At 42.2% G+C, this 288,358-nt stretch overlaps 2 protein-coding genes across 2 annotated transcripts; one reads left to right on the top strand and one right to left on the bottom strand.

Annotated features, from left to right (window-relative positions):
* Window positions 1-51,294: 51,294 nt before the first annotated feature.
* Window positions 51,295-213,040, top strand: LOC126428093 (uncharacterized). Its single transcript, XM_050089985.1, has 8 exons — window positions 51,295-51,334; window positions 77,859-78,160; window positions 87,605-87,806; window positions 139,931-140,262; window positions 144,820-145,011; window positions 172,529-172,707; window positions 198,338-198,562; window positions 212,034-213,040. The coding sequence occupies exons 2-7, from the start codon at window positions 77,889-77,891 to the stop codon at window positions 198,346-198,348; spliced, it is 1,188 nt and encodes a 395-aa protein (XP_049945942.1). The 5' UTR covers window positions 51,295-51,334; window positions 77,859-77,888; the 3' UTR covers window positions 198,349-198,562; window positions 212,034-213,040.
* LOC126428094 (uncharacterized) lies at window positions 91,748-126,803 on the bottom strand. Its single transcript, XM_050089986.1, has 2 exons — window positions 126,548-126,803; window positions 91,748-91,942 (listed from the first exon to the last, which is right to left on the bottom strand). The coding sequence occupies exons 1-2, from the start codon at window positions 126,798-126,800 to the stop codon at window positions 91,842-91,844; spliced, it is 354 nt and encodes a 117-aa protein (XP_049945943.1). The 5' UTR covers window positions 126,801-126,803; the 3' UTR covers window positions 91,748-91,841.
* Window positions 213,041-288,358: the final 75,318 nt, after the last annotated feature.

The raw sequence follows: 288,358 nt of genomic DNA, 5'->3' as shown, positions 1-288,358 counted from the left end.
CAGAGGATCAAGTAGGTAAAAAGACGAGGGCTAGTAGAAATCCTTGGGTAACAGAAGAAATATTGAATTTAATTGGTGAAAGGAGAAAATGTATTCCTTTTTGCCTGCTTCATTTACTGCAGCTTTATAAACGTCTCAAAAATTAAATCGACAGGAAGTGCAAAATGGCTAAGCAGGGATAGCTAGAGGACAAATGTAAGGATGTAGAGGCTTATCTCACTAGGGGTAAGATAGATACTGCCTACAGGAAAATTAGAGAGACCTTTGGAGAAAAGAGAACAACTTGTATGAATATCAAGAGCTCAGATGGAAACCAGTTCTAAGCAAAGAAGGGAAAGCAGGAAGGTGGAAGGGGTATATAGAAGGTCTATACAAGGGCGATGCACTTGAGGACAATATTATGGAAATGGAAGAGGATGTAGATGAAGATGAAATGGGAGATACGATAAGGCGTGAAGAGTTTGACAGAGCACTCAAAGACCTGAGTCGAAACAAGGCCCCCGGAGTAGACAACATTCCATTGGAACTACTGACGGCCTTGGGAGAGCCAGTCCTGACAAAACTCTACCATCTGGTGAGCAAGATGTATGAGACAGGCGAAATAGCCTCAGACTTCAAGAAGAATATAATAATTCCAATCCCAAAGAAAGCAGGTGTTGACAGATGTGAAAATTACAGAACTATGAGTTTAGTAAGTCACAGCTGCAAAATACTAACGCGAATTCTTTACAGACGAATGGAAAAACTAGTAGAAGCCGACCTCGGGGAAGATCAGTTAGGATTCCGTAGAAATATCGGAACACGTGAGGCAATACTGACCCTACGACTTATCGTAGAAGCTAGATTAAGGAAAGGCAAACCTACGTTTCTAGCATTTGTAGACTTAGAGAAAGCATTTGACAATGTTGACTCTCTTTCAAATTCTGAAGGTGGTAGGGGTAAAATACTGGGAGCGAAAGGCTATTTACAATTTGTACAGAAACCAGATGGCTGTTATAAGAGTCGAGGGACATGAAAGGGAAGCAGTGGTTGGGAAGGGAGTGAGACAGAGTTGTAGCCTCTCCCCGATGTTATTCAATCTGTATATTGAGCAAGCAGTAAAGGAAACAAAAGAAAAATTCGGAGTAGGTATTAAAATCCAGGAAGAAGAAATAAAAACTTTGACAGAATTACAATGTCATCGGCGAATCTCAGAGACAGCAAAGGACTTGGAAGAGCAGTTGAACGGAATGGACAGTGTCTTGAAAGGAGGATATAAGATGAACATCAACAAAAGCAAAACGAGGATAATGGAATGTAGTCGAATTAAGTCGGGTGGTGATGAGGGAATTAGATTAGGAAATGAGACACTTAAAGTAGTAAAGAAGTTTTGTTATTTGGGGAACAAAATAACTGATGATGGTCGAAATAGAGAGGATATAAAATGTAGACTGGCAATGGCAAGGAAAGAGTTTCTGAAGAAGAGAAATTTGTTAACATCGAGTACAGATTTAAGTGTCAGGAAGTCGTTTCTGAAAGTATTTGTATGGAGTGTAGCCATGTATGGAAGTGAAACATGGACGATAAATAGTTTGGACAAGAAGAGAATAGAAGCTTTCGAAATGTGGTGCTACAGAAGAATGCTGAAGATTAGATGGGTAGATCATATAACTAATGAAGAAGTATTGAATAGGATTGGGGAGAAGAGGAGCTTGTGGCACAACTTCACTAGAAGAAGGGATCGGTTAGTAGGACATGTTCTGAGGCATCGATGGATCACCAATTTAGTATTAGAGGGCAGCATGGAGGGTAAAAATCGTAGAGGGAGACCAAGAGATGAATACGCTAAGCAGATTCAGAAGGATGTAGGTTGCAGTAGGTACTGGGAGATGAAGAAGCTTGCACAGGATAGAGAAGCATGGAGAGCTGCAAACCAGTCTCAGGACTGAAGACCACAACAACTACTCTGTGAAACCGTGCTTCGTGCCAAATTTAATGATTGTAGATCATAGCGAAGTACACTGTCGCTTTTGTTGAGTGAGTTTGTATCAAAATTTGTGACATAAATGGCCTATCTTTTGATTGGATTGACCTAGAAGCTGCAGATTCTTACGTTGTCAGGAAATTGTAGACCTCAGTAGGGTACATAATTTTCCACCCGTTCCTGGGAAAAGGGGGGGTCTTAGAATCCTAATGGTCCTTAATATTTAACCGATTGTACAGTGTAATTGCCCTGAATGCCTGTATTTATCATATTTTGGAAGTATACAATGAAACAGGAAATCACAGCTGCGAGAGCAAATTAATTAATTTTTTTTTTTGTTAATGGCTCATAGTTGAATGTAGTCAATTACAGTCATTGGAAAAGGAATGGACAAGGTACAGGGACACAGTACTAGAAGTGGCTAAAGAATGACTTGGAACGGTAGTGTGTAAAGATAGGATGAAGCAAACAGCTTGGTGGAATGACACAGTCAAGGCAGCCTGTAAAAGGAAAAAGAAGGCGTTTCAAAAATGGCTACATACTAGAACTCGGGTAGGCAGCGAAAGTTAAGTTGAAGAAAGAAACAAAGCCAAACAGATAATTGCAGCATCCAAGAAGAAATCTTGGGAAGACTTTGGAAACAGGTTGGAGACTATGGGTCAAGCTGCTGGAAAACCAGTCTGAAGTGTAATTAGCAGTCTTCGAAAGGGAGGTAAGAAGGAAATACAAGTATTTTGGACAGGTCAGGAAAACTGCTGGTGAATCCTGTTGATTCCTTGGCAGATGGAGGGAAAATTTTGAAGAGTTGCTCCATGTAGGTGAAAATACGATCAGTAACGTTTCAGATTTCGATGTACAATGGGATAGGAATGATAATGGAAATAGGATCACATTTGAGGAAGTGGAGAAAATGGTCAATAGATTGCAGTGCAATATAGCTGCTGGGGTGGATGAAATTAAGTCGGAACTCATCAAATACAGTGGAATGTCAGGTCTTAAATGCTACACAGGATAATTGAAATGGCGTGGGAGTCGAGACAGGTTCCATCAGACTGGACGAAAGCAGTAATCACACCAATCTTTGAACATGGAAACAGAAAAGATTGTAACAACTACAGAGGTATCTCTTTAATCAGCGTTGTGGGTAAAATCTTCTCAGGTATTGTTGAAAGTATAGTGCGACTATTAGCTGACGACAAATTGGATGAAAATCAGTGTGAGTTTAGGCCTCTTAGAGGTTGTCAGGACCAGATCTTTAGCTTACGGCAAGTAATGGAGATGTGTTACGAGTGGAACAGGGAACTGTATCTATGCTTTATAGATCTAGAAAAGGCATATGACCTGGTTCGTAGGAGGACGTTATTGTCTGTTCTACGAGATTATGGAATAGGAGGCAAACTTTTGCAAGCAATTAAAGGTCTTTACATGGATAGTCAGGCAGCAGTTAGAGTTGACGGTAAATTGAGTTCATGGTTCAGAATAGTTTCAGGGGTAAGACAAGGCTGTAACCTGTCTCCACTGTTGTTCATATTATTTATGGATCATATGTTGAAAACAATAGACTGGCTGGGTGAGATTAAGATATGTGAACACAAAATAAGCAGTCTCGCATATGCGGATGTCTTATTTGTGATGGCAGATTCGATTGAAAGTTAAGTAATATTTCACAGCTAGATCAGAAATGTAAGGACTATGGTATGAAGATTGGCATCTCCAAAACGAAAGTAATGTCAGTGGGAAAGAAATATAAACGGATTGATTGCCAAATAGGAGGAACAAAGTTAGAACAGGTGGACGGTTTCAAGTACTTAGGATGCATATTCTGACAGGACGGCAACATAGCGAAAGAACTGGAAGCGAGGTGTAGCAAAGCTAATGCAGTGAGCGCTCAGCTACGATCTACTCTCTTCTGCAAGAAGAAAGTCAGTACCAAGACTAAGTTATCTGTGCACCGTTCAATCTTTCGACCAACTTTGTTATATGGGAGCGAAAGCTGGGTGGATTCAGGTTATCTTATCAATAAGGTTGAGGTTACGGATATGAAAGTAGCTAGGATGATTGCAGGTACTAGTAGATGGGAACAATGGCAGGAGGGTGTCCACAATGAGGAAATCAAAGAAAAACTGGGAATGAACTCTATAGATGTAGCAGTCAGGGCGAACAGGCTTAGATGGTGGGGTCATGTTACACGCATGGGATAAGCAAGGCTACCCAAGAGACTCATGGGTTCAGCAGAAGAGGGTAGGAGGAGTCTGGGCAGACCAAGGAGAAGGTACCTGGATTCGGTTAAGAATGATTTTGAAGTAATAGGCTTAACATCAGACGAGGCACCAGTTAGCACTGAATAGGGGATCATGGAGGAATTTTATCTACATCTACATGATTACTCTGCAATTCACATTTAAGTGCTAAGCAAAGGGTTCATCGAACCACAATCTACCATTCCACTCCCGAACAGCGCGCGGGAAAAACGAACACCTAAACCTTTCTGTTCGAGCTCTGATTTCTCTTATTTTATTTTGATGATCATTGCTACCTATGTAGGTTGGGCTCAACAAAATATTTTCGCATTCGGAAGAGAAAGTTGGTGACTGAAATTTCGTAAATAGATCTCGCCGCGACGAAAAACGTCTTTGCTTTAATGACTTCCATCCTAACTCTCGTATCATATCTGCCACACTCTTTCCCCTATTACGTGATAATACAAAACGAGCTGCCCTTTTTTGAACCCTTTCGATGTCCTCCGTCAATCCCACTTGGTAAGGATCCCACACGAACGAGTGTAGTGTAAGCTGTCTCTTTAGTGGACTTGTCGCTTCTTCTAAGTCTCCTCCCAATGAAACGCAACCTTTGGCTCGCCTTCCCCACAATATTATCTATGTGGTCCTTCCAACTGAAGTTGTTCGTAATTTTAACACCCAGGTACTTAGTCGAATTGACAGCCTCGAGAATTGTACAATTTATCGAGTAATCGAATTCCAACGGATTTATTTTGGAACTCGTGTGGATCACCTCACACTTTTCGTTATTTAGCGTCAACTGCCACCTGCCACACAGTACAGCAATCTTTTCTAAATCGCTTTGCAACTGATACTGGTCTTTGGATGACCTTACTAGACGGTAAATTACAGCACCATCTGCGAACAACCTAAGAGAACTGCTCAGATTGTCACCCAGGTCATTTACATAAATCAGGAACAGCAGAGGTCCCAGGACGCTTCCCTGGGGAACACCTGATATCACTTCAATTCTACTCGACGATTTGCCGTCTATTACTACGAACTGCGATCTTCCTGTCAGGAAATCACGAATCCAGTCGCACAACTGAGACGATACCCCACAGGCGCGCAGTTGGATTAGAAGTCGCTTGTGAGGAACGGTGTCAAAAGCTTTCCGGAAATCTAGAAATACGGAATCAAGTGTGAGATCATCCACGTGGGTGCTAAAAGGAACTCGTTAAATTTCGGTTACACGATAAATCAGTCTAATCTAAAAGCCGTAAATTCAACTAAATACGTAGGTATTACAATTACGAACAACTCAAAGTGGAAGGAACACATTTAAAATGTTGTGGGGAAGGGTAACGAAAGACTGCGTTTTATTGGCAGGACACTGCGAAAATGTAACAGACCTAAGGGGGACTATGCCCCAGACTGAACTCTGAAAGGCATAATCAGTCTTAAATTATGATGATGATGACTGGCTCGTAGTCTGTTTTCATTTCTCGTGAACGTCGGGTTGACAAATCGAGGACGTCGTAGTGTCTGGCGCCGAATCGCGGTTATAAAGTCTGCCGTCACAGAAGACGACCGACTGGTTACAGTCATTTCTGGCAACGTCTATTCGCTATAGCAGCAGTGGTCCGCATCCGTATTCGATTAAAAAGTTTTGTTGGTACTTTGGTTTCCAAACTTTCAAGAGTACGACAGTTTCATTGCGATATTACGAACGAGTAAGGTACGGACAGTTTTGGTCGGATACTGCGATCCGAGATTTGTGTACGCTCGGACGCCAGACCTCTTGTGTTGTGTGTACTGCTGGTCAGAGCGCGAGTTCTGCGAGGGGGCGTGGCACGGCAGCGGCGGGCGCGTGCGGCCCTGGGCTGGTCGATAAAGCGGCGAGCGAGTCAAAAGGGCCGGCCAGGGCGCAAGGGCACGTGTGGCGAGGGCCGGCGGCACCTGTAGCGCGGTAAAGCGGGACACAGCTGTGGGGGGTGGGGACATGTCCGTGGGGAGGGCCCCGGTGCTTCTGCATCTGTTTTTGTTGTGGTCTTCAGTCCTGAGACTGGTTTGATGCAGCTCTCCATGCTACTCTATCCTGTGCAAGCTTCTTCATCTCCCAGTACCTACTGCAGCCAACATCCTTCTGAATCTGCTTAGTGTATTCATCTCTTGGTCTCCCTCTACGATTTTTACCCTCCAAGCTGCCCTCCAATGGTAAATTTGTGATCCCCTGTTGCCTCAGGACATGTCCTACCAACCAGTCCCTTCTTCTCGTCAAGTTGTGCCACAGACTCCTCTTCTCCCCAATTCTATTCAATACCTCCTCATTAGTTATGTGATCTACCCATCTAATCTTCAGCATTCTTCTGTAGCGCCACATTTCGAAAGCTTCTATTCTCTTCTTGTCCAAACTATTTATCGTCCATGTTTCACTTCCATACATGGCTACACTCCATACAAATACTTTCAGAAACGACTTCCTGACACTTAAATCTGTATTCGATGTTAACAAATTTCTCTTCTTCAGAAACGCTTTCCTTGCCATTGCCAGTCTGCATTTTATATCTTCTCTGTTTCGACCATCATCAGTTATTTTGCTCCCCAAATAGCAAAACTCATTTACTACTTTAAGTGTCTAATTTCCTAATCTAATTCCCTCAGCATCACCCGACTTAATTCGACTAAATTCTATTATCCTCGTTTTGCTTTTGTTTATGTTCATCTTGTATCCTCCTTTCAAGGCACTGTCCATTCCGTTCAACTGCTCTTCCAAGTCCTTTGCTGTCTCTGACAGAATTACAATGTCTTCGGCGAACCTCAAAGTTTTTATTTCTTTTCCATGGATTTTAATACCTACTCCGAATTTTTCTTTTGTTTCCTTTACTGTTTGCTCAATATACAGATTGAATAACATCGGGGACAGGCTACAACCTTGTCTCACTCCCTTCCCAACCGCTGCTTCCCTTTCATGCCCCTCGACTCTTATAACTGCCATCTGGTTTCTGTACAAATTGTAAATAGCCTTTCGCTCCCTGTATTTTACCCCTGCCACCTTTAGAATTTGAAAGTGAGTATTCCAGTCAACATTGTCAAAAGCTTTCTCTAAGTCTACAAATGGTAGAAATATAGGTTTGCCTTTCCTTAATCAATTTTCTAAGATAAGTCGTGGGGTCAGTATTGCCTCACGTGTTCCAACATTTCTGTGGAATCCAAACTCATCTTCGCCGAGGTCGGCTTCTACCAGTTTTTCCATTCGTCTGTAAAGAAATCGCGTTAGTATTTTGCAGCTGTGACTTACTAAACTCATAGTTCTGTAATTTTCACATCTGTCAACACCTGCTTTCTTTGGGATTGGAATTATTATATTCTTCTTGAAGTCTGAGGGTATTTCGCCTGTCTCATACAGCTTGCTCACCAGATGATAGAGTTTTGTCAGGACTGGCTCTCCCAAGGCTGTCAGTAGTTCCAATGGAATGTTGTCTAATCCCGGGGCATTGTTTCGACTCAGGTCTTTCAGTGCTCTGTCAAACTCTTCACGCATTATCATATCTCTCATTTCATCATCATCTACATCCTCTTCCATTTCCATAATATTGTCCTCAAGTAGAGCGCCCTTGTATAGACCCTCTATATACTCCTTCCACCTTTCTGCTTTCTCTTTTTTGCTTAGAACTGGGTTTCCATCTGAGCTCTTGATATTCATACAAGTGGCTCTCTTTTCTCCAAAGGTGTCCTTAATTTTCCTGTAGGCAGTATCTATCTTACCCCTTCTACATCTACATGGGTACTTTGTAAATCATATTCAGCTGCCTGACACAGGGTTCATCGAACCACCTTCACAATTCTCTATTATTCGAATCTCGTATAGCGCGGAGAGAACGAACACCTATTTCTTTCCGTACGAGCTCTCATTTCGTTTATTTTATCGTGGTGATCGTTCCTCCCTATGTAAGTCGGGGTCAACAAAATATTTTCGCATTCGGAGGAGAAAGTTGGTGATTGGAGATTCGTGACAAGTTCCCGTCGCAATGAAAAACGCCATTCTTTTAACGATGTCCAGCCCAGATCCTGTATCATTTCTGTGACACTCTCTCCCATATTTCGCGATAATACAAAACGTGCTGCCTTTCTTTGACCTTATTCGATGTACGCCGTCAGTCCTACCTGGTAAGGATCCCACACCGCACAGCAGTATCCTAAAAGAGGACGGACAAGCGTAGTGTAGGCAGTCTCCTTAGTAGACCCGTTACATTTTCTAATTGTCCTGCCAATAAAACGCAATCTTTGGTTAGCCTTCCCCACAACATTTTAAATGTGTTCCTTCCAATTTAAGTTGTTCGTAATTGTTGAATTTACGGCTTTTAGATTAGACTGATTTATCGTGTAACCGAAATTTAACGAGTTCCTTTTAGCACCCACGTGGATGATCTCAAACTTTTCGTTATTTAGGGTCAACTGCCACTTTTCGCACCATTCAGATATCTTTTCTACATCATTTTGCAATTCGTTTTGATCTTCTGATCACTTAATTAGTCGATAAACGACAGCATCATCTGCAAACAACCGAGAGTGTCTCCCAAATCGTTTATATAGATAAGGAACAACAAAGGGCCTATAACACTTCCTTGGGGAACACCAGAAATCACTTCTGTTTTACTCGACGACTTTCCGTCAATTACTACGAACTGTGACTCTCTGACAGGAAATCGCAAATCTCGTCACATAACTGAGACGATATTCCATAAGCACGCAATTTTTCTACGAGCCGCTTGTGTGGTACCGTGTCAAAAGTCTTCCGGAAATCCAGAAATCCAGATGTTTTCTAAATCCATGTTGACTGTGTGGTGTCAATAGGCCTGCTTTTTTTTTTTTTTTCATCAGTCTACTGACTGGTTTGATGCGGCCCGCCACGAATTCCTTTCCTGTGCTAACCTCTTCATCTCAGAGTAGCACTTGCAACCTACGTCCTCAATTATTTGCTTGACGTATTCCAATCTCTGTCTTCCTCTACAGTTTTTGCCCTCTACAGCTCCCTCTAATACCATGGAAGTCATTCCCTCATGTCTTAGCAGATGTCCTATCATCCTGTCCCTTCTCCTTATCAGTGTTTTCCACATATTCCTTTCCTCTCCGATTCTGCATAGAACCTCCTCATTCCTTACCTTATCAATCCACCTAATTTTCAACATTCGTCTATAGCACCACATTTCAAATGCTTCGATTCTCTTCTGTTCCAGTTTTCACACAGTCCATGTTTCACTACCATACAATGCTGTACTCCAGACGTACATCCTCAGAAATTTCTTCCTCAAATTAAGGCCGGTATTTGATATTAGTAGACTTCTCTTGGCCAGAAATGCCTTTTTTGCCATAGCGAGTCTGCTTTTGATGTCCTCCTTGCTCCGTCCGTCATTGGTTATTTTACTGCCTAGGTAGCAGAATTCCTTAACTTCATTGACTTCGTGACCATCAATCCTGATGTTAAGTTTCTCGCTGTTCTCATTTCTACTACTTCTCATTACCTTCGTCTTTCTCTGATTTACTCTCAAACCATACTGTGTACTCATTAGACGGTTCATTCCGTTCAGCAGATCATTTAATTCTTCTTCACTTTCACTCAGGGTAGCAATGTCATCAGCGAATCGTATCATTGATATCCTTTCACCTTGCATTTTAATTCCACTCCTGAACCTTTCTTTTATTTCCATCATTGCTTCCTCGATGTACAGATTGAAGAGTAGGGGCGAAAGGCTACAGCCTTGTCTTACACCCTTCTTAATACGAGCACTTCGTTCTTGATCGTCCACTCTTATTATTTCCTCTTGGTTGTTGTACATATTGTATATGACCCGTCTCTCCCTATAGCTTACCCCTACTTTTTTCAGAATCTCGAACAGCTTGCACCATTTTATATTGTCGAACGCTTTTTCCAGGTCGACAAATCCTATGAAAGTGTCCTGATTTTTCTTTAGCCTTGCTTCCATTATTAGCTGTAACGTCAGAATTGCCTCTCTCGTCCCTTTACTTTTCCTAAAGCCAAACTGATCGTCACCTAGCGCATTCTCAATTTTCTTTTCCATTCTTCTGTATATTATTCTTGTAAGCAGCTTCGATGCATGAGCTGTTAAGCTGATTGTGCGATAATTCTCGCACTTGTCAGCTCTTGCCGTCTTCGGAATTGTGTGGATGATGCTTTTCCGAAAGTCAGATGGTATATCGCCAGACTCATATATTCTACACACCAACGTGAATAGTCGTTTTGTTGCCACTTCCCCCAATGATTTTAGAAATTCTGATGGAATGTTATCTATCCCTTCTCCCTTATTTGACCGTAAGTCCTCCAAAGCTCTTTTAAATTCGGATTCTAATACTGGATCCCCTATCTCTTCTAAATCGACTCCTGTTTCTTCTTCTGTCACATCAGACAAATGTTCACCCTCATAGAGGCTTTCAATGTATTCTTTCCACCTATCTGCTCTCTCCTCTGCATTTAACAGTGGAATTCCCGTTGCACTCTTAATGTTACCACCGTTGCTTTTAATGTCACCAAAGGTTGTTTTGACTTCCCTGTATGCTGAGTCTGTCCTTCCGACAATCGTATCTTTTTCGATGTCTTCACATTTTTCCTGCAGCCATTTCGTCTTAGCTTCCCAGCACTTCCTCTTTATTTCATTCCTCAGCGACTTGTATTTCTGTATTCCTGATTTTCCCGGAACATGTTTGTACTTCCTCCTTTCATCAATCAACTGAAGTATTTCTTCTGTTACCCATGGTTTCTTCGCTGCTACCTTCTTTGTACCTATGTTTTCCTTCCCAGCTTCTGTGATGGCCCTTTTTAGAGATGTCCATTCCTCTTCAACTGTACTGCCTACTGCGCTATTCCTTATTGCTGTATCTATAGCGTTAGAGAACTTCAAACGTATCTCGTCATTCCTTAGTAGCCTACTTCCGTATCCCACTTCTTTGCGTATTGATTCTTCCTGACTAATGTCTTGAACTTCAGCCTACTCTTCATCACTACTATATTGTGATCTGAGTCTATATCTGCTCCTGGGTACGCCTTACAGTCCAGTATCTGTTTTCGGAATCTCTGTCTGACCATGATGGAAAAGGCCGGGAGATACGGGAAGATTTCAATTATATTACAAGTATACCTCCTCCTCTTGTGATTCTTGAACAGGGTATTCGCTATTACTAGCTGAAACTTGTTACAGAACTCAATTAGTCTTTCTCCTCTTTCATTCCTTGTCCCAAGCCCATATTCTGCTGTAACCTTTTCTTCTACTCCTTCCCCTACAACTGCATTCCAGTCGCCCATGACTATTAGATTTTCGTCCCCCTTTACATACTGCATTACCCTTTCAATACCCTCATACACTTTCTCTATCTGTTCATCTTCAGCTTGCGACGTCGGCATGTATACCTTAACTATCGTTGTCGGTGTTGGTCTGCTGTCGATTCTGATTAGAACAACCCGGTCACTGAACTGTTCACAGTAACACACCATCTGCCCTACCTTCCTTTTCATAACGAATCCTACACCTGTTATACCATTTTCTGCTGCTGTTGATATTACCCGATACTCATCTGACCAGAAATCCTTGTCTTTCTTCCACTTCACTTCACTGACCCCTAATATATCTAGATTGCGCCTTTGCATTTCCCTTTTCAGATTTTCTAGTTTCCCTACCACGTTCAAGCTTCTGACATTCCACGCCCCGACTCGTAGAACGCTATCCTTTTGTTGATTATTCAATCTTTTTCTCATGGTAACCTCCCCCTTGGCAGTCCCCTCCCGGAGATCCGAATGGGGGACTATTCCGGAAACTTTTGCCAATGGAGAGATCATCATGACACTTCTTCAATTACAGGTCACATGTCCTGTGGATACACGTTACGTGTCTTTAATGCAGTGGTTTCCATTGCCTTCTGCATCCTCATGTCGTTGATCATTGCTGATTCTTCCGCCTTTAGGGCAATTTCCCACCCCTAGGACAAGAGAGTGCCCTGAACCTCTATCCGCTCCTCCGCCCTCTTTGACAAGGCCGTTGGCAGAATGAGGCTGACTGCTTATGCCGGAAGTCTTCGGCCGCCAATGCTGATTATTTATCAAAGTTTAGGCAGTGGCGTGGATCGAACCCGGGAACGAAGATGTTTTGATTTTGAATCAAAGACGCTATCCCTAGACCACGGGTACACCTTGCCAATGCCTTTCATTTGCACCGACAATATTTACATTTTGAAAACCAGAAAGTGAATATCGACTTGATTGAGGAAAGGGTAATTACGCAAAACCTGAATGTGCAGTATTTGCAAGATTTGGTTCTGTCATTTCGGATTCCTAAGGTGAACTGTTGCCGACCAATCGATCGACAATACTTCCCTGTTCACTGTTTCAGTATCTACCCCGTTATTTACTGCCTGCTCCATTTCCTTATGCTCAATTACCAAATTATTATGTTGAACATTTGTTAATTCATTACAAGGTGGTGCTAACACACTACTCTCGTCTTCACTGTCATTTCTCAATTTACTTTGGAGCCTAGTGTTGCACTTTTCACACGCCATGATTATCACAGTATTTCATACGATAATACAGAAAAACACAATTTGAAGAGCAAAAATAAGAAAACACATCAAAAATAGCACTGAAAATAATATCTAATTAATTGCAAACGCGACTATGAAATACTTGGTGCAACTCCACATGCATGCCACAACTGCTTCATTACAGTATCGTACAACAATGAAAACTAAAACTACAAAGGAAATTCTCTATACAATTGTTGTGTTGGCAGAAGAGCCAACACCGTGTTACGAAGAGAGGCCGAAATGCACGCGTTTTAGCTCACGCAGGCTGGCGTGAGGAGGGAATGACTATACTGACGTGAGGTCTGGAACATGACAAGGAATTAGAATTCAGAAAGCAGACGTAATTAGTTTGATACTTAACTTTAATCCATTAATGATGAACGTCGCTCTTGACGGTACATGATTCACAATATTATCTGTTCAGAATAGTAACTGAATACGGTGCCTTGCTAGGTCGTAGCAAATGACGTAGCTGAAGGCTATGCTAAACTGTTGTCTTAGCAAATGAGAGCGTATGTAGTCAGTGAACCATCGCTAGAAAAGTCGGCTGTACAACAGGGGACGAATGCTAGGGAGTCTCTCTAGACTAGACCTGCCGTGTGGCGGCGCTCGGTCTGCAATCACTGATAGTGGCGACACGCGGGTCCGACGTATACTAAAGGACTGCGGCCGATTTAAAGGCTACCACCTAGCAAGTGTGGTGTCTGGCGGTAGGGTCGACCTCCATCGGGCCGGGGCACCCGACGGGCGAAGACGACATATGGACTGGAGCGGGCAAGAGTTCCATGTCGGAGGACAACTGGTCACGGGAAGCGATCGGCGGCGCGTGACCCAGGGAGGCGCCCGGCGGTTGCAGCGACGCGTCCACTGCGGGCGGCGCCGCCGGGAGAACAGGCGGCGGCAGCGCGTCGCCATGGGGCAAAATGGAAGGCAGCGTCGGTAACACCTGGGGCTGAGGCGAGCCAGTAGATGGGTCCCCGAGGCGCTGACCGGACGGCACCGTCGCTGAAAGCAGACGGCGAGCGGATGATCCCGTGCGACGACAGAGGCGCAGCTGATTGGTTTTGGGGGCCTCTGGTGAGGCGCGCCGGCATCTCAGATACATAGCGCGTCCGAGGCAGCGAAGAATGCGCCCTGCGAGCCAACGCTGTGAACCTCTGTAGTGGCGGTAGTAGACAGCGTCGCCTGGAGCAAAAGCAGGTGGCTGCCGCTGCACAGGAACCTCATGCGGCGGATGTAGCAAAGACATCAAGGCTCGATGAGGGCGACCGTGGAGCAACTCAGCCGGCGAGCGATCATCTCGGGGCTGAGAGCGATACGAAGACAAAAAGAGCAATAACGCGTCCTCCCGAGAATGCGACTCTTTCAACTTCAACATCTGGGACTTGAAAGTCCAGACCAATCGTTCAGCGGCACCGTTAGACTGAGGCGAAAACGGCGCGGATGTCAGATGTTGAATACCATTGGCCTGGCAGAATGACTGAAATTCTGCGGACATGAATTGTGGGCCATTGTCGGAAACAATAGTCTGTGGAAGACCTTCAATGCAAAAGATAGCAGATAACGCTTGGATGGTGGCAGACGATGTCGTGGAAGACATCCCGACAACAAAAGGAAAATTACTGAACGAATCTATCACAACCAATCATCGAGTATTTCAGAATGGACCAGCAAAATCGATGTGTAAGCGTTACCAAGGGAAAGTGGCTTTTGGCCATGAAAGAATTTCCGCAGTGGTGCTGATTGTTGTTCGGCACACACCATGCAAGAAGAGCACATATTCGTAATCGTGGCATCGATTCCGAACCAAGTACAGTGCTGACGAGCAAGTTGTTTCGTTCTCACTATACCCCAATGTCCGTGGTGGAGAAACTTTTAAGACAGAGGACTGTAACGAGCGTGGGACCACGACCCTGGACTGATCATTGTCAGAACGCAACAGCAAAACACCACATCGAACAAAAAGTCTCTCCTTGTGAGCAAAAAATCGGCGAACCAACGTGTCCTCGATCCGTGACTTTGACAAGGGCCATTGCGTAGCAACAAAATGCAGAACGGTAGCAAGGACAGGGTCGGCAGTTGTGGCTGTAGCTACTCGACGAAAATCAATCGTAAACGATTGGACCACGTCATCGGTTTCCAAATCAATGAACATGCATGCAAGTTTGGAGGAATCGAATGCTGTATCCTCAGCAACAGGCAAACGGGACAACGCATCGGCGTTTCCGTGCTTATCTTGTATCGGTCCACTGCTATCGTAGCGGTACTGTGAGAGGAAAATAGACCAGCGAATGAATTTTTGCACTGTAAGTGGAAGTAAAGGCTTGTTCGGATGAAAAAGCGATGTCAAAGGTTCGTGGTCTGTGATGATGGTAAAGTGACGACCATACAAGAAATCATGAAACTTTGTAACACCAAGTACGAGAGCCAATGCTTCTTTTTCGAGCTGTGAATAATTTCTTTGTGCAGACGAGAGCAATTTGGAAGCAAAGGCAATAGGGCGATCGTGCGAGCCATCTTTGTGCGCGAGCACAACACCGATCCTGAAATCCGATGCATCTACCATCAACAAAAGGGGCTTCCGGGGATCGAAAGGCGTAAGGCAAGTGTTGGAAATCAACGCCGATTTCAACCGGCGAAAGGCGCGTTCGCATTCCGTCGTCCAGACCAACGGAACACCTTTATGGCGAAAGCAATGAAGCGGAGCTGAAATGGAAGAGGCGTGGCGCACATATCTGTGATAATAATTGAAGCAGCTACAGAGTGTGCTGGGAAAAATCAAACTCTGTGGTGAAGGCAAGTCTTGTATGGCACGGAGGTGTGTGGGACTGGGATGTATGCCTTGGGCATTGAGTACATGGCGCAGGTATGGCAAGTCACGAGCAAAAAACACACATTTGTCCTTCCATAAGCGAAGATCATTTTGTCGCAAGACCTGAAATAATGTTTTGAGATTGGCTAAATGTTCTACTTCCGTCTTTCCAGAGATCACAATATCGTCCAGATAGTTTGCTGCAGTAGGGACTGATGCACAAACAGTTTGTAGATATGCAGGGGCGGATGCACACCCGAATGGCAGTCGTTTGAATCGATGCAAACCAAGATGCGTGTTAACCACCAAAACGTGCTGGGATTCTTCATCCATCGGTATTTGCAAGTACGCATCTGCTAGGTCCAACTTCGAAAAATATTTACCCGGGCACAGTTTGTCAAAAAGATCTTCTGGGCGGGGTAAAGGAAAAGTTGCAATCACTAGTTGTGGATTCACTGTTGCCTTGAAGTCCACACAAAGTCTCAATTTTCCCAAAGCTTTTGGCAAAATTACTAAGGGTGATGCCCAGAGAGAAGCCTGCACAGGTTCAATTGCACCTTGTGATTCCAAATCGTGTAATGGTTTTGCAACCTCATCACGCAATGTGTGGGGAACATTGCGCGCTTTGAAAAATTTTGGTTGCGCATTTACTTTTAGTTCCATATGTGCTTTATAATTCTTAGCGCAACTGAGGTCCGGTGTAAAAATGTCTGCAAATTCTTCACATAGACTAGAAACACTGTCTGAAGGCAGCCTGGTTCACTGATTTACTATAGACAAGTTAAACAACTGAAATAAATCGAAACCAAACAAGTTCACTGCAGAGGAAGAATGAAGGACGTACAATGACACAAGTTTTGTTTGTCCCTTGTATGTTGCAAGAAGGCTGCACTGTCCTAACACAGTGATCGGCTGTCCTGAATAACTAGTTAGCTTAACATTTGCGGCACGCAACAGTGTGCCCAGCAGTTTGTAAGTGTCTTGATTGATCAGTGAAACTGCAGCTCCGGTATCGAGCCGGAATGGTATCACTTTGCCATTAATGTCCAAGTCTAGCAAAAGTTTATTGTCCTGCTGACAAGAGCGACTGTCTCATGCAACGTGAACTGACACTGGTACAAAATCACTTGCGACTTGACAAGATTTCCAGTGATGTCGATGCACGCTATTAATGGGACGAACACAGTCACTGTTAGAGAGAGTGGCACTGGGCGGAGTGGAATGAACGACATGAATTTCCACGGGCGAAGTTTTGCGAGCCAGAGTATCCTTGGTTCGATTCCGATTCCGGTGCAAAGCAAAGGGCCGGGAATGGGTTTGAGTTTCCGAGCTGAGCTTTTTCTGGCAAACACTCTGAACATGTACTTTTTTATTACAGAAAAAGCAAATAGCTTGGCGTGACAGGCAATTCTCACGCGAATGTTTAGTAGCGCACCGCGGGCATGATTTGAGCACTGCATTTGCTCGCTGGCGCGGCACACGTGGCTGAGAGCCTGGTGGCAGCGGCGCGGCCGGGCGCGAGGGCTGTTTACTGCTCCGTGCTGCTCGCCCGGCTGGCCGGTTAACCTGACACACGGCTGGCGAAGTTTCAAATGATTCCTGAGCAAAGTCAAGTGTGTCCTGCCGATCCAATATGTCCATCACTTGCTGAAGGGGGGGGATTGACTAGTTTCAAAATCTGTACCCTTATACGGACATCAGAAACGTTCTGTGCAATTGGATCACGTACCATAGTATCTGAATATGGGAGTCCACATTGACACTCAAAAGCACAATCCCTAGTAAGGCCTTGCAAGGTTGCAACCCACTCCTGATTAGTCTGACCTGCCGTACCATTTGTACGAAAGAAAGTATACCATTTTTCAACTACATTGACTGATTGTTTTTGTCTGCATTAGATGCATATTTCAATTTCTTTGTAGGACAGGCTTGCTACATCGCGTCGGGGAAATAATTTGACTATCACCTGGTAAGTTTCGACACCGACGGACGACAAAAGAAAAGGCTGCTGCTCGTTACCTTGAATTCTGTAGGCGGCGAGATGGAATCCAAATTGGCATGACCACTCCGTCCATCTTTCCAGTGCAGCATCAAAAGGTCTGAAAGGTGGTGCAACTACGTGTTGTGGCTGCGATAGCGGTGGAGCGGCGGCTGCCGCTTCGTTTTGCATTGCCCGTTGACCCTGGACGAGCTGTCCAAGGGCATCCAGTAATGCCTGCGTCTGCTGATTCTGTAAGCGATAGAATTCGAACAGTACATCTGGAGATTGTGGCGAAGCCATTACACAATGAAATCGGGGCGTTATAGATAAGAACACCGTTTTTACACTCGTCGCCAATGTTCTGTTGGCAGAAGAACCAACACCATGTTGCGAAGGGAGGCCGAAATGCACGCGTTTCAGCTCAGACAGGCTGGCGTGAGGAGGGAAGAACTATACTGACATAAGGTCTGGAACAAGACAAGGAATTATAATTCAGAAAGTGGACGTAATTAGTTTGATACTTAACTTTAATCCATTACCGATGAACGTCTCTCTTGACGGTCATGATTCACAATAATATCTATTCAGAATAGTAACTGAATATGGCGCCTTGCTAGGTCGTAGCAAATGACGTAGATGAAAGCTATGCTAAACTGTCGTCTCTGCTAGCGATGGTTCACTGTCTACATACGCTCTCATTTGCAAAGTCGGCTGTACATCTGGGGCGAGTGCTAGGGAGTCTCTAGACTAGACCTTCCGTGTGGCGGCGCTCGGTCTGCAATCACTGATAGTGGCGACACGCGGGTCCGACATATACTAACGGACCGCGACCGATTTAAAGGCTACCAACTAGCAAGTGTCGTGTCTGGCGGTGACATCTCAACAATTATGCGTTAGCAGTAAACAATAACCAATTTCTAATCTTGCACTAATTATTCAAACTGCAAGAAAAGTTCAGAAGATTCCAGTGAGGTATCCTCGGCTAAGGGTCGACAGATGAAACTCCTTTATTTAAAATGATTCTGAAACAGCAGAGTGAAACTGAACGTACTGAGCCTATTTCTCTTTACTCATTCTTAAAATGTCAACACTGGCCAATACTATCCTAGCACAACGCAATCTGACTACTCAAAAAAAGATAACCTGACTTCAAGTAATTAATACAAAAGAATGTCCCTGACTAAGAAGAAATCCTAACAAACCTATACAGTATTGTTCCATCATCTTTCGGGCGTGCACTCGGGACAGCGACAATTCTTCTTGCGATATTTCGGCTGGAAACCTCCCAGCCATCTTCAAGGCGAATCGGAGACTGAGTTCGTAGCATCCCTGCTGGTTGTTCGCCTCCAACAGCCCAACAGTACTTCCATCACTGCTGGCGACTAACTTCCAACTGCCCAACAATACAGGCGATTAACTTCCAACTAGTCCGACCAGCCACAGAGTCTCTGACCGCTTTTTTTTGTAAGAGATCCAATGCAAAGCACTACACAGCGCTGCCAACTCACAAGCAGCCCACTTACACAATTATACACTGAAGCGGCAAAGAAACTGGCATAGGCATGCGTATAACAATACAGATATATGTAAACAGGCAGAATACGGCGCTGCGGTCGGCAACGCCTGTATAAGACAAGTGTCCGGTGCAGTTGTTAGATGGGTAACTGCTGCTACATTGGCAGGTTATGAAAATTTATGTGAGTTTGAACGTGGTGTTATAGTCGGCGCACGAGCGATGGGACACAGCATCTCCGAGGCAGCGATGAAGTGGGGATTTTCTCGTACGATTATTTCACAAGTGTACCGTGAATATCAGGCATCCAGTAAAACATCAAATCTCCGACACTGCTGTGACCGGTAAAAGATCCTGCAAGTACAGGAGCAACGACGACTAAAGATAATCGTTCAACGTGACAGAAGTGCAACCCTTCCAAAAATTGCTGCAGATATCAGTGCTGCGCCATCAACAAGTGTCTGCGTTCGAATCATTCGACGAAACATCACCAATATGGGCTTCCGCAGCCGAAGACCCACCCGTGTACCCTTCATGACTGCAAGACACAAAGCTATACGCCTCACCTAGACTCGTCAACACCTACACTGGACTGTTGATGACCGGACACATGTTGCCTGGTCGGACGAGTCTCGTTTCAAATTATATCGAGCGGATGGACGTGTACGGGAATGGAGACAACCTCGTCAATCAATGGAGCCTGCATGTCAGCAGGGGACTGTTCAAGCTGGTGGAGGCTCAGTAATGGTGTGGGGCGTGTGCAGTTGATACGTCTAGATACGACTCTGACTGGTAACAAGTACGTAAGCATCCTGTCTGATAACCTGCATCCATTCACGTCCATTGTGCATTCCGACGGGCTTGGATAATTCCAACAGGACAATGCGACATCCCACACGTCCGGAACTGCTACAGAGTGGCTCCAGGAAAATTCTTCTGAGTTTAAACATTTCCGCTGGCCACCAAACTCCCCAGACACGAAAATTAATGAGCAAATCTGGGATGCCTTGAAACGTGCTGATCAGAAGAGATTTTCACCTTGCGTAGTCTTATGGCTTTATAGACAGCCCGCAGGATTCATGGTGTCAGTTCCCTCCAGCGCTACTTCAAACATTATATACTTATATGGATGTGGTGTCATATCTATATAAGTATATAGTTCTGGCAATACCGGCCATGACCTTCTTCTTCTGTGCGGATGCACACATATTACCCGAACTCTTACGGGACTTGGTAAGAATGTCTTCCACGAGTAATGGATGTATTGGGTAGGGCACTACGAATGTAGTGTGTGGACGTGTAAGGTGAGAATGTGGGTCTTGCGGGAGGCGTGTGCGAGATAGTCCCTGCAGTCATACTGTCCTCTGAGCCCGCGGTGGCTCGGATGGATGCCGGCACGGTAAGTCAGCATGTTCGGTCAGAGGGTTAGCTGTCCCCTGCAATAAAAAACTGAAAAAAAAGATAGAGCGTCTGCCATGTAAGCAGGAGATCCCGGGTTCGAGTCCCGGTCGGGGCAAACATTTTCACCTATCCCCATTGATATATATCAATGCCCTTTAGCAGCTGAAGATATTAATATATAATTCTAAGTTGAGGCATTAGTCGAGCATGCCACGTCGTGTTGTGGCACTTCTGCGTGCTCGCCGGGACCTACACGATATTAGGCAGATGTACCAGTTTCTTTGGCTCTTCGATCTATGTGTCTGGCAATTAACGTAAAACAGTTTTTTTCACGCTTTGTAATAATTTGGTGAAACAGACGCGTGTTTCACAGACCTTTTACAAGTCACTGCAGATATATGACGCATTTTTCGAGATGGGAACGTTTAACCAAACTGCTGTTAGATACACCAATCTGTACTATACTTTATAATGTTTGAAGTAATCAGTGTCTTAGGGAATCCTCCGTTAACCATTCTAAAATGGTGTATACAAAGATTACCCTTGCATAGGCGTATTGGAATTCTATTGTGTTAAAAAGTTCTTTAAAAATTGAATCTAAGGTATGATTTACACAACGGCGTATTGGAAGACAAACAGTGCACACCAGCGACACGCGCCTGGTCCCTGAAGCTCTGTCCAGATTTGAATATTATGAGACCGCCCGTACTCGACCCGACACGTTCAGGACGTTTCGACAATACTGACAATATTTTAGGTCCACCTCAATCTGTGGAGGGCTGCAGTGCCGCAAATAATCTTTATCCCAGTACCTTCAGATGCCCAAAGTTATTCCAAATTCAGTCTAGTACCCCTGTATGTCCCTGCTAAATACAAAAGCCCACTGCCATTATTCCGTGTTCGTTATATGTTTAGTACGTTTTCTTGTGAATACTTCTATCTCTGACTCTCTACGGTATTATATGTAAACAAATAAATTTGTTCAATAAAAATCAGAAAAACTAAAGAGTCTGAAACAGTAATGGTATAGCACATTATTTGGCATTACCAACGACGCCTGGAAGATAGGTAAATAATATTGTGCGACCTTATTCTAACATTAGGGCGTGGAAATACTTTTCTCCATTTTATCTGGGAAAATATCAAACGACTAAAAGTACCACTAGTCTGAACGTCGTCATTTTCATCTCCTCCCTCCTCTGATGTGTCGTCATCACTGACGATAACAGCATCCTGTTCATCTCCATTAACGGAACCAGTTGGCCCCTCGTCATTTACGTGATCAATCAATGCTCGCACGCACTTTCTCCACCTCTGGCTCAAAACAATCCATATACAGGGTGTTACAAAAAGGTACGGCCAAACTTTCAGGAAACATTCCTCACACACAAAGAAAGAAAAGATGTCATGTGGACATGTGTCCGGAAACGCTTAATTTCCATAGAGTTCACTTTAGTTTCGTCAGTATGTGCTGTACCTTCCTTCAATTGGGCCAACTGGCGGTGAATCGAGGAAGTAATGTTGACTTCGGTGCTTGTGTTGACATGCGACTCATTGCTCTACAGTACTAACATTAAGCACATCAGTACGTAGCATCAACAGGTTAGTGTTCATCACGAACGTGGTTTTGCAGTCAGTGCAATGTTTACAAGTGCGGAGTTGGCAGATGCCCATTTGATGTATGGATTAGCACGGGGCAATAGCCGTGGCGCGGTACGTTTGTATCGAGACACATTTCCAGAATGAAGGTGGCCCGACAGAAAGACGTTCGAAGCAATTGATCGGCGTCTTAGGGAGCACGGAACATTCCAGCCTATGACTCGCGACTGGGGAAGACCTAGAACGACGAGAACACCTGCAGTGGACGAGGCAATTCTTCGTGCAGTTGACGATAACCCTAATGTCAGCGTCAGAGAAGTTGCTGCTGTACAAGGTAACGTTGACCACGTCACTGTATGGAGAGTGCTACGGGAGAACCAGTTGTTTCCGTACCATGTACAGCGTGTGCAGGCACTATCAGCAGCTGATTGTCGGATGAACCATTGGCAGAAGTGTACCCGTGGAGGCCAATGTGTCAATACTCATTTCAGTGCAAATGTTCTCTTTACGGATGAGGCTTCATTCCAACGCGATCAAATTGTAAATTTTCACAATCGACATTTGTGGGCTGACGAGAATCCGCACGCAATTGTGCAATCACGTCATCAACACAGATTTTCTGTGAACCTTTTGGCAGGCATTGTTGCTGATTTCTCGATTAGGCACCATGTTCTTCCACCTACGCTCAATGGAGCACGTTATCATGATTTCATACGGGATACTCTACCTGTGCTGCTAGAACATGTGCCTTTACAAGTATGACACAACATGTGGTTCGTGCACGATGGAGCTCCTGCACATTTCAGTCGAAGTGTTCGTACGCTTCTCAACAACAGATCCGGTGACCGATGGATTGGTAGAGGCGGACCAATTCCGTGGCCTCCACGCTCTCCTGACCTCAACCCTCTTGACTTTCATTTATGGGGGCATTTGAAAGCTCTTGTGTACGTAACCCCGGTACCAAATGTAGAGACTCTTCGTGCTCGTATTGTGGACGGCTGTGATACAATACGCCATTCTCCAGGGCTTCATCAGCGCATCAGGGATTCCATGCGACGGAGGGTGGATGCATGTATCCTCGCTAACGAAGGACATTTTGAAAATTTCCTGTGACAAAGTGTTTGAAGTCACGCTGGTACGTTCTGTTGCTGTGTGTTTCCATTCCCTGATTAATGTGATTTGAAGAGAAGTAATAAAATGAGCTCTAACATGGAAAGTAAGCGTTTCCGGACACATGTCCACATAACATATTTTCTTTCTTTGTGTGTGAGGAATGTTTCCTGAAAGTTTGGCCGTACCTTTTTGTAACACTCTGTATAACAATATTTGCTACTAATTAATGTCGTGTATTATGCAAAATACTCTCAAAATGGAATGAATTAGCTACTTTAACTTTTTATTCTTTGGGGTGAGAGTGGCGTGCTGGGCTTCCACAAATCCCAGAATCCGCAGACTTGTTTCAGCAGCGTCTCACGTGCTCCTGTTCACAATTAAAGTTACAGAAACACACTTGTACCACTCCACTGACATCTCGTTGCAGCTGCCAGGAACCACAAGGCAATGTGGCGTGGCATCCACCAACCACCTGTAAAAATTCGTCGTAAGGAGTGTACCACACCGCTACACGCCGTAGGCCGACGAGCGACAGAGACTGGATTCGGCCAGTGCATCGGCGTTCGTCTTCTCATCCGCACCAAACGAAGGGCTTAGAGCCAAACGAATTCTGTCATGTGGAATCGCAGTTTACTTTGATAACATTCTGATACAAGGTAGCGTTTTAATCACTATTTCACCGGCCAATGTTATGTGAATAACATACGCGGCGCTACGAGATAGAGTGTTATATGGTTTTTTCCCGCGTCAGTTTAACCTGAATGTTAAAACCGCCGAAATAACCGATTTTCTGTTTTTTATTCCTTTTTTCTATTATTTCGTGTAGAAAAATTTTACCTTCCTCAGTTTCGAAATACATTCAGTCAAAATATTAAATTAAATAGGCGAATAAAAGAAAATTTATGCTACGAACAGAGAAAGGCGTATTATGTTGATACAGGCAGCAGAGAGACTACGTGTATGTAAATGAAGAAGCAGAACTTGAGCCAAGATCGCTGTTGTACAGAATTTATTTTGATGAGTGGTTTCGTGCAGTACATTTCGCTGAATCTTGATCAAATACTTACTATACCGTATCGTATCATAGAACGATATTTCAAGAACATGAGAACAATAGTATATCAGCAAGTCAAGCATAAAATAAACACTACTTAAAACAAAGTAAACATTGCTCTGATTATGCAATCTAACGTTCGTTCATTAGCAAAATGAAAACTCTATACAATCTCATGTTCGTACATTAGCAAAATAATCAGTGCATCTCGCTTCCCGCGCCCGGGTTCGATTCCCGGCGGGGTCAGGGATTTTCTCTGCCTCGTGATGACTGGGTGTTGCGTGATGTCCTTAGGTTAGTTAGGTTTAAGTAGTTCTAAGTTCTAGGGGACTGATGACCGCAGATGTTCAGTCCCATAGTGCTCAGAGCCATTTGAACCAATCAGTGCAATTTGTGTACGTTTATTTTATGTTTGACTTTATAAGCTCCCTTCTCCTTGGAGATTATATGGGTTAATTAATGATTATTATGTTAACTCTTATTGTAGTTGGCCGCGTACATCGAGACTTCGTTCATTGTTAAATGCAATGGTGTGGCACTAACTGATGGAGATGCATTAAGAACTGGTAAAATTTAATTTTTTTTCTTTATCACACTGCACAAACATAAACACACTACTACTCAAACTGTGTGCCACGACTATTAAACACAAATCCTTCGCTACGTAACCGCCTGTGGCTCACGCAGCCTGCACCGTCCGCAGCCTCTCAACAACTGCCTCTGCTTGCGACTCTCTGCGCCACTGGCCATTGTCGCCCTCCAAAGAACAACCACTTACAGATACTACACACCACTACCCTCACAACTTGTTGATATACTTTATTCTCATGGTCATGAAATATCGTTCTGTGATATGATAGTATGTAATATGCATGATCGCTTGACAATTCATACAGTGAACAATTTTTTTCTTTAACATACCACTGTGAAAACTATTAAAATGAAACTAAATGATTTGTCCAATGGTCCGCTGTTGCTGTATTTGTTCAGGTCACTTTATAAACCAGACAACCAGTTTCGCAACTTTTCAGTTGCATTTTCTGGTGCAAATATGAATGCTATGTCATAGGTTGCAGAATGCCGCAAAGTAACAATTGTTTGTGGCTTGGTAAAGTTTTCCGCTCTATTCCCATCGTCAATTGATAAAGACCATCGTCAATCGCGAATCTCGTGTCTGTGTTGTGTCGCGAACAGTACACTTTACAATTAAAATACGCTGTTGTCGGCCCATGTCAAGAAACAGAATGCCCCTCACAGATGTTAGTCACAAAAGCCGACACGCCCGTGTGTTTCTGCCACCAACATACCAGCTGAGAAGGTAATCTGCGAGCATCCCGTCTGTAGAAGCGTGTGCAATGGCTGCCATCCCGGTATACTGCTCACTGTTTGAATTGCCAAGCAGTCATGTATAATTTTAGCTGCGGTTGTCCCAGCTTTAAAATTTTCTGTAACAATGTAGTATGCATTTGATAAAGATTCAGTGAAAGGTACTGCAGGAGATCTGATGATGGCAACTTAGTCTGCTGAAACTGATCATTACAATAAATGCAGTACGATAGCGCTCTTGGCTGTTTGAAGTTCAAGTTCTGTTCCTATATTATTCTAGATTGTTCACCAACATGATAATGTCAAGTATATGATTTGTTCTTAAACAGAAAACTTGATCACCTCAACTTCCTGCGTAGGGATAGTGAAATGTTTAATAACTTGTTTAGAGTCACTTAGTCCTCATATTGAAAATGAAGGCAGACGTATACGAAAATGTATTCTTTTCTTCTTGGTCCTCTAATGACAGTTCATTAAAATGCAACAGTGTGGAAACATGTAGCCCACATCGTCTGTAGAACAACTGGAGACCTTCGATTTCTTTTACTTTATGGCACTTCCGCTTGTATGTTACGTGGAAATTGTTGATTTTGCTCATAATCTCTTCCTGCATATGGCTGGGAAAGATGTGATACCTCTACTGCTGTGGCTTTCTCCACCAGACATCACGGCGCCTAGAGTATCAGCAATCAAACTGACAGCCTGCAGCCGCGGGTTGTCCGCTTCGCAGGCACACCGAAGCACTACACAACCGACGGGCAATATTGATGAACGGCCACAAGAACAACAACAACAACAACAACAACAACACAGCAAAGACACCAGCGGCCACCAGGGGCCACTACCGGCCCTCATAAACATAAGGATGAGGTCGCTGCAGATCCCGGAACTCTTCTCACACGTAAAAACAACTTGATGGAAGATAGTTCCGAGGTACACATCCGCCGAAGCGCTATAAAGGCCGGCGCTCGGCCGCACATCGGCAGGTCATCGACCGCCAGCAGACGTGGATAGCTGCCGCCCCGGCAGCCCGGCTTGGATCTTCTCGCTAATCTCTGGATTAGGCTCGGTATGTCGGAGAAGTCTCTGGCGGAGACTAGTAAGTTTGTTTTCTATATTATTCTTGTATGTAGTTGTGATTCGACGACGGATCACTGTTTTGTGTGGTGTTATACTTGGAGAATTTGTTTTGGTTAATTGAACAGTCCAGTAAATTGTTTTCGGACTTTGATCGTTACTTTCTTCTGCTTACGCAGACATATCATCTACCATTTTGGTAATTGTCAGTGCTATTTTGTTTGTTTCCATAGTTGTGGAAACTCACGACACAGTGCGATAAACTGTAATAAAACAGTTCACTACTAAAAAAAATGCGGCGAAACATCGACAAAACGTCCGCCATCTTGTCAAATTTTCCGTCAGTCAAAATTTCTCGGAAACATGTCAAACACGAAAATGCTCGACAAACACGTCAAATAGCACCGTACAGGCTCAAATGTTTGGCGAACATAGTGGAGTTTGACAAATTGTGCGATCGTGTACGGGGGTCTTTGCACGGGTCTTGCAATGCTCATTTTTTGGTGTTCTGTGACGCACGCTACCCGGGGAGAGCGACGCGGCAATTCTGCCCGCCATTGCTCCACCGGAGATGCACGTCAAACAGGGAATTTAGTCTTCGTGCGTTTCCAGTTGGTGAAGAGACAAGTGTCGTTGGCTTTCCGATGTTGCATTCGGGGGGTGGTGTCTATTCGACGGGAATAATCATTTCAGTTTGAGTGCACAGAATGTAGAGGTGGATACAAACACAACGAAAATATGCGGGGGGCGCGTTTGAGCGCTCACCGAGAGAAACTTGACGATATCGTCGATATCGCGCAGAGTCTAAAGGCGCGTTCACAACATTGTTCGTGGCTAGTAATGGACTACCGATGTTCGCAACATGTTCGCAACATAAAATCAGTGTTCCCCGGCTGTGTCGGTTGAGATCAAACAAACGTTGTTGGTGGCCTGCTACCAGTAAATTCCGCTACGCAGCGCTAGTGTTCGTTTGCTCTGAGTGAGTGTTTTGGTGTTTGTTTTGCTGGAGGGTAGTGGTGCGTTTATTTTATGTGCCTTCATTTTTATCTGAAATGGAGTGGTCACGAGACAAAATTTTCCAGCTGCTGTCGCTCTGAGGAGTGCCTGTGGAATGTACGCTGCGCAGGTTACAAAAATACTGAAATCAAACATGATTCTTTACAAAAGGTTGCTGCGGCGCTTGGCACCTGCAGCAGTGACGTGGACAAAAAAAGTAAATCTCTCTTGTCTCAGTACCGACGAGAAAAACGAAAAGTAGAGGAAATTAAAAAATGTGGATGTGGTACTGACACACTTTACGAAACGAAGTGGTTTGGATTTAAATGTTTACGTTTTCTGGATGATATGGAACCATTTGGAACTATTTGAGATATGAGATATGCCTGGCTTTGATAGGAGTCTCCTGATGCCAGAAAACGAAGAGTAACAACAAGTCTTTGGTTCACAGGGATTGCTTTTCTGAAATTTGGGGCTTTCTTTGAAACAACTCGTTCTATAATATTCAACAACATTTCAAAATCTGGCGGCGACATCCTACTGAAGTTGCGAAAGCCAGAACCGTCTTCCAAATTCAGCTCACAAAGCATGTCATTCCCGCCACGTCTTCTATAGTATGTATTGTTCCACCGACGACGACTACATCGTTTCTGTTTATTTCGTTAAGTATTATTAATGCAGCACCAAATGTCATTAACTCTTCCTCTTCACTTGACATAGAGTATCTCTTGATGTGAATACACAAAGTAACCTGTCAGTTCACCGCAGCAGACTACGCGAATACGTAGAAATGTTGCTGGCTAGTGTAAACGGGAATGCGGACAACGAACTACGTTGCCAACATGTTGAGGGAACAAGTTGCACACGATGTTCCGAACAAAAACATGTCCTGAGCTCAACGTAAACGCGCCTTAAAGCGACAGGGATGTTTCGCGTTTAGCTGTCAAACCTGTGGCAAGAATTTCAGTTGCGAGTTCAATTTTAATCATCAGCGAGCCATCGACTGAGACAAGATCAGTGAAGTGAATATGTCATTACGAACTTGTGCCAATCGTGTTTAAAATAATTGTCCTTTGTAACGAGTGACGTCCAAAGAGCTTCTCTTTTCATGATTTGATTCTCTGTACGTGGCTTACATTCTCCTGTTACAACAGTATCAGGCATTATTATGCACTAAGAGACAAATCCACCATTACATGCGTATTAATTTTGCCAATTTCGTATTACGAACGAAAAGAAAAAATGAACTCTGTTTGTGGTGTAATGAAAAAAAATATTCATTTGGATGTATCCGTGAAAACACCGTTGAAGTTATGAAATATTTGTACAAAGAAATATGCATAATGCAACATCCAAATCTTCTGTAAGGTTTATTTAACTCAGAATTTGATTAGAAGAAATATTTCTAGTTACATGTCCAGGAAGTATGATGAACTGATTTAGCAGCAAAGACGTAATATTATATTAGTGCTAGTTATTGTTATGACTGAGTGTTCTGAATGATGAGTGAAGCCACAAGTGTGCGTGCGGATGCGCAGCTACTTCCCGCCTTGAGAGGGGGGCTGCGGACAGGTGCGTGAGAGGACAGGGGGGGGGGGGGGGGGGGGGGAGCGAGCTGCGTGCGGATGGAGCAGCTGCAGGGGGTCACGGGTTCGAATCGCGGTAGTCGAACATTTCGACTCATCGCCGCTGATTCCGCACCAAAGTCCCAATGTAACTAATATGGACAGTTCCTCCTCTTTCCATCCCTCTCTCTCCCCTCCATCTTCAGTTTACACAAAGAAGTAATAAATTTAAATATCACGCATGATGCGGCTGTTTTTCACTCATCTCAGTGTTTATGGCGTTAGTTCCTCATCTGTATGTCATTCAATGGCATAATTTTGTAGGTGCGTTCAGCGACATATGTGGATATTGTCTGCAAAATGTATTGCGAATACCGTTAGCAATAAAGAAGTAATAAATTTAAACGTCATGCGCAATGCGGCAGCTTTTGACGCATTTCGGTGCTTATGATGTCGTACCTCCGGAACTACGATAGGCAGGTGGTTCTTATCCCAATAGCGATCGTTGCCTCCACTGTAAGGGATATGTGTACGAAGTTTGGTTGAAATTGCATCAGTTGCTCTTGGGTGGAAAAGCTCTCAGAACCAACTGCTTTTCGCCAGCACGATAATAAAAACACAAATGTACATGACATAGACAAAACAATGTGAACACCTGTACTTACTTGGGAATGGTTTATTAATTAGGGGGTTGGACCACCATTCGCCCGTAATAGAGCTGCGATTCTTCTTGGAGTACTGGCATATAATGACTGTATAGTATCCAGTGGAATGTTTCGCCACTCTTCGAACAGAACCTCTTGTAACTCCTGTAGTGAGGAGGGAGGCGGAAATCTGCTCCGGAGTCTGCGCTCCAATACCGCCCACAAGGGTTCCATAATGTTCGAGTCCGGGGACTGTGCTGGCCAGAGTTGACGCTGCCGTTCAGTCGCATGCTGTCCCGGCTGTCTGAATGGGTGCGTTATCGTCCTGAAATGTGACATAATTGTAGGGGAACAACATTTGAGTCGTGGGGTGCGCCTGATCACCTAAAATGTTCAGATAATCGTTGGCGTTTGAGAATAATGATGGGACCAGCAGAATACCACGATATGGCTGCCCACACCGTCACACTTCCACCTGCGTGCTTAACCGTTGGAATCAGGCAATCAGGATTTTAGGCTTCTTTTGGCGTTCTCTAGATGTAAACCGGGCCCGATGTCGGAAATAACGATAACTTCGACTCGTCGGACCATACGATGTTTTTCCACTGATCATCCATCCAGGATTTATGCTCCTGACACCATATTTTACGCTGCTTCGCGTCGGTTGTCGTCACCAGTTGTTTCGGTACAGCAGCTTGTTCTCGGCGAACACTGTCAATAGATACGGAGTCTCGAAGATGGCTACTGAGCTCTGATGTCACTTTAGCCCCCATAGTTTTGTATTGTTTTGACGCAATTCGTGTTAGCGTACGACGATCTCTGTCATTTGGTTTTGATTTGCGCCTACTATTACGTTTACACGATGATGTCTTTCCATATTTTGTGGGGGCTGTCATGACTGTTGAAAAAGTTGCTCCTGAAACATTCAGTAAGTTGGCTGTCTTAGTTACTGATGCCCAAGCTAATCGGGCCCCCACAATCTGCCCTCTCTGTAACTGTGGCATTGCACGTCGACTTCGGCCTCTGAATGCAAATACGAAGTGTTCACTACTCGTAAACAACCTGCACTGGCGCCTCGTCCCAACTGAACACACAGCCCAGCGCGACGCGTGCCTTGCCTGCGTTGTTGACCGTCAAACACAACCACCCCGTTACTACCACTGTTCACGTTATTTTGCCTCTCCCCTGTATGTACAACCAGACGTTCTCTGTCGGCTCTAACAAGGGGAGGCCACGACGTTTGGAACGCGGATTTACTGCACACTTCCTACACTGGTAGTAGTACTCCACGAGGACAACAACATGTGTAAGCAGTAGCGCGTACTTCTCAAGCGTTACTGAGAAAATCGCAAGATAATTTCGGTCGTCGAATATATATATCTGTGCGTGGCCATTTTAACCATGAAGCGGCTGCAGCCGAGTAAAGCCGGCACGGTAACGCAGCGTGTTCGGTCTGTAATAAAAAAACAGAGTAAATCGATCAACGACGAACTTAACGGCTATCTTACGACGTCCGTCCCGAGCTGATGCAACGAACGAAAGCGAAAAAAATTGAGATTAAAAATAAATAAATAAATAAATAAATAAAAACGCGTTCGGTCAGAGCGTTAGTTACCCTTTATAACAAAAAAAAAAAAAAAAAATGAGCGAACGGATCATCAAACAACCTGAACCGGTGTCATCGGGCATCCGCCATGAACAAATTCAACAAACAAAATGTTAAAAAAAAAAGCCGTTTGGCGTTCAAGTCGCTGGATCGAGTTGCGTTCGTCAGTCTTTTTTTTTCTACACTGTCATTTTCTTTATTATTTATATTACAACTGATATAATGGTGAAAGTACGTGTAATCGGATGAAATTTTATTAAATTTACAATGTTATTTGGCAGTCTACTAATTTTTATTATCACAAATAATGTAATATTCATAACTATCGACTAGTAAACGACCAAACGCATAAAGTGGTACTGACAATGTATGCTTGTCCGTTATTTGAGAAATCCCTTATGCCTTGAAGTATCCCGAAACGACTTGTTACCTCCAAGTTTTGACCGGCACAGACGACTTTCGACATTACAAGTTGCAGGATGGTATTTTTCGTAAAAACACGGAAAACATAAAGTTAAACGGCACCAGCTCCATTGAATAAATGCTATGTTTTCGCATACCCAAGGTTTTTTGACGTTTTCTGTGGAAAAACAAACCTCATTAACATTTTCAAAAACCTCTCTTTCAGACGATAGTTCGGAAGCAAACACAAGATTTGGTCGTTTACTAGTCGATAGTTATGAATATTATATTATTTGTGATAATAAATGTGGTGTGTGTACTGTAAGACCTTCGGTACACGCACCATCAGATTATTTGACTTGTCACTCTAACGAAGTAGGCGAGTGTCAGCAATATGTCTCGTGGTCTTATCGTGGCGTGTTAATCTTCTGATGTTAGGTGAGACGATAGAAATGCCACTTGCACGCTTAGAGTAGCAGATTGACGGTGACCAACTTTAAACAGAACTTGATTAATTTTCACACACATTTATTAAAATAAGAACAAACATAAACATTATGTAACTTGATTCTTGATGCTATTTACAATTGACAATCTGAAGTTCCTTTTGCCTGGGTACGTTAATCTTTTCTCACATATCTCTGATACTTGACAAAGTGTCTATACATTTATATTCATGACTATGTACAGGAATATGGTAATCTTATTAGGCGCAGACTGAAACTTGACTATAGACTGATATAGACTAATGTAGACTGGTACAGACAGGTGCAGATAAATGCAGACTGACTAATTGGAGGTCTGTACACTCGTTATAATACCTCATGCGTTCAGGTAATCACTGCGCAAGTGTGATCCGTGAGGAGAAAAGGTCCTACATTAGCAGAAATCTCATTGGCTGCATTACATATTAATACGCGGATTGGCGGAAACAGAATTTTGTCCGTCTCTAAGGCAGCGCCATCTCGTAGTGCGGAGATGGACGAGCGCTGCGCCTGCGCTGTTGTGCTTAGCGGGGCGCGCTCTGGTGGGAAAGTTGTGTACGCGCCGACTACACGGAACTATGTATACAACAATAAAAATTAGTAGACTGCCAAATAACACTGTAAATTTAATAAAAGTACATCCGATTACACGTATTTTTCCCATTATATCAATTGTAATATAAATAGTAAAGAAAATGACTGTATTGAAAATTAAAAAAAAAAAAAAACAAAACTGACGAACGGAACTCGATCCAGCGATCCAGCGGCTTGAAAGCCAAATACATATAAAAAAAAATTGTTCTCTATTGTTCGCTGAATTTGTTCAGGACGGACGTCCGATGACACCGGTTCAGTTTGTTCGCTCATCTATTTTATTATAAATGGTAGCTAACGCTCTGACCGAACACGCTGAGCTACCGTGCCGTCACCACTCGGCTGCAGCCCCTTCATGGTTAAAATGGCCACGCACAGATATATATTCGACGACCGAAATTATCTTGCGATTTTTCTGAGTAACGCTTGAGAAGTGCGCGCTACTGCTTACACATTTTGTTGTCCTCATGGAGTACATTGTACGAAGTTAGCAGTAAATCCGCGTTCCAAAGGTCGCGGCCCCCCTTGTAAGCCGCGGCAGCGTGCGGAGCTACCTCCACGCGCCGGCCACCGCTGCCCTCTAGGAGCTGTTCACTTCCGCGTCGCGGTAGGCTTGTTTGTGTACGTGTAGTCCCCTAATAACCAGCGTACCTCATGCCGCACTCTTATCGACGGGTAACGATCGAGGCGGAACATCCACGACCGAGAGCCTCTGAACCTGAACAGTTCATACGAGAGGATCTGCGTTTGATCCCCCTGGACGTGACTGTAATAAACTTTTCCATCGCGGGAAGTGCTGTACACGTCAAGACGTCGACTTAGGCGCTTTATGTTGAACTTGTCCAATGACGTGACGCTGGAGCAGAATGTAAACACACTGATGGAGACGTAGCTGCGGTGAGTATGGAACATGAGGCTACAGTGTTTGAGCTGCCATTCAGAGTACCTCACGAAGTGGTCACTGCCGCAACGTATTGGGTCATCTCGCGGAAAAGTGGCAAACATACACTACAGGCCATTAAAATTGCTACACTACAAAGATGACGTGCTACAGACGCGAAGTTTAACCGACAGGAAGAAGATGCTTCGATATGCAAATGATTAGCTTTTCACAGCATTCACACAAGGTTGGCGCCAGTGGCGACACCTACAACGTGCTGACATAGGGAAAGTTTCCAATTCATACACAATCAGCAGTTGACCAGCGTTTCCTGGTGAAACGTTGTTGTGATGTCTCGTGTAAGGAGGAGAAATGCATACCCTTACCTTTCCAACTTTGATAAAGGTCAGATTGTAGCCTATCGCGATTGCGGTTTATCGTATCGGGACACTGCTGCTCGCGTTGGTCGAGGTACAATGACTGTTAGCAGAATATCGAATCGGTGGGTTAAGGAGGGTAATACGGAACGCCGTGCTGGATCCCAACGGGCTCGTATCAGTAGCAGTCGAGATGACAGGCATCTTATCCCCATGGCTGTAACGGATCGTGCAGCCACGTCTCGATCCCTGAGTCAGCAGATGGGGACATTTGCAAGACAACAACCATCTGCACGAACAGTTCGACGACGTTTGCAGTATCACGGACTATCAGCTCGGAGACCATGGCTGCGGTTACCCTTGACGCTGCATCACAGACAGGAGCGCCTGCGATGGTGTACTCAACGACGAACCTGGGTGCACGAATGGCAAAACGTCATTTTTTCGGATGAATCCAAGTTCTGTGTACAGCATCATGACGGTCTCATCCGTGTTTGGCGACAATGCGGTGAACGCACATTGGAAGCGTGTATTCGTCATCGCCATCTTGGCGTATCACCCGGCGTGATGGTATGGGGTGCCATTGGCTACACGTCTCGATCACCTCTTGTTCGCACTGACTGCACTATGAACAGTGGACGTTACATTTCAGATGTGTTACGACCCGTGACTCTACCCTTCATTCGATCCCTGCGAAACCCTACATTTCAGCAGGATAATGCATGACCGCATGTTCCAGGTCCTGTACTGGCCTTTCTGGATACAGAAAATGTTCGGCTGCTGTCCTGGTCAGCACATTCTCTAGATCTCTCACCAATTGAAAACGTCTGGTCAATGGTGGCCTAGCAACTGGCTCGTCACAATACGTCAGTCACTACTCTTGATGAACTGTGGTATTGTGTTGAAGCTGCATGGGCAGCTGTACCTGTACACGCCATCCAAGCTCTGTTTGACTCGATGCCAAGGCGTATCAAGGCCGTTATTACTGCCGGAGGTGGTTGTTCTGGGTACTGATTTCTCAGGATCTATACATTCAAATTGCGTGAAAATGTAATCACATTTCAGTTGTAGTATAATACATTTGTCCAGTGAATACCCGTTTGTTATCTGCACTTCTTCTTGGTGTAGCAGTTTTAATGGCCAGTAGTGTATACGACCTACCCCGTGTTAAATGGCGTCCAGGAGATCGTAACTGAGGTGACGAAACACGTTCCACCGTACTTGAGGATTGGCGGTGTGCACGCCAGGTGGGAATGTTTTTGCCGACGTCTGACACGGACACGGCTGGGTGAAGTGACCGCCACCCGTGCGACAGCAGCACAGAGCCGTGACACGCCACTCCAGGATACGCCCGAGGCCTCGCCGACGCCACCCACCACAACACAACACGCCGACGAGACCGGCCTGGCATCGCCGGGACTGTCCAAACTCAGGAACGTGATGGACGAACGAGCGTGTTCGAACAACACCGACTCAAAGGAAGGCCTCGGCGCTTGTTGGTGACGTCACGTCAGCTAGGCACGGCGAACGCCACGTCTGTTGCAGGCAGAAACGCCTGGCCGTGCTTATCACTATAAATCTCTTATTTTTGGACAAAATGTTTGGTATTGTGTTGCATTCTGCAGTTTTATTTAGATGAAAGATTTTCTTACTATCGTAAAGCTACAAATCAAGATCATAGCTCCGTATTACTGAATCCTGTCGAAATAAACGTAGATCAATATGAGAAGATGCTTTGCCCCATTACAAGCTTCGGAAACTTTACATTCAAGTGACTAAATTTACTTGATCCATTTTGCTATCGATACTTACCCCAACCCCCTTACAATTATCTCGTTTCTTTTATTCCTTACCGGCCGGAGTGGCCGTGCGGTTCTGGGCGCTACAGTCTGGAACCGAGCGACCGCTACGGTCGCAGGTTCGAATCCTGCCTCGGGCAGTGCTTAGGTTAGTTAGGTTTAAGTAGTTCTAAGTTCTAGGCGACTGATGACCTCAGCAGTTAAGTCGCATAGTGCTCAGAGCCATTTGAACCATTTATTTTATTTCTTTATTTTCGTTTGACATCGTCACTGGCAACAGTTGGACATTTACACATGCAAATTAGTTCACATTTCCAGTCATTATATTACAGTCGTTTTCAACGAAAGGAATTCTAAACAGGAAACAAAATAGCTTCATACATCGAAAATACTGCTGAGCTTAAACTTTTTTAAACATGCACATTAGAGAAGATAAATATTCCCCTCTTGCAACTGAAAGGAGAAACATTATAAGATAAAAAATTTTATTTGATAAAACAAGTATCTGTCTTTTGCCTCTTCTTCTGTCCCCCACCCCCTCCCCCAACGTTTACACTCGCGAGATATTTCATTAACATTCAGTGGTCCTCACCCAATAGTCAACCGAGATACCTAAAGAAGAACGCCAATATGTTCACAGTTTCTTGTAAAAGCAACCCAGTAAAAAGGTAACTTCCTCAGACTTACAAATAAGGTAAAGAAGCACGAATTCTGTTGCTGCTGGACCATGAAGTTGTTTTTGTATGTCAATCCTTAAGTTCAGGAGTACACAATTTGTTAAGAAGTGTAATGAATTCCTCAATTAATTGATTGCAGAGATCTCTCAGAACAATGTGTGTCTGTCAACTACCGCCAATAGTTTCACATTTTCCTGTGTCAGAGAGGGAGACACCGCCATTATGAGTATGCCTGCAACAGACCTGGCGTTCGCCGTGCCTAGCTGACGTGACGTCACCAACAAGCGCCGAGGCCTTCCTCTGAGTCGGTGCTGGCTCGAACCGCGGACGTCTTCTGCCTTTCTGTAGTCGGATACGGTATCGGATGATAGCCGACCACATTCAGATTCGGAACAACACATGAGGAAACAGTGATCACCCAGGAAGCACAAGAAATGCTGACGAAACCGTCCGTAGACGCCTTCCTTGAGATGGCCTCGTGGGATGACGACCTTCCCTATTGTGTGACGTGACACGTGGCGGCCCTCCTGTGTCGGATCCTGTCTCAGTCCAGAACACGTGACCCAGCGCTGCCGGTGCGAGAGGACTGCAGTCTTTGTCGCAGCACCCACTTCCCCCACCCCGACAGTATACGACCTGGCATGTCCGAGCGGGAGCGCCCTGCCAGTAGCCGGGGCATCTACACCTGCATCGACTGAATGACACTGTAATCAGCAATGTCGTGTCTTGCCAACATCTGAGCCCCCCACAAACTGGCCCCGTCTACTCTGCGGCTGTCGACACTGCACTCCTACAGAAGGTATTCGTCCCGATTTCCCAGTGCCCATCAGCTACACCTTCGACACTGCCACTGGCGTAGCCATCCTCCTCCGGAATGGGCTCCCTGCAAAGGTTGTCCTATACCTCCCTGAGCTAGATCGCTGGTCGATCATCAGCGATCGGCTTGTTATCTTTGGCGCGTCCCCGGGCATGAGCATCTTTGCGTTTTCGGCTGGGGCGCGCGGGGCGGCGAGAGGCAGTCGGTTTGGGGCGACCGGAGTGACTGGCGGAGTGGCGGCTCGGGCGTAACTACTCGTGTGATGCTTGTTACGCTGGAGCTGTTTGCTAATCGTGAAACTCCTTGCGCAGTTACTGGTTGCCTGGAAGGCATTTCGTATAAACTGTGACAAGCCTGGCGGTGAGAGCAGAGTCCGGAGTGGGTGTCGGCCGAGGTGTTTGTACAAACTGAGGTGCTCGTGTGAGAAGCACGGCGTGGGCCAGTCGGTCGCTTCGTCCTTCTGGCAGCCACCGCAAGATTATGTTCGGCCGGAATGTCTGCAGTTTGTGGTGAGCGTAGTGTGGACGAGTTCTCGTAGGATGTGCTCCCGGCCTGACTCTTAGCCTGTGTTACTTGTGGGTGCCGACCCCTTGCCTGCTACTGCTTCCGGGCGTTCTGTAAGATTTCACAGCAAAACTGTGTTCTTGGGGCATTCTGTGTTTCTGGCTCAGCCTCCACCTAGAAAGGGGAAAGATTTGTGCCTCAACTGGAAAGGGGGTGGGGGGGGTTCGATTGGACATCTTTTTGAATTCCTTAATGCTGTAATTTAAACATATTTAAAAAAAATGTTCTTTCAGAATAAGCGACTGTTTCTTTGGGACACTGCAGTTCCAACAGGAGTGGCGTAATGTTAATGTTGTTCCTCATATGAAGTGTGTTTAACGTCTTGCTGTTTTCTGGGACACACAGCTGTGTTATTGAACTCATTTCGAAGTATTCTGCCAGGTGAATGACTGCTCCCCACTTCAGTGTATTCTTTTCAATAGTATTGTATGGTTTTTTGAATATTTGTCAGTGGGGTGTATTGATTCAATTTTGTTTTTCTCTTTCTTTTGAATTACGGTGAATTGATTAGTTTACCTGGTTATTGGCTTAACTCGCGCTTCACGCACTAAATCAGCTGATATTGAATTTTTTTTTTAAATTCCTCTTTGATGTCACACAGATTCAAATGTAACTTCATTTATGTTATTTGAAATGAATGTGTTGGCTTGACCTTAATGAATTATGTGCAATCGAAGTAAGGTACCCAGTCCTTCATTAGTGCTTAACAGTGGCGTGTGATTCGGGTCGTGAGCACCGTGCTCGGTCCACTCCCCACTGCACGAGGTGTGCCCTCGCCCTGTCTGGATGTAGCCGCCATCACGAACACCGTACATTCTTTGCCGAGGAGGTCACGCCGCTTTTCAGTTGCTCGACGGGGACTCGACACGTGGCCCCCGCCGACCGACTCCCCGTGGGGCTCTCTCAGTGGTTGTTGGCAGCTGGACGGAGCTCTACGGAACTGGACCAGGTTACGCGTTTTGCACTGCTCACTCGTCAGGCCACGTACACCAGTCATGCCTCATCTACATCTACATCCATGCTCCGCAAGCCACCTGACGGTGTGTGGCGGAGGGTACCTTGAGTACCTCTATCGGTTCTCCCCTCTATTCCAGTCTCGTATTGTTCGTGGAAAGAAGGATTGTCTGTGTGGGCTCTAATCTCTCTGATTTTATCCTCACGGTCTCTTTGCGAGATATACGTAGGAGGGAGCAATATACTGCTTGACTACTCGGTGAAGGTATGTTCTCGAAACTTCGACAAAAGGCCGTACTGAGTTACTGACCGTCTCTCCTGCAGAGTCTTCCACTGGAGTTTATCATCTCCGTAAAGCTTTCGCGACTACTAAATGATCCTGTAACGAAGCAATCTGCTCCCTGTTGGATCTTCTCTATCTCTCCCATCAACCCTATCTTGTATGGATCCCACACTGCTGAGCAGTATTCCAGCAGTGGGCGAACAAGTGTACTGTAACCTACTTCCTTTGTTTTCGGATTCCATTTCCTTAGGATTCTTCCACTGCATCTCAGTCTGGCATCTGCTTTACCCACGATCAACTTTATATGAACATTCCATTTTAAATCACTCCTAATGCGTACTCCCAGATAATTTATGGAATTAACTGCTTCCAGTTGCTGACCTGCTATATTGTAGCTAAATGATAAGGGATCTTTCTTTCTATGTATTCACAGCAGATTACACTTGTCTACACTGAGATTCAATTGCCATTCCCTGCACCGTGCGTCAATTCGCTGCAGATCCTCCTGCATTTCAGTACAATTTTGCATTGTTATAAACTCTCGATATACTACAGCATGATCCGCAAAAAGCCTCAGTGAACTTCCGATGTCATCCACAAGGTCATTTATGTATATTGTGAATAGCAACGGTCCTACGACACTCCCCTGCGGCACACCTGAAATCACTCTTACTTCGGAAGACTTCTCTCCATTGAGAATGACATGCTGCGTTCTGTTATCTAGGAGCTCTTCAATCCAATCACACAATTGGTCAGATAGTCCATATGCTCTTACTTTGATACAGTTCCCCACAATCGTTTAATCAGCAAACGCCTTGCGGAAGTCAAGAAACACGGCATCTACCTGGGAACCCGTGTCTATAGCCCTCTGAGTCTCGTGGACAAATAGCGCGAGCTGTGTTTCACACGATCGTCTTTTGCGAAACCCATGCTGATTCCTACAGAGCAGATTACTAGTCTCCAGAAAAGTCATTATACTCGAACATAATACGTGTTCCAAAATTCTACAACTGATCGACGTTAGAGATATAGGTCTACAGTTCTTGCTCATCTGCTCGACGTCCCTTCTTGAAAACGGGGATGACCTATGCCCTTTTCCAATCCTTTGGAATGCTACGATCTTCTAGAGACCTACGGTACACGGCTGCAAGAAGGGGGGGCAAGTTCCTTCGCGTACTCTGTGTAAAATCGAACTGGTATCCCATCAGGTCCAGCGGCCTTTCCTCTTTTGAGCGAGTTTAATTGTTTCTCTATCCCCCTGTCGTCTATTTCGATATCTACCATTGTGATATCTGTGCGACAATCTAGAGAAGGAACTACCTGCCCCCTCGCTGACGGCACTCGTCAGGCGAGAGCCTGGCCTGTGGCCTTTTCAGACCGTGAAGCACACATCTGTGACACCACTCTCTCTCGACAGCGTGTGTGGCACAGTCTCGAAATTCGACGTCGCCCACCTGACCTCCCCAGACTGCCGCCGTACGATGCTGGCGGCGTCGCGACGCCTCTGACTCGACCTTATCTCGGTGGCTCTCCTGAGCAGAGCCGACCGTCCGTAAAATCATTGATGAGTTACTGTAAGGAAGTCGAGGCATGGAGTAATAGAAGTGCAAGGTTATTAGTTCGCCATTCTTAGTAAAGACGTCGGCACACGGGCCGTGCTGTCGAACGTTAACGCTGATCGTGCCAAGTTCAACGTGCTGCTGAACGCTCAGGAACGATGCGACTTGTGCATACGGTACGTGGGGCCCAACGTGGTATACGCGATCACAACGCACTCCAGCGGCAGTTTGAAGGATGTTTCTAGTTCGTAAATCACACTGTTTACTCAACGGGCGCGCGTAAAATTCCCACGTTAGCTCTATTAAAACGCACGTTTCCCCCATCGCCCATGAAAAGGAAAGTACCATGTCCAATCAATAAGGACACACGCTTACAAAAGTTCCATTACAAACAGTGCGGTACAAATTTGGAATAATTCTCCACATAAGATAAACATTATTTCATCATTCCCACATTTTAGTAAAACTCCAAGGTCAGTCTTACTTGATCACTGTTCCTACCCAGTAGCAGAATCTTTGCAACATGGGAATTACGAAGCGTAAAAGAAAAACGAGCAAAATATCTTTATACAAGTAGCGCGAGCTGTCCTGTAATTGAGCCAATCGAACAAAGTCACCCCCTCAAAAAAAGGTGAACTTATATTTTCATAACATCAAATATTATAGTATATATTTATATTAAACTAATAATAAAGTATCAGAACTAAATAAAAACGCGAATGTTAGGCAAAAAAATGTGGGGGTGTAAAGACGCGAATCACCGCCTCAACATAGACTTTTAACCGGACAGAAACGCTACCCATTGCGCTAAACCAACAACAGGCTGCTACTGCTTAAAAATATTGTGTTACTCCTTGATAAAAACCTTAATCGTAGATAATTATGTTATTAATTGAAATTTCATTATAACAAATTGTACGATGAACATTGCGTTTTGGGTGGATCTTCAGCGTGTCGCTGCCTTCAAATAGTTACAATAATTCATTTGCCACGATAATGATATTTCTCATTATTTTATCGGAACGAATCACACAACTAACAACGGGTTTTCCAGTGATTCTCAATTTGCTGGTGCTCAGAAACGGCATATATGCATATAGGCTTGACATGAATGCCAATATCGCGCCTCACAACTCTGTACTGAAGGGAGACGGCGTGCTTCTGACGTAGGTGGCGGTGTGCCATCTTATTGGTCAACGCTCAGACGCACACTCAGAATATCTGACAAGCCAGATATTGCTCTGCACGTTCGGAAAGACTTCCGAACGTGCTATTCCACGCTATGACGTCAGAAACTCGGCACGCTCAACGCTCAACGTTCGGATGCACGGTCCGTGTGCCGACGGCTTAACCGTGCGACGATGCCTTTCTCGCCAGCCTGGCAGATTGTGATACACTGAACGAAGCTGCAGATGTCCTTCATCGTGTGCCGTCCGAGGTCGAACCTCGGATCGTACACATCGAGAACATCCGCCGATCTACCACCTCCTCCAGGGAAGACGACGAAAAACACAGGGCTCTGATCCACGTCCTTACTGAAGCAGAACGCCACGGGCACGACACCTGGCAAACCATCGGCCGTGCTCTCCACGACCATTTCGTCGGATGTGTGCAGCTCTAAAGCGTCGGTTTATCTCAAATACAAGTTTTCGGACCGACTCTGCAGTTAGCTGTCCATCGTCAACTTGACACTTTGTATAAAATTTCGTTATCTTACGTCTTCTGTTTGATGTTATGCAACCATCCACTGCTTCCCTCGAAATCACTGTATTATATGTGAAACGTCCCCTTAGAAAAATTAATGAATTATTGTGCTGATGAACCTCTTACGTTACTTGATTTTCAAACGGCTGAGCAGAACTGAACGTTCTCAGACATTTCTCTCTTTACTTATTCTGATCAACACTAAACTGACACACAATATTTTTAATGCAATGCAATCTGACTTTCAACAATCCCTACAAAAGAATGGCCCTGACTAACAATAACCTATACCTTTCATGAATCACTTACCTCACAAAAATCTTCGTTACTCGAACTACTGCAATGCAGCGAGCGCCAATACTGCTAGCTAAATAAAAGACTCTGAAGGCACTAATTACTGATAGGCATAGTTAGCAAATGAAAGATTTTGATAGAGAACAATGTGTTTACCTTAATAATGTTCAAAAGTTATCATATATATATATATATATATATATATATATATATATATATATATATATATCACTTCATGATAACCAATATTACAAATGTACTGTTTCTGATAGACACACGTCCAGATCGTCCGCTCTCAAAACTCCGCCATCTCTCTCCCCACATCCACCACTGCTGGCGGCTCACCTCCAACTGCGCAACGCTACGCGTTGTTCACATCTAGCTGCCCAAAACTACAATAGCGAATATTCCAACAACGCCAACCAGCCACAGACTGCACACAACACAGCCAGTGATTTTCATACAGAGCGCTATGTGGTGTTACCAACATGAAAACCTAAACAGCCCACTTACGACATGTTGCATGCAGTTTGATGTTCATAATGTTGTATGTCACTATCGTGCACATAATGTAAATTGTATCGAGCATCCTTGAAACGCGCGAGTACCCGTTCTTGTAACAACTGCGCCTCGTCTTCTCTGGAATATCCGTAGTTCTTGTTGTGTACCACACGGTCATGTTGCTACGGACTTAATCGAAATATGTTCATAATTACTTTTGTACTATGCTGTGGATGATTTTCCATGTGCGTAATTATGTTCAGTACCTGCTCCTTGGTTAACGATTGTCTTTTACTACGTTTCACTGGAGACGGTATTTGTGCCTCACTGTCTGTTGTGTACATAGTTCCGCGTAGTCGGCGCGTACACAACTTTCCCACTAGAGGGCGCCCCGCTAAGGACAACAGCGCAGGCACAGCGCTCGTCCGTCTCCGCACTACGAGATGGAGCTGCCTTAGAGACGGACCAAATTCTGCTTCCGCCAATCGGCGTATTAATATGTAATGCAGCCAATGAGATTGCTGCTAACGTAGGACCTTTTCTCCTCACGGATCACACTTGCGCAGTGATTACCTGAACGCGTGAGGTATTATAACGAGTGTACAGACCTCCAATTAGTCAGTCTGCATTTATCTGCACCTGTCTGTACGAGTCTGCATTAGTCTGTACCAGTCTATAGTCAAGTTTCAGTCTGCGCCTAATAAGATTATTATATTCCTGTACATAGGCATGAAGATAAATGAATAGACACTTTGTCAAGTATCAATGTGAGAATAAGATTAACGTACCAAGACCAAAGGATTGTCAATTGGAAATAGCATCCAAAACCAAGCTAAGTAATTTTATGCTTGTTATTATTTTAATAAATGTGTGTGAAAATTAATCAAGTTCTGTTTAAAGTTGGTCACCATCAATCTGCTGCTCTAAGCGTGCAAGTGGCATATCTACCGTCCGACCTAACGGCAGAAGATGAACACGCCACGATAAGATGACGATACGTATTGCTGACACTCGCCTACTTCGTTAGAGCATCAAGTCAAATAATGTGATGGTGTGTGTACCGAAGGTGTTACAGTACGCACACCACACTGACCAACAAGGGCAATGAACTCGTCGCTCACACCTGTTTCAGCATCAACCTCACCATTGTACTGCTCATGTGCACTGTTTGCACGCTCGATCGTATTTGGCACCACACATTTCCACTGACTCGTCAGTCAGAAACTCTAATATTTCAACAGCCACTTCTTTCTAACTCTGTGAAATTCCTTCGGTCCCTTTCTGACTAAATGTCAATTTCGGCAAGTGTTGTTGTAGATATGACGCAGTGTTTGCTTCGTTTATCTTTGCTTTGTATCAACACTACTAGCATTGTGGCACTGTCTTGAGGTACTCGTCGACTAAGCAGTACCTCGTGCTGTGCTCACCCTAGGATACCTCCAGTCCTGCCGCAGCCAATATTGCGGTTGTGTGGCGGGCAATATCTGGGGCGTCGAATTCCGTCAACATCATCGGCCTTTTGCGACCTCGCACTCGAGGGGGTTCCTTGTCAGAAGTCGTGGGAGTTTATTTCGTCAAAGACAATCGAGTGAGATGCACCCGTTAACTGATATACCCCGACTGCAGAACTTAGGATAAATTCTGGTGTCGGCTATGAGCAATGACGTCATATCCGAGGCAAGGACGCTACATGTCTTTGAAAGTAGCGAATAATATGAGTAAACATAGGACTTCAGCGTACGATAAAATTGTAATCAAAATTCACACAATTATTTACTTACTTGTTAGCCGCTAATTATATCGGACCAAAATGAAGATAACGGAAATAAATAAGTACAAAAAAGTGTGAATTCCTAAGGGACCAAACAGCCGGGTCATCAGTCCCTAGATTTACATTAATCTAACTTATGATAAAAACAACAAACACACACACACACACACACACACACACACACACAGACACACACACGCCCGTGGGAGGACTCGAACCTCAGGCGGGAGGGAGCGCGCAATTCGAGACATGGCACAACCGCACAGGCACTCCGCGCTGCTACGAGCAAAACAATACATAAATATATATGTGTGAACATCACCCCATGAACCATGGACCTTGCCGTTGGTGGGGAGGCTTGGCGTGCCTCAGCGATACAGATGGCCGTACCGTAGGTGCAACCACAACGGAGGGGTATCTGTTGAGAGGCCAGACAAACGTGTGGTTCCTCAAGAGGGGCGGCAGCCTTTTCAGTAGTTGCAGGGGCAACAGTCTGGATGATTGACTGATCTGGCCTTGTAACATTAACCAAAACGGCCTTGCTGTTCTGGTACTGCGAACGGCTGAAAGCAAGGGGAAACTACAGCCGTAATTTTTCCGAGGGCATGCAGCTTTACTGTATGGTTAAATGATGATGGCGTCCTCTTGGGTAAAATATTCCGGAGGTAAAATAGTCCCCCATTCGGATCTCTGGGCAGGGACTACTCAAGAGGATGTCGTTATCAGGAGAAAGAAAACTGGCGTTCTACGGATCGGAGTGTGGAATGTCAGATCCCTTAATCGGGCAGGTAGGTTAGAAAATGTAAAAAGGGAAATGGATAGGTTAAAGTTAGATATAGTGGGAATTAGTGAAGTTCGGTGGCAGGAGGAACAAGACTTCTGGTCAGGTGAATAAAGGGTTAATAAAGACAAAAACAATGGAATAGAAATTCACTAAACATCACGTCATGATCATGTTTAATGCTCGCATTAGCTACGGCATTCACAGCAGAGTGCTCAGAACACTTCTGAATGTTCATTGGTTGTAGGAGTATGCGTGACGTAGGTGCACAGAACAAGTCTAACCCCAAGGAACCTAACCTCCACACTGAAAACCAACTCCAACAAACTCTATTGTCAACTGTTCTCAACTCGAAGTTTGACTTAGTTTTTAACTGTTGTTAACAGTTGTTTGAAGTCTCGAATCTGAACAACTAGTTGAGGGAAGTTTTGTCTCGAGTTTGTAATTTATGGCTGGTTTTCAAAAACATGGCAGAGTTGTCTGACTTGCGCATGCGCATTTGCCGTGTCGTCTGCTGTTTTTCTTTCTTCGTCTGCTGTGTTTCTTTCGACAGTGGCAACTCACGAGCCGTCAACAGATCCACCAATTCAGTTTTTGTAAGAAATTTAAATGAAGACACCTCTGTAGGATCCTTCAGATTCTAGATATGAAGACATATAAAAGGAAAGATTTGTTGAATGAAGTCTCGGATAAAATTGGTGTACCGCTTGTGGAATGTGAACGGAAATGCACAAATATGAAAACACACTACAATCGTGAGCATTGTCAAATGATCAAAACTAAAAGTTGGTCTGGGAAAACTGAGATCTACGTTCCGAAATGGGTATTTTACTAGCATATAAAGTATTTGGAAGGTGTGAACAAGCCAGAGCGAGAAATATTTACAAGCGTAAGTAAAATGTCATTCACTAGCGTAACTGAAGCTGTAAAAGTTTTGGTCGGAAATTTTGTAATTACAACTGTATTTTCAGTGGAAATTTATTTATTTCTCTTGTCATATCTTTCTTCAACATGTGGTACAAAGAAGTTTGCAAATTAATGGCTTACATTGTTAATAACTAAAGCTGTAAGGGTTTCGTTCAGAAGTCTACGTCTACATCCATATTCCGCAAGCCACCTGACGGTGTGTGGCGGAGGGTACTTTGAGTACCTCTCTAAGTCTTTAATTACATTTGTCTTTTCTCTCGATATTTATTTATTCATATTTCTGTTGCTATTTCACTTTACCAACACCTGGTGCAAAGTAGTTTGCAAATTCATCCCTTATGTTCATTGCGGTTGTTCCTGCGTTGCCTCCATTTCTCTGAAGACATTTATTTTGCGGAGACATCCTCCATCTGCCATCCGGAACCCTGCCTGTTAATGGATCTTCCAGATCAAAACTGCCGGGTGGTGAGTAAACTTTCTTTATTTCTTCCAAGAAAACTGTGCAAAGACGTTGTTGCAGAAGTCACTGATGTTGCTTTTTCAGGACTTAAGTGCATAGTTGTTCTAAGACAATAGCCCAAAAAAATTATCCACAATTCTTCTAGCGCGAGATTTTCGGTAATTAAACAGTCTTTCCTGGCTGCCTTTCTCTTGCAATCCTGCATATGGTTTCATCATGTACTCTGAAAGAGCAAACGCATCATCTCACACCGTAACAAATTGATAATCTTCAGTCAGAATCAATTTCCAATGCTTTTCTTTAACAAAAAGTAAAAACGCCGACTGTGTGTTTACAAGGGTTTCAGATTGTTGTCAACAGTTATAAGGTTGCCAAACTCACATCAGTTACAACTGTTGTAAGTTTGGCAAACTTGTATGATTTTGTTTGTTGGAGTTGGTTTTCGGTGTGAAGGTAGCTTAAGCAGCAACTTTGCGTTAGGTATGACGTCTTTGCTCAAGGCTGACGGGTGGAATCGGACACTAGAACTTGCATCCATAGGTATTCTTGCAGATGTGTCGATTCGAGTGTGCAAGCACGTACGCTGCGTATGCCAAATGACTGCCAGTTGTTCTCAGCATCCGGCCGCCACGAAAAATGGCGACGGTCTTTCCGTTCTGAACGAACGAGACAAAATACCGCAGCAAGTCAGTAAATATAGCATATGTCAGGCTCCTGTAGTCCTGAAGCAGCAGAGGGACGATTCGGATCTGAACGATTAATCAACGAGATCTCTACAGCTATACTCCATTCACCGAAACGAGAGAGGTACTGTAAACATGGCAAGGCCGTCGAGGGGCGTAGAAGGCAGGGGCGTCAGAATTAAAAAATGAAAGTCGTGTTTCTTATAATTTGGCACCTGAACATGATAAAGTGATCCGACGACTACCTTCCGAGCCGGCCGAAGTGGCCGAGCGGTTAAAGGCGCTACAGTCTGGAACCGCACGACCGCGACGGTCGCAGGTTCGAATCCTGCCTCGGGCATGGATGTGTGTGATGTCCTTAGGTTAGTTAGGTTTAAGTAGTTCTAAGTTCTAGGGGACTTATGACCACAGCAGTTGAGTCCCATAGTGCTCAGAGCCATTTGAACCTTTCGAAACCTTTCTTTACATTACATTAAAATTTATTGTCACTGAAAAAGAGAAATATTTAAGCTTTCAGGAAAAGTTGTTTTTTCGCGTTACTCTTTATCACGCCGTGTCTCCTAAACTGTGTGTCGCACAGCAAAATAATTATATAATTGCCTTCAGTACTATATGTTGATGACGTCTGTAAATTTTCTGCCCAATAGAGTCAGTAATAGTGAAGTAATAAATTAAAATCTCACGTCTGATGCAGAACTTTTACCAAATCATCATCCGAAATGTAGTAAGCGACAAACTTTTCCCCTTTAAATTTTTTTGTGGGGCTGTAAGCGAGAAAGGTTTCAGAAAAGTTTGAATTTAGTTTTGTAGTTTGTTCGAATGCGATGGGTGCAACCGTTTGTGCGCTGTCAGTGTGGCCGTCTCAGTTGCAGGTGTGAGCTCGTCAGTGGGTGTTGTACAGCGGCGATTTCAGGATATTTTAAGTTCATCTGCAAAGACGCTTGAAAGACTAGTTGTTGATTATTAGAGTAAGTACATGTGTTTGTAGTCACGCTAAGCATTCACTGTTTATGTGCGCATCCAATAGCATCGCGTGGTTTCTTATTTTATATATTCACTTACTTCATTAGCATCACATACGGCTGTCCTCGTTATGTCATCCACGGATTCAGCGAGCGAGGTCGACGTGTCAGTTCTGAGTCCAATAAAGAAGCGAGCAAAGAAGAAATCATTAAGTTCTTCTGAGAAGCACATGGTGCTTAATGTGTATAAAACGGAACTGTTACATCCAGAGCAGTCGATGAGTGACATTGTTTTGAAAACAGCTGCAGCTACAGGTGTTGGACGTTCTTCAGTGTATCGTGTGATAAGTGAATACAAGGCCACACACTCTTTGAAGTCTCCCAAGAAAGGAAAATTACGACAGAAACTTTCTGAAAGTGTTGATGACTTCGATAATAATACGATAGGAAGGAAAGTACACGAATTTTTTTTCGTAACGAATTGTCAACAATGGACAAAGTGCTTACAGTCGTGAACGAAGATGCAGATCTGGTCAATTTTCGGAGAACTACATTTTATAAGTTATTGAGAGAATTGAATTTCAAATATGTCCGGCATGGGCGCGATAGCATGCTAATAGACAGGGATGACATCATTTTATGGAGGCGGCGTTATCTTCGAACCATTAAACGGTTTCAACGGTTGAGAGATGAAGGCAGACCCATTTACTATTTGGACGAGACGTGGGTGAACGCAGGACATACCCGAAGTTCGTCTGGGTAGATGACATGATAAATTCCTCAAAACAAGCGTTTCTGTCCGGATTATCTACCGGAAGCAAGGGTCCATCAGGAAAGGGAAACGTCTGATTATCGCACACATTGGCTGCAAAGCAGGGTTCGTTGAAGGACGTTTGTGTGGACTTTCGAATCCAAGAAAAGTGGAGATTATGGTGAGGAGATGTGCGCCGAAACCTTCGAGAAGTGGTTTCAAGATGTTCTTCCTTGGCTTCAGGAAAATCCAGTTATTGTTCTCGATGACGTGCTGTATCATTCTCGGAGAAAAGAAAAAGTTCCCAATGCGAATTCCAATAAGCACGAAGTATCAAAGTGGCTAAAATCTAAAAACATCGATTTCGAAGACGGTATGTTGAAGAAAGAACTTTTAGATATAGTTAAAAAAAATCACAGAACAACGCACAACGAATACGCAATAGATGAAATGGCAAAGAATGCAGGGAAAACTGTTCTCAGAATTCCTCCGTACCACTGTGAATTAAACGCCGTCGAGTTAGTGTGAGCCAGAATCAAAGACTATGTTGCAGCGAAAAACATACAAAATGCCGGAAGTTAAAGTACTGCTAAAAGAAGCAGTAAGAACAGTGACTGCAGAGGATTGGAACAAGTGCGTCCTCCATGTCGTAGAAAAAGTGGAAACTCAAATGTGGAAATTAGGCTGCATTATAGAGGAGAGAGGTTTATAACAAACCGGTCCTCTATTACAACAGTTAAAGTTCGACAGAGTGAACCTTGTTTCGTCCTTTATCATTATTATTACTGGTATTGTTATTAAAATTAACAATTAATTGTGTTTGAATGGAGCGTTTTGTTAGCAACCTGAATGAAAATATATCTCCTTCGACAGAATGAACTCAGTTTAAGATTATTGTTAAATTTGTGTCGCGCATTGTTGCCCAGGTTTCTCACGGTCCTCTGAGACAGCTCGCCAGCCAGCCGAACGCCACCAGCTGCAAAGCGTGCCCCACATCCCTACGTATCACGTGAACACCGAATGCTTTCTCTGGAAACGAGCATAGTCGCCCACGTGACACTGTTTATGTTTCGTCCCAGCTCTCGGTGAATAGACTTTAGTGTATTACGTGTTATCGAAAAACAGACAGTTTCCACAAAAGCAACGTTAACTGCAATTCGCAGTCACAATGATAAGCACTTCATGCCAGAAGAGAAAAATCGATCTGCAACGAAAAAGAAAAGAGCTGTACAGCGCATTCTGTTTGGAAGGGCTGACCCAGCGGAGAGCCATAAAATAGCGATGTCTTTGCTGAAAGATCGGGATGAAGAAGCTGATGTTTCGTCGTGTCAAAACACTGCAACAATGACTCAAGTTTGTGAGACAATGGACAGTGGGCAAAATAAAGTTGTGATAAAGCAGGCTGGAACAATATAAAGCCAGCCATAAACAGTATGATCAAGTGCTTTCTATTTTAGTTTCCTATTATCTAGAATGTAGCGTGGAAATCCAGGATGACGTCGTTCCGTCTGCTACGCGATCGATGCTAGACCGCTACCCTTCGGCTCTCTTCGGCGCTATTCGGGAGAGCGTCTCACAGTATCGATTGCGAGACAGTGTGTGTAGGTGTGTACATGTTGCGCGCATCGTAAGCAAGCGGAGCGCGGTGAGTTCTGTGCTTATTTCCTTTACCCGTTTAACTCAATCTTCGTATTGTTTAGTTTTTGCTTCGAATTCGCGAACTATCGGACCTTACTACGGCAATGTGTCCGTGCAGTATATACAGCTAGACGACGAGTTTTATTTATTTATTTAGCATCAAAGCCACCGTACAAATGGTATTGGACTTGCCATACATAAAAATTAAAAATATGGAATGTACGAAATGTAACTGCTTACAACATTTACCAGTAAATTTATAGTTTCTTTGCATGTGAATGGTATATAATAGTTTATTCTATATGTAGTTATTACTGGGAAACAAAGAGTAATAAAGGTAGTAAAATACTATAGTATAAACTCACAGGACTTATCAGAGAACTGCATTATATTGGAGATAAGTTTATAAAATCATTTCCTTGATATGAGAGGTATTCATATACTGAATTGCAACGTTATGAGTTACAAAATTTTCAAAGTTCCAACTTAAAATTTATATCATCCGTTAAGTCTTTAATGCTTTGTAGAGCTTATACGATTCTGAGTTGCTGCTGTTTTTGTTTGTTCGGTGTGTAGATTATTCCTATTCCATATGTTAGAGTTGTTATAGTCGGCATTTGTGTGGAGAGTGCTTAGATTTGCCTTGGTTAAGAGTACACTTTTAAATATATAGAGTGATGACAGAGTAAGTATTCCTAATGTCTTGAAAAGAGACCTGTAGATAGGTTTGTACGGCTGTGGCTAATTATTCGAACAACTCATTTTTGTAAGATAAAATTTCTTTTTAATCAGATTCTGAGTTTGCCGAGAATGCTATTCCATATGAGGCAACGGAATGAAAATATTCCAAGTCTGCCATTCTGATGCCTTCTAAAGTGGAAACACTTGCGACAACACTCAGTGGAAATCAGTTAAGTCTGTGTAGAAGAAATCTTACGTTATGTTTCCAATTTATAGCCTCATCTATAAGAATCCCTACAAGTTCTGCAAACTGCACTCTCTCTGTTAGTCTGTCATCCAGTAATAGATTAATGCCTTCATCCTGAGTGCAATTTGTTTGCATTGCATTCATTGTAAGTTTATTTGCACTAAACCGAGTCTAAATACTTTTTTGCTGCTTCATCAGTAGTGGAATGTGATGAGTCTAAAATTGAGTGACTTCAAAAACTCGTCATCTGCATGTAATACAATTTTGGCTGTATCATATTGTAGCTGTAAGTCATTTACGTATATCCTCTCCAGTCCCGAGCATATATTAAAATTTCAAGTGAGCTAAATTTGTGTTAACTGCAATCTGTTAATGCTAGTTAACTATGAATGACCTCAAAAAAAGTTTTTAACCATTCACAATTTTTTATAGATGGTATCACGTATGATACCTTGGGACTCAAGCAGCGCATTTATATACACAACTATGCAGTTTCATTTTGATTTATTCCAAAAAAATTCCAGTCAGAAATATTACACACATTGTTCATATTTTCTGTAGATACCATGATAGGTGAAAAAAGAAATTTGGTATCAAAATTTTTAACCATATTATGTAAACAATTAAAAATATATAAACGAAATTACCATAGCAAAATGTGTCAAATTATTGTCCCTCTTTTGGTATTATCACAAGTATCAATAAATTAACAACACTTACACTAAATATATTTTAGTTTTGTGGAATTTGTTAAAACAGTTCCTCTCAGCAATGAAGCAAGGGAACATTTTGCACTGCTCACATTTTTGTACAAAAGTAAGACCTCCACAGCCTTCTGCCCAGCATTTTGACCTGTTCTTCTGAACATGATTCATCATTTCAGGCAAATGAAGCTTGCTTGCTTTTCTTTTTTCCATTGGTGGTAGTGGGATGGGACGTCATGGTCTTTTCCTTCATCTTCGGAGTCTAGTTCTTGCTCCACAGGTTCGATCAGTAAACTTGACTGTTGGTGAAAATCCACCAAATTTTCTGCAATATCAAGCTTGAACTGATAGTATGGCACTGTATGGTTCTTTGCAATACCATTCTGCATTGCAGTCTCTCTGTATTCCAACCATGCAGCAGCAATTGCAAAATCAATAAAGTGATGAATCACTGTGATGGTCCATTTGTGGGTCCGGGCTCTCATGCCATACTTTCCCACCATCCTATCTAACAGGTCAACACCTCCCATGTAAGTATTGTATGCCTTTACTACACATGGGCGAGGAACTTCAATGTACTTTTTCTCTTTTTTAGACCACCAAGTGCATTTTTCAGTTGGCTCAACACTTGGTTCTGTTGAAGCCAAATAAATCACTCAGTTGTCAAACCATTTGATAATTGCTAGGTTCCCGTCATTCCTTACCACCTGATCATGGCTGCCTCTTGTTTTTCTCATTGTTGTATCTTCCTCAAACCGTATACGTCTGGGGATGCGACTCAGCATTATTGTGCCAGTGGCAGTAATGTTCCTGTCTCTTAGTAACTTGTCGAGGAGGGGAACAGAAGTAAAATATCTGTCAACATAAATTAATGACTTCTCTGTCAATGTATCATAAGTTTCACCACTACTCTGCCTCTTACATCTAATTTCTCTGGAGGGGGCACTTTTTGAGACTGAATTTCTTTCCCTTTTCCTTCATACATACAGAAATAAAGGGGTATGCCATGAGGGTGTGCCATGACAAAATTCTTCAAACCTTCTGGGTTAGGTTTTCGCTTTACATACTGCTTCATTTTCACTTGTCCATGAAACAACCATCTGCTCATCGATAGATATTACCGTTGACCGATGGTTTTCTAAACATCCCTTTCTAACAGTCTCCAATATTGGTTTTATTTTCCAAAAGTGGTAATGTTTTCCTGTTCACTAACAGCATTGTTGTCAACTAATTTTATATTGTTCCTCAGTAGCTAAAATCTGTCTCTAGAAACATTGTCTGCAACTAGTGGGTACCTACTTTTCCTCTCCCAACACATTCTTAGATGCTGCAACAATGCTCACTCCCCAAAACTTGTCCATTTCTTCTGCAGTACATTTTAGTGATTTTCCTGTTTTATTAACATGCCTATAATTTGTGAATTGAGATATATCCGTAAAAAATGAACCATGGAAGTATTTGCAAAAGTATTCAAATGGTTTCTTGAGTTCATCTGTGGCCACTGATGTGCTGGCAGCAATGTTGCATCGGAGGTTTTTGGAAGTGCTAAGCACCTGAAAACTAAAAAAAAGGCAAATTAGTTTTTTTTAAGTAAACCATCTAGTAAGAGATCGTAATTTCTTTAATAACACAATCATCCTTACACATCTGTATACCTCCAAAACTCGCTTCTTTCTCGGATTTTAGCAAGAGGTACAGATTCTTCATCTGATGAACTTTCGTCACTTTGATTTCTTTGTATCAAAGCGTCATCTTCATCATCAGACTCTACGTCAGACTCATCTGGATCAATTCTGTTGACCAACTCAGTGATCTCTTCATCAGTCAAGCCTGAGAATCAAGCGGAAAACAAATATAACCTCACTTCCACTGACGTGAACAAAATCGACATTGAGTCCCAGGGTATAGTATAAGATACCCAAAACATTAACTTTTATAAATCTTGTAAAACGTTAATTTATAGTTGACTATTGAGTGAGTATTGTCTGTAGAGGTTTCCTAGTCCATGCTGCTGCAAACATCGTCGAACTGTTCGTGCAGATGGTTGTTGTCATGCAAATGGCCCCATCTGTTGTCTCAGGAATGGAGACGTGGCTGCACGATCCGTTACAGCCATGCGGATAAGATGCCTGTCACAAGGGCATACCCAGGATCTGAACTGGGGGGGGGGGGGGGGGCAGGTCATCCTAGTCTCAGGAAACAAGGACTCGAGACAACATACAGTACTTCTTATTAAATAAAACAGTAAGCCAGTGAAAAACTGCTTTAATAAACATTTTAAATACAAAAATGCACTTGTGCAATCCGAGAAAACATGCAGCATTTCTTATTAAATAAAACAGTAAACTAGTGAAAAACTGCGAATATCTTCTAGGGGAGGGGGGGGGGCAGCTGCCCCCCCCCCTTACCCCTCGCTGGGTACGCCCATGGCCTGTCATCTCGACTGCTAGTGATACGAGGCCGTTGGGATCCAGCATGGCGTTCCGTATTACCCTTCTGAATCCACCGATTCCATATTCTGCTAACAGTCATTGGATCTCGACCAACGTGAGCTGTAACGTCGCGATACGATAAACCGCAATCGCGACAGGCTACAATCCGACCTTTATCAAAGTCGGAAACGTGATGGTACGCATTTCTTCTCCTTACACGAGGCACCATAACAACGTTTCACCAGGCAACGCCAATCAACTGCTGTTTCTGTATGAGAAATCGGCTGGAAACTTTGCTCATGTCAGCACGTTGTAGGTGTCGCCACCGGCGCCAACCTTGTGTGAATGCTCTGAAAAACTAATCATTCGCATATCACAGCATCTTCTTCCTTTCGGTTAAATTTCGCGTCCTTAGCACGTCATCTTCGTGGTGTAGCAATTTTAATGGCCAGTAGTGTATCTACATGGTAATGTCTACTGAAGAACGGGATACAACCTTTCCACTTTGACCAATGATGTCATAGATTACTCTTAGATATTATGTGTTTACTTTCGAGCCATAGATAATAAATAGGTTGTCTGCTGTGGATAAGCGCCATCATTGTACATTGAAAAAAAAAAAAAAGAATGTGGCTTTGAGCCGGCCGAAGTGGCCGTGCGGTTAAAGGCGCTGCAGTCTGGAACCGCAAGACCGCTACGGTCGCAGGTTCGAATCCTGCCTCGGGCATGGATGTTTGTGATGTCCTTAGGTTAGTTAGGTTTAACTAGTTCTAAGTTCTAGGGGACTAATGACCTCAGCAGTTGAGTCCCATAGTGCTCAGAGCCATTTGAACCAATGTGGCTTTAAAAGACAGCGCTAGACTTGCATAAGATTTTTTTCGTGTGCGTTGATTTAAATAATTGGTTCTATCCAATTCAGTCGGTACTTAATTTCATTCTTAGTAAGTTTGAGATAATGTGGACGAATAGTTTTTTAATTTAGAAAAATTTTTAGTTTTTCATTTTCGTTTGTAGGTATGGATTTATCTATTCCCATGAATATAGATGATTTAAAGGAGCCTGTGGGCTTAGACATGTTGGAAACCATTCGATTTTTGCAAATGTCTGGTCTTCTTGCTGATTACGTTCGATGTCGTGAGTGCGGCGACCATATGCACCTGATAAGTGTGTCTGCTCGTCGTACTCACGATTTACTCGTATGGAGGTGTAGCAAGAATCGGCTATGGCACTCAATTAGACGAGGAACATGGTTTGAGCAATCTAACCTGGCCTTGAAGGATATAAAAAAAAATACGTAGTGGTGGTGTTTGAGGTATCCTGTGTGGCTGCGTGTGCATGAATGTCGTGTATCTGAGCATACCGTTGTAGACTGGTGCTCGTTTTGTATAATATATAAACGAAGTACAACAGGAGGGAACCTGCGGTAGGATTATGGATTTGGGGGGCTGTAATTTCAGGTCCAGAATATGACGATGTAGTTTTTAAAGTAGTGCCTAATCGAACGAAGAAAGTTTTGGTGAAATTAATTGAAGATCAAGTTGCAGAGGATTCCGTAGTCATTTCTGATGGTTTTTCTACATACAGGGGGAACAGGGGTTTTCAGCATCTTGTTGTCAATCATAATATTGAATTGAGATCTTCATCGACTGGGGCTTGTACCAATAGTTCAGAAGGTTATTGGTCAGTCAGAAAATCTGCACTACTAAAGGCGAAAAGACCGACAGACGTAAAATTTGTATCCCGTGTGTGTCGTTTTCTTCCGCCTTTGCGTAGTTGACGTGAGGTAGAGGTTGCCAATGTAACGTACGTCGATTTCCTCGTTTTCGTTAACAGTAGTATCCTATTCTTTCTTATCTTCTGCCTTCGCTATTAATATTAACTACGTAAGAACAGACTATTAGTGGTAGCGAAGGCGAAAGAAACAACGCCTGTAAAATTTGTATATCGTATTTCAGTTGACTTATGCAGTTCAGCTGAACAATAGGATACTAATACAAACTAAACCGAAGAAATCCACGTACATTACATTTGTGTCCCGTACTGCAGTTAACCTACACAGCTTGACTGCAGTTCGAGATACAATTCATAAATATGTCAGGTGAGGTATTCTATGCTACAGCTACTTCTATCCCTTTTCTTTCCCTTATTTTTTACAGAAGTATTAGGACTCAAACAAGCGATACCCTTAACATTATGGTCGAAATATTACTGGCTGCCATCCGTTTTTTTCCTGCGTTTATGAACACTCGTCTCAGCTGTTAAATCTGTGTAACAAATGATGTCTGGCAAATTACGACGTCATTGGCCAAAGCCGACGGGTTGTATCCCGTTCTTCGGTAGTCGCCAATCGACCTGCGTGAGCACGCTAACAAGGAGAGGTGTGATCGCCTTCTTGAAGTATCTACATGGTAATGTATGGCTAGTATTGTGCTAAAAAGTTGCTCATCTGGTAACAGAAATACATGTTTCACACTACTGCACAAACATAAATAGATTATTCCATCTTTTTGTAGCTGATCGAAATTTTCAAATAATTGAATATTATGGTAGGTAAATATAATTAAATTCAGATGTACAAAAATTTCAATTGGAAAAAGAATGATATAAAGAAAAAATGAAATAAATGGTTCAAATGGCTCTGAGCACTACGGGACTTAACTTCTTAGGTTATCGGTCCACTCGAACTTAGAACTAATTAAACCTAACCAACCTAAGGACATCACACACACCCATGCCCGAGGTGGGATTCGAACCTGCGACCGTAGAGGTCGCGCGGTTCGAGACTGTAGCGCCTAGAACCGCACGGCCACTCCGGCCGGCTGAAATAAATAAAAACTTTCATACTGTGATTAAAATAATTTGACAAAGGAATAGAAATAAATTGCATTTAAACCAGTTAATGGAATAAAAATAATGGTCGAAGCAATTTCGATAAAGATCTAAAAATAAACAAATTTTTTGCTTGGGATAAGCTTCAAATCAATAATCTACCCGATGAGAAGTTGTTATCCTATCCATTATACCACACAAAGGGACGATGTAATGCAAGCTTTTTTTAGCACTGTTATCATACTACTTTCGGAATGTTTTATCCGTCAGTTACTCGCAAACTAGGGCCCACGAGAGTGAATGGCTGCAGTGTGGTGCCTGCGTCACCGTATAGATAGGTTAAAAAGTTGATGGACCTCTGCTTGTAAGTGGACCAATGTTTTTTAATTAAATAACGGGAGAAGGTAGGTGGATCAATCTTTATTAATACATCGAACATGCGATCTATTATTAATAAACATTGATCCTCTACCTTCTCCCGTGATTGAATTAAAAAACATCGATCCACTCCATTTGCTCAGAGTAGCAGCTTTTGCTGCACTTTCGGATGATTCCATCCACACAAGTTTGTGATTCTTTAAAAGTTATTTCACCACCGCATTTGATGCATTTTCGTGCCTCTGCAGTTAATCCAAGCGTCATGCACCCACGGACGATGTCGCCGTGCACAACTAAATTATTTAAATCAGTTCCCTTCATAGCACTCGCTGCCATAATCGCATAATATTTCTCTCGGAACTCGCTAATACACCGAAAAGCAGCAAACGAGACACTGGTTTCAGTTTTGGCTCTAGAAACACATTGACACTCCTCTTGCGTCTGATTGGTTATGTTAGAGAATCGTGGTATTGGCTACGCGAAACTGACACATTGGCAACCTATGAGCACTAGATAAAGCATCGCCGTGACTACCGCTGACCCGGATCATGACATCAACCGATTTAAATTGATCCCTACGAAACTTTTTATTTTTCTCCAAACTTTTAATTGTGTCTTGCGTGTAGTCTATGAGCGCAATTCCCGTACTGGACAGAGACCGTGATGGCTGCAATTCTGAAGTTCATTGTTGGCTGGGTAAATAGTAACTTTCAATTTCATCAGCTCCTGTGATATTTTTGAGAAAGCAGAAAGAAGTGATATGGGATGGCAGTTTTATATTTTACGTCTGCCTCACTTTTGGTACCTTAACTGCAAAGGAAACACTAAAGGATAAATTTTCAATGAGTGCTGAAGGTTTTGTAGTCTGCACTGCAGTCTTCACTATCCTTGCCACTGATATTTCATCTTCCCCTGCTGCCATTTTTGTTGTTAAGCTCCTAGTCACCCCAATTTACATCTTGTTCATCTGTTGAAGGAATGCTGCAGGCAGGAAGTTTAGCTAAGGAAGAACTTAAATTAAGAAGGAAAATAATTTTAGTTTCTGCCCCGTGGTGCATAGTTTTGGGTGCAGTGGAACTGTTCCTCGGTGAACATTTCAGTTCAACATTTGACACCTCATATAAATCTTGTGATCAAGGCAAAAATTGCGGAACTATGAAGTGTGTTGTGTATGTCTAGCAGTGGGTTCGCAGTAAGTTTTCTTCTCCCTCTTTCTGTAATCTTAAGAGAAACAAATTTGTTCAAAAAACAAACTTAGTTCTAGGTCTAATGCAAATTGTTGCTTCTTGCGAGTATCCAAGGTAGCCAATAGAATTTTATACATACTGGATACACTGCTGTGTTATTGTTGTCAGAAGTCTTGTGGAGAAACATTTTCACTTGCTCTGGAGAAAAAAAAAACTGGAAAATCTGCATTAACACCTGGTGCCCCTCTGTTGTCTGTGTGCATACTACTATTTCAGACACTTATCTTTGATCTGAATTTTATTAACATCGTTATTGGTGAACTGGTCCCAGAATTAAGAATCAGGAAAATGGATGATCTACAGGAATTATACAAGTGATGGTACTTAATCTGTACTCTAGTGTTTCTGAATTGTTTGTGAATGTTGTTAGTGCAGCAGTGACTTAAATCTGTGTGTCACTCGATCTTTTGGGAGTTTGTGTTAACTTGACAGTGACTTATTTTTTTTTTTGTTGCTAGTTATTGGCAACTGATTTCTTTTCCGTTTTGAAATTGTTAGTTCGTCATATGGTTAATAGTTCGATGCTATTTGGTAGTATGTTAGTTGATATGGATTTTACAACGACATTTATTTTAGTGACGTTATGGACGACATATTGTATGTACTGGAAATAGGAGTGTCCTCCATCTTGACACCAACACAGATCAAAGTAGATGGGCGGAATCGGACACATCTGTATTGCTGATGAGTGGTCCATCAAAGAGAATCCAGCTGTAGAGACTTCAGTTGGAAACTACTGTAGACATTTTTAAACAGTGGGAAATCCAGGATAGAATATTCATAACATTATGAAAAGGACATAGTGAAGATGCTGAGTCCCAGACAGGCACAACAAAACGAAGCAGTCTTCTTGTTGTGCCTGTCTGTAACACAACATCTCCGTTATATGGTGGGTAGCAGTCCATACTTTTCATAACATTGTACAAATTACATAATATTGTACACATTTTTACATATTTATGAGTGAAGTATGGAGTTACTACAGAAAAACTCCTTCTGCAAAACATATGTCTTTTTTTTTGTTTACATGTGTGTGTTTTCACTTCGTGTATGCACATCTTTCAACAGCCATGGTGCCTTGTTTTACTAAATTGGTATTAGTATTGAAAGCCTGTGATGCAAGGTTACACTGAAGTGGCACAATATTTGAATAAATAGTGTGAGTACACAGTTACAAAAAAAAAAAAAAAAAAGACATATTCCCACACTTGGAAGTACATAACACAAGGTCCCACCCTTTAGAACTCATGCATTAAATGATATATCTAAATTAATGTGATTCAAAAGTGATTGTGGGGGTATCTATGATTACAGGGAAAAGGGGAGATAACTTGAAGAAGTATTGAACATTTTTGTCAGTTGAGCTTGTGCTGTGACTAAGATAAAGTGAAGATTAAAAATGCTCAACTCTCCTGTGTGTCTCAAGGCACATTAAGCAAGCAGAGTACAAGAGTTACAGCAGTGGGTTACTCGTGGAAAATTACTTACAGGAAGTAGGATGCTCATCAATAATAAATAGTTAAATGATGTTCTGTAAACTGGCATATGAATACAAGATGGGATGTGGGTTGATAAATTATCTGTTCCATATAGAGTAGTGCTGGGAAACCACTTATGACCATCTGAAGAACAAATCGATATAGGCTATATGTTAACTATAGCAAAAAGTTTAAAATTACTTGAAAAATAGGAGATAAAAGTTACAGCAATTCAGTGAAACAGAAAAACAATTAAACAAAAAGTACTGTAACGATGGGCCTAGAAACAATCTATGTTTAATTCCCTTTTAGGAGTCAGAAAAAAGGTTTTATCCACATAAAAAACTCTGTTAGGGTCATTTAACATATCCTTATGTTTCAGCGTTTCAGATGCTTTCTGGCATCAATTTCTTATTTCTGTCCTCTGTAGAAGAATCTCGAGTCCCATTAACCTATACCATGTTTCTGTGACAAAAATTTACCTCTCTTAAGAAAGCCACGATATCACTTTTCTCAAGGTTGATTGTTTCTAATGCAGCCTTCGAACTTTATGTATCTGCTCAAAAACTATTGAAAAGGCAGATATGTGGAGATTTACCTGGAAATCGCATGTTGAAACAGTCCAGAACCAAACCCACCAATATTATTATTTTTATTTTCGTATTTTCCCTCTTTCAACAGAACGTAGGCCACAGTGCACTGTACATTCTTGTGGAGATCGACCAGAATTTTTTTTACTAATGTTCTTGGAGCATTGTACAACTTGTTTGCAGTAGTAGCCATAATACCATCAACAATAGTCTCTTGTGCGTTTTAACTTTGCTTATTCATTCGTTGACTTCAAAACTTTGAGCTAAAAAACATTGTTGTTGTTGTTGTTGTGGTCTTCAGTCCTGAGACTGGTTTGATGCAGCTCTCCATGCTACTCTATCCTGTGCAAGCTTTTTCATCTCCCAGTACCTACTGCAACCTACATCCTTCTGAATCTGCTTAGTGTATTCATCTCTTGGTCTCCCTCTACGATTTTTACCCTCCACGCTGCCCTCCAATACTAAATTGGTGATCCCTTGATGCCTCAGAACATGTCCTACCAACCGATCCCTTCTTCTGGTCAAGTTGTGCCACAAACTTCTCTTCTCCCCAATCCTATTCAATACTTCCTCATTAGTTATGTGATCTACCCATCTAATCTTCAGCATTCTTCTGTAGCACCACATTTCGAAAGCTTCTATTCTCTTCTTGTCCAAACTATTTATCGTCCATGTTTCACTTCCATACATGGCTACACTCCATACGAATACTTTCAGAAATGACTTCCTGACACTTAAATCTATACTGGATGTTAACAAATTTCTCTTCTTCAGAAACGCTTTCCTTGCCATTGCCAGCCTACATTTTATATCCTCTCTACTTCGAACATCATCAGTTATTTTGCTCCCCAAATAGCAAAACTCCTTTACTACTTTAAGTGCCTCATTTCCTAATCTAATTCCCTCAGCATCACCCGACTTAATTAGACTACATTCCATTATCCTTGTTTTGCTTTTGTTGATGTTCATCTTATATCCTCCTTTCAAGACACTGTCCATTCCATTCAACTGCTCTTCCAAGTCCTTTGCTGTCTCTGACAGAATTACAATGTCATCGGCGAACCTCAAAGTTTTTATTTCTTCTCCATGAATTTTAATACCTACTCCGAATTTTTCTTTTGTTTCCTTTACTGCTTGCTCAATATACAGATTGAACAACATCGGGGAGAGGCTACAACCCTGTCTTACTCCCTTCCCAACCACTGCTTCCCTTTCATGTCCCTCGACTCTTATAACTGCCATCTGGTTTCTGTACAAATTGTAAATAGCCTTTCGCTCCCTGTATTTTACCCCTGCCACCTTTAGAATTTGAAAGAGAGTATTCCAGTCAACATTGTCAAAAGCTTTCTCTAAGTCTACAAATGATAGAAACGTAGGTTTGCCTTTCCTTAATCTTTCTTCTAAGATAAGTCGTAAGGTCAGTATTGCCTCACGTGTTCCAGTGTTTCTACGGAATCCAAACTGATCTTCCCCGAGGTTGGCTTCTACTAGTTTTTCCATTCGTCTGTAAAGAATTCGTGTTAGTATTTTGCAGCTGTGACTTATTAAGCTGATAGTTCGGTAATTTTCACATCTGTCAACACCTGCTTTCTTTGGGATTGGAATTATTATATTCTTCTTGAAGTCTGAGGGTATTTCGCCTGTTTCATACATCTTGCTCACCAGATGGTAGAGTTTTGTCAGGACTGGCTCTCCCACGGCCGTCAGTAGTTCCAATGGAATATTGTCTACTCCGGGGGCCTTGTTTCGACTCAGGTCTTTCAGTGCTCTGTCAAACTCTTCACGCAGTATCATATCTCCCATTTCATCTTCATCTACATCCTCTTCCATTTCCATAATATTGTCCTCAAGTACATTGCCCTTGTATAGACCCTCTATATACTCCTTCCACCTTTCTGCTTTCCCTTCTTTGCTTAGAACTGGGTTTCCATCTGAGCTCTTGATATTCATACAAGTGGTTCTCTTATCTCCAAAGGTCTCTTTAATTTTCCTGTAGGCGGTATCTATCTTACCCCTAGTGAGATAGGCCTCTACATCCTTACATTTGTCCTCTAGCCATCCCTGCTTAGCCATTTTGCACTTCCTGTCGATCTCATTTTTGAGACGTTTGTATTCCTTTTTGCCTGTTTCACTTACTGCATTTTTATATTTTCTCCTTTCATCAATTAAATTCAATATTTCTTCTGTTACCCAAGGATTTCTACTAGCCCTCGTCTTTTTACCTACTTGATCCTCTGCTGCCTTCACTACTTCATCCCTCAAAGCTACCCATTCTTCTTCTACTGTATTTATTTCCCCCATTCCTGTCAATTGCTCCCTTATGCTCTCCCTGAATCTCTGTACAACCTCTGGTTCTTTTAGTTTATCCAGGTCCCATCTCCTTAAATTCCCACCTTTTTCCAGTTTCTTCAGTTTTAATCTACAGGTCATAACCAATAGATTGTGGTCAGAGTCCACATCTGCCCCTGGAAATGTCTTACAATTTAAAACCTGGTTCCTAAATCTCGGTCTTACCATTATATAATCTATCTGATACCTTTTAGTATCTCCAGGGTTCTTCCATGTATACAACCTTCTTTCATGATTCTTAAACCAAGTGTTAGTTATGATTATGTTGTGCTCTGTGCAAAATTCGACCAGGCGGCTTCCTCTTTCATTTCTGTCCCCCAATCCATATTCACCTACTATGTTTCCTTCTCTCCCTTTTCCTACACTCGAATTCCAGTCACCCATGACTATTAAATTTTCGTCTCCCTTCACAATCTGAATAATTTCTTTTATTTCATCATACATTTCTTCAATTTCTTCGTCATCTGCAGAGCTAGTTGGCATATAAACTTGTACTACTGTAGTAGGCGTGGGCTTCGTATCTATCTTGGCCACAATAATGCGTTCACTATGCTGTTTGTAGTAGCCTACCCGCATTCCTATTTTCCTATTCATTATTAAACCTACTCCTGCATTACCCCTATTTGATTTTGTGTTTATAACCCTGTAGTCACCTGACCAGAAGTCTTGTTCCTCCTGCCACCGAACTTCACTAATTCCCACTATATCTAACTTCAACCTATCCATTTCCCTTTTTAAATTTTCTAACCTACCTGCCCGATTAAGGGATCTGACATTCCACGCTCCGATCCGTAGAACGCCAGTTTTCTTTCTCCTCATAACGACATCCTCTTGAGTAGTCCCCGCCCGGAGATCCGAATGGGGGACTATTTTACCTCCGGAATATTTTACCCAAGAGGACGCCATCATCATGTAATCATACAGTAAAGCTGCATGCCCTCGGGAAAAATTACGGCTGTAGTTTCCCCTTGCTTTCAGCCGTTCGCAGTACCAGCACAGCAAGGCCGTTTTGGTTATTGTTACAAGGCCAGATCAGTCAATCATCCAGACTGTTGCCCTTGCAACTACTGAAAAGGCTGCTGCCCCTCTTCAGGAACCACACGTTTGTCTGGCCTCTCAACAGATACCCCTCCGTTGTGGTAAATGGAAATGTCGTGTGGCTAGGGCCTCCCGTCGGGTAGACCGTTCGCCTGGTGCAGGTCTTTCGATTTGACGCCACTTCGGCGACCTGCGTGTCGATGGGGATGAAATGATGATGATTAGGACAACACAACACCCAGTCCCTGAGCGAAGAAAATTTCCGACCCTTAGGATTGACAGTCTGTCACGCTGACCACTCAGCTACCGGGGCGGACTCCGTTGTGGTTACACCTACGGTACGGCTATCTGTATCGCTGAGGCACGCAAGCCTCCCCACCAACGGCAAGGTCCATGGTTCATGGGGGGGGGTAAAAAACATTATATTTTCATAATATGGGTAGCATATTTCACTATTATGAGGTTAGATAAATTAATATGAGATGTTCAGGCAAGACAATTAATTAGGTATATCTTGATATAAAAAACACCAGAAATATTTCAAATATGCCTAATTAAATAAAACTGGTCTACGTAGAATGTAGACCAAAACTGTATTATAGATGCATTGTACGTATTTTTAGAAGTGGCCAAAATAGATCACATGTCTCTACTTGTGCCGTAACAGTGAACCAAGATCTTGTAATGGCCATAGAAATTCAGTGGTTTGGTTGGTTGGTTTAAAGATTAAAGGGACCAAACTGCAATGGTCATTGGTCCCTTGTTTCAGAAACACACAGAGCACAATGAAACCATACATTAGTCATTCTAACCACTAAAAGAAAAACTCCGGGGGAAGAAAAGCCCCAAGGTCAATAATAAAGAAACATGGAAAACTGTTTTTGAGTTGTATCATATTTAACGTGTAAGAAATGAAACTATAATTCTTAGCCCTACCTCCCAAAAGACACAGTTTTATTTAAATGTGTAGAAAACTAAAATCAGATTATGCTTTGCGTAAAGGAAACGCTACAAAACTCATCTTCTACAGCACAGACTTTTTCAAAAAATTATGACTCCAAACAAGAACAGTCAAAGAAATGTTTCAATATCTAATGGAATCGAACAGTTCATATTGTTCATACCTGTTGGTGTTCAAAAGAAGCTTTACAGTTCAGTAATCACATCAAATTGGCCATAAGTGGTGTAGTGGCCAGAACTGGAGACTTGATCCTAATTAGTAAATGTTGGGTCTTGTGAAGAGCCCTAGTATTTCTTATATGCTTTAAAGTATGATGTCTTATCAATCTGTTACGTAAATGGTGATTTGGATGTTTTCGTTTATATTCTATGTACCCGATTATACAACGACCTTGAACTTAAAAAGACACCCCTTTTTCTTGAGAAGTTTCTTGAGGACAAATAATTTTTTTAAATATTCTCACTAATCAAAATTTCAAACTTTTTCTGCCTAAACAGCTAACATACACCTAAGCTACACTCGTGCCATTTATTGTTTTATAAGGAGAAATAGAAAAAAGAAACTGTTTACATTAATTTTTACTTCACTACCTTTTTTGTTTACTTAGACTGCTCGTCTGTTGTATCAATATTTTTCATCATCATGCCGTCATCATCCTACAGGGTGATGATTATTGAACTACATGAAATAAAAACATCAAAACTTCTGAACGGTTTGCGTTAGGACGTTCAAGCTGCACTGTTGGCAGTGGGGCATGATGGGAATTAGTGGTTTGGTTTAGCGACAGAGTTCACTTTCATTTAGATGGGTTCGTCAAGAAGCAAAATTGGTGCGTTTGTGGGACTGAGAATCCGCATTTCGCAATCGAGAAGTCCTTCACCCTCAACGGATGGCTGTGTTCGGTGCAATGTCCAGTCACGGAATAATCCGTGAGATATTCCTTGATTGCACAGAGATTATTGAATGAAACATGGTTTTGGAAGACGATTTCATCCCCATTATCCAAAGTGACCCTGATTTCGACAAGATCTGGTTCATACAAGACGGATCTCGATCCCATCGAAGCAGGAGAGTGTTTAATGTTCTGGAGGCGCACTTTGGAGACCGAATTCCTGCCTCCATGGCCGGCATATTCTCCGGATCTGAACGCATGCGACTCGTTTTTGTGGGGATATATTAAAGACAAGGAGTACAGAAATAGCCCTAAAACGATTGTTCAGCCGAAAACATCCATTCAGGAGATCATCGACAGCATTTATGTTCCGACACTTCAGTTGGTCATGCAGAATTTCGCAGTTTGTCTGCTCCAGCCATATCACCGCCAACGATGGCAGGCATATCGAACATGTCATAATGTAAATCCGAATATCTGTAGAGATGTTGAATAAAGTATGTGAACGCCGTAGTTTGTACCTAATTTACATTTTTTTCATATAGTTCAATAATTGTCACCCTGTATATCTTCATTGTCACAAATACAGCTTGACACAATAATGGGTATGTTTGAAATGAGTAGTGACAGCCATGGGCAGGTGGCAGCACTGTGTGTGCGTGACAGCTAGTAAACAGTCCGCCATTTCAGTAATCGTGGATCAGTGGAAAGGACAGCAGCGTGCGTTAGCCATAAAAATGTTTTATGAAAACAGTGATGGTTTGGTAGCGGCGCAAAGGGAGTTTGGACGTTTTTATAATTTAGGACGTCATGATGCCGTTCCGTCGAAACGCACGATAAAATAAATAACTTTGAAGATACTGGATCTGCCCTAAAGAAGAAACCAACAGGACGACCGAGAAGTGTGCTTTCTCCAGCGAACGCTGATGTTCAACGCAGGTGTGCCTTACGCAGCCCACGGGTTTCAATTCGTAAGCGAGCAGCAGTGGTTTGAATGTCCCGACAGAGTGTTTCGCAGAATTATTCATCTTGATTTAAAACTTCATCCGTACAAACTACAACTGAAGGACAACGATTAGGATTCTGTCAACAAATAACAAAAATAAACAATGACGATGAATTTTAAAATGAGCTGCTACGTCGTAAAGAGAAAACAAATACTTAACTTGACCTTTGACTTTGACACAGATAAGACAGGTACTGCATTTAAAACTCTCTTTTGATTTTTTTGCCTAGATGCGTACATATTGAAATTTTTTACCAGTCTTAATACAAACAGTCTGTGAAAACATTTGGTTATAGATGAATATGTTTTCTTCGTGGCTGCTGTAAGGAGAGACAGGTTAGGTACAGGATGAGTTGGCGGTCGGAGGTTTCCGTTTCTCACAAGGGAACCTCCCCATCGAACCCTCCCCCCCCCCCCCCCCCCCAACACACACACACACACACATATTTAGTTATAAGTGGGCACAGTGGATAGGCCTTGAAAAACTGAACTCAGCTCAATCGAGAAAACAGGAAGAAGTTGTGTGGAACTATGAAAAAAAAAGCAAAATATACAAACTGAGTAGTCCATGAGCAAGACAGGCAACATCAAGGATAGCAAGAGCTCAGGAGCGGCGTGGTCCCGTGGTTAGCGTGAGCAGCTGCGGAATGAGAGGTCCTTGGTTCAAGTCTTCGCTCGAGTGAAAAGGTTACTTTATTTATTTTCGCAAAGTTATGATCTGTCCGTTCGTTCATAGACGTCTCTGTTCACTGTAATAAGTTTAGTGTCTGTGTTTTGCGACCGCACCGCAAAACCGTGCGATTAGTAGACGAAAGGACGTGCCTCTCCCATGGGAACCGAAAACATTCGATCGCAAGGTCATAGGTCAACCGATTCCTCCACAGGAAAACACGTCTGTTATGTTCTATACGACACAAGTGACGGCATGTGCGTCACATGACAGGAATATGTTGTCGACCCACCCGACTTGTACACTTGGCGAATGGGTAAAAAGATTCTTCTACCTTGCCCGATTTAAGTTTTCTTGTGGATGTGATAATCACTCCCAAAAAAGTAGCGAACAGTCAGCTGCCAGCCAGGAGCCTCGTTAGCAGGAATACTCTCTCTTTCGTGCACTGTAGTCGACTGACGTCGTGTGTTTCGATGTTTGTTTAGGTGTAGCGTCCCCATACTACGGCGCAGTTACCTCGTATCGGACGGACAGATAATAATTGTCTGAAAATAAAAAATTAAACTTTTCACTCGAGGGAAGACTTGAACCAAGGACCTGTCATTCCGCAGCTGCTCACGCTAACCACGGGACCACGGGGCTCCTGCGCTCACACTCTCCTTGATGTTGCCTGTCTTGCCCATGGACTACTCAGTTTGTATATTTTGCTTATTTTTTTCATAGTTCCACACAACTTCTCCCTGTTTTCTCAGTTGATCTGTGTTCGGTTTTTCAAGGCCTATCCTGTGCCAACTTATAACTAAATCTGAGGGGGGTGCGATGGAGAGGTTGCCTTGTCAGAGAACACCAGGGAAAGTCGGAGAAAACTGCTACAACTCGCGATGAAGACTCCGTCTTTCGTGGCAGCTACAATACTCACAGTCGCCGTAAGATTTTCTGGAAACACTTGCAGAATGGGAAGGTATAACAACAGTGGCGGTATGATGATATCTTCTGAGTAACAAACTGGTCGCTTAGGGAGCGTCTTGAACACACAGGCAGACGGCGAAATATTGCGCGTCGTTCGGACCGTGATAGTAGCAGATTCTCCCAGTATTATTAATTCGCGAAGAAATCACTGTGCACTGTATTACTTAACACACTAATAGTTGTATGAAGGCCCAGGGATCCAACACCGAATAAAAGTTCGTAGACGATATTTACCTTCTTTTTCACAAATTACATTTTTTTATTCTTTATAATTGCGATTACAAGTTGTATCTCCCTTGCACTTCAAAATTACTTCTATATGCATACTTACCTGATCTATAAAAATCACAACGTCCAATCCGCATTCCTTACCTCCAACAATTACAAAAAAAACATAATGCCTTTTTTTTCACAGAAAAGAGCGTTGTCGTCACAGCAAAGAGCGTTGCCGTCTCAATTACGGCAGCGCATCATCGCTGGTACTCGCAGCGGGAATATTACAATAATATTATATTACGTAGGAGCATTACAGTTTGTGAACAAGTTGTGGATATCAGATGAGGCACATTTTGATGTCCCAGGTTATGTGAATAAATAGAACTACCGTTGCTGGTCAAACACAAATTCTAATGACGTTCACGTGCGCCCTTCACACGCTAGTAAAGTGACAGTATGGTGTGTTTTATCACATGGGATTATCGGACGGTATTTTTTCGAAAATGATCAGGGAAACACAATTACTGTCACTGCAAATCGTTACGTGGAGATGTTACGAACTTTCTTTACACCTGCATTGAACGACTTTTCAAACGTTCAAGAGGCCTGGTTTCAACAGGACGGAGCGACATCACACACTGCACGGCAATCGATGGAATATGTGCGAGAATTGTCCGGCAACCGTGTGAGTGATCTCACGATTCGGTAACATTCCCTGGCCCCCTAGATCGCCAGATTTATCCGTTTGTGACTTTTTCTTGTGGGGCTGCCTTAAGGGCAAAGTCTACACGACTCGAACAAGAACTGTGGATGATTGAAAACAGATAATTCGGGATCCAATTCACAGTATCCCAGCTGAGATGTGGCAGTGGTCAATGAGGAATCTCAACAGCAGATTTCACGAATGTATTCGTACAGGAGGACGCCATCAAAAGAACGTAATTTAAAAAAAAAATAAACATCAGTGTTTCGTAAATGATACTGATGTGTGAATGTTGCAATGACTCTTGCTTCCAAACATATCATGTGCCCGCCGCTCTCTCGCTGGTTGTGTAGAACCAGCAGCTGATACACTCCCGTCATATCTCACGGTGAGCGTCGACAACATCGTCGCACGAAACACGTAAGTACACCACTGGCCCCCAATCTAGGTTGTTAGCATATCCTGCAGAAATACATGCTATTGTTGAGTATTTGTCCAATTTTAAAGTCAATTCGATTTCGAATGCAAATGAATTTAGGCAAACTGCAGTTTCAATGTGGTAGATGTTCATAAAAAACCAAACTATGCAGTATACATTACCATGGTTGGCAACACGACGTACTTTCTGCTCGCTCACAGCCAAACTTGTTTGACTGAGCCGCATCCAAAGTTCCGTAGTGCTGTTCTTGAGCAACGTGGACGATAAAGTCTTCCACGGTGCAAGTCATGTGCAACAACAACAACCAGTACATAATAAAAGATCACAATCACGATTCAATCCAATTCTCGAACCCGCGACGTATTTATTTCTCTCGATACTATCTCCAAAACGCGTCTTTCCTCTGTAATTTATTATTGCGATAACAACTGCAATCAGTCTAATGTGATTTATTTCGTTCTTTAGACTTTTAATTCTGGATTAATTTTCTTTCTCGTTTCGTCTGAATTTCGTCAGCTTGCTCCAAAACTGATTAAATGCTGGTAACGTTTTTCCGCGGTATTCTAGTACGTTATAGGAGCCTTTATATTTTATGAAGTAATAGCTTTTTCATGAGTTGAGAAAACATTTTATTTTCCAAGCACAGATCAAAAACTAACAACTCGTAACCAAGCCGACTACGGCAAAGATAAATGTCTATCAGCTGCAGCTTTCACCCGCTGTTTTCGGCGCAGTGGATAAATGACGTCGCCACATCAGCCCCCCTCCTTTTGAAGCCGGGTGCACCAGGTATGTGGGGAAACTTGCACTTGACTTTTCTACCAGCTCTCGTGAAAACATCTGGTGCAGGCAATGGCTTCTCCTGTTCTGCACTTGCTGCTTCGTTGTCCTCTTCTGAAACCGAGAGCTCGGCGAGACTCTCTGCTGTTTCCTTGGCCTCCACGTTTCAGGGTGATTTTGCAGACCGAGGAAGGAGTGTACCCTCTTCGGTGTAAGCAGGTTTAAGCCGCTCAATTGAGACTGTCTCTTCTTTACCATCCTTATCGATTTTGAAGCTGTGGCTTCCTCTTGTGATTACCCTGTATGGTCCAGAGTAAGGCGAAACAAGCGGCGGGCGCACCGTATCATCCCTAAGCCACACGTGGGACGTTGCTTGCAGGTCTTTATGTACAAACACTATCCGGTCTCCATGTCTGACAGGGTTAGTGGGTTTGATGTTTCTCATTCTAACGCTGAGTTGTCTCGCGAATTGCGTGCATAGCTCAGGGGCGAACGGCTGTGTAGATGCTGAAACGATAAATTCTCCAGGAACCCTCAATTGCTCGCCATAAACCAATTCTGCGGAAGAGCATTGTAAGTCCTCCTTCACGGCCGTTCTCAATCCGAGTAGGACCAGCGGTAGTGCTTCAGGCCATGACGTGGAACTACACATTAATGCAGCTTTGAGCGTGCGGTGTAGTCGTTCCACCATTCCATTACTAGATGGATGATAGCTTGTGGTGCGTAGGTGGTTGCACCCGCACAGTAGTAAAAGTTCATGGAAAAGTTGGCTTTCAAACTGCCTTCCGCGATCTGTTGTTATGTTTTGTGGAACGCCAAACCTGGAGAACCATGAATGCAACAGCGCTTTTGCAACCGACTCCCCAGAAATGTCTTGTATTACAACTACTTCTGGACACCTGGTAAAACGATCAATGATTGTGAGCAAATAGCGTTGTTCTGAAGAACATGATAGCGGGCCCACAATGTCCACGTGTATATGTGAAAATCTTGCAGATGTCGTCGGGAAGTCAGCAATAGGTGCAAAGACATGTCTGCTGATTTTATTACGCTGGCATGTTAGGCATGCACGCTCCCATGCACGACAATCTTTTTGTATTCCAGGCCACACTACTTTGGAGGAAACTAACTTGACTGTAGCTCGTACTCCTGGATGTGATATGTTATGTAGTGCACTATAAATCTCGCGACGATATTGTTCTGGTATGTAAGGTCGCTCCTTTCCTTTTGCTACATCACACCAAATTCCGTCTGGAACATTTGGGACAGACACACGTCTGAGCTGCAGCGCAGTTCTCTGTTCCTCTATTAGACGGCGCAAGAAAGGATCTTCTCGTTGTTTAGACGCTAACTCGGTCCAACGAATTGAATTTAAACTGGCACAATTCCTAGACAGGCAATCTGCGACCAGGTTGTCTTTTCCTGAAATGTGACGCACGCCAGTTGTGAACTGTGCAATGTACTCGACTTGCCTGCACTGACGTGGTGACTTGAGCTCTGTGTCTCGTCGAAATATAGCTACTAACGGCTTGTGATCGGTAAAAATTGCAAAGTGTCTCCCTTCGACAGATGTGCGAAAATGCTTTATGGCTAAGTAAATATCAAGCAACTCACGGTCAATAGCACTCCATTTTTGCTGCTGTCGAGTCAGGTTTTTAGAGAAAAATGCGAGCGGCTGCCATCTGCCATCAACTTCTTGCTGTAGCGCTGCACCCACTGCTGTTTGGCTCGCATCAACCATGAGCGCTAAAGGAGCGCTCAATCTTGGATGTCCCAGTAGTGTTGCCCGAGAAAGACATTTCTTTAAGTCATGGAAAGCTGCTTCAGCATCTGGACTCCATGGAATTTTACGATTTCCTGTTGTATTTTTACCTGCAAGTAACGTTGTGAGTGGCTCTTGGGCGGCAGCTAATTTAGGTAAGTGACGTCTGTAATAGTTGAGCATGCCTAAAAATCTGCGAAGTCCTTTGTAAGTTGTGGGAAGGGGCATCTGTTGTACTGCTTCAACCCGCTCAGGCAAAGGTGACAGGCCTGCTGCTGAAACCAAATATCCCAGGAACTTAACCTCGCGTTTTCCAAACCTGCACATTGTTTCGTTAATAATTATGCCATACTCTGTCAGACGGCGGAAAAACTGCCGCAGATGTTCGACATGCTGATATGCAGAACCAGAGAATACTAAAATGTCGTCCATATAACAAAATACGAACGGTAATTCTCGAAGCACCTCATGCATGAATCTTTGCCATGTTTGGGCAGCGTTTCTGAGGCCAAATGGCATAAAATTGTACTCAAACAAACCGAATGGTGTGATAACTGCTGTTTTTTTAATGTCAGATGGAGCCATGGGAATCGGGGAAAATTCTTTGGTGCAATCAATCACACTAAATATTTTGGCATTGCTAATCGTACTGTTAAAATCAGTCACATTGGGTAGTGGGTAGCGGGCATTGAGCGCCCTGTAGTCTCCACATACTCTCCATGAATTGTCTTTTTTACGGACCATGTGAATTGGAGATGCCCACGAACTATCAGACCTACTTAGAATACCTGTTTTTAGAAGTCTGTCGAACTCAGCTCGCGCCGCGAGCAGCTTCTCTGGAGGCAGACGCCGCGGGCGGAAGGCAACGGGTTGACCTCGTGTCGTGCTGATGTGGTGTTGAGTATTGTGTCTGCATTTCCTGGTTGCGTTGACGGGTTCGGTAAGTGCTGGAAAGTCTTGAAGCAGTTTACGAAAAAGTGATTCCTCCGACAGTGCCCTGATATTGCCTGCAGTATACGAATCGTTAAGACTGTCGGCTGTCTTCACACGTGTGCGCCCCGCTTAGTTGCCGATACGACATCGTATCACAATATCCCGACGCGGATGACGCGGTAGAGGAGCCGGAAATCTTCGTGCGGAAAGACACGGGCACATCGCACTGTACTTGAACCGACGCGGAAGACGCAGTAGGCAATATCCCTTCTGTGAGAACTGTCACCAAACGACGGTAAACCAGGTCGGGCATAAGTCGGTAGTTCCGTAAAAAGTCCGCCCCAATTATAGGGCTCGGCACATCAGCAACCACAAAAGTCCATTTTGGATGGAAGTTGGAATTTAGATGTAATGCCAACTGTTTCTCACCATAGGTAGATATTCTGGAATTGTTTGCCGCAGTCAGCACATGTTGCGTTGTTGTCGTGAGTATATCACCTCTCTTTCTTGGATAAACACTGACTTCTGAACCTGTGTCAATCAGAAACTTCTCACCTGAAGAGAGGTCCAACACGAACAATCGGTGTGATTGGTTGACTGCAGATACTGTGGCGTTTTCACCTCTTTGAATCACGCTATGACTCGGGCGCCTATGTTGTTGACGAACGTTAGCGCCCTTTAACGCCCGCCTTGTAAGTTTGGGTAGCTGCAGGGTTGAATACATTGACGGGCAGTGTTACCGAAGCGTCTGTGGTACCAGCATCATTGATCTATCAAATCCTGCTGGATAGCATTTCTTCGTCTTTTCCAACTGCGACTTCGTAGCTGCTGGTGGAGTGAAGTTACTTGCACGTTGAGTTTTGCCACTTGTGCTGCCAGTTGCTGTATGGTGGGTTCGGTCGATGAGCACTGCTGTTGGGGAGTATTATTGCATGTTCCTGGCTCACTGACGTCAGATTCCATCACACTACACGTTCTTGGGCCTCTATCCTGGCTGGAGTTGAATTCGGAACACGCAGAAACTTCGGTTAAGGTGTTTGCGATGGTGTCTGCCTTTTTTGCTAAGACTTGCAATGGTAAGTCTGCTTCTGCTGCAACGACGGCACGGATGTTGGCAGGAAGTTTACGAAGCCATATTAGACGTAAAGACTCTTCAGGTAGGAGTTCCGGGCCGGCTAATGAACGTAAGGCTTTGAGTACTTGTGACGGAGTCTTGTCGCCCAAATCTTCGTGTGCGAAAATTTTTTGTAGTCGCAAATCTGGTGACAACGTATAATGCTGTATGAGAGCTTCCTTTAGCACAAAGTAATTTTGTTGCAACAAGGTTTCTTCTACTTGCTCTATCACTTCTAAATTTAGACGTGAAACCACTATATTAAATTTGTCAATGTTGTTAGACACCCCACGCTGCCGAAATATGCATTCAGCCTGCGTAAACCAAAGCTGGGGGCGCGTCGGCCAGAACGCGGAAAGCTTAACATTTCCGTGTCGCGCGTAGGTACTCCCATCTTTTGCGTTAACATCTGTCGTTCCGTTTTGTGGCGAATCAAAGGGCGTGGACCGCGATCCTTGGTCGAACAGACTGTAGTCTTCAATCTTGATTCCACTGCCCCATGCTTTTGTCTCTGAATTCATTATTCTCGTCGGTACATATATTTTCTTTATGCTTCTGCTACAATTTTTCGGGGTCACCACTATGGGAGCCTTTATATTTTATGAAGTAACAGCTTTTTCATGAGATAACATTTTTTTTTCCAAGCACAGATAAAAAACTAACAAGAATATACAACTCGTAACCAAGCCGACTACGGCAAAGATAAATGTCTATCAGCTGCAGCTTTCACCCGCTGTTTTTGGCGTAGTGGATAAATGACGTCGCCACATCGTGAACATCGAGCGAATTTCTCATTTGCAACCCAAGCGGCAAATCGTTATAGTTTATCATAAACAAAATATTGACTTGGGTTCAGAATCAAGTAATGGTTTTCGAAGGAGAACATCTTCCCGTTTGAATGTTACCTTTACTTTAAAAGCAACATAGATGAGTGTATACAGTATCCATATGTATGAGAACTTTTATTACGAACCTGTTCAAATACAATAGAAGTTTTTAAGTTGATAGAATTGAATGTTATTTCCTCGGGCGTTTCACAGAATTGTCAGGTTTTAAGCAGATCATTTGATTGTCGTAGTTTCTAGTACATAGCTTCTCGCGTATCCCTAGCGCTCGCACGACGAGTCTAATGTCACGTGATTGATCGAGAAAGTCAATATTGTATCGAGTGCTTCGGCATATCGATAAATCCCTTTCTCTTTGAACGCAAGCATTGTTTTCTACACACTACCGTTCGGGATCGTTCAAAATACCTTTTTATGAATATGAGACCTCAATGGACAAAGCTTCATCTGTAAATATAAGACGACCCTACATTCATCTATTAAACAATGTAAAAACGTTGACCTGAGCAGCAGTTACTCGATATGCGAATATAAGCGACCCTGTATTTCTCGGACAACCGATCTAGGAAAAACCTCGTCTTATAACCGGATAAATGCGGTATTTGTTTTAGACTTTGGTCGTAAGTTTTGCATATAATGTCATAATGTTGTTAACTGAAACTTCCTGGCAGACTAAAACTGTTTGCTGGATCGGGACTCTAAATTGTGTTTCACGAGCAAGTGTTGTACGTATTGCAGCTTCAAGTCTGTTAATAACTCGTCTCCTATCTTCCATATTCCACATCTGTTCTCCTGCATGTTGTGTGCTGTTCCGTTTTTGTTGGTGGTGGCGTAGGTTTTCTGTTTACTGGATCCATGTGGGTTTATTGGCAGTGGCATTTCGTTGAGGGGAACAATCTTCGTGTAAGTTTTTACTGTGTTTAAGTCATTAGTAAGAACAACATTCTCTACCCAAAACCATCTATGATCTAGTGGAGAACGTGTTAATTCGTGATATTTTATTTTGCTATCCTTTTTTCCCTAGTAACGTCACCCGCTTGGTTCTTAAGCCTTGTATCTGTCACATAAATGACGTCAACGCTCTGTCGGCATGGTATCGCACTGTTAACTCGCCACTTACGATTTTCACTTGTAAGAAATGATTTCAAAAAAACTGTCACGTGATAGTGCAATGAATAACAGCATCAGCTCACTAACATTGTTGCCAGCAGTTGAAATCCACAGATTCGTATGAATGTAGGTTTATAACTCATTTTGTTTTATTTCAGCGCTTGCGAACATATCTGACAGACATCCACATGACAACTCCTTCCACCTCGCCGCGGGCTGAAGGCCCACCCGACAGCAAAATGGCTTCAGGCTGCAATTACAGAGGCAGGCGCCAAGTGCCCGCTGAAGGCAGCGTGATGTGGCATACGGGCATCAATGACTTACCAGACGAACTGCTGCTAATGATCTTGTCCCACGTGGCTTTCACCGATCTACTGGATGTGGTACCGAACGTGTGCCGTCGTTGGAAAAAGCTGTCTCAAGATTCCAAGTTGTGGGCTGACAGGGAATTCAATATTGGGTAAGAAACCTACTAATACATAAAACGCGAATTGTTCTGCTTTTAAAAAATATTGTGGGGTGATACCTTTATTTATTATATTGTAACGTTGACGTTGAAAACTTTGCATTTAAACATACTGTCAGGTCAACTCATTGGAGTAATCTGGTTTTAACCGAAAATGTATTCCAGTTTTAGAATACTGTTTTCCTTTTTTTTTGTATTTGTTAGATTGAGAGAGTGTTGGGTAGATGTGGTAGAGGCACTTAGTATGTGTGTATGCTATTAATTCCCCGTTAATCTTTTTCCCTCTGCCACCTATGAGCCAGTGTGTATAGCAATCTCTTTACCTTTCTATTTTGCTCCTTTAGGTTTGTATGTGAGCGTGTATCTGTTCATTTATCCTCGCCCTCATTTTTATCCCGATGGAGTTTTAGAAAAGTGTGAACGATCTGGTCTGGAGGGACAGTTTAAATTCAGCTCCAGTTCAGCTGGAACGAAACATGCCACTTCTCGCAAAAAAATTACAATCGGAATCGTGTTTTATAGCAACTGAGGTGAGTTCTGCCACGAGCATACGGTATGTGTAAAAAATCTGGGAATACTTAATAAAACTGAACCCACCCATTGCGCCCAGTGACAGAGGCCACCTGTTTGAGGGCTGTGACGTACGAAAAGTACTTTCTGATTGTCACAGTATAGGTGCCTTGGACGAATACGGTATCATCGTCTGGGATGCTCTAATTCCTAACACCTTCAGATATATCGAAAACTCGAAAATATTTGACCGTTGTGGAGAAAAATAGGATTGTCATTGGGGTCATAAATACAATGATGGAAAAAAATCGCAGCACCGAAAATTAATTACTGTAGAGTAATGAAATTTTGGCCATACATCTGTCTAGGTAACATATTTAACTGATTAACATTTCGAGATCACAGATTAATCTTAGCAAGAGAGAAGCCTTTGCAAATGTGAAATGCCGGTACATTAATAACCGGTGTAACCACCAGAATAATTTCTAACACGCAAACGTGCGTTCGTGGTGTTGTAGAGGTGCCAGATGCCAATTTGTTAGACGGAGTTCCTCGCTTGTTGCACTCAGCTGCTCAACACGGGGGTGGTTAATGCAGTTTGTGGCCGATGCTGGAGTCGTCATCTCGTGACGTCCCGTACGTGCTCGATCGGAGAAAAGTGTGGCGATCGAGCAGGCCGAGACGACACGTCGACACTGTGTGGAGCCCGTCGGATTACGACAGCGGTATACGGGCGTGTGTTATCCTTTTGGAAAACACCTTCTGGAATGGTGTTCACGAATGGCAGCACAACAGGTCGAGCACTGAGGCAGAATCAGCTCGATCAGACAACACTTGGCAACACTGAAGTCGCAGGACGTGGTGGTGGTTTGAGGTAAGTGAAGTGCACGTGAGACAGTGTCTGGCTCTCAGCTGTCCTCGAACTAACCAATTTGTAACAGTTCATCGTGGCATTGTGCTGCTCAAATTGGTGCTGCAGACGCACGTACCGAACACGACGGCCTTCCCCTCGGCAGTGCCACACGGTCGTCTGAAGCGCGGTCTTCTCCCAATTGTACATTCTCTCGACCACCACTGCCAGTGATCAGTGTACAGTGGCTACATTCCTGCCGAGTATTTCTGCAATACCACAGAAGGAACATCCAGTTTCTTGTAGCCGTCTTACACGACCTCACTCAAATTCACCGAGGTGTCGATACATCCTTGTCGTCTTTAAGCCTTTCGTGACTGACGTCAACCCGCCGTGTCCGATCTCGAAGGTACCTAGAGCTCACAACAGTTAGAGTGCGTGTCTGAAGCAAATCTGATTCGCATCCTCACAGTGGCGTCACTGGTGCCACTGCTACGCGACTGGTGTGAAGTCTGGACAGGTGACATCTTTCAGATATACAAACACGCCTTCCAACTTTCATTTATGTAGGACAACTCACACTGGGTGTCGAGATTTTTTTATCCGTCAGTGTATTATGACTCAGTTATTAGCATCCAGATAGGCTATATTTGATTCTGTCTTACTTTCTGAGGTTACTCACTGTAATATGACACTATTTAGCATGTCTGTGGCCTAGTTTTGACTGAAGGAGAAGAAAGTGCACGAAGTAATTTTTAGCCATAATACTGCCTGGTGCACTGAGAAATAAATTCTCTCGGTACCCTCGCGCAGATTTTATTCGTTTACATTACAGCAGTATAGGCTTTTATAATTTCTGATTTTTAAAAAGATATTTAGCCTTGTTTACTATGACCAATTTGTATAAACATTTTACCTGCAATTGTAAGCAAGATCTTTTGTATGGCTTTAGTGTTTGTCATGTTTCTCTTTGTGAATAAATCTGGCCGGCCGCGGTGGTCTAGCGGTTCTGGCGCTGCAGTCCGGAACCGCGGGACTGCTACGGTCGCAGGTTCGAATCCTGCCTCGGGCATGGGTGTGTGTGATGTCCTTAGGTTAGTTAGGTTTAAGTAGTTCTAAGTTCTAGGGGACTCATGACCTAAGATGTTGAGTCCCATAGTGCTCAGAGCCATTTGAACCATTTTTTTGAATAAATCTGGAAACCTATCACAATCCCATCCACCTGCTGTGGGCTGTGTATGATAGCCGTTTCTATTTGTACATTTCTTTTCTCAGTAGTACATGAAGTGTGAGCAACTGTGGCTGCTACGTATTTACTGCGTGATGCATCTGTGTAGGCTAGAGCCCATTCTAGTAGACGTGGACGGTGCCGCTTATCTGAAAAGGCAATCTGCTGCATATTTATGCAGATGTACGTACTTCTTGTCAGACTGAGCTGGTCATTTGTTTTTGAATACATCTCAGCTATTCTTACGGTAATGTGTTTTATAGGACACCACGCAAGGCCTTGTCAAAAAAATGTGGGCAGCTACCTGCTGGGTCTTTCGTATGTTTTAGGCCCAGTTGCCCGTGTATTTAATATCTTCTGTATCAGTAAGTTATTTTTTTATATATTTTTAAATTTTTTGGGCTTTTAATGCATTGACTGTTACTGGCTTTTTTGCTAAATCACGGTCATGCCACTTGTATGCAAGGTTGTATTTTTTCTCATAGATCAATCTGAACATGCCTTGTATAAGGTTAAATGCATCATTGGAGGAGAAATAAAATAAAAAATCCAGTTTTGCAACCAGTACTGTTCGTTCATTTGTATTCAAGATTTCGTAATATTCGAAACTTTCTTTAAATGTACAGAAAAGTAAAATTACGTACTTAAGAAAACACACGAATGTGGTATTCTACGAGTACGACATCCCTGAGTTATTATTGGAATCGTTCAACTCGTACAAACACTTCTTTAACCATTTGTGGGAATCTGAAATGGGGTGACCACATAGGCAATTAGAAGTAAAGCAGATGGTATATTTAATTTCATTGGGAAATTGCAATCAAATTCCAAATAATATTGCTTACATACATCATTCGATCCATCTTAGAGCATTACTCGAGTGTGTGGGACCCAAACCAAATGTGACTAACAGCTGATATTAAACTATACAAAGTAGAATAACATGAACGAACAGATTTTTTCGTGTATTATTTAGAATCCAATTGCTTCAGTATTGCTGTTGATGTATATTCATGATACTGTTGCTTCATATATTGTTATTATTAATATTGTATTGCTAGTAATGATGATGGTGATGATGATGATAATTGTTATTACCACCATCACTATCACCAGAACCACTACCAACGGATGAAAGGATCCAGTGGCAATACACGGGACTCACGCTTGGGACAATGACAATTCAAAACTGTTTCCAGTCATCCATATTCAGGCTTTGCACGATTTCATTAAATCTACTGAGGCAAACGATGAGACAGTTCCTTTGAATGTGCATAGCTAATTTTCTTCCCCATTCTGCTCCTGTACACACCTTCAGAAACCACTCCCCACACCCGGCCATTTCCCTCCTACATTCAGCCGCTCAGTCGGCATCCTGCCGTGCTAGTTAGAGGTTCGTGCTGTACTCCGTTGAGTTACTGTGACAGTTTGAAATTTCAGCGTTAATTGAAAATGCCGCGAAGTGTGAAGTTTCTGACTGCAAAAAACTGTACACCGATAGAAATCTATCGGCAGCTTTGTGAAGTGTATGGGGACAACATAATCACTGAAGGTGGAGTGCGTCAATGGGTCATAATATTTAAAAATGGCCGAACTAACGTTCACGACGAAGAGCGAAGAGGAAGACCCAGCATAGTGACTGCCGAACTTGTCGGAAAATTCGATGCCGCAGTCCGTGAAAACCGTAATTTCACAGTAACGGAACTCTCTATGAGTTTTCCACAAATTTCACGAAGTTTGTTGCATGAAATCATTACCGAAAAGCTTGGTTACCACAAGTTTTTCGCAAGATGGATACCAAAAATCTTGACAGAGATTCACAAAAATCAGCGAATGGCTGCAGCGTTAACGTTTTTGGACGCTTACGAGAAAGATGGCGACTCATTACTCGATCGCATCGTTACTGGTGACGAAACGTGGGTTAAGCGTGTGAACTGTGAGACAAAATTGCGGTGAATGCAGTGGGGGCACACAAATTTCCCCCAAAAACCCAAGAAATGCATGCAGACAATGTCGGCAAGGAAGGTGATGGCGACTGTCTTTTGGGACAGAAAAGGTGTGATTTTTGTGGATTTCCTGGAAAGAGGCACTACAGTAAACTCTCAAAGGTATTGCCAAACTCTGCACAACCTCAGAAGAGCAATACGAAACGAGCGCAGGGGAAAGTTGGGCTCAAAGCTCTTGCTGATTCGTGACAACGCCCGGGCCCACACGGCAAATGCCACTCGTGAAGTTCTCGAATCTTTTAAGTGGGAGTTGTTTCCTCATCCGCCGTACGGTCCTGACCTGGCACCGAGCGACTTCCACTTATTCCCAGCAATGAAGAAATGGTTGGCTATGCAGCATTTTGATGACGACGCACAGCTTCGAGAAGAGGTAACCACGTGGTTGAAGCCGCAGGCGGCCGAATTTTACGATGAAGGAATTTCTCAGCTCGTCCATCGCTACGATAAGTCTTAATTTAAATGGCAACTATGTAGAAAAGTAATATTTAAGTGTGGCTTTCATCTGTATATAATAAAAAAGTTTTCCAATACTTTATTTATTTTTAATTCCAAAACGTAATGTACTTTGTGGATAGCCCTCGTACTAAATCATCTGATTGACCAGGTTCTCTCCAGTCTTGATCTGTCTCTTGCCAAAGAGAGCTGTCCTAACCATATCATTGTTGCCTGTGGCACTTTTTCAGCTGTCGACCTTGCGCTCTCTTCCCCAAACTGATGGACTTGCTACAGTGATTGCTACGTGACAGTCTTTCTGACAGTGACCACTTTCTAGTGATTTGCCACTTCCTGGTCATTGTCGAATGGTGGCTGATGCTTAATGATCAGTTTTCATCCAATATGTAGGGTGAGTTCATTCATTTGTTTGCAAAGGAAGGCCAATGTTGTTTGCCCCGTTTTGTCCGGTCGGCAACACGCTTTGATGACAGAACCGAGGTCCACATCCTGCAGTCTTTCTCAAACGATTTTACAGAGACTGTTTGGTAAAAAACTTGCATTTTTGTGTTAAATATATCTTTTATGTCAGATTCGTGATGATGTGCCCATCATTTCATTGTTGGTCATTGTTATTGTGATATTGCATGAACTTCGAAAAAGTTTGTAATGAAAAGTGGGGGTCGCTATGATTTTGCGTGTGGGCCGTACTGCATAATATGTAGCCGTGTATGAAATTTAGCTGACGTATTGAATTTTTCTTTAGACTTTGGTGTAGGTCTTTACTTGTAACCAGTCTGAAAAAAATTGATCTGGTGTAGCACACTCTTTTGCAACCCACAACATTCCTCATATTTTTCAAACAGTTTCAGTTGTTGAAATGTTGTTGGCAAATGATAGCGAACAAAGAGGAGAATATTTTTCCAAATGGTTATTGTGCAAAACTTCATTATCTACCTTGTTATTTCCACTAACTACAGACTTTTTTGACGAAAGAGTGTAATTCTTAAGGGCCATCGATAGCTGGTGAAACGAGATATGCCGTTGGGTTTTGAAACAGCATCAGTGAAGACATTACACATTTATTTTTGTAGTGAGGATGTGCTTTTTCATTAGCTATTGACTTGACTTTACTTTTCTTCAATTCCTCAATTAATAAAACTACAGTTTCAGAATTCTCTTGCAGCTGCATGTGCACAGCATGTAAGTGAGGAGAATAAATGTGTAGGTTTTACTCAAAACTTGCAAGACGTGATGCTTCTCTAAAAGTTACAAATGGCTAAAAAGCCTGGTGAAAACCAAATCACTGCTTTTTTTGCATTTTCAGCGGAATTCTTTCTAGACACTAACCAAAGCAGAGGTGACAGTAGATCTTTTTGAATGCTCACTATACAAGTGTGGGCACCGAGAGGCTCCACTTAATACTTACAAAAAATGTGAGTGTAGAATTTAGTTTAGAACAGCACTTCCCTCCACTGCTCGGCATTCCCCGTACAGTACGTGCCTGCAACCCCCATCACTATTGCCCCTCCATCCGTGCCGTGCCGATTGCGCATTTATCAGCCACGTTATTTTGCACGCACTCTACCACTTTGTCCCCTCTGTCGAGAGGGCATCGGCAAAGCCTCGGACACTACCACCCGTGCTATTGGAGCTGTTATTCCCCTCTCCACGAGTCCCCCCTACCTCTGGCTGCTGCTAAAGTGGACCAAAGACACTGCAGTGGCTACTCAGCTGTGAAAGTGTACTGCAACGTCTCTGATGACATTCCATCATGACAAATTATACGATGACGCTTTCGCCGATTGAGAACTCTTCGGGCTCTTCACTCGTCACGTGATGTGACCCCAGATCCTGATTCAATTCGTCATCCGATTATCCAATGCACTTTTCTACTATTCCTAGAAAGTATTTTCCATTCACAATGTTGAGATAATATAGTTAGCCCAACCCTCGAACTAGACAGAATCCTAGCCATTTCTTGAAGGATTATGTAGTTTCCAAAATAAGTTTCTTCTTATGTTCATCTATAATTAATCATACATCACCCAAAATTGCAATTTTGTGGTTTGAAAGCTCACAAGTAAGACCTATGTTGAGCATTAATAACACATGTACTTCCTTCACAAATCATGCCAACTCATATACAATTAAACCTCCTGGATTCAATATATTATGCCCAAACTGAGACTCAGACAGGATAATGGGGATCTCTTTCCTTAAAAACCTTAAAATGTTTCTACCTATGCTTTGGAACTCGGTGCACCTCTAAGGATGGCAGTATGTGTATCTTATGTTTCTGTGTCTGAGCAGATATTTCCTCTCAAAAAGCTCCTACAACCGCCACCCCATCTCGGAAGATGTCTTTCTTTGATAGAATTCGTCACGTGCAAATATAACTTAACAACCCCAAACAATAACTGTACTCTTGCCTATGACATTTTATAATTTTCGGTTGCAAGTATGATTTGTTTGTTGGAAGACGTAGGGGCACACAACTCCTCTGGAGTGGTGTATATTACCACACTCGAAACGAGGGACTCGTTGCATTGGCATAGCGAGGTGGAATGAAAGCACAAATTGCATTGGCATAGCGAGGTGAAATGAAATCACAAATTGCATTGGCACAGCGAGGTGAAATGAAAGAATAAATTGACCAGATGAGAGTAGGACTTGGACACTGAGGGTTCCATGCAGACTTATTTATGTATATGAAACAGTTTATTCATTTATCAATCTAGAATATTAGTGACTTGTGCCTGGTATTGACATTGATACTTGCAAGGTATGAGTCCCAGAGATTCCAAGACTTCCAGGAATGTTTTAATTTCATGTTTGAAATGGCAAAAGAAATATATTTTTCATATAACAAAATTACAAATCCATAATTTTCTTTTTTTCCCTTTATTTATGCTGCGAAAATATGCTTTTTGCCAACTTTCATAACTCTACGTCAATGAGGAGTACCCTAAATTTTAATGAGCGAGTTTGCGAGTATCAAAATTTGTGATGTAAATAATCTGTAATAATATGTAATAAATAATAAATCTTTGGATTACATTGACTTAGAAGCTTACATTCTTCACACTGCCGAGGGACTGTAGACGTTAAGGTGTGACAAATTTCAACTTGATATGTGTACACATATCTAAGAAAAAGGGATTTTAACAGATTGTGGACAGTCAGTCTGTCTGATAACAAGAGACAAATAAAATGTTTTTCATGTGATATAATTGCAAATTAACAATTTTTGGAGTTTTTTCCTTTGGTTGTGCTGTAAAAACTTGCTTCATGCAAAATTCCATGATTCTGCATCCTATAGGTGTCGATGAGTAAGTTTGTGAGTATCAAACTTGCAACGTAAATGGTCATATCTTTTTATTGCACTGACATAGAAGTTTATTGCTCCAGTGGGTGTGTAGCACACTTTGTACACATGTGACGAATAGTTGTCTTTACGTTACTGAGGTAAACGTGTATGTGCAAAATCAGAGTTTAATCTTAGTGTTATTAAACAGTGATAAAATAAACTTACATTATATGAGCTAAATCACTGTTTAATTAAACAATAATAAAAGAAAACCTTCCTCCGTGTCATGCTGTTGCCACGTACAAGTGTTACCCCACAGTGATGGCCCACTCGAAGCATTACACGGCACAGTCGGGTCAGGTCCGTGCGACCCACACTTGGTTACTAATTATCTTGTAGGTAACTGCCCGATTGTGGGATCGTGCTGCTGGCTCAGAATCTGGGCATTTTCTTGCTTGAATCGTAATTTTTTTTCATCTAGGTTGCTGTTTATTTTATATTAGTGCTGCTCTTTCGGCTGTACGACAACACAACTTATTACTGTGTTAGCTGAAGAAACAGTGAAGGAATAGATATGGACTTCAAATTGTAAAACTAGGGAACAGAACAAAACAATATCATTTGCGATCGGTGCACTTTATGCGCAGGCACGCCATTTCGAGGGTTAAATTTTTTTCTTCACTGAGGAACGGTAGATGGTAATATGTGAGATAAATTTGAAGTGGATATGACTACGCATTGCAAAAAAAAAAAAAGGTTTTTAACAGTCTGACACAGACAGACAGTTGGACAATAGAGTGAAACAGTAAGGGCTTCCGCTTTTAGCAATTGAGGTACAGAACTGTAAAGATAAAGGTACTTCAAATGATCTTTTCGTTCTATTGCCACGTGAAGGAACCGGTAGCTCTGAGAGGTAGTGTTGTTCTTGTTCTTCCATTTTTGTGTCTGTGTTTGTTGCCATTTAATTTTTTTATCTGTTTACTTCTGGTTTTATGAGAGCATAGCTTCAATTATACATGCTAAAATAGGTTACTACACACTGTTTGCAAATTGTCAGAGATACTATTTGCGAATGAACTATCGACACATTACTGTGTCGCAGGGCCCTGTGGCAGTGCTACCTGGATGACCGTAAGGGTGGTGGGAACGAGCAGGAAGCAATAGAGATCTTCCGAAACATCCCGAACCTGTGTATAGTGCGCATGTGGTTCAATGTCAACCCCCTCATCATCCAGGAGCTCTGCGATCACTGCCCGAGGCTCGCGGAGTTGCACCTCCATCCCAGTCAGAAGCTCACCTACTCGGTAAGTGTCACATCTTTTAAAGTGTAAGGTAAGTAAACCTGCCAGTGGTTACGCAGGGCAGCTGTTCACATCTCAGGAGATACACAAATTTTCCCTGGGCCTTCATTAGATCATTAGGGGCATCGTGGAAAGGCAGTGGACATGGTGTGTAAATTTTCTGACGTTTACGGTTCAAAATCGACCACTTTACAGTTTGTACTAGTAAAGTATCAGCATATTTATTTCTGAAATTGGTAACTGTCAGAGAATTTCAGTATCTGTATCCGTAGCCTCTGTAAACGCCACAGCTGGAAACAAAACTACAGTCAGAGCACACTTTCTCATTTCTGTTATACACTGCCACCAGCAGCACTCCGAGCAGACATAAAGCTGAGCCTCTGGATACAGTATCGGATGAGTGAGAATAGTTTGTACTGACTTGTAATATAATTTTTGCAATAGGAAGTGTGTGTGGTGCCATAAATATCGGCAGTCACTAAATGCCTTACTTTCATAAGGGCCTGAAATGTACGAAACGGAACAGTTGTTGTTGTTGTGGTCTTCAGTCGTGAGACTGGTTTGATCCAGCTCTCCATGCTACTCTATCCTGTGCAAGCTTCTTCATCTCCCAGTACCTACTGCAGCCTACATCCTTCTAAATCTGCTTAGTATATTCATCTCTTGGTCTCCCTATACGATTTTTACCCTCCACGCTGCCCTCCAATGCTAAATTGGTGATCTCTTGATGCCTCAGAACATGTCCTACCAACCGATCCCTTCTTCTAGTCAAGTTGTGCCACAAACTTCGCTTCTCCCCAATTCTATTCAATACCTCCTCATTAGTTACGTGATCTACCCACCTAATCTTCAACATTCTTCTGTAGCACCACATTTCGAAAGCTTCTATTCTCTTCTTGTCCAAACTGTTTATTGTCCATGTTTCACTTCCATACAAATACTTTCAGAAACGACTTCCTCACGCTTAAATCTATACTCGATGTTGACAAATTCCTCTTCTTCAGAAACGCTTTCCTTGCCATTGCCAGTCTACATTTTATATCCTCTCTACTTCGACCATCATCAGTTATTTTGCTCCCCAAATAGCAAAACTCATTTACTACTTTAAGCATCTCATTTCCTAATCTAATTCCCACAGCACCACCCGATTTAATTAGACTACATTCCATTATCCTCGTTTTGCTTTTGTTGATGTTCAATTTTATATCCTCCTTTCAAGACACTGTCCATTCCGTTCAGCTGCTCTTCCAGGTCCTTTGCTGCCTCTGAGAGAATTACAATGTCATCGGCGAACGTCAAAGTTTTTATTTCTTCTCCATGGATTTTAATTCCTACTCCGAATTTTTCTTTTGTTTCCTTCACTGCTTGCTCAATATACAGATTGAATAACATTGGCGAGAGGCTACAACCCTGTCTCACTCCTTTCCCAACCACTGCTTCCCTTTGATGCCCTTCGACTCTTATAACTGCCATCTGATTTCTATACAAATTGTAAATAGCCTTTCGCTCCCTGTTTTTTACCCCTGTCACATTCAGAATTTGAAAGAGAGTATTCCAATCAACTTTGTCAAAAGCTTCCTCTAAGTATGGGAAAATTTATTTTCAATTTTCTTGTAAGCTACAGATATCTTTTGAAGAATAACTTTTTTTTTAAGAAGAAAAAATTATTAGTAAACAGCAGAAGACGTGACCTTTTGTAGAAAGATGTTGTACATCTACTCAACATTGTGACGTCTGCTTTACTAACCTTCCAGTCACATGAATGAGTGAAATAAGCCTCCTAGCTGAAGAGGGAACCACACAGGCATCAAAAGCAATAAAACTGTTTACCCACACAGAAGATACAAATTCTGTAAGTGTTGTTATACCAGAACTACAGACTGAAAGAATCTTAAACACATTTGATTTTCAGGCAAAAGTGATTACATTTACAAAAATATTTGTGTATTCGAAAGTTGATTGAAATGTAAGATTGTGCGAATCATTAGACTCCGTACAAAGCTGTAATGTTAAGGGAAGTGTGTATCATAATAACAGATAACCTCTCATAGAACTGACAATAGAAATATATGCTTCTCGTGTATGACATATATGTTTAAATTCTCTTGCTTCCAGTGGAGTGAACTGAAAGTGAAAGTATTTTTTCATGAACAAGTTGTAGTTTATGTCACTGAATCAGTAAGATTAGACCGCTTGTACATTTATTTCACGATCATGTAGAAATACTTGGAACTCGCACATGAAGTAACTATTTTAGGATGCCTGTAAACAGGGAATATAAGGAATTATCAGGGAATTTCATGCAACTGCAATATATCAGGGGATTTCATAAAGTATCAGAGAATTTTCTTGCAACTACTCAATACTTTTTTTTAATTACTGCAGAGAGGTACTTTGTGCCAGCATGTTCATCACAGTGATTCATGCTCTTTATGGATTGCAGTTGAAAGCTTAGTACACATTATTGTTTACAATAACACCATAATTGTTGAGACCTGTATTTGTGCTTGTTGTTCTGTGATATAAACTGTGGAAACTGAGTCATGGAACATACGATGCATATGTATCATATAATGACCTTACATACTCTTTGCCATTGTTAAACATAACAGTATAATATAAAGTTTCATAGTCCTAATATCATTCTCTCCATTCGTGCCAAAATATAATCACCATCATCATCATCATCATCATCTCTCATCTCTCCACTCTTCACTCTTTTCAACATTTCACGAGGACCCTATTTCACCATAGTATCATCACCTGATAATTCTCAACCAACCAATTTAATATTCTAAAATCAACCTCTACATTACGCATTTATAGTCAAACTACAATCAATTCCAGTACACATGTATCACTCAACTATTCCATTAAAGAATATTACTATCATTATCAACAGTTTTCATCTATGTGATCTGAAAAACAGTTTCCTTACTTAATTAGCATTTATTGCATTTATACAGCATGACAATTATTGAACTATATGAAAAAAATGCAAATTAGTTACAAACTATGGCATGCACACACTTTATTTAACATGTAAACATCATTACAGACAGTCGGATGTAGGTTATAACGTGTCCGATTTGCCTGCCGTCATTGGCGACGATATGTTGCAGACAGATAATGAAATTCTGCACGAGCCGCTCAAGTGTCGGTTCATTGATGCTGCCGATGACCACCTGAATGATCGTTTTCAGCTCAGCAATGGTTTTGGGGTTATTGTTGTACACTTTGTATTTAATTTAGTCCCACAAAAAGGAGTCACGTGTTCATATCTGGAGAATATGGCGGACAATTGAGGCCCGTGTCAGTGGCCTCTGGGTACCCCAGAGCCAGAATGCAGTCCCCAGAGTGCTCCTCCAGGACATCAAACACTCTCCTCCTTCAGTGGGGTCAAGCCCCATCTTGCACGAAACACATCTTGTCGAAATCAGGGTAACTTCAGATAATGGGGCTGAAATCATCTTCTAAAAGCTTCACACACCATTCGGTAGTCATCGTGCCGCCGAGGAATAGCACACCGATTAATCCGTGACTGGACATTGCACACCACACAGTCACCCTTCGACGGTGAAGAGACTTCGCGATTGCGAAATGTGGATTCTCAGTCCTCCAAAAGTGCTCGGCCACACTGTACTGTGACATTTTCACATGCAAATGGCCGACAACAAGAATGCACGTGCACGTGTGCGTAATAATTCCCATCGTGCTCTGTGGCCAACCGTGCAGTTTGAATGTCCTAACACAAACCGTTCAGAAGTTATGACAATTGTATTTCATGTAGTTCAATAATTGTCACCCTGCATATTACATAATCAATGTATAATACATGTATCTATGGACATTACATAGTCAATACTCAAATGTGCTCATAGATGAAGGTTCGTATCAAATGCTTTTATTCACAAAGTTTGTAGAAATTCGAGATTTTTTCCATAATAATTCAGATGCTGACTGTGAATCTGCAGTGTAACAAGTCTGAACCATCTTCAAAATGATACAAGTTTCGAATAACAACACACACTATTTCACCTAACTAAATACCGTGTATCTGCAAAGTCTCTCTACAGTGGTGAGCCTCGCATGTCTCGCCTTGTGGTGCACACAACGTCGGCACCACATTTGAGTGTCTCCTGCAACAGGAAGGGAAAAGGTAAGTTAGTGTTTCTATTAGCAGATACTGTAAGGGGGGCCACAGTCACACAGGGGATGACCCCTGTGGTTAATGGGACCAGACAGACAGGTTTTATAGTTAAAGTCAAAGTCCAGACAGACAATAATCAAGAAAAATAGAATAAAAGAAGTTTCATGTACAGTAAATAGGGATAATGCTAAGTGCGAGGGTCTACGGTTTGTGCGCAGACGTACGGTACGTAACACGTGCTTGCCAGTCGACCTGTCTGAAATGCTGACAATTTGCTCGGTCAGTAGATGCCGCCCGGCGGCACTGCGACGAGGGTGCACCACCTGTCCGCCGTCTGCAGCGCGCCAATTAACTAGTGAGGCCTCGGGCGCCAATATGTCTTTCATTGCTCACCACGGAGCCTTTTGATATGACCGTAATTAGCCAGTGTTAGGACGTCGGACACAGTGGTCGTGGGTGTGCGTAGCGTGCTTATTTTTTATGATCTGTCTTTGTTAATAAAACTGTTTCAACATACTTCTCGTGTTCGCGTATTGCCGTACCTCGAGGACCCGCCGCTTACTAGTCCTCACAAATATTTTGTCTAATTGTCATTCGTGGCAACAATACAAACTACCCCCTTATAGAAGTGGTGTCAGCATGGGGATAATTATGGAAAATCTACAGTCCTGAAGAGGTGCAGCACAACGTGAACTTCGATCGGCAGCAGCGTGAACATCTTCTGACTACACGGGGACATCCGCTGCTGGAATTCAGGTCGGTCTCCTCCAGTTTGGATAGAATACGAAAGGCAGTGACGGATGTTTATTTTACATTCGAGTGACTCATTGGCATTAAATTAGACGAAATGTCGCAGTCCGATCTGGGTAACATTGTCAACCTACAAACTGTTATTAATGAATTGCGAGAAGAGATTCGGCAGTTAAAAACAAAGACGTGAGCGTAACATTCCGAAAGACTTGTCAAATGATAGTTCGTGCAGTACAGGTACAACTACAATAAACAATTTTTCATTATTGCCATCAGTACCAGTGTTTAGCTGGAAACCCAAAGATGATGTGTGAAGGTGTTTTTTCGTAAACTTGAAGGTGCCACACAGTTAGGATCCTGGACAGATTCCAATAAGCTAGTGGCCGCCAAATTAAGAATTCAGGGAGCAGCACAACATTTCACTAGCGTGGTGCCTACTTGCATGCAAACAGAAGATTACAATAAGTTTAGAGTGATTGTTGTTCAGAGATTTAAACGTAAAAACACAATCAGATTTTACAGAGAGCAGCTTCTCAGTTTGCGAATGCGACGAGACGAATCTATCGAGCAGTTTGCTGACAGAATTCGAAACATCGATGCTCAAACATGCGAGTTAGTAGAAGATGAAAATGAAAATCACATTCAGTTGTTCGAAGCCGTCCAGAGAGCCTTGGACACATTCATTCGTGGGTTGCACAGAGAGGAAGTAAGCAAAGCTGTTCTATTGGCATGATATAAAACGTTTCAGGAAGCAGTAGAATCAGCTGTTGATTTTATTGAAGCACTAAGAAGACCGAATGAGATGCAGAAACAAGAACGCAGAGTTTTCAACACCACAGTACAATGCTACAGATGCAGTAAGCTGGGTCACAAGCATAAGAATTGTATAGCGAATCGAATCTGCTGTCAATTGCAGGTTGCACGGTCACGTTTTGAGAGATTGTCGCAACAAGAAGAAAGGTAATGCAAATAACAGACATTCTGCCAGATCTTTAAACAAGTACGGGGATGTATGGGCTACCCCTCCTTCTGCCCGTTGCCAGAGACAGTGATTCTTGTTAGTTCCAGTGAAAATCAGACTGAAAATGACTTCTTGATAGGTGCTCTATATCGTGGGAGAAACATCAAACTACTTATTGACACAGGAGCACAGACCTCATTAATGTGGTGTGGCATGCATAAACGGGATAAATTGAAACAACCGCTATTAAAAGTGTGAGGGTTAAATGGAGGGAAGCTACGGAACTATGGAGAAGTCGACGTAAAATTAATTCTTGGCCAAGGCCAAGATGAAGGGGAAAATATAGATAAAGATAAATACACAGCAAGGTTGCGAGTAGTTTCAAATAACGAAACACATTATGACGGTGTACTTGGATTTGATTTCTTGTTTGCTAATGAAGCAGACATATTTGTCGCAGAAAGAAAGATCAGACTAGGCCATAGCAACTACAACCTAGGAAATCGTTCTCCAGATCATACTCGAAGGAGCAGCAATACTGACGTTGTAGGAATGGACTGCCCAAATGATGCATCAGTTCAAATCGTTGAGTCGATGTTCAAACTGATCAGCCTCAGCAAATTCCCAAGGGTGCAGGAAAGACAATCTACGGTGAAGTTCAGTCACCCCGATGCAAGGAAGGAACTTTGTTATTAATTGAGTGATCTGAGAAAAGTGAGTTACTGGATACAACGAATTGTTATGTTTCTAGAAGTGTAGGTGTCGCTACAATGGTGAGACAGAATGTCGCAAAAGTCCCGGTTACAATAACAAATATGAGCAATGAGGATGTTGTTTTGCCCCGAGGAACAAAAGTTGCTGAAGTGTTGAGCGTAAGTAACAGTGACGTAATACAGATTCCAGATGAGGTAACAAATGCTGCAGTTATAAACACAGATTTTTGTAACAGTACCGCAAAATTACAATGAGGAGACGAAGTTAAGAATGAACTGAAGCGAAAGATTTGGAAGAAGATAGAACATTTGACAGCTGATGAACAACAGATTTTAGCTCCTGTTTTGTTGGAGTATGCAGATTTATTCGGAGAACGTGCAAATTTACCTGTCACTCATTTAGTTCAGCATCGTATTCATACAGGGAATGCAGCCCGAATTGCACAGAAACCTTCCTGTGTACCATTCAGTCAAAGAGAGTTGGTAGAAGACATGGTTAAAGAACAATTAGAAGCGAGAATTATAAAACCAAGAGATCCTTCAGACCCACTGTGGAGTTCGCCTGTTGTAATTGTAAAGAAGAAACCAAATTCTGGAGAACGACAGTACTGGGAGATGAAGAAGCTTGCACAGGATAGAGTAGCATGGAGAGCTGCATCAAACCAGTCTCAGGACTGAAGACCACAACAACAACAACAGTTCTGTTTTTGTGTTGATTACCGATCTTTGAATGCTGTGACCACACAAGACATTTACCCCTTACCAAATTTAGTGGAAACCTTGGATTACTTGGGCAGATGTCGAATTTTTCCAGTATGTGATTTAACAAGTGGTTATCACCAGTTAACAGTGCATCCAGATGATCAAGCAAAAACTTCATTTGTAACAGCAACAGGAGTCTACAAGTATCTTTGTATGCCATTTGGACTTCATAATGCTCCAGCTTTATTTCAATGCCTGATGGATTCAGTTTTACGAGGGCTCACCCCAACGCAAGCATTTGTTTACCTTGATGATGTAATAATTTTTGGTGAAAACATGAAGCAGCACACTGAGAGACTACAAGCTGTTTTTGAGCATATAAGAAGCTCAAACCTGTCTTCATCAATAGATAAATGACATTCTGCACAAAGTAAAGTTAACTATCTTGGTCATGTTATAACCAGTGAAGGTGTTCGACCTGATCCAAAATTAATTGAAGATGTAAAGAATTTTCCTGAACCACAGAATTTGAAAGAACTACAGTCTTTCTTGGGATTGTCAAATTTCTACAGATGATTTATTTCCAGTTATGCGAATATAGCACGTCCAAGGACACAGCTACTGAAGAAAGGAGCCACATTTAATTGGTCAACAGAATGTAAAAAGGCAATGGAAGGACTTAAAACTGCTCTAACCACAGCCCCAGTGTTAGCCTATCTGGATTTCAGTAAACTTTTATTCTTTCAACAGATGCATCCAATTTTGCCATAGGTGCAATCTTGCCTCAAGAAGTTGATGGTCATGAACATCCAATCTCATTTGCTTTTCCAGACAATTAAACAAAGCAGAATGTAATTATATCAGAACCCAAAGCACAAAGCTCCTTCTCAGTAGTAGTATAACACATAACAGATGTTTCTTAACAGGAAGAGAATTTACAGTTATTACAGATCATGCCACACTTAAATGGTTATTGAGCTTAAAGGATCCTAGTTCCAGATTAACAAGATGGGCATTAAGACTGAGTGAGTACCAATTTAAGGTTATTCACCGACCTGGTAAACAACATGTGACTGCTGATGCAGTGAGTCGAAAAGTCAATGTTTGTTTTACAATAAGTCGAGCAGAAGAGTTAAAGGCAGCTCAAGAAGAAGATCAACAATGAAAATTATCGAAAAATGATCAACGTTTTGTCGAAATAGATGGATTACTGTACAAAATCACTAGTAAAAGAAACTGCCTAGTTATTCCAGAAAGCATGAAAGAGCAAATCATGAGAGAACAACACGGTTCTTTATCATCAGGACATTGCGGTAAAAAAGCAACAAACATTAGAATTGCCGATCCACAAAGTTGACATTTTCGAGTTTCTTTCACAATGTGATTCCTGTAACAGACGGAATAACGTAGGGAAAAGTAGAACACCATTGCAAGAACTGCCAGAGACAAGCGAACCATTTGAACGAGTAGGACTAGATGTCGTAGGACCGTTGCCTAAGACTAAAGATGGAAACAAATACATATTGCCAATGTTAGGGCATTTCTCTAGATACCTTCTCATGATACCGATACCTGATGTCCGCCCCCAGCAGCTGAGTGGTTAACGCGACAGACTATCAATCGTAAGGGCCCGGGTTCGATTACTGGCTGGGTCGGAGATTTTCTTTGCTCAAGAACTGGGTGTTGTGTTGTCCTAATCGTCATCATTTCATCCCCATCGACGCGCAAGTCACTCAAGTGGAGTCAAATCGAAAGATTTGCACCCGTCGAATGGTCTACCCGACGGTGCAGTGGCCCGGTGTAATGTTAAGCTCTCCTTGTACAGCTTAAGCGTTTTTGTGGACTTACTTGTTGAAGAATGCTGGTCCTGCTTTCTTGCAGCGCCGATGTCTTCTGCTAGCACCGGACACTTCTCCAAAGATTTCACTGCTAGGAAGGGGAAATTTTCATTCTCTCGCTCTCTCTCTCTTCTTATTTAAAAAATTCAATGTACCAGAACATATTTATTTCCAGTTTGTACAAAAAAACAACAACTTTATGACGTAAGCCCACACATTACCGGACACCCAGAATCGGTTAATTACACATTTTTGAACACAATTAATACATAAGCTTTTATCGTGGCTGACTATCCACATCCAGTCCACGTACTCTCAACAGCAGTTACACGTCTAATAAACAGTCACTATCTCGAGTCTCTCCATTTGTTTTTTTAACAATACAAAGCTACATTACTCTTTGCAGCCAGCCACGGAGCTTCCGGGCCGTATTTGTTTATTCTTGTCAGGTCGCGCCGAACACTTGCCAGCGCCGACGAATTATCTCCCTTCCAGTTTCGCCTGCACAAACAATAAGTGGGTGCAGTATCCCGTGCTCATCCTTACGCCCTGCTTTAAAATAACGCATCTTCGAAACGGCTGGAGCACAAATGTCTCCAGACTTTCATAAAATTCTGGGGGCACTACAACGGGAGGCCCTAGTCACACAACATTTACATTTTTTTAATACCTGATCAGAGCACTGAGACTATGGCTAAAGTTTTTGTAAAAGAATGGATTCTTAAGTTTGGATCACCATTAAGTATAGTTAGTGATCAAGGAACGAATTTTATGAGTGAATTACTTAAACAGACTTGTAAGCTCATGCAAATAACTTGGTTAAGGACTACACCAGCACACTCTGCGGGAAACGGAAGAGTCGAGCGAGTCCACAAGACAATTATTAAAAGGGTTTGCCATTATGTGAGCAGCAAACACGACAATCGAGATGTATGTTTACCGTACTTGGTAAGTGGTTAGAATGCCAAAATGCACAGCTCAACTGGCCTAATTCCATACAAGATCGTTTACGGAAGAAGAATGCGTTCACCCTCGGACGTTGCACGATCGACTGCCGGAATCGGCAATGAACACGTAAGGGGACTAGCACGCAAGCTAAAGGAAGCACGGTGGGGAGTGAAACAGCGAAATCGTCAATCCTTTCTTCAAAAACAGGACAACACGACCGCCAAGCAGCAGTGCCACAGTGTCGAGTTGGAGATCTTGTGTATCTGAGCAACGTGGTGTTAAAGAAGAGTCAAGGCAAAAAGTTTAAGAAGTTTTCGAAAGGACCATATCCAATCTTGGAGGTGTTGTCACCAGTCACTCATAAGCTCCAACTGCCCTTTCATTCGATTGTCGTTCGTGTCAATTGTGTAAAAGCCACTTTTAGGTAGATTTCCTGTAGTATCGCAAGACGACGAGGGCTGACCAAGAGCCAGACCTGCTGTTCTCAAACCCAGGAAGTGAGAATTGCGAGGTCGCAGTCCGAACTTTGAGGCCGTGGCATCGCCACCTTCTGAGCGATCCTGTTCCAGACACCCCTACAATCTGCATTAACATGTGTAGTGGGTGAGAGTACAATGTGTGTGTTTATTTCAGCCATGTGCTTCTGTGAATGTGTTGTGAAAATTTAATATTGAAGCTATTACACAAGTGCACAAGTGCACAAGTGAAGCTAAACCTTTTATTCCACAGGTTACCACGAGAAACTTATTTATTTTATGATTATTGTTAACTCTAGTATTCATAACTAATTAACCATGCTCATTTTTATTCTAATGTTTGCTATGATAGCTTATTCTACTAATGCTGTAGTAATAGTACCACAGAGTACAGGTGTTTCGTTTTACAGATCCTACTATCAATTGAGCGGAAGCTAGATGCGACCTATACTATAATTTCCCCTGTTAACTCTTACAATTTATATGATTACTGTAAGTTAACCACCACACACTCTTTAATGATTGAAGATGAATTAACTGTTATACATTTCAAAATTATGCTTTCATCTAGCAATGGGTATAGAAACAATAAGATTTATACTTACCCTGTGAAATGGAGACAGGCAGGTATTCATATAAAGTACATACTGAATGATATCTACTGATCAGCAAGGATCAAGGATATTTTGTGTCCCTAAACGAAAATGATTTGCATATGTGTGAATGTAGTCATAAGTTAATTTGCCCTGAATTGGCAGTGTTCTTAGATAGTAGAGTGTACAGCTGTGAGAAAGAATTTTGTATGAATCATCCCCCAAGAGATGATTGCCCTAGAATTTTAACGCATCTTTATCATCCATTTGTTAAACGATGTTGTGAAGGTATAATTTTCTCATTTAACTCCACCTTTGATGTCACATTTGCATGTAGAAATTATGATACACATGAGCTACATTCAAATTGAGTAATAGTGGATTAATCTTGAATACCACACATTGTGGTTTATCATGTGAACTATTTGATATGCCTAGTATATTGCCAACTACATTTCATGCAACTGGACAGTTGCCATTAATGAGAATGTTATCTGTTTATTACAATGATTCATACATATTAACATAAGGAAAGCGTTCCTTATCTAGTTTTTCTGAAGACAGTAACTAAGCACATCCATGAAAATGTAATCTCTTCCAATAATGAGTTAAACTTCACTGAAGCAGCAAATAGAATTAAGTCCTTTGATTCATCCAGTGATGTTAATGCATACTTGATTGTCAGTATTATGTTTTTACTGCTTTTATTAATTTGTCTTTTGTGAACAGCATTTGTCATGTACGAAATTGTCATACTGACGGCACGCTTCTCTGTACCGAATGTTACTGTGTCTGCAAATGAAATACATGTTGCAATGCCCTCTGATGCCACAAATGGCGAAATAGATTCATAACACCCAGGAAGTCGTTCTGAGCCACCTACGGTTGCTCTTTTTCTTTGGGGAGAGTGATGTAAGGGTCTACGGATTGTGCGCAGCCATACGGTACGTAATACGCGCTCGCCAGCCGACCTGTCTGGAATGCTGACAATTTGCTCGGTCAGTAGACATGTGTCCGGCCGTACTGCAACGAGAGTACGCCACGGCCGCCGTCCACAGCACGCCGATTAACTAGCGCAGCCTCTTGTGCAAATATGTCTCTTTTCTTAGCTCACCACGGAGCCTTCCGATACGACCATAATTAGCCAGTGCTAGGATGTCAGACACAGTGATGATGGGTGCGCATGGTGTGCGTGTTTTATGATCCGCCTTTGTTAATAAAACTGTTTAAACTTACTTCTCGTGCTCGCGTATTGCCGTACCTCAAGGACCCACCGCTTACAGATACTGACAGATATTTCGTCTAGTTATCATCTGGGGTAACAACACAAACTACCCCCTTATATAAGGATGGTATCAATTTACTTTATCAAAATATCAGTGGAATAAAAAAATAAAGTAGGTGAGCTACTACTGTGTTTAGATGATCTCAAAAATAAGAATGAGATTGATATACTTTATCTGTCTGAACACCATGTAACTGTGGGGATAGAAAGTGTCGGCATCAATGTGTACAATTTAGCATCTTACACTTGCAGATCTGGCATGGATATAGGAGGAGTTGCCATTTACACAAAACAAGGGTGTATGTACAAATCTGCAGAAGTAAGCAAATTTTGTGTCGGTCAGCACTTTGACATTTGTGCATGTGAACCACAGCTTGATAACGTAGTGTTAATTTTAGCAACAGTGTACAGGTCCCCATTAGGTGATTAGGAGCTATTCATAAAAACTTTGACTCCCTACTATGCTGTCTGACAGGCAAAAAGAAGAAGTCATTAATCTGTGGGTGATTTCAATGTAAACTTTCTAAGCAATTCTGATAGGAAAAATGAACTAGAAGTGTTATTAATTCCATATAACTTAGAATCGGTGATAAATAAAAATGAACTAGAAGTGTTATTAATGCCATATAACTTAGAATCAGTGATCAATTTCCCTACACGTATAGCTCGAGACAGTAGCACTCTAATATATAATGTATTTGTGCAGCAAGAGGATGTAAAACTAACACATACTTTCCCTGTGATAAATGGATTATCAGACCGTAATGCACAACTGATTTACTTAAAAAAACTTAGCAGCTTGTTATATTTCAGAAACCATTAAGGTGTAATGCTGGTCAATTTGTTATTTAGAGAAAGTTGAAGAAATGTTAATTGAGGAGATGCATTTATCATTGGCATATGGCTCATTAGAAACAACATATTTCTTGATAAATGTGTATCCCATTTTGAACACTGTTGTCCCAAAAAAATTACTAATTGTAACACCAGTTTTCCAAGAAACCTTGGATGACTACAGGTATTAAATTGTCTTCAGAGAGGAAAATAAAATTGTATGAGGCAGCAAGAATTAGTAAAGACCCAGAAGTAATTTTACACTATAAAAATTATTCTAACTTCCAGAGAAAAGGTCTCAGAAAATAAAAAAATATGTATATTACAGATGAAATTAACAACTCTGGCAATAAAATCAAATCAGTATGGAATGTTGTTAGAAGAGAGACAGGAAAAATAACCACTGGGGTAGGTAGTATTACTATTAAAGAGAATGAGACCATCCTAACCAACAGTACACAAGTATATAATATATTTAACAATCATTTCTTAAGTGTAGGTGAAAAAATTGGTGAGAATAGTTCAAACGAAAAAGCCAAGCTGTACATGGAAGAGTCAGTTTTGAGAAATCCTAGTCAGACTAATTTTAAATCTAACAACATCTTCTGAAATAAGGAAAATCATTAAATCTTTGAAAAATAAATGTTCTGTTGGAGTAGATGACATCTCTAAAAAGATATTAAAACAATGTGGAATGGCTACGGGTGATGTTCTGAGTCACATATGTAATGCATCGCTAACTCAAGGTATTTTCCCAGACAGGTTAAAATATGCCATCGTCAGGCCTCTCTACAAAAAAGGGGAGAGCACAGATGTCAATAACTAATGGCCAGGATCCTTGCTCACAGCATTTTAAAAAATTGTTGAGAAAGTAATGTACTCGAGACTGGTTAGCCATCTCAGCAGTAATGGGATATTTAGTAAATCACAGTTTGGATTTCAAAAATGCTCGTCCACTGAGACAGCAATATACAATTTCACTGAACACATAATTGTGTCTTTAAATAGTAAAATGTCACCCATAGGAATTTTCTGTGACTTATCCAAAGTGTTTGATCATGACATTATGTTACAGAAATTACAATTCTATGGGATAAATGGAACAGTATATGAGTGGTTTAAGTCATACCTACAGAACAGGAAGCAAAAAGTCTCTTTGTATGGTTTAAGTGATTTAAGGAAGTTTTCCACCTTATTGAACTGGGGTGAAATTAGATTAGGCGTTCTATGGGGTCTGATTGTGGGTACCCTTCTGTTCATCATCTACATCCATGCTCTGCAAGCCACCTGACAAGTGTGTGGCGGAGGGTACCTCGAGTACCTCTATCGGTTCTCCATTCTATTCCAGTCTCGTATTATTCGTGGAAAGAAGGATTGTCGGTATGCTTCTGTGTGGGCTCTAATCTCTCTGATTTTATCCTCACGGTCTCTTCGCGAGATATACGTAGGAGGGAGCAATATACTGCTTGACTCTTCGGTGAAGGTATGTTCTCGAAACTTTAACAAAAGCCTGTACCGAGCTACTGAGCGTCTCTCCTGCAGAGTCTTCCACTGGAGTTTATCTATCATCTCTGTAACGCTTTCGCGATTACTAAATGATCCTGTAACGAAGCACGCTGCTCTCCGTTGGATCTTCTCTATCTCTTCTATCAACCCTATCTGGTACGGATCCCACACTGCTGAGCAGTATTGAAGCAGTGGGCGAACAAGCATACTGTAACCTACTACTTAATTTGTTTTCGGATTGCATTTCCATTATTTATTTCTTGATATATGTGAATGACGTCCCTTCTTATTTGAAACAGGAAGCTAAACTAACTCTGTTTGCTGATGATACAAGCATCACTATTAATACAGTAAAAGAAAGTCCAGTAGAAAATGATACGAATAATGTCTTTGTGGAAAAGTTATTGATTGGTTTTCTGCAAATGGGCTTGCTCTGAACTTTGAAAAAATACAGTACATCCAATTTTCTACTGGAAGGAGTACAGTTCTTCAATAAATATAACACATCAACTGAAGTCAGTAGCCAGGGTAAAGCATACTAAGTTCTTGGGTGTCCATATACAAGGGTCACTCCAAAAGAAATGCACACTTTTTTTGTAAAAATACAGTTTTCATTCTGCATGTGTGCATCCTTCCCGCTTGTTTTCAAACTTAGTTCAATCTGTTCTCGTGAGTGGCACCATCACAGCATGTCTTCAAGATGGCTGCTACACTTGACGTTCATCAGGAGCAACATGCTGTCATAGAATTCCTGTGCTGTGAAAACAAGACAGTGGGAAACATCCACAAGAGGTTGAAAAAGGTGTATGGAGATGTTGCTGTCGATTGCAGTACAGTTAGTCGGTGGGCAAGCAGGTTACATGATGAAAGTGGGCATGGCAAGGACTCTTGTTTGTGGACATCATGCCGAGTGTAACCATCATAAATTCTGATGCATATGTGATGACACTGAAGAAACTTATAGCTCGACTGAGTCGTATTCGACCACATCGGCAGCAGCCCGATGTTTTGCTGTTGTATGACAATGCACGGCCACATGTCAGTCAAAAAACCATGGAAGCGATCACAAAACTCAGATGGACAATACTGAAACACCCGCCTTACAGTCCTGACCTGGCCCCATGTGATTATCATCTCTTTGCGAAACTGAAAGACTCTCGTCGTGGAACAAGGTTTGAAGATGATGACTCCCTTGTGAACACTGCCAAACAGTGGCTCCAACAGTTTGGTCCAGAATTTTACCATGCGGGTATACAGGCGCTGTTTCCAAGATGGCGTAAGGCAGTTGAGAGGGATGGAAATTATGTAGAGAAATGAAAATATTGTTCCTAAAGGATGTATCTACACACTGTAAAACTTTCAAACATGCAGAATAAAAGATGGATTAAAAAAAAAAGTGTGCACGTCTTTTGGAGTGATCTCGTAGATGAGAATCGAAATTGGACAGTTCATATTTTGCATCTCCTAAAGCAACTAGGTTCAGTAACAACTTTTGCAATCAGAATAATTTCTAATTTTGAGGATATAGAAATAGCTAGCTAAAATATTTTTCATACTTCCGCTCTCTGACATCATATGGAATAACATTTTTGGGTAACTAAACACTTAGGCAAAAAGTAATTCACTGCTGAAAAGAAAGTGGTTAGAATAATGTGTGGGGCTCATAGTCACACATCTTGTAGGCATCTCTTAAAAGGTTAGGAATTCTTACAAAAGCCTCACGGTACATTTACTCAGTAATGAAATTTGTTCTCAACAACATGGACCACTTTGGAAACAACGGTGACATTCATGATTATAATACCAGAAGAAAGAAGGACTTACGCTATCCTCTACTTAACCTATCTTTGGCACAGAAAGAGGTAAAATATGCTGCTATAAAACTTTTCTATAAATTACCAGATGAAATAAAATGTCTGACAGAAAGCAGTAACAGTTTTAAAAATAAATTGAAGTCACATCTCCTTGACAACTCCTTCTATGCCATATATGAATTCTTGAATAGGAATAAATAAATCTGTAGGTATAACATATGCAATATATGCATTTTGTACCATTTAAGGGAATGGGATAGGTAATAAAAATTGTAAGGTTTTTTTTAAAAAGAATCCCTACATTCATGTATGCATTTTTTATGCACTTGACGTGTTCCTTTTTACGCACTTGACATGTTGCACTGTGAGATTGATCAGTGGAACACTAAGTGTGCTGTGGACCTGCAGTGGTAGGCTGGGAGTAGTAGTGTTGCATTTGCATTGCAGCTGTTAGTTGTGTGGTTGCCCAATTCTTATGTAAGCTGTGTGGTGAGAATGCTTACTACTGCACAGAGAGCATTTTTAGTGGAAGAGGTTTTCTGTGCGGGAGGAAACTTTACGGCACATGTGAGTAATTTAGATTGGGTTTTTCCTGCTTCGAGGTGTCCATACCGTTGACACGATACGTGATTTAGTTCGCAAATTCCAGTCGGCAGGTTCAGTTTGTAATGCACCGCGATCTGGTAGCCCACAATTTTAACAGAAAGGGAACTCGGTGACATTTCAGGAATCGTGTGGCAGAATCCGACAAAATGAGCGAGGAGATTATCGTGAGTGGCTAAATTCTTTTGTATGACAGCTTGTATGGCTGTAACAAAAGGATTGGGGATGTAACTGTATAAAATTACAGCCGTGCAACAATTACATTCTACGGACTGTGCGAAACGAATACATTATTGTGAATGGTCACAGAAATTTGTGAACCGCCATGGAGTTGGTGTTTTAGATAGAACCTTTTCCCCTGATGAGGCTCGGTTTCACCTATTTGGCTACATTACTTCCCAAAATTCACGACTTTGTTCATCGGAACATCCACGTGTCTTTAGAGAAAAGCCGTTGCACCCAGAGAAAATTGCAGTGTGGGTTGCCAGAATGTGTGCACGAATTGTAGGGCCGCTTTTTTTGGTACTACGTTCACTTCTGACGTCTATTGTTCCCAGATAATTTTTCACTTTATTGACCTGTCGGATAAAAATTTCCAACAAGACAGTGCTACTGATCATATGGCACACCCGTCCCTGTGACTTTTACCTGAAATCTTGGGAGACAGAGTAATTTCGAAAGGTCTCTGGCTCCTACACTTACTGGACCTCTCTCTGCCTGACCGTTTCCTTTCGGATGCAGCTAAAACGTTTGTGTATCAAAACCACCCAAGACAATAGATGAACTGAAGACAGAGATAATAACCGATTACCTGCACTCGATTACATGTGAAACATTGGTAAAGGTTTTCACAAATAAATGTGAGTATGTTGAACTGTGCCTTCGAAAGGTCTGGCATTTTATGTGACTGATTTTACTGATGTGGAAAGCCCTCGATTTTAGGGGCCTTAACTTTTACAAATGGATGTACAGATCATTGCCGACACATTTCACATGGAGATGTTAGATCGCTTCACTAACTGTTTGCTAAAGTAAAGTTTGTTTCGTGTCCTTCTGAAGAAGACGGGTTTAAAGCTGTTGAAAATGTGATTAAGCTTAATTGAAAACTGCCATTTATTGCAATTGACTGGCTGCTTATTCAGCTGCTGAACATCGTACTCATTAGCAAAAGAAAGAAGAGAAAAGTATAGTCTGAACAATGCAACAAGGGAAGAGCGATGCTTAAAAATAAGTGCACGGAAACAAAGATGGAAAACTGGTACTACTGGAGAAGTTTAACTAAAACTACCGCTCATCAGAAAAATAAAGAAAGGATAGTAACTGTTATAACTTCAAGTTGAACAAATATATTTCAAGGACGATGCGTACACTTTGGAAAATAGACGGACAAAAGTGAGCACATTTCAGCAAAGGACAAAGACGCAGGATCTTTCAAAGGAGCCAATTGCGACAACAACCGATACATTTGAGGTGAAATTCATGAAAGGAACAGGGACATACATGTTTGGTCGTCCACGACACGAAATGCCAAGAAGTGCTGTCGAAGACGTTTTTCGTAATCAGACCAGTCTTCCGCCGTCTCGTCGAGGTAGAGACGAAATCACGAATTGCATTTGTGAGAAGTATTTGCTGTTCAATGAGACCTTGCAATAGTTGCTCTAAAGTAGCCGTGGAAACATGTGGGTCAACGATGAAAAAGAAAAATTCACTACCTCTTCGCCACTTGTTATAACTTCAAGTTGAACAAATATATTTCAAGGACGACGCAATACATGTAAGTCACAGATCAAGTAAACAGACTCAGTTGTGATTTGACTGTTAACGTGTATACTCGTCTTACTCCGAGTCTAGCGGCCGCTGGCTGGCTGGCCGCTTAGGTGGCGCTGCTGCTGCACGGCTGGCAGACAGCGCCGCATGTGGAGGACGCGCGTAACTGTGCGGCGGCACTTTGAAAGATCGGCGAGTCACAACACTTTTCCACCCTTTGAATTTTTTGCACAGATCTCGATGGAGGTGGCCTGTAGATTGCTAACGTCCATAGGTGTTGTTTGACTGGCCATCAAGTCACGAGGAGGAGGCTTCCCGTACAGACGGAAGTGTCCCCAATGATAACTGGTCGAGATGACAGGAGACGTGGGGGTAAAATCTGTTGGGGCCCCGTGCACCGAGCCGGCCGGGGTGGCCGAGCGGTTCTAGGCGCTACAGTCTGGAACCGCGCGACCACTACGGTCGCAGTTTCGAATCCTGCCTCGGGCACGGATGTGTGTGATGTCCTTAGGTTAGTTAGGTTTAAGTAGTTCTAAGTTCTAGGGGACTGATGACCTCAGAAGTTAAGTCCCATAGTGCTCGGAGCCATTTGAACCCGTGCACCAATCTGCCCGTTGCGGCAAGTCCGGTTGTTATAACAGGAGACATGGCTGATGTGTCCGTGTCCGTAGGAGAAGGAGGCGAGTAGAGTTGCTCTGACAGATGATGGTCATCTGGTTCCTGCATGGGCACGCCTCCTGTTGGCATCAGTTCTTATGCTGACACCGATATGACGGTGAGAGGACTGCGTTGTGAGTAATGACAGATTCCAGGATCCCGAGCGTCAGGTAGAGCTGAAAGTGGTGTAGCGGCATCCGGAACAGGCGTTGCCGGCACACGAGGCCGAAGCTTGTCCGAATGACGCACTGCAACACCCGTGTTAGTCTGGATTTCGTACAGGTGTCGGCCACGGTGTCGTAAGATGCGGCCAGGACTCCATTTTGGCCACCTGCCGTATCCTCGTACCCGTACGAGGTCGCCGGTGGTGAACCGGCCGAGTGAAGGCACCCGTGGCCAAGAGGTGGAAGGCCGCAGAAGATGAAGTAGCGTGCGGGACTGTCGGCCGTGTAAGAGCTCAGCCGGGCTGTGGTCGCCCGTGGGGGTGAAATGGTAAGAAGCCAGAAACTGGAGAAGCGCATCATCAGCAGCAGAAGAAGTCAGGAGTTTCCTCATCTGAGCCTTAAATGTGCGGATCAGTCGTTCAGCCTCACCTTTTGACTGTGCACGGAACGGAGGGGCCGTGACATGCATGACGCCGTGACGGGCACAAAATGCCGCAAAATTGAAAGAGGCAAAATGCGGACCATTATCAGTAACAAGAGTAGAGGGAAGGCCTTCCAAAGAGTAATGCGAGCTAGAGCATTGGTGGTTGCCGCGGTGGCAGCTGACGTGCAACGGGCAATGAAAGGAAAGTTAGAGTAGGCGTCAATAACGAGAAGCCAATAAGTACCTACAAAAGGTCCCACGAAGTCAGCACGAATATGATCCCAGGGCTTCTCAGGTGAAGGCCACGGTGACAAATATGACGTCGGGGCGGCGGCCTGTGACGCACGAGGGCCGCAGGCAGTGGCCATGTGTGCGATTTCCGAGTTGATGCTGGGCCAGTACACATGACAGTGCGCCAGAGATTTTGTGCGAGACACACCCCAGTGCCGTTGGTGAAGCAGGTGCAAGACCGAAGCACGCAAAGACGCAGGTACCACAACACGCGGCGAAGCATTGTCGGTGGAAAGGAGGATAACACCATCCCTAGCCGTGAGGTGGTAACGCAAAGCGTAGTAGTTCCGCAACGGATCAGAAGTCTTAGCGGATGGTGATGGGGAACCCGTCCACAACACGCTGCTCGGCAACATCCAGGTGGAAACACAAAAGTTCGTCCCTATCGAATGCCAGATCAGGACCCATGGGAAGGCGAGGCAGTGCATCAGCCATTTGCATGTTGAGCCGTCGGCCGGAAATGAATCTCATAATTGAAACGGGACAAGTAAAGAGCCCAACGCTGGAGGCTGTGTGCAGTCTTGTCGGGAAGTGACGTGGATGGATGGAACAAGGAAACAAGTGGTTTGTGATCCGTAACAAGATGAAATTTGGATCCGTAGAGAAAAACACCAAACTTATGAAGAGCATAAATAATGGCCAAAGCTTCTTTTTCAATTTGAGAATACTACTGTTGGGCATCTGTGAGCGTTTTAGATGCATAAGCAATGAGTTGTTCAGAACTGTCAGAAAAATGGTGCGCAAGGACTGCACCAACCCCGTATTGAGAGGCGTCCGTGGCAAGAACAAGATGTTGGCCAGGTCGATAAGTAGCGTCTTCAATTTCTGGAAAGCCGCATCACATGACGCGGACCAGTGAAACGGCACGTTTTTATGCAACAGGCGATGCAACGGCTGAGCCACCGAAGCAACAGATGGTAAAAACCTGTGATAGTATGCAATTTTCCCCAAGAAGGCCTGCAGTTCCTTAACAGATGTAGGGCGAGGAAGGGCATCGATTGCAGCGGCAGTTTGCTGAAGCGGACAAATACCATCCCGAGAGAGTTGAAACCCCAAGTACGTGATAGATGCCTGAGAAAAATTTTTATTTCTGAAGATTACACTTAAGACCGGCAGTCTGTAAGACATGAAAAAGTGTGCGGAGGTTTTTGAAGATGTTCGTCAGTGGTGGAGCCAGTGACAACAATGTCGTCCATGTAATTTATACACCCAGGGACAGGGAGCAATAATTGTTCCAAGAATTGCTGAAAGAGAACAGGGGCGCTGGCAACCCCGAATGGCAATCATTGTTATTGATAGAGGCCGAAAGGCGTGTGAAGGACCAGAAACTGCCGGGAAGCAGTGTCGAGAGGAAGTTGATGGTAAGCTTCTGACAGGTCAAGTTTAGAAAAATACTGGCCTCCAGTAAGTTTAGTGAACAATTCTTCAGGTTGAGGCATAGGGTAAGTGTCGATAAGGCATTGAGCATTTACAGTGGCTTTGAAATTGCCACAGAGATGAATATCATCATTTGGCTTAGCAACGACAACGACGGGAGAGGACCACTCACTGGAAGTGACAGGAAGCAAGACCCCTGAAGCAGTGAGACAATCCAGCTCCCGTTTGACCTGATCACAAAGGGCCACAGGAATGGGCCGAGCCTGAAAAAACTTAGGCCGAGCAGTGGGTCTGAGCGTGATATGAGCTTCAGAATCATTTGCACGGCTTAACCTAGGAGAAAAAAGGGACGAAAATGTCGTCGACAAGGAATCCAATTGAGCATAAGGAATAGCATCAGAGACGATATTGACGGAGACATCTATGGAGAACCCAAAAATGCGAAAGGCATCGAAACCAAAAAGATTCTCCACATTACTATGGTCAACCACAAATATGGGAACAGTGCGAATGACACATCTGTAAGATACCTCAGCATCAAATTGTCCCAAGAGAGAAATCTTCTGTTTATTGTAAGTCCGTAATTGCCTAGTGATGACAGGTGACAGGATTGGAGAACCCAACTGAAGATACGTCTGAGAATTGATGATAGAGGCAGCAGAACCAGTACCCATCTGCATGCGAACATATCAACCAAATATTTGGACCGTAAGGAATAACTTCCCTGAAAGGGAAGAAGTACAATTGACAGACAACACAGAATCAGAATCAGCGTCATGTTCATGAACATCATGTATGTGCTTGGATTTGCATATGGATGACACATGACCCTTCTTTTTGGCATTTGTGACACACGGCCCAACGTTGTGGACAATCCTCTCGTGAATGTTTCGTAAAACACTGCGGACATGAAGGAAGTTACCGTGGGTTTTGCTGCAGTTTCTTAGAGGTTTGTTTACAGTTAAGCCGAGGCTGCGCTCGGGAACGTACTGCGGCCATATCGGCCAGCGGGGACACGCCACACGCTTCGTCAACAGCACACCGAGGTTGTATTTCCCCGACGTCACCCCGTGCCTCTATTTGCGCTCCAGTGGCGTGAGAAATTTCAAAAGACTGAGCGATGGATAGGACTTCATCTAGAGTCGGCTTTACCAACTGAAGGGCACGTTGCCCAACTTCTTTGTCGGGCGCCGACCGGATAATAGCATCCCGTACTGTGGAATCGATGTAGGATTCTTTGTAAACTTCAGTAACAAATTGACACTTTCGACTGAGGCTATGAAGTTCAGCAGCCCAAGCGCGATAGGATTGATTCGGTTGTTTTTGACAAATAAAAGGCAACACGAGAGGCTACCACATGCGTACGCTTTTGAAAATAGACGGACAGAAGTGAACACATTTCGGCAAAGGACAAAGACGCAGGATCTTTCAAAGGAGCCAATTGCGACAACAATCGATACATTTGAGGTGAAATCCATGAAAGGAACAGAGACTTACATGTTTGGTCGTCCACGACACGAAATGATAAGAAGTGCTGTCGAAGACGTTTTTCGTAATCAGACCAGTCTTCCGCGGTCTCGTTGTAAGGAGGAAAAGGAGGTAGAGACAACGATGAGAGATGCCCCGCCTTTGATGCCGCGCCGAAATCACGGCGCATTTGTGAGAAGTATTTGCTGTTCAATGAGACCTTGCAATAGTTGCTCTAAAGTAGCCATGGAAACATGTGGGTCAACGACGAAAAAGAAAAATTCACTACCTCGTCGCCACTTGTTATAACTTCAAGTTGAACAAATATATTTCAAGGATGACGCAATACATGTAAGTCACAGATCAAGTAAACAAAGTAAGACACGTGTACACTTCAACAGTCAAATCACAACTGAGTCTGAGTCTAGTGGCCGCTGGCTGGCTGGCCGCTTAGGTGGCACTGCTGCTGCACGGCTGGCAGACAGCGCCGCATGTAGAGGACGTGCGTAACTGCGTGGCAGCACTTTGAAAGATCAGCGAGTCACAACAGTAACAGTGATAAGACAACAGGGTAACAATATGAAAGGGGTGGCCTCTAAAATGAAGCTACGTAGTGTCACATAATAACCACCCTCCAGTACAAATTCACTATTCAGATTGGCTGAACAGGCCATTGTGGTTGTTCCCTTAACAATGTAGAAGCCTGTATCACAGAGACTGGTCCGTAACTTTTTTCTGACTGTTAAAGAAAATGTAAAAAAGAACATTAGTATGTGTATATGTGTATTTACAAACAGTAGTAACACGAATATAGAATTTGATACAGATGTGCAAACAGTAACTGCTCAGCAAATGATCGTAAGACTTCAACTTTTGTGGTCCTGTCCTCCTCAGTTGCGCGTAATACTACAGTATATTGATAAATTTCACTTATGGACTGTCTGACAGCAACTGAATAAAACACAATTTTAGTGCCATACGCGTTTCGCCTTTATTTTCTGCAAGGCATCATCAGTGGCCTGGAATATGTACATATGTTAGCTATTTTATTTACATTTTTGTCACTGTGCCTATAGGTTATAAACAGTTCTGGTGGTTGATTTTTCCTATTAAGTAGTAATGTTTTGAACTGTACTTACAGGTTGCGTAGAGAGTTTCTTACATATTACGCTCCTGTTGCATTTTTGGTGTTGTTCTTCTTCCTATGAGCGCCAATTTGCTGTTTTTCCACATTCCACAGCACTATACACTGAACGTTTGTTTTTATGCAATGTTTTGGTTTCTGTTGCCGACTGTCAAATGTTTTTGCCAAAGATCGAATATTACTGCCAAACTTATGAGTGTAACTATTGAAGTATCTGTGGTCTGTTCGTGTATGCATTTGTGTGTGCGTTTGTGTGTGTGTGTGTGTGTGTGTGTGTGTGTGTGTGAGTGTTTTTTGGTGTGGTATTAATTTCATTTAATTTTATTGTATTTTATTTTTGTTTTTGACCTGTGTGTGTGTGTGTGTGTGTGTGTGTTTTGGTGTGATATATACTTTTTTGTGCTGTGTGTGTGTGTCTGTCTGTATTTTGGTGTTACGTTTTTTTTTTTTTGTGGGGGGGGGGGGGCGGGGTCTGTGTGTGTGTGTGTGTGTGTGTGTGTGTGTGTATGTATTTTGGTGTTTTTATATATATATATATATATATATATATATATATATATATATATTTTTAAGTTATCATTTCCTTTATTAAGTGTAGTAGGGAGCCTGTGCTGATGTGTGTTTGTTCATTTATCACATGTTTGTTTTCTGCTATGGCTTTCTGGATATGGAAGTTTTCTTGCATTTGTATAAGATGTTTGTCATGGTTGCTTATTCTCATTATTTTCATTTCTTGTTCCATGTTTGTAGGATGATGGTTGTAGTGTTTTAAATGCTCTGCAAATGTGGAATGGTTTGTTTCATACTTCCAACATCTGATATGTTCTTTGTATCTTGTTTCAAAATTCCTGCATGTCATGTCTATGTATACTGCATCACAACTTTGACATTCAAGTTTATATATTCCTGATTGTTGGAATTTGTCCCTCTTGGTAGCTGGCTGGCTTAGGTGTGATTGAAGGGTTTGCCCAGGCTTATATGCTATTTTGAAGCCCTGTCTCTTTAGGATGTTTGCAACTCTGTGTGTTAGTTTATGTGTGTAGGTCATGGTGTACCATCTGGTTCTTTTCTGTGTGATGATGTCATTGTGTGTGTTTGTTGAGTGTGTTTGTAAGTTTTCAGCTTGTGAGTTCTTTTGTATTGTGGAAATGTTGTGTTTGTTTCTTATTTGTGTTTTTATTTTTTGATTGAGCCTGTGTACCACATGTGTGTCATACCCGTTGTTCCTAGCTATTTGTATGATCGTGTTCATTTCTTGTTCATAGTTTCTCTTGCTGAGTGGGATTCTGTTTAATCTATGTAACATGTGTCTTAGTGCTGCAAGTTTCTGGCTTTGGGGGTGGTTGGATGTGGAATGTATTATTGTGTCCGTGGCTGTTGGTTTTCTAAAGATGTTAAATGTATGTTTTCCATTTTCGTTTTTAATTGTAATGTCAAGAAAATTTATTTGATTTTCTTTTTCTTTTTCAAGTGTGAATTTTATGTTCTTAGGAGCTTTGTTTAATTCTAAATGGAGTTCATCTATTTTTTCACTTGGTTCGTCTACCAGACAAATAATGTCATCCACGTATCTGTACCAATATATGATTTTGAAACTTTCATTTGTGGTTATCTTATCAAATATCTGATTTTCAAGGTGACTGATGAAAATGTTTGCTAGTGTTCCTGATATTGGGGATCCCATGGGCAGTCCATCAGTTTGTAGACAATATTCTTCCTCAACCTGAAAGTAGTTTTGTTCAGTTGTCAGTCTGAGCATATCTGTTATTTCTTTTATTGCATCTGTGGTGAGGTTGCTGTGGGATGAGAGATTTTATTCTATGATTTCTATTGTTTCTGTGATAGGGATGGAGGTATACATATTTTCTATATCGAATGAAATCAGTGATGCTGTGTGTGGTACCTGTATGTTCTGTATGTTTTCTATTAGGTTTCCTGTGTTTATCACTGTTCTGTTGTTTTCTACTTTATAGTGTTTTGTAACTAACTTTTGGAGGTGTTTGGCTATGCGGTATGTTGGGGCTTTCTTGAAGTTGATAACAGGTCTCATTGGCATTCCGTCTTTATGTACTTTCGGTTGACTGCGGAGTGTTGGTGCTTGTGGGTTTTTCTGTGTTAAGTAGTATTTCTGTTTGTCTGTGAGTGTGTGTTCAATGTTTTTCAGTGTTCGTTTCACATTTGCCTGGAATCGTGTAGTTGGATCTGACTTCAGTTTTTGTATTGCGTTGGTGTTTATGTATTCCTTGGTTTTTGTGATGTATTGCTCTTTATCCATGAGTACTGTTACATTTCCCTTGTCTGCTCTTGTTATTAATATGTTGTTGTTTGCTAACTTTTGTTTTAACCTTTTCATAGTAGCTGCTTCTGTTTGGTTGTTCTTATTGTGTGTCTGCTGTGTTTGTTTTATTATGCCTTTTATTTCTTTTTTTACTAGTTCTCTTGTCAGTCCTATGTTTATTTCACAATTATTTTGTTGTTCTTCACGTGTAAGGATGTGTTCGGTTTCTACTATGAGATTTTCTATGTATTGATTGTTCACTTTGCTATTGGTGCAGTGTTTCAAACCTTTTTCCAAGAGCATTTTTTCGTTTTCATGTAGTTCTGTCTCTGTTAGGTTAACTAAGCGTGGATGGAATGTGTGTTGGTGTTCATGTGGTTTCACATTTAAATTGTAAATGTATTTTTTGCGTCTTTTTTACTGTTAGTTTCATTGTCTTGTGTTTTTGTTTGTTTTGTAAATGTTTCATTGCTATGTATGTGCTGTGCTCAGTTTTTTCTACTAGTGCCATGAAAACTGCGGCGTTTCCTACGTTTTTTGCCAATTCTAGATGAGTCTCATAGAGCATCATGTTTAGGTGCTGTTTTTTCGAATAGAGCATCTTAATTTCATGTAGTAACCAATATCGTTCTGCAAATGATTTCGACTTTTGTGCCACTGTAGAACTGTTTTTAATCTTTAATTTAATGTAACCTGGAATTAAATCGTTCTTTTTGCATGTTCTGTTGAATTTTATATGCTGTATCGTCTTATGGAGTCTCAGATGTATTTTCTTGAACCTGTTGTACACGTTGACAGGGAATGCTTGACATAGCTGTATTGACATCTTCAACTTTTGTGGTCCTGTCCTCCTCAGTTGCGCGTAATACTACGGTATATTGATAAATTTCACTTATGGACCGTCTGACAGCAAATGAATAAAACACAATTTTAGTGCCATACGCATTTCGCCTTTATTTTCTGCAAGGCATCATCAGTGGCCTGGAATATGTACATATGTTAGCTATTTTATTTACATTTTTGTCACTGTGCCTATAGGTTATAAACAGTTCTGGTGGTTGGTTTTTCCTATTAAGTAGTAATGTTTTGAACTGTACTTACAGGTTGCGTAGAGAGTTTCTTACATATTACGCTCCTGTTGCATTTTTGGTGTTGTTCTTCTTCCTATGAGCGCCAATTTGCTGTTTTTCCACATTCCACAGCACTATACACTGAACGTTTGTTTTTATGCAATGTTTTGGTTTATGTTGCTGACTGTCAAATGTTTTTGCCTAAGATCGAATATTACTGCCAAACTTATGAGTGTAACTATTGAAGTATCTGTGGTCTGTTCGTGTATGCATTTGTGTGTGCGTTTGTGTGTGTGTGTGTGTGTGTTTTTTGGTGTGGTATTAATTTCATTTAATTTTATTGTATTTATTTATTTATTTTTGTTTTTGTCCTGTGTGTGTGTGTGTTTTGGTGTGATATATCCTTTTTTGTGCTGTGTGTGTGTGTCTGTCTGTATTTTGGTGTTACGTTTTTTTTTTTTTTTTTTTTTTTTTTTTTTTTTTTTTTTTTTTTTTTTTTTTTTTTTGGTGGGGGGGCGGGGTCTGTGTGTGTGTGTGTGTGTCTTTTGGTGTGTATATATATAATATATATATATATCACTATAATGGAAGGAAACATTCCACGTGGGAAAAATTATATATAAAAACAAAGATGAGGTGACTTACCGAACAAAAGCGCTGGCAGGTCGATAGACACACAAACAAACACAAACATACACACAAAATTCAAGCTTTCGCAACAAACTGTTGCCTCATCAGGAAAGAGGGAAGGAGAGGGGAAGACGAAAGGAAGTGGGTTTTAAAGGAGAGGGTAAGGAGTCATTCCAATCCCGGGAGCGGAAAGACTTACCTTAGGGGGAAAAAAGGACAGGTATACACTCGCACACACGCACATATCCATCCACACATACAGACACAAGCAGACAAATATGTCTGCTTGTGTCTGTATGTGTGGATGGATATGTGCGTGTGTGCGAGTGTATACCTGTCCTTTTTTCCCCCTAAGGTAAGTCTTTCCGCTCCCGGGATTGGAATGACTCCTTACCCTCTCCTTTAAAACCCACTTCCTTTCGTCTTCCCCTCTCCTTCCCTCTTTCCTGATGAGGCAACAGTTTGTTGCGAAAGCTTGAATTTTGTGTGTATGTTTGTGTTTGTTTGTGTGTCTATCGACCTGCCAGCGCTTTTGTTCGGTAAGTCACCTCATCTTTGTTTATATATATATATATATATATATATATATATATATATATATATATATATATATATATATATATATATTAAGTTATCATTTCCTTTATTAAGTGTAGTAGGGAGCCTGTGCTGATGTGTGTTTGTTCATTTATCACATGTTTGTTTTCTGCTATGGCTTTCTGGATATGGAAGTTTTCTTGCATTTGTATAAGATGTTTGTCATGGTTGCTTATTCTCATTATTTTCATTTCTTGTTCCATGTTTGTAGGATGATGGTTGTAGTGTTTTAAATGCTCTGCAAATGTGGAATGGTTTGTTTCATACTTCCAACATCTGATATGTTCTTTGTATCTTGTTTCAAAATTCCTGCATGTCATGTCTATGTATACTGCATCACAACTTTGACATTCAAGTTTATATATTCCTGATTGTTGGAATTTGTCCCTCTTGGTAGCTGGCTGGCTTAGGTGTGATTGAAGGGTTTGCCCAGGCTTATATGCTATTTTGAAGCCCTGTCTCTTTAGGATGTTTGCAACTCTGTGTGTTAGTTTATGTGTGTAGGTCATGGTGTACCATCTGGTTCTTTTCTGTGTGATGTTGTCATTGTGTGTGTTTGTTGAGTGTGTTTGTAAGTTTTCAGCTTGTGAGTTCTTTTGTATTGTGGAAATGTTGTGTTTGTTTTTTATTTGTGTTTTATAATGAGAATAAGCAACCATGACAAACATCTTATACAAATGCAAGAAAACTTCCATATCCAGAAAGCCATAGCAGAAAACAAACATGTGATAAATGAACAAACACACATCAGCACAGGCTCCCTACTACACTTAATAAAGGAAATGATAACTTAAAAAAAAACCGTAACACCAAAATACAGACAGACACACACACACACAGCACAAAAAAGTATATATCACACCAAAACACACACACAAACACACAGGACAAAAACAAAAATAAATAAATAAATACAATAAAATTAAATTAAATTAATACCACACCAAAAAACACTCACACACACACACAAACGCACACACAAATGCATACACGAACAGACCACAGATACTTCAATAGTTACACTCATAAGTTTGGCAGTAATATTCGATCTTTGGCAAAGACATTTGACAGTCGGCAACAGAAACCAAAACATTGCATAAAAACAAACGTTCAGTGTATAGTGCTGTGGAATGTGGAAAAACAGCAAATTGGCGCTCATAGGAAGAAGAACAACACCAAAAATGCAACAGGAGCGTAATATGTAAGAAACTCTCTATGCAACCTGTAAGTACAGTTCAAAACATTACTACTTAATAGGAAAAACCAACCACCAGAACTGTTTATAACCTATAGGCACAGTGACAAAAATGTAAATAAAATAGCTAACATATGTACATATTCCAGGCCACTGATGATGCCTTGCAGAAAATAAAGGCGAAACGCGTATGGCACTAAAATTGTGTTTTATTCAGTTGCTGTCAGACGGTCCATAAGTGAAATTTATCAATATACCGTAGATCGTAAGACTGTAACGAAAACTGATTAGCTATGTGTTATGTTGCAAACAAAGACCAGTAGACAATTAAATAATACTCGAGACAAAAAAGAACATCAAAATTGTTCCTTAAAATGAAAGAGGGATAGTATGGATAGAAAAAGATGAAATGGGTAGATTTAAAGGTAAAGAAGAACTAAGAATAAAACAGTGCAACAACAGCTCGAAGCCGTGTGCCCACTGAGCTTGTAATACACTGATGAATGTATATTTCTCTGAAGGATTCATTTACCTCTCTGTACAAAATTGGCATATTGCAGACTTATATTGAAATTAATAGTGTTACATGTATATACATAAATCTGTGAAATCACAAATGGATCTAATATTTGATTAATACAAGAAAATATCCGATTCTTTTTCATATGAAAAACCTGCTTTTTCCAATATTAAATTCTTCAGGAATAATATACGGTTTCAAAGAAACAATGTTGCTAAGCCCAACAACCTTCCTTTTTAATAACCAGATTCATCTTATCAAATGCGTGGGAGCATATACTGCTCAGCACACTTCATTAAACTAAAGTTATTTTCCATGGTTAATTACTTCAATAATCTATAATCCCATCATGTACTTTTATCTCAAAGATTATTTAATGCAATCAGTATCCTTCTTTTACCACAATAAGTACATTATCAACTTTGAGCTCATTCTCTGTTGCAAACATATACTTCATGTTCCAGCTGAATATAGCATACTGTGAATCACAATACAGTTCCTTAACTTTAACTTCATCATCTTCTACATCATATCATTCATATCAGCTTCCAATAAAAGAACATGTCAGTCTCACCTTAATCACCTCATTTATCAAAACACGTAGTCAACTGACAACAAAAATATTCTCCACATTGCAAAAATAAAAATAAAAAAGTTCTGATCATGATTATAACATACATATCATCCAAAATAGAGTCATTCCATACCTATCCATAGCTTTCATCTCCTATATCTTATGACAGTTTTCAAATACTACCTATGTGGTCTGAAAAAAAAAAAAAAAAAAAAATCTCTCCGTAGTCAACGTTCTCTTCTAATGACTGGGACAAGATAAAAGTTATAAAATAACTTCTCTGCTTAATGCATTATATACTCAATGCTAAACCCTTTTTTTGTCTGTTCAGTTTGTTGTAACAATTCTGTTAAAATGCTGACTGTAAATAGTAAAAGATCAAATCTTAAATATTGTGCTAAATGTAAGCCAAAACATGCAAAAACAGTTCCATGAAACTGAACACCAAGGAAACCTAGAAGAACATGAAATGACATTACTTTCCCAAAAGTATTTTCAACACAGATACAGTAATAATGTTCCAAGTAATCTTATATTTCATTTATAAATATTTTTCTGTTCCACAAACTATGAAAAAGCTTAAAGGATATTTACTGACAAATTCTTAACTTTCTAACCAAATCAATAAACTGCACATTCCACTTTAATGTCAGGATAATATTGTTTTAAATAATGAAAAAGTTTATGTGTCAGAGTTTTATCACAACCCAGGCAGAGTAATATGATATAGCACAAGATAACTAACTACTTCATACAGTATGTTTCATCCTCAGTACTAATCATTCCACAACATAGTTCAAATTGTAAACAAAGAGCATAATAAGAACAAAAGCGTTAGGAAATCACAATATGACACCGATCCTACCATTTTCAAAGCCCGTAAGAGAGAAATTTGTTTATCGATCACTGTTGTTGGTCTGAAATGTAATTTTGTCAGTGGGCTTTTTCTGTTTTTTAATTAATACAAATTGTGATACTTTATTTTTGTACCCTACTGCTAATCTGTTTACATTTGTTGTCACATAGAAGCTACATAGCTTGTGAGAATCAATTGGCACAGTTTTGCTTTCATAGATTACAGCTCTTCACTCAACAGTATTCTGCTAAAAATTATGATTATTGTTGCTAGACTCAGACAAGTGTTTGTGTAAACAGCATTATTAGAGTGCTGATTTGACATATTTGTGGATATTAATGCAGTTAAGTAATGTAGGAAATACATTTATTAAACACCGAGTAACTAGACACAAAACAGCAGAAAGGAGGAGCGTTAGAGCACGTAAGAAAGCTGGCAACAGACTCCTCACAGAAAATCGTTCACAGATAAAACCCTTTTTCACTTACTAATAGTCACCACAGAGGCCCCCCACCCCCATCCCAGATGTGCGGAGCACGGTGGAGAGATTGTCCACAGTCCTGTGGCAGTGTGTAGGAGACTGGCAGCAGCAACACGTAGTATCTTAATGCCAGGTGCAGAATTGTCCCGTAACGTAACAGAGTGACACGTTTTCTAGTCCTTACATGTGGAGTGGTGTGAATCTTAGGTGGCGGTGTCCTAAGTCGGAGACGTGCGCACGGGTGCGCTCGACCGGGGCAAGCGGTGAGCCTCGAGAGGGAGGCGGGACGTCATCCGCCGGCTCGGCGGGCAGGATTAGTGGTTCGCCGTACAGAATTTTTGCAAGTGATGTGTCTGGGCCCTCTTTGAGTGCCACACGTATGCCTAGAAGTATCTGGGGAAGTTCCTCAGACTAGAGTCCACAACGGCACACGAGTGCAGCCTCAGCTGTCCCGTGCCGGCACTCGACCGGGCTGTCGCTCTGCGAGTGGCGGGGTGCAGTGTGGATCTCCGACACGCAACACAGAGCACACAGCTGGTCATACAGGTTACACTTGAAGTGGCAGCCCTGGTGTGTCATCAGGGAAAAGGGGCAGCCTAATCGATAGACTCACACATTGACGAATGTGTGGGCAAAAGAGTCGGCTGTGACGTCCTCCAGAGGAACCGCCTCAACCTACCGAGTGGCCTGATCTGTCACAGACAGTACGCATTTGAAACCCTCAGACAGAGGGAGAGAACTCACGAGATCGACGTGGACGTGCCCCGGCCTGCCGGTGAAGGACGGTGAAGGTGCCGAATCGTGCCCGCCGACCTCACTACGTCGGCACGGGGTGCTCGCCCTTGCCCACGTGCAGCAGTCATTCTTGACTCCTGGCCAGATTTAACGTTCAGTTACCAGTGTGATGGTTGCTCTTATGCCCGAGTCGGACGAGTTGTGTAAGGCACTGAAGACGTCACGTCACAGTTCGGTCGGATGACTCGTCAGACCCTGCCGCTGTCGTCACTGTGGGAAAGTGGCGCATTTTGAGAGTGAGGGAACTCGATCGGTCGGTACGTAGATGTCGGATCGATCTGTCGGCTGCCTGCCGGCGTGCCAGGTCTTCGAGGTCGGTAGGCACGGAGACGGTACTGACCTGTGAGAGATAGTCCGCCACCACTGTCTGTCTCGTGAATGTATCACGCCTCTGTGGAATTGAGCTTGGGGTGGCGAAACCGACTGGGAGGGAGATCCTGAGACGAGTTGCAAATGGCGTCAATAAGAGGTTTACGGTCCGTGAATATTGATGTGTCGACAGATGTGCCGACACAGTGTTATTTTGAGGGGGCCAATAGGCACGCTATCTAACGCAGACGGGCGTGAATTCTGGAACAAGATACGTTATGACTGCTATCAAGAAAATACGTAGCTTTGGAATATACTTAACTTTATTCACTCCTGGTGATACATCTCTCTTGACTATACAAATGAGACTCGTAAGATACATGCACTGTTACAATTGGCGCCTTGCTAGGTCGTAGCCATGGACTTAGCAGAAGGCTATTCTAACTGTCTCTCGGCAAATGAGAGGAAGGCTTCGTCCGTACGGTCGCTAGCAATGTCGTCCGTACAACTGGGGCGAGTGCTCTATCGTATATCGAGACCTGCCTTGTGGTGGCGCTAGGTCTGCGATCACACAGTGGCGACACGCGGGTCCGACATGTACTAAATGGACCACGGCCGATTTAAGCTACCATCTAGCAAGTGTGGTGTCTGGCGGTGACACCACATTCCTCCCCCGCAAATCGGCGAACGGTCGTGTTATAAGGCTTCCGCCCGCCGTGGGGAGGACCCCATGTTGGCGTATGCGATGAGGTGGGGAGCCTAACAACAGGCGAGGCTGTGCCACCCGCACCCGGCCATTCGGTCCGAGGGGAGCTAGGAAACGCCTGAAAACCTAGTCCAGGGTGCACGTCAACATGCAGAGTATGCGCCCGTAAAGAAACAGGAGGGGCCGAAGGGTCGACCTCCATTGCGTCTGGGCACCCGACGCGCGAAGACGTCATGTGGTCCAGAGCGGGCAAGAGGTCCATGGCGGAGGACAGCTGGTCACGGGAAGCGAGCGGCGGTGCGTGACCCGGGGAGGCGCGTGGCGGCTGCAGCGAAGCGTCGAATGCGGGCGGCGCCGGCGGGAGAACAGGCGGCGGCGCGTCGCCATGGGGCAAAATGGAAGGCATCGTCGGTAACACCTGGGGACGAGGCGAGCCAGTAGATGGGTCCCCAGGGCGCTGACCGGACGGCACCGTCGCTGAAAGCAGACGGGGAGTGGCAGAACCCGTGCGACGACAGAGGCGCAGCTGATTGAGATGCCGACGCACCTCACCAGAGGCCCCCAAAACCAAATACATCGCGCGGCCGAGGCAGCGAAGAATGCGCCCTGCGAGCCAACGCCGTGAACCGCGATAGTTGCGATAGAATACAACGTCGCCTGGAGCAAATGCAGGAGTCTGCCGCTGCACAGGAACCTGATGCGGCGGATGCAGCAAAGACATCAGGGTCCGATGAGGACGACCGTGGAGCAACTCAGCCGGCGAGTGACCATCTCGGGGCTGAGAGCGATACGAGGACAAAAAGAGCAACAACGCATCCTCCCGAGAATGCGACTCTTGCAACTTCAACATCTGTGACTTGAAAGTCCGGACCAATCGTTCAGCGGCACCGTTTGACTGAGGCGAAAACGGCGCGGATGTCAGATGTTGAATACCATTGGCCTGGCAGAATGACTGAAATTCTGTGGACATGAATTGTGGGCCATTGTCGGAAACAATAGTCTGCGGAAGACCTTCAATGCAAAAGATAGCAGACAATGCTTGGATGGTGGCAGAGGACATCGTGGAAGACATCCGGACAACAAAAGGAAAATTACTGAAGGCATCGACCAGAACCAACCATCGAGCATTCCAGAATGGACCAGCAAAATCAATGTGCAAGCGTTGCCAAGGAGAAGTGGCTTTTGGCCATGCAAAGACTTTCCGCGGAGGTGCGGATTGTTGTTCGGCACACGCCATGCAAGAAGAACACATATGCGTAATCGCAGCATCGATTCCGAACCAAGTACAGTGCTGACGAGCAAGTTGTTTCGTTCGCACTATACCCCAATGTCCATGGTGAAGAAGCCGTAAAACAGAGGACTGTAACGAACGTGGGACCACGACTCTGGACTGATCATTATCAGAACGCAACAACAAAACACCACGTCGAACAAAAAGTCTCTCCTTGTGAGCAAAAAATCGGCGAACCAACGGATCCTCGATCCGAGACTTTGACGAAAGCCATTGCGTAGCAACAAAACGCAAAACAGTAGCAAGGACAGGGTCAGCAGCTGTGGCTGTAGCTACACGACGAAAATCAATCGGAAACGATTCGACCACTTCATTGGATTCCGCATCAATGAACATGCAAGCAAGTTCGGAAGAATCGAATGCTTTATCCTCAGCAACAGGCAAACGGGACAACGCATCGGCGTTTCCGTGCTTAGCAGTGGACCGATACAAGATATCGTAGCGGTACTGTGAGAGGAAAATAGACCAGCGAATGAATTTCTGCGCTGTACGTGGAGGTACAGGCTTGGTCGGATGAAAAAGCGATGTCAAAGGTTTGTGGTCTGTGATGATGGTAAAGTGACGACCATACAAGAAATCATGGAACTTAGTAACACCAAACACGAGAGCCAAAGCTTCTTTCTCTATCTGCGAGTAATTTCGTTGCGCAGACGAGAGCAATTTGGACGCAAAGGCAATAGGGCGATCATGGGAGCCAACTTTGTGCGCAAGCACAGCACCGATCCCGAAATCCGATGCATCTACCATCAACAAAAGGGGTTTCTGGGGATCGAAAGGCGTGAGGCAAGTATTAGAAAGCAACGCCGATTTCAACTGGCGAAAGGCGCGTTCGCATTCCGTCGTCCAGACGAACGGAACACCTTTACGGCGTAAGCGATGAAGCGGAGCTGAAATGGAAGAGGCATTGCGCACATATTTATGATAATAGTTAATTTTACCCAACACACTCTGTAGCTGCTTTACATTTTGAGGGGAAGGCAATTCTTGTATGGCACGGAGGTGCTCTGGACTCGGATGTATGCCTTGGGCATTAATGACATGTCCCAGGTATGGTAAGTCACGAGCAAAAAACACACATTTGTCCTTCCTCAAGCGAAGACCATTTTGTCGCAAGACCTGAAATAATGTTCGTAGGTTCACAAGATGATCTTCTTCTGTCTGTCCGGAGATCACTCTATCGTCCAGATAGTTTGCTGCAGTAGGGACCGACGCACAAATAGTTTGTAAATATTGCTGAAACAATGCAGGGGCGGATGCACACCCGAATGGCAGTCTTTTGAATCGGTACAATCCAAGATGCGTGTTAACCACCAATACGCGCTGGGATTCGTCGTCCACCGGTATTTGCAAGTACGCATCGGCTAGGTCCAACTTTGAAAAATATTTTCCCGGGCACAGTTTAGCAAAAAGATCTTCTGGGCCCACGCAAAGTCTCAATTTTCCGGAAGGTTTTGGCAAAATTACTAAGGGTGAGGCCCAGAGAGAAGCTTGCACACGTTCAATTACACCTTGTGATTCGAGATCGTTTAACGTTCTTGCAACCTCATCACGCAATGCGTGGGGAACATTGCGCGCTCTGAAAAATTTCGGTTGCGCGTTGACTTTCAGTTCCAAATGTGCTTCATAGTTTTTAGCGCAACCTAAGCCCGGTGCAAAAATGTCTGCAAATTCGTCACATAGACGAGAAACACTGTCTGAAGGCACAGTTTGATTCACTGATAGGACCTGATTTACAATAGACATGTTAAACAACTGAAATAAGTCTAAACCAAACAAGTTCACTGCAGTAGAAGAATGAAGAACGTAAAATGACACAAGTTTCGTTTGTCCCTTGTATGTTGCAAGAAGGCTGCACTGTTCTAACACAGGAATTTTCTGTCCTGAATATGTGGTTAGCTTAACATTTGCGGAACGCAACGGAGGTTTGCCCAGTTGTTTGTACGTGTCGTGATTGAGCATTGAAACTGCAGCTCCGGTATCGAGCTGGAATGGTATGACCTTGCCATTAAAGTCCAAATCTACAAAAAGTTTATTGTCCTGCTGACGACAAGAGCGACTGTTTTGTGCAATTTGAACAGACACTTGTACAGAATCACTTGCTAATTGACGTGATTTCCGGCGACGTCGACGCACAGTTTTTGTGGGACGAACACAGTCACTATTAGAGAAAGTGTCACTGGACGAAGTGGAATTAACGACATAAATGTCCATGGGCGAAGGTCCACAAGCCTGAGTGTCCTTGGTTCGATTCCGGCGCGAAGCAAAGGGCCTGGAATAGTTGTGATCGTCTGATCTGAGCTTTTTCTGGCAAACACTCTGAACACGTCCTTTCCTATTGCAGAAAAAGCAAATAGCTTGGCGTGATGGGCAATGTTCACGCGAATGTCGAGTAGCACACCGCGGGCATGATTTCACTGCATTTGTGTGCTGGCGCGGCACACCTGGCTTAGAGCGCGGCGGCAGCTGCGTCAAAGTGCGCGAGGCCCGGTTACCGGGCCGCGCAGCGCGTGCAGCGGGCTGGTTAATGTTACACACGGCTGGCGAAGTTTCAAAAGATTCCTGAGCACAGTCAAGTGTGTCTTGTCTATCTAATATGTCTATCACTTGTTGAAGGGAGGGATTTACTAGTTTCAAAATTTGCTCCCGTATGCGAACATCAGAAACGTTCTGTGCAATTGCATCACGCACCATTGTATCTGAATAAGAAAGGCCACAGTCACAGTCAAAGGCACAGTCCCTAGTAAGTCCTTGCAATGTTGCTACCCACTCCCTATTAGTTTGACCGGCCGTACGTTTTGTACGAAAGAACGTATACCTTTTTGCAACCACATTAACCTTTTCTTTGAAATAGGCATCTAAAGCAGACAAAATTTCCTCGTAGGACAGAGTTGCTACGTTGCGTCGGGGAAACAATTTCACTATCACACGGTAGGTGGACACACCGACACAAGAAAGCAAAAACGGCTACCGCTCATTACCTGGAATTCTGTAGGCGGCTAGATGGAAGGCGAACTGTCGGGACCATTCTGTCCACGATTCGTGCACCGGGTTGTAGTGCCTAAAAGGCGGTGCAACTGCGAGTTGTGGCTGCGGTAGCGGTGAAGCGGCGGCTGCCGCATCGTGTTGCAGTGCACGTTGACCCTGGACGAGCTGTCCAAGGGCATCCAATAACGCCTGCGTCTGCTGATTCTGCAAGCGATAAAATTCGGACAGTACATCTGGCGAAGCCATGACACAAATAAATGTAAGCAATCAGAAAGAACACGTTTCCTTTAAGCTGCGTCGCCAAATGATGTGTCGACAGATGTGCCGACACAGTGTTATTTTGAGGGGGCCGATAGGCACGCTATCTAACACAGACGGGCGTGAATTCTGGAACAAGATACGTTATGACTGCTATCAAGAAAATACGTAGCTTTGGAATATACTTAACTTTATTCACTCCTGGTGATACATCTCTCTTGACTATACAAATGAGACTCGTAAGATACATGCACTGTTACAATTGACGCCTTGCTAGGTCGTAGCCATGGACTTAGCAGAAGGCTATTCTAACTGTCTCTCGGCAAATGAGAGGAAGGCTTCGTCCGTATGGTCGCTAGCAATGTCGTCTGTACAACTGGGGCGAGTGCTCTATCGTATATCGAGACCTGCCTTGTGGTGGCGCTAGGTCTGCGATCACACAGTGGCGACACGCGGGTCCGACACGTACTAAATGGACCGCGGCCGATTTAAGCTACCACCTAGCAAGTGTGGTGTCTGGCGGTGACACCACAAATATAGTGGGTGAAGCCCTTCGATATCGTACAGAAGTATTTGATCACCTTATGAACCAGTAAAAGTTCTCAATCAAACACCGACCACTTACACTGAGACATTGTCAGTTTTTTCGAGGCAGATCGGAGTGATTCTGTAGTGTCACCCACGCCCTGTTGCTGGCATCTGCCGTGAGGGTCGTAAGTGGATTTAGCTTGGAGCGGGCGAGGGTAACAGCTTCAGAAAGCGTGGTTCTCAGACAGTTGGACGTGTCGATCGTGTCGTTTGATCCATCGGCCAGGAACACGTCGGGCAAACAGCATCTTGTACGGAAGCTGCACGGGGGAGGTGTCGGCGATAAAAACTTACCCTGACTAGAAGGCATCTTAGTGCAGAATGATCTTCTGGGAGAGGCAAGCTAAGATTGGAGTTGACCCATCTGAAGGGGGGCGCATGACTGCAAACGAAACAGTGTGTCCCAGAAAAGTAACAGTGGTGTTACTAAGCTGCGACTTTTCACAATTCATCTCGATGCCGTTCAATTCTGATGCCGTGCGAACTTGACGAGGTGCTCCTGACGGTCGCTGATAGATGATGAGTACACAAGAATATCACTGAGGTACACATAGGCAAAAGGAAAGTTAAACACCACTGAGTCGATAAAACGTTGCTACGTTCGTGCAACTTTTTTAAGGGTGTAAGGCACGAATTGGTATTCAGAGAGCACAAATGGCGTATCGATAGCAGTCTTAGGTATGTCGGGTGGGTGCCAGGGAACTCGGTGACACGCCATACAGCAGTCAAGCACTGTAAACACTCGGACACTGTGCTAGAGTTGTGTGTAGTCCTGGATGTGGTGCGAATTTAGCTCAAATGGCTCTAATCACTATGGGACTTAACATCTGAGGTCACCAGTCCCGTAGACTTAGAAGTACTTAAACCTAACTAACCTAAGGACATCACACACATCCGTGCCCAAGGCAGGATTGGAACCTGCGACTGGAGCAGCCGTGTGGTTCCAGACTGAAGTGCCTAGAACCACTCGGCCACAGCGGCCGGCGAAAATTTAGCATTCAGTAATCACCGTATATACGGAATGTACCATCTTTCTTTAACATGAGGTGTATCGGTGAGGGTCAGTTGATGGTTGAGACCACAGGATATCCGCGTCTTTGACAGTGTCCTCAGCACAGTGTAGCTCGATCGGGTTAAGGTGCCAAACCTTGTCGAACCAGAGTCCCCTCCGCGGTATTTATCTCGTGACAGGTGCCACTGCTGATAGCGACTAAGCAGTAGGTGAGAGCGCAGGGGGGGGGGGGGGGGGGGGGCTCGATTGTGTGAGCTGCAGGTCGCCGGTAGCAGATGAAATATAACATTGGTGGGAGATGGAATGTTGGCACGTGGGAGGTGGAGTAGGTTCACTGGCAGTGTGAGTGACGTGTCAGCTGACATCGGGAGATCGCGGGTGAGATGCGGTGCGACGGTGGGCAGTGAGTGTGACGGCGTGCTAGCTGCGAGGACGATGTCGCAATCACTACGCACGTCACACTGAAGCAGGTGCGGTTGCCGGGCCTCGTGTATTGGCGTCCGTGTAGTTGCCGTGGACAGAGAGAGCGGCACGTCCGCCCGGGTCGCAACTGTGGGGTCAAGATCGTGCTCGGGAAACAGTATCGGCAGAGAGGCGGCGGAAGTTTGCCGGTACATGTGCAGTCGGGGACGGCGCCAAGTCGAAAGAGATCTGCTTCGAGTTTTGCGTGCAGAGGGCTGCCATCTGAGAGCACTCGTGTGAGAGCTCGGAGATCTGAGAAGGCTGTCGCCACAGGAGATTGTGGCACCGGAAGAGTGGTGGACTGCAGTGCCTCGAAGGTAAGGCGAGAGGTCACAGTGGCAGAGGAAGTTCAACCTTATGACAGGTTCGTCGATTTCTACGACGTAAAAAGTCCAGGGAAAAGCTTATTGTGGGAAACACAGAGTGATAACCTTACGTACCTGTGAGAGGGGATACGTGGTCTGTTTACAGTGACAAAAGGTAGTGAAGCTGGAGAGGGGTCATCAGATGTGACAGTGGCGAGGGTGACGCCGACAGCTGCTCCCGTGTGCACGAGGAAGTGGAGGCCGGACATTACGTCACCACGTAGAGACGGTGAGCGTGTGCCCGAGGTGGGCGCCGTGTGACCCGGACCGGTAGGCGCCGTGTGGCGTAGAGGCGGGACGTGGCGTGGCACCTAAACGTGACTGCCGTTCGTGTTTAGGTGACTGCGCAGAGGCCTGCAGTTGTGAGCGGTGGGCGAAACGTCGCACGAAGCTGACACTGTGGGCAGGTAGGGAGGGGGGACGGAGAGGCAGTGTCGGCGCTCGGAGGCCGGTCGGGCACAGCTTCATCCGTGTGTGGTGCATGTCGGGTCGTCGACACTGGCAGTGTGGGGCGGAGGCCGACAGACGGCAGTTGTGTTGCAGTGGTGGTCTGGCCCGGGTGTGCGCGACTGTGAGCACGTGAGGAAGGGGGCAGCGGGGACGGCACTGCCCCCACCGCCGCAGTCGGCGACGATGCTCGAGGCGTGCACCGGCAGAGGCGAATAATAGCGAATGCTCGGTCAGCGGAACGGATGCTCGACTCCGTAGCGGCAGTGGTACGCGGAAGCAGCTCCGGCTGTACCTCCTGAGAAAGTTTGAGGAGCCGAAGGGTCCAGAGAGTGATGTCGGTCCTAACTTAACTGTCGATTTCCGAGTGAAGGTGCCGTCAGAACTCAGACGGCGTTCATTTGCCGAATAGTTCGGCGTGAATAATCTGGTGTGTGGCCTCCGGAGGAGGACAGGAGAGGTGCTCGATGAGGCAACTTTTACACAATGTACAGTTGCAGTCTGTAGGTGATGAAAGCAGCAGATCACTGATGAGATCGATGTGGTCGTGCCAATGACTGGTAAGGTAAATTGTGCTCACGATAACGTCAGATACAGCACGGAAATCGGGGATATAGTCCACTAGGGCAAACCACATCTTAGGGTTGTCCTTTCTCACCTCGGGAAAGCTCAGAGTGGTAGTATTAAGAGTGGGCGAGGAAGCAGCCAACGTGCACTGAGACAGGGGAGCTGTAGCGGCCTGCGGTGTCAAATCATGACCGAGTGGTGGGACGGCCGTTATCGGAACGGTGCCCGAAGCAGCGGAAGCCCGGCCCGGCTCGTAGTCGGACGTGTGCCGGAGGCTGCTAATATCGAGAGTGGACACGGTCAAAACGTGTGCGTCGGTGAAAGGGGCCATCGGAAGGCGGCACGACCGGAGCAGGTGCAGGCAGAGCAGGGGTGGTGTAGTGGAGGGCTGGGCTCTGGGGAGCAGCGACGACCCGAGTAGGTCCGGAGGGGGCTGCGGCGCCACAGTCGGAGGCAGCAGGTGCGGACGGTGCGGGTGTGGACGAGAAAAGGATGCTGTGGTCTGTAGCGGCAGGACCGGGTGCGAGTGAGGTGCGTAAGGAGGGTTGCTGCGGCGCCGTCGGCCGATACGTTTGGAGCGGGCACGAGCAGAGTACGGGTGCCGTAGGGCGGTGCCGCAGGAGCCGGGGTGGAAGGTGCGAGAGCGTAAGTGACCGGTGCGGCAAAAGCGACCAGCATCACCGAAAATCTGTGCACGTGGGAAGCGAGACGTGCGGAGATGCGGTCCTCCGACACGGCGGAGGTGACCCGCGTCACTGCTGAAGCGGGCGATAGTGCTGACACGGAGAGGTGAGCGTGCTGGCGTACCGGTGCGGCAGAGGTGACTGGCGTCACCGAGTGAGCGTACGAAAATGAAACTGTGTGACCGGAACCCGTCGCAGCAGAGGAGCCGGTCGTCGTCATCGCAAATTGTGAGAACACTGCAGAATGGGGCAGCACGCTTTGGACTCACCGGACGGGCCGTTTCGTTCCAACCTCGGCCACGGACCGGCAGTGTGATGTGGCGAGTCCTTTACAGGGACGAGGCCGGTGAGCGGGTTACTCGCCACGAGGTGGTAGGCGTGCAGGGCAGCAGACGTTGTCGGCCGTATAGTGCCGGGTGAGGCTGGTTCGGTGGCATCGGAAACCCGTCAAATGAAGTCGTATATTTCTGCCTTATCCACGAGTGACAAGGCATTGTAGGCACGGAGGAGTCTGAACGCGAAGGAATAATATGACCCGTGTCGGTAGTGAACGGAACCGGAACACAAGAAAAAAGGCGATGCACACTCACAGTTTTCAACATAACTAACAGTTGTTGGAGTCACCACTGTGGTTATTAATGCAGTTAAGATAATTCCTGTTACTAATGACACACGTTTTGAGGGAAATACATTTATGAAACACTCAATAACTAGACACATTACAGCAGAAAACATGAATGTTACAGCATGTGAAAAACCCAGCATCAGACTTCTCAAAGAAAGTCTTTCACAGATAAAACACACATTTCCCTTATTGACAGTTGCCACATATTTTTGAAAAAATTTTGATATGAGCTAGAGATTGTGAGTTTAAGTTTTACATTTTTACATCAGAATTGCATACAGTAAATATTATGTTGTTTGCATCACTACCACAAACTAGTCTGCCACTGTTTCTAAACCAACCACCAAGTGAGCTGTAACTGTTTACAAAATTGAAATTTTCAAGTTTTTGTACTTTGGAAAAACTATTACAGATATTTTTCTCCACACGAAATACACTCCTGGAAATTGAAATAAGAACACCGTGAATTCATTGTCCCAGGAAGGGGAAACTTTATTGACACATTCCTGGGGTCAGATACATCACATGATCACACTGACAGAACCACAGGCACATAGACACAGGCAACAGAGCATGCACAATGTCGGCACTAGTACAGTGTATATCCACCTTTCGCAGCAATGCAGGCTGCTATTCTCCCATGGAGACGATCGTAGAGATGCTGGATGTAGTCCTGTGGAACGGCTTGCCATGCCATTTCCACCTGGCGCCTCAGTTGGACCAGCGTTCGTGCTGGACGTGCAGACCGCGTGAGACGACGCTTCATCCAGTCCCAAACATGCTCAATGGGGGACAGATCCGGAGATCTTGCTGGTCAGGGTAGTTGACTTACACCTTCTAGAGCACGTTGGGTGGCACGGGATACATGCGGACGTGCATTGTCCTGTTGGAACAGCTAGTTCCCTTGCCGGTCTAGGAATGGTAGAACGATGGGTTCGATGACGGTTTGGATGTACCGTGCACTATTCAGTGTCCCCTCGACGATCACCAGTGGTGTACGGCCAGTGTAGGAGATCGCTCCCCACACCATGATGCCGGGTGTTGGCCCTGTGTGCCTCGGTCGTATGCAGTCCTGATTGTGGCGCTCACCTGCACGGCGCCAAACACGCATACGACCATCATTGGCACCAAGGCAGAAGCGACTCTCATCGCTGAAGACGACACGTCTCCATTCGTCCCTCCATTCACGCCTGTCGCGACACCACTGGAGGCGGGCTGCACGATGTTGGGTCGTGAGCGGAAGACGGCCTAACGGTGTGCGGGACCGTAGCCCAGCTTCATGGAGACGGTTGCGAATGGTCCTCGCCGATACCCCAGGAGCAACAGTGTCCCTAATTTGCTGGGAAGTGGCGGTGCGGTCCCCTACGGCACTGCGTAGGATCCTACGGTCTTGGCGTGCATCCGTGCATCGCTCCGGTCCGGTCCCAGGTCGACGGGCACGTGCACCTTCCGCCGACCACTGGCGACAACATCGATGTACTGTGGAGACCTCACGCCCCACGTGTTGAGCAATTCGGCGGTACGTCCACCCGGCCTCCCGCATGCCCACTATACGCCCTCGCTCAAAGTCCGTCAACTGCACATACGGTTCACGTCCACGCTGTCGCGGCATGCTACCAGTGTTAAAGACTGCGATGGAGCTCCGTATGCCACGGCAAACTGGCTGACACTGACGGCGGCGGTGCACAAATGCTGCGCAGCTAGGGCCATTTGACGGCCAACACCGCCGTTCCTGGTGTGTCCGCTGTGCCGTGCGTGTGATCATTGCTTGTACAGCCCTCTCGCAGTGTCCTGAGCATGTATGGTGGGTCTGACACACCGATGTCAATGTGTTCTTTTTTCCATTTCCAGGAGTGTATATGCAAGTGCCAGGTTCCTAATGCTTTTTAGCAACTAATACTGAAACTTCATTTGCCCTAGCCAGTTCGAGTAATGCTTACAATTAGACTTTTACAGCAGAAAACAGTTTGTCTGTAGAACAGGATCCTCTACTGTGCTTAGAGCATTACCTCAAAATATTATCTTCTACAACATTATCATTCAAAGTTTGCAACTTTGCTACATCACCATGAACACTAATTTCAGCTTTGCTGTATTCTTCAATTAATACTCTTGGTGCTACGACTTTATTCACAGTTTCATAAATTTAACATATTCACTCAAATTGAAACACCTCAACACAAAAGTTTCACGAGCTTCTAAATTTTCTTCGCTTGAGTGTTAGTCCAACCATCATTCTTGCATTTTAGAAATAATTACTGTTACTTTCCATACAAACCCACATAAAATTCCTTCTCCTCAATCTGCAAACACGTAGGTCCACAACAGTATCCAAATTTTTATTCTGTAAGATCCCAGACCTGAGCTTCCAAATTGAGCTGACTCTCTCCTCTACTGTTGTCCAGAAAGAACTGAAAAATAAAAGCTGAGAGAAAGCACACTTTTTTTGCTACGTGTGTGCAGCTAATAAATTGGCAAGAAGGAAGGTCGCACAGTACCTTCTTTTTATTGCTCCTTATTGAATTTGTGGCTCTATGGAATTAGCATTTTTAGATCTAGGCAGAACGACTGACCTTCACTGTAAGATAAGGACAATGCTGCACGATGAAACTTTATCCTTCTCTCTGTTTATTGTTTCCATCTCTCATGTAGTAATTTATAGCAGTTCCACATTGCAGTACAAAACAAACCTCAGCCAGCCAGTGACCTCAAAAAGAAAGGGATACCTCCCACGTCATTCACCTCGTGACTTCACAGTGAAACTATTTGCTCCGTAACTAACCGACAACTGCTCGTTACACAAATTGACGAGAGCAAAGATAGGAGAAGTTTCAGTTCAGCTATCTTATAATACGTCGATATTTTACATCCGGAGATCTTCGTATGTGGTTAAATACTTCTTTTATAAAATTGTCAAATTATTGCTCAAAATATTTCATACGTTGAGATTGATAATTTCAGATACGATTATAATTTTGAATTAAATTAGAAGTACAAAGAGTAATAGTCTTCTGAAAATAAGGCTTACAATAAGGTACAGAGCACATCGTTCAGAAGTGCAGTGTAATATTCCTTCGGGCACGCACGCACGTCCTAAGGAACACGGGCTGTGGTAAGCTGCAGCCATTATGACGTATGTGAAATGTATTTGCAGTTGCAAATACGGACAAATCTCAGCTGTATAATGGAATGGTAACAGCGAAAATTTGTGCCGGACTGAGACGTGAACCCGGATTTTGCACTTATCGTGAGCGGTCACCTGTCCGTTTGCACGCTTCACGGCCAGACCCAAACTTCCACATGTCGAAAACCTGCACCGGTGCGTTCATTATGTACGTTTCTGTACAGGTGAGGCATTTTTAATCGAAATTCACGTGCCCAGTGTCGGTGGATAAATACGATATTGTAGTGCCTGTGTTGTCCAGAAGTAAAAAGCGTGCATCTCTGAAGGAATATTGCATCATACTTCTGAACAATACAGGCACTGAAATATCATATTTATCCATCAACACCAGGCAAGCAGCATTCAATTAAAAATGCCTCCCCTGTATGGAAAAATATATAACAAATGTACGAATGCAGGTTGTGGACATACGGTTGACAATATATTGAAGTTTGCATCTCGTCTGGAAGTACGGTCCGATAGCCTAACGGCAAACCGACTGCTCGCAATAAGTGGGAAATCTTGGTTCGAGTCCGTATCTGGCACAAATTTTCATTGTCATCATTCCATCATACAGCCAACGGTTCTCCGTATTTGCAGCTGTGAATACATTTCGTGTTAAAATAAGGCTTACGTATGTTGTATCTTTTTTTGAAAAATATGAGACTGTTATATTATCAGAAGTACAATATAAAGTCACGATTTCTTCGGATCGTGTCACGAACTGAATGAGTGTACACAGTCTACAATACACGACACTGACCAGCTCCGTAACACAGGGGGGGAGTGATCTGTGAGCTTGCTGCTGCTGTTGCTGCCACTGAGTCTTGTTCGCAGGGGACTGTGCCTGTTCTTTTCCTTCCCTCTTCTCTGCTGACAAATACCCATGCTTAATGGTAGTAGCCAAAATAATGACCTGACCATGGAATATGCACAAATAGGTTGCTGTTTTGCCAGGTGGTGTAAGTGGAACGTGGTTTATGGTTGGCTTACTACAGGTATCTGTGGCATTGCTTTTAGCCTGCTTAATTGTGAAAATGTTAGTGCCTTATGCTGATTAAATATTGAGTGTCTTGTGAAACTGCCCATGGGGGTCTGTAACACAGCATACGCATACCAATGGGGCACCTATGCTGTGAGATCTGTATCACTAAATAGCTAACACAGATTTGGAACTTGCAACTGGGATTGTACACTAACAACTTCAGGGACAACAAAAATTGGATTTTCGGCCTTTCATATAATTATTGATCAAATTTAAAATTCTGCCATAATATACTCACTGAGATGTATGATCTTATGTTAAAGGTTTAACACAATAAGACCAGTATTGTTTTGTTTTATTTTAGGGCACAAGAACAACTAGAGTCGTACGTGCCCATTTCAGAACTGTAGGACACGAAGATGAAAGGGAGTAAAAATGACTACACATTAAGCCCAATTCACAGAAGGAAAGACAGCTAATAAAACGAACTTAAGTTGGCTAAGGAGACGACCGTTTGCCTCTGTTTGATTTCTCGGAGCCTTTCTGGTCGGCAGAGGAAGACTCGGACGTTTGTCGGCCGGAGAGACGTAAGAGGGCTTCACGGGAGTATTCCTCCAATCCTTTCTGGCCTGCCGGTCGTGTAGCAGGTGACTCTGCCCCGAGGCAAAAGTTCGGTGGCTCGTCGCACACCCGGAGCAGGAGACGGGGACACTGTGCGATTTCACAACCGCGGTGCCGAATTTGAGGTCGCATGTCCGCACACTTCGTGGAGTGACACGTAGCGATGACGGTACTTTAAGTGCCGGACGGTAGAACACGTGGCTTCCGACTGGCCGACAATTGCGAGTGACCGGGTGAGGCACTTTTTCCTTCGGCCAGATCTTCCGGACGACCCACTCGTCGAGATACGCAGACAGTCTCAGGAGGAGACGGCACAGTCGCCACTGCAGTCGGCAGGGCGGGGAGAAGGAAACAGAATGTCACCCTCTCGAGCATCCCTGTCGCAGGCTACACATTTGGCCAGGTGTCGACAGGACATTTGAGTGTGGTTATAACGGTGACAGTAGTAGCAGCGCATTGGGTTAAGAACGTAGCCTGCTTTGATCTTTGACAGAAACATTTTTCTATAAAAAGTGAGAAAAAGAGTGCACACGAGCACTAGTGATTACACATAACGGCACCCTGATCGGAGAGGTACATTTGGATTTCTGTCTCGATCGGACCGTCGAGCTACTCAGTGTAAATAACACCGCGGGACGCATACGGCATTCGGTGGGCCTCGACACGGGCGGGATAGTTGCGGAGGAGCGAAGCTGCGAGCTGTCGTCGTGCTCGAGAATCGGTAGTAGTCTCCAAAACTGAAGTACCGTCGTGTAAACGAGAACAGGATTTCACGTGCCTGGCAATTGCGTCAACACCTTTCCGAATAATAAATGTATTTACCGTAGCTAAAGGACAGACCGTCTTCAGCTGTAAAATGGCAAGGAACTGTGGTGCAGAGGGTCACCGAATCTTTAGCCTCGTTCCACTTACGTTCGGTAGACGTCTTCTACCAAGAGACGATCGGCTCGTGGCGAGAAAATGCCCCGCGGTTGTCGGCGCCTCTGACGGCACACTCCTTCCGACCGTCAGCCTCCCTCGGAGGGTAGCGCTCCTGGCTCAGGTGGTCGTTCGCACCTCCCGAACGCCTGACAGAGGGACCGATTGGCAGTTTGGGAAGGTGGCAGCACGGGCAACCACCCTTCCTGGGCCGGGTCCGTACCGGGGGGGTACGTGCGAACCCCACCTGTCGGTGTGGGGCTACGAGTTGTGCGTTACCGCGTCACCCGTTACGTGTCGGACACACGGGTTGACCTTCGGGAGCGCACAGTGAGGAATAAGAAAAGGAGGAACCTCAAACACTGGAGCGGAGGAAGGACGGGAGAACGGGAACGGAGAAAGCGAAAAGGACCGAAAAATGTTGGACTGTTCTGATATCGGCTACTGAAAATTCGGAACACACTTCAACGAGAGGACAGACATGTGGAACGAAAGGGAAAAGGTGCTGCAAAAGCTGGGCCCCCGTGGTGGCCTAAGAGCGGCAAGCCCCCTGGGGGGGATGAGACCAGTACGAGACTTAGAAACTGTGTATATGTGTTGAGGTAGAATAACTCATCCCAGACTATACTCGTCCTATGTTTGATAATGAGAGCACGTAATGACTTCTACTTCTAATTCTGCATCTACATCTAATCTAGTCGTACTCTGCAAACCACCGTGAAGTGCGTGGCAGAGGGTATGTCCAGTTGTACCAATTATTAGGGTTTCTTCTATTGCAGTTACGTATGGAGCGTGGGAAAAATGATTGATTGAATGCCTTTGTGTGTGCTATAATTATTCTAATTTTAATTCGTGATATCCGTGTGACAGATATGTAGGCGTTTGTAGTATATTTGTAGAGTAATCATTTATAAGTCAGTTGTTGAAACTTTGTTACTAGACTTTCTCAAGATAGTTTACATCTATCTTCAAGAGTCTGACAGTTCAATTTCTTCTGCATCTCCTTAACACTTTTCCGTGTGTCAAATTAAATCTGTGACCATTTGTGCTGCCCTTCTCTGTATCCATTCAATATCCCGTATTAGTGCTATTTGGTACTAAATCTATGAGATCATTCCGTTTAACATCCCTACAATGATATGTCCAGGTATTTAAATGAGTTGGTCGATTCCATCTTTGACTCATTGATATTGTAGTCATAGGATACTACATTTTTTGAGGTGTGCACAATTTTATATTTCTGAACATTTAAAGCAAGCTGGTAATCTTTGCACCACATTGAAAGCTTATCAAGATCTGACTGAATATTTATGCAGCTACTTGCAGGTAATACTTCATTATAGATAATTGCATTATCTACAGAAAATATGAGGTTACTATTAAAATTGCCCACAAGGTTATCAGTACACGACATGAGGAGGAAGTTTCCCAACACACTTCCTTGGCACACACCTGAAGTTACTTCTACATCTGACGATGATTCTCCATCTGAGATAACACGCTGTTCCCTCCCCACCAAAAAGTCCTCAATCCAGGTACAAATTTCACTCGATTCCCCCAACGATTGAACTTTTGACAATAAGAATAAGTCTGGTACTGAATCGAATGCTTTTCAGAAATCGAGAACTTCTGACGAAGTTCAAACATAAATTCAAACTTTTCCAAAACTTTTTCTTCCTTCCATCCTTAATGTCTGACATTTAACACATTAACACATTTTGTAAAATAATCAGACATCTGGAGCTGTTTTACATATGTAAGTTTGTTTCTTTAAGGGATTCATTTTGGCTAGTTATATTGGTTTGATACTAAAGCTAAAAACCATTACGTAAACTGTCATTGAGCCAAAATAAACTTTTCATACACTAAGCATTTCTTCCAGTTATTGCTGTCAGTGCAGATGCATATAGATTCTGCTCCTTCTTTCAACTTTTTCCCAATAGAAATTTTATTCCGATTTGTTTACGATTAGTGAGAGGGTACACAGTCAGTTAAGAACAAGAAAACGAGGCAAATTCAGTTGTCGTGCAATGTAGGTCATGAGAACAGAGAATTTGGTCGGACTAGAAAAGAACCGGGGCGGTCGGAAGCAGCTGCGACACAGACAGTACGAACCGACTCCTCGAGGATTTGCCAGATGAGATTGTAACCTGTTCACAGTGAATACCAGCCGTCTCTTAGCTGACAACCAGTTGGCCCAGTGAGCGTGGACGATGTGGGAGCTGTTCAGTCCACAGCTCGTGGTCTAGTGGCTAGCGTCGCTGCCTCTGGATCGCGGGGTCCCGGGTTTGATTCCCGGTTGGGTTGGAGATTTTCTCTGCCCGGGGACTGGGTGTTTGTGCTTTCCTCGTCATTTCACTACTGTCGTCATCATTCGTGGCAGTGACTACATTGGATTGTGAAAAAATTGAAACTTTGTGCGAATGCTATTGGCCGTGCAATTGAGCTCCCGACAAACCGCACGTCGTCATCGTCATCCTCGTCCTTCTGTTCACCACTAATACTGACTTCGTTTGCGTCCACCTGTCTTGCTGCTGTGCATCTTCTGTCACTGGAATTTGATTATGTGCCTCAGAAAAGACAGAAAGCATCTGTTTATATGACCGGTAACGAAGTTTCTTTCTTCTTGAGGTTTGCCATTGCTTTCTTTGTAGGTGTTTGTACAGAAGGGGAATCGTTCAGTTGCAGGTACTGAAGACCTTGGTGGAGAAGTGCACCAGAATACACACACTGACGGCTCCCTACAAACTGCTGAAGTCTGAAAGGTGCTCGGAGGCCCTGTCGCAGCTGCACAACCTCCGTGTGCTGAATCTGGAACCGGAATACAAGGAATTCGATCGTAGCTCTACCCAGGAACCTTGTTTGGTGCGACCTCTGGTCAACGGATGCCCGCAACTAGCTGAGGTCGACTTTGGGTTTACGTATATCAATATGGAAGACCTGAGGTACTTTCTGAGAGCCAAGAGGAACACCCTCAGGTCGATACGCATAAAGTGGGCGATGGGTGGGACGAGGTGAGTGTTATTACCTGTCCTCCTAAGATTGTCTAACTTCTACTCGAAATTACTTTCGGTTGACGAGTGTGCTTCCCGTGTATTCGATATCTTCACCCTACACGGTATAACCTGCGCCTTTCTCGTTATGGTAAGTGGACTTTTGGCATATTTCTTCTCACGTACGTATAAAGGGCTATTAAATACAGATTGTTATGTAGCTAGCTAAATATTGCTACGATTCCTTTAAAAAAGCTGCAGGTCAGCTTTCGTCAGTTTGGTACGGAATTACTTCCATTCGTAAGTGACCGTGCCACTGTTTAAGCCTCTGTATTTAACAGTTGTACCCAGTTCAGTTCTGTGCAATACAACAATACCTGGCAAGCCAGCCTCACCCGCGCATTTTGGGTTCCGAGTTTGTCGTGAAAATTATTCTGCACATTTCGTAGTGAAATTAACAGGCAGAATGTGTCATTTCCAAATTAGCACTTATAATTTAAGAAATGCTGATAATGATTCATTGCATAGACACAGCCTGTGGATGAGGAAGTTTTTGAAACATGTATCCCTCAGGGCATCATTCTGGATCCATTACTTTTTCTGTTTATGTCTATAATATTTTACCATAAATTCTTTCTCTTCAACTTGTTGGTGTACATTATTATCGCCCAAAGTAGAAAGCAGCAACATTATGAGGCACTTAGCAACTTGTGTACGAAGGAACTGTTCACGTTATTACGGGAGCTTGTACTGGAGCAGATACCTTAGTTATTTACTGGTACTACGTAGCTTCGTTGTGAAACGTTTGCCGGAAATATCTGTGTACATACTACGGTAAATTCCACAAAGCAAATATATCACAAGTTGGTCCCGCCAGTTGTGTCTTTAAATTCAGTATACTCCAGTTCCTTGACATAGTTTTTATTTTATTTCCACTGATAAATTAATGACTGTTGACAATTAACTGTTATCAGGAATCATTGTGACCTGGACTATCATTGTTTCATTAGTAAGCATCATACAGAGAGACACAGAAACTATAAAAAAAAATTATTCATTCCAACACGTGCAGATAGAATGTAAATATTGTGAAAATAATGTTCACAAAAATACTCGGTGAGCACATGTATTTGCAATGCTGGTAGATGATGCTGACTTTCAAACAGTGCGGTAATATCTAAGTGAAATAAATGTAACAACTGGGAAAAAAAATTATAAAAAATAACTCACGATCTTTGTTATCATCCAGGACAGAACAACAGATTTCGAGCAGTAACAAAAGCTTCACTCTGAAACACATAATTCGAGCTCACTACAATCACTGGTGTACGAACCTGCTGAGTGGTGAACTGATAAACTGATCAGGCCCTGACTGAATTACAGCAGTCGGTCGGGAAGTTACCGTAGCTGTACCGTAGGAGCGGCTGCCGACACCTCCAGTTTAGTCTCGCAGGTATTCCAGTACTACACTCCATTCACTGAAATGACAGACAGCCTGCGGACACGACGAGGCACGTGACCGCAGCACTGCCACCGAGAGGTGAGCAATACGGGGCACACTTCACTCAGTTTGGCCACGTCTGTTGCGATTGTAAGTCATTAGTGTGTGATCTTATATTCTGATTGTAAAGTTCGTCTCGTTTGAAAGCCCAGTTTTTGATTATTCGTGTGTCAGTGTCAGTGATTGTAATCACATTCGTCATTCATTATTTTTGTGGTCACCTAGTAGCTACCCCCTTTATTTCTATTTGTATAACATAGGAGTAAACTTGTCATGTTGTCCTCTGCGGAGACGGTGAGCGAGGCCGACTTGTCAGATTTGACTCTAACTGAGAAGTGATCAAAGAAGAAGTCATTAACTTCTGTGGAGAAGCACATGGCTCTTAATCTGTGTAAAATGGAGCTGTTGTATCCAGAGCAGTCAGTGACCAATATTGTTTTGAAAAAAACTTGGTTGTCACACTCTTCAAAGTCTCCCAAGAAAGAAAAATCATGACAAACTTTCAGGAAGTATTGGTGACTTCGATAGAACTGCGATACGAAGGAAATTTTTTGTAACATGTCACTAACAACTGACAAAGTGCTTGTGGCCACGATTAAAAATCCACATTTGAGCAACTTCCATATATCATTTTATTATCATACAGTTTTAAAAGAAATGAATTTTAAATACTTTCGGTGTGGATGCAGTAGCGTGCTAATAGACAGAGATGATTTCAGGGAGGCAGTGTCACCTACAAATGATAAATTGTTGAGAGATGAAGGAAGACCCGTCTATTGTTTGGACGAGACATGGCCAAATACACGACATACCTGAAGTAACGTCTCGGTGCATAAGTCCATAAAATCCTCTAAACAAGCATTTCTATCTGCATTATCCACTGGAAACAGGTAAAGGTAAATGCCTGATTATCACACATATTGGGAGCAAAGCAGGTTTTGTCAGAGGCAGTGTGTGAACTTTCAAATCCAAGACGGGCCCAAGAAAAGTGGAGGCTACTGTGAGGAGATGTGCAACAGTACATTCGAGAAGTGGTTTGAAGACTTTTTCTTCGGCTTCAGCAAAAAGAAGTTACTGTTCTCGATAACATGTCGTGCTATTCTTGTTGAAAAGAAGAAGTACCTAATCTGAATGCCAATAAGCGAGATATACCGGAATAACTAAAATCTAAAAATACTGTTATTGGAAAATGGAGTATTGAAGAAAGAATTACTGGAAATTGTTAAAAAAGAACAGAGTAGTGCACAAAGAATATGCAGTGGATGAAATGGCTGATGGAGCAGGGAAAACTTTTCTTCTGATTCCTCCATACCTGGTGAATTAAACATAATCGAGGTAGTTTGGGCCAAAATCGAAGGCTGTGTTGCAGAAAAAGACAGAACACACAAAATGTCAGAAGTTAAAGAACTATTAAAACAAGCAGTGACTGCAGAAGAGTGAAACAAATGTGTTTTCCATGTGATGGAAAAAGTTTGACCTCAAATGTGGAAATTAGACTGCATTATAAAAGAGAGAAAAGAGTGTTTTGTTATAAACTTGAATCAAAGTAGTTCAACTTCAACAGAATAAGTTTTATTCTTCCTTTAACATTATTGTGGGTCACGTGAAACTGTGTCTGTTTCATTCCAGCTCTCAGTGAATAGACTAATGTGGAGATTTTCCACACTCAGGTTATCCTCTGGACTCAAATTTTCCTGATTTCAGCACATAAATGGTAATTCCTATAAACATGTAACAATACCACTGTGGCTTTAGCTAAACTTCTGCACAGACTGTTCAGAATTTTTAACTTTTCTCTGTCTAGGATCACTGGAATTGTGTTTGTATCTTTTGTAGTTTGTCAAACGTTAATTCTAGATATCTGCTGCCCCCTTTTGCGTAAACCCTGTACTTTGACAAGAGGTCATCGAGCCAATGTAGTCTTTCGAAATGACTGTTTTTGCACGTGAGACGACAACTCACGGGCAATAATAGAAGAGATGCTCCACACTGGCTCTAAATACACGTGGGTGTCCGATCGACTGACGGGCACTCATCAATGGGCAATACCGGCAGCGTACCATTTACTTCTGAAGATGTCTCCCAAAACGGGAGACAAAGAGCCAGAGAAAAGTTTTATATATTGACCTCAGCTTCTCAGCTCAGAAGTTTAAACTGGACTAAACACCAGCTTCGAGAACCTACGTGTTGTTTACGAAGATGTCTCATACAAAGATTTTCATTTCGGCAATATATTCTCACGAACAATTGTGCCTATATATGTCAATAATCATTTAAAGGCAGAATGTTGTAAAAGAACTTTTTGTTTTACTTATTTTACTGAATTACATGAGCAAGCAACAGCTGGCAGCACTGACTTATTGGTCATCATATACACACAATAAATAAATATGAAATGCCCAGTTTCTGAAGACAAAAAACAAAAAAGAGAAAAAACTGTATGTTGAAGCCTTAGCAGTATTAAAAGCTGACTTCGGAAACACTATTTCATCACCAACTGAATGTGTTAATATGTTGGGCCTTAACTCTCACCATTATGTCTAACGTATATTAGTATAATTTATCAAAAAACAAAGATGATGTGACTTACCAAACGAAAGCGCTGGCAGGTCAAAAGACACACAAACAAACACAAACATACACACAAAATTCAAGCTTTCGCAACAAACTGTTGCCTCATCAGGAAAGAGGGAAGGAGAGGGAAAGACGAAAGGATGTGGGTTTTAAGGGAGAGGGTAAGGAGTCATTCCAATCCCGGGAGCGGAAAGACTTACCTTAGGGAGAAAAAAGGACGGGTATACACTTGCACACACGCACATATCCATCCACACAATACAGACACAAGCAGACATATATTAGTATAATTCATCCCTGATGGGTATACTTTCTGTGACACTAATAGTAATGATCTCAGCAGCGAATGATGCGATAGTGACAGTTGAACACGTTGTTGTTGCAAATACAGTATAAGAACTATTAATTTAGAGTTATAATATAAAGTACTCTGTTTCTTTGGTCTTTTGAAACGTGACGGGAGACGAATAATTCTGAAAGACCCCATTTCTGTTGTTACACAGCTGTGTCCCACCGTTGCTGGAGGCCTGCACCGAGTTGGAACGTCTGGAACTCTGCGAGGATGACGACTTTGAGATGGTCCACAGTATACCGAGAGAGGCGTTCACTGCCCTGGGAAAGCTGAAGAACTTGCAGGAACTCAGGATATCGATCCCTATTCGACTACCGCCTGGAGTTGCTCCTCTGGCATTTAAGTAAGTTAAGTGGTGAACGTAAACATTTCTTGTGAGTGCTTAATGCATTGGGGATGGAGTCTATTAAAATGGGATAGGAGAGAAAAAGAGTAGGAGAAAGGAATATGCAGGTACTCTGGAGGGATAGAAAGTGCGTAGAGGCCGGGGCGAGGGCACCGTAGAGGTTACAGGACGGTGGAGGCTGGGGACTGGCAGAAGTCGGGCTAGGGGAGTTACGGGAATGGTAGATACGTTCCTAATTGAGTTCCTACCTATTCAGTTCACGTAAAAATCCAGACGGCACGGGCCACGAAGCGGATGTTGAAGTCGAGCACACTGTACCGGGTGTGACTCTCGGCAGCCGTGTGGCCGCCGTCTCTCGGCCACAGTCGGACAGTGGCCATTTGCATGGACAGACAACTTGTCAGTTTCGTGCCTACGCGGGATGCTACCTCTACATTCGCACTCCGCAACCCACCGTACCCTGTACCACTACTACTCATTTCCTGTCCTGCTCCACTCGCAGACTAGGTCACACTACTGCCCTATATGCAGTCTCCTTTACAGATGAATCGTACTTTCCTAAAATTCTCCGAATAGATGAAAGTCGACCGTTCACCTTACCCGATTGTTCCGTTTCGTACCACTTTGCAGTGTTACACACAGATATTTAAATGATGTGACTGTGTCACACAGGACACTACTAATGCTACATCCAAACATTACGGATTAGTTTTTGCTACTCATCCACATAAACTTACATTTTCCTACATTTAGGGCTAGCTGCCATTCATCACACCAACGAGAAATTCCGTCCGAGTCATTTCGTCTTCTCCTGCAGTCACTCAGTGACGACACATTGCCGTACACCTCGATGTCACTGGCAAATGACGGCAGGTTGCTGCCCACCCCGTCTTAGATATTATAGATATAGATTATTATATATTATATATATAGATAATAACAGAAGTCCTGTTGCATTTCCCTGGGGCACTCCTGACAATCCCCTTGTCTCTGACGAACACTCACCATTTCTATAATTTAAAGTGTCTTTGAGCCACTCACGTATCGGGGAACTTGTACTTTCATTAAGAGCCTGCAGTGGAATGCTTTCTGAAAATCTAGAAGTATGGGATCTGCCCAGTGCCGGTGCCCTTCATCTATAGTTTGCAGTATATCACGTGAGAAAAGGACGAGCCGAGATTCACACGTGCGATGCTTTTTAAAACTGAGTTGATTTCTGGACATGAGATTTTCAGTCCCTAGGAAATTTATTATATTAGAGCTCAGAACATGTTCAAGAATTCTGTAGCAAACCAGTGTTAAGGATATTGGTGTCTAATTTTGTGAGTCAATTCTTTTACCCTTCTCGTATACGGGAGTCACCTGCATTGTTTTACAGTCGAGTAGGCCTTTGCGCTGGGTGATTTGCAATAAATGCCGAGCTGTAGAGTACTCTTTGTAATACTGAATTACAATTTCATACAAACCTGGTGACTTATTTGTTTGCAACTCTTTCAGTTGTTTCTTTACACAAGAGACGCTTATTACTATGTCATCCGTATCGGGCTCAGTACAGTGTTCAAACGACAGTACGTTCGTACGATTCTCTCGTGTTAATGATTTCGTACACGTGGAATTTAAAGCTTCCATTTTCATTTGCTGTCTTCGACTGCCACACCAGACTGGACATCGAGTGACCGGACGAAAGCCTCAGATACACTTAGCGAGTTTATGTAGGACCAGAAATGCCACACAGTGGTTGCAGGTAAGTACACAGCCGACGTGGCTGCTACCACAGGTGGCCCAGATTTTGATGGGGTGGGAAACATCTGTCACAGAACTGGAGTAGTCGTCAGTGATAGGAAGTACGGAGCAGATCTCGCACGTAGGTCTATTACTGGGATATCGGCACGAGGGTAGGGTTTAGGATCGAGGGTGGAGTAGGAACAGACAGAGATATCACGTATGTCAGATGAGCAGTGGGATACTACTGTAGGGGGGTCGGGGGAGATAGTGAGGAGGACATTCCTCATTTCAGGACACGAGAGGCAGTCCTAACCCTAGTGGTGATTCACTTGTTCCAATCCTGGATGCCACTAGTCACAAAGTGATCTGCTCCTTTGTGGCCACTCGGTGGGTACGAGGGGATTACTAGGTGACTGGGGAGAGAAAGTGCAAGGGATCTGTTTCTGGACTGGGTGGTCAGGTCAATTTTGGTCTGTGAAGGCTTCGGTGAGACTCCGAGCTCGTTTAAAGAGAGTCTGCTCGGCACTGCAGGTGGTAAAGCCACAGATGGCTAGGCTATACGTAAGGGATTTCTTAGTATAGAATTGGTGGCATCTTTCATAATAGAGCTTCTTCGTTGAGTGGTAGGTTTGAAGTGGACGGAGGTACTTACGGAACCGTACGTGAGACATTTGTCATCACTGAGGAAGGTAGCTTGCTGGGCTGAGATGGAACTACACCTACTGAAATTAACAATATAATGGAAAGGATAGATTGTTACTCACTATAAAGATGCAGACAGGCACAGTGAAAAGACTGTTAAGGTTTAGCTGTAGGCCAAAATCTTCTTCAGAAAAGGAAAGGAAACACACACACACACACACACACACACACACACACACACACACACACACACACACACACATTCACATTCACATTCACATGCATTCCCGACCAAGCTGCTAGAGCTGGCAGTTTTGTGTGTGTATGTGTGTGTGTGTGTGTGTGTGTGTGTGTGTGAGAGTGAGAGTGTGAGGTGTGCTTGCTTGTGTGAATGAATTTTGTGTGTGTGTTTTCTTTTCTTTTTTGAAGAAGGCTTTGGCCAAAAGCTAAATTGTAACAGTCCTGTCTGCAACTGAAAGTATCATCTTTATGGTGAGTAGCAATCTATCCTTTTCCATATATTGTTGATATTCCAAACTGGTGTTTCCATTGTTAGATTCTGAAATCAGATATTAGACTGTAGGGTGCACCCAGGAGCACATACAGACTAAGAACCCAGTTAAGTAACAATGAAGAGCAAGCTGAAGTTTGATCATACAGCGGAATCAATGCCTAAAGAAGTGGGACACCGACATCCTGATGAATGATGTACCTTTAAAGCTTTCCGAGGCTCTAGTTACTGTGATCATGAATACCACAGTATTCTGTCAGTGACAGAAGTTGGACAGGTATAAGGAAGATAACTTTGGGGAAACCTTGTGTAACATAAGAAATACTTAAATTAATTGACAAAAGGAGGTGATACAAAAATACCTAGGCGAATATAGGAATATAACAATAAAAATCATTAAGAACAAAATAAATAAGAAGGCCATGGAAGCCAAGGAATTATGGCTGCAGGAAAAATGTGGAGAAATCAAAAAAGAAATGGATGTTGGAAGGACTGATTCTGCAGATAGAAAAGTCAAAACAATCTTTGATGAAATTAAAAGCAAGGCTGTCAATATTAAGAGTGCAACAATAGGAATTCCACTGTTATACACTGCTGGCCACCGTAAATGCAACACTCTGAAGGAAGCATCCGAATCAAGTGAAATTTACACCATGGGTTTGCAGCGATGAGATATGCAACTGATTAGAATTCCAACGCAGACGCACATCACGCGCGCCTGTGGCGCCACCTCATAGCGCCATTTAAAGCTTGGCGATTTCGATGAGTGTACATTTGGCACGTGTGTTTACCTTGTGGTTGTTTCACGAGACGATCAGTTGTGCCTCGTAGACAACAGCGAACATCTTTTGATTGAGTATCCGAGTTCGACAGAGGAAGGATAGTGGCTTACCGAGATCGTGGATTATCAACAGAGAAATCGCTAGTCGTGTTGGACGAAACCAATCAACTGTAATGCGGATATGTGACCGTTGGATGCAGGAGGGTACGACGGACTGATGTGGTCGATCGCATTCACCTCGGTGCACCACTGCACGTGCTGATAGGCTAATTATGCGCACGGCAGTGACATATCGCTGAGTGACATCCCGAACCGTACCACAGCACATTGCATCTGTAACGCATCATCCAGAGTCTGCGCATACCATTCGACGCCGTTTACAGCAGAGTGGTCTGTCCGCAAGACGTCCATTGCTTCGTCTACCATTGACGCAGAACCACAGACGTCTCAGTCACCAATGGTGTGATGACAGACGGATGTGGACGGCAGAATGGAATGACGTTGTCTTTACTGACGAGGCACGCTTCCGTCTGCAGCACCACGACAGTCGGTTTCGAGTGTGGAGACACCGTGGAGAGACGATGCTGGACAGCTGCATTATGCACCGCCACACTGGTCTTGCACTGGGTATTATGGTATGGGGCGGTATTGGATATTACTCTCGCACGCCTCTAGTACGCATTGCCGGTACTTCAAATAGCCGGCGCTACATATCCGAGGTGCTGGAGCCAGTTGTCCTTCCTTAGCTTCAGGGCTCGGCCACAGCCATATTTCAACAGGATAATGCGCGACCACACGTGGCACGCATTGTCCAAAGGTTCTTCGTCAATAACCAGATTGAATTGCTTCCCTGGCCGGCTCGCTCTTCGGATCTTTCGCCGATAGAAAACATGTGGTCCACGGTTGCTCGACGAGTGACCCAGATTACATCCCCAGCTGCCACACCAGATGATGTTTGGCAACGTGTGGAAGCTGCTTGGGCTTCTGTACCCCAGAAACACATCCAACGTCTCTCTGACTCAATGCCGAGACGCGTGGCAACAGTGATCTCCAACAATGGCGGCTACTCTGGCTACTGATTCTGGCAGGAACCACATGTCACAGACGTCTGTAAACGTAATCATTTGATACTTGGTCAACATGTTATCTAAAAAATAAATCTTGTTGTGCTACCTCTTGTCTTTCTTGGTGTTGCATTTATGGTGGCCAGCAGTGTATGTAGAGAAGAGAGTGAATATGTGGAAAGAGTACAGTGACAGCATGTATCACTGATGATGGGAATGAAGAAGAATGGTAGTTGGTATGAAAGACATAGCAGATCCAGTATTAGTTAGAACTTCAGATTGCTTGCTGTCAAATAAGGAAGAAGGGGTAGATAATACTTCTCTGAAGTTTTTGAAATTATTTTTGGAAGTGGCGACTGAGCCATTATTCGAGTTGGTGCATAGAATCTAAGAGTTTGGAGACAAACCACCCAACTCTCTGGAAAAATATCACCCACACAGTAGCAAATATAGCGAGGACAGACGAGTGCGAGAACTATCGCAGAGTCAGTAGAACAGTTCACGCGTCAAAGTGGCTGACGAGAATAGTATACGGGAGAGTGCAAAAGAAAATTGAGGATGTGTCGGATGAGAATCAGCTTGACTTTCAGAAAGATAAAAGCAGTAGATAGGCAGTTGTGACATAATGGAAGCAAGACATAAGAAAAATAAACAAATTTTTGTAGGATTTGTTGACCTGGAAAAAGTGCTTGACAATGCAAAATGGTTATGTTCTAAATTTGGAACACAATAGAAGTAAGGAATAGCAAAACACATAATATACAATATGTACAAGAACAAAGAGGCAACAGTGAGAAGGAAGATCGAGAGTGAAGCACTCAAATTAAAAAGGGTGTAAGAGAGGTATGTTCTCTTTTGCCCCCACTTTTCAACCTTCAGCATTGAAGAGGCAATAGTTGAAATAAAAGAAAAGGTACCAGAGTGGGGTTAAAATTTAAGTCGAAAGGATACCATTGATAATATTCACTGACAGAATCACTATCCTCGGTGAAAGTGAAGAGGAATTATAGGAGCTGTTGACAGGAATGAACAGTTTAATGAATGGTAAATGCGGCTTAAGAGTAAATTGTAGAAAGATGAAAATGATGAGAAGTAGTAGAAATGATATTAGTGATAAACTGAACATCAAAATTGGTGACCACAAAGTAGACAAAATTAAAGAATGTGCTACCTTGGAACAAAAAAACGTGATGGGCAAAGTCTGGGAAACATAAAGAGCAGACTAACATAGAGGGTATTCATCATCAGAAGAAGTCTGTAGTATTTTAGCCAATGGTTGATACTAGCAAAGAAATTTCTGGGAATATATGTCTGGAATACAGGACTGGGTGGTAGTGAATTGTGGACTGTGGGAAAAACCAGGAAGGGAAGAGGCCCAAAGTGTTTGAGATGTGACTCTATAGAAGGATGCTGAAAATTAAGTGGCTGATAAAGAGTGAGGAAGTTGTCCACAGTACAAGTAAAGAAGATAACATACGGAAAACACTGACAAGAAGAAAGGACGGGATGACACGACGTTTAAAAACATTAGGGAATGATTTCCTCAGTACTAGTGGCTAAAAACTATAGGGGAAGACAGAGACTGCCAAACATCTGACAAATTCAGGGTGCATCGTAACTAATTGTGTAATTGCACACAGTTGAAGATGGTGTAATATTCTGGTTCAGAAATAAAGTGTAAAAGTTTTGTTTTTCTGTGTATAAAAGCAGCCACATACCATCCAACAAACATGACATGATGTACGCCAAGTAAAAGACAGCAACAGAAAAAAGAGCACAGAAAATACATCACAGACAGTGCCAATAATTGCTTAAAACATGCTGTAACATACAATAAATAAGATTAAAAAAAACCACCGATGACGACGATATTTGTCGCCGAAACTAGTTTGGGATAATAAAGAAATAAACAAGTAACAAGGTGTTTTGCATCAAGGCGAACTCAATTTTCTGATGTTACTATTTTTCTATGCAAACACGGACCAAATGGAAGAGTTCAAAGATAATATTATTGTCAGAGACACACTTGTCTGATTATGAACTAATGGGATTGCCCAATTGAAGGTTTACACCAGGTATCAAAGTCGTGGAGTCTTTGTTGCAGCTAGCTTTATAAGCTTGGGATCAGTATTTGGGTGCTGGATTGCAGTTCTTTCTGTGGATGTGGGGTTAGTTTCTGTGTTAGGGATTTGGAGAATGAGGGTGGCGAAAGGTTTGAGATTAGGGAATTCAGGAAAGTTACCAGAGGATGATTGGGGGGAGTGGGGTGCTGATCACGATTGAATGGAGAGGAAATTGAGCAAGGCAGAGTCCAATATTAGTTTTGGGTCAAGTCTTATCAATGCAGTTGGTGCTGAGGAGGTGTTTCCATTGTGGGGAACTGGAGAATTCTGGAATGTATTCTGGGTTCAAATATAATAAGTTTCCAAGAGACTGAAAAGCTTATGTCGACAAATCGACAGGTTTTCAAGAAGCGTCACTCACGTGAGACTCAGCTTGCCCTTTTCTTACATGATATACTGTGGACTGTGGATGAAGGGCAACATGCAGATTCCATATTCACAGATTTCTGAAAAGCATTTGACACAGTGCCCCACTGCAGTCTCTTAATGAAGGTACGAGCTTACAGAATAGGATCCCAGAAATGCGAACATGTGGTGGAAGTAGGTCTGTAAGGGAGGGTTTGATGGAGGCTCTTGTGATTGTTGTGGATTTGGTAGTGAAATGTGGGATTATGAGGTTAACTGATTGGTGAGTGTTTTGAAGTGGTTGTTGTCCACCTGCTTTAATTCCTGGATGGCATTTGTTTCATTAATTAAAACTTCCGGGCTGAATTGCCATGGTCCGTATATAAAACTTCTTCTCCTTCCTGACATTTCGTTGCCTACTGCGGGCAACATCTTCTGAGGTGAGTCGGCGACCGGCTGCTAGGCGCTGGAGGTCCCGCTTATACAGAGCGCTTAGATGGTGCCACAACTCGTCACGTGCTTTCGACTTTAAAACTATCTCTGGCTAGTACCATCTCTGTCGATTACAGCTTCTAGCCAGAGATAGTTTTAAAGTCGAAAGCACGTGACGAGTTGTGGCACCATCTAAGCGCTCTGTATAAGCGGGACCTCCAGCGCCTAGCAGCCGGTCGCCAACTCACCTCAGAAGATGTTGCCCGCAGTAGGCAACGAAACGTCAGGAAGGAGAAGAAGTTTTATATACGGACCACGGCAATTCAGCCCGGAAGTTTTAATTGATGAAGACACCGGCCGTGAAAGCTTACTTGTTAGGGCATTCGTTTCAGTTTAGGATTGTCGGTGAGAGCTATGGACTGGTGGAATATGAACAGGTAGGTATCATTATGGAGGAATGGGTTGCAGCTGGAGATGGATAATTTGATGATCAGACCTTTTGGGAGATGTCAGAAGCTGAGCAACAACACAGGAACAGTATGTGGGTCTGTGTTCTGGCTAGAAAAAGGGAAACTTTTCCATGTTGGTGCATATGGAAGGAGCAAGGATCTGTAGTGGAGGACAAAAAAAAGTAAAAATATGATGGACTGTCTTAAAACCCCAAAAAAGACAGAACGAAATGAAGAATAGTGAGGAAACGAAAAATCAGATGAAATATAACAAAAAAACAAGGTGAAAATGAAAGGTGGATGAGGTCACAAACAAAATAGAAAAAAAGTATAGTAATTATGTGTGGTGCAGATTGGTGGGTATATCTGAGTGTAGAGAGGAAAAGCAGCACGTGTAAATGGATCGGACGAGGTCAGAACGGTGTGTGCCTGAGCGGATGAGGCAAATAACTGTAAACTACGAGGTGTAAGAAAATGTGTAGTGCGGGCAGGCCCACGAGGAATGTGGAAAATGCAGGAGTGAAGTGAAGGGGTGCAATCAGTTTGACAGTCCAGGAATAATTACGTCATCAGGGAGAATGTGTAAGGGTTGTGCACCTAGGGTACACTCGGGCACACTGCCGTGCACTGTAAGCCACACGGCGGCTCAGCTGTCGGTAGTTCGCGAGGTGCGTGGTAAGAGAGTGGGATGGCGTGTAGTTTAGGAGCTGATGAGGAAATTCAGGAAAGCAGAGAAAGATATTGACACATTGTATAATGTGATGCGATAGAGAACGGTAACAATGGGAAACAGCACTAGGACTGGGAAATCTGGGTACGAAGTAACAACAGTATGGAGTTGGATGCACTGCTTCTCACCACACAGGTGGGAGGCATTGTGTGGCATCTTCATGATCTGTAGTGAGTGGGCGGACACTATCCACATTCCTCCAGAATTTTAACACCTTTTCCCCTCCTCGTCAGAACAGGCCACCTTCCTCGAGGTTGACTGCCTCCGGATGGCTCCGTCGGCACCTCCCCTTACACGTCGGACCTGCCTACCTATCTCGACAGCTGACATCCGCTCCTCGGCCAGAGTCCATTCTGTACAGCTGAGCCACCTGTGGTCATTTTATCTGGAGAGACGAGTACTTCCTCTCCAGACATGTTGAGGGTCTCAGTGAGGCCTTCACAGATAGAATTTACTCTCCTCATTATGTCCAGAAACAGATCTCCCACACCTTGTCTCCCCAGTCACATACTTGGAGTGTGTGGAAAAAAAGTCTCGAACAATCTTCTTGTTTTTGAGTGGAAAGTCTTAAGGTAGATCTTTGGTCTGGTACGAGATGAGATCACTGGAGAATGGAGGATCAGATATAATTGTGAGCTAGACAAAATATACAATAGACCAAACATTGTAGGACTGATGAGAACCGAGCACTTTGTACGGGCGGGACATCTCAGCCGGACGGGTAAATGCCGACGGCCGTCGAAAGCTACGGATTATACTCCCTGTGGAAGATGTCCACTAAGAAGACCAAAGAAGAGAAGGGGGAATGGGATCCGTAAGGACTTGCTGCAGATTGGAATAGAGAATGATTGGTGCCAGGAGGCAGAAAACAGAACCCGCTGGAGGAGGAACCTCGTAGCAGCGCGCAGCCCTCTGGGCCTGATCGCATAAACTAAAGTAAAGTAAAGTAAAGTAAAGTGAGTAAGTAACACAAAAGAGACTTTTACCTATCGTACACAAAATGGTATCGTGGATGCCCAGCTTCGTGCCTCTGTTTTACAAAGCTACTTTATTTATCACAAATAAGATACTTCTTTTTCATATTATGTTATTACAAATACCATTTTATTTGTTTCAAAGTACTTATTAATTGGATAATTTGCATTCAGAATTGTCATTGACAATAACCGTGGACCACTGCAATGATCCATTCTCTCTGCCCATTGTACAAGCTGACTTTTCTAAACCAGTATACTTTCCAAAACGACAAACTTAGTTTTCATTGTCAACAACTATCCTTATGCCTATAACTACACTTATTCCAAATACTGTCATTATTTAAAATTATAAAAGGGTGAAAGTTTCACATGCATCCCCTGTTTGCAATTAATGCTCAGCTGACTGAAACTGGGAAAACTACTGCAATACCACAGATAAACTTAATAACATGTCATCTGAGCATACCTTTTCAATTAACAAGAGAGAGATGCCTATTAAAATTGCATTTGGAATCATTATATATGAGTTACAGGGAGAAATGGTTCAAAGAGCAGAACTGTATTTACTAAATGCCGTCTTTACGCGCGGAAAATTGTTCGTAGCCTTTTCGAGGTCAGCTACCGGGTAATCAAAAAGTCAGTATAAATTTGAAAAGACATAGGGTTTTATTAGAACCAAAAAAATACAAACGTTCAAAACATGTCCGACAGATGGCACTTCATGTGATCAGAATAGCAATAATTAGCATAACAAAGTAAGACAAAGCAAAGATGATGCTCTTTACAGGAAATGCTCAATATGTCCACCATCATTCCTCAACTTAGCTGTAGTCGAGGAATAATGTTGCGAACAGCACTTTAAAGCATGTCCGGAGTTATGGTGAGGCATTGGCGCTGGATGTTGTCTTTCAGCATCCCTAGAGATGTCGGTCGATCACAATACACTTGCGACTTCAGGTAACCCCAAAGCCAATAATCGCACGGACTGAGGTCTGCGGACCTGGGAGGCCAAGCATGACGAAAGTGGCGGCTGAGCACACGATCATCACACCCAATGACGCGCGCAACAGATCTTTCACGCATCTAGCAATATGGGGTGTTTTTTTTTTGGTTCTAATAAAACCCCATGTCATTCCAAGCATGTGTGTTAATGTTTACCTCTCTATCTACTATATTCCGTGGTTTATTAAGTTATCAAATTTATGCTGACTTTTTGATCACCCGGTAAATCCGCTACTATTTTTGTATCCCGTATAGGCAAAAAGTACACGTAGCTTACATTCTTATGTGAAGTGTCGTTTGCACTGAGACATTGTAATGCTCTGTAAAGAATTTTGTTCAAAATTATGTGCAAGGAAAAATATATATATATATAAAAACAAAGATGAGGTGACTTACCGAACGAAAGCGCTGGCAGGTCGATAGACACACAAACATACACACAAAATTCAAGCTTTCGCAACAAACTGTTGCCTCATCAGGAAAGAGGGAAGGAGAGGGAAAGACGAAAGGAAGTGGGTTTTAAGGGAGAGGGTAAGAAGTCATTCCAATCCCGGGAGCGGAAAGACTTACCTTAGGGGGAAAAAAGGACAGGTATACACTCGCACACACACACATATCCATCCACACATACAGACACAAGCAGACATATTTAAAGACAAAGAGTTTGGGCAGAGATGTCAGTCGAGGCAGAAGTGTAGAGGCAAAGAAGTTGTTGAAAGACAGGTGAGGTATGAGTGGCAGCAACTTGAAATTAGCGGAGATTGAGGCCTGGCGGATAGCGAGAAGAGAGGATATACTGAAGGGTAAGTTCCCATTTTCGGAGTTCGGATAGGTTGGTGTTGGTGGGAAGTATCCAGATAACCCGGACGGTGTAACACTGTGCCAAGATGTGCTGGCTGTGCACCAAGGCATGTTAAGCCACAGGGTGATCCTCATTACCAACAAACACTGTCTGCCTGTGTCCATTCATGCGAATGGACAGTTTGTTGCTGGTCATTCCCACATAGAATGCATCACAGTGTAGGCAGGTCAGTTGGTAAATCACGTGGGTGCTTTCACACGTGGCTCTGCCTTTGATCGTGTACACGTTCCGGGTTACAGGACTGGAGTAGGTGGTGGTGAGAGGGTGCAAGGGACAGGTTTTGCATCGGGGGCGGTTACAAGGATAGGAGCCAGAGGGTAGGGAAGGTGGTTTGGGGATTTCATAGGGATGAACTAACAGGTTACGAAGGTTAGGTGGACGGCGGAAAGACACTCTTGGCGGAGTGGGGAGGATTTCATGAAGGATGGATCTCATTTCAGGGCAGGATTTGAGGAAGTCGTATCCCTGCTGGAGAGCCACATTCAGAGTCTGGTCCAGTCCCGGAAAGTATCCTGTCACAAGTGGGGCACTTTTGGGGTTCTTCTGTGGGGGATTCTGGGTTTGAGGGGATGAGGAAGTGGCTCTGGTTATTTGCTTCTGTACCAGGTCGGGAGGGTAGTTGCGGGATGCGAAAGCTGTTGTCAGGTTGTTGGTGTAATGATTCAGGGATTCCGGACTGGAGCAGATTTGTTTGCCGCGAAGACCTAGGCTGTAGGGAAGGGACCGTTTGATGTGGAGTGGGTGGCAGCTGTCATAATGGAGGTACTGTTGCTTGTTGGTGGGCTTGATGTGGACGGACGTGTGAAGTTGGCCATTGGACAGGTGGAGGTACAGTTTGTTGCGAAAGCTTGAATTTTGTGTGTATGTTTGTGTTTGTTTGTGTGTCTATCGACCTGCCAGCACTTTCGTTCGGTACGTCACCTCATCTTTGTTTTTTATATATATATATATATATATATATATATATATATATATATATATATATATATATATATAGAGGGAAACATTCCACGTGGGAAAAATTATATATAAAAACAAAGATGAGGTGACTTACCGAACGAAAGCGCTGGCAGGTCGATAGACAAACAAACAAACACAAACATACACACAAAATTCAAGCTTTCGCAACAAACTGTTGCCTCATCAGGAAAGAGGGAAGGAGAGGGGAAGACGAAAGGAAGTGGGTTTTAAGGGAGAGGGTAAGGAGTCATTCCAATCCCGGGAGCGGAAAGACTTACCTTAGGGGGAAAAAAGGACAGGTATACACTCGCACTCACGCACATATCCATCCACACATACAGACACAAGCAGACATATTTAAAAGACAAAGAGTTTGGGCAGAGATGTCCATCTCTGCCCAAACTCTTTGTCTTTTAAATATGTCTGCTTGTGTCTGTATGTGTGGATGGATATGTGCGTGAGTGCGAGTGTATACCTGTCCTTTTTTCCCCCTAAGGTAAGTCTTTCCGCTCCCGGGATTGGAATGACTCCTTACCCTCTCCCTTAAAACCCACTTCCTTTCGTCTTCCCCTCTCCTTCCCTCTTTCCTGATGAGGCAACAGTTTGTTGCGAAAGCTTGAATTTTGTGTGTATGTTTGTGTTTGTTTGTGTGTCTATCGACCTGCCAGCGCTTTCGTTCGGTAAGTCACCTCATATATATATATATATATATGAGAGAGGATCAGGAAGAAATGCACAAAAAATCTTTCTCCCCCGGTATTGCAGGTAGAATGTTGAAATTTCGTGATGATATAATTTGAAGTTTTCACTACAGAGGGTATTTTGTTTTCATGTGCAGCTCTAGTGAGAGAAGCCTAAACTACACAAAAACACGGCACACGTGTTACTGTCATCAACTTGTGAAGAGCAGTGAAGTGTAGTTCAATATTTGTGGGCCAGAGGGCATAAACTGAGTGAAACTGACAGGGACATGCGTGGCTCGTGTGCAACGACTGTACAGACTGTAGCAGTGTCTCCAGGTGGTGTGCATTCTTCGGAGAGAACCGTGTTGACCTCAGTGATTCGCCAAACTCTGGGTGACCGGTAACAGCTGCAACCCCGCCACATGTCGAGCCACTGAGGCAGCAATTTTGAAAGACCGGCACACGCAACTGCGAACCTTATCGCAGCAATTCGAGATTTGCTATAGTGCAGTGTACAATATTTTTCGCGACACGTCGAAATTTCGTAAAGTTAGTTCTCACTCGGCACAGACGAACATGATAGACGACTGCGAGGGCCAGCGAATGGTGATGGGCTCGAACCACTTCATGCATTATTCGGCAGAACGGCACAACTTTCTGAAAGGAATCGTCACCGGTGACGAGTCTCGGGCATACCACTACGTGCCCGAAACCGAACACGCCTCGACGGTGTGGAAACGTGCCGGTTCCCTGGTATGAAAAAAATTCAGAGTGACTCAGTCTATTGGGAAAATGCTTGTGACAGTGTTCTGAGATACGCTCAGTGTGGTACGGTGGACTACACTGAACATGGAATCACGGTGAATGCTTCAGTCTACATTAAAACTTCGGTTAAATTGCGCCGTGCCCTTTCGTGACAGACATCCCGACATTAATGCTGACGGTTCAGACTTCTTCGTGACAATGCTCGCCCCCTCATTGCTGCTCCTGTTTGTGCCAAATTTGGGTGGGAGGTGCTCCAGAAACTACCACATAATGTGGACCTTGCATCTGTTTGGTCCTGTGAAGAAATTGCTGACCAGGCAATGCTTTGGGACAGATACAAAAGTGAAATCGGCAGTCCACAGGTGGCTATACTCCAACCAAACAGACTTCTATGAACAGGGGACATCGAAACTGGTACCGCGACGGAAGAATTGTGTCGAGAATGTCGGTGACTGTGTAAAAAAGTAGGTAAAAGATGCAAATGGATTTGTGATTTTTGTTTGTTTTGTTACCTATTAAACTTTTTGGTGATAAAATTATTGTGTGCTACTTTCTGATTTTTCCTCTTACAAAAATGTGTCATAAATTCCTGATTATTATTTCGTGTCATTTGCTTCATTTTTAAAGATGTGTTCTCTTCATTCCCACAACTATCCGTATCCTAGCCATTACACTAATTCCAAATACTGTCATTATTTAGAACTGTAAAAGTGTGGAAGTTTCACACAGGTCCACCGGTATCCCTCTAATAGACCTAGACACGAGACCTGCCTCGTAATTCCTCCCACTGCAACGTACTCCAGTCCTGTCACAGACATCAGAGGCAGGGTCACCTGTGGAAGCAGCCGTGCAGTCCGCCAGTTTAGCTGCGACCGCTGTGTGGCATTCTACACGGGCACCACTGCCGGTGAGCTGTTTCTCCACACGAACGGCCGTCGCTCGACTGTGGCTGACACACAGGTGGTCCGAGTACCGAGTGTGCTATCTGACAGTTTATTTTAATAGTTTTATTAGTTTAATGATAAATGGTTTTTTGATGTTACCGAATCAGCTCTCAAAAGGTACGAAACTCGTTCGGATGGAACTTTAGAGCGTATCTGTCACTGTCTATAATGTATCCGAGTTAAATGTTGCACTTCAATGGACGAAATTCGTCGTTGCTTTTTAGAATCTCACGAGCAAAGGACAGACACTGTGACCCAGTAATTCTGACGAATTTAAAGTGGGAGTTTACAGCCACTCTGATGTAGCTCCTGTGAAAGGGTGTGGTTGACTGTCGCTCCATTTTTAGAAATAATCTGGGTGTGGTGTTGCAGTGCGAGATCTTGTGAATGGTGGGCTCCGTGTGGTTCCCAAGTTGTGCAGCGGCTGTAAACTGAAAATTTACGGAGTAAGCAGCAACCAGTCACAAAATCGTGTTTTCTTTATTTACTTTTGCAAATCGATTTCAACTGATTAACAGCTACAAACACGAGAATAAAAATAAAAATAATTAATAACAGTGACCAAATGAATAAATGTACATAAAGCAACGTAAAACCAATTAAATGTATATAGATGCATTAAACCATTTAAAATGCGCATACAAATTTACCTTTCAACGAATATGTTCCCTGAGTAGTAACACTGTATTAAGCAGAGGCCAAACATTAAGTGGTACGTCGAGAACTGACTGTGACAACGAGGAACTGTAAGGGGGCGCTGCAAAGCAAACCCACCCTCTATGCGAAAAGATACAGTTAAAATAAAAATGAGAAGAAGAAATTACATACAACGTGAGGTAAAATATAATGATAAAATACTGAAATATTTACAAAAAAGGGATATATTGACAAAGATTTTGTCAGCCACATAGTACTGTTATATACGCCAAAAAGCGATTGTACAAATTAGTAAAAAGGAACAAATGTAGGTCGATTTGCAAAAATAAATAAAGAAAATATGATTTTGCGACTGGTTGTTGCTTACATGGTAATTTTAATGTGAGATCTGTTTGTGAGCAGGTGGAATTTGTTGTAGATTCACATGGGGAGAAACTCCTGGCTTTTTTTCTTTTTATGAAGCATACAACACACAGGTGTTTAGGCATCTTCTATTATTAGTATTGGTGTCCTTTAAACCGTCATCACCGTATTTGTATACATGTAAGAAAGTGTGAAACGGGCAGAAATGCTTAAAGTACAATCACTTATATGTGAGATGATATAAGCTAATACTGACAAAAGACCAAATATTATTCACATAACATAACATATCATCTCCCCCAAGAACCATGGACCAATGACCTTGTCATTGGTGGGGAAGCTCGCGTGCCTCAGCAAAATAGAGTGTCGTACAGTAGTTGCAACCACAGCGGAGGGGTATCTGTTGAGAGGCCAGACAAATGTGTGGTTCCTGAAGAGGGGCAGCAGTCTTTTCAGTAGTTGCAGTTGCAACAGTCGAGCTGATTGACTGATCTGGCCTTGTAACACTAACCAAAACGGCCTTGCTGTGCTGGTGCTGCGAATGGCTGAAAGCAAGGGGAAACTACAGCCGTAATTTTTCCTGAGGGCATGCAGCTTTACTGTATGGTTAAATGATGGTGGTATCCTCTTGGGTAAAATATTCTGGAGGTAAAATAGTTCCCCGTTCAGATCTTGGGCTGGGGGCTACTAAGGAGGATGTCGTCACAAGGAGAAACAAAACTGGTGTTCTGCTGATTGGAGTGTGGAATGTCAGATCCCTTAATAGGGCAGGTAGGCTAGAAAACTTAAAAAGGGAAATGGATAGGTTAAAGTTAGATGTAGTGGGAATTAGTTAAGTTCGGTGACAGGAAGAACAAGACTTCTGGTCAGGGGAATACAGCGTTATATATACAGAATCTTATAGGACGAATGCAGGAGTCGGTTTCATGATGAATAAAAAAATGGGAACACAGGTAAGGTACTATGAACAGCATATTGAATGCCTATTTGTAGCCAAGATAGACACGAAGCCCACATCTATCACACTAGTACAAGTTTATATGTCAAGTAGCTCCACAGATGATGAAGAGATTGAAGAAATGTGATAAAAGAAATTATTCAGATAGTTAAGGGAGACAAAAATTTAGTAGTCATGGGGGACTGGAATACGATTGTAGGAAAAGGAAGAGAAGGAACTGTAATAGGTGAATACAGACTGGGGGTGTGGAATGAAAGGGGAAGACGCCTGGTAGAATTTCGCACAGGGCATAACTTAATCATAGCTAAAACTTGGTTTAAGAATCATGAAAGAAGGTTGTATTCATGGAAGAGGCCTGGAGACACTGAATGTTTCATATAGATTACATAACAGTAAGACAGAGAATTAGGACCCAGGTTTTAAATTGTAAGACATTTCCAGGGACAGATGTGAACTGTGACCACAATATATTGGTTATGAACTATAGATTGAAACTGAAGAAACTGCAAAAAGGTAGAAATTTAAGGAGATGGAACCTGGATAAACTGAAAGAACCAGAGGTTGTAGAGAGTTTCAGGGGGAGCATTAGGGAAGAATTGACAAGAACAGGGGAAAGGAATGTAGAAGAAGAATGGGTAGCTCTGAGAGATGAAATAGTGAAGGCAGCAGAGGATCAAGTAGGTAAAAAGAAGAGGGCTTGTAGAAATCCTTGGGTAACAGAAGAGAGATTGAATTTAATTGATGAAAGGAAAAAATACAGAAATGCAGTAAATGAAGCAGGCAAAAAGGAATACAAACATCTCAAAAATGAGAATGACAGGAAGTGCAAAATGGCGAAGCAAGGATGGCTAGAGGACAGATGTAAAGACATAGAAGCACATATGAGTAGGGGTAAGATAGATACTGCCTACAGGAAAATTAGAGAGACCTTTGGAGAAAAGCGAACCACCTGTATGCACATCAAGAGCTCAGATGAAAAACCCATCCTATGCAAAGAAGGGAAAGCAGAAAGGTGGAAGGAATATATAGAGAGTCTATACAAGGACAATGGACTTCAGGGCAATATTATGGAAATGGAGCAGGATGTAGAGGAAGATGAAATGGGAGATGTGATACTGCATGAAGAATTTGACAGAGGACTGAAAGACCTGAGTCAAAACAAGGCCCCAGGAGTAGACAACATTCCATTGGAACTACTGACGGCCTTAGGAGAGCAAGTCCTGACAAAACTCTACCACCTGGTGAGCAAGATGTATGAGACAAGTGAAATACCCTCAGACTTCAAGAAGAATATAATAATTCCAATCCTAATGAAAGGAGGTGTTGATAGATGTGAAAATTACTGAACTATCAGTTTAATAAGTCACGGTTGCAAAATACTAACACAAGTTCTTTACAGACGAATGTAAAAACTGGTAGAAGCCAACCTTTGGGAAGATCAATTAGCATTCCGTGGATATGTTGGAACACGTGACACAATACTCACCCTACGGCTTATCTTAGAATATAGATTAAGGAAAGGCAAACCTACATTTCTGGCATTTGGAGACTTACAGAAAGCTTTTGACAATGTTGACTGTAATACTGTCTTTCAGGTTCTGAAGGTGGCAGGGAGCAAAAGGCTATTTACAATTTGTACAGAAACCAGATTGCAGTTATAAGAGTCAAGGGGAGTGGTTGAGAAGGGAGTGAGACAGGGTTCTGGCCCATCCCCCATGTTATTCAATCTGTATTTTGAGCAATCAGTAAAGGAAACAAAAGAAAAATTTGGAGTAGGAATTATAATCCATGGAGAATAAATAAAAGCTTTGAGGTTTGCTGATGGCATTGTAATTCCCTCAGAGACAGCAAAGGACCTAGAAGAGCAACTGAATGGAATGGACAGTGTCTTGAAAGGAGAATATAAGATGAACAACACTAAAAGCAAAATGAGGTTAATGGAATGTAGACAAATTAAATCAGGTGATGCTGAGGGTATTAGATTAGGAAATGAGATATTTAAAATAGTAAATGAGTTTTGTTATTTGGGGAGCAAAATAACTGAGGAGGGTTTGAGTAAAGAAGATATACTTGTGAAATGTAAATTGACTATGACAAGGAAAATGTTTCTGACTAAGAGAAATTTTTTAACATCAAATTTGAATGTCAGAAAGTCGTTTCTGAAAGTATTTGTGTGAAGTATAGGCATGTATGGAAGTGAAACATGGACAACAAATAGTTTAGACAAGAAGAGCATACAAGCTTTCGAAATGTGGTGCTACAGAAGAATGCTGAAGATTAGATGGGTAGATCACATAACTAATGAGGAGGTACTGAATAGAATTGGGGAGAAGAGGAATTTGTGGCACAACTTGACTAGAACAAGGGATCGATTGGTAGGACACATTCTGAGGCATCAGTGGATCACAAATTTAGTATTGGAGGGAAGTGTGGAGGGTAAAAATCGTAGAGGGTGACCAAGAGATGAATACTCTAAGCAGATTCAGAAGGATGTAGGTTGCAGTAGGTACTGGGAGATGAAGAAGCTTGCACAGGATAGAGTAGGATGGAGAGCAGCACCAAACCAGTCTCAGGACTGAAGACCACAACAACAACATATCACATCACTGTGTCTATCCATGAAAATACTGCCCCATCTGAACATGCACAAACTATCTTTGTTCTTTATTTTGTGATAGTAATACAGTCATGGAAAAAACACTGGCAAAAATATATAAAGTCAGGTATTTTTGCACAACAGTTGGTGTGTCCTATTATAACCGATCATCTGCTAATTGTAAAAAAAAATCTGACCATAGATGTTTGTTACAAAGTGAAATTGAGGCAAAGATACCACTAATGCTGCTTCATGCTTTGAGTGTTGAAAGTTACCGCAATGTGTTAAACAAAACATTCACTCTAAACATAAAAACAATAAAAAAAAATTCTGTAAAAGTACAAGCCAGTTGTACAAGAGGTCAATGCAAGACGAAAGTTGGTAAGCTATCAGAACCATTGCAAAAAGTCAAAAGTGTAGAATAGCACATAGGTGTAGATAGTAGATACAGGTATGAGTAGTAGCATTACATTAAAGTGAAGTAATTATATCGAAATCATATGAAAAGTATAGCACGCATTTAAAAATGTATGTCACCACACAGATGTTTGTGGATGAATAGTAATCACAGCTCAAGTCATCTTGCTGGTATTAAACATCTTGTCTCATAAAGTACAGAAACATAATAAAGCTTTCGGATGTACTTATGCAAACATTACAGTCAATGTAAATGAAAAGATATTCATATAATGTAAATAACTGACAGATTTTAGACATTTAACATTAGACTTTCCTAACACATTAGTGGGTCAGATCCACGGATTAGGTGCTAGCGCAAGACAATGGAAGTCACAACAAAGTCACGTAACTAGTGTTATGCATGACAAAGATCAAGCCCTGCAGGAGGCTAGAGAGGCTGAACAAACAGTAATAGCCTTTATGTCAGTACAACAGCAAACAGTAATAACCTTTATGTCAGTACAGGTAGTAAAACTTTGTAACCGTTTGGAGGAGAGATCCTTTCATGAGCTATAGTGTACACACACACACACACACACACACACATTCTCCTCTCTGCAGGCTGGACACACAGTGTGAGTGAGTGTTCTCTAACTCACAGAAGGATGTTTTCCCAGAAGTAGCAAGATTTTCCTCCTCTTTTTGTGTGATCTGTTGAAAACTCAACACTCCTGGTATTTGGTGAGTGGCCTCATTTACTCCTAATTATAAACAAACAACAATTTTTTGACCAAAAATTAGTGCACAATATTTGCAGGAATTAACACAATATTCCAATCAGTTAATGTCTCTACACTTATGTTTGTCTGACTCAAACTTGTTGCAATATTTTTTACACTTATAGCACTGCACACAGTCAGTCGACAGCCCCAATATTTCAAACATATTGTTGTATTTAGGATACATGCCACAAGTAATCACCACAAGTACCGTTTTCGTAAAGAAAAAATAAGTTGGCAGCTTTCATCCAATGTGCCTGTCGCAGATGATTTCTCTGATTTCCCTACTCCCATCCTGAATTTCTTCCAACGTAATTTGAAGGCTTACATCGCAGGAAAGAAATTAGTGAGTCTTCAATGAACATAGTGAGTTTGTGTGTGGTTGTGTGTGTGTGTGTGTGTGTGTGTGTGTGTGTGTGTGAGAGAGAGAGAGAGAGAGAGAGAGAGAGAGAGAGAGAGAGAGATTCCAGCAATAATTGTGTTAACACATTTGCTTGACTATTGTATTCATATTTCATTAGGAAAGAAAAAGGAAAAGTATACATGACGGTTTCTTAATTCTTATTACAGACTTCTGAGGGTTGTGGAGGAGACTTAGATTCTTCATCCAAACTTTGTCTACTAAGTCTAGAAATTTGCTGTTTCAGTGTGAAATAAGTGTGAAGCTCAGACCACTTTGAAGTAACCTGCTTCACGGTACGCACACAGTGGAGATATGGGCACTCACCGTCGGGTCCTCTTCTGTGTGACAAAAATGTCCTCCTGAAAAGTAGTGTGTGGAGAAATCTGTGAAGAAACGCAGTCAACCGTTCCAGTTGCAAAACGTACCAGTTTCTCACAGTCATTGTTGTGTTTGGAGGGAAATGGTAAGCAGTATCATAATCCCAGTAGAGAGTGACGGCACTGCCCTCTCCTCGGTTTGTGTGTGTGCGGTGGAGTGGAAGGTTTGGAAGTGATCTGATATTAAAACTAAACTTATATCAAAATGGTACATTTCCACAGACAGTAACTCAAGTTTTGATGACGAAACTCTAAGTCCCCTTTACAACTGTAGAAGTGCCCGTAAGCTTTTCCTCCTGCAACCCTTGAAGACTGCAAGAGGACACAAATGAATTAATGACATTTAGCTGCTAGAGGGCTTTTATTTACATCAGTGGGAAAATTTGAAAATTTGTGCCAGACCGGGATTTGACCCGGGTCTCCTGCTCACTCGGCAAATGCTCTGACCACCGAGGCATCTGGACACAGTAGTCATTGCAGCTTCACGGACTACCGTATCACACCTCCTGTCAGACCTAGTTCTCAATTTACGGGTGTAATGAGCAGGGACACTATCTCAGTAGTGTGTGGATAAATGGAGAATTTGAGTCTAAAGGGAGGTGAGCCAGCATCTGTCTAGCAAGCAGGAGGTGCAGGTTCGGATCCCGGTCCAGCACAAACTTTTAATTTTCCCCACTGATGTAACTCGATGCCCACTAGCAGCTAAATCTCAGCAATTCCTTTGTGTCTCGATTCGTACTGGTTGCAGGATCAAAAAAGGTGTCTGTTCTCTTGGACACGTGAATTTTGCAGTAACTTTCATTTTCGAGTTGGAGAGGAAAAAGTACTGCGAGAACAGAAATTATAAGCCCTGCGGACGGGAGTTGACTGTTTAGACACGGGTTTCGTACCGTTCGGCCACAGTCGGTGAGGCTTTCCTCGTGAAATGTATCTCTGATAGTGGATGACATTTCACTGTGACAGGTACCGCAGCTGTATACATTTTAAGAAATCGTTATTTGCACAGTCTCAGGTGTATGACATAAATGATTGAGGACTAGCTTTGATCAAATATAAGAGAAAGGAAAAAAAAATAAAAAAACTGTCCTGAGCGGGATACGGGTCCATTTGACCAAAATTTTCAGAGTAACTGTAGGCCATAACTCGACTATTGCGGACCTACAGCAGATTGGTATGAGTGCACGGAAATGTGTGTGATTTTAAACTGACTTGCCCCCAGATAGCTACCTGTTATGCTAAAGAGCATAGTTACAAAACACAAAGGAAGGACTAGATAGGTTGAGGACAAAGGGCACTAGGAATGGGAAATGGCAGTTGGTAAGAAGGCAGCTAGGAGGAGTAGATATTCGGACAGTTGTCGTATAACAGATAGATTTTACCAACTGTCTGTGTTTAGTGGAGTGTCTCTTGCAGCCTCTTGTAACTGTAGGTGTAGGAAACATGCAGAAGTCCTCAGCAGTTAGAGAACCTGAGTCAGTTGCAAATTCTAGCAGCAGAACCTTCTTCTTCCTGTTAGATAATTCACACGGCAGAGGTATGAACCCGCAGTTGCAGGAAGTGTCGGGGGGAGAGTAACAGGTCACCGGCATTGTGAAGCCTAGTGCAGGATTGGCTCAGGTGACCGTTAATGTAGAGGAGTTACGTAGGAATTTTACAAAAGAGGATCACATCGTGATTGTGAGTGGCGCTGGGAATAGTATCGATAGGGTGAGGGAGTGTGATGCAGGTGGTGACCTGGTAGAGATAGCTACTCAAACTGGTGGCACTAACGTGCACTTCGTGCAACCGTTTCAGCGTCACGACTGGCCTCGTCGTAGTGTTGCCGTTAGGTGTGTTAACGTGGGGCTGGAGAAGGCACTGATGGAGGAGGACACAGACTCGACTGGCAGCACTGCCATGTGATCCATCAGTAGATCGGATGTCACTAGGCATGGTCTGCACCTCAATAGGTATGGAGAGGGGAGGCTGCCAAAGCTTATAGGTAACAGTGTAGTGGGTGGTGGTGGGATCACTCGTGGAAAAATTCCTGTAGTAATTGGTGTTAGAGCTGCATCTTTTTTAGATTGAAGTCAGCTGATAGGTGTTGTTGTTGTTGTGGTCTTCAGTCCTGAGACTGGTTTGATGCAGCTCTCCATGCTACACTATCCTGTGCAAGCTTCTTCATCTCCCAGTACTTACTGTAGCCTACATCCTTCTGAATCTGCTTAGTGTATTCATCTCTTGGTCTCCCTCTATGATTTTTACCCTCCATGCTACCCTCCAATACTAAATTAGTGATCCCTTGATGCCTCAGAACATGCCCTTCCAACCGATCCCTTCTTCTTGTCAAGTTGTGCCACAAGCTCCTCTTCTCCAGAATTCTGTTCAATACCTCCTCATTAGTTATGTGATCTACCCATCTAATCTTCAGGATTCTTCTGTAGCACCATATTTCGAAAGCTTCTATTCTCTTCTTGTCTAAACTATTTATAGTCCATGTTTCACTTCCATACATGGCTACACTCCATACAAATACTTTCAGAAACGACTTCCTGACACTTAAATCTATACTCGATGTTAACAAATTTCTCTTCTTCAGAAATACTTTCCTTGCCATTGCCAGTCTACATTTTATATCCTCTCTACTTCGACCATCATCAGTTATTTTGCTCCTCAAGTAGCAAAATTCCTTTACTACTTTAAGTGTCTCATTTCCTAATCAAATACCCTCAGCATCACCCGACATAATTTGACTACATTCCATTATCCTCGTTTTGCTTTTGTTGATGTTCATCTTGTAGCCACCTTTCAAGACACCATCCATTCCGTTCAACTGCTCTTCCAAGTCCTTTGCTGTCTCTGACAGAATTACAATGTCATCGGCGAACCTCAAAGTTTTTATTTCTTCTCCGTGGATTTTAATACCTACTCCGAATTTTTCTTTTGTTTCCTTCACTGCTTGCTCAATATACAGATTGAATAAAGTCGGGAAGAGGCTACAACCCTGTCTCACTCCCTTCCCAACCACTGCTTCCCTTTCATGTCCCTCAACTCTTATAACTGCCATCTGGTTCCTGTACAAATTGTAAATAGCCTTTCGCTCTCTGTATTTTAACCCTGCCACCTTCAGAATTTGAAAGGGAGTATTCCAGTCAACATTGTCAAAAGCTTTCTCTAAGTCTACAAATGGTAGAAACATAGGTTTGCCTTTCCTTAATCTATCTTCTAAGATAAGTCGTAACGTCATTATTGCCTCACGTGTTCCAACATTTCTACGGAACGGATGGGTTAAACATCATCATCAGTTATCTGCTATATTAGCAGGTCCTTTGCCTCTCCATTTTCTGCGATCCATTGCTTCCTTCTTAAGGCTGCTGTATGTTGTACCGTCCATCATGTCATCCAGTATCTGGAATCTCTTCCTTCCTCGCTTCCTTTTCCCTTCTACATAACCTTCTAAAACTGTTTTTATCAGTCCGTCATTCTTTCTTAATATATGCCCAATCCAATTTCTTTTTCTTCTCTTTATTACATCTAGTAACTGCCTTTTCTCTCCCACTCTTCTCAGTACCTCTTCATTTTTTACTCTGTCCATCCAACTTATTCCTTCCATCTTCCGCCATGTCCAGATCTCAAAAGCCTCCAGCCTTTCTCTGTCTTTTTTCCTCATAGTCCATGTTTCAGCGCCATATAGAAGAACACTCCATACAAGACATTTTATGAGTCTCTTTCTGAGTACCCTGTCCATACCGCTGCAGAAGATTCTCCTTTTCTTATAAAACGCCTCTTTTGCCATTGCTATCCTTGTTTTAATTTCTTTTGTTAAACAAAAGGTTTCAAACGGTAGGCATCCTTTTTTATTTAACTAAGGCATTTGATTGTGTTGTTCAAAGAATATTGCTGCAGAAGTTGACCATTATGGAATACAGGGGGTAGCTCACAATTGGTTCACCTCTCATTTTAACAATACAGCAAAACATCATGATCCACAGTGTTGAGAATGTGTACAATGTGGGGTCTGAGGGTGGGAGGGGGGTGCCGGGGGGGGGGGGGGGGGGGGGAAGGGGGTGCACCAGCGATCAGTGCTGGGGCCACTCCTGTTCCTTATTTATATAAATGATATGCCTCCAAGTATTACAGGTGATTCTAAAATATTTCTGTTCACTGATGACACCAGCTTGGTAGTAAAAGATGTGTGCAGCATTGGCTCTGTTTCAGATAATGCAGTTCATGGCATAAGTTCACAGCTTGTAGAAAAGAAACTAATGCTAAATTACAGTAAGACTCGGTCTTTACAGTATCTAACAGACAATTCAACAAAACCTGACATTTTAATTTCACTGAATGGGCATGTGATTATTTAAATTGAACAGATCAAATTTCTAGGTGTTTAGGTAGATAGTAAACTATTCAGGATCTTGTCTAAAGACTTAATGGTGCCATTTGTGCTATTTAAATGGTATCTGAAATAGGTGATAGTTTGATACAAAAAGTCATTTACTTTGCTTATTTTTATTTTCTTATGACATTTTGTATTATATTATGGGGGAACTCTTCCCATTCTCTAAGGATATTTGTGGCTGAGAAACAGGCAGTTCGGGCAATAACTGAATCTATTGTCGACCCTTGTTCATTAGTCTGGACATTCTGAAATTGGCCTATAAATATATGTATTCTTTACTGTCATTTATTGTTAACAATATCAGCTTATTCCCAAGAATTAGCAGCTTTCACTCAGTTAATACTAGACAAAAGTCCAATCTCCATTTGGGTCGCACTTCGTTGGCTCTTGTGCAGAAAGGGGTGCATCCATTTTCAATAAGCTACCACAAGAATTCAAATGTCTTAGCAGTAATCCACACTCTTTCAAATAGAAACTGAAGAGCTTCCTCATGAGCCACTTGTCATGTTCTGTCAAGCAGTTCCTAGAAAAAATAAGCCGATTCCTGTGTTATATTGTTGATTTTGTTTACATAAACTTATGGCTTGTCTTTTTTGGGTTCATAAACATTTTATTTTATCTGTCAATACTTTTATGCTGTAATTTCATGTACTGACCAGTCCCATGACCTTAAAGATTTGTTCCTCAATTTGGTCCTACAAAACTAGTTGCTTAAAATAAAAAAATTAAAAAAAAAAGTTCCTGAAGATTATGATTCCTGCTGACCAGTCAAATGTAGGCAAACTTTAAATTACTGCCTGTGGGTAGTTATGTTTGTTGCAAATTTTCTGTGGTGTCTACTAGGCAATGCACGACTGTGCTAATTATAGCATACTGTCATTAATTTATTAAGATGGTAATTTATGTTGGAGAAATGGAACTACACTAAGATAGTAGAAATGTAGTACCACAAGATTTGATGTTGTTAACAGTGAAATCTAAGGGCTAGCTAATGTGGAAAGACACTGAATTAACTGTTATTGTAACAAGTGGAGTAGCACCTTATTCTGACAAAAGCACACTGGTAGACACACACAGACTGATTCCCTTCCTGGAGGAGGTTTTATATGCTCACTGCTGACTCTCCTTAATTTTGTGGCCATAGCTTATCATAATTGCCCTTCTGACCTCTGATTGTTCCGAAAATTTTGCTCAGTTTGATGTTGCTTATGCTGCTCTGGCATTATCTTCAGTTTTTTGGCCTCCCTGTTTATTGATCCTATTAATATCTGAGTGTTCACAGTTGGTGATGAGTCAGGTATATGTGAAACAAATTGAAATTCAGTCTTTGATATCTTTGAAGCTATTATACTTACAATTCCCTTATTTTTAAGTATTCTGAAATTCTACCTGCCCCAAATTGGCTAGTGTATTGTGACCTGTGACTTGGATATTTCCTAAAAACTATTTTATCTTCGCATGGCACTCAGTTAGAATATCAAAGTCGTCAAAACTGGTGAGCAGTTTGCAAGCAGGTCATTTAAATTTTGTCTCTCTGATTTTTTTCTCTAATAAAGACAAGATAATCTGACACAACTTTAACTATGTATTTAATTGTGTTTTAAAGGGGTCGAGGGCTGAAAAGATTGAGAAAGCTGGACATATGGTGTGGACCTGGCTTGGACAATGAGACAATAATTGCCATCAGCCGTGGGCTCCCTGCTTTGCGGAACTCTCTGTCTGTGATGCAAAGGTGCTCTCGGCTGCTGCCTTCTCTGAGATCTACCGCCTGGAACAGCTTGAAATGTAAGCACTGCTACTGACTTTGTAGTGTAGTTCAAACAAAATAACTGGCTAGGTGATGAAACTGTAACTGGTGAAGGAGTTGAGAACTGTATGAGTAATTCATAAATGTGATGATTGAAAATGTGTTAAAAATCATAAGTGCAGCCATTAAATGAAAACACATTGGGGGACATTAAAATTGCAACAGTACACAACTGGAACATGAGGAACATCAAATTTGCTTGAAGGGTACTGAATGTTTGGATACGCAAACAACTGGCATTTCAGTGTAACCCCACAGAGTAAGTAGAAGTAAATCCACTACCTTCTGTATGTGAGGAAAGATTACACAGTGGATTTCACATTCAGAAATCACATTAGATGTTGTTTGTGAAAAGGTTGCATTATACCTCGTGTAAGATGGAGAAATGTCTGTCGGCACATGTCAGGATATGAGAGCAGCACGGTTGTGGCCTGTAGAGACTGTTGTTTATCAATGAATGATGTTACTGCTTACATCAGTCGAGATCCGACAACTCTACTGCAAATATGGAACCGATGTATACTTGCACCAAGAATGATCAAAAGTACTGTTTGTTAACAAAACCAAAACTCAATTATAATGTCCTCGGACAAATATCCACACGACTATATGCACATGTCAAAGAAAGTTTTGCATCACCCTGGTTCCCAGAACTCTTGAAGATAGACATTGACTGTGGATATTGTATCACAGACACAGTCCCTTTGACTGTTGAGAGGTGTCACTAAACCTGCCCAAAGGTGTAAACAATCCTGCATGAGCAGCACATATTAGATGCGAGGGGGTCCGATAGCCAATCAGTTCCAGTTATCTACCAGGAAGTAAAAGGTACACGGCTTGTGTTGTCTGTATTTCAATCGTGCCTAGACAGTCATGGTCGCAGTTTGATCACATCCCCAGTGTTACTTTGTGCCAGGAAGGGCTTTCAACAAGGGAAGTGTCCAGGCATCACGGATTGAACCAAAGAGATGTTGTTCAGATGTGGACAAGATACAGAGAGACAGGATCTGTCGATGACATGCCTTGCTCAGGCCGTCCAGTGGATGACCGCTATCTACGGATTAAGCCTCACAGGAACCCTGATAGCACTGCCACCGTGTTGAATAATGCTTTTCGTGCAGCCACAGGACGTCATTTTGTGACTCAACTGCACGCAGTAGTCTGCATGATGTGCAACTTCACTCCTGATGCCCGTGGTGAGGTCCATCTTTGCAACCGTGACACCATGCAGAGTGGTACAGATGGGCCCAACAACATGCCGAATGTACAGCAGTCCGGACCACTACGTCTGAAGGTCTCGCTGTATGGTGGTACAACGTGCAATGTGTGGTTTTCACGAGCAATAAACATCATTTCCGCCCTTTTTATGTTGATCTCTATTCCAATTTTCTGTCTTGGAACCGAAGTGATGCAAAACTCTTTTTTGATGTGTGTATAACAGAAATGTCTCTGCTGTGGACATCGTGTGTTATGTTCCTACACGATGAATCCTAGAGTTGCAGTAGGAGGCGGCGTGAAGTGTGGGGACGTTGTTGTTGCTGCTGGCATGCAACAGCTGATGTGCTGCCGGTGAAGATCGGGACAAACTGGGCTGAATTGCCAGCGTGGAGTGCTGAGATGGAACTGCCAGTACTGCCGAATGGTGGCATTGCATCTGATCTGCTGGTACTGTCCGCTCCATAGCATGTAAATGACTTTGTATGGTTTTGTAATGGCTTAAATAGTCGGAGCAGACGAGTATTTGCATGACGCTGCAAGGCAGCGTGACTAGGCGTAGCGAAATAATGTTGTGCTGATAGTGTTCTCTGCTGTAACAGGCAGACTTACAAAAGAACATTCCAAAATCAAGATAGGAGACGAGGTACTGGCAGAAGTAAAGCTTTGAGGACGGGGCGTGAGTCGTGCTTGGGTAGCTCAAGTGGTAGAGCACTTCCCCACGAAAGGCAAAGGTCCCGAGTTCGAGTCTCAGTCTGGCACACAGTTTTAATCTGCCAGGAAGTTTCATATCAGCGCACACTCCACTGAAGAGTGGAAATCTCACACTGGAAACATTCCCCAGGCTGTGGCTAAGCCATGTCTCCACAATATCCTTTCTTTCAGGAGTGCTAGCTCTGTAAGGTTTGCAGGAGAACTTCTGTAAAGTTTGGAAGGTGGAAGACGAGGTACTGCCAGAAGTAAAGCTGTGAGGACGGGGTGTGAGTCGTGCTTGGGTAGCTCAGTCGGTAGAGCACTTGCCCGCGAAAGGCTAAGGTCCTGATTTCGAGTCTCGGTCTGGCACACAGTTTTAATCTGCCAGGAAGTTTCAACATTCCCAAATGTCAATAAACGATCTCGATGAAACTTGGCGGGTGTGTTGAGGGGCCAAATAGTACAGTATATATTTTTTTGTTGGTACCTAATTTCACTATTAAGGGATAAAACACACCCTGAAAGACAATTTGGCAGTTTAGGTTTAGAAGGAATATCTTCAAGACAATATATAAAAAATGTTTTTCGTATGAAAGGTCATGTGTAATTAATATTCTTGAAAACTGTGTAATCAGCTTCTGTAATAATTTGAAATTTTGCAAAATGCTGCCTACTGCAGTTCTATTGTGTTGTTTCTCAGGTGGAGACTGACATCATAATCATTCAGCAGATGTAAATCAGAAAGTCTTCTCACAAAAACTTCCAACATTGCCAACTGTATACTTCCCACAGCTGTACCTGTGCTGTCGATCCCTTTGGTATCACTAGGTGAGGGTGAACGAGTTCTTTGTCTTCAGGTACGATGCTCTATATGGTTCTTTCACACTGACCACTGCAATAATCTAACAACAATACAGATATTCTCCCTCACTGGGAAAGAAAACAGCTTTCAAATATCTTTCGACTTGGTCGGGTGTTTGTTTGGTGACATTTTGATGGTATGACAAGGACATTTGTGGCTTCAAAAAGAAATTCTCAAGTTCTCGGACCAAACTCACCATTGTTTTCTCTTACAACTATGAAAAGGCAGCTGGTCAATGTGATAAAACCATTTAGAGCATTGTACATGAGGAGAAGGAACTTGTTCGTAAGGCGATCCCAATAGGCTCGATGGCACAGGTACAGCCGTGGGACGTATACAGCTTTTGATTTTGGAAGTGGTGTCAATCTTCACTTGTGAAATAATGAAATTGAGCTGCAGTCACTAGCACTAAACAACCAATTCTCTTCGCCAAGACTTATAGATATATTGAAATATGCCTGATCCACAACAGAATATTTTGAGTACCATCTGTGACAATTTGGAATCCTGCTGAATTTTGTTTCATATTGTCTTCTCTGTTGCATATATTACAGGAAGAAATTTCATTCATTTTATGTGCATGCTGTAAGAAAACATGTTTCAAGAATTTCTTTACAAATTATCATCGTCATTATTTTCTACAATAATAAGTAGTTACTTATTATTTTCAATTAACAAAATACACACATGTGAAATGCTAAATGAAGAAAGAAAAGGAACAAGAATGTAAAATAACAACTGAAGAAATAAAAAAAATATAAGTGAAATGAATAATTTGAATTGTAATGAAAGTTTATATATCTTACAAAGTAAAATCGAGGATGGAATGTAACAATACCAGAGAAGGAAAGTTGCGGAGATGAAGAGTCGCGATAGGCACAGTAAAAAGATTCACACCATCATAGCTTTTGGCCATGAAGGCCTTTGTCAGCAGTAGACACACATACACATACACACACGCACACAAACACTCACACAAACACAACTTGCACACACGTCTGCAGTCTCAGAGAGCTGAAACTACACTTTTACATATCTTAATCTACGTTGAAAATACTCTGACAGCACACATTGTGTACAGCTTCTTTTCAAAAAATTGTATTTCAGAAACCAGCTTTATTGCATAGGGAAGCTTGAAAGCTTCTTTAATTTACTTTATACAAAAATTTTAATTTCTCGAAATTAATTTGATTTGATTTGATTTATTATTGGTCCAGTTTTATCTTACATCACAAATTGTGCAATTAATATTGGACAGGTCAAAGATAAGTTACAATAATACATAGTATTAGCAAAATAGTAGGCAAATTAAAAATAAGTACTTATTACAATTAATTTTGTTACATATTTAGAAATTCTCTGGCAGAATAGAAACAGTGCTTTATTAGAAATGCCTATAGTTTAGCTTTAAATATTGGATGAGTAGCATTTTTTATTTCCTCTGGTATCTTATTGTGTAGTATTACACCAATGTTAATTATGCTCCTCTGATAGGTGGTTGTTCTGTGATATTTTTGATGTATATATGATTTCCCTCTGGTTCTATGGTTGTGTACATTTTTGTTCTGCAGCAGTTTATCTTTTTCACTATGGACTACCACCTGAAAACAGGCAGTTTCATAAATGAATAAACTTGGAACATTTAGAACACCAAGCTCTGTAAAATGGGGTTTACAGGACTCCATCTTTTTAAGGCCACAAATTATTCTTAAAGCTCTTTTTTGCATTCTAAAAACCTTTACACTGTGAGTTGAGTATCCCCAGAAAATGATCCCATATCTGATTAGTGAGCGGAACTGTGCATAGTATCCCTGCAGTACTGTTGTTTTGCTTGTTGTAGCCTTTAAAATTCTTAGGCCATAGCATACAGATGATAGATTTCTACACAAGTTATTTATATGTGTGTCCCACTTTAAGTCTTGCTGAACCCTAAGACCCAAGAATTTTTTGACACTTACATTTTCTAGGGGATCATTTTTTAATTGGGCTTGAGTAGACATTTGATTACTTCGAGGAATTAAATGAAAATCGACACACACAGTTTTTTCAGTATTTATAATGAGTTTGTTTTTTTGTGAACAACTCAGAAAGTCTTTTCATAGAACTTTCTGCTGTGGACCGCAAAGTTTCTGGACTGGATCCAGTGAGCAATATGCTGGTGTCATCGGCAAACAGGATAGTTTTTGTGGAACTCATATATTCGACTAAGTCATCCACATAAATCGAGAAGAGTAGTGCCCTAAGATTGAGCCCTGTGGTACACCATATTTTATTGGTAATTCGCTAGATAGAAAGGAGTTCTTTCTTGTTTTATTCATTTTGTTGAATTCATACTGAAGTGATACTTTCTACCTGTTGTTTTTTAGGTATGGACACAACCAGCTATGTGCTATACCTCTTACTCCTCGTCTTTCTAATTTTTCAAGCAGAATGTTATGGTCCAGGATTCAAAGGCTTTTGATAGATCTAGAAAAATACCTGCAGCTAATTTATGTTGATCAAGAGATTTTAAAATGCAATCTAAGAATTCGAAAATTGCTGTCTGTGTAGATTTAGACTTTCTAAAACCATGTTGTTGTATTTTAAGAGGTGCATATTTATTTATAAAACTTAAAAGTCTGTCATAGAAGAGTTTTTCTAGAATTTTTGAGAAGGAACTTAACTGTGACACGAGTCGGTAGTTCGATATTTTATCAGAAGAACCTTTTTTAGCAGTGGTGAAACTTTTGCTATTTTAAAAATACCTGGAAATACACTAGTTTTTAAAGAGAGGTTGAAAATTTTTGCCAAGGGGTTTGCTATGTTGTGAGCACATGCTTTTAATATGAAATCAGGTACTTTATCATGACCACTTGGCGTTTTATTGCTTAATGATTTAATTTTGCTTATAATTTCATTGGGGTTCATTTCATAAACATACGTAGAAGCAGCCGAGATCACTGACTTGCCGGAGAAACTTGGGACCGGTCCTTGACAGTTTACTTGAATCAGGTCTTCAGCTAGTGAAGTGAAGTATTCATTGAATTTTTCCACAACTGAATATGTGTTTGTGACTTTTGAGCCTTCTAGTGTTAGTGATACATTCTTTTTCTTTGGCGCTGAACTACAACTTTCTTTCTTTGTAACTCTCCACGGGGATCTCATTTTGTTAGATGAGTTTCTTATCAAATTGTCATTCCACATAATTTTTGCCTCTTTGACTACTATACCATAGATTCTTTTGTAGGCTTTTGAATAATCTGTGAATTCTTGGCTTACTCTATATTTCTTACAACAGTAGTGCAGAAATCTGTTTCTCTCACTGGAAATTTTTATGCCTTTAGGTACCTGTTGCTTATTATTCTAAGATTTTACTGTTTTTGCTACTTTTGGAAACGCTACATTAAAATAGAAAGATGCTCTGAAAACTCATGTACATGCTATTAACATTTTTTGAGTGGTGATGCTTTCCCAGTTTTCCTTCGTTCTAAACATAATAAGCCAAATTACCTTTCGGGGCATGTATCACCCCTTAAAAGTGAAACTGGGCACAGACAAAAAAATATGAATCACACTATTTTTCCCCTCTACACACCCACGTAGTTTCATCAAGGTTGTTTATTGACACTTGGGATTGTTCTCGGGACATTCACCCAGCAGCAGTAACCGGTGTGACCATTTCCACTGGCAACATGTAGCCAATCAGGTTTGCAGAACGTGGTATCCAACGCAAAACTTCTATTTCTTTGCACCCACACTGTGAGTATAATTGTAAAAAGGGAGAATAATCGGAGAAAGGAATATAGGTGGTTGGTACATAACTTCTCTGTAAACGGTTTAGTTATGGAGGTTACAGTTAAGTGATGAGTGACCTAAAAATTTTTTTCGTATGTCTGAGACGGACTTCCAGATGTTACTAAATATGAAAGCTCAGTACGACATACTGAGGGTTACAAATTTTTGAGAAGTTGTAACCCCTGCTTAATATCTTTCTGTTAGATTACACTTTTAGCTACTGAATATTCGTACAGCTCTTTAATGTACATGCATAGCATTTCAATATCTAAAATTAGTGAAATAGACCCGAAAGTGTTGGTTTGTTTACATCCTGCAGGAATAGCAGTGAGTCATAGGCATGCCACTTCAATACGTTCAGCTCTTTTCTGCCTGATCTTCAAGAAGGGACATCTGCTAAATTCACGGAGCAATTGTGACCTCAGATTGTGAATTCTGCTGTCCAATTCTTTATCCAAAATACCAAATGGAGGTGCGAGTTGGCGAACTGCATCACGTTTGGCAATGTGGTTTTTGTAATCAGAGAATGTAGAATCCTACAACGAATGTCTTTCACAAAATTCTTCAATTAGTTTAATCAATTTTATATTTTGTCCAGTCTATCTTCACACACTGCTACCAGCTGATCGCCTGCACCCGAGACGTAACACGGGGAGCCTGCCTATGAACTGTGCAGGGATTTGTGCTGCGTTTTCAGTGAGCGAACGGATACGGGCACGCTTGCCAGGATAGAGTATTTCTTGGAATTCTAGCACTGATGTTTCAGGCACACGTTTAAGCGACAAATCTACTTGCTGAAGCTATTGTAGTGTGCCCTTCTCCTCGGGGTTCTGCCGAGAAAAATATAAAATAAAAAATCTGATTGGGTTTGGAATCTTGGTGGTTTCAGTTACGGATAAGGCGGACTTCGTATTATTGATTGAGATCGTGCTGTAATTTGACCGTGCATGGCAGAGCGGGTCGGTAACACTACAAAAAGCGACTGTACGGAAATAGCATCAGAAACTAATTGAAATTTACCTTATAATCTTGTTAGACACCCAGTATTAATTACAATGTAGTCATCATGGCTGTCATCCTAATTTCACTTGTAGGACGACCTGTCTTTCACTTTTCTCCGTCTGTTGAAAACTTCTTCAAGTTGCCACTGTCATGATCAGTTTACAAATTTGATGATAACCCCCTCAAATCACTTTTGAAACAACCACACTTTGTAATGTAATTTTAATTTCCACCCAAAAGCACATTTAACACATCGCCGAAAAATACACGTCTTTCGTATCAAGACAAGAGAGAGAGTCCTCAATTAGTTCTTAAAAACAAAAACCTACGCAAGACTAAAAGGACGAACAAAATTATTTATAAAAATCGGTCGCTGGCGCAGCGCTCTTCTGCGTGTGCGATCGTAAATTATATCTTTGTATTGGCGGAGGCGCGGAAGTCAAAGTACCATTACAATGCCTCCTCTACTGACACGCTCCGCAAGCGAGCGTGGCAGTATAGAAAATTTACATAGATACATATATATGAGAAAATAAGAAATTTACATATTACAAAAAATATTTCTGAGCACAATGCTCTTTGCATATCAGTCTTTGTATACAGTCTTTTTGGTGTGTATCTTCTTTAGGAGTCGTAACATTAATGTCTTTGAATTGCAGCGTATTATCGTTGCTTAGCACAGCGTTTGAATTCAGTTCACATGATTCGTGTTTACAATGGAATTAATTCGAACAATAGATGTTTCTATTATATTGCTCCAATGTCTTTAAACGTAGTATCAGATTCTGAGTGTGTGTGTACTGCCTGGATCTCTTGCGTGTGACTTGAAGAAAATCCAAAGTTTGTTCAATGTGTCAACACGAAATTGTGATCTCCAGCAGTCAAATTTTGGTGGCGTCTACCGGGGTATAAATGGTCAATGAGGGCATAGGAAACACCTCACTGCCTAAGACAGGTGATGAGCTTGTCTTTTACACCAACCTGAAGACCTGCCGGCTCCCACTACACCATACACTTCAAGGTATATTGACACTACGTAAATATTGCTTGACCAGTGTTCCATCACGTTGGTTTCTTCTTTGCATTTTCAGTTCCATTTATATGAATCATGTGCTACATGCACAAGTCCTTTGCAGCTCATTAACATCTACTTAAAATACATTTCTTGATATAGTAAGTACATAAATATACAAATATTTACAATTAATCATTACATGAGATAGTTACATTGTTGTCATATAGCACATATACAGAATTAAATGAAAAATATAGTAAATTTTTACGTTACATTCAATATCATTGTGCTGACATGTGAATTACATTCAGACTGAAATATACATTTTATTTATTTTATTTGTTAGCTCATTCTTTTTTTCTTTTCTTTCCTTTTTTTTCCCTTTCGTTACACTTGCAAAATTTGAAGATAATTGTGGCAACTCGCTAGAATATTCAACTTAAAATTCATCTTGCCTCCTGGAATAAAATTTACACATATTTCAAGCTTCAAGACAGCCCTCTGTAGGAGGATAGGTTCATGGGATGATTGCTAACTACTTCATAAATACTAGTAAAGTCATCTCCTACAGTGGACTACACAAAATAAAATATGATAAATAAAATACATGTTAACTTAATATAATGTAAAAGTTCCTATACCTAATACCGTTTCTAAGTGTGGTATCCCCACTATTGCTGTTTTAAGAGTGGTATTCCTCTATTACCATTTCTAAGAGCGGTGCCCCTCTAAATATCTTAGGATCCTAAAAGTATGTACATCAGTGTGGTAAGTATGTATATATATATATATAGTTCAAGTCACTCACTCATGTTCCTATAAAGTTTGTGTAGTTCATCTCCTTCCTTTCATGAGTATCAACCAATATAAATAAATGTTTTACTTAATAAATAAATAAATCTTCTTAGATAATTGCTGCTGCGTTCCATGCTGTATATCCATTCTGTATTTACCTTGTGGTACCTGTAAAATTCTATTCATAAATAAATATGTGTGTATGTCTCTCCATACTGTCAGATAATCACGAATTATATAATGTCAAATATTTCATCAACATGTATAAATTTTTCTAAGGGAGGGATGAGAGTATGAGCCGCAACACAGGACTGACGTTTTGTTTTCTCCTTATTCTCCTTTCTATTTAATGGTGCATTAGTTCAGTTCAGTAGATGAGCTTTAATTATGTCATTAGATGACTGCTAAATATGTTCTCTTAAATAATTCTTCCAATCTGAAGTGTCAAGCCTACATAACTCCAAAAATTTCATTACAAGTTCCCATTAGATTAGTGTTAAAGTGTTATAGATTTAAATCTACTGGTATATTTCCAACAGTGGCTGCTGTAAATAATTCTTTCCACATAAATCTATACTTTCACCTTTAGTTATAAGAATATATAAGACATCACATAAGTTATTATCTCAGGCATACCAATCTTTCAATAAATAGTATTCTTTCCACTACTTTCATTCTGTATTCCATGAGTACATGTGATATAGCGTTCAAATCTAGTTTCTCCCCGCTCAACATATTCTCAATTACTCATAACATTCTCACCTATCCATTATTCATTCTTCACAAAATAACATATATTTTTTCCTCAGCATTATATATATATATATATATATATATATATATATATATATATATATATATATATATATATATATATATATATAATGGAAGGAAACATTCCACGTGGGAAAAATTATATATAAAAACAAAGATGAGGTGACTTACCGAACAAAAGCGCTGGCAGGTCGATAGACACACAAACAAACACAAACATACACACAAAATTCAAGCTTTCGCAACAAACTGTTGCCTCATCAGGAAAGAGGGAAGGAGAGGGGAAGACGAAAGGAAGTGGGTTTTAAAGGAGAGGGTAAGGAGTCATTCCAATCCCGGGAGCGGAAAGACTTACCTTAGGGGGAAAAAAGGACAGGTATACACTCGCACACACGCACATATCCATCCACACATACAGACACAAGCAGAAATATGTCTGCTTGTGTCTGTATGTGTGGATGGATATGTGCGTGTGTGCGAGTGTATACCTGTCCTTTTTTCCCCCTAAGGTAAGTCTTTCCGCTCCCGGGATTGGAATGACTCCTTACCCTCTCCTTTAAAACCCACTTCCTTTCGTCTTCCCCTCTCCTTCCCTCTTTCCTGATGAGGCAACAGTTTGTTGCGAAAGCTTGAATTTTGTGTGTATGTTTGTGTTTGTTTGTGTGTCTATCGACCTGCCAGCGCTTTTGTTCGGTAAGTCACCTCATCTTTGTCTTATTCATCATCATTTCCTTTTTTTACTTCAACAATAATAATAATAATAATAATAATAATAATAATAATAATAATAATACCCTTTTCTCATCTTATATTCCATTTACCTCTCTCCATATTACTATTTATCCTCTTACTAAACTAAAATTACATTCACTCATCTCATTCAGTCACTCACATCACTCATATCAACATTACTATTATCACATGCCTCCTAAAGAAAATAATTCTGTTCAGTTCTCTGCCTCCTCTAATGTGTATATGCCTCCTCTAATGTGTATATGCCTCAATAGCAACTCCTCTTATAACCAAATATCTTATTAGCTATTGGATGGTTCACATTGCTTTCTAGACTTACCTGCATTCATTAGATTGTAAGTATCTGTATAACTTAAATGTAGGCTCATCATAACTGTATATCATATTAATTATCTTCTTCTCATTAGCTAACATTTTACTGTATGTATTTTTTCAAATGTCTGTGTGGATGTAGACCTCTGGGTTTATGTGTTAATGGATATTCTAATGAATAACAGCCAGGGTGTGGAATATTTGCAATTCGGTATGGTCCAGAGTATAAGATCTGCCATTTCCTGTTTAAATGTTTCAGTTTTGTGGGTTTAGGATGTGTTCTTAGTAAAACTAACTGATCAACTTGAAATGTTTGTGCTTTCCTGACACCTCTGTCATATTTCTGCTTTCTTTCCTTAGCTTTGTCACATAATGTTGTGTAAGCTTGTCTTACCTTTTCTTCTAAACTAACATGATTTGTTGTTGCTGTAAATTTAGGTAGAGGGTCTGCCCATTAATTTCTTTCTGTTTTATCCATAATTAATTCAGTTGGTGTGTATCCAGTAGAAATGTGAGTTAAATTGTTCACTATTTGTTCAAATGGTGCTAGGTATTCTACCCATTTTGTGTGCTTCTCTGGTGTCCGTGTTCTCATAAACTGTCCAAATTCTCAAAATGTTCTTTCTACTGGGTTTCCTGCTGCGTGAAATCTTGAAATTAAAATATGTTTAACATTCTGTTCTTCAATAAAAGTCTTCCATTTTAAACTGGTAAAATATGCTGCTTTATCCGTGATCATAACTTCAGGTTTTCCTATTCTTACAAAATAATCTGTTAATAGACGTCTGGTAATAGCAGTGGTAGAAACTGAACATAAAGCATATAATTTTAAATACTTTGTGAAAACATCTAACACAGCAAGGATGTATTTTATTCCTCCACGTGCATGTGGATAGGGTCCTGCAATATCTAAAGGAATTAGCTGTAATGGCCTCTTAGGTATGATTTGGGTGCAATTCATTCATGCTTGTGTGATTAGAATATTTGGCTTTCTGACATATGATGCATTTCCTAATATTACTCAATACTCTTCGCCTTAAATTTGGAAAATAGCAATATTGTATAATCTTATCTGTACATTTCGTTACACCATAGTGTCCCCAAGTTCTGTGTGTAAATAAAATAAAATCATCAACATGAGCTTCAGGTAAGCAAACACACCAATGCTGTGATTCAGGGTTTCGTCGGTGAAATAATACTTCTTTGTGTAATGTGTAATATTTTTCAAGATGTGGGTCTGTTCCTGCACGTAATTTATTCTTTATCTGGATCCACCTGGTATCATTGTCCTGCAATATGGCTAACTTCCTGCACATGTTTTTGTAGTAAGGTGCAAATGTGCCATCATACATGAGTAAAATTTTGAAATCTGATGTTTGTTCTGTCACATCTGAAAATTCTTTTAGGCCTTGTGGCAAACAAGATAGAGCATCGGCTATATTGTTGGATTCTCCTTTTATATATATAATATCAAAATCATATTCTTGTAGTGATGCACACCAGCGTGCAAGACGTGAATGTAATAACTTGCATGATAGCAGGAAAGAAAGAGCTTGATGATCAGTATAAAGCTTAGTACGTTTTCCCCATAGAAAGTAGCGAAACTTGCGAAATGCCCATACTATGGCAAGTGTTTCGCGCTCAGTCACTGAATATGACTTTTCGAATTCAGTGAGCGTGGGGCTAGCAAAACTTATAGGTTTGATGACTGTTTGTTCATCTTCTACATGAATTTGGAATAAAAATGCTCCGAGCCTATAGGAACTTGCATCTGTTACTAGGCAAAAGTCTGACATCATGTCAGGATGACATAACAATGGTGCATTAACTAAAGCATTCTTAATCGCTTCAAAATCTGTCTGACAGAACTCTGTCCATTTCTAAATATTATTTCTTTTGAGTAAAGATAGAAGATGTGGACTGTTAAGAAGGTGGTAGGGTACAAATTTCCTGAAGAATGAAGATGGACCAAGAAAGGCTTTGAGTTGTTTACGATTCTGTGGGGATGGAAAATTCTTTATTGCATCAATTTTTCTTGAGTCTGGATAAATGCCTTCAGTTGATATGATGTGACCAAGGAATTTGATTTCTCTCCTCCCTAATTTCGTCTTTGATAAATTGATAGTGACACCTGCGTCAGAAAATTTAGTCAGAAGTTGCTTCAAAAGATTTACATGTTCTTCCCAAGTAGTGGTGGCAATGACAATGTCGTCAACATAAACTGTGATTTGCGATAACTATTGTGGTCCAAGAACAGCATCTAAGGCTTCAATAAATACTCCAGCACTCACTCGTAGACCAAAGGGTAGAACACAAAATTGATAACTACGTCCCTCATTTACGACTGCTTTTATGGAGGTTCACCTGCCAAAATGATGAGCGGAGGTCGATATTGGTTAAATACTGTACATTATGAAATTTTAAAAGTTGTTCTTCCAAATTTATAGTTCGTGTGTTGATTGGGATTATAACTTTGTTAATTTCTCGTGTGTCCAGCACTAACCTTACACTACCATCCTCTTTATTAACTGCTAGTATCGGATTGCAATATGGTGAATGTGACCTTTCAATGATACCCCAAGCTTGCATTTTTTCAATCTTTTTCAAAACTGCGGGTTTCTTTGACCAAGGAATATTATAATATGTTCTACAGTATGTTTTGTGTGGTTTAACATCCATCTCACAAGTATAGCCTCTAATAATTCCAGGTTTCTCCACAAATACCTCAGCAAATTGCTGCAAAACTTCAAGTAATTCAAGTTGTTGTTCCTTCGTAAGATATTCAGATTCTGTGCATTTCTCATATAAATCATTAGGTTTAATTCCCTGAGATACAGCTTCATTAAAAGTTAAATCACATATGTTTGTTGCTGTTGGATACATAAAATGTAACTGTTCAAATTTACCTTGTTTACTGTTTAAGTTTTTACCCTGTGTTAACTCTATTGTCAGTTGTTGTTGGTTTACGGTTAAATGACATTTCCCTTTTCCTAAATCTATGATTGCTTGATATTCATTCAAAAAGTCAATTCCTAATATGCAATGCATAACTAATTTGTCTACTTCCAGAAAACTGTAATTGAGTGGTATATTTGAAAATGTGAAGTTAATTAGCACTTGAAATTTCACATTCTTTGATTTGTTACCGGTGGCACTTATAATGTGACAATTCTGTACTGGCAATGTTTGTATGTTTATTATTTGTTTGAGTTCATTATATAAGGACATTGAAATAACACTTGCTGCTGCTCCTGTATCTAACATCACTTCCACTTCATAACTACCAATCATAACTCGTGTTATAGCCTGAATAATCTTCTTCGTCTTACTGGTACTATTAAAATCTACATCCTGATATAATTCTTTTTCTATTTTCTTACTGTCCTCATATCGGAGAAAACAAATCGTCGGTTCCGTTGCGCTCTGCTCCCTATCGACCGTAACTCGAACGCTTAGCTCGGTCGTCGTTCGTTTTCCGGGAAATTCGGTTGTTGTTGCGGGTTGGGTTCATTGCCCAACTCAATAACATTTACATTTCTGTCACGCGTCACCCAAGTATCAGCTGTTTGGTTGTTGACATTACCTCGCGTCGCATTGGGAGTTTCGTTAGGTAGGAATTGAGGGTTGCTGTATTGCATGTGTCGTGGCGGTGGTCCATTGTGATTTCCCCATACATTATTTCGCCCATGACTGTAACTGGTATTGTCATTACTGTTATTCCTGCAATACATGTTTGGATGTTGTTTCTCTGAAAATATCCTGGATGGTACCTGTTATCCTCTCTTCTTTGATCTCTATGATTTTGGTTCCTTCTTCTGTTGTTGTTGTTTTGAATATAACTGTTATTGTTCTGATTGTAATTACTGTTCGGATAACCATTATAGTAATAATTACTGTTTCCTTGCCAATGCTGCGAGTTGCTTCTCCTAATATTGAATGGATTTGTCCTAGTGTAGTGCGAATTGTTTCTTAGAGTGTTTTGTTGTGGTGTCAGAGGCGGATTCCAATAGCCTCTGTCATTTCTGTTGTGCGTACGCGAATTGCTTGGATGGATCGGATACAATTGATTGAAATTCCTGATCTCATCTCTGCAAACAACATCTATCTCATCAACATAACTAAAAAAATTCTTTATGTTGTCCTCGGACACTCCTATTAATTTATCACGGTAAGGAAATGGTAAGTGGCTTTTAAGTGTTCTAATTATATCTGGTAAATCTGCTGGTTTTGTCCAATATAATGTTTTGTCTAGGTAGCGTTCGAAGTATTGACGTAAAGTCTCTTTCTTCGGGTTGTAAATTTCTGGATTGTATACTTCTCGTTTTAAACTTTGCTGTTCTGTGATCGACCAGAATTCCTCAAGAAATGCTTGTTCAAACTGTTCAAATGTTTAACATCGTCTTTTCATTGCTGCTCCCCACTTAGCTGCTCTTCCACGTAACAAATTTGTAACATATCGAATTTTATTGGCTTCTAACCAATGTCTCAGGAAAATACCATCAAAAGAGCGGATGAAAACAATCGGATGCACTTTGTCTTTCTCATCACATGAAAATGTCTGAAAGTATCCATGTCGTACTAATGTTTCATCAGCTACTCCCGATGGTACTATGGGTCCTGCATTTTGTGTCAACCTGTGCATAGTATGTGGTGATGTCTGATAGTAATTTTGATCTTGTGGTAGCATTGAAAATGGTTCATTGGGATTTGTATCACTCATTGGTAATTCTATTTTCGGCTGTGTGCTGGGTCTAGCATTATTATGATTCTCATTTATGTTTTGGTTGCCTGTTATGGGTTTTGGTATCACTGACGAACTTGGTATTACATTTTCTTTAAGTTTACGTACCTCTTTCTGAATATTATCTGTTTCTCCCTTTACTTGTTCCTTTGTCTTATCTAAAATGATCTGTGTCATTGTCTCACACTTCTCATCTAAATAATCATCACATAATTTGCATTCATGTACAAGTTTCTCTGCTAGAGTTGTGTCATTCTTTAAAGATGCTACATCTGCTCTGTCTTCAAGTTCTTCTAAATTTTCCTGTAAGGATTTCTGCTCCAATGTTACATCATTTAATCTGTCTGAAAGGTCTGTAATCGTCAGGTCTAAGTGTTCTTGGTTTGTTTTTACGGAATTGTGTGACTGTCGTAATTCGTCAACTTGGGTACTGGTTTTCTGTTGTTCAAAAACTACTGTTAACAATTTCTCATTACATCATTGTAAGTCTGTTTTTGTCTCGTCACTGAATTCCACAAATACCTTTTATTGTCTCGTAACCTTGTCTGATAAGTCAGTAAATTTCCTTTCAAGACTACTGCTGGTTTCTGTCAAGTCGGCAATTTGTCTCGATTGTTTTTCAGAATTTTGTTTTATGTCCCGTGTCAGTTCATCGAATTTAGTGTCAAATTTCCCAATGTCACGTTTTAAATTGTCGTCTAAAGCATCAAATCTTTTGTCTAAAGTGTCAGTTTTCTGTTTTGGTCACCAAGTAACTTCAGAATCTGGTTGAGCATGTCAGAGTCCTGTGTCTTAGTTTCGTCATTTTTTCGTGACTGATTGATGTCTGGTTCTGAAGTTGACATTGTGAATGTCATGTTTTGTCGCGTAGTACTCACTCTCCATTCGCCTGTATATCTTTAAATATAGGGGTTGTTGTCTTAATCGAACCGGTAAAATTATGTCTTGAACATCCTCACGATTATGTTCAATTTTCATTTGACTGTCGGACATGTTTTGCAATGTGTCACTTTCACTAAGCTCGTCCGCGGGAACAATTTCTACGCGTCTAGCGTCCATCTTGCGATTTTCGTAATTAATTGCAAATAAAATTTTCCAGTGGCAAAAAAAAAAAAAAAAAAATTTTAAATATGATATGTTGAAATCTGAAATTTCTCTTATGGAAATGGATATTTCTATATGATTTCTAATTAGAAATTAAATTATTAAACTGGTACTGAAATTTCCATCTCACAAATAAATGACTGTGAATATGCTCTTCACTTATCCTTTGCAATAATAGTAGTAAATCAATTTTAACTACAATTTGAAAAAATAATTTCGAAATAAATGGATCGGAATAAAGGGAGTACAGATGGCTGCTTGAAACTGGAAAAAATGTAAATTTCTGTACTCACCAATGTTTTTTTTTTCTTCACTCTTATGATGCAAATGTAGCGTCAAATATACAGTTTTCAATCCAAAATTTTTCTTTCGCGTCCGTGCAAATTATTTTATGGAACGTTACCCTTTTCCTTTTTTTTTTTTTTTTTTTTACCAAATTAATTTCCTCAGCATCAAAATGAAAATTAACACAAATTAATAACAGGGAAACCAATATTGTTGTAAATTTCATGCATGTAACATTACAATTGAAATGAACGGGACTTAGTCCAAATTCATTTTCTGATGCTATTAAGTGGTTAAAATTAGATAAAATGTCCAAAATTTATAATAACTGCACTTGTATCAAATGTGAAGATAGCAAGTCCTGTCACCAAGACGCCAATTGTAGTGTACCCTTCTCCTCGGGGTTCTGCCGTGAAAAATAGAAAATAGAAAATCTGATTGGGTTTGGAATTTTGGTGGTTTCAGTTACGGATAGGGCGGACTTCGTATTATTGATTGAGATCGTGCTGTAATTTGACCGTGCATGGCAGACCGGGTCGGCAACACTACAAAAAGCGACTGTACGGAAATAGCATCAGAAACTAATTGAAATTTACCTTATAATCTTGTTAGACACGCAGTATTAATTACAATGTAGTCTTCATGGCTGTCCTCCTAATTTCTCTTGTAGGACGACCCGTCTTTCACTTTTCTCCGTCTGTTGAAAACTTCTTAAAGTTGCCACTGTCATGATCAGTTTACAAATTTGATGATAACTCCCTCGAATCACTATTGAAACAACCTCGCTTTGTAATGTAATTTTAATTTTAATTTCCACCCAAAAGCACATTCAACACATCGCTGAAAAATACACGTCTTTCGTATCAAGACAAGAGAGAGAGTCCTCAATTAGTTCTTAAAAACAAAAACCTACGCAAAACTATAAAGACGGACAAAATTATTTATAAAAATCGGTCGCCGGCGCAGCTCTCTTCTGCGTGCGCGATCGTAAATTATATCTTTGTATTGGCGGAGGCGCGGAAGTCAAAGTACCATTACACTATGTCTGCAATGATAATGTCCGAGAGGACAGATTTATCGCTTCCTCAGCCTCGCAGGGTCGTAGAGCCACATCACGTCTGCCGAGTCGGTTTACGGGTCATTTGCAGCAGGACGAGTACACGACGTGGATAGTGGGACAATGTAGGGGGCACAAGATCACGTCTGTTAATTTCTTACTTTTCTGATCTGTGACATGACTTTTGAGGTCTTTGGAATGTCACGACACGGCAATTGTCGTCGCGGCTTCCCTTGACGTGGACGCGGTGAGAGATGTGTCGGTAGCAGTGTGTCTGACAAGGACAGTGGTCACAGGAGTGAAACCGCATCGTTTTTCCATAAAAGTCCCCATTCTGAGCACACTTGAAGATACACGCACCAACATGTGGAGGTCGAGAGGAGGAAGAAGCATTGCAAGATAACATTTGTGGTACTCGTTCAAGCCTGACACCTGGCGCAATAGTACGAGGTGGCCTCAAGTACATAACAAGATTACGTCTGTTAATTTCTTACTTTTCTGACCTGTGACATGACTTTCGAGGTCTCTGGAACATCTTCTGACAACATAATGCGCAAACCGAATCACCTCAATCCAGAGGGCGGTCAGCTGTTGCCGTGGCCAGTGAGTTCTCCGCACCTCTAGTCTGTTTCATAAATTTGGCCACAGGCCGCTGAGAGAATATCGTGCCACCACTGTGACTGATGACCTCTGGCACAGAGTATATGTAAGAATAAAATATAAGAATTAATATAAGGACTGATATAAGAACGAAATATAAGAATGTGGGCATTTAAAAGGATTGTAACGCCTGAAAATATTGTACACACATATACTATATAATAAATGCATGACACTTATTGTGAAACACAGTCATAATTTTACAATTAGTATAATGCCCTTGTATACTTAACTTGATAAGAAACATCATGTAGTAATCTTCTATGGACATGGGTAGATAAATGTAAAATAAATAAAAGAAATAAATAAATAAATAAAAGCAGTAATTGGGTTTTGAACGTGGGGCACAAAACTGAGAGGCTGCATCACTAGCCATTGTGACACCATTTCACCTGAGATTACTGTGCTCTAAAAGACACACACGTAAAGTAGCTAAAAAACTTTGACTGTTGTTTTCCCGAGTAAGCTTAGACATGTGTTAGCTTATTTTGACTCCTCTTGCACTGTGCAAAGTTTAAGTTACAGCACTCGGCATTTTCTCCTCATTGAGCCAGCTCGATGTACGGCCAGGTCAGAGTCGAGCCGCTGATGCTACCTGAGGTGACGCCTCCCTACTAAATGTATTCCCTCAAATCACCTAAAATATAATAGTGTATGTTCTTACTATACTGCAGACCCACAATAAGAAAAGTGGTATTTGTTTTCATTCCTGATGTTGCAGTTTTAATGGCCAGATTCCTGATGTTGCAGTTTAAATGGAAAGCAGTGTAATTTCCCAGACAAGTGAAGATACAAAGTGAGAAGCTCGTCTTACTTTCACATTTCTTACAATAATCAAACTATTCGAGCAAATCAGATCTCTGTAAAGTCATTTCTACATCTGCAATCTGCAAGACACCTTATAGTTTGCAGTGGAAGGTACCTCCGCTACCACTGTCACTGCAGAAGAAGTTATCAAAAAGTTTCTGTTCGAGGGCACTGTTGTAGTGTATATGCGACACAGCACATGTCCGACGGTGATATATGAGCTCTGATGTGTAGGGACAGCTTAGTGAGGCATTCGTGTCTTCCTGACACGTGTGCGGAAAAAGTGTGCCGTGGCAATATTAGTACCAAATGTGTCCAAACTGGACCAATGTGCTGCTGTTCTTTTCTCAGCTGCTGAAGGACAAACACCAGTCAGAGAACAGAGAATGTGTTTCGGGCAGCACATCTGTTGAAAACCACAGTTCAGGAATCGTACACCAACTTCCGTGCCTGTGACAGTTTGACACGAGACGCCAGCTGATCTAGGAGGTTGGCTTCACCCATTAGAGATAAATGGGAGACACTCGAGCACCTGCCCTTCAGTCCGAATTTCTCCCTGTTCGATTATCCTGCCGGCGGTACCTTAAAAAAGTCCCCGAAGGGTCGACAATTCCTGCCGGACGAAGGTGTGCGGCAGGCAGTTACGGACTTCTCTGCGTAGCAGGACACGGTGTTCTTCCGAGCAGGTGCCTTCGACTTGGTGTGTAGGTGGGAGGATTGCCTCAGTGCTCACAGCCATTTTGCGCGATTGCAATCCCAGACTGTACGGCCTTCGAATGGGAACTTTTTGATTGCCCTTTATAATTAATGTTTGTCAGAATGTCTATACACAAATAGTACCAAGGAATACATTTCACTGTGAGTACTTCACTTACAAAAAAGGAAAAATCGATAATTTGTCCTTGTACTCCTCCACGTAGTAGGTGAATATGGATTGGGGCTAAGAAATGGAAGAGGAAGCCACCTGGTAGAATTTTTCACAGAGCATAACTTAATCATAGCTAACACTTGGTTCAAGAATCATGAAAGAAGGTTGTATACATGGAAGAACCCTGGAGATACTAAAAGGTTTCAGATAGATTATATAAAGGTAAGACACAATTTAAAACCTGGTTCCTAAATCTCAAAGACATTTCCAGGGGCAGATGTGGACTCTGAGCACAATCTATTGGTTATGAACTGTAGATTAAAACTGAAGAAACTGCAAAAAAGATGGGAATTTAAGGAGATGGGACCTGGATAAACTGAAAGAACCGGAGGTTGTACAGAGTTTCAGGGAGAGCATAAGGGAACAATTGACAGGAATGGGGGAAAGAAATACAGTAGAAGAAGAATGGGTAGCTTTGAGAGATGACATAGAGAAGGCAGCAGGGGATCAAGTAGGTAAAAAGCCGAGGGCTAGTAGAAATCCTTGGATAACAGAAGAAATATTGAATTTAATTGATGACAGGAGAAAATATAAAAATGCAGTAAGTGAAGCAGGCAAAAAGGAATACAAACGTCTCAAAAATGAGATCGACAGGAAGTGCAAAATGGCTAAGCAGGGATGGCTAGAGGACAAATGTAAGGATGTAGAGGCTTGTCTCACGAAGGGTAAGATAGATACTGCCTACAGGAAAATTAAAGATACCTTTGGAGAAAAGAGAACGACTTGTATGAATATCAAGAGCTCAGATGGAAACCCAGTTCTAAGCAAAGAAGGGAAAGCAGGAAGGTGGAAGGAGTATATAGAGGGTCTATACAGGGGCGATGTTCGTGAGGACAATATTATGGAAATGGAAGAGGATGTAGATGAAGATGAAATGGGAGATACGATACTGCACGAAGTGTTTGACAGAGCACTGAAAGACCTGAGTCGAAACAAGGCCCCGGGAGTAGACAACATTCTATTAGTGGATGCATATTCAATAAAGTGAGGAAACGTCAAATTTCACCTGTAAAAGGTACAGGAAATTTAAATAACAGTGCTGCAGACGCTATTCCAAAGGGTGTAGTGCAATTTTCGACAGAGTCACCGAGTTCATCGAGGATGATGATGCTGTGCCAAAGATGAGTTTCCCAGTGGATTTAGAAATACTTGCCTATATGATTGTTTCACGTGCATATGGTAACTGTGGGCACTGTACGGTGACAGTGACCGTATTAGCATTTTAAGTAATTGATAATAATAAAGTGTAAAGTTTGTAAGTACGCTGTTCAGTTCAAGACTTCTGCTCTCCACGGGAAGATGTATGAGGTGAATACAAGATTGAGTTGTGGCATGAGATGCTTAGGTGTAGGCAGAGAAGGCACAAATCTGTTTTGTGGCTTGATGAACTTGCCTGCCGGCCGGTGTGGCCGAGCAGTTCTAGGCGCTTCAGTCGGGAACCGCGCAACTGCTACGGTCGCAGGTTCGAATCCTGCCTCGGGCATGGATGTGTGTGATGTCCTTAGGTTAGTTAGGCTTAAGTAGTTCTAAGTTCTAGGCGACTGATGACCTCAGCTGTTAAGTCCCATAGTGCTCAGAGCCATTTGAACCATTTTTGAACTTGCCTGCACTAGTATCTAGGATCAGTGATTACAACAGAACACTTTTCAGTACTCTTGGAGTTGAGTGCAAGGATATGAAAGCAGCTATTGAGGAAGCTGTAGACATTAACAATGAAGGGGAAAAAGACATTGTGAGTCTCTTGTGACGAAACCTGGATGAAAAGGGGCAATACACTACATCGTGGTGTAACATGTCATTAGTGTAGATACAGGGAAAATCTTAGTCTTCCAAGTAATGAGCAAGTATTGCTCTCAGTGTGACACAAGAAAGAACAATGATGGCAGTGAAGAAGAAAGGTGGCAGCAGGAGCACAAGAAAGTATGCAGCAAGAAACTTGGGGCTAAGTGGTGGAATGGAAGCAGCGGGGACAAAACTAATATTCCAGAGGTCAGTTGAAAAATATGGTGTTAGTTATGTGAAGTTTCTAGGTAATGGACCTTCCAGTGCTTTTAAGACTGTTTGAGAGAGCAATTGTTATGGCTCACAAAAACTAAATTTGAAAACCTGGACTGTGTGTGGCATATTCAAAAGTGAATGGGGGGTAGACTACTCTAATTGAAGAAAGAAATGAAAGGCAAGAAATTAGAAGGAAGTTCACACTTACAAAAAACCCATCGGGGGTAACTTCGTAGTGTGGAAACAATGTGCAAGTCGTGTGGGCAAATTCTTTCATAGACTTTCCACAGATGGTGATCCTCAACATTCCCTTTGTGACATATAGTGATGCAAATATCTTCAGGCAGAAGCCAGTGGAAAGCCATACACTAACAAACATCGTTTGCCACTTGCTGTTTCAGATGCTATAAAACTAACTTTCAGGTATCTAGCCAATCCTGAACTGCTGAAAAAATGTGTACACGGGAAAACACAGAATGTAAATGAGAACTAGAATCACCTTGTTTGGATGCGTTGTCCAAAAACACTATTTGTATCCTCAATTGTTGTGAACATCCCTTCATGTGACGTCTGCCTAGCATTCGATAGTAGAAATGCAGGTAAGGTTAAGCGCATGCAGAGACCGGCCTTCCATCCAGGTGCATTCACACTCGAGACGCACACAAGCATTGATGAAGCATTACTGGAGAAAGCTCAGGCAGCAGAAAGAAAAATGCAAAATTTGAAGTATCAACAATGTAGAAAAAGACAGATTGCGATTCGCCTTAAAGAAGACACGACACGTAAGTTGCAGACAGGCCCACCCAACCGCCCCCCCCCCCCCCCCCCGCTCCCACACACACACACACACACACACACACACACACACACACACACACACAGCGAGATGCTGCAGTCGGCAGTCATGTGTGCATGAGACGTGCCTGCTACTCCAGGAAGACGAGGAAGAAAAAAAAGATTCAGGACATGGGCATCATTAGTCACTAGATGTACACCAATATTGTCAAAAATTTAAATAAAAAGTTTAAATGTCAATTGCCATAAACTGACTTTTCTTAGCTATAATGTACCTTTTTCTCAGGAACTGTAAAAGCTAACATTCTGATATTTGCTGTAGTTCTTAAGATTACTGAATAATCCTGCTCAGCAGTTTTCCATTATATTTTCTCTGAGAAAAGTTCTCCTTTAAAATTTGAGAAATATAGAGCAGTCCCTGGTAACACAAAACTGAAAAATTAATTTCAAAGCAACTACGACCTTAAACAAAAATCGGTTCCACACACTTATGTAGATGTAAACTGTGAAATTCCACTTTTATTGCTCGAGTAGTTTACGAGAAAAGGTTATAGAAATAATGGTTCAAAATGGTTCAAATAGCTCTGAGCACTATGGGACTTAACATCTGAGGTCATCAGTCCCCTAGAACTTAGAACTACTTAAACCTAACTAACCTAAGCACATCACACACATCCATGCCCGAGGCAGGATTCGAACCTGCGACCATAGCAGTCACGCGGTTCCGGACTGAAGCGCCTAGAACCGTATGGCCACTGCGGCCGGCTAAACAATGGTAATTGAAAAATAAAATCCTTATAAGATGTTTGTCATCATGCATTGTCAACCAAAAACTGCACAGAATATCAAGCATTATGTTGTACATAATAGCCTCAAGTTTTAGTATTTTAGCTGTCATATTGTTGGAGATACATATGTGAAAGTACAAGAAGACATTTTGCCCTATGCCTGTCCTTAGAGAGTATCATTTTCTTATTAGTACTCTCCACATTCAGGAAGACCTTCAGGGTTTGATGATGATCATTCAGATGCTTGAATCCACAATGATCCAGGTTGGTGTTCTTGAGAACTGCCAAATGTGATGAACTATGATCATTTCACCATCATATGATATTTGCATGCAGGGGGGAAGGTTCAAAAATTGGCTGCATGGATACCACATGGTCCAAGCCAAAATCACAAAAATCAGTGGGTAGCCATATGTGCGTCTCTGCTTATTTATCGTCCACTGGCTCGTGAACAACACTGACCATTCCTATCCTGTATCGTGACTAGTGGTGAGAAAAGGTTCCTTTATGATAACGTAAGGAAAAGGAATGAGGCTGAGCCCAAATTAAGCAGCAACTCCCTGCGTAAAGACCTGTGCACATCCACAAAAAATAATTTTATGCATCTGGTGGAACGGCAACGGAGGGGTGTACTTCCCCGAGGTGTAACAGTCACTGCTGACGATAACTGTCAAAAACTGACACATCTTGCAGATGTAATCTGAGAACAGTGACCAGGAAGATGGGGTCAAGTGATGCTGCTCCACAATAATGCATGCCTGCATTCTGCTAGACTGACAGGAATTGGATTGGGAAGTCACACCACACCCATCTGATCTTGCACCCTCAGTTTTCACCTTTTCTACTCTCTATCAAACAACCTTAAAGGAAATTCATTTCTGGATGAAAATGTGCTTCAAACATGGCTCAACAAGTTCTTTGCCTCAAAACCAAATGATTTCTACTGCTGCAGAACTGAAATGTTACCCCAGACGTTGTAAATAGTGATGGAGAACATATTATTGACGACTAAAGACTGTTATGTGTGTCTTTTGTGTTTATTAAACTTATGGAAAAATGCTACGAACTTGTGCACTAAACCGATACATTGTATTGGAGTTTAATTGCTTTTACTTTAAGATATTCATAATTTTTTGATTTCCATCAAAGATTCTCTGTTTTGCTGGCAACAACTGGAAGTAAAATCCATTACAATTTTCTCTACCAGCTTGTCCCCAAATAAACGACAGCACAATCGTGGTTTGTTTCAGATTGGACGTGACAGATTGCAGAACACTCGGCGGGGCCCTGTTCTCCTACCTCGTCGGGCTGCCGCGACTTCACACGCTTCGAATGGAAAATATGGCTTTTGTGAGGCTGCAACCGGGTGTGAGCAGCATCCTCGAATTGTCAGGTGTGCGCTGCCTGACATTCGATTATTCCGTTGTCGCTGGAGTGCCGTTTGAAAAGTTTCCAGAAAAGCTCGTCAATCTCAGGTAACAAAAGATCTACACCTGTTAGATTACCCTGCAATTCACACTGTGTGTTTGGCAATGGGTTCCTAAATATAGAGCATACCAAGAAGTGGTACAGAATGGGACAGTGCTTTAATGCCACTGCTTATCAGTATGACATCCTGAAGACACATTCCAGTTGGAAACTGCTGTCTTCCAGCCACATATTTGAGCCATCGTATGCCTGTACAGTTTTTACCCACCGTACTTCCCTCCAATAACAAACTGACAATTTGTTTGTGTCCCAGGTTGGGACCTACTGACAAATCCTTTCTTTTAATCAAGTTGTGCCATAAATATTTTTCTTCCCCAGTTTCTGTCTACTTTCTCCTTGGGTATTCGATTTACCCATCTAATCTACAGCGTTCTTTTGCACCATCTTATTCCAAAAACTTCTATTCTTTTCTTATCTGAACTGTTTATTTTACATGTTTCACATTTATATGAGGCTTTACTCCAGCCAGAAAAGACTTCCTATGCTCTTTTTCAGAAGTGATTTTCTTCATATTTTCACTTGCTGCTTCACGTCTTCTCTACTTTAACCAGCATCATTTATTTTGCTGCTCAAATAGCAAAACTCATTCACTCGTTTAGTATCTCATTTCTGAATCTGATTCTCTCAGTACTGCCTGATTTAATTTGACTACATGCCATTACCCTCATTTTACTTTTGTTGATGTTCATCTTATAATCTCTTTCCAAGACAGTAGCCATCCTGTTAAACTGCTTTTCTGAGTCATATGGTCCCTCTGACAGGATTATAATGTCAGCAGCAAACCTTTTCTCTGTCAGAATTAAAATGTCGCCAACAAACTTCAAACAGAAAACAACACAACTAAGAAATTAACAGGAAAGCTACACCTTAATAACATCATATTCGTATAAATGATTGACAGGTAGATAATAAAATGAAATTAAATTAAAGCATCGTCAGTAGAGCTCATAAAGGGAGCAGCACAGTACTGATCAATGAAGAGCAATATATAGAAAAAAAATCAAAGATTTCATCTGTGGTGTCACCGCCAGACACCACACTTGCTAGGTGGTAGCTTAAATCGGTCGCGGTCCATTTAGTACAAGTCGGACCCGCGTGTCGCCACTGTGTGATCACAGACCTAGCGCCACCACAAGGCAGGTCTCGAGATACGATATAGCACTCGCCCCAGTTGTACGGACGACATTGCTAGCGACAATACGGACGAAGCCTTCCTCTCATTTGCCGAGAGACAGTTAGAATAGCCTTCTGCTGAGTCCATGGCTACGACCTAGCAAGGCGCCATTAGCCTTACCTAGTTTGAGAGTTATCGTATAAATGTCTCAAGAAGAACGCTGTATTCATCAAAGAATAAAAGTTAAGTATAAAGCAGCTACGTACTTTTCTTGCTACCATTCAATAGTTATCCTGTTCCAGACTTGACGCCGGTCGGCGTGTGTGTACGCGTGCCTTTCTTTCGGCTCCCTTCCCAGTGTGGCGTAGCAAGCTTGTTACGCCACATCATCATCTCCTTGAACAATATCAGAAAACTGAAATCCAATCCAGCAGCACATTTCCTGACACACATAACAAACAATTTCAAAGACATCAAACACATACTCACAGGTAAACAAAAACAACACATCACACAATAGAACCCAAAATCTCCAACACTGAGGCTGACCTGAGGTTCACAAACCCCTTATTCCAGTGAGGGCCATTATCAACTTGATGAATGCACTACCTACCATGTGGCAAAACACATGAAAAAATTGTAACACAGCAATATGAAATGAAGAGCAGCAGAACAGTGAAACACACAAATGAGTGCATAACACAAATAAAAGACTTACACATATCACAAACAGCACCTCTCATAATTTTCAACAAAGAGAATATGTACAACTTGATACCCAGTGCAGACACAATAAAACTAATTGAAGAAAATCTACTGACATTTAACAAACTACCGGCAGAAATGAAAAGACCAAAACCCTTCAAGCAATCACATCCAAAAATTACTTCCAGTTTGAAAAGGAATTTTACTTACAAAAAGATGGCCTTCCAGTGTGATCGTCAGTATCAGAAACATTGGCAAACATATTTATCAGCCACATAGAAAACACATTCTTTGATAAAAACATCATAAGGAAGTGACACATAATTGTTTACTGGTACAGGTGGCAGGGGTAAAATACAGGGAACGAAAGGCTATTTACAATTTGTACAGAAACCAGATGGCAGTTATAAGAGTCGAGGGACATGAAAGGGAAGCAGTAGTTGGAAAGGGAGTGAGACAGGGTTGTAGCCTCTCCCCGATGTTGTTCAATCTGTATATTGAGCAAGCAGTGAAGGAAACAAAAGAAAAATTCGGAGTAGGTATTAAAATTCACGGAGAAGAAATAAAAACTTTGCTGTCTCTGATAGAATTACAATGACATCGGCAAACCTCAAAGGACTTGGAAGAGCAGTTGAACGGAATGGACAGTGCCTTGAAAGAAGGATATAAGATGAACATCAACAAAAGCAAAACGAGGATAATGGAATGTAGTTGAATTAAGTCGGGTTATGTTGAAGGAATTAGATTAGGAAGTGAGACACTTAAAGTAGTAAATGAGTTTTGCTATTTGAGGGGCAAAATAACTACATTTTATATCTTCTCTACTTCAACCATCAGCAGACTGGCAATGGCAAGGAAAGCATTTCTGAAGAAGAGAAATTCGTTAACATCAAGTATTGGTTTAAGTGTCAGGAAGTCGTTTATAAATTGTTTGTACAAGAAGAGAATAGAAGCTTTCGAAATGTGGTGCTACAGAAGAATGCTGAAGATTAGATCGGTAGATCACATAACTAATGATGAAGTATTGAACAGAATTAAGGAGAAGAGGAGTTTGTGGCACAACTTGACCAGAAGAAGGGATCGGTTAGTAGGACATGTTCTGAGGCATCAAGGGATCACAAATTTAGCATTGGAGGGCAGCGTGGAGGGTAAAAATCGTAGAGGGAGACCAAGAGATGAACACACTTAGCAGATTCAGAAGGATGTAGGTTGCAGTAGCTACTGGGAGATGAAGAAGCTTGCACAGGATAGAGTAGCATGGAGAGCTGCATCAAACCAGTGTCTGGACTGAAGACCACAACAACAGCAACAAATCTGTGGATGTCATAACCTGTAGGGTGAATGAACCAACAGAGTAAATAGATAAACTTCATACAGACATAAACAGCATGAAAATAAATAAATAAATAAATTCAATTCACCATGGAAAAAGAAACACAAAATCAAATACATTTCGTGGATATAACAATAAAGAGAGACAGCAGTAGGCAAACATTTGACATATTCAGAAAGCGAAGAGCCACAGATACAATTACACATGCTTCAACCAACTATCAGTAAAATAAAAAATTATCAGCCCTATGACATATACCACTCAGCCAAGAAAACCATGAAAAAGAATTACAACCATACAACTAATTGCCAAACAATGTTTATAAAATCCATATAGTGCAAAAGACTCAACCCCAAAATCAAAATATAACTAAAGAAAAATGAAAACAAGCAGAGAACACAAACACTTAAAAATGCCATAGACACTACAACACACAAAGAAACACAAACTAACAGACATAACTAACAGAAAGAAATGGCGCAATTTAATATACACACAGAATAACAAATACACTAGAGAAACAGGGATTACACATTGCTTATGGAATGAGATACCCATTCCTGTCACATTTACAAACAACAACAGACAAACCAGATATATACCAAGGAGTGTACCACCGAGACTGTATGCTCTTCCTAAAGTGCATAAAGAAGGTCTGCCTTTACGGCCTATAGTCAGTAATATTGACGCACCCACATATGATTTAGCCAAACATCTAGCTTCTTTGTTGAGACCATTTGTTGGCAAATGTTCACACCATATACGGAACTCTGCTGATTTTATTAATAGACTGGGGGCTCTCCACTTAAGGCGGGGTAGGACGTCAGACTTGGAGCAGGAGAGGCACCACAGGACATTTTATTTTCTGCTGTCTATACTTTTACAAATAAAGTCATAAAACTTTGTCAGCATGACCAGGAAGGATTCAGTATTCACAATCATAGCAGTGGAAGTGCAAAAATATAACAAAATGATTTTTTTTTTTAGGTATGAAATTTCATCATTTTTTCGCTTACTGTTGGCTGCATTTGTTGCTGTAGGTACATTTTTCTTCACAAGTAAGAGAGATTCTTTGATGAATTTTGCACAGCATACAAACCATACTTACAGGTGTATGAAACTCTAGAATTTTCCAAATCTATTAAAAGCTGTGGTAAAAATTGAGATAATTAACTACAAAATCTAATTTTTTTTCTAAACATAAAGTATAAAACATAACAGCTCATTCATTTTTCAAAAATTAAATAGATTCTAGAGTTTCAGACAGCTGTAAGTACGGTTTGTATGCTGTGCAAAATTCATCGAACAGTCTCTCTTACTTATGAAGAAAAGTGTACCTATAGCAACAAATGCAGCCAATAGTAAGTGGAAAAATGATGAAATTTCACATGTAAAAAAAATTATTTTGTCATGTTTTTTAACTTCCGCTGCTACGAGTGTGAATCCTGAATCCTTCCTGGTTGTGCTGACAAAGTTTTATGAATTTACTTGTAAAAGTATAGACAGTGGAAATTAAAATGTCCTGTGGTGCCTCTCCTGCTCAAAGTCGGCTCGTTTGACGTCCTACCCCCCTTAAGTAGTTCGGATCTTCTAGTGAGTTTTGATGTAATTTCCCTTTTCACAAAAGTACCTCTTGCAGATTCCTTGATTCTAATTGGTCAACAGTTTGAATCAGACATTATGTTGAAACAAAGCAGTACTCTTTCCTCAACTTATTTTATGTTTAACCAGGAATATTATGAACAGTCTGACGGTGTCACCATGGGCAGCCCTCTGTCTCCTCTGGTGGCTAACCTCCTTATGGAGGATTTTGAGGAGAGAGCACTTGAATCAGCGGTCTGTAAATGAACTGTTTTTTGGAGCTATGTCGATGACACTTTCATAGTGTGGCCCCACAGAGAAGAAAAGTTAATGGAGTTTTTTCATCATCTTAACTCCATCCATGAGAATATTCGATTTACTATGGAACTAGAGAAAGATGGCTGCCTTCCATTCCTGGATGTTTTGGTTAAACAGAAGAGTGACATTATACTGAGTGCACTATCCGAAAATTACCTCGAGCAATTAAACAGAGAACCGACTCGTGGAGATAACATCTTGGACCTACTGATAACAAACAGACCCGAACTTTTCAATTCTGTATGTACAGAACAGGGAATCAGTGATCATAAGGCCGTTGCAGCATCCCTGAATATGGAAGTTAATAGGAATATAAAAAAAGGGAGGAAGGTTTATTTGTTTAGCAAGAGTAATAGAAGGCAGATTTCAGACTACCTAACAGATCAAAACGAAAATTTCTGTTCCGACACTGACAATGTTGAGTGTTTATGGAAAAAGTTCAAGGCAATCGTAAAATGCGTTTTAGACAGGTACGTGCCGAGTAAAACTGTGAGGGACGGGAAAAACCCACCGTGGTACAACAACAAAGTTAGGAAACTACTGCGAAAGCAAAGAGAGCTCCACACCAAGTTTAAACGCAGCCAAAACCTCTCAGACAAACTGAAGCTAAACGATGTCAAAGTTAGCGTAAGGAGGGCTATGCGTGAAGCGTTCATTGAATTCGAAAGTAAAATTCTATGTACCGACTTGACAGAAAATCCTAGGAAGTTCTGGTCTTACGTTAAATCAGTAAGTGGCTCGAAACAGCATATCCAGACACTACGGGATGATGATGGCATTGAAACAGAGGATGACACGCGTAAAGCTGAAATACTAAACACCTTTTTCCAAAGCTGTTTCACAGAGGAAGACCGCACTGCAGTTCCTTCTCTAAATCCTCGCATAAACGAAAAAATGGCTGACATCGAAATAAGTGTCCAAGGAATAGAAAAGCAACTGGAATCACTCAATAGAGGAAAGTCCACTGGACCTGATAGGATACCAATTCGATTCTACACAGAGTACGCGAAAGAACTTGCCCCCCTTCTAACAGCCGTGTACCGCAAGTCTCTAGAGGAACGGAGGGTTCCAAATGATTGGAAAAGAGCACAGATAGTCCCAGTCTTCAAGAAGGGTCGTCGAGCAGATGCGCAAAACTATAGACCTATATCTCTTACGTCGATCTCTTGTAGAATTTTAGAACATGTTTTTTGCTCGCGTATCATGTCATTTCTGGAAACCCAGAATCTACTATGTAGGAATCAACATGGATTCCGGAAACAGCGATCGTGTGAGACCCAACTCGCCTTATTTGTTCATGAGACCCAGAAAATATTAGATACAGGCTCCCAGGTAGATGCTATTTTTCTTGACTTCCGGAAGGCGTTCGATACAGTTCCGCACTGTCGCCTGATAAACAAAGTAAGAGCCTACGGAATATCAGACCAGCTGTGTGGCTGGATTGAAGAGTTTTTAGCAAACAGAACACAGCATGTTGTTATCAATGGAGAGACGTCTACAGACGTTAAAGTAACCTCTGGCGTCCCACAGGGGAGTGTTATGGGACCATTGCTTTTCACAATATATATAAATGACTTAGTAGATGGTGTCGGAAGTTCCATGCGGCTTTTCGCGGATGATGCTGTAGTATACAGAGAAGTTGCTGCATTAGAAAATTGTAGCGAAATACAGGAAGATCTGCAGCGGATAGGCACTTGGTGCAGGGAGTGGCAACTGACCCTTAACATAGACAAATGTAATGTATTGCGAATACATAGAAAGAAGGATCCTTTATTGTATGATTATATGATAGCGGAACAAACACTGGTAGCAGTTGCTTCTGTAAAATATCTGGGAGTATGCGTACGGAACGATTTGAAGTGGAATGATCATATAAAACTAATTGTTGGTAAGGCGGGTACCAGGTTGAGATTCATTGGGAGAGTGCTTAGAAAATGTACTCCATCAACAAAGGAGTTGGCTTACAAAACACTCGTTCGACCTATACTTGAGTATTGCTCATCAGTGTGGGATCCGTACCAGGTTGGGTTGATGGAGGAGATAGAGAAGATCCAAAGAAGAGCGGCGCGTTTCGTCACTGGGTTATTTGGTAACCGTGATAGCGTTACGGAGATGTTTAATAAACTCAAGTGGCAGACTCTGCAAGAGAGGCGCTCTGCATCGCGGTGTAGCTTGCTCGCCAGGTTTCGAGAGGGTGCGTTTCTGGATGAGGTATCGAATATATTGCTTCCCCCTACTTATACTTCCCGAGGAGATCACGAATGTAAAATTAGAGAGATTAGAGCGCGCACGGAGGCTTTCAGACAGTCGTTCTTCCCGCGAACCATACGCGACTGGAACAGGAAAGGGAGGTAATGACAGTGGCATGTAAAGTGCCCTCCGCCACACACCGTTGGGTGGCTTGCGGAGTATCAATGTAGATGTAGATGTAGATGTAGACGGCACTGTGGGACATTCTGTCTATCGGAAGCCCACTCACACTGATTTGTATTTGCATTTATCAAGTTGCCATCACCCATCCCAGACTGTGAGTGTACTTAAAACCCTTGTACACAGGGCACACACGGTGTCGGATGCAGAGAATTTGCCTATGGAACTGGCACATTTGAGGATGGTGTTCAGAGACAATGGGTGCTTGACCCGGCAAATTAACAGGGCGTTCTCAACTAGAGCCAGGAACCGGGAAGTGGATAAAGAGTAGAACGTCCCAGCCAAGTCCCTAGCTTTTCTTCCCTTTGTCGGAAATATCTCCTTCAAGATAGCAAGGATTCTTAATCATTTTCATGTGAAAGTGGTTTTTTGTCCGCCTTCTACGATTTCGGATTTGCTGGGATGGATGAAGGATGATTTGTCACTGCGGAAGGCGGGAATTTACATAATACCATGTTAATGTGGTATGGCCTAAATAGGACAGACAATGCGTACAGTGGAAGAGTGTTGTACAGAACAACAACGATGCACTCACCTACTGCAAGCCAGTAAGTCTGCAGTTGCGGAACATTGTATTTCTAATGGACATTCAATGGAGTACTACAAAACTTCGATTTTGGCCACTGCAAAAACTTTTTGGACTCCGTTATCAAAGAATCAGTGGAAATACGCATTGCGGGAAATCTAATGAACCGTGACAGTGGTTACCAATTGAATAATGCATGGAATCCCATTGTCTCCGAAATTTGCTCGAGACGAAGACCCCAGAAGAGTTCGATAGCTGCGGCCAGTGACAATACCCACGGCAGCTGAGTATTGCAATTCCACCAGCAAGGGCGCTGCCACTGGGAGGTGTGGCCCTATCTGTCTCTGCGACTGCAACGCATGCGCAGCATTACTATCAGTGCACTATATAAGATGGAGTTGAGAACGTCTTTGTCAGTCCTCGTTCGGCTCACCTGAAGATGGTTGGCAGTTGTACAGTCGAAATATCGTGCAGTGAAGTTTATGACGACTGGCTGCAAGCCCGAAATCTTTTTGAACACAGGAATATACTAGTTAGAATGCCAAGAACATGAACCAGTATATCTGGTGATGACAGGTGGGAATTTCAAAACAAGGTGGCGGTGGTGGTTGTTGGGATGTTTAAGGGGGACTAAACAGCTAAGGTCATCAGTCCCCCTCAAAACAAGGTATAAAGAACTTGTAAGAAGTTGGAAATATAAGAATAGCAATTCTACCTCTGCTGGATACCTGATAAAACAAGGGCATGAACTATCCAACATGGAACAGGACATGAAAATTATTAAGGTGAACAACTACAACAAAAAAACTCCAGACATTACAGGGAAACTTTCATATACAAAGAGTCCTTGCAATGAATAAGGAAGTACTTAATGAGAAAATCAATAAAAGCAGTTACTCACAGATCAGTCATTAAAACAATAACAGAGATGTGGAACATCTCTCTCTCTCTCTCTCTCTCTCTCTCTCTCTCTCTCTCTCTCACACACACACACACACACACACACACACACACACACACACACAAAAAACAAATGAAAAATATCAAGCCATACACACAACATAAACAAAAGACGAAAGATAAGCACACAGGGACAATTGGCATTACCCGTGGTAAACACCACATGGTGAACACATAGTGAAAGTGCAAGTGAGTTGTTGCAATAAAGGTGGGTGAAAAAATAACAGAAATCCGCCATCTGGATTATGGGGAACAAGCGAACACATCTCCAGGACCACACATATGAACTAGCATCAATGGAAATCATAAGTAACACCAAATGATAATTTAACCTCATGAAACTAGTGCTATAAATGTTGTTTCTAATCGGAAAAACAAGAGAAAAACATAAGAAAACATAACATAGTAACATATTTGGACTACTACCTAATGCATTTTTATCATAGATATAAAAACAAATATGTATTTCAGGCCACTAAAGATGCTTCATAAATGAAAGAAGTGAAACGCATATGGCAAAAAACAAACTGCCTTTCATTTAGTTGCAAAGACAAAACGTACCTCCAAGAAAAAATATTTCTTATCGCTGAACTTCAAAACCCTTTCCAAATTTTTTGTCCATATCTGTCACAGCTTCCCAACATTTCCACTGAATAATATTATGATAGCTGCAACCATGTTTCACTCCCTTCTCAGCTGCTACCACCTTCATTTTATCTGCATCTTTTTCCACTCACATGAAGCATATGATACCACCTGGTGTCACTGTAACTCGATCCCATGGCTCTGATTTCAAGCTTCGGGAATCTGCGAGTCCAGTGGCTACACATACTCCTTATTTTTTTTTTCTTTTAAGATGTCTTGAGGCCTTCAGCTGCCATTCTCTTTATTTCCTGTACGATTGTACAATTTCGGCCTTAGGCCATTTTCAAGTATTTTTATGCATGATTTTTTAGTAGCAGATTATGTCATTCACATCGTTGTTCCTGTGACATCATGTTATGCTCATAAAATAAATCCAATGTGTTCATGCTATTTTAGGAGCATGTTACTTTTGAGCAGTTACATTACATAACATTTTTATTGGTCCTTTTGATCATTTGTTGTACAAGGTATACTGTACAATATTGGACAGATCATTGTGATTTACAATACATGTTTTTAAATCATATAACAGTATTTAAATTGTTTTAGCCTTCATATTATTACAACTGAAGGTTCAGCTTCCATACATTATATTTAACGCAAATAATTATCTTTTTTCTTTTTAGGTATTTGGCAATAAATTTTTATGTTTCAAGATATTCATTTATACTATAATAACATTTTTGCAATAGATATTATGGACAGCAGTTTTAAATCTTGAAATGTCTTTTATTGTTTTAATGTTTGTAGGTAGCTTATTGTATAGTCTTGTTTCCTTTTGCAACTACTTGAAAGTAACACACTCCTAAAATAGTGTGAACACTTCGGATTTATTTTATGAACATAACGTAATGTCATAGAAGCAATGACTCATATGACATAATCTGCTACTAAAAAATCATCCATTAAATACTTGAAAACGGCTGCTGATAAACCTTTTGGGATGTGAGGTCGTGGTCTGAGAAACTCTTCTGTTCCTGACGTTTTGTCCAGGACTGTGCTGGACATCTTCAGAGGCAGTCCTCTGCCGAGTCTTGCCGACTGACTGGTCGGACGTCCGAGAGCGACATATATACTGTAGGAAAGGGGGCGTGGTCGAAGTAACACGTGATTAGCAGAGATAATCCTTGTCAAAGATAAAACTTAACTATCGATTGTCATCTTGTCAAAGATAAAGTTGTCTAGCGATTCTGCAGAGCTACTGTCCATATGTCACTAAGTTTCATTGCCTCCTCTTCTCTGTTAAAATCATCCTGATGCTTATAAATTTCAATGGCTTCTCTACATAACTGTGGATAATAATTTGACGTTGTAAATAAAATTTCTGTTTCAGAAAACTTCACTTCGTGGTTTCCTGACTGAAGAGCATGCTCTGCCGATAGGAAAAATAGAGAAATCAGCTATAGCAGAGACTTTTGTGCTCTTTTAGCCATGTATTTACACTCCTCTTGGTAGTTCCAATATAAACTTTACCACACGTACACAGAATTTTGTATACACCACATGTCAACACAGGAGGGTGTTTATCCTTCGCAGATTGCAGCACTTGACTTATTTTCTTTGTTGGTGTAAAGACCGGTCTGATGTCATGTTTCTGTAAAATCTTACCAATCTGATCTGTTACTTTTTTAATAATACCTGATAATGGCCTAAAGCCAAAATTGTACAATCGTACAGGAAATAAAAAGAATGACAGCCAAAGGCTACAAGAAATCTTTCAAAAAATTGCACTGAAAATTATAGACTCCTTATATGATGACTTTTGCTTGTGGTACGGCTATGAGTCCGTGGCCTTAGCTGAACGTCAACTTCAAGGTGTCGTACAGAGAGCCCATTCTTGGGACCTGTAGCACGGCTCCCAGTTTTCCTCCAATAAAGCACATATCATACATTTTTGTTGCCACAACACGGTCTGTGCAAATCGAAAGCTCTACTTAGAAATCCAGTGCCGTGAGATACATTGACCTTCTTCTGGGCTCCTATTATAATAGACACTGTTACACCATACCTGTCAGCTTAAAACAAGTTGGATGCAGAATCTCAATGCTCTCCACTTTCTTACGTCTTTTTCCACTTTTGTGTGTGGTTCGTACTGCACAGCTTATAACGGTCGTCATCACTCAGGTACTCTTTCCAGATGGTCCTTCCATTTAATTCTAAATTCATATATCTTATCATTTTTTTATTCAACTTTGAACTGTTTTTGTAATATGCATTTTTATTTTGTCTATTTTTGCGTATCCTTTCACCATTCATATGAATCTCATTTCCAGCACTTGAATCTTATTTTTTAGTGCATAATGATTGGTATATAAGTTCATAGTGTTTTTCCATAAGTTTAATAAACACAATAGATACTCATAACAGAGACTTTAGTCATCAGTAATATATTCTCCTTCACTGTTTACAACAGTCTGCCAATGCCGGTGTAAATTTTTGATTCTACGACTAGAAATCGTTCTTTCGAGACGAAGAACTCGTCGAGCCACTTTCGGAGCACATTTTCATGTCGAATTGAATTTCCTTGAAGGTTGTTTGATGAAAAGCAGAAGGATGAAAATTTTAGGGTACAAGATCAGGTGAATAAGGTGGGTGTGGAATGACTTCCCTACCCAACTCCTATGTAGTGCTTTTTGTCAGTGATGCAAAATGCAGTCTAGCATTATCGTGGAGTAGCATCGCTTCACGCGGTCTTCCTGGTCGTTGTTCTCAGACTGTGTCTGTGAGATGTCTCAGCTCATAACAATAAATATCAGCAGTGACGGTTACACCCAAGGGAAGCAATTCGAGGCACGCCCCACCATCACTGTTCCATCAGATGCATTACGTTATCTTTTGTGAATACGTGCAAGTCTTTGTACGGACAGTTGCTAATTTGTTTGGGCCTTAACCATTCCTTTCTTTTCCTAATGTTAGCATAAAGACACCATTTCTCGTCACCCGTAAGGATCGGTCGGAGGTGTTCACGAGTCAGTTCACGACGAGCGAGAATAGGTGCAAGTACGGCCACCTGTTCATTTTTATGATTTCGGTTTAGAGTGTGCGGTACCATTTGCCCAATTTTTGAACCTTCCCCATTGCGTGCAAATGTTGCACAATGGTGGAACGATCACAGTTCATCACATTTGCCAGTTCTCAAGCACACTGACACGGACGAGTGTGGATTAATGCATTTAAACTATCTTCGTCAAGCCCCGAAGGTCTTCCCGATTTCAGGCAGTCACTAATGTCGAAACAATACTTCTTAAAATGAAAAACAATTTTCTTGTTACGCTCTGTCCATTGGCATTATCCCGATGTTTCTGGCCACCTCCACTGCTGTCCGAAAAGTTCAGATTTCTCCACTCGGCCCTCAGTTTTCTACTCTACTCACTATCTCAAAATGACAAAATGGCAATATGTGAATGCAAGTAGCAACAGCAAACTACAAAGAAAAACTGATAATCGCTAAATAAACCCGTAGCGACTGGATTACCGATAAGCAAAACAAAAACGCTATGAAGTTGTTCGCCAAACTAATGTTACACTTGTATTTCCTGCAGCCATTTACCCCCTTGCCTCGTTCAGCCCCTCTCGCTCTGGAACTGCTCCTTCCCTGTGCGTACTGCCACTCTCCTCTTGTTACCTACCCCCCCCCCCCCCCCCCCCCCCCTGCACCCTTTCCTACCTCGTATCCCAATATGTCACTTCCTTTTAGATTCTTTTCTCATTGTTTTCTCTGAGATAAATATGAGCCTCCATGTATATAATTAAATTTTCTGTTGTTCAAACATGCACAATATAGAGGTAACTCCATTGGATGGCCACGTTGTCACAGTAAAAGCAGTGTTTTCATTCTTATCACAGGGAGCTGGGAGTCAAAGAGTGTCAAGGTGACCCGAAGGCCGTAGAAGGGCTGGCCAAGCAGATGCCCGGTCTTAAAATCCACTGCGTCATTTGACCTTTGTAACCGGCTTTCTACGTGTCTGATAACGAGAGTGGTGCAGAACTTGAAGAGGAGGAGAATGTGTTGCTTCGCAGTGCAGAGGAAGCAGTGGATGACTGGAGAGTTGCAGTGATAGTTAAAGAGTGATAACGATGTCTAGGATTAAAGCAGTATATCTGTTCTCTCTCTAGAGAATATATAAAACTGATATGATATTTATAGGGAACTAATTTTAAATACTGATTGCATCTCAGCTGGAATATTGTAACTGGGCCAAAATTTAATACTTCTCAACTTTTGTTACTAGACTGTGTGTCGTAGTGGACTGCTGCAGGCTGTCAGGTCGAAAATATTTATTTTGGGTGTAACGTCACATTAACATTGGTGGAAACTGTTTTGAAACAGGGTAATTACAAGTAATTGTGGAAGTGTGTAGAAAGAACATAAATTATTTACAGTAATATTAGGAAAAGGATAGTGTGCAACTCAGTGGGTCATCTTTACACTGATTAGCAGACAAGTACAACGAATAGACTGTTATACATTCTAGCTTCTGGCCGTGTTCGCTCGTGCGAACGTATGCGTATTTTCTTTGCCGAAGGAGGCTCTGACAGAAAGCGGTAATGTGTAACAGTCTTTTAGTTGTGCCTGACTGCCAATCCTTTTCTTAAAATTGTTGATATTCCAGCCTGAAGTTTCCATTGTTTAACCATCTGCAATAGTGTTTGAATTCTGGCTTTAATGATCCGCAATGACGCTCGGTTTCTCGTCGTAATGACAGTGGATTTGAAACAACTTTTTCTTTACGAGATAAAGTGGCAAGACTGATGAGGTAGCCATTCTTAAATATCACTGGCTGGACTAGCATGTATTATTGTGTACAGTAATTAATTTAAAATAGTTACGAAATATTTGTTATCTGTTTATCCAAAAAAATTTTCTTGCTTATTTATTCACTTTTTATTTGTATTATGTGCAAGTTTCATCAAAATAAATGTTCTCTTTGTGGTAATCTGAAGTTAGAAACTTTTGTCAGTTTTTATGAACTAGTGAAACAATAATAAATTAGCACCAGATACCCTATTATTTTAAGTGTCAATTATACAGGTATTTATCAGGTTACTACTAATTAACATTTTTAAACTTGGCGATACCACGTTCCATTCAGAGCAACGTACCCCTTGAGTTATAAGATGTGATCGACTGTGCTTAATTTATGTCTCTGTACATCTGTGTCATCAGAAAATCTTCTTTAAAGTAATGAGTTCATAGTTCATGTCCGAGAGAGAGGGGGGGGGGGGGGGCGGGGGGAGGGGGGGGGGGGGAAGGAAAGAAAGAAATACCCAGAAGGGGAGGAGGAAAAGAAATGAAACTTCACAAGTTGAGAGGGTATGTGATGTAGGAATGATTACAGAATGGAGTCAAATTTACAAAATCTTGGCAGTACGAGCCCACTTAACCAGTACGATGTCGCCCCCACTCTGGCCTGGATGCGTGCACTGACTTGGCTGGGAAGGATGTCGTACACTGGCTGCATCCTCTCCTGAGGGGAGCCGGCCCCCAGCTGGCACTCAGTACCCTGCGTACTGGCACTCGGATAGGCTCGATGCCCGAACTGGTCTCGCGCATCTTCTATCAGTGGCGAAACTGGCGATTGTTTTGTTTGCAGAACTCCCTCAATATCGTGCCGTTGTAACATTTTTAAACAAACCAGGTGGATTCTTTCACGCTGTTACATTTTTCTCCCCCGCCACTAGCTCCCTCATCCCCCGCCCTGCCCCCTTTCCTTTCCTTTGTGTGTGTGTGTGTGTGTGTGTGTGTGTGTGTGTGTGTGTGTAAACATCATTGGCTTATCATTTGTATGGCAGGTGTGCTCAATATCAAAAGTCTCAAATATTAGCTCAGGCTAATTTTATTATCCATTACATTCGTCTGGTTACCTAGAAGCCATTAGTGTAATTAGTTTACTAAAAGCTGTGCTGACTACAAATACCAGTAACATAAAACATTGTTATCATTGTTCATGTGTAAACATCTATCTCATTACTGGCTTTCAGATAAAGTATTTATAGATGCAGCTAATGTCGGGAAACTGGTGGTGAGTTTTGCTCACAACTAGTTTCAGAGTAATTGGCATTTATAGTTGAAGCGTTGTTACCAAAAACAGAATACCATTTTTTGGCAAACTAAGCAGCATAATCCAATAGCAATTATTGTTTTATTTAAAATTCCTCAGTCACACTGTGGTGGTGGGTGTACTGTAAGATCTTCGGTACACACACCATCAGATTATATGACTTGTCACTCTAACGAAGTAGGCGAGTGTCAACAATATGTCTCATGGTCCTATCGTGGCGTGTTTATCTTCTGCCGTTTGGTCAGACGATAGAAATGCCACTTGCACGCTTAGAGTAGCAGATTGACGGTGAACAACTTTAAACAGAACTTGATTAATTTTCACACACATTTATTAAAATAATAACAAGCCTAAAAACTACTTAACTTGGTTCTGGATGCTATTTACAATTGACACTCTGAAGTTCCTTTGTCAAGTATCAGAGACATGTGACAATAAGATTAACGTACCAAGACCAAAGTGTCTGCCATATTCCTGTACACAGCCGTGAAGATAAATGAATAATCTTATTAGGCGCAAACTGAAACTTGACTATTGACTGGTACAGACAAATGCAGACTGGTACAGACTAATGCAGACTGACTAATCGGAGGTCTGTACACTCGTTATAATACCTCGAGCGTTCAGGTATCACTGCGCGAGTGTGATCCGCAAGGACAAAAGGTTCTACGTTAGCAGCAATCTCATTGGCTGCGTTACATATTAATACGTGGATCGGCGGAAGCAGAATTTGGTCCATCTCTTAAGACAGCGCCATCTCGTAGTGCGGAGACGGACGAATGCTGCGCCTGCGCTGTTGTGCTTAGCGGGGCGCGCTCTAGTGGGAAAGTTGTGTACGCGCTAACTACGCGGAACTATGTACACAACACACACAAATCTTATTCCACTATTTGACCGAGCGAGGTGGTGCACGGTGAGCACACTGGACTCGAATTTGGGAAGTTGACGGTTCAATCCTGTGTCATACACATTTAGGTTTTCTGCGATTTCCCTACATCACTCTACGGAAATGCCGGGACAGTTCCTATCGGAGAGTGCGGCCAATTTCCTTCCCTGTCTTTGACACGATCTGACCTCGTGCTCCATATCTAATGACCCCGATGTTGACAGGATGTTAAATCCGACCTTCCTTCCTCGTTTCCATTATTCACAAATAGAAATCTTTAGCTATAATTTGTAAAAGGACAGCAAATAACAGTAACTGAATGTACTGCAGATTTTTGTACTTTATAAAAGAGAGGTTGCTAAGAGCCACACGAGTCAGTCTCCAGAAGTGTATAATGTGAGCAAGATCTGTTCCAAAAATTGCTGCACACTGCCGGCAGAAGAGTTAGCACTGTGTACTGAGTTTTATATGAATTTCACATCTGGGAGATCATTCTGTAGTTTAATTCCAAATTCACAGTGAATCATTCAAAAGCAACAACTAATCTCGAGAACTCTGTCAAACTTCGACAACGGTTTCTGGAAACTGTAACGACAGTATTGGACTGTGACCTGTGTTATCTCCAAATGATATTTACTGTGCATATCATTTTCATTTTGATGTGATTAGTTACTTGAAAGGATAACAATTTAAGGATGTTAATCGGTGACTGTGTTAATTGAACGTCAGCCACACATAAACTTCTGTCACTTTAGTGTTTAGGTTACTACACTTGAACAACCGTCATCATTGTAACATCAGTAGAGTGTACTATGTGGCTTATCCTTTATCTGTGCATAAATTACAGTGACTGGGACTCAGATCTGACCATAAACAAAAAGTTATTTAATATCAAAGTGCAAATAAAGTGTTTTGGATTCTAAATCTGGTGCAGACAGTATCATTTGACACAGCCTATTTTTGACAATCACTTTTCAGCCAAATCCGACGGAGGTGCTTCTACCGATGATATATTAGCACGGGTAAATAGGGTAATGTTACAACTTGGGAGTGTTATGCCATCAAAACTGGTGCCAGAGACAGGGAATTGTATGGCACTGTTCTGGATGTCTTGTCCAAAAATTACCTCGAGCAAATAGTTAGAGAACCAACTCATGAGGGTAACATCTTAGACCTCCTGGCAACAGACAGACCTGGACATACAGAATCAGTTAACATAGATGAAGGTATCAGTGACGTGACAGCATCTGTGACGACGGTGAGCCGTGTGGCTCGATCGGCGATATTCCCACCGCCGGTACGGGTCACCTTTCCAGTGGTGTGTGCAGAGCACACGGTGGCGCCACCTCCTGGGCCGATCGAGGAGGGAGGGGCTTGTGCTGTAAATTGTGGCCGGAATAGACTACTTGGTTCTGTGCTGTTGACTTCATTTTCTTGGCCGGCCATTCCTACTCCTACTGAGTCTGTCCTTGAATGTGTTAATTTCAACTTGCTTAGTATCAAGGTTCTAGTGAGAGCTGTATGTGATGTCACGATTAACGTTTACTAGGGCCTGGAGTGCTGATACATTCTGTTTGTAGATTGCTACTGTCAGTGTTAACCGCCATTGAAAACAGTTTGTCTGGCCCTTGTTTAAGTGCCGCCCGGTTATTGTATTTATATCACATGACGGAGTTAAGCTGGCTAATTGCTATAGATATACATGGATAAAATGTTCCCTGGATATATTTTGCTGCGAATTGCAATAACATTACTGTTACGTTTCTATCTGAAGCGATAGTGTCTTTGAGAGACACGTTGTTGTTGTTGTCGTGGTCTTCAGTCCTGAGACTGGTTTGATGCAGCTCTCCATCCTACTCTATCCTGTTCAATATTCTTCATCTCCCAGTACCTACTGCAGCCTACATCCTTCTGAACCTGCTTAGTGTATTCATCTCTTGGTCTCCCTCTACGATTTTTACCCTCCACGCTGCCCTCCAATGCTAAATTTGTGATCCCTTGATGCCTCAAAACATGTCCTACCAACCGGTCCCTTCTTCTTGTCAAGTTGTGCCACAAACTTCTCTTCTCCCCAATCCTATTCAATACCTCCTCATTAGTTACGTGATCTACCCACCTTATCTTCAGCATTCTTCTGTAGCACCACATTTCGAAAGCTTCTATTCTCTTCTTGTCCAAACTGGTTATCGTCCATGTTTCACTTCAATACATGGCTACACTCCATACAAATACTTTCAGAAACGACCTCCTGACACTTAAATCTATACTCGATGTTAACAAATTTCTCTTCTTCAGAAACTCTTTCCTTGCCATTGCCAGTCTACATTTTATGTCCTCTCTATTTCGACCATCATCAGTTATTTTGCTCCCCAAATAACAAAACTTCTTTACTACTTTAAGTGTCTCATTTCCTAATCTAATCCCCTCAGCATCACCCGATTTAATTTGACTACATTCCATTATCCTCGTTTTGCTTTTGTTGATGTTCATCTTATATCCTCCTTTCAAGACACTGTCCATTCCATTCAACTGCTCTTCCAAGTCCTTTGCTGTCTCTGACAGAATTACAATGTCATCGGCAAACCTCAAAGTTTTTACTTCTTCTCCATGAATTTTAATACCTACTCCGAATTTTTCTTTTGTTTCCTTTACTGCTTGGTCAATATACAGATTGAATAACATCGGAGAGAGGCTACAACCCTGTCTCACTCCTTTCCCAACCACTGCTTCCCTTTCATGCCCCTCGACTCTTATAACTGCTATCTGGTTTCTATACAAATTGTAAATAGCCTTTCGCTCCCTGTATTTTACCCCTGCCACCTTCAGAATTTGAAAGAGAGTATTCCAGTTAACGTTGTCAAAAGCTTTCTCTAAGTCTACAAATGCTAGAAACGTAGGTTTGCCTTTTCTTAATCTTTCTTCTAAGATAAGTCGTAAGGTTAGTATTGCCTCACGTGTTCCAACATTTCTACGGAATCCAAACTGATCCTCCCCGAGGTCCGCTTCTACCAGTTTTTCCATTCGTCTGTAAAGAATTCGCATTAGTATTTTGCAGCTGTGACTTATTAAACTGATAGTTCTGTAATTTTCACATCTGTCAATACCTGCTTTCTTTGGGATTGGAATTATTATATTCTTCTTGAAGTCTGTGGGTATTTCGCCTGTCTCATACATCTTGCTCACCAGATGGTAGAGTTTTGTCATGACTGGCTCTCCCTAGACCATCAGTAGTTCTAATGGAATGTTGTCTACTCCCGGGCCCTTGTTTCGACTCAGGTCTTTCAGTGCTCTGTCAAACTCTTCACGCAGTATCTTATCTCCCATTTCATCTTCATCTACATCCTCTTCCATTTCCATAATATTGTCCTCAAGTACATCGCCCTTGTATAAACCCTGTATATACTCCTTCCACCTTTCTGCCTTCCTTTCTTTGCTTAGAAGTGGGTTGCCATCTGAGCTCTTGATATTCATACAAGTGTTTCTCCTTTCTCCAAAGATCTCTTTAATTTTCCTGTAGGCAGTATCTATCTTACCCTAGTGAGATAAGCCTCTACATCCTTACATTTATCCTCTAGCCATCCCTGCTTAGCCATTTTGCACTTCCTGTTGATCTCATTTTTGAGACGTTGGTATTCCTTTTTTCCTGCTTCATTTACTGCGTGTTATATTTTCTCCTTTCATCAATTAAATTCAATATTTCTTCTGTTACCCAAGGATTTCTATTAGCCCTCGTCTTTTTACCTACTTGATCCTCTGCTGCCTTCACTACTTCATCCCTCAGAGCTACCCATTCTTCTTCTTCTGTATTTCTTTCCCCCATTCCTGTCAATTGTTCCCTTATGCTCTCCCTGAAACTCTCTACAACCTCTGGTTTAAATATGTCTGCTTGTGTCTGTATATGTGTGGATGGATATGTGTGTGTGTGCGTGAGTGTATACCCGTCCTTTTTTCCCCCTAAGGTAAGTCTTTCCGCTCCCGGGATTGGAATGACTCCATACCCTCTCCCTTAAAACCCACATCCTTTCGTCTTTCCCTCTCCTTCCCTCTTTCCTGATGAGGCAACAGTTTGTTGCGAAAGCTTGAATTTTGTGTGTATGTTTGTGTTTGTTTGTGTGTCTGTCGACCTGCCAGCACTTTCATTTGGTAAGTCACATCATCTTTGTTTTTAGATATATTTTTCCTACGTGGAATGTTTCCCTCTATTATAACCATATATATATATATAACCCGGACGGTGTAACACTGTGCCAAGATGTGCTGGCCATGCACCAAGGCATGTTTAGCCACAGGGTGATCCTCATTACCAACAAACACTGTCCGCCTGTGGCCATTCATGCGAATGGACAGTTTGTTGCTGGTCATTCCCACATAGAATGCGTCACAGTGTAGGCAGGTCAGTTGGTAGATCACGTGGGTGCTTTCACACGTGGCTCTGCCTTTGATCGTGTACACCGTCCGGGTTACAGGACTGGAGTAGGTGGTGGTGGGAGGGTGCATGGGACAGGTTTTACACCGGGGGCGGTTACAAGGGTAGGAGCCAGAGGGTAGGGAAGGTGGTTTGGGGATTTCATAGGGATGAACTAAGAGGTTACGAAGGTTAGGTGGACGGCAGAAAGACACTCTTGGTGGAGTGGGGAGGATTTCATGAAGGATGGATCTCATTTCTGGGCAGGATTTGAGGAAGTCGTATCCCTGCTGGAGAGCCACATTCAGAATCTGATCCAGTTCCGGAAAGTATCCTGTCACAAGTGGGGCACTTTTGTGGTTCTTCTGTGGGAGGTTCTGGGTTTGAGAGGATGAGGAAGTGGCTCTGGTTATTTGCTTCTGTACCAGGTCGGGAGGGTAGTTGCGGGATGCGAAAGCTGTTGTCAGGTTGTTGGAGTAATGCTTCAGTGATTCCGGACTGGAGCAGATTCGTTTGCCACGAAGACCTAGGCTGTAGGGAAGGGACCGTTTGATGTGGAATGGGTGGCAGCTGTCGTAATGGAGGTACTGTTGCTTGTTGGTGGGTTTGATGTGGACGGACGTGTGAAGCTGGCCATTGGACAGGTGGAGGTCAACATCAAGGAAAGTGGCATGGGATTTGGAGTATGACCAGGTGAATCTGATGGAACCAAAGGAGTTGAGGTTGGAGAGGAAATTCTGGAGTTCTTCTTCACTGTGAGTCCAGATCATGAAGATGTCATCAATAAATCTGTACCAAACTTTGGGTTGGCAGGCCTGGGTAACCAAGAAGGCTTCCTCTAAGCGACCCATGAATAGGTTGGCGTACAAAGGGGCCATCCTGGTACCCATGGCTGTTCCCTTTAATTGTTGGTATGTCTGGCCTTCAAAGGTGAAGAAGTTGTGGGTCAGGATGAAGCTGGCTAAGGTAATGAGGAAATAGGTTTTAGGTAGGGTGGCGGGTGGTCGGCGTGAAAGGAAGTGCTCCATCGCAGCGAGGCCCTGGACGTGCGGGATATTTGTGTACAAGGAAGTGGCATCAATGGTTACAAGGATGGTTTCTGGGGTTAACGGATTGGGTAAGGATTCCAGGTGTTCGAGAAAGTGGTTGGTGTCTTTGATGAAGGATGGGAGACTGCACGTAATGGGTTGAAGGTGTTGATCTACGTAGGCAGAGATACGTTCTGTGGGGGGCTTGGTAACCAGCTACAATGGGACGGCCAGGATGATTGGGTTTGTGAATTTTAGGAAGAAGGTAGAAGGTAGGGGTGCGGGGTGTCGGTGGGGTCAGGAGGTTGATGGAGTCAGGTGAAAGGTTTTGTAGGGTGCCTAAGGTTCTGAGGATTCCCTGAAGCTCCGCCTGGACATCAGGAATGGGATTACCTTGGCAAACTTTGTATGTGGTATTGTCTGAAAGCTGACGCAGTCCCTCAGCCACATACTCCTGAAGATCAAGTACCACGGTCGTGGAACCCTTGTCCGCCGGAAGAATGATGATGGACCGGTCAGCCTTCAGATCACGGATAGCCTGGGCTTCAGCAGTGGTGATGTTGGGAGTAGGATTAAGGTATTTTAAGAAGGATTGAGAGGCAAGGTTGGAAGTCAGAAATTCCTGGAAGGTTTGGAGAGGGTGATTTTGAGGAAGAGGAGGTGGGTCCCGCTGTGACGGAGGATGGAACTGTTCCAGGCAGGGTTCAATTTGGATAGTGTCTTGGGGAGTTGGATCATTAGGGGTAGGATTAGGATCATTTTTCTTCGTGGCAAAGTGATACTTCCAGCAGAGAGTACGAGTGTAGGACAGTAAATCTTTGACGAGGGCTGTTTGGTTGAATCTCGGAGTGGGGCTGAAGGTGAGGCCTTTGGATAGGACAGAGGTTTCAGATTGGGAGAGAGGTTTGGAGGAAAGGTTAACTACTGAATTAGGGTGTTGTGGTGCCAGATTGTGTTGCTTGGAATTTTGAGGTTTTGGAGGGAGTGGAGCTGGAAGTGGGAGACTGAGTAGATGGGAGAGACTGGGTTTGTGTGCAATGAGAGGTGGTGGAGGTTTGCTGGAAAGGTTGTGAAGGGTGAGTGAGTTGCCTTTCCGGAGGTGAGAAACCAGGAGATTGGATAGTTTTTTGAGGTGAAGAGTGGCATGCTGCTCTAATTTGCGGTTGGCCTGTAGGAGGATGCTCTAAATAGCCGGTGTGGATGTGGGAGAGGAAAGATTGAGGACTTTTATTAAGGATAGGAGTTGACGGGTGTGTTCATTGGCTGAGTTGATGTGTAGGTGAAGGATTAGGTGGGTGAGGGCAATGGATTGTTCAGTTTGGAACTGGTATAGGGACTGATGGAAAGAAGGGTTGCAGCCAGAGATGGGAACTTTAAGTGTGAGGCCTTTGGGGGTTATGCCAAATGTCAGACAAGCCTGAGAAAATAAAATATGCGAGCGTAATCTGGCTAGGGTGAAGGCATGTTTGCGGAGGGAATGTAAATAAAACTTAATGAGGTCGTTGTGGGGGTGTTGTGAGGGTGACATGGTATTAGAAGGTGGAAAGTGTAACATGAGGTTGAAATGAAAATGAAAGATAAAAATATATGGGGAGAGATACGGGTGAACTAGAAAATAACTGGAGATCTGGTATGAAAAAATGCGAAAAAATGTTGGTTAAGTTGATCCTGTGGTGAACTTGGGTTGGTAGACAGCGATGTGCATGAAGGTTAGGTGGTTGTGTTGCCGCTAAAACACGTTAAAGGACGGAGAAATTCGGGAAAATTTCGAAAAAACGTGTAAATGTATTAAAAGGCGTAGTGTTGTGGTGAAAGATTACGAAAATGGGGCTAACAATTGTAAATAATGACGTTAAAACCTGTGGAGAGCGGTTAAAAATGATCAGTGATGTACGAAAAACGGAAGTGGAAATAAAGTAAAAGTTATTAGAACTAGCCGAAATGGTTGTTTAATACGTTGGGTTTTATAGCAGCGGTATTATTGAAAGCGCAAAATAAAAATTTTTTGGTTATGGTTTGGAAGTGGTTTACGTATTATAGAGTGTATATAGGCGGGATAAAATTGTATTACGGTAAAAAGGGAAGGTGAAGAGAAAGTGAGACAACTGGTAAAAGCAGAAAGAGAAAATAAAGAGAAAATAAGACGACAGGAAAGATTTCGAGAAGCAACAGCGACAATAACAAACGTAATTGTTGGGTTCAAATTAATGATATGGTTATAATTGAGGGAAACATTCCACGTAGGAAATATATATTTTATTTTATTTTTATTATATTTATAAATGATCTTCCTCTCTCTACGGAATATTGTAGATTCACCATTTTCGCGGATGACACTACACTACTTATTGATAATTCGGAAGATAAGCTTGAGGTAACGGCAAATAAGATTTTAAATGAAACGGTGAACTGGTTCAACATTAATGGTCTTATTTTAAATTACTGTAAAACAAACTACATTCAGTTCCACAAAACATCCAAAGATGAGGAAATATTTGTAAAGGTAGGTGAGCAGACAATGAACAGGGTAGATTCCTCAAAATACCTAGGCTTGCATATTGATAGCAAACTGAATTGGTCCAGCCACATCGTGGATCTGTGCAAAAGACTAAGTTCAGCAACATATGCATTGCGCATTGTTTCTTCTTATAGAAATATGGAAACCATGAAGTCAGCATATTATGGTTACTTTCATGCAATTATGGCATTTGGAATTATATTTTGGGGAAATCAGCCACTGGCTAAAAAAGTACTGTGTGTACAAAAAAGAGCCATAAGGATCATGTGTGGAGTCAATCCTAGAGCCACATGCAGGAATCTTTTTAAGAAGCTTGAAATACTTACATCCACTGCGCAATATATATTCTCATTGATGTGCTTCATAAGGAAAGAAAAATCCATCTTTAAGCTGAATAGTGCATATCACAGTCACAATACTAGAAGGAAACATGATATCCACTATGAACAGCCAAATCTAAGTATGGTGCAGAAAGGAGTCCATTTCAGTGGCTGTAAGATTTTTAATGCCCTCCCTTCAAGAATTAAGTGTTTGATAGATGATGATCTCCTGTTCAAAAAAACCTTAAGGCAGTTCCTATTGCAAGGATCATTTTATACATTAGAAGAGTTCCTGAACTACAGTGTTTAACATCTCTTGTATTGTGAAATGCCCAAATTTGTGTTTGTAATACCGAATATTTTTATTGTGAACATATATTTTGCAATATTTATTTCTTTGTAACACTTATTATTTTGTAATCTTTATCTCTCTCTAAAATGTATTTTTGTAGTGGGACCTAAGTTACTGTTCACTGTTTTTTGTTTTGTAATCTCTATCTATATCTAAAATGTATTTTTTTGTAGTGGGACCTAAGTTACTGTTTACTGTTTTTGTTTTGTTTTATGTATTACCATAAATTCTGGCCAAAAGCTTGTAAAATTGACACGTTCCATATCCTGTGATACTGTCACAACATGGATCACCGGAACAAGAGATAAATAAAAAAAATAAATAAAAAAAATAAAAAAAAAAAAAAAAGCAAAGATGATGTGACTTACCAAATGAAAATGCTGGCCGGTCGACAGACACACAAACAAACACAAACATACACACAAAATTCAAGCTTTCGCAACAAATTGTTGCCTCATCAGGAAAGAGGGAAGGAGAGGGAAAGACGAAAGGATGTGGGTTTTAAGGAAGAGGGTAAGGAGTCATTCCAATCCCGGGAGCGGAAAGACTTACCTTAGGGGGAAAAAAGGACGGGTATACACTCGCACACACACACATATCCATCCACACATACAGACACAAGCAGACATATTTAAAGACAAAGAGTTTGGGCAGAGATGTCAGTCGAGGCAGAAGTGCAGAGGCAAAGATGTTGTTGAATGACAGGTGAGGTATGAGTGGCGGCAACTTGAAATTAGCGGAGATTGAGGCCTGGTGGATAACAGGAAGAGAGGATATATTGAAGAGCAAGTTCCCATCTCCGGAGTTCGGATAGGTTGGTGTTAGTGGGAAGTATCCAGATAACCCGGACGGTGTAACACTGTGCCAAGATGTGCTGGCCGTGCACCAAGGCATGTTTAGCCACAGGGTGATCCTCATTACCAACAAACACTGTCTGCCTGTGTCCATTCATGCGAATGGACAGTTTGTTGCTGGTCATTCCCACATAGAATGCGTCGAAGTGTAGGCAGGTCAGTTGGTAGATCACGTGGGTGTTTTCACACGTGGCTCTGCCTATGATCGTGTACACCTTCCGGGTTACAGGACTGGAGTAGGTGGTGGTGGGAGGGTGCATGGGACAGGTTTTACACAGGGGGCGGTTACAAGGGTAGGAGCCAGAGGGTAGGGAAGGTGGTTTGGGGATTTCATAGGGATGAACTAAGAGGTTACGAAGGTTAGGTGGATGGCGGAAAGACACTCTTGGTGGAGTGGGGAGGATTTCATGAAGGATGGATCTCATTTCTGGGCAGGATTTGAGGAAGTCGTATCCCTGCTGGAGAGCCACATTCAGAATCTGATCCAGTACCGGAAAGTATCCTGTCACAAGTGGGGCACTTTTGTGGTTCTTCTGTGGGAGGTTCTGGGTTTGAGAGGATGAGGAAGTGGCTCTGGTTATTTGCTTCTGTACCAGGTCGGGAGGGTAGTTGCGGGATGCGAAAGCTGTTGTCAGGTTGTTGGTGTAATGGTTCAGTGATTCCGGACTGGAGCAGATTCGTTTGCCACGAAGACCTAGGCTGTAGGGAAGGGACCATTTGATGTGGAATGGGTGGCAGCTGTCGTAATGGAGGTACTGTTGCTTGTTGGTGGGTTTGATGTGGACGGGCGTGTGAAGCTGGCCATTGGACAGGTGGGGGTCAACATCAAGAAAAGGGCATGGGACTTGGAGTAGGACCAGGTGAATCTGATGGAACCAAAGGAGTTGAGGTTGGAGAGGAAATTCTGGAGTTCTTCTTCACTGTGAGTCCAGATCATGAAGATGTCATCAATAAATCTGTACCAAACTTTGGGTTGGCAGGCCTGGGTAACCAAGAAGCAAACCTCAACCACCTCTCATTGCACACAAACCCAGTCTCTCCCATCTACTCAGTCTCCCACTTGCAGCTCCACTCCCTCCAAAACCTCAAAATTCCAAGAAACACAATCTGGCACCGTAACACCCTAATTCAGTAGTTAACCTTTCCTCCAAACCTCTCTCCCAATCTGAAACCTCTGTCCTATCCAAAGGCCTCACCTTCAGCCCCACTCCCAGATTCAACCAAACAGCCCTCGTCAAAGATTTACTGTCCTACACTCGTACTCTCTGCTGGAAGTATCACTTTGCCACGAAGAAAAATGATCCTAATCCTACCCCTAATGATCCAACTCCCCAAGACTCTATCAAAATTGAATCCTGCCTGGAACAGTTCCGTCCTCCGTCACAGTGGGACCCACCTCCTCTTCCTCAAAATCACCCTCTCCAATCCTTCCAGGAATTTCTGACTTCCAGCCTTGCCTCTCAATCCTTCTTAAAAAACCTTAATCCTACTCCCAACATCACCACTGCTGAAGCCCAGGCTATCCGTGATCTGAAGGCTGACCGGTCCATCATCATTCTTCCGGCGGACAAGGATTCCACGACCGTGGTACTTGATCGTCGGGCTTTCAGACAATACTACATACAAAGTTTGCCAAGGTAATCCCATTCCTGATGTCCAGGCGGAGCTTCAGGGAATCCTCAGAACCTTAGGCCCCCTACGAAACCTTTCACCTGACTCCATCAACCTCCTGACCCCACCGACACCCCGCACCCCTACCTTCTACCTTCTTCCTAAAATTCACAACATCCTGGCCGTCCCATTGTAGCTAGTTACCAAGCCCCCACAGAACGTATCTCTGCCTACGTAGATCAACACCTTCAACCCATTACGTGCAGTCTCCCATACTTCATGAAAGACACCAACCACTTTCTCGAACGCCTGGAATCCTTACCCAATCCGTTACCCCCAGAAACCATCCTTGTAACCATTGATGCCACTTCCTTGTACACAAATATCCCGCACGTCCAGGGCCTCGCTGCGATGGAGCACTTCCTTTCACGCCGACCACCCGCCACCCTACCTAAAACCTCTTTCCTCATTACCTTAGCCAGCTTCATCCTGACTCACAACTTCTTCACTTTTGAAGGCCAGACATACCAACAATTAAAGGGAACAGCCATGGGTACCAGGATGGCCCCTTCATACGCCAACCTATTCATGGGTCGCTTAGAGGAAGCCTTCTTGGTTACCCAGGCCTGCCAACCCAAAGTTTGGTACAGATTTATTGATGACATCTTCATGATCTGGACTCACAGTGAAGAAGAACTCCAGAATTTCCTCTCCAACCTCAACTCCTTTGGTTCCATCAGATTCACCTGGTCATACTCCAAATCCCATGCCACTTTCCTTGATGTTGAGCTCCACCTGTCCAATGGCCAGCTTCACACGTCCGTCCACATCAAACCCAACAACAAGCAACAGTACCTCCATTACGACAGCTGCCACCCATTCCACATCAAACGGTCCCTTCCCTACAGTCTAAGTCTTCGTGGCAAACGAATCTGCTCCAGTCCGGAATCACTGAAGCATTACACCAACAACCTGACAACAGCTTTCGCATCCCGCAACTACCCTCCCGACCTGGTACAGAAGCAAATAACCAGAGCCACTTCCTCACCCTCTCAAACCCAGAACCTCCCACAGAAGAACCACAAAAGTGCCCCACTTGTGACAGGATACTTTCCGGGACTGGATCAGATTCTGAATGTGGCTCTCCAGCAGGGATACGACTTCCTCAAATCCTGCCCAGAAATGAGATCCATCCTTCATGAAATCCTCCCCACTCCACCAAGAGTGTCTTTCCGCCATCCACCTAACCTTCGTAACCTCTTAGTTCATCCCTATGAAATCCCCAAACCACCTTCCCTACCCTCTGGCTCCTACCCTTGTAACCGCCCCCGGTGTAAAACCTGTCCCATGCACCCTCCCACCACCACCTACTCCAGTCCTGTAACCTGGAAGGTGTACACGATCAAAGGCAGAGCCACATGTGAAAGCACCCACGTGATCTACCAACTGACCTGCCTACACTGTGACGCATTCTATGACCAGCAACAAACTGTCCATTCGCATGAATGGACACAGGCAGACAGTGTTTGTTGGTAATGAGGATCACCCTGTAGCTAAACATGCCTTGGTGCACGGCCAGCACATCTTGGCACAGTGTTACACCGTCCGGGTTATTTGGATACTTCCCACTAACACCAACCTATCCGAACTCCGGAGATGGGAACTTGCTCTTCAATATATCCTCTCTTCCCGTTATCCACCAGGCCTCAATCTCCGCTAATTTCAAGTTGCCGCCACTCATACCTCACCTGTTATTCAACAACATCTTTGCCTCTGCACTTCTGCCTCGACTGACATCTCTGCCCAAACTCTTTGTCTTTAAATATGTCTGCTTGTGTCTGTGTATATGTGGGTGGATATGTGTGTGTGTGCGAGTGTATACCCGTCCTTTTTTCCCCCTAAGGTAAGTCTTTCCGCTCCCGGGATTGGAATGACTCCTTACCCTCTCCTTTAAAACCCACATCCTTTCGTCTTTCCCTCTCCTTCCCTCTTTCCTGATGAGGCAACAATTTGTTGCGAAAGCTTGAATTTTGTGTGTATGTTTGTGTTTGTTTGTGTGTCTGTCGACCTGCCAGCACTTTCATTTGGTAAGTCACATCATCTTTGTTTTTATATATATATATATATATATATATATATATATATATATATATATATATATATATATATATATATATATATATATTGACACACACACACACGTACTTTTTGATAGTAAAATTTGTTACGTTACAGAAACGGCATCTCAGAAGAATTGGGCGATTATTGTTGCTAAATGTTGTAATCCTTTTAAAGTAGAACAACATAAGAAAGTCTGTGTACAATCACTAAGAACTGTAAGAGACTGGATGTGCTCTCTAGACTTAGGAATCATTAGTGGCATGAAAATATGTGATGTATGTAGGAAAAAGATTAGTGACAAACACAAAACAGAAGAAGTAGTTTTACCTTGGAGTAGCGAAAATGTAAACGATTCCTTTATTGATCCTCAATCTTCCGTAGACTATTTCAACAAGTCTTTGGAACTCATTGGTGAGTCACCACTAAAGAAGAAAAATTTTTCTGTGCCTACCTATACAAAGAAAACACTTGATAAGATAAAGTCTAGCTTAGAAAAGAACTTACTACCAGAATCGAGCCCTGAAGAAGTTATTACCGAACATTCCGAAGATGAATCAGAGATTACTCAACAGTTAAAAGAAAAGTTTGCTCAAACAACAAAAAGAAGTGAAAACATGATGATTTTGTCTATCTTACCTATGAGTTGGAGCTGTCAGAAAATAGAAGAAGAATTTGGAGTGACAAACTACATGGCTGGTGCAGTAAAACTGTTAGGATTTGACAAAATTCCTTTTTCTTTTACTAATCCTAAACCTGGAAGAACTCTAAATGAGTATATTGTTGACTGTGTAAAAGACTTCTACAATTCTGACTATGTTAGTAGAATGGTGCCAGGGAAAAAAGATTGTGTGACTATAAGAAATAAAGATGGAAAGATCCAGGTTCAAAAGAGGCTAGTGTTGGCAAATTTGCAAGAAATATACCAATTACTTAAGGAAAAGATCCCTGCAAACAAAATTGGGTTTTCCAAGTTTTGCAAATTAAGACCAAGGAACTGTATCGTGGCTGGAAGAAGTGGCACACATACTGTTTGTGTGTGTACCTTACACCAAAACATTAAACTAATGATGAATGGTGCTAAGATGAAAAATTTTGTTTTGGATGGAGATGTAACTGCTTTGAAATTTTATCATTCCTGCCTAGCCAAGATGATGTGCAATCCACCATCGTAACAATGTTTTATGGATATTTGTAAAGAATGTCCTGGTGTCTCTAGACTTAAAGATCTATTGAATGCAAAGTTCACTGACAATATGATTGAAGTTAACTACAAAAAGTGGGTAACTGTAGATAGGTGTTTGATGGAAACTGTAGTAAAAAGTACTGATGACTTTATGGATGAGTTTCTGGACACTCTAATGAAGGTGAAAACTCATTCATTTATAGCTAGTCAGCAGAAAGAATACTACAGCGATATCAAGGACAATTTAACTGAAGGCCATATAGTAGTCAACTGTGATTTTGCAGAAAACTACTCTTTTGTAGTACAAGATTAAATACAATCATTCCACTGGACTACCACCCAAGCTTCACTGCATTCTTTCATCATATATTATAAATGCGAGGGAAAACTAAAACATCTGCAGCATGTCTTCATATCAGATTGCCTGAATCATAATCCAGTCGCTTTCTACGTATTCCAGAAAAAACTGCTAGAAATCATGAAGCAAACCTTGTCTTTTGCACTTAAAAAGATTACTTAATTTTCTGACGGCAGTGCTGCACAATATAAAAATAGGAAAAACTTCTTTAATTTGTGTTTGCACAAAACTGGTTTTGAAGTTGAGGCAGAGTGGGAGTTCTTTGCAACATCCCACGGCAAGAGTGCATGCGATGGCCTCGGTGGAACTGTTAAGCGGCTAGCTGCTAAAGCCAGCTTACAAAGACCGTATGACCAACAAATATTAACACCCAAATCACTTTATGTCTTTGCCATGGAAAACATAAAAAAAATTGACTTTGAATATTGCTTAACAGAGGACTATGAATTGACCAAAGAATACTTACTTCCTCGGTTTAGTGACTGTGGAAACACAAAAGTTTCAATCACTTTTGACTCGTATAAACCCTGCACAGAGTGTCAAATTACCGTCAAGCCCTATCATTTTAGCCTGGACGAGTCTCTTTAATATGTGACAACACTGAACCAAATAACACCGTCATATATGGAAAATATTGCTGCTGGTTTTGTGACAGTAGCTTACGATGACTCTTGGTGGCTAGGATCCATTGAAGAAAAATACAGGGCATGTACTGAATAAATTTTTTTCACCCAAAGGGTCCAGCCCTGTCTTTTTACTATCCACAACCAAGAGATATAATAGATGTCCTAGGAAATACTCTTTTACAAACAGCAAATCCAACAACAGCTACGGGAACAACCTACACTTTAAGTGCTAAAGAAATGAAGTTGTCTTCTCTTGCTTAGGAAAAATATCTTAAAAGATCATAAAAGAAGCACGTTTAAATTATGTTACACCTACCCTCACTAAACACTAAGTTGTATAAATACCATGTGTATTAACTTTGTAAATACCAATTAGTATTACAAATACAGTTCTATCCATGCAAATATAAAGAAGCTAATCTTTTTCCCCAACTGAAATTACTTATATGCCAATTTCTAATATAAGGAACTTGTTGTAAATGATTACAAATAACACTGGAAAACCAAGAAAAAGATAATCTCTGCCATTTACAACTATGGATGAAGGTGAGTGGCTTTATTCAAAATTTTAACTTGTAGCATGTATATTACCAATTAAAATGTGTTCACTTTCTTCTGATGCATAGTTAAAAGAATCATGAACATTAAATTAAAGGCCCGCACCTCGTGGTCGTGCGGTAGCGTTCTCGCTTCCCGCGCCCGGGTTCCCGGGTTCGATTCCCGGCGGGGTCAGGGATTTTCTCTGCCTCGTGATGGCTGGGTGTTGTGTGCTGTCCTTAGGTTAGTTAGGTTTAAGTAGTTCTAAGTTCTAGGGGACTGATGACCAGAGATGTTAAGTCCCATAGTGCTCAGAGCCATTAAATTAAAACAACACCATATCATTTAATGAATTAACAAACAAAAAGAGGGTAATGTTGCATAAAAAGGCTAACATAATAATTTAAGTTTGTTAGAATTACATAGGCCTACCTTAGTATTCATAGCCTAGAAATAGTCTGCTTTTCAACTCACTAGTGTGTATTCTTCTTCTCTTCTTCTTCAGTAGCTCTACAGCCCTTGGTGAGCCTTGGCTTCTTCAACAATCTTCCTCCACACTTCTCGGTTATTTGCTGCTCTTTTCCACCCCCGGACTCCCATATTGCTGATATCCATTATTACCTCATCGATCCATCTTCTTCTAGGTCTCCCTTTTCGCCTAACTGAATGGATCATACCTTTCATCATTTTCTTTGGCATTCTATCCTCTGCCATTCTCTCCAAGTGTCCTAGCCATCGTATTCGCTGTGATTTAACAAATTTTACTATGTCCCTGCCTTGTATTAACTCCTGTAATTCAGCATTGTAGCGTATTCTCCAGCCTTCTTCCTCCCTTATTGGCCCATAGATTTTGCGTAGTATTTTCCGCTCAACGCTTCTTAGAGCATTTTTATCGTGTTCTGTCAATGTCCATACCTCTGAGCCGTATGTGATAACTGGGCGGACTAGGGAATTATATATTAGCAATTTAGTTTTTCTTGTAACAAGGCTACTTTTGAAAAGCTGCATATTTGCAAAGTAAGCTCTGTTTCCTGCTTGTATTCTTTCCCTTATAGCCTTTCCAATACTGTTATCATTTGTTATTAGGGCTCCCAAATAGTTAAAAGAGGACACTCCATTAAAGCATTTCCCATTGATGTTTAGGTTTTTAGGGGTTCTTCTGGCCTCAGATTGTGACATTACCATATATTTTGTTTTGTTTACATTTACTATGAGGCCAATTTTTAAGGCTTCTGTTTCCATTGCCCGGTATGTTTCTAGGAGTGTATTGGTATTTCTTCCTACTATAGCAATGTCATCAGCGTATGCACATATCTGGCTAGTTTTCATAAATATGGTGCCTCTTTTGTTGATTTTATTTGCTGCACTATGCAGGGCAATGTTGAATAGGACAGTGGAGAGGCTATCCCCTTGCTTCACACCTTTATTAAAGTCAAAGCTCTCACTTGTTCTGCTAAGGACCTTTACTTTTGCTCTTGTCTCTGTCATTGTCATTCTGATTAGTCTTATTAATTTAGCACATATACCAACTTCTTTCAGTACTCTGTATAGTTCTTGCCGAATTATGCTGTCAAAGGCTTGTTTGAAATCGATGAATAAGAAATGCAGATCTATATCATATTCATAGAACTTTTCCATCATTTGCCTTATCACAAATATTTGATCAGTTGTTCCTCTGCCCGGTCGAAAGCCACACTGATATTCCCCTAGTATGCCTTCTGCACACTTCCGTATCCTTTCGTTTAATATACTTGTGAAGATCTTATAAGCTGTACTTAGGAGTGTTACACCTCTATAGTTTTCACATGCTGTTCTGTCCCCTTTCTTATAAATGGGGACTATTATTCCAATTTTCCAATTATCTGGCATAGTTTCTGTTTCCCATATATCTGATATTAATGTGTGCAGTTCCTTTATTACAGCCTCACCACCAGTTTTTATTAATTCAGCAATTATGCTGTCTTTCCCAGGGGCTCGATTGTTTTTTGACTTGTGCACAGCCTGGGAGACCTCTTGTAGTGTTGGTTTTCTTGCCTCATTGGTTTCATTGTCTACTTCCAGCTCCACTCTTCCCTCCTGTGCAGCTGTCTCTTCATCTTCTAGGCTGGTGCTTAGTGTATCTTTGAAATATTCTGCCCATCTTCCCACTATCTGTTCTTCCTCCCTTATCATTTTCCCATCTTTACTGGAACAGGCCATTGTTTTTGGTTGGAATCTATTCTTCATTTTGCCTATGGCATGATAGAACTTTCTTATTTCACTCTGTTCCTTTAGTTCTTCTAGTTCTTGAAATTTCTTCTTATTCCACTCTCTTTTCTTTCTCTTGCACAGTCTGTTAGCTCTTCTCCTTAATTCTCTATATTGTTCCACATTATTTCTGGTTTCTCTCTGTAGCATTTTTGTTCTTGCCCTGTTCTTTTCCTCTATTGCTGATCTGCAATCTTCATCAAACCACTCCTGGGTTCTTCTGTTCCTTCTTATGCCTATTATTTCCTCTGCAGCATCCTTAATGGCTTTTTCAAACCTGTTCCACCTTCCATCTACTCCTTCTGTGGTCTCTTCATTGCTCAACTTTCTGCTTAGTGTTGCTTGGTATTTTTTTACTTCATCGGGGATGTTCAGTTTGTCTGTATTCCATTTCATCATCTTTCCCATTCTGTTGCCATTTGTTAGTGACAGTTTCTCTCTCAAGACTGATTTTATCAGAAAGTGGTCTGAATCACAGTTTGGTCCTCTGCAGCTCCGTACATCCGTAACTGACGTGGAGTGGCGTGCAATCACTAAAATATGATCAATCTGATTGACTACTCCATTGGCTGCAGACTTCCAAGTTCCCAGATGGATCCTTTTATGTGGAAAGCAGGTACTTTTAATAATCATATTATTCCTTGCTGCGAATTGGCATAATAAGTCTCCATTCTCATTGTTTTCTTCATGTAGTGAATATTTTCCAGAAACTCCATACAGATGTTCATTCCTCCCTATTTTTGCATTAAAATCTCCTATTACTAGCATCAGGTCATATTTAGGTACTGCACCGTATACTTTTTCCAAGTCTTCGTAGAAATGTTCTTTAATTATATCCTCTTTTTCCTCTGTTGGTGCATGTGCATTAACTATTGATATATTCCTAAATTTACCTTTTAGTCTGAGTCTGCATATCCTTTCATTTATGGGTTCAAATTCTAGAAGGCTTTTCCTAACTTCCCTAGTTATTATAAACCCTGTTCCAAGTTGGCCTGTTCTTTCTTCTGGTCCACTATATACCAACGAGTACTCAGGTTTATCTATCTGCCCATTCCCCTGCCATCTTATTTCCTGTAGCCCTACAATATCATATTTGAATTTTAAAATTTCATTAGCTATTTCTTTCATCTTTCCAGGCTGAAGCATTGTCCTAACATTCCATGATGCTACTGTTAGATCCTTTATCCGTTTCCTTTGCCGGGGTCGTGATACATGCTTTCCATCCAGTTTCCGAGGCTTCTGTGGAATTTCCGTAATATTCTTTTTTTTTTTTTTTTTTTTACAGTATGGGGTTATTAGCCCCATGCCCAACCCCCAAACTGGAGGACCAGGATTTGTATGAGGTTTACTCCTCTAGGGAAGCTGGCTTCACTACGCCTCTAGAGCCCTCCCTGCCCTATGTTGTGGGACACACTTTGTCTGGCTCCTCTGTCGGGACCAGTCCGGCTTGGGAGACCCTGCCAGTAGCTATGCTACCGCCGGCATAGCTCTCGACTTCACCGAAGCACGCAAACCCTCCCGCCCGGCACTGAAGGTGCCTACTATAAGGCGGTGTCCCCTGAGAGGGACTAGTGTGTATTGCGGTAGTAAAATATTATTTTATACAAGAACCCATTGAGATCCAATCTTGAAATTTTGCATGCAAGTAGTCAGTTAGACTGGACAACACATGTCATTTTTATAAAAAAAATCCGAGGGTACATATTTTGGAAATTTTAAGAAATGTTTTTTTGGAATAGTTTAAAATTTTCAGATTTAGGTAGCATAGTCATGTTACATATAAAGTTGAAGGTAATTTTTAGAGGAAAACAATGGTGCAAGTTTGACCTCTATAGGTTGTATAGTTTTTGAGCTACAGGATTTTAAAACAATCATCGATTGATCAAAAACAAAAGTTTTATTTTTTATTTTTAAACCCTTGAAACTCATAAACCAAAGGTCAGTTCAAGCAGCATACAGATTAGGTTGTCACAATTTCCTTGTCTTTTGTTAATGAACTGTATAGCTTGGCTCATTCCACATCCCTGAAGACTACTTTCGTGATGGGATCTATACAGCCTGATGAAGAAATAATTATACCCTGCTGGATTTACATTTGTCAATTGTCCTGTAAGGATATGAGAAATTAGTGACCCCTTATTATTATACCTTCTTTTCCAAGAACGTTCCTAAAGAGCTTAAATCACAGATGATATCGCTGGACCTTGAACTTCACATAGAAAATATAGTAACCTGGTAGTCACTTAACAAAGAGTTTTAAACTATTCTGACATTTCTCTCTCTCTCTCTCTCTCTCTCTCTCTCTCTCTCTCTCTCTCTCTCTCTCTCTCTCACACACACACACACACACACACACACACACACACACACACAAACACACACACACTAAGCTTTATTCACATTAGCTACTTCTGCATCACACAGTGGCAGCACAAAACTTGGAAAATAGCATTTGTGTGGGTCTAAATGGCATTCAACCCAATCAGTGACATTACCCATATAGGAATTTCATCTTAACTCTCCTGCGACAGTCTTAACAGGTTCTACAGATACATTTTTGGTTCAGGGGGTATACAGGAATTTATATACTGCTGCACTTGATACAATGTTTTATAGTCTACAAATGCTACAGAAGAATGTTGAAATTTAGGAGGAGTAGGAGTGAGAACATTCCCTGGAGAATCGGCAGTGAAAGGAATATATGGAAAACTGTGACAAGAAAACAGATATCCTACTGTCCACCCTACCTGTTCAAGACCATTGGGGAATAACTTCTGTGCTACCAGATGGAGTTGTAGGGGGTGAAGTCTGAAGAGGAAGACAGAGACTGGAATACATCAAGCAAATAATTTAGGATGTAGTTACAAGTGCAGCTCCGAGATGAAGAATGAAGAGGTTGGCACAGGAGAGAAATTTGTGGCAGGCCAGGACACACACACAACACACACACACACTTCCCACACTAAGCTTGCACCTTACGAGCTTGATTGTACTGTCACAGATTGTTTGGAAATTTCTTGACTTTCTTGAATACGTTTGTCCTCACATGGTGAGGAAACAATAGTTTCAGTGGAAACTTCAAAATTTTTAGGTGTCCATATTGATGAGGATTTAAACTGAAAAAAAAACTGCAACTCCTACAAGAACTTAGACCACCCACATTTGCACTTTGAATCTTTGCAAATCTTGGGGAGAGAGAAATCAGTAATCTGACATATTATACATCTATCCATTCAATAATGTTCTGAGATAACTCATCTTTGAGAAAGAAACTGTTCATTGCTTAAAAAATGTGCTGTAAGAATGTGTGGTGCTCACCCATGATCATCTTATAGACATCTGTTTAAGGAGTTAGGCATTTTAACTACTGCCTCTCAGTCTATTTATTCCCTCATGAAGTTTGTTGTTAGTAATCTATGGCAGTTCAAAAGAAACAACGAGACACACAAATACGATACCAGAAGCCAAAATGACATTCATTGCTGCACATTAAAGTTTTGGCCTTAGCACGGAAAGAGGTGCAGAATGGTCTCAACAAAATGTTTGGTCATTTATACTGTGATATAAAATTCTCAAGGCACAGATAAGTTAATTTTGCAAAAAGTGGGAAAGTTTCTTTACATAATATGATTGGGTAATGACAATGTAAAATGACTTGTTCCACATCATAGACATCAGTTGTACAAATGACCCGTGGAACACGGAACCAACTATATCAGTCTCCACTGTGCTGAAGTTGCCTGAGACATCTAGACTGAAGCTAACAGACTTGCAGTGTCACCTGGACCTTTGCACTTGTATAGGAGGCTTGGTTGTAATCCTGTCTACTAGTCTAGCACTAACACACTGAAGCAAAAAAAAAAAAAAAAAAAAAAAGGCAACTGGTATAGGTGCGTATTCATTCAAATACAGAGATATGTAAACAGGCAGAATACGGAGCTGGGGTCAGGAATGCTTATATACGAGGGGGGACCCAAAAGTAACTGGAATTGTAATGCTGCACATTGTGTACTTGTAGTAGCAGGTTGCGCCGCCAGAGGTTTGTAGTAGGAGCTCTGCTGAGTCATTTCGCCATGTGGCGTCACACAACAGTGAGAAGGGTGGTTTCTTTGGCAGTTCTTTGAGTGTGCGTACAGTGCAGACATGACATGAGGAAATGGCTAGTTCATACGAACAATGAGCGGCAGTGAAGTTTCGTTCCTTGCTCAGCAAGAACGCAGAAGAAACTGTTGCGATGATTCACATGGCCTACAAAGACCGTGTTCTTAGTAAAACGCAAGTGTTCAAATGGTTTTCTCAGTTTAGAAGGGGAGAAATGGTAGTTGTAGATCAGCCCTGTTCCGGTCGACCTTCAACTGCTCGAAGCGAAGACAACATTGACAAAATCCGTCATCTCGTCAGTGAAGATCGGAGCAGGACAATTGATCTACTCGAGAACTTGTCCGGGTTGTCCTGGAGCTCAATTCAGCGCATCTCGACCATCGATTTGGGGATGCGAAGAGTGGCAGCAAAATTCGTGCCGAAGCCTTCGTACCGAAGATCAAAGGGATCGTCGCGATCAAGCCTGTCTCGAAATGAAAAAATGTGGATCATCTTTGAACGCATCCTTCAACAAAATCATTACAGGTGATGAATCATGGTGCTATGGTACGAGCCAGAAAGTAAACAACAGTCATCACAATGGAAGTCACCTGGCTCACCTCGACCAAAAAAAGCTCGACAAGTGAAATCGAATGTGAAAACTGTGTTGATCTGTTTTCTTGACATCAAAGGGATAGTACACTCAGAATTGTTGGTTTTCTGTCTGGTTTTCAGGGACAAATTCAATTTGGAAGCTATGAAGTGGCTTCGCAGACATTTGTCGCGAAAATGTCCAGCTTTGTGGGATTCTGGCGTATGGTTCCTGCATCACGACAACTCTCCCGCACACACGGCTTATAAAGGCACATTTGCATGCCGAGCGTGAGTTTCCTCGGAAACACGAAATATTAATTAAATAAATAATCAGTGACAAATAAATAAAGCCTATGGCACACAACTGCAGCGCTGTGTCGCTGATAAAACAAAAGCACAATTACGTTACTCTTATGTTTGATTAAGAAAGAGAGAGCTCTGGTTGAAGTGGTGCGAGAAGCACGTATTTTTTTTTATTGTCTGGCACACCGCCATATTTCATGTTATAGAAGAATACTGCGAGTTGCAACCACACTAGGCACTCGATTCTGTAAAGAATTTATATTTATAAAAGTAAGTAGGATTATGAACTGTAGGCTTATTCATTGAATATATCTGATTTATCTAACTGTGTAACTTTTTTATGTTTAGTAGACAATCACCTCTGTACGACGTATTGGCATGGCTGGCAAATTATTGTAATATTGAGATTTAGATTATGAGTCCGCACCTACCGCAGCAGTCTTTGGAAACGATTTAATTACGAAGTCCGATTATTCAGTTTTATTTCACGGTCAACTACGATAACATTGCCTTTACGTAAAAGCCATTGGCAAGCGTCTGATACCGAATAATTAAACGTCCACGTTCCAGATAAGCCAATACAATTGCAATCACAATCACCATCATACAGATAGAATAATCAATATCTAAATAACAATATATTTTTATTTATTAATTTATTTTATTTATTTTATATTGGCGACCGTGACAGGACTTGTTATTTTGTCATTTGTTACATTGTTCTCTTTGTTTCATGTAAAAAATCAACTTTCTGGACCTGGACGTCAATGTATGAGAGATAACAAAATCTGAAGATATTTTCCAATTCTGAAATTTTGCGGGAAGACGCAATGAAACTTCCAGCAAAATAAGGTAAGACGCAGCATCTTTGCATTAGCAGGCTTGACCAGACATATAATTCAGTGTATTAGCTTTTCAGTAAATTCTCTAGTGTTTCTTTTCCGCATAACAGTTTCAGTGATAAATTTCATTCTCAGTACTTTTCCCTAAACAATAACGTATGCAACAATACCAATACACGAGTGTACAATATGGCCGACTTCTGTACGATATCATGTAACATGGCCAGCAGCCATTACCAATAATCTCAAATTCAGTTTATATTTTTAAATTAACAGACAGCCATTGTTGCTACGAGCGATTCATGCTCAACTACATTTTATTTTAAAATCAGTGTCAAAAATTTTCTTGAAACATATATCACGTGTGGCATGATAATAACTAGAAAACAATACACAAAAATGGAACAGCAAGGACGTACTATTCAGACGCAATCCGACTCGGACGTGAGACAAGTGTTAGAAAATGACTTTACGACAGCAACCGGTAGTGACGATTCATCAAACATTGACGCAAGTGTTGACGAAAATTTTGACGATAGGCCGTCCACTACAAAAACTTCAAAATCTCAATCAGAGCCCATGTTAATGCATGACGTCACGTCTAATGACGCGGCGGGGGCAGAGACCTTGCAAACGGTAAACATTGCCGACATGTTACAAATGCTAGTGAAACAAAACGCAGAAAATATGGCAACCATAAGGAAACAGAACGCCGAAAACATGGCAACCTTAAAGGCACAATTAGAGACACAAAATGAACAGTTAAAAACACAAAATGACGAAATCAAATCTGATCTCATAGCAATCAAGATAGGTAATGACACTTTGTGTAAACGTGTGGAACTTATAGACGCCACACTGACCAAACAGATGACCGAACTCAGTACTAAATTTTCCCAGCTCTATACGAGACAAGAAAAGACTACAACTGACGTAGCACTTTTACAGACACAAGTAAAAAACATTAATGTCACGTGTGAAGTTCTTACTGAACAAATTCAAACATATCCTTCAGTACATGACAACCTTGAAAAACGAATTACTGACGTACAGAATAAATTTGACAATGTTGAACAACACCTGACTGACATCTTACAATCAGATGCCACAGCTCATTTTCAAAATATTAATAAAGAATTTCATGATTGGGTTGAGAACAAAGACAAACATTTTGATAGATGCTTACGTGAAAATTTACCAACAATTGTGCACGACTCCGTAGCGCAATACATTACTAATAACAAACAGCTGATCAGTGACGCAGTACAATCCGTCACTGCACCCATGAGACAATTCACCGATCAACTACAGTCTGAATGTAACGAAAATATCAGTCAAAATGTACAGTTCAGAAACCAATATACATTCGAGTATGATACACACATTCCGCACACGACAACTACACAAGAACAAAACACACCACGACTACAACACATACCACGATGTGGAAACACAAACACAAGCTATTATCATGGTAAACCACAGCAACATTATCGTAATTACTCGCCAGCTGAACATACCAGTAATTACAGTGGAATAAATCCATATCACAATGCGAAGGAAGATGAAAGCTTAATGAAACACAGGCAATTTCAGATTTTTATCCCAGAAAAACGAACCATTCATCCGGTGATTTTTCTTAAATCTTTTAGTAACGCATTTCCACGCACTTGGAGTGACCGGAAAAGGATTTCATATATTGTCGGTTACATCCAAGGCGATGCAGCTGTCTGGGCATACAGTCAAGCTGACGTATGTACCACGTACAGTGAGTTTGAGCGTGCTTTTCTGAACAAATTCTGGTCGCAATCCGTCCAGGAGCGACTCAGAAGACAAATTTTAGAACCTGAAACTTTTAACAGTAAAAATGGTAACTTACGCAGATATTTTGAAAAATACTTGAACATGGGACACTTTTTAGACGAACCAGTCGCAACGCGTGATATACTCCGAGCGTTGAAGGCCAAATTGCCTTTCAACATTAAGGAAAAACTTCTACATATCCTGGATGACGATTCAGATTATTTTTTAACAGCTTTAGATTTGGTTGACATGTTACTTGAAGATCAGCGCTTCGCGCGGCAAAACAGCAGCCACAATGTTTACACTAGTGGTATGCAAAACATGCAGGCTTGCCAACACAATTCTGGCGCGCCCACAGTTGGATACGCGGTACAACAAAAACAGCAAACTCACATGCCGTCTCAATACGGAAATCAAAATCAACACGCGTATTCCAATACAAACAATAGTTACAACAGTAATAACATTTCATGCGGCAATCCATACAAGAGGCACCGCGGTAATAACTACAACGGTAACAACGGATACAAAGGTAATAACAAAAACACAAACAGAAATAGAAATAATAATAACTACGAGCCAAGACAGCATCAAGGTTGGACTCGTAACGATCAGTACTTTCATTCAAACTCTGCTTTACCACAGCAGCCACCAGGTCAAAATTGGAGCATACCTTACGACCGACAGGTAAGTTATAATGCGCAACAGCAACAACAACCGCAAAAGTTTGGAGATCATAATAGGCAATATCCGAATGTGAATATAATAGAAATGACACCTGATGCACAACCTCAATCTGTGTCAGTACCTAGTACAAATGATAATCCAACAAACTAGAAACAGTCACTACTTTGCCCCAGGTCGTGGCTGAAGAATTCTTGGGGGGCGACTTCAATGTTAATCAGTTATTTGACACCACACTTGAACAACAGAATAATGATATGCCGAGTAAATCTAAGCAAAAACTACCTGTTTTATTTATAAGATACAACCACAATAACAATATATCAGATGAACTTTTACAAGACAGTACACAATGTCGTTTAGACACAAATGAAATTGTTTTAGCATCTACTACTGGTGTAGTAGGTGGGATTCCAACTACTATTATCCTAGATACAGGTGCAGCTGTGAGCGTTTTGTCTTTTAATTTCTATAAAAAGATGTGTGAATTGGAACCTGTGCCTGAGTTTCCTGCCCAAAACTGTAAAATAACTACTGCACTAGGTAATAAGTCATGTAGGGTTACGAAGCAAGTTTTTGTAAACATTAAAATAGGTAATGGAACCGTACAATGGCCATTCCTGGTTGTACAAAACCTTGTGACAAATTGCATATTAGGAATAGATATTATGAGCGAGAAGGACTGCATTATAGACTTCTCCAAAGGTAAATGTATTTTAAATGATAAAGGCAGTGTAATTATTATTGATTTGGACAGGAGAACTCTAAAGCATGACAAACACTGTACAGGGTACAAGGTTCAGTTAGTACTTGACAAAGACATTCAAGACATGCAAACACACTCATCTGATACAGAGATAATGGACTTGAAAACATTGCTTGATCATAAGTGAAGCTACAGCTCTCAGTGTACATGAACGTATAAAACTACAGGAAGTGTTATCCAAATATTTACAAGTTTTTACCAAACGATTAGGTGTTATCAACACGTATGTGTACAAGATTGAAGTTAAGCCTCACAAGATCTTCTACCATAAGACATATAACGTACCGTTATCTCAACGACCTGCTGTGTGGCAAGAATTAAAACAAATGTTAGACTGGAAGGTCATTGAACCATCCACCTCACCTTATTGTAGTCCTCTACTTGTTGTCAAAAAATCAAATGGAAGCATTAGGTTAGTGTTAGACGCACGAGCTATTAATGAAATAATTTTACCGGTTCACACAAAACCTGAAAATTTAGAAGAGCAATTACAGAAATTTCTAGATGCAAAATATTTTTCCACAATAGATCTCGCTAATTCGTTTTGGCAGGTGGGTATCACTCCTGATTCTCGGAAATATACTGCATTTATGTTCGGGGGGCGAACCTATCAGTTTTGTGTTCTACCCTTCGGACTGAATGTCAGCTCTGGGGTATTCATTACAGCCCTGGATACCGTGCTTGGCGACGATTTAGTTGAGACAGTCACACACTATGTAGATGATATACTGATAGCTACACAATCTTGGAATGAACACGTTGACACTCTTCAAAGAATTTTAGAAAAATTTGCACAAGCTGGAGTCACAGCCAACCTAAGAAAATCAAAATTTGGTTGCAGTGAGATAAAGTATTTAGGACATATCATTAATTCACAGGGCATACGTCCGGATCCCAGTAAATTAGATGCTATCAGAAACTTTCCTAGCCCTCGAACTAAAAAGCAGTTAAAATCATTCCTTGGGCATATTCATTTTTCAGACGTTTTTTGCCACAACCACTTTTGAACAGTAAACATCTGCTAAATCTACTCAGAAAGAATCAAGTTTGGATCTGGTCGGAACAGTGCCAGAATGACTTTAATACAATTAAACATGCTTTAGTGAATGATAACATATTGAGCCATCCAGATTTCAATTTAGATTTTTGTATGACTTGTGACGCTTCACGTACTGGCTTGGGCTGTTGCTTATTTCAAGTTGTAAAGAATAAAGAGGAGGAACAGATAAGAATTATTGGGTTTGCGAGTCGCACTCTAACTGAATGTGAGCGTACATACTCCACTACTGAGTTAGAAACACTTTCCATAGTATGGGCATTCAAGAAATTCAATTATTATTTATTTGGAAAGCATACAGTAATTTACACCGATCACCAGGCCCTGACATTTTTGTTAACTTGTAAACTTGTACATCCTAGACTATCACGATGGGCAGTTACACTTCAGAACTACTCTTTTGAAATTAAGTACATAAGAGGTAAGGACAACACCATTGCAGACACTTTGTCTAGACTTCCACAAGGTATGAATGATACCAACAGTGACTTAGAAAATATAAATGACTACAGGATTCTCTTAATGCAAGACAAGCAGTATCACCAATATTATATTGATATGTGCAGAAACATGGCTGAATTACAAAAATCTGATCCTCACTGGTATAAGATAATAACATTACTGGTGGAAAAACACAATCATCCTTTGACTAAGTATTACAAGTTACACAATGATGTGTTATTTTACCGCCGACATCCAAATGCTACTAACTGGTGTGTATGCATTCCCAAAGAGTCTGCACGTAATCTAATTTGGCACACACACTTAGTTTGGGGTCATTATGGGACGAAAAAGTGTTTGGCAAAGCTCAGCACATACTGTTATTTTAGCAATATGAGAAGAAAAATTTACAGGGAACTAAAAACATGTGTCATATGTCAAAAATCAAAACCTCAGAATTTATCCACAAAAACAGATTTACATTCTATTTTACCTAGTAAACCCCTGGAAATTCTGTGTACTGACATCAGTGGACCGCATCCAGCAAGCTCTGGAGGCGTCAAATATATCTTAGCTTTTTACGATATATTTTCTAAACATGTAAAACTTTATGCTTTAAAATCCGCCACTGCAAATGCTTTAATACGAAGATTCTCAAGTGATTACCTGACGCACGTGGGAAAACCTAAAGCAATTCTATCAGATAATGCAGCGTACTACTCTGGGTACAAATGGAGAAATTTCTTGAAGGACAATAACATTAAAAGTATATTTATTTCGAGGTTTAGTCCACAATGTAACGCGACTGAGAGACTTTTCCGAGAATTAAATCGATTCATGAGGACCTATATTTCATCAAAACATACTAATTGGGTGTCCTACCTAAGTCTTTTCGAAGACGTACACAATAACTTAAATATTTACGATACGAATTACACACCTAACGAGATCATGTTCAATTGCAAACAGAACGATCAGTGGATAGAACCATTACCTAAGTTGTCAGACAAGGAAATCACACCTGAACAGAAAATAAAAGAAGTATTGACTACATTGACACATCACGCACAAATACGAAACAAACATCACAGAAACATAATAAAAAGAAAACAAAAATTCGAGGTAGGAATGCTTGTACTACCTCGTACTCATCATAAATCTGTAGCACTCAAACGACGCAACGCTAAGTGGCGTCTGCTATATGAAGGACCTTATATAATTGTTAACATACCGCATCCTGGTGCGTATCTGTTACAACATCCTAGAACTAACAAAATTATTGGGCTATACGCACACCGAGATCTTAGAGCATTTCATGCTGAATAATGTCAAGGTCATACCCATCAAAATATTGCTAAGCAACATGAAAAACTCTGTTGTTACAACACAGATAATAAGTAGTATAGAAATTTTCATTTCAGCGGTTCCAGTGACGCAGTTGAAGACAGAAGAACTCTTCTTTCAGTGCGCGCCTCCACCTGAAGGACGGAATATTAAAGTAAAATTTATGATTACATAGCAGTGGATGACATATTAATTTTTCACGGAACATTTGTTACTGAAGGTACCACTGACTTGGTGTGACACCTGACGAACTGACAGACGTCATCTGTGAAGCGATCTTTTACTTTGAGAAATAGATTAGACACACATCTCTCAACACGAAAAGCATCTATCAGTAGTCAAGGCCACACAGAAACTCTACACACACGCACAAAACGCGAGGAATCGAACATTTTCTCTCTCTTACTATTTTGAATATTTATTGAGTAGTGAAAACGCCTGGTCTTGCCTACTGATGTAATGAATGTTGTGTCTAACCTATCTTAATTTCAGATGACATCACAAAAAACATCGATAATATCCCAGCAAAACCGCTAAAGAGGATGTAAATATCTGCAATTCATGAAATCAAATGTGACACAATGTAATAACCTATAGCGATGTAATGATGATGTAAACATGTTTATGTGCAACTATATTATGTTTATGCTAAGAAAATATGTGACGTGTGTATGTATAATTACTTATTTTTTTAACTGATGTATAGTGTAACTGTTACTATGTAAAAATTTGAACAAAACGAGTGCCAAAAAGACATTGCATAGTGAACCACTGTTCACGGACATTAACAAACATTACTAACTCTGCAACTACGCGGAAACCTATGTGAAAGAAACTGTTAATGCCATTCATTATGCAGCGTATCTATGTAAACGCGATGAACGATTTCCTTGATTAATAACTACGAACATTTAGGTGAGCTATATTCAGCAAAAAACTGAAAATGTGAAGTGCATAATTCGTGCGTCGTCTGGTGACATTACTACAGTACCCAACTTCAAGATGTTAACTGGATTAAATGGACACAAAGTGCCTGTCCAGAAAACAACACGACGGGTGGAAGAATTTTGGTTGGAACTTCAGGGAATGAAATGTTCTCGAAATGTGACATACACTCTTACCTGGACTGTCCAAGGATCGACGCCAGCTATGTGCCGTCCGAGGTTCTGCAGCCAAGCTTCCACGGAATGTAAAAAACGAACTGCACGTGGACCAATTACTCGACGGGTCACGTCTGATCTGTAATAAGCAATGCTTTTAGTCACAACCAACTGCATCACTACGACTATAATGGAAATGAGAAATGGACACGCTTATGTATTAATAACGTTGTTATACAACGATGTTACTGTGATCAAAAAAACTTTACCACGACGATACTAACCTGTAAAAAATTATTGTGCAGCGGATGAATATGAACTGTAATAACGACACGATGTGTATGGGTCAACGCACCTGAAAAATACGGACATTTTTCTTTGAAGTATTTCAAAACAATACTATGTAATTAAGAACATTCAACAATCTAAGTTGTATTGTGTTATAACAAATATTGTAAATTTAAAACTAAGTTACCTGTCATAGAATGTAGTCTTCATATGTAATCTTGGTTGAATATTTTCTTTGTGCAACGACTGAAAAACGCGCGCACACGAACAATATGATCTGCAATACTGTGCCGCGTGATCTAACTGTACGATATAACGGCAGTGCCGCAGTTACACAGACGCTTCTGCGCATGCGCGCACTCTATCTGCCAACATTAGAACTTTTACGGTGCACCTGCGTCATTCAAATTTTGTATATAATGTGTAATGTAAGTCATGTAAATAGTTGTAGATAACTTAGATTTTCTTGTGCCTTTAGGTGAATTGCTCGCCTGCAGGTGTGTCCTTTCGCCTCGCAATTCAGGGGGCAATATAAAGGCACATTTGCATGCCGAGCGTGAGTTTCCTCAGAAACGCGAAATATTAATTAAATAAATAATCAGTGACAAATAAATAAAGCCTATGGCACACAACTGCAGCGCTGTGTCGCTGATAAAACAAAAGCACAATTACGTTACTCTTATGTTTGATTAAGAAAGAGAGAGCTCTGGTTGAAGTGGTGCGAGAAGCACGTATTTTTTTTTATTGTCTGGCACACCGCCATATTTCATGTTATAGAAGAATACTGCGAGTTGCAACCACACTAGGCACTCGATTCTGTAAAGAATTTATATTTATAAAAGTAAGTAGGATTATGAACTGTAGGCTTATTCATTGAATATATCTGATTTATCTAACTGTGTAACTTTTTTATGTTTAGTAGACAATCACCTCTGTACGACGTATTGGCATGGCTGGCAAATTATTGTAATATTGAGATTTAGATTATGAGTCCGCACCTACCGCAGCAGTCTTTGGAAACGATTTAATTACGAAGTCCGATTATTCAGTTTTATTTCACGGTCAACTACGAGTAACATTGCCTTTACGTAAAAGCCATTGTCAAGCGTCTGATACCGAATAATTAAACGTCCACGTTCCAGATAAGCCAATACAATTGCAATCACAATCACCATCATACAGATAGAATAATCAATATCTAAATAACAATATATTTTTATTTATTAATTTATTTTATTTATTTTATAGGCTCTCAGCGTTCGCCAGTTTTTGGCCTCAACGAAGACGACTACCTTGACCCACGCGCCCTATTCGCCGGATTTAGCACCCTCGGACTTCTTCCTATTCCCGAGGATGAAAAGAGACTTGAGAGGGAAGCGTTTTGCGGATGTGGAAGACGTAAAACGCAATGTCATCAAAGTGCTAGCATGTACAAAGAGGACGAATTTAAAAGGTGCTTTGACTACTGGAATGAACGTTTGGACAAGTGTATTAATGCTAATGGAGAGTACTTCGAAGGAGATTAAGGTTGTATTTGAAAACAATAAAGTATATGCTTTCTAGAAAGAAATTCAGGGTATTTTTGGGTCTCCCCTCGTAAGACAACGTGTGTCTGGCGCAGTTGTTAGAGTGGTTAGTGCTGCTACAATGGCAGGTTGTCAAGATTTAAGTAAGTTTGAACGTGGTGTTACATTCGGTGCATGAGCGATGGGACACTGCATCTCCGAGGTAGCGATGGTTCGAGGATTTTCCCATATGACCATTTCACGAGTGTCCTATAAATATCAGGAATCTGGTAAAACATCAAATCTCCGACATTGCTGTGGCCAGAAAAAGATCGTGCAAGAATGGGACCAACAACAACTGAAGAGAATCGTTCAGTGTCCTTCTGCAAATTGCTGCAGATTTCAGTGCTGGGCCATCAAGAAGTACCAGCATGCAAGCTATTCAATGGAACATCATCAGTCTGGGCTTTCCACGCTGAAGACCCAGTCGTGTACCCTCGATAACTGCACGACACAAAACTTTATGCCTCGCCTGGGCCCGTCAACACCAACACTGGACTGTTGATGACTGGAAACATGATGTCTGGTCGGACAAGTCTCTTTTCAAATTGTCTCCATTCCCATACACGTCCATCCGCTCAATACAACATCACGATTCCTTGGACCCTGCATGTCAGCAGAGGACTGCAGTTGTAGTGATACCCTGATACGTCTAGATACGACTCTGACAGGTGACATGTATGTAAGCATCCTGTCTGATCACCTGTATCCATTCATGTCTATTGTGCATTCCGACAGACTCGGGCGGTTCCAGCAGGACACTGCAACACCCTACACGTCCAGAATTGCTACAGAGTGGCTCCAGGAACACTCTTCTGAGTTTAAACACTTCCACTGGCCACCAAACTCCCCACCCATGAACGTTATTGAGCGTATCTGGGATGGCTTGTGAAGTGCTGTTCAGAAGAGATCTTACGGATTTGTGGACAGCCCTGCAGGATTCATGGTGTTAATTCCCTCCAGCACTACTTCAGACATTAGCCAGTCCATGCCACGTCGTGTTGCCGAACTTCTGCTTGATTGCGGAGGCCCCACACAATATTAGGTAGGTGTACCAGTTTCTTTAGCTCTTCAGCGCATTGCTACTGCAGACTGCAGATCCTAAAACTCCCAACTCCACTTGTACAACTGTCAAATCAGCACCTAGTTTCATGATAAGCTGGTCTTTTTCAAATACTGTGTAGCAAAAGTGACGATCATTGCATTTTCAGAAATTATTAAATTTTGTTGTTTCTCGTGTTGGTTGCATTGCAATATCCCACATGAAAATGACGCTTACTCTCATCACACTTAATTACAATTCCTGACGATACTTTAGTAGTAGTAGCCGAATTGATGTTGTTTTATTCATTTGTGGACTACTTTTACAAGGCTATTGGGCATATCAGGTTATTACAATTTGAGAAAAACAAAAGTAGTTCTAGAGGAATGTTCGATACTAGCTGATCGACTTTAACCTGTGACGTACTGGCTGCTGTGGCGTCACATTTTGGGGCGTATTTAAAATTGAATTCCTGTGTAATCTCGTTGGTTTATTCAGAAAATAATTTGTTAATCTTTGCGTGGGATTTGAAATTGCTTTTCAAGTATTGGTAGCATTGCGAGATATGGGGCAAGTGTGGGGCCAAGTTCTGCTGCTGATTTTGAAGATGTGGAAATTAGCAGGAATGGGGTGCAACGTATTCATCTACTTTGTTCCGCTATAGTGAGATTGATGACATTCATTGGTGCCTCAGTTCACCAAACAGCTTCGCCAGACAGTACAATTTAATTGCTTGCTATTGTAAGTGTGGGCTGGGTTAGCACTTGAATGGGTGACCATCCGGTCTACCGAGTGCTGTTGGCAAATGGGATGGACTCACCCCTTGTGAGGCAAACTAAGGAGCTACTCTATTGAGAAGTAGCGGCTCCGGTCTCGGAAACTGACATACGGCCGGGAGAGCCGTGTGCTGACTATATGCCCCTCCATATCCGCATCCAGTGATGATGCCTATGAGCTGAGGATGACATGGTGGCTGGTCAGTACCTTTGGGCCTTCATGGCGTGTCAGGGAGGAGTTTAGTTTAGTTATTGTAAATGTAGTGTTTGTGACATTTTCGAAGGTTTCGGAGAAACACATGAGCTATTCGTTTATATGGGACTGTCCAAAAGATGGTGTGTGGTGGTCTGTTTGTTAGAAAGGTATGATTTGAGGTAAATGGAAATGCCGTGTGGCTAGGGCCTCCCTCCGGGTAGACCGTTCGCCTGGTGCAAGTCTTTCGAGTTGACGCCACTTCGGCGACTTGCGTGTCGATGGGGATGAAATGATGATGAAAGACACACAACACCCAGTCATCACGAGGCAGAGAAAATCCCGGGCCCCGCCGGCAATCGAACCCGGGACCCCGTGCGCGGGAAGCGAGAACGCTACCGCAAGACTGCTACCAAGATTTGAGGTATGAAGGCTTCCTACGAAAAGTATTTTATTACTTTCTTATATTTTTGTTTCAGATCTCCTATTTGGTTTGCTGCTCATGGGGCAGAAGCAGACTATAAAACTGTTACAGACTGGCGTTCGTTTTGCCTGGAAGTTTATTTGCATTTTGTTATGAGAAGGAACAGAATTGGTCGGCCGGTGGTTTTATAGAAATTGACGAACTGCAATTTCCGAGAGAGAAGTTACCTCCTGAGTCAATAGTCCAGCGTAATGTCACAATATGGACTGGTTTAGCTGGAGGTCTAGGTTAGCAAAGAAAGTGACGATTTGCATGTGAGTTGGCAAAGCATAATATAGTCGAAAAGGTACCTGTGGTGACACACTGATCTGTAGCGTAACCTGAGGTCTAAGTTAGGTTGGAACGCAACAATTAGATTTGTTGGTTTTGCCAACTAAAAACCAGACAGCGGAAAAGATTTCTTTGGTGATACATCTGATCTATACCTTAGCCAGAGGTCTAGGTCAGGTTGGAATTCGCGAAGCCAATGAATCTGACAGTGGAAAAAATTTCGGTGGGGACCCACTGATCTGTAACGTAGACCGAGGTCTAGGTTAGGTTGGAATGCAACAGTTTGGTTCTGAGTTTAGGAAGCCACCGAATCTGAGAGAAAAAAAAATTCTGTGGTGACACACTGATCTGTAGCGTAACTCGAGGTCTAGATCGGGTTGGAATGCAACAGTTTCGTTGTGAGGTGGCGAACCCAACGAATCGTTCAATGGACAAAGAGTTTGTGGTGACGCACTGATCTGCATTGGAGCCTGAGGTGTAGTTTAGGTTGGAATGCAGCAGTTTAATTGTGAATTGGCGAAGCCATCGAATGAGACGTCATCACAGAAAGCTTTTCTGCTGTCAGTTTAGTTCAACAGTTTTCTCGTTAAAGCCAAGACAACTATATGTGGTAGGAGTAGTGTGTTAGGTGTAATGCGAAAATTTCGTTGAGGTGTCGAAGGAAACGAATGCCGTTTGGTTATCTGCATCGTATGTCGTGATATATTATGCTCTTCGCAATATCCGACTTGTATTTAAGACTTTGTCAAATATTTTAACTATGAGGTTCATTAAGAATTATTTAATAGAAAACTGCAGCTAATATTATTTACGAATGACTACTATTGTCACTGGCTGATAACAGAGTAACGATTTAACTTTATCACTTCGTTCGTTGTGATGCTTGTTTGGCTTATTTCTGAATATGATTCGATTCACGAGTAATTATTTATTATAAATATTTCGCGGTTTCTGAGTATAATATGAGCGACGGTTATTCGGGAAGCAAATATTATTTCCGAGAGTCATGGGAGTGATTATCAACAGTAGCAGACTTTGGAAAAGCAGCCTGTAAGTGTATTTCTAGTTTACTTTTTTTGAATGATAGTTATAGCTCTTTCATTTAGTAGCATGTTGTTTTCTGTTACATGGGCTGTATTTTCAGGAAATTAATGTGTATTTTTCATTTTGATAGTTTCTGGCGTTTTTAACAGATAGCGGCAGTTACAGTTCTTGGTTATGATTCGATTTAGTGACTAACAGTTCACCTACAGTATTTGTAAATTCATAATGAAATGATCTCACTTCTTTCCACTTCAAATTTTATGATCTGACGTCCGTTATAGCGATACAGTGTGTTTTTACGATGGGACCTACTCGATTCCTTTTTCGCTCTAAAAATTATTTCTTTCACTAGAATATTCGCAGTCCTAAGTGTTTATTTGCGACGTTGTAACTTTTTTTTTTAACTCGCTGTTTTTATCGCGTTGAAGAAATCCACATTTATGTGACGTCACAATGAACATAATATTTACGATGTTTGTTCCATGTTTTTTACGTCACTCGCCAAAGCCAATTACTCGTATGGAGGACTCCTCTCTATCCAACTGCTGTAACTACGAAACTTTAAACAGCTGCGTCTAAGCTACAAATTTTGCTAAGCTGAAAAGCAGTTCAATAAAAGAACCTTGGCCTACATTACAACCCTATATTTCATCGCAGCCTCCACTACAAAGTAGTAATTAATGTCGAATGCGTGTTGCTGAATATTCGAGGAAACCACGACGAACTTCTGTCGATCAGTTTCAGTTCCAGCACTCCGAACAGTTTCCTCGATCCTCGTCTCTCATTGGTTAGGCCGGTATTACACTATCAAATTTCTTTGTCCAATATCTTTGTCAAAGATATTTGATGGTGTAATAGGGAACTTTGACAAATGTTGTCCAATATTTGATCAAATCTAGGGCCTCGCCGTAGATTTGATCAAAGAAATCGCTTGTCTTCTGTTCACTGCTATGCGATATGTTAACACGCGGAGCGCTAGCATCACTGCAGCGTTCTGTCATCTTTAGTGTCTGTGAACATGGCAGCAAAGTACAGTTGGTGTGTGGCGTCTACCACAAAATTAATAGAAATTTATGAAGCGGATGAGGCGCTTTACAATGTGAGGCACCCTGATTATAAAAATAGATTAATAAGATTGGAGAGTTACAAAAGTATTGTGGAGATTATTAGCCGTGACATACAGCCTGGATGTACGGCTGAGGACATGAAGATTAATGGTCTCCGCACAAGTTAGTCGTACGAGAAAGCAAAAGTACGTATTGACATATTCATTTATTGTTATTTATGCAAGTAAAGTTTACATGCCATACAAATGATTAGCATTCATTTGTTCACTGCAGCGACTTGAAGCATACAATAATGTTTATGTAACCTATAAGTAGTTTACATTATTTTTATTACTAATATTGCAGATGCATAAAAGCAAAAGTGGAGCCAATGCACAGGCGGCGTATACTCCACAAGGGTACTGGTTCCACATGCGGAAATTTCTGGACCAGGCAACAGAGGCGGACGAGAGTGTTTGCAACATAGAAAGCACAGAAAGTGAAAGTGAACGTTCCACACCAACGTTCGAAGAAATGTTTGAGGTATGTACATTTGTTTAGATTTTACATAACTAAATGTGATTATGTTGCCAGGGCACTTTTCCAGCGCCATTGTAAAATGTCTTGAAGTATTCTCTAACTGGTCTCCTGTGTACTGGACGTCCAGAAGCAGCTTGGCAAGGTATTGGTTCCATTCGCTATAGGTCCTCAGTGCTTTGCACTTATCTTGAGACACAGTCTCCTACTACGGCAGACACTGTTTCCTGACGAGTGTACAAGTGTTTTCTTCTCTCAGTTAACAAGTTGTGCAATGTGCAGGCAGCCAGTGTAATTGTGGTAACTTTTTCCGGAGGCAGATTAATGGTAGTAAGAAAAATCCTGAAACGATTTGCAAGCATACCAAAGCTGCTCTCCACTAATCTTCTTCCTCGTGACAGTCTGTAATTGAAAACCTTTTCTTCTTTTGTGATTCCTTTTAAGGGGTATGGCTCCATAATGTTATAACTCAAGAGGAAATGTGTCATCTGCCAGTACTACCATTGGAGTTGTAATGTTTGTGTTCCCAAGCTTCCTGCCTTCAGGAATGTTGAGAATAGATCGGTCAGTTTGCTTTTTGAAAACACTCCAGCATCACCGACACGCCCATTAGTTCCTACATCAACATACAAAAATTTGTAGGAAGCATCTACCGTGCCAAATAAAATGATACTGTTGAAGGATTTGTAACTGCAAAAGTGAGATCCACTAGCTTGTGGACATTTAATATGAATGTGCTTTCCGTCCATTGCTCCTATAGTGTTATAACAGTTCCACTTCTTCTTGAAATCCTATTTGCTCCCACTCTCCTCTGCTTGTGGGTACCTGTAAATACATAAGATTTATGTATGTGCAAGGAAGTACGTAACTAATTGTGGTGTCACCGCCAGACACCACACTTGCTAGGTGGTAGCTTAAATCGGCCGCGGTCCATTTAGTACATGTCGGACCCGCGTGTCGCCACTGTGTAATCGCAGACCTAGCGCCACCACCAAGGCAGGTCTCGTGATACGAGAGAGCACTCGCCCCAGTTGTACGAGAACCTAGCTACCGACCAGATGTACGAAGCCTTTCTCTCTCATTAGCCGAGAGACAGAATAGCCATCAGCTAAGTTAATGGCTACGAACTAGCAAGGCGCCATTAGCCATACAGTGATTGTACTTAAAGTCTCCTGTGTATCGTCAAGATCGATGTACCACAATGATATTAAAGATAAGTATTAATACAGCTACGTACTTTTCTTAATAACATTAATTACGTAGCCTGTTCCAGTACTTCACGCCCGTCTGCGTTAGTCTAGCGTGCATTTTCAGCCATCTCAACTTCACGGTGTCGGCCCAGATACCGACACAACATTGGCGACGAGGGAAAAGAGTTCTTTCTGATTGCTTACATTTAATTGTGTCATGGCTTCGCCACATTCTCCAGATGTACTGTCCGAATTTTATCGCTTGCAGAATCAGCAGACGCAGGCGTTATTGGATGCCCTTGGACAGCTCGTCCAGGGTCAACGTGTGCTGCACACCGATGCGGCCGCAGCCGCTTCTTCGCTACCGCTGCCACTAAACGCTGTTGCACCTCCCTTTCGACCATACGTGGCAGCCGATGAGACCTGGCACGAGTGGTCTCGCCAGTTCAACTTTCATCTAGCAGCCTACAGAATTCAAGGTAAAGAGCGGCAGCCGTTTTTGCTTTCTTGTGTCGGTGTGTCCATATACTGTGTGATAGTGAAATTGTTTCCCCGACGAGACGTAGCAACTCTGTCCTACGAGGAAATTTTGCCTGCATTAGATGCCTATTTCAAAGAAACGGTTAATGTGGTTGCAAAACGGTATACGTTTTTTCGTACAAAACGTACGGCCGGTCAAACTAATAGGGAGTGGGTAGCAACATTGCAAGGACTTACTAGGGACTGTGCCTTTGAATGTGACTGTGGTCTTTCTTATTCAGATACAATGGTGCGTGATGCAATTGCACAGAACGTTTCTGATGTTCGCATACGGGAGCAAATTTTGAAACTAGTTAATCCCTCCCTTCAACAAGTGATAGACATATTGGATAGACAGGACACACTTGACTGTGCTCAGGAATCTTTTGAAACTTCGCCAGCCGTGTGTAACATTAACCGGCCCGCTGGACGCGCTGCGCGGCCCGGTAACCGGGCCTCGCGCACGTCCGCACAGCTGCCGCCGCGCGCTAAGCCACGTGTGCCGCGCCAGCCCACAAATGTAGTGAAATCGTGCCCGCGGTGTGCTACTAGACATTCGCGTGAACATTGCCCGTCACGCCAAGCTATTTGCTTTTTCTGCAATAAGAAAGGACATGTTCAAAGTGTTTGCCAGAAAAAGCTCAGATCAGACAATCACAATCATTCCAGGCCCTTTGCTTCGCGCCGGAATCGAACCAAGGACACTCAGGCTCGTGGACCTTCGCCTATGGACATTCATGTCGTTAATTCCGCTTCGTCCAGTGACACTTTCTCTAACAGTGACTGTGATCGTCCCACAAAAACTGTGCGTCGACGTCGCCGGAAATCACGTCAATTAGCAAGTGATTCTGTACCAGTGTCTATTCAAATTGCACAAAACAGTCGCTTTTGTCGTCAGCAGGACAATAAACTTTTTGTGGACTTAGACTTTGAAGGCAAAGTGATACCATTCCAGCTCGATACCAGAGCTGCAGTTTCATTGCTCAATCACGACACGTACAAACAACTGGGCAAACCTCCGTTGCGTTCCGCAAATGTTAAGCTAACTACATATTCCGGACAGACAATTCCTGTGTTAGGACAGTGCAGCCTTCTTGCAACATACAAGGGACAAACAAAACTTGTGTCATTTTACGTTCTTCGTTCTTCTTCTGCAGTGAACTTGTTTGGGCTAGATTTGTTTCAGTTGTTTAACATGTCTATTGTAAATCAGGTCCTATCAGTGAATCAGACTGTGCCTACAGACGGTGTTTCTCGCTTATGTGACGAATTTGCAGACATTTTTGCACTGGGCTTAGGTTGCGCTAAAAACTATGAAGCACATTTAGAACTGAAGGTAAACGCGCAACCGAAATTTTTCAGGGCGCGCAATGTTCCCCACGCATTGCGTGATGAGGTCGCAAGAACGTTACACGATCTCGAATCACAGGGTGTAATTGAACGTGTGCAAGCTTCTCTCTGGGCCTCACCCTTAGTAATTTTGCCAAAACCTTCCGGAAAATTGAGACTTTGCGTGGACTTCAAGGCCACAGTGAATCCACAGCTAGTGACTGCTACTTTTCCTTTGCCCCGCCCGGAAGATCTTTTTGCTAAACTGTGCCCGGGAAAATATTTTTCAAAGTTGGACCTCGCCGATGCGTACTTGCAAATACCGGTGGACGACGAATCCCAGCGCGTATTGGTGGTTAACACGCATCTTGGATTGTACCGCTTCAAAAGACTGCCATTCGGGTGTGCATCCGCCCCTGCCTTGTTTCAGCAATATTTACAAACTATTTGTGCGTCGGTCCCTACTGCAGCAAACTATCTGGACGATATAGTGATCTCCGGACAGACAGAAGAAGATCACCTTGCGAACTTACGAACATTATTTCAGGTCTTGCGACAAAATGGTCTTCGCTTGAGGAAGGACAAATGTGTGTTTTTTGCTCGTGACTTACCATACCTGGGACATGTCATTAATGCCCAAGGCATACATCCGAGTCCAGAGCACCTCCGTGCCATACAAGAATTGCCTTCCCCTCAAAATGTGAAACAGCTACAGAGTGTGTTGGGTAAAATTAATTATTACAACAAATATGTGCGCAATGCCTCTTCCATTTCAGCTCCGCTTCATCGCTTACGCCGTAAAGGTGTTCCGTTCGTCTGGACGACGGAATGTGAACGCGCCTTTCGCCAGTTGAAATCGGCGTTGCTTTCTAATACTTGCCTTACGCCATTCGATCCCCAGAAACCCCTTTTGTTGATGGTAGATGCATCGGATTTCGGGATCGGTGCTGTGCTTGCGCACAAAGTTGGCTCCCATGATCGCCCTATTGCCTTTGCGTCCAAATTGCTCTCGTCTGCGCAAAGAAATTATTCACAGATAGAGAAAGAAGCTTTGGCTCTCGTGTTTGGTGTTACTAAGTTCCATGATTTCTTGTATGGTCGTCACTTTACCATCATCACAGACCACAAACCTTTGACATCGCTTTTTCATCCGACCAAGCCTGTACCTCCACGTACAGCGCAGAAATTCATTCGCTGGTCTATTTTCCTCTCGCAGTACCGCTACGATATCTTGTATCGGTCCACTGCTAAGCACGGAAACGCCGATGCGTTGTCCCGTTTGCCTGTTGCTGAGGATAAAGCATTCGATTCTTCCGAACTTGCTTGCATGTTCATTGATTCGGAAACCGATGAAGTGGTCGAATCGTTTCCGATTGATTTTCGTCGTGTCGCTACAGCCACAGCTGCTGACCCTGTCCTTGCTACTGTTTTACGTTTTGTTGCTACGCAATGGCCTTTGTCAAAGTCTCGGATCGAGGATCCGTTGGTTCGCCGATTTTTTGCTCACAAGGAGAGACTTTTTGTTCGACGTGGTGTTTTGTTGTTGCGTTCTGATAATGATCAGTCCAGAGTCGTGGTCCCACGTTCGTTACAGTCCTCTGTTTTACGGCTTCTTCACCATGGACATTGGGGTATAGTGCGAACGAAACAACTTGCTCGTCAGCACTGTACTTGGTTCGGAATCGATGCTGCGATTACGAATATGTGTTCTTCGTGCCCGGCGTGTGCCGAACAACAATCCGCACCGCCGCGGAAAGTCTTTGCGTGGCCAAAAGCCACTTCCCCTTGGCAACGCTTGCACATTGATTTTGCTGGTCCATTCTGGAATGCTCGATGGTTGGTTCTGGTCGACGCCTTCAGTAATTTTTCTTTTGTTGTCCGGATGTCTTCCACGACGTCCTCCGCCACCATCCAAGCGTTGTCTGCTATCTTTTGCATTGAAGGTCTTCCGCAGACTATTGTTTCCGACAATGGCCCACAATTCATGTCCGCAGAATTTCAGTCATTCTGCCAGGCCAATGGTATTCAACATCTGACATCCGCGCCGTTTTCGCCTCAGTCCAACGGTGCCGCTGAACGATTGGTCCGGACTTTCAAGTCACAGATGTTGAAATTGAAAGAGTCGCATTCTCGGGAGGACGCATTGTTGCTCTTTTTGTCTTCGTATCGCTCTCAGCCCCGAGATGGTCGCTCGCCGGCTGAGTTGCTCCACGGTCGTCCTCATCGCACCTTGATGTCTTTGCTGCATCCGCCGCATCAGGTTCCTGTGCAGCGGCAGACTCCTGCTTTTGCTCCAGGCGACGTTGTATTTTATCGCAACTATCGAGGTTCACGGCGTTGGCTCGCAGGGCGCATTCTTCGCTGCCTCGGCCGCGCGATGTATTTGGTTTTGGGGGCCTCTGGTGAGGTGCGTCGGCATCTCAATCAGCTGCGCCTCTGTCGTCGCTCGGGTTCTGCCGCTCCCCGTCTGCTTTCAGCGACGGTGCCGTCCGGTCAGCGCCCTGGGGACCCATCTACTGGCTCGCCTCCTCCCCAGGTGTTACCGACGATGCCTTCCATTTTGCCCCATGGCGACGCGCCGCCGCCGCCGCGGCAGCAGCAGCCGCCGCCGCCGCCGCTTGTTCTCCCGCCGGCGCAGCCCGCATTCGACGCTTCGTTGCAGCCGCCAAGCGCCTCCCAGGGTCACGCGCCGCCGATCGCTTCCCGTGACCAGCTGTCCTCCGCCATGGAACTCCCGCCCGCTCCGGACCACATGACGTCATCGCGCGTCGGCTACCCCGACGCAATGGAGGTTGATCCTTCGGTCCCTCCTGTCTCTTTACGGGCGCATACACCGCATGTTGACGTGCACCCTGGACTAGTTTTTCAGGCGTTTCCTAGCTCCCCTCGGACCGAATGGCCGGGTGCCGGTGGCCCAGCCTCGCCTGTTGTTAGGCTCCCCACCTCATCGCATACGTCAACATGTGGTCCTCCCCACGGCGGGCGGAAGCCTTATCACACGACCGTTCGCCGATTTGCGGGGGAGGAATGTGGTGTCACCGCCAGACACCACACTTGCTAGGTGGTAGCTTAAATCGGCCGCGGTCCATTTAGTACATGTCGGACCCGCGTGTCGCCACTGTGTAATCGCAGACCTAGCGCCACCACCAAGGCAGGTCTCGTGATACGAGAGAGCACTCGCCCCAGTTGTACGAGAACCTAGCTACCGACCAGATGTACGAAGCCTTTCTCTCTCATTAGCCGAGAGACAGAATAGCCATCAGCTAAGTTAATGGCTACGAACTAGCAAGGCGCCATTAGCCATACAGTGATTGTACTTAAAGTCTCCTGTGTATCGTCAAGATCGATGTACCACAATGATATTAAAGATAAGTATTAATACAGCTACGTACTTTTCTTAATAACATTAATTACGTAGCCTGTTCCAGTACTTCACGCCCGTCTGCGTTAGTCTAGCGTGCATTTTCAGCCATCTCAACTTCACGGTGTCGGCCCAGATACCGACACAACACTAATAGCTTTTATCTCTTATTTTTTAGCATGAGATGCAAGAGCCTGTCGCATGTAGCGAGGCACAGCCCCAGCCCCTGCGTCAAGAGCGGCCTCCCACTTAAAGGAGGGAAGTCACACCAGACGTGGCAACAGATGTGATGGTGGAGGCCAGCAGGACACTTAAGGCTATGGCTGATGCTGCCAGAACCATGCCTGTCCAAGAAGACCGCTATAGTACCCTTGGCGCCCACATCACAGCAGATCTGCATGGAATGGAAAAAGTGGGTGGCAAGGAATTCACCACTGCCACAATGCACTGTCTGGAGCGGAATTTAATGGACAGGTGGGATTTGCTGCATGTGACAACCCAAGCACAACCGTCTGCCTCTGGGTATATCCAGGTTGCCTTGCAGCAGGCTGGAATAGAGGAAGAAGACTCGATTTTATATGTATATAATTTTTGTATCTCTCTAATCTTCATAATCTATTTTTATAATCAGGGTGCCTCACATTGTAAAGCGCCTCATCCGCCTCATACATCTCTATTAATTTTGTGGTTTCACACATCAATTGAAATTTGCTATGTGAATAAAATAAAATAACAATTTATCTTAATGGACAGAAACTGTATTGAACATTTATTTACCTTTAGACAATCGTCCTTTGGTGCTTTATAAATGGCTTCACATGTTTCAGGTATTATTTTACTTAATGTGCACTGTGGAATGCGAGTGCTGTACTGTAAGCTAGAGTAACTAGCAAGGAATCGAAGTGTTACAGTGAGCCTGTCTTCTGCAGGTATAGCAGTTCTTAGGTGAGTATTGTGTTTTGAGACATGAGGAATCACTTCACTGAGCACATACTGAAAAGTATGCTCATCCATTCGCAAGTAATTGATGTACAACTTGACGTCTTCCACTATTAGCTCACATAACAAGTTTTGTTGAATGCTTTTTTGGTCTCATCGTGAAACCCATGGCTTCACCCAGGTACGTTTCCTTTTTTTCCCCCGCTTCTGTATCACATGTGCACACACGGCAATTGTGGTACAAGCAGCTGCTGCGGTAAATAACAATTTGTTTTTGTCAGACGTCTTGAACTTTGACGTAGCGCTAGACGGGGTATTACATTGTCATCAAAGATCTTTGTCAAATATATTTGACGGAATATTGGATCACATCTTTGATCAAATCTTTGACGAAGAAATTTGATAGTGTAATACCGGCCTTATCTTAACCTACTTCCCATTGGCTACAAGAAACTGTCACATCGCCAATATATGTACTTGAAAAGAAGGAAGTGGTTGACACTAATCCTGATATGAACTGAAAAACTCGCATGTTAGATGTTGTTTCTGCCTGGCAGCTTTTGTGCTTTTAGAGGGCCCTCATACGCATCAGTTAGTTGAGCGATCGATTCGATTGTCCACTCCGTTTCGCCAACGTCACCTGGGCGTTCGTTTCGCCGTACAAATTATGCCTTGTGCAGCACTGTCGTGCCAACCGTCCGACAAAAGCTCGTCGTCAGTCACTCCAAAACACTAGTACAATGAGATTCTCTCGAAAACGTACACGTTATTGATGGTAAATGTCACATAATGCGTGAGCGGCGCGTTTAAATATTTTAGGAGGCTTATGACACAGAACAAAGATAAAGGTATCCCATATTATTCGTCCCAGTAGAGGGCGAAGATAACATACGTGACAATTCTGGTTCGAGTCCTGGTGATAGTAAGACTTTTTAAATTCACCTTCACGTCTCTGAGACCTTCTGGGTATTGTTATAATCAATAAATTTACAAAATAAACATGAAACACAGAAAATGCGAGTGGATATTGAAAACACATTGATTATCTGGTAAAAACAAACTACCACTCGTCGTCAGAAGAAAATATATATAAAAGACACGCACACGTAAGAAAGAATCAAAAGGTTACTTAGTCTCATTGTCAGCCGCCTATAACGTATAAAAGAAAATTTACAAGCTAGTTATTTTAAGAGACATCCCTTCCAAACAAGAACACCTTCAAAGAAACAATATACATGCAGACAAAATATATTCTGGTACTGGTATAGACATACTCTTGCCGGTGTTTTTTTCCGTTGTTTCAGTTACTTTCAACAGCAAAGGAACAAGTTTACATTTCAGGCAGTGAATTGTAATTTTTCGCACAAGTTAGAAGGTACTTCACATGACTGGCACAGTTATTTATCTAAGAGGGAGCTTCTTAAATGCTTTTCGTTCCACATACCGCTCCATGAACCATTGACCTTGCCATTGGTGGGGTGACTTGCGTGCCTCAGCGATGCAGATAGCCGTACCATAGGTGCAACCGTATCGGAGGGGTATCTGTTGAGAGGCCAGACAAGCGTGTGGTTCCTGAAGAGGGGCAGCAGCCTTTTCAGCAGTTGCAGGAACAACAGTCTGGATGATTGACTGATCTGGCCTTGTAACATGAATCAAAACAGCCTCGCTCTGCTGGTACCGCAAACGACTGAAAGTGAGGGGAAACTACAGCCATAATTTTTCCCGAGGACATGCAGCTCTATTGTATGGTTAAATGATGATGGCATCTTCTCGGGTAAAATATTCCGGAGGTAAAATATTCCTCTATTCAAATCTCTAGGCTGGTCTACTCACGACGATGCTGTCATCAGGAAAACCAAAACTGGCGTTCTATGTAACAGAGTGAGGAATGTTAGTTCCCTTAATCAGGCAGGGAGGTTCGAAAATTGAAAAGGAAAATGGATAGGTTGAAGTTAGATATAGGGGGAATTAGTGAAGATCGGTAACAGGAGGAACAGGATTTCTGCTCTGGCGAACTCAGGGTTATATATGTAAGACTGAATAGGGGTAATGCAGGAATAGGTTCAATAGTGAATAAGAAAATAGGAATAGGGTTAGGCTACTGTGAACAGCTTAGTGAACACATCATTGTAGCCAAGATTGACTGTGGTGGGTATCGGTTTTGTGTCTTACAAGTTTATATGCCAACAAGCTCCACAGATGATGCAGAATTTGAAGAAATGTATAATCAGATGAAAGAAATTATTCAGGTAGTTAAGGGAGACGAAAATTTAATTTTGATGCAGGACTAGAATTCAGTAGTAGGAAAAGGAAGATAAGGAAAAATAGTAAGTGAATGTGGACTGGCAGGAAGGAATGAAAAAGGAAACCACCTGGTAGAGCATAATTTAATGATCACTAATAGATGGTTTAAAAATTGTGAAAGAAGACTGTATAGTTGTGTCTCCAGGTCTCTTCCATGTACACAATCAATCTGAAACCTTTACATAAGATAGAGATTTTGGAATCAGATTTTAATTTGTAAAACATTTTCGAGTGGAAGATGTGGAATCTGGCCATAATTTATTGGCTTTGAATTGTAGATTGAACTAAAGAAATTGCAAAAGAGTATGCAGTTGGAAACATTAGGGAATGATTGACGTGGACAGGGGAAAGGAATACAGTGGAAAATGAATGAGTAGCTTTGAGAGATGAAACAGTGGAGGCAGCTGAGGATAAGACAGATAAAACGACAAGGCCTAGTAGAAATCCTTGGGTGACACAGGAGATACTGAAATTAATCGATGAAAGGAGAAAATATAAAAATGCAGTAAATGAAGCAGGCGAGAGGGAATACAATCGTCTAAAAAATGAGACTGACAGGAAGAGCAAAATGACTAAGCAAGAACAGCTAGAGGACAAACGTAAGGAACCAGAGGAAAGATAGCTAATGCCTACAGGAAAACTAAAGAGGCCAATGGAGAAAGAGAAGCACCTGTATGATATCAAGATGGCAACCGGTCACAAGCAAAGAAGGGAAAGTTGAAATGTGGAAGGAGTATATAAAGGGTCTATACAAGAGAGGTGAACTTACAACCAATGTAATAGAAATGGAAGACGACACAGAGAAAGATGAGAGAGGAGACATGATACTGTGAGAAGAATTTGATAGAAAGACGTCTACCCCTGGAGCCTTGTTTTCACTTACAACATTCTACCAGGACTGCTGATAGCCTTGGGAGAGCCAGCCATGACAAAAGTCTTCCATCTGGTGTGCAAGATGTATGAGACAGGCAAAATACCCTCAGACTTCCAGAAGAATATAATAATTCCAATTCCAAAGAAAGCAGTTGCTGATAGGTGCGAATACTACTGAAATATTACTTTAATACATCACAACTGCAAAATAATAACACGAATTCCTTACAGAAAAATGGAAAAACTAATAGAAGCCAACCTCGGGGAAGAACAATTTGGATTCCGGCAAAATGTGGGAACACTTGATTCCGGCAAAATGTGGGAACACTTGAGTACTCTACAACTTACCTTAGAAGATGAGTTACGGAAAAGCAAATCTGCGTTTATAGCGTGTGTAGATTTAGAGAAAGCTTTTGACAATGTTAACTGGAATACTCTCCTTCAAATTCTGAAGAAGTGGAAGTTGTAACTAGCTTTTCACTCCCTGTATCTTACTGCTACAAGAGGACAGGCTACAACATTGAGAAGGGAGTGCGACAATGTTATTCAGTTTGTGCGTTGAGCAAACAGGAAAGGAAAGGAAAGAAAAAATTGGAGGAGAAATTAAAGTTCAGGGAGAAGAAATAAGAACTTTGAGGTTTGCCAATGACACTGCTGTCTCTGACAGAATTACAAAAGAGTTAGAAGCGCAGTTGAATGAAATGGACAGTACCTTGAAAGGAGGATATAAGATGAACATCAACGAAAGCAAAACAAGGATAATGGAATGTAGTGGAATTAAATCAGATGATGCAGAGTGAATTGGATTGGGAAATGAGACACTTAGAGTAAAGGCGAGTTTTGTTATTTGGGCAACAGAATAACTGATGATGGCCGAAGCAGAGAGGATATAAAATGTAAACTGGCAATGGCAAGAAAAGCGTTCATTAAGAAGAGAAATTTGTTAAGATCGAATATAGATTTAAGTTTGGACAAGAAGAGAATAGAAGCTTTTGAAACATGGTGCTACAGAAGAATGATGTAGATTAGATGTGCAGATCAGGTAACTAACGAGTAGTACTGAATAGAATTGAGGAGAAAAGAAATTTGTGGCACAACCTGACAAAAAGATGGGATTGGTTGACAGGATACATTCTGAGACGTCAAGGGATTACCAATTTAGTAATGGAGGCGAGTGTGTGGTTAAAAATCGTATAGGGAGACTAACAGTTGAATACTCAAGCAGATTCAGGAAGATGTAAGGTTAAAAATCGTAGAGGGAGACCAAGAAATGAATACTTAAACTCCAAGAAACTACTGCAACTTACAACCTCCTGAATTTGCTTAAGAGGCTTGCCAACTGCCTGACAGAACAGCATTTAGTCTCGTGCACAGTGTCAAGAGTCGAACTTCTAACATACATGGTATGGCGTGAGGAGGGCGTTACTTCAAGGATGGAGTTTATGTAGAAATATAAAGACTGCAGATGTTTGTGGAACATATTGTGCGAGGCTTATAGCAATACAAATGCAAGAAATGAAGGACTTTTTTCATTTTTTTAACTAATTTACATGTTTGTATTTCTCTTTCATGGTTTTATTTCCAATACTTATCTGAAATGAAATCTAAAAACCGAAATGTTCAATGGAAGTTAATTCAGAAAATACTCTTAGTTTCGACGTTGCAAGTGCTGAAAAGGCCCAGCAAATATTGAAGCCCTCTGCTACGAGGAGCAAAGTGTGGAATTTTTTTTCGTTAAAGAAGTTGTTAAATGCTTCATTTATTATGTATCTGTTGTTGTATTTATTAGATCACCATCATGTGTAGTATTTCTTTCAGGAATTCGAATTCAATTTCTTTATTTTACAAGTTGTCTTCAAAATTACATGCATAAATAAATTGATAACGTTTACATGAATTTCTTTTATTTTATTTATTTGCTTTACCACATTTCCTCAGTGAACTATAAACCACGGTGGAAGTTTCAGGCATCATTGTAGGTAATAACTGTGGGAATACAACACTATTGAATTTGAGGTCATCTTAACCTCTGTATGTTGCTGTTACCTACATTACGATTTTTGGCCACTGAAAGCCTCTCGCATGCCTGTATTCTTTTTCGTTAAGAATGGTTTGACGGAGTTCAGCAGCTCCGAAATGCATGATTCATTCATTCTTAGATATTTACTAAAACCATCGGTTCCCAGCTGCTTAAGTAACAGAATATGCGTGAATTTCTTTCCTTGCATTAGGCAGTTCTTTGCCCACAGCTTTCTCTCGGCTTTTTTTTTTTTTGACCTTGTTACCTCTAAAATTACAAAGGCAAACCCCAAAACCAAGCGGGATCTCGTAGGATATAAAACTCAGTGAACAGCGCAGCGCTGTTGTGATTTGTTTGAGTGCAATCGATTGGGACCTGTGTAGACTGCGTCGATCGCTCCGGACGTGTGTACAACGTCACGAAATTGGTCAATCGGTCGGCCGGCAAAATTTGCGCCCATCTAGGATCCCTTAACAATATGCCTCATGTGACAACGTACGCCACTTCATTTGACTTCCTCCTGCAGCAGAAACCATCCACAGAAAACTTCACAAGGTCTGCTTCAGTAATTTAACAGTGTGTTACACGTATTATTTTCCGACTGTATCAAGGATATGGCAGGACAGTTGTATTAAGATATGGTTATCGAAACTAAGAGACCCATGGATATCACGCCAAAAATTCCTTCTCGTGGCATGGCTTTCTACATAAATAAGGAACAAATACACTCTGTGCCCACTCTTATATGCAAAATAGGAGTTTAAATTTTATATCATTTTATTTATTTGTTCGTGTTCTGTTGATCCAATGTACAAGAGAATTACATGGACAAGGAACATGAAGACAATACTTTCAGATCCCAAAAGATACAAATTGTGATTTGTACAGGAAGAAAATACGCTAATAATTACAAGCTTAGGCATTTCCAAAAGTGAACAGAGGTATAAAACAATCACATAATAAATTTCAATTATTATACATTACAAGTTAAAAGGTAGAGAGAATTTAAGTACATCATCAACCTGAGAAAAAATTTCAATGCTAACATAGGTTGTGATTACCAATTGGTAAGAGCAAATAATGCAAGTACAATGTGTCATATCTAAATTATGATGAAGATATGTTTACATTAAAGATTTCGTTAAAAGAGTAAAAAAGTTTTCCACAAGATAATCTTTAATTTACTTTTAAACTGTGTCATTACATTGCTAAGATTTTTTTATGTTTGAGCAGTTTACATCTTTTGTAGTTGACTCAAGTTTTTTCTGTCGACATGCAAGTCATGTTTTGACCTTGTCTTGTAGTCATGAAAGCACTATTGATTTTGTACATGGTAGGTTTTTAATTAAAAAGCATATAAGAGATGGGATGTAATGTAAGGTCATTGATAATATTTTATGTATTTTAAAGTGTTTTCTGCAGGAACGATTTCTGATAACTCTGTGACTCAGAAAAGAGCAGTCAGAATTCTAAGCAAATACTTTATTTGCCATTGGTTGGTTACCCCAAGATATTACGCTATATGGCAAAAATGAATGAAAATAGCCAAATAAGTAGCCTTAACAGTGTCAGTATTAGCAGTTGCTGCTACAATATGTAAAGCATAACTTGCTGAACTAAAAGTCCAGAATATGGCAAGACCAATTTAGTTTCTTGTCGATGTGAAGGCCTAAAAATTTTGAAGAACGAACTTGCAGTATATAATGATCACTATGGTTTAGACACATATCCTCCTGAACTTTCTGAGACCCATGGAAATGAACCCAGCTTTTTTTAAAATTTAAAACCATGCCATTTTAACTGAACCACCTATGGAGATCATGGAACACAAAGTTGGCAGACGTTGTAATGTCACTGTCAGGTGTGCTTTCAACTAAAAGGGATGTATTGTCAGCAAAGAGAGTAAATTTGCTAGTAGCTTTTGTACAAAGTGGAATAAAAATAAGAAAGAGCTAAGGGCTCAGCACAGACCCTTGTGGCATTCCTGTACCTACTGTTCCAAACGACTTTAAGCTATTTAGCCATTTCAGTGATTCAGTGATACCCTCTCATTTCCTTCGGTCAGGTACAATACAAGCCACATTTCAGTTGTGTCATTGGCAAACCTCAGAGACAGCAAAGTTTTTACTTTTTTTTCTTGAACTTGAATTTCTTCTCCAAATTTTTCTTTGTACACTGTGCAAGCAATATAGGAAATCCGACTGGATAGGCTAGAGCCCTGTCTCACTCTGTTATCAAACACTGCTTCCCTTATAACTGCTGTCTGGTTTCTATACAAGTTTTAAACAGCCTTTTGCAGACTGTGTTTTACCCCTGCTGTCTTCAGAATTTCAAAGAGTCAGCACTGTCAAAAGTTTTCTCTAAGTCTACAAATGCTGTAAACGTAGATTTGTTTTTCCTTAACTTTTCTTCTAAGAAGGTGGACCGTCGGAAAATATCTGTAAACGAATGTTACTTTCACAGCATAAAATAAAAATAAACAAGCTGTCTCTTTGTCCACGGAGTCTGCAGTTTCTTTTGGCTCATGAATGTCATTGAGAAACTGCAGGAGTGGCGAACCAAACTAAGTAGATTTGGATAGTGTCCGCTCAAATGCTCCATCTATCTTTCGCTAGTTTCCACTTTTCGCTTCTCCCTTCAACACTGGACAATAAGCGAACGCGTTTTTTTTTTTTTTTTTTTTTTTTTTGGGTGAGACTGTGCAAAAAATCGACGCTACTTTTGAAACTAGCCAGTGAGTTTTGTTTGTTGCTAGTGTTCTTGTACTTCTTACTGCTAACACTTCAGAGGTACTCCTCTGTCTGATACAGCGATACCAATCCCACGGTTTGCAGTCTCGCCCACGCGACTATTTCCGAAAAAAATTAAAGTGCTGCGAACGAAAAAGCAACACAATGTATTAATAGGGGATGTCAGACTGATTCCTTTCTTTTTTTCTATTTCCAGTAGGCTTCTGACACCGTATTTGATAAGAACCTTCTAACCAAACTGCGTTCCTATGGACTGTCGGACTAGTTGTGTGACTGGACTCGTTACTTCATGTCAGGAAGCTCACAGTCCGTAGTGACTGACAGAAGGCCATCGAGTAAAACAGAAATAACACCTGACGTTCGCTAAGGAAGTATTATAGGCCCTCTGCCGTTCCTGACCTACATAAGGATTTAGGAGAAAATCTGAATAGCACTCAAATTGTCTGCGGATGAAGCTGTCATATACCGTCTTATAAAGTCAGCAGGTCATCAAAACGAAATGCAAAACGATTTAGACAAGGTATCTGTGTGTTGCGAAAAGTGGCAATTGACTCCATATAATGAAAAGTGTAAAGTCATCCACACCAGTACCAAAAGGTATACGATAAATTTCAGTTCCACGATAAATCATGCATGTTGGAGAGTGGAACAGTAGAGGAATAGCTTGAAGGTGGTTCGATGAAGCCTCTGCCAGGCACTTAATAGTGAATTACAGAGTAATCATGTAAACGTAGACGTAAATGTAGATAAAAGTTCGCTTACATTTGCCACTGAGGCACGCAAGTTTCAATATCGCAGGAGCCACTCTTCGAGGTACAATTCCTCGCAGATCGCTCGAATAAAAAACTGTGCCCAGTAGTTGGAAGAAAGCACAGGTCACACTTGTTTGCGAGAGGGATAGTAGAAGTGATCCACGAAACTACCGTCCAGTATTCTTGACATCTGTTTGTTGTGGAACATATTCTGAGCTGAAACATAATGAGATACCTCGAACAGAATGACTTCCTCCATACCAACCAGCATGGATTCCGAGAACATCAATCATGTGAAACCAACTAGGCACTCAGGTACTTGTAGTATTTCTTGATTTCCAGAGAGAATTTGACTCGAAATCACTTCTCTGTTTATTGTCAAAGGTACGGTCATACGAGTTATCAGACGAAATTTGCCACTGGATTGAGGATTTCTCGGTAGGAAGGACACAACGTGTTACCTGAGATGACGGAAATGTAGAAGTAACATCTGGTGTAACCCAGGGAAGTGTGCGGGGTCCCTTGCCATTCAAGTTTTATGCCACTGATCTTGCAGACAATATTAATAGTAAACTTAAATTTTCCAAAGATGATTCAGTTATCTACAACGAAATACAGTCTGTGAAAAGATCTATACTGAAGCGCCAGAGAAAGTATAATAGCCAAGTGTATTCAAACACAATTATACATAAGCAGGCAGAATAAGGCGCTGCGGTCAGCAACGTCTAAATAAGACAAGTGTCTGGCGCAGTTGTTAGATCGGTCGGTTATGGCTGCTATAATGGCAGGTTATCAAGATCTAAGTGAGTTTGAACGTGGTGTTATAGTCGGCGCACGAGTGATGGGACACAGCACGTCCGAGGTAGCGATGAAGTGGAGATTTACCCGTATCACCATTTCACGAGTGTACCGTGAATATCGGGAATCGCGTAAAATATCAAATCTTCGACATTGCTGCCGTTGGAAAAAGATCCTGCAAGAATGGGACCAACGACGACTGAAGAGAATCATTCAACGTTACAGAATTGCAACCCTTCCGCAAATTGCTGCAGATTTCAATACTGGGCTATCAACAAGTGTCAGCGTGACAACCATTGAAAGAAATATCATCGATATGGGCTTCCGCAGTCAAAAGCCCATTTGTGTACTCTTGATGGACTGCACGACATAAAGCTTTATGCCTCGCCTGCGCCCGTCAATATCGACATTGGATTGTTGCTGACAGGAAACATGTCACCTGGTCCAATGAGTCTCTCTTCAAATTGTATCGAACGGATGGACATATATGGGTACGGAGACTGCCTCATGAATCAGTGGACCGTGCATGTCAGCAGGGGACTGTTCACGCTGGTGGAGGCTCTGTAAGAGTGTGGGGCATGTGCAGTTGGAGTGATATAAGACCCCTGGTACGTCTAGATGTGACTGTGACAGATGGCACGTACATAAGCATCTTGTCTGATCACGTGCATCAATTCACGTCCATTGTGCGTGCCAATGGACACGGGGCAATTCCAACAGGACAATGCGATCACAGATCCAGAATTGCTACAGAGTGGCTCCATGAACACTCTTCTGAGTTTAAACACTTCTGATGGCCACCAAACTCCCCAGACATGAACATTATTGAGCAACTGGGATGCTTACAACGTGCTGTTCGGAAGAGATGTCCACCACCTCGTACTCTTATGTAGCAAAAGATCTGGCAGAGAACCCAAGAAAATTATGGTCCTATGTAAAATCGCTAAGCGGGTGTAAGGTTTCCATTCAGTCTCTTGTTGACCAGTCTGGTGCGGCAGTTAAAAATAGCAAAACAGAAGCTGAAGTTTTAAATTTCTCTTTCAAGTAATCGTTCACACAGGAGAATCATACAAACATAGTGTCATTTGGCCATGGGACAGACTCCTGTATGGACGACATAGTAGTAAGCATACCTAAAAAACTAAAACTAAAGTTTGCTCGAACAAGCCATGAAGGCCTAATGCTACCGACCGACCACTGTGTCATCCTCAGCCCACAGACGTCATTGGATGCGGATATGAGTGGGGGGGGGGGGGGCATGTGGTGAGCTCACCGCTCTCCCAGCTGTATGTCAATTATGGGCCAGAGCCGCTACTTCTCAATCATGTAGCTCCTTAGTTTGACTCACAAGGGCTGAGTGCACCCCATTTGCCAATAGCACTCAGTGGACTGGATGGTCACCCATCCAGGTGCTAGCCCAGCCCACTAAGCATACCTGGCGGAGAAAAACAACTGACAGATTTGAAAGTAAATAAATCCTCAGGTCAACATGGAATCCCAGTTCGATTTTACGGCATTGACTCCTTATCTACCTTGAATTTATCGTGAATCTCTTGCGCAGCACAAAGTCCCAAGCTGCTGGAAAAAAGCGCAGGCGACTCCAGTATATAAGAAAGGTAAAAGGATGGACCCACAAAATTACAGACCAGTATCCCCAACTTCTTTTTGCTGCAGAATCCTTGAACACATTCTCAGCTCGAATATAATAAACTTTCTTGATACTGAGAAGCTTATGTGCACGAATCAGCACGGTTTTATAAAGCATCACTGCTGAAAAACTCAGCTTGCCCTTTTCTCACATGATATACTAGAAACTATGGCTGAAGGACAATAGGCAGATTCCATATTTCTAGATTTCTAGAAGGCGTTTGGCTTGGCGCCCCATTGCATGATGTTAATGGAGGTACAAGCATGTGGAATAAGTTCACAGATACGTGAGTGGCTCGAAGAATTCTTAAATAATAGAAACCAGAATGTTGTCCTCAACGGCGAGTGTTCACCAGAGACAAGGGTATCATCAGGAGTGCCCCAGGGGAAAGTTTTCTATATACATAAGTAATTTGGTGGACAGTGTGGGCAGCAATCTACTGTTGTTTGCTGATGATGTCATGGTGTACGGTAAGGTGTCGAAGTTGACTGACTGTAGAAAGATACGAGACGACTTAGAATTTCCAGTTGGTGTGATGAATGCCAGCTAGCCCTCAATGTGGAAAAGTGTAAGTTAATGCAGATGAATAGGAAGATCAAACCTGTAATGTTAGGATATAGTACTACTAGTGACCTGCTTGGATAAATAAAAAATAAAAATAAAACCGTCAAGTCGTTTAAATGTCTGGGCGTAGGGTTGCAAAGTGCTATGAGGTGGAACGAGCATCTGAGAGCTGTCGTAGGGGAGGCGAATGGTCGATTCTGGTTTAGTGTGAGAATTTTAGGAAAGGTTCACCTGTAGAGACCGCATATAGGACGCTGGTGCGACCTGTTCTTGAGTAGTGCTCGAGTGTTTGGGATCCGTACAAGGTCGGATTGAAGGAAGACGTCGGAGAAATTCAGAGGCGGGCTACTAGATTTGGTACCAGTAGGTTCGAACAGCACAAAAGTGCTACGAAGATTCTTCGGGAACTCAAATGGGGCTCCCTGGAGGGAAGGCAACGTACTTTTCGACAAATGCTACTGACAAAATTTAGAAAACCGGCATTGGAAGCTGACAGCCGAACGAGTCTACTGCCGCCTGTAAAATTGCACGTAAGGGCCACGAAGATAAGAATCGAGAAATTAGGGCTCATACGGAGGGGTACAGACAGTCGTTCTTCCGTCGCTCTATTTGCGACTGGAACAGGAAACGAAATGACAAGCACTGGTACAGGACACCCTCCACCAGGCGCCGCATGGTGGCTTCTGGAGTATCGATGTAGATGTAGATGTAGATGTAGAAGCTATACTCATATTCAGTCATACCTTGATAAAATTTGCTTTAAGCGTTCAGAAGTGTAAAACTGTCAACGTCACAAAACGAAAAACATAATATTCTATGAACATATCAGCGAGTCACAGTTGGGATTTGTGAACTCAAAGAAATACCTGCGTGTAACACTGCATAGGTATATGAAGTGGATTGATCACATAGCGGTCGCAGGTTCGAATCCTGCCTCAGGCATGGATGCGTGTGATGTCCTTAGAACTGCTTAAACCTAACTAACCTAAGTTATAGGGTAGATTAGATGGGTAGATCACATAACTAATGAGGAGACATTGAATAAAATTGGGGAGAAGAGGACTTTGTGGCACAACCTGACTAGAAGAAGGGATCGGTTGGTAGACATGTTCTGAGGCATCAAGGGATCATCAATTTAGTACTGGAGGGCAGCGTGGAGGGTAAAAATCGTAGAGGGAGACCAAGAGATGAATACACTAAGCAGATTCAGAAGGATGTAGGCTGCAGTAGGTACTGGGAGATGAAAAAGCTTGCACATGATAGAGTAGCATGGAGAGCTGCATCAAAGCAGTCTCAGGGCTGAAGACCACAACAACAACAAGTTCTAGGGGACTGATGACCTCAGAACTTAAGTCCCATAGTGCTCAGAGCCATTTAAACCATTTGATCACATAGATGCTTAACTTCCACTTAATTGTAGAATACTAGGAAAATGCAATTGGTTGTCAAAGGTGATTGTAAATAACTAGTGCGACCCATCCTAGCATATTGCTCAAGTATGTGGGATCTGTACAGAGTAGGACTGACAGGGGATAGCCGGCCGGAGTGGCCGAGCGGTTAAAGGCGCTACAGTCTGGAACCGCACGACCGCTACGGTCGCAGGTTCGAATCCTGCCTCGGGCATGGATGTTTGTGATGTCCTTAGGTTAGTTAGGTTTAACTAGTTCTAAGTTCTAGGGGACTAATGACCTCAGCAGTTGAGTCCCATAGTGCTCAGAGCCATTTGAACCATTTTTGAACAGGCGACGCTGCAATACGCTAACAGAAGGACAGGAGCCTTTCCTCACCTGCCAACACGGAAGTGTTTAGAGAATGTGCCTTAAGCCCTGAATGAATGTAGTCTAGAGCACATAAGTACCCAGCCATTCGTGTAGTAAAACATTCTCGTCTCCATATCACAGCCTCCACGACGAACCTGTGACACCCAGAGCAATGGAGTGCAGTATGGGGTCCGCTGTTTGATCACGGGACGGGGCAGCCTGCTCTCAGTCACGAGAGAGCCGCCAGTGGAGTTGAGCGACACCCATTTGCCCATTGAGCTTAGTATTCACCGTGTGGGAGCTGCAGAATGAGATAAGGAGGTTGGAGGAGGTGTTTTTGGGTCTTCGGCAGTTAGTAAGTAGTAACAGAGTGTTTAGGGAGTGGTCAAAAGAACACAGAAAATTTTTCAGTGCATATGATCGATTGCAGGAGCAGATGCATAAAGTGACAGGAATACTGCCAAACGAGTTAAGGAGGGTAAAAAGGGGATGGACAGACGCTGGAGATATAAAACTGAAGAACATATTTGGCACAGCAGACACGAGCAACATAAGCGATCTGAACGAAACAGCAGTTGCCACAAGGGAAGACGGTGGCTGTGGAGTAGCATTCCACACGGATTGTGAGTTAAGAGAGTGGCACGTCGAACAGTACACGCGTGCTTCGGCAGCTTACTAAAGAAGTGATAGATTATTCCACAGCGTCAGCTAACACTTTGAACTGGGATTTAGAGGCAGTTCAATCACAGACTTAAGAACTGGATGCAAGAATAATACTGGAAAGACCGTTACAGTCGCCAGTGGTAATATCTGGTACAAAAGACTGTAGCTGACGAAATTGCAGGAAGCCATTCATCGGGCACTGGCAATTAAGTCTAGTCTCATTGTCACCTCAGCGATACGTGAAGGGATTGGGAAAGGTGCAGTTAACGACAGAGCTGAGCGGCCAGAACTTGCCTTTCTACTACTGTGGAGCAACTGCGGAGCCGGCCGTGGTGGCCGAGCTGTTCTAGGCGCTTCAGTCTGGAACCGCGCGACCGCTACAGTCGCAGGTTCGAATCCTGCCTCGGGCATGGATGTGTGTAATGTCCTTAGAACTACTTAAACCTAACTAACCTAAGTTCTAGAGGACTGATGACCTCAGATGTCAAGTCCCATAGTGCTATAGTGCTCAGAGCCATTTTTTGAGAAACTGCGGAGGTAACAGATAGTGCGCAGTTGTGCGTGTCGGCGAGCGCACTGGTGGCAGACGAGCGCGTGCTGTTTAGGCGTTGCACGATGCACGTCTGTCCAGTGAAGCTAGAGGCAGCTGGGAAGTTGGTGCAGGTGAGAGAGGAAGGGGTATTACAGTGGCAGAAGACGGAGGCTGGCACGTGATGACGACTGGATGCGAGATTCAGCAATGACAGAGTGGTGTGGTAACCGTACGCCAGACTCGTGATATTCAGATGGGTGGAAGCCTGTGCATCTTACAGTCGTTCAGGTGCGAGGCAGGGGTTGTCTGTCCCAGAATGAGGTGATGGAACAAAAGTGGGTTTGTACTTAGCAGCTAGCAACCATTACTATGTTGTCATATACTATGGGCAAAGAAAGCTCACGGGATGCAAGCCACTCGGAGTTAAGAGGCATTTGGTTATCGATAAACAGAAGCATGTACGATATTATGGGTCCAATATTGAATTTACCAGCTACAATGATAGGACTATCTCTGTTAAGTGTAACCCATCTGCAGCTATACTGACCAGACAAGCCCCCGGAAATAGTGAAAGGAATAGAGTTGGCTCGGAGGTATTGTTCAGGAAAGTAAGGATTCGATTAGGCAATAAGTCAGACGATAGCCACGCAGCAGGGGCATATCGTTGTGGAGCAGTTAATGGGGCATGTGGAACAATATCAGGATGGCAGACGTCGGGTAACAATTACCTGGACTGTCGCAATTCCCGGTGCCATAGTGACTCTGATTTTGCTCCACATAGTTTTTATTTATTTGACATGACGAGCCATTCAGAAGCACGATCCGGGGTAGTTCTAGTTCCCACAGGTTAGATCCTGAGCAAGAGAGAATATGTAAGTTTGTTTAGTTTTTAAGGTAAATGTAGTAATTTTGTAGTGTTTAGGAGTAGCCAGTTGAGTAACGTGTACTTATTATATACGTTAAGGGTAGAACTAGTTACACTGGAGAATCGTGTCTGAACTTGGCACTATGGGCCGGGTCTTCTCCGTGGAGGGTGTCAACCGCTACCCAGTTTCTAGTGAAATTAATGAGACGTGGTATCAGAGCCAGTGTGGAGTATTGCAGTTGCAGCTACAGGCTGGTAATTGCGGCTTGATGATGTGTGGGTCAGAATAGCACACACGCAGAAGAAGGCTGCCTAGCTGCAGTGTGCCGCACACTCGTTATAGCCAGTGCTGTTTCTCTGGGGGAACGCTGGGGGATGCGTACCCTAAAACTTTTTCGTCAACAAAGTAATTTTTTTACGATGTTGACAACTTGGAAGAGTGCCAAAGATTTATTTCACGGACATAAATTTTTTATTTCATTTTTTCGCATCGGTAATTGCAATACGAACGGTACCAGTGTAGTTTTTGGTGGGAAATACGGTGTCATTGAGTGGAGGGTCGATTGGACTCACATGTTTCATCTGAGGTGTATTAAAGGTCAATTGAAGTGTACGATACCATTTTCTTTTATTGTTCAGGAGTTGATGGGAATTGCGTGCTTCATTTGAGGTGATATAAACTGAAGTGTTCGATACCACATTCTCTTGTATGTTTGGGGGTTCCTTGGAATCTCCTGCTTCATTTGAGCTGGAAGCAACTGAAGAGTCCGATACGTTATGGCTAAAAGCAGTGCTTCAGTAGTAAGTAATTTTCCCTGCATTACATCCAATGTCACAGTACCCTCAAACTTATTTCCAGAAAAAAAGCACTGGTTATAGCAACAGTGGACGCGTCGACGCCACCGATCGTGCGGAGACTCTCGTTATGGGCTACTCGATAGGTTGCCAGTTTTTGGTGCAACAAATGCGTCCCACAGTCTGAATTTCGAGGCAGAGACACTTTGGGTTTCTGACAGCATCGTCACAAACCCAGGACCACGACAGATGATAAGATGGCTGTGCACTACCAGCAGCAGCCGTGGGTTTGAGTCCGGGTCAGGTCACCTGTCACTAGCACCGAGTTCCTCGCGGGACTCATGCCTCGGCACTGCCGACCTGCAGCCCGAACCGGCTGCCGTTCGACCCCTGCCAGAAGGCAGTGGGTCACAGCCCACTCACGGCAGTCACCACGTACCACAGCAGTAAATGTGTGAGGGGCCGAGTCGTGAGGAGAGGCCATTTCCCACAGGAATGCCGTCATAGCTCGACATGCAGAGGCACTGACATCACAGCTGTGGTCTACTGACGCTGCAGTCCACCGTCCAGTCTGTCGTCAACACTGTGGGTTGCCTACGTGACCGTCTCCTCGTCAGACAGGAGCGGCCGGCCTCGAGTGAATACCGGCCGGGGTCAACAGAGGGGGGCGTGTCTTGCCTCACTGAGTTAATGGTGTGGTGTATAGTTAAAGTTGAATAAAACAATTTCCTTTGGTCAGCAACATATCCACTGGGCCTCCCGTCACCCTACCAAGTACAGACACACACTTCATATATGTACAGGGGATGTATAGAGAACTATCTGAGACGTTACCCACAAGTGCAGGAATAAAGTTCACGTTTGAAGACCAACACGAGTACAGGGATTTATTTCCCAGACCAGTGACGTAAGTGCTGATTTTACGAATATAGTTACGCACAGAGGTGACAAAAGTCACGGGACAGCTCCCAGTATCGCATCGGGCCTCCTTTTTCCCGGCACAGTGCAGCAACTGGACAGGGCACGGACTCGACAAGTTCTCGGAAGTTCCCTGCAGAAATATTGAGCTGTGCTGCCTCTACAGCTGCCCATAATAGTGAAAGAGTTGGCAATACAGGATTTTGTGCACAAACTGACCTCTCAATTATGTACCACAAATTTTCTGCACGATTCGTTCCAGGTGATCTGGGCAGTTACATCATTCGCTCGAATTGTCCGGAACGTTCTTCGAACTGGGCACGAACAGTTGTGGCCAGGTGACGTGGACAGTGTCATCCGTAAAAATTCCACCTTTTTTTGGGAACGTGGAAATCTGTGAATGGCTGCAAATGACCGACGATTGGTTCATTTGAACCAGAGGACCCAGTCCATTCCGTGTAGACACAGCCAACACCGGTACGGAGGCACCAACTACTCGTACGGTGCCTCGTCGACAGTCTGGGTCCGCGGCTTCACGGGCTCTGTGTCGCACTCGAACCCTACCGTCAGGTCTTACCGACTGAAATTGGGACTCGTCTGACCGGGCCACAGTTTTCTGGTCATCTAGGGTCCGACCGATACAGTCACAGTTAGCAAAAAGGGACTCGTGTCGGTCATCTGCTGCCGTAGCCCGTTAACACCAAATTTTGTCGCATTGTCCTAACAGATACATTTGGCGTACGTCCCACATTTATATATGCAGTTATTTCGTGCAGTGTTGCGTGTCTATTAGCACTGATAACTCGATGCTGACGCCCCTGTTCTCGGTCATTAAGTGATGGCCGGCCACTGCACTGTCTGTGGTGAGAGGTAGTGCTGAAAATTTGGTGTTTTCTGCGCAGTCTTGACACTGTAGATGTCCCAATGATTTCCAAATTTGAATGTGCCTGTTAATTCCTGCTCTGCAGCCATAATCACTTAGGAAACCTTTTTACACGAATCACTTGAGTATAAATGCCAGAACCACCACGAACTGCTCTTTTGTACCTCATGTACACGATACAACTGCCAGCTGTCAATGTGCATATTGCTATCCCACAGCTTTTGTCACCTCAGTGTCTAGCTCCTAACAATAGTGATGGAAATAGTCTCCTCCCTGCATAAACCACCTAATATTGCTTTACAGCTCGCCAGTCCCAAATCTTTTAGACCTACTCATAACTAATGCCAATATAATATGGGCGTTAACTCGTATGATCAGAGTATGAAAGGATGGTTGGAGGAAGTAAAGTTGTATTAATCTGTGGAGGTAAACTTCCACCTTGTTTCTCCAGCACAAGGCAGAAATGCAATTCTATCTACTGGTCTTAGCTTGTGCCTCTGAAAACATCTGCCATCCAACTGTCAACTAGTCGGTGACCCCTTACCTCGAGCACAGTGTGCTCTGATTATTTTGCCCCAATATGATCGTGAACAGTCCCACCCGAAAGAAGATTCAACTCGAGAAATGAAACTGAGTGTTGTTTTCTGAAGATAGTGATGCAAATGTAACAAAGATAAAACCACCTCACAACTATAAACTGTTTATGAAAGCATTCATAATCAGTGCACTAGTGTATCCTAAGAAACTGCACAATGACCGAGCGAGGTGGCGCAGTGGTTAGACACTGGACTCGCATTCGGGAGGACGACGGTTCAATCCCGCGTCCGGCCATCCTGATTTAGGTTTTCCGTGATTTCCCTAAATCGCTCCAGGCAAGTGCCGGGATGGTTCCTTTCAAAGGGCACGGCCGACTTCCTTCCCTAATCCGATGAGACCGATGACCTCGCTGTCTGGTCTCCTTCCCCAAAAAACAACCAACAACAACAAACTGCACAATGACATGCTTGCTTAACATGGATTCTGAAACAAAGAAACAGCTGGATTCAGGAGAGGTAATATTCAACAGAACACATACTTACTCATATCCAAAATATAGAAAAGACACGTGTAGACAAAAGCGAGCAGTAATCGCACTGGCCGTAGGGCACAGTAGAATACTTGTAAGTGTGCTTTCCAAAACAATGAAACAGTACTAATCTTACCCAAATAATTTTGCTATAAAAAGATAACAGAAAATTTTTTGTCTCGGATACATTGGGTATTAATAACTACTTCAACTGTATTTAGTCCTTTATTATTAGATCACTGCCGGTTTCGTGGCACTGAGAGCCACATTTTCAGGTGAATGTATGTGGTTGCCCCACCTACAAGGTTATCTGTACAAGGTTGTGTGTAGAATTTTATGTTGATTTTCAGAACAACCACAGCAGATGGAACCACAGCAGAAACATTCCACGCGGGAAAAATGTATTTAAAAACAAAGATGATGTGATTTACCATACGAAAGCGCTGACAGGTCGATAGAAACACAAACATATACATACACACAAAATTCAAGCTTTCGCAACAAACTGTTGCCTCATCAGGAAAGAGGGAAGGAGAGGGAAAGACGAAAGGAAGTGGGTTTTAAGGGAGAGGGTAAGGAGTCATTCCAATCCCGGGAGCGGAAAGACTTACCTTAGGGGGAAAAAAGGACGGGTATACACTCGCACACACACACATATCCATCCACACACATACAGACACAAGCAGACATATTTAAATACTTTAAATATGTCTGCTTGTGTCTGTATGTGTGTGGATGGATATGTGTGTGTGTGCGAGTGTATACCCGTCCTTTTTTCCCCCTAAGGTAAGTCTTTCCGCTCCCGGGATTGGAATGACTCCTTACCCTCTCCCTTAAAACCCACATCCTTTCGTCTTTCCCTCTCCTTCCCTCTTTCCTGATGAGGCAACAGTTTGTTGCGAAAGCTTGAATTTTGTGTGTATGTTTGTGTTTGTTTGTGTGTCTATCGACCTGCCAGCGCTTTCGTTTGGTAAGTCACATCATCTTTCATGAGAGCTATAGGTTATTGTTAGTCAGGGCCATTCTTTTGTAGGGGTTTTTGAAAGTCAGATTGCGTTGCGCTAAAAATATTGTGTGTCAGTTTAATGATGATCAGAATAAGTAAAGAGAGTAATGACAGAGTACGTTCAGTTTTGCTCAGCTGTTTGAAAAATAAATGAATTAGTGTGCTGCTAAAATACTATGTTATTTGATTTTCAAAGGATATGTTTCAAGTAGTGTGGAGGTGGCACAGTGGCCGTTGTGAGCATCTATTGCCAGGACTCGGGGCCAGGACGGCAGCAGGCACAACGAGATGGAGCAGTGGCTGACGTGAGCATCTAGTGCCAGGATCTAGGCCAGGGTGGCAGCAGGTGTGAGGAGGTGTCGTGGTGGCGGATGTGAGCGTCAATCGCCGAGGTCCTGGTCCGAGGTGGCAGCAGATGTGAAGAGGTGTTGTGGTGGCCGAAGAGATCATCCACTGCCAGGACCTGGGTTAGGGTGGCAGCTTGCAAAAGCAGGTGGAGCAGTGGCCAATGTGAGCGTGTATTGCCAGGACCTGGACCAGTGTGGCAGCAAGGGCAATGAGGTGGAGCAGTGGCTGATGTGAGTCTCTATTGCCAGGACCTGGGCCAGGGTATCCGAATGCACGAGGAGGTGGAGGAGTGGCAGATGTGAGTGTCTATTGCCAGGCTTAGGTAGGATTCTCTTGGAAACAAATGATGAGGTAAGATAATGGAAAATAAATTATGAGGTAAGAAATATGTGAAATATAAATACAGAAAGCACGCTTTTAATAGGATTTTTTTGTGTGTGAACAAATGTTGAAATATGAGGAAAAATCTATGGAATGGAGTTTTGGTTTGGATTGGAGTACCAGATGTTACACTGAAAACTAACTCTGTCCTTTCCTTTTGTGTTATTCCACTATGTGTTTGTGTACCCTTGGGTATTTGTGTTTTTCCTGTCTTTATGTATTTAGCTAACAAGGTTTATGTTGTAGAATTTTTCTAATGCTAAGCTACATTCATAATGGTGAGAAATACTGTTATCCTCAAATATAATTTGCATTAATAATATGTTATTTACTTTGTAAAGATGGTTAGACATTATTTTCGAAAGCTAATCTGATCTTTTATGTACTTACTTATGTGATAATTCCTGTAACACTGATAAGTATGTTTATTTCTATTCTTTTGTAAAGCCTGTATTACTACAAATGTAATATGTATTATTATGTTTTTAATGATGTTTTCTGTACCTTTGTAATTGTATTCTCATGTTATAAACTTGTAATTGACACGAGTTCATCAAATTAAGTAAACTGTATGCATTCATTTCAGTGCACACATTTCTGTTGGTCATAGTATATGCTCAATATGTGAGAAGTTGGTACTGTTTGGGTTTGCACATATGTTAATAATTCAGCAAGGGACTGGTTAACAGCATTGCTGGTTCTAAGGACAATTCCAAAAACTTTGTTAGTGCATAAGTAGTGGTTTATGGAAGTGCTATATTGTCCGCAAGACTCTGCTGCGGGTGTGCAGTTTCACAATCACCATCAAAATTGGTCTCTACAAGGACTGCAGTGGATCTGCACCTTTGATGGCCCACCAATACCATACTCTCTACCACGACTACAGTGGGTCTGCTCTGTGATGACATACCTACCAATATTTTTCAAAAATTCGAATGAGTCTGTTGTGGGTTTGCTCTGCTGTGGCCCATTACCTGTCTGCATGTCAAGAGTCAGCACTGTCTTTCTGTTGGAAGGACAACACCATTTCTTCCAGACTGCATGGAAATCCATTACTTCCATATGCATTATCCTTTACTGCTCAGACTTTGAGAAAAAAAAGAAAACTGTAATTACTAATGTGATGAATGATCAGGACTGTCTTTATGAGCACAATTTTTGCTTTTGACCAACAGTGCATCAATAAGTGTGTGCATTCCATATCCTTGTTATTGTAATTATGAAAAATGTTTTCCAACCATTATTGGCCACTGCACAAAACAAATTGTAAAATTTTTGGTGGGAGCATGGGGGCTATGTAAGTAGGCTGTTTAGGTTTTTATGTTGGTAACACCACATAGCGCTCTGACTGACTGTGCTGTGTGCAGCCTGTGGCTGGTTACTATTGTTGGAATATTTGCAGTTGTAGTGTTGGGCAGCAGAATGTGAACAGTATGTAGTGTTGCGCAGTTGGAGGTGAGCCGCCAGCTGTGGTGGATGTGGGGATAGAGATGACGTAATTTTAAGAACGGACGATCTGGACGTGTGTCCGGCAGAAAGAGTAAATTTGTAATACTTTATAACATGAACTGATCTATATATTATGACTTTTGAACATTATTAAGGTAAATACATTGATTGTTCTCTATCAAAATCTTTCATTTGCTGACTATGCCTATCAGTAGTTAGTGCCTTCAGTAGCTAGAACCTTTTATTTAGCTGGCAGTAGTGGCGCTCGCTGTACTGCAGTAGTTTGAGTAACGAAGATTTTTGTAATGTAAGTGAATCCTGAAAGGTATAGGTTATTGATAGTCAGGGCCATTCTTTTGTAGGGATTTTTGAAAGTCAGATTGCGTTGCGCTAAAAATATTGTGTGTAGTTTAGTGTTGATCATCTTAAGTAAAGATTGCAATGACTGAGTATGTTCAGTTTTGCTCAGCTGTTTGATACTCAAATAACATAGAAGTTTATCAGCACAGTAATTCATTAATTTTTCAAAGGGTATGTTTCAAGTTGTGTGGAGGTGGGACAGTGGCCAATGTGAGGGTCTATTGCCAGGGTAGCAGTAAGCGAAATGATGTGTAGCGGTTTCTGATGTGAGTGTCTATTGCGAGGACCTGGGCAGGGTGGCAGCATGCGCAATGAGGTGGCACAGTGGTTGGTTTGATCATCTATTGCCAGAACCTGGGCCCGGGTGGCAGCAGGCTCGAAGAGTTGAAGCAGTGGCTGATGTGAGCATCTTTTGTCAGGACCTGGGCCACGGAGGCAGCAGGTGTCGGGAGGTCGAGGGGTGACTGATGTGAGTGTCTACTGCCAGGATAAGGGCCAGGGTAGCATCAGGCACGAGGAGTTAGAGTGGAGGCCGATGTGAGCGTCTATTGCCAGGACCTGGGCCAGTGTGGCAGCAGGAGCGACACGGTGAAGGAGTAGCCGATGTGAGTGCTTCTTGCTAGAACCTGGGGCAGGGCAACAGCAGGTGTGGGGAGGTTGCGTGATTGAAGATGTGAGCGACAATTGCCAAGGCCTGGGCCCTGGAGACAGCTGTTGTGGGGAGTTGGCGCAGTGGCTGATGTGGTAGTCTATTGCCAGAAACTGGGCCAAGGTGGCAGCATGCGTGAGGAGGTATCTCAGTGGTTGATATGATCGTCTATAGCCAGGACCTGGGCCAGGGTGGTAACAGGCACGAAGAGTTGGAGTGGAAGCCAATTTGAGCGTCTATGCCAGGACATAGGCCAGGGTGGCAGCAGGTGAGAGAAGGTGGAGCTGTGGCTGATTTAAGTGTATACTACCAAGACCTGGGATAGGGCAACAGCATTTGTGAGGAGCTGGCGCTGTGTCCGATGTGATGATCTTTTGCCATTACCTTGGCCAGGGTCGCAGCAGTCATTATTAGCTGGAGTGGTGGCTTCTGTGAGCGTTGTCTGATGTGAGCATCCGTTTCCCAGACCTGGGATATGGAAGCAGCAGGTTTGGGGAGGAGGCAAGGTGGCAGATGTGAACGTCTGTGTCCGGGGACATGGGCAGGGTGGCAGCAGGTTTGTGGAGGTGGCAGATCTGCCGATGTGAGCGTCAATTGCCAGGGCCTGGTCCAGGGTGGCAGCAGGTGTGGTGAGGTTGTAATATTATTGGGATTTCCGTAGTATGAAAGCTGTGAGTACCCTTGGAAAGGCATTCACCTATCTGTATATTAAATGATCAACTTATGAGATGAGACCTATTCTTTGAAAGACATTTGTTTTATATAATTTACGTAACTGTAAAGATGCGCATCTAGCGCGGACGCAAATACATCGATTGCGCAGTCAAAGAAACATTTTAACAGAAGCTGAACTGACGTTCCGCTTCGATCTAAATAAAAGATGACAGTTAAAACTTTTATAGCTCTTCAGATTTTAATGTACTTCTGCTTGTAAAGTGAAAACTTAAAGAAGGTCGACTTTAAGCTAGAAAAGTGAGCAGTCTTGCCTGTGTGCAGACAACATTATTAATTAATAAAATTCAAGTAATTTATGTTCGAAACTGTAAATCGGCAAGTTATTGTTATGAAGGTGTTGAACTGTGCAAGAATTGTCTTTAACGAAGGAGAAAAGTAATGACTGTAATTTGTGACAAAAATGTAAACCGAGGAGACAGCACAGGGCAGGCTGAAATCTGATCGCACCATACACTTAGAAAAGTACTTACGTAAGTTATAATGTTTATAAATAAGCCCTAATTTGCTAGTGAGATTTGTTTGAATATATTTAGTATTTACCAGATTTCTTATTCTGTTATTTTCCTTTATACTTTTTTAACCTCCATGCCATATTATTTTTATAAATGTCAAACAGCCTTTACTACAGCAGAGAATACTGCGGCATCCTGGTTGTAGACACATGGCCGCTCCTTGTCTTCTATACAACTCATAGCTGCCCCATTTATTAATGATTTCATTTGCAAATGCAATTTTTTTACTGTTCATTGCTAAAAGTCCCTTAACTAATTATAAAATTCATACTGATTATGTAAAGAAATCCGGGTTTTTCTTTTCCAAATAATAGAAGTCTTTGCGTAATCAAAAACTAGCCTCCTTCTGACAACGATCAGGAGCCGACCAGAAGGCGGACGTCTTCGACTACTTTCGTGTCTCCTGTGGCGAAGCTGTGGCAAACTGGGAACACGACACTCTAGTATGAAACACAGACTTACATTGAAAGAATTGAAATATATTTCACCTAATTTTTTTATCATACTAGAAGGTGGAGCAGTGGCCAATGTCAGCGTCTATTGCCAGGATCTTGGCCAGGGCAGCAGAAGGCACGAGGAGGCGGCATGGTGGCTGTTGTGAGCATCTATTTCAAGGACTCGGTGCCAAGAAGGAAGCAGGCACAATGAGATGTAGCAGTGGCTGATATGAGCATCTAGTGCCGGGACCAGGGCCAGTGTGGCAGCAGGAGCGATGCAGTGGAGTGGTGGCCGATGTGAGTGTCTATCGGCAGGACCTGTGCCAGGGTGGCAGGAGGTGCTAGGAGGTTCCATGGTTGGCGATGTGTGAGTCTATCGCCATGTCCTTGGCCAGGGTGGCAGCTGACGGGAGGAGGTGGTGCGGTGACCAATGTTAGCGTCTATTAATAGTATTTGGGGCAGTGTGGCAGCAGGTACGAGGAGGTGATGTAGAGGCCGATGTAAGCCTCTATTGCCAGAACCTGGGCCAAGGTGGCAGCATACATGAGGAGGTGGCACAGTGGTTGATATGATCGTCTATTGTCAGGAAAAGGATGGAAACAGGCATGAAGAGTTGGAGTGGAGGCAAATTTGAGCATCTATTACTAGGATATGGGCCAGGGTGGCAGCAGGTGATAGGAGGTGGAGTGGTGGCTGGTTGAAGTGTCTACTGCCAAGACCTGGCAAGGGTGACAGTATGTGAGAGGAGGTGGTGCTGTGTCCGATGTGAACGTCTCTTGCCATTACCTGGGCCAGGCTGGCAGCAGTGAAGATTAGGTGGTGTGGTGGGTGATGTGAGCGTCTATTGCCAGGACCTGGCCCAGGTTAGCTGCAGGCATGATGAGGTGTAGTGGTTTGCTGATGTGAGTCTCTCTAGCCGGGTCCTAAACCAGGGTGGCAGCCGGTGTGGGGAGGTGGCACAGTAGCCGATGTGAGCGCCTATTCCGAGGACCTGGGCCAGGGTGGCAGCAGTGAAGATTAGTGTGGTGGCCAATGTTAGTGTCTATTGCCGCACCTGGACCAGGGAAGCAGAAGGCGCAAGGAAGTGGAGCAATGGCAGATGTGAGTGTCTATTGCCAGGCTTAGGTAGTATTTTCTTGGAAATAAATCATGAGGTAAGATAATGGAAAATAAATTATGAGGTAAGAAATATGTGAACATATAAATACAGAATGAATGCTTTAATAGCATATTTTTTGTGTGTGAACAAATGTTGAAATATGAGGAAAAATCTATGGAATGAAGTTTTGGTTTGGACTGCAGTACCAGATGTTACACTGAAATCAAACCCTGTCCTTTCCTTTTGTGTTATTCCGCTATGTGTTTGTGTACCCTTGGGTATTTGTGTTTTTCCTGTCTTTATGTATTTAGCTAACAAGGTTTATGTTGTAGAATTTTTCTAATGCTAAGCTACATTCACTATGATGTAGAAAACTGTTATCCTCAAATATAATTTGCATAATAATATGTTATTTACTTTGTAAAGATGGTTGAATGTTGTTTTCGAAAGCTATTCTGATCTTTTATGTATTTACTTATGTCATAATTCCTGTAACACTGATAAGTATGTTTATTTCTATTCTTTTATAATGCCTGTATTACTACAGATGTTATATGTATTATGATATTTTTAATGATATTTTCTGTACCTTTGTAATTGTATTCTGATGTTATAAAATTGTAATTGACACCAGTTCACCAAATTAAGTAACTTGTAAGCATTCATTTCAGTGCACACATTTCTGTTGTTCATAGTATATGCACAATATGTGAGAAGTTGGTACTGTTAGTGTTTGCACGTGTGTTAATAATTCAGCAAGGGACTGGTTAAGAGCATTGCTGGTTCTAAGGACAATTCCAAAAACTTTGTTAGTACATAAGTAGTGGTTTATGGAATTGCTATATTGTCCGCAAGACTCTTCAATGGTAATTGTGCACCTGCACAGCTACAACAGACGGCTGCTGGCCATCTCTACAAGGACTGCAGTGGGTCTGCACCTTTGATGGCCTACCAATACCATACTTGATTGGTGCTCGCTTATTTCCAAGTCCGTATCAATCTTAGTGCTGAGTTTTCACTCAGATGGCGCTTCGGCATTAGGCGGTTGTTTCCGTGTGTGATCGCTGGCCGGAGCTTAGCTGGAGGTGTGTGAGGAGGAGAGAGGTGGCTGCCTTGGCGTGGAGACAGTTCTGCTCGGCAGTGGTTGTTTGTGCCAGGACGCCGAGTGGGGCCTGATGGGAAGACCGGACCGTGATTTTACGGTTAATAGTGTGGACAGCGGCGTGGTGTGCATTTTAATCTGATTCGCTAGGGGAGCAAAATCTCGCCTGTTGTAGTCTGTCGAGCCTGACTTTGAA

Source organism: Schistocerca serialis, chromosome 12 (assembly GCF_023864345.2).
Source record: "Schistocerca serialis cubense isolate TAMUIC-IGC-003099 chromosome 12, iqSchSeri2.2, whole genome shotgun sequence".
NCBI lineage: Eukaryota > Metazoa > Arthropoda > Insecta > Orthoptera > Acrididae > Schistocerca > Schistocerca serialis.
This window is presented reverse-complemented; position numbering and strand designations above follow the sequence as displayed.

What these genes read in the sequence shown, in the direction of transcription:
- LOC126428094 (XM_050089986.1), bottom strand. Translation starts at nt 126,800, where the DNA reads ATGGCTTCGCCAGATGTACTGTCCGAATTTTATCGCTTGCAGAATCAG. An exon ending in AGCCGCCTACAGAATTCCAG is followed by an intron (nt 91,943 to 126,547) that starts GTAATGAGCGGT and finishes TTCCTGTTGCAG; the next exon opens with GAGACACTCAAATGTGGTGC.
- LOC126428093 (XM_050089985.1), top strand. Translation starts at nt 77,889, where the DNA reads ATGACAACTCCTTCCACCTCGCCGCGGGCTGAAGGCCCACCCGACAGC. An exon ending in GTCAGAAGCTCACCTACTCG is followed by an intron (nt 87,807 to 139,930) that starts GTAAGTGTCACA and finishes GGAATCGTTCAG; the next exon opens with TTGCAGGTACTGAAGACCTT. An exon ending in GTTGCTCCTCTGGCATTTAA is followed by an intron (nt 145,012 to 172,528) that starts GTAAGTTAAGTG and finishes TGTGTTTTAAAG; the next exon opens with GGGTCGAGGGCTGAAAAGAT.